The following is a 288,358-nucleotide window of genomic DNA, read 5'->3' on the forward strand; positions in this document are numbered from 1 at the left end:
CATTCACACTTAAGAAGATAAGGACTGCTCGGGCTGTTTGGGCCTGGCAGTCGGTTTCAAAGCCCTCAGACTTCACTGAACACATGTGACGGCCATTGAAAACGACTTTCATAGAGTCCTTGCTTTAAAAGCAGGAGCTATTATCATGTAGAAGTGGGGTTCAGATGCTTATTTTATTTTATTTCAGAATTTCTTAGCATTTGGTTTGTCACAATTTGTCTATCTATCTATCTGCCGTTCTATATCTGTCTATCTAACTATCTGTCTGTCTGTCATTCCATGTCTGTCTGTCTCTGTCTCTCTCTGTCGTTCTATATCTGTCTCTGTCTATCTATCTATCTATCCTATATAACTGATATAACCTAGATTTTCATTTGTCTCAGACTTCTATAACCCACTGTATGTTAATGTTATGTAAATGTTTTCCTCCTCTCAAAAATCATATGGATATGTGTCTGCATAAAGTGAATCACCTTAACCTCATAAATCATTTGTTTGCTCGATTTAGATCAAGTATATGATATCAGTACAGCGTAACAACGCCTCAGTCATAGCTGAGGGTCAGATCGATGTCCCCTGATAACAAATGCGATCAGCTTTAGTAAACAAACATTGCAGATCTGACCCGTCCGTGTGCTACTAAGTGCATCTGTGATGATTAATAGCAACATCACATGAGAACAGAGACTATCTGTCTGTCAGAGTATGGTGTCTCTTTCACACTAATGACAGATCAGTCTTCTGCTTTATGTTTTTATGCTAATGGATGCCATTTGGGACAACAATTTTTAAGCTATTTTTTCTGTGATGTAAAGCCTGCATTTGGAAGCGTATAGCTTTCGTTTAAAAGAGAGAAGGAGATTGCTCTTCTGTTTCACATTCACCTGTTACTTCACAGACAGGTTTGCTCTGACTCTGCTGAACAGCTTTGTAGGACTGATGGGACGGTGTTTGTCAAAGAAAACACACTGAACATGTTTTTTCAAGCGAGGTTGAAAGGAAGCAGTGGAGAGAGAGAGAGAAATAAAGAGAAAAAGACATCAGGTTGTTCCCCAGTGTCATGCATAAACTATGCAGGCTGAACTTCAATTCAAAGTCAGTGTTTTCCAGATTTAATGAGGCAAATTCACTAAATCAGACCTGACATTAATCGACTTTCAATGAGTAATTCACTCAAAAATATGAATTCTGTCATGATTTACCTTCATGTCATTTCAAACCTGTATAACTTTAATTCCACCATCTACTGGACTGGAGGGTGAAGTGCAGAATGGCATACAGAAAAGCAACGGCAGCTTTACGAATTTACTGTTCAGCTAATTAAATATCGAGTTGTTTTTAACCAAAATCAATTGGAGCTGAAGACAGTCATGATGTACCGCCATTTAATTGAATTCACCCAACCGGATATTCATTCAATTTCTCTTTCTCCAGAATGGGTTTAGAACGACATTAGTGTGAAAGGGTAAATGGTTCAATTATTTTATTTTATTTTATATTTATACTTTTTATTTTATTATTTAGTGTATATAGTTAATAAGCTGTGTGCGCGTTTTTGTGACAAATGAGTATATAAATTTGTATAATGACATAGGTATTACAAGGAGAAGGTGACTTTTCAGGACATTACCCCATGTCCCCACTTTTCAAAACGCTTATAAATCACACAGAATGAAGTGTATTGAAAATCTGAAATAGCACAAAGTTTCCTGTAAGGGGTAGGGTTAGGTGTAGGGATGGTGTAGGGCAATAGCACATACAATTTGTACAGTGTGTGTGTGTGTGTGTGTGTGTGTGTGTGTGTGTGTGTGTGTGTGTGTGTGAACTATTCCTAGTTACTGCATGCTTTCTTAATTTTGATTTCATGTTGAATTTATCCAGACTAGACTAAATAACCAACAACAACAAAAAAACTAGACCAGCATGGAAATCTTACCCTACAACAATTCACACAGGAAGTGCATTTAATTACCAAATTTAAAGGTATACACCTGCTGTCCATTACACCAGATGCATGCAGCATGCTGGGTTATTTTATCTCAGCATGAGATATCCATTCGGGTCTTTCTAGTGCACTGTCCCCTGTTACCCAGAACTCAGTGCACACATACACACTCTAAACCATTTGGCCGTGATAAAGCCATCCTATCTATGGATGGGACAAAGATTTTGAACGAGGGCTGCAGGTGCACAGTTTCTGTAATGCTCTCAGGAGAACCCTCAAACGCACATTAAGCCATAGGAAATGACATGCACAAGTCCAAGTGCTCTATTAGAGCTAATGACTGTCCTCTTATGCCAAATAACAGTCACCTTTGTCTGAGAGGCAAGCCTGTGCACTGATTAGACTGCGATGTCATTAGGTCTTTGTATTATGGGACATCAACCACAAAGATTTACACTGTGTAGCTGAGGGACAGTTAGTTCAGAAACAAATAGACATCTTACTCTTGTTCTGTTGGATTGTAATTAGGTGAATCCGAATGTGACTAATTTGCCATTAAATGGATAGTTTACCCAAAATTGAATGTTTTGTTCTTTTTGGTAATAATTTAGCGTAGGCCTACTTACACTCATGCTGTTCCAAACCTGCCTGAGAATAAAGAACCGAACAATGCCGCTTTCTTAGGCCTGATGTTTCCATTTTAAATACGCCATAAATACAGTCTAGCCTACACAATGTGTTCTATTCATCGATATTCATGAAATACTACTCCTGACAAAATTTGTATTTGAAACAACACATTGTAATATGAATAGGCTAACTAGTTAGCAACTACGCTGCTCAACATCTGCATATGTGTTTGATTCACTAAAAAGAACCAACTCGTAAGATTCCATGTTCGGCAATTGGACTTAAGTGTTTGCGTATGTTTTTAATTTAGCCTGCTGGAAAGGTTTAATTTAGCCTACCAAGACGGACAAAACAGTGCCAATTCAGTCCCTACAACTTTTTATTATTTCTTAAAAATCGCCCCATTTGCGCAGGAGCATATTCAATACAGGACGCGTCCTGTTAGGTTTCCTGTCTGGTATCGAGACATCCACACGAGTTACATAGAAAAATGTTATAGTGTTTTTTTTTCTTTCTTTTTTAACACTTGACCAGCCTCTTTTCATTTCATTTTATTAAAAAAGAGCAGCTTGGATATTTTACTCCAGGAATGGGAAAGTGAGTAGTTTAATTGTGCTTGAATGTTCCTTGTGACCATTTTTTACGAGCATTATTCCATTACTGTGACACTAAAATGTGAATGAAGTTTTTAATTTAGCTTCTTTATGATATTCTTTTGCAGAAGCAGACCTCAAGACACCCAGCCTGTGTGAGGTCAAGAGAGCAAAGCGAGAAGGTGTGTAGTGGGTGCTGTTATCTAACTAACCTTTATATTCAGCACTGGAGAATTATTCGCTTACTCTTGAACAAGGTCTTTGAGAAGATCAGGATCAAGCTTATAATGCCCATTTCTGTCAATGATGCAGCATGGCTGGGATTGTGGGGGTGAGTTTATGTGGAGCTGAGGTGATGTTCTGAAAAACATGGAAATTAAGCAAAAGTATCAGTGACTCATACGGAGTGAATATCATCATATCTCTGCACTTGTGTAGTGAATAAGAGCTTTTATTCAAATCCACACAGATGGCATAATATTGCTGTGCTGCTGAATGTGATGATGTTTACTGCCAGCTTAAGGTTTTTTTTTCTTTTTAGTATTTTGATTAATTCTGGGATTCGGTTTAGACTGCCGTAATACTGTTTTCCCTGTCCCTAATCTGCTAACCTCATAACTCTTAATCAAAACCCCCAAGCCGATCCTCTCTTTTTTTTGTCTTCGACATTGTAATCTTGAATGAATGAGGTCACAGATTACGTGGATGTGACATGCGCCGCTCATCTTACCTGAAACTCTTCTCAAAACAGTGAGGGACTTTGTGCTCCCTGTGGTGCGTTAAAATAAAACCATGGCACCTGGACGTAAAGGAAAACCACATCCAGTTATCGTCCAACAAATCAATTTGTCTCACAGAAGGATGCATCTGTGTTCTTCTCTGAAGACCTCTTCTTTCTCTGATTTCTTATCTTAAGCTTCTTGACCACAACCTTGGCACAAAACGTCAGTTGTCTATTTGAAACAGACCCACAGCATGAAATTTTGCCCTTGACAATTTACTCACCCTCATGCCTTTCCAAACAATAGTACAAAAGGAGAAAAGAGCAGCTTGGACATTCTGTTAAACGTCTCCTTTTGTGTTCCACATCAGAAGTCATATGGGTTTGGAATATCTCTTTATTTATGAAGATGAACTGTTGCTTTAAGACATCCAGTGGCAGAGTTTAGCTATTTCACAAACAAATTTTATTCTCTTATTATTAGGGTACGTTTTTCTAACTACAATGTGAACATTATACCAAGATACTAGGCTACTGAGATACCAAAAAAAGAATCTGTTTTCTGATAGTCCTTTTTCATATGAAGATCAATGATAACCGATGGCTGCCAGATTAACCCACGGGAACAGAACACACAAACAGGAACATACTGTTCTGTAGCTGACAGCCGGACAGAACGTATATCCATCAAAGTGATTGAAATGATGAAAAATGCCTCACAGCCTGTCATTATCCCAGTGCACATTCTTAGTTCTGAGACAACACAGATTGTAATATGAAATTATCACAAATTTATCCTCGAGCTGTCTTTGTTTAGACTGGAGCGTGTTTACACATTACAGACGCAGCTACAGGTTCTGTAATTATGATAGTTTATCAAGCAGGAGGAGACTGAGCAAATATAAAATTTTGTCTGGGTGGGAGCTGCCATCTGTTGGCACAACTATATCACTGTAAATAACAAATTATCTTCATATAACTCAGGGATTCCCAAATTAACCCTTGTGCAACCTTTTGGACATTTTTGTCCTTTTCAATTTTTGATAATTTTGCCTGTGTTAATTGGCAGTTGCATACATTTTGGCACAGATGTGTATTTTTATTGGAATTTTACTATTTCACCCCATCTCCTTTAATAAATCTATTTTGCACCAGGTACACAAAATAGTTCCTCTCAGGACCTTTTGGACAAAAATGTCCCCATTAAAACTGCTATTTTTAATCGCAGTGCCATTTAACTGTAAAATTATGCACTTTTTGTTAATAGGCTTTCATTCTGTTGGCAAGGCTTTAAAATTTCATTTTGTACTATTTTTTTACCAGATGGTGCCATTTTTTCAGGTTTGGTCTATAAAGCAAATACTCGCTTTATTCCTGTTTTCTGCTTCTGCATATTATAGAGCCAATTGGATAAATAATGCAGCTATAGTTGTGTGGGTGTGTTGGTATGGATGTCGGAGTGTGGTTTGTATGTTTATCATAAAAAAATTTGTGTGCGTGTGTTCTTGTAATATTTGAGAGAGAAAAACTCTAGTGTAAATCACAAATCCAACCACTGTGTGCACCAGCGGAGTTTTGCTGGCATCTAATGAGGAAAATTTGGTACTGCGCCCAAACAAAATCTTACTGAAAGCTCATTTTTTGAGATATCAACCTCAAATTTGGAACACAACTTGTTTAGATTTATGCCTTTGATTTTCTAGCACATTTAGAGTTCAGCATGTTTCATAAAATATATATTTTATATAAAATATTGTTCATAAATCATTTTCATAAACTTAAACCTGTATAACTTTTTTTTTTTAGTTTCATTTTTAAACCTTTTTTTACTTCAACAATAATCTGCCATGGGTCTTCTTTAAAATGAGACCAAACTTAAGTCTGTGCTCCCAAGCTTTACATTTTTATGACCGTTTTTTGACATGGACATTTTTAAAGTTACAAAAGTTACCTTTGTGTAACTTTTTTTTATTGATTCACAAGGGTTACATTTATAGGTATTATTATTATACTATATATACTTAATATTTACTTGAAGTACACCTTAGATTTTTTAGGTACTATTTCGATAATTTAACAGCACATTTGCATGATCATGGTTCTCTGATGGTCAGTTAATAATCACACGACACGCAGCCAAACATTTGTATATAACAATATAATATATAATAACGTTTATTTTTATTTATATTCTAGTATAGTACTCATTAACATTTTGAATTAGCTTTTATTTTAATATTTAGTATTCATTTTAATATTAGCTAATCTTGTGCTTTCTGTGCTTCTGTTATTGTTAGTTTATTTTTTATTTTTTTTTATAGCTAAACTCAGACTTTTTTAGTTAGTTGCATATATATACACAACAAACAACACAGGATTTATTTTATTAAAATAATTCAAATAAAAGATATTTACAAAATTAACTAATTAAAAGAAAAACAAGTCTATTTCAAATGTACACATTTTTAAAGTCATTTATTAACAAGCTTTCTGAAGAGAGGATAATTTGGTCCCAAGCAAAACATTAGAGCGGAATAATTAAAGTGTTATCACATTAAATTTAAAAAGAAAAAAAGATCAGATTTTTATTTAAGGCAACATATAATGAAACCGTTTTTGCTTACAAATGGATTTCCCTGCTGCCACAACTGATGGAGGGAGAAAAAAAACATTAGTGAAACTACAGTATGTGCAGTACTGAACACCTGAGAATTTGATTCCCAGATTCAATGGTCTCTTCCAGCGTTTCGAGACATTTTGAGTGTCACAGTTTCAGTGAAAACAGATTACAGTACAGTTTAGTCCAATAGCTTTATGTCACCTGAGAAGAAAAAAGGTTATTATTGAGCTGTGAGATGAGGTTTGTTGTGTTGTAAGTCCAAAAATGATCCTGTGAATTGAGGTTGATTGATTCCATAAGAATGTGAGGATGTTCGGGGACACGTGTGTTAAAAATGATCGTTTTAGGTAAAGGAATACTTCACTGAACACTGACCAATACAAACTTAATGCTAATGCTTAAAGAGTTTGAGTAAAAAAATAAAATATAACGTACAACCTACGATCAGACGAGGACAGTAGTGATGTCACGTTTGTTAAATGCACCTTTAGTGAGTAATTTAAGTCCTTCAGTGATTTTCTATGGTCCTTCCTTCAACCAACACATTTAATTTTGCAATTTGTCTGTTTCATGGTCACTGATGAGCAGATCAGTGGCTAGTTTCACCATTGAACTACACTCCAATGGCGAGGCATCAAGAGGACAGGTGTGTGACTGAGCTTCTGCGACCCCAAGAGGTAACCGGTTCTGTGAGCTTGATTGTGCAAAAGTATTTTTCATTGAGAAACTAACTGGTGGTTTGGCTCCAGAGCAACAGGTGTGTGTGGAGAGGTCTGAAGCCTGGGGACTCTGAGAAAGGTCTGGAGAGGGGCACAGGAAGGCAGACAGCGGGCAGTCTGGAGAGGAATATTTGGCCAGCACCTGAAGCTGCTCGGGTCTGAGGGCGGCTTCAGTACAAACCCTCTCGTACAGGCCTGAGTAACTCTGCCAGGCCTTCATCTTCATCTGATTCAGCTTTATCCTTTCAGTTGTCAGCTTCTCTCGCTCACTCCTCTGCAGAGCACAATGAAACCAGATATATACACTATAAAAAAATATTACGACTAAATTTAAGATTTGTTATTTATATTATTTTCTTTTTTGACATTTAAGTTGCATATAATATTTAACTGGACTACACAGTTTTAACATAAACTGTTAAACTTAATGTGATGCATACATGTCAATCATACATAAATGAAACGGGTAAGATTTCTGCCCTCAAAAAAATCACGGCATAGTTTATTATCTGACTTTATTAAATAATAATATTTTCAAAATGCATTTATTTGAATGAGCATAAACCTGTTCACTGTGAAAAACGTTAGTTAAAAGGTATGAGCGTGGAAATATGGCTAGCTGTAGAACGAGCAATTCAATAAAAATATATAAGACTGGATTTATTGATGATGATGAATATATAAACCTGATAATTGTGTATTTCAAACACGTTAAATTTATTAGCACTATTACATAAATAACATAAATCTTATCCATCACATTAAGTTTATTAGTCAGTTTATGTTAAAACTGATTAATCCAAATGGATGTAAATTTTACACGCAATTCAAATGTATGGCTGAATCTCACAAAAGCCTGTCCAGGTCATATTTCACCCAACAATAACAAATCAGATTTTCGATTAGAAAAGAAAAGTGTTTGAAATGTCAGGACCATTAAGATACTACACAATTCTTTAACATAATAAAAATGTGAATAAGTAAAAATAATAATAATAAATGTATTGAAAATATATATATATATATATATATATATATATATATATATATATATATATATATATATATATATATATATATTTAAATGATTAATTTAAAAGAAAATAAAAAATTAATTCAGTAAATATAATTTAATATACCTAATCAAAACTTTCATTGGCATTACAAAATAAATCAAAATAAAAGTCATCTTATAAAATTCTATTAAAAAAAAAAAAAAAAAAAGATCCCTAAAATAGTTTAGTGCATTTTCTTGAAGAAAAATAGAATGTGATCCAGTCATGTTTTTGTGAAATTCATTGAAATAGCAGCTGTAGAACAAAACTTTAATCCTGAATGAGGTATTTGAAGTACTGGAAGAGTGCACAGCTATAAACTTTGGGCAGCGGCTATTTGCACTAAGTGCAAATAAGCATATTTTCTTAGTTTTAGTAGTCCTTTTTTTTTTTTTTTTTTTAGTATTGCAAATAGTAGTATTTTTTTAACGATACGCTATTTATACTAAGTGCAAATAGCCATAGATTCTATTTACACTATGTTAAAATAACTATTTATATACTACTTATTGCAAATAGTGGCAATTATCTGCACCTCAATATTGTAGTACATTATAAAACAGTACGCAATAATAACGTATTGAGTGTAAATTATAGTTTTAATTCAAATTATTAAATGGATGCCACCTTAAAGCCCTCCCTACACCTACCTGATACTTTTTCAACTTTTTGATTATTTCCTTCATTTTTATTGAAAATAAATGCCTTTCCGATGAGATTTAAAAAAGGAGAAAAAAAAGTTCGGCAAAAGGCGGGTTCGAACTCGGGTTTCGATCGCGTCAAAAAGCATTGAAACAGATGTAACCCATTGAAACAGATGTGAAACGAGCGTCTTTTTTCAGTGTTGACCATCCCAATCACACGTTGGTGTGCGGACTTAGTTTAAATAGCCTTTGCCAACAAGGCGGGCTATTTGCGCTTAGTGTAAATAGGCACTCCGTAAACTTTGAGCCTTTAGGTATCCCTCAGACAAGAAGGATCTTTTGAATACTCACCAGTTTCTCGATTTCACACTCCAGGTTGTGTATACAGTCAAGTTTTCGCTTGCGGCAGCGCCGGGCTGCAATCCGGTTTTTGCTCCGTCTGCGGATGTCATGCACAACGTCGAGCTGCTCCCGTGTGAAGCACTGCTGCTTCAGCATCTGCTGGAAGTCATTCCTGCTCAGAGACACGATCTGATCTACAGAGAGCGGCAGCGCCATCTGGAGGGAAACAATAAACATGTCATGGAAGTCACGGAAGCAGATCTGTTTATATTTGAAACACTATGTCAACTTTGCTCAGCATTCAGTGAGTAAAAGATTTATGGGTTAATGCTTCTTTTAAGGTCTTCACTCAGGACTCATGTGGACTTTTGACCTCACAAGGAGTCTGACAAGTCATTATCAGGTGTGCAAAGTAATTATGATTTCAGACTGCTCAAAAGGCAAGGAACAGTGCAAAGTACAACCAACGTTAATAAATCTAAAAATGCTTACCAGAGGTGCCAGGTTTTTGCTTATTCCAACTGTATGAAATTCTAGATAAGATGCGAGTCTCAAATTGTTGGATTGAACAATATTTATTTATTAATATTGATTTAATAGCAGGTCTGCTGTTAAATTGCACCATTTGGTGGGTCTCTAAAGAAAATCACCCATCAATACTATTAACAGGCAAAGTAACTAATGTAATGTATCGCTGGATAATTACTCAACTTTTCTGCTCAACTCTTTTCTGAAATAATTACAAACTTCTTAAGTAAGAAATGCGTTGCTTAATTAGAAAAAAAAAATTAAAATAAATTCACAACCATTTAGATTCCAAGACAACTTTGGATAATAATAATAATTTTATATTAATATAATTATCTACATTAATATAATTAATCAAAATATTATGAAATAATGCAATACTAATATATTATAAGAATACTATTATTATTAAATTGCTGTTAATGACAACCGTAAAAATATGAATAATAATCATAATAACAATGTTTGTATAAAATATTAATAATCTGTAAATTAAAAACAAGTTAAAATATATTTGTGACCATTTAGATCGCAAAACAACTTTAGTTATTTAAGTTATTATACTTGTTATTATTATTAATTATTATAATAATTTCTTGATATAATGAATTATAATATTAGAACATGACACTGCTACTATATAATAATTAATATTATTAATGAAATGCTACTATAATAACAACAGTAAAATAATAATAATATTATATTTGTAAAAATTATTCATAATCTGTAAATTAAAAAAGTTCAAATAAATTTGCGACCATTTAGATTACAAAATATTTTTACATATTATTAATCTATTCATAATATTATTGTTGTTTGTATAAAATGTTTATTTTTCTTGATCGTATTAGTCATAATAAAGCAATTTCCATCTCTACTTAGGTTGAGTCTATAAAGTAAGTCTATGATTAATTGATTGACTACCTTATTGTCCATCATGAAAATTGGATATTTGATCACTTAAAAATGTAATGCACATCTTTCCTCAACAAACTGCACAATTTCATGCATCATTCAAACACAGAAGCTTAGGGATAAGGGTTTGTTGCACACCAATGAAGCACCACTAATAAATACAAGCAGCCCTCACCTCACACACTCGTTCACTGCTGTAAGACTCACTGTCCCCCTCTGTGTCAAAGCTATCAGAGTCCTCCCCTGATTGGTTGGAGGGCATGTATGGACTGCCCTGTGACGTGGGTCCCCCCTCTCCATCGTGCAGATGAGCACCCACCGCACCAAAGTTCTGCAGGAACGGACACTCCACTGCTCTGGGATCTGGGTGGCAGCTTTTCAGACAGTTGAGATTCAAGGGTTTCTCCACCAAGCCCAGGCCAGAGCGAGACGCCTGACAAGAATCCGGCCAGAATGTGAGCTGTTTGGCCACCTCTATTTCCTCCATGCTCCTCTGTTCATTGCATCGGTCAGCTCTGAGCTCCATGTATGGCCTCACAACATCCTCTGGTCCTGAGCGAGGAGACATTCCCCATTTTTCAGAGTCACAAATGGATTGTGCAGACTCATTACAGATTGGAAATGATGGCTGGCCTGTGCAAGATCCAGGATCCAGGGGACAACATTCAGGCAGAAGAGAATCTTCATCGCCAATGAGAGGTGTCTTATCGCATGATAAGATCTCCTTGCCATCTTCATTGCTTGAGCAAGGTAGGCAGCTTAAAGGACAGTCTTCTGTCTTGTCAATGGACATGGGTTTTGAGTCGCAAACATCCAGACAGGATCGCTCCTTCCCACAAGCTATTTGAAACTTCCGGTACTTTGGGCACAGAAGGGAGTAATCTGTGTCTTTCTGGCTGTGACAGCTTTTTCCAACGTCCTCAATGGCCACCGAAGGAAGAAAAGATGGTTCTTTGACTTCAAGCTGAAGCTGCGAGGGCTGAGGTAATGATTTGTCTTCATCAATAACATCATCCCCATCAATCGAGCTCAATTCAGCCCCACGTGATTTACAGCATTTTGTTTTGCAGCATTTCCTCTGGACTTTGGGTGCACTTCGGCTGCTGTCAAAGAACTTGGGGAGAAGGAAGTCAAAGCAGGCTTTGTCCAAGTTCTTGAAACCAAGAACAGAGGCACAGTTACGGATTTCCAGCACGTTCTCTTTGGTGAAGATGAGTTTTGAAGTGTAGGCAAAGTCCAGCAAGGGTTCAAATCCCTCTGAGGTAACCTTCAAAATGAAAAAAACAATATGTTTAAATCAAGTGCATAAAAATGCATCATATCTCACATTGAATTAAAGGGATAGTTTCTCCAAAAATGAAAATTCTGGCTCAATAATGCCAGAGGACAGTGATGCAGAAGAGAAGAATTGTTGAAAAGTTATTTTTGTTTTCTTTGCGCACAAAAAGTATTCTTGTAGCTTTGTTAAATTACGGTTGAACCACTGATGCCACATGGACTATTTTAACAATGTCCTTACTACCTTTCTGGGCTTTGAACATGGTAGTACCCACCCTTGCTGTCTATGGAGGGTCAGAAAGCTCTCAGATTTCATCAAAAATATCTTACAGTTTTTTGTTTTTTTCAACTGCTTACACACATTTTCAAAACTTTACCTCTTTTTTCAAAACTTTGTACACAAATCCAAGAATTGCACACACAAAATACAAAATGCCTCACATCTCGCAAAATGAAGCAATGCATTCAAAATATCACAAACACATCTCAAAAGCAAACATTTGCAAACACCTTTGCCATAATAATAATTCCTGTTAGATTTTTTGTGTTACATAGAGAATTGTAGTGTTGTGTTTTTCAAGAAGTGTTTTATGAGTCAAAGGCCGAGAATTAGCATATGTTTTTGCAGATTTGGTGTGTGGTTCTGGTGTTTGAGTGTCAGGTTTCAGAAATTGTGTGAAAGTAAAGATTTTGTGTGTAAGCAGTTGAAAAAAAACTGTAATTTGTGTTCCGAAGATGAACTAAGGTCTTACGGGTTTGGAACGACATGAGGGTGAGTAATGACAGAATTATCATTTTTGGGTAAACTATGCCTTTAAATATTTCTGTCGCAATATTGGGCCAAAGATATCCCATGTACATCCTCCTTTAATTGTTGTTACCTCATCAGGAAGGTTGATGATAATTCCTTCAGGTGTATGACTGGACAAACGAGTGCTGAAATAATCACTGCAGGACGCCAGAACTGCCCCATGGGCCCGATAACTCTGGGTCTCTGCCACAACTGTCACGTCACACAGAAGATCTTTCTTCCTCTGCTCATTCAGACATTGCAGAATGTGGGAACTGTGCACAGACGACTGGAAGGTGAACTTAAACGACTTGGAGTTTTCCACCGACATGCTGAGTTAATCTGTATGGTAAAAACATAAAGAATATGTGCTCAATTCAAAGAAACTGTCATGTGTACTAATCATAACTGAAAATTTTAGTTATGAAATTCATTTATTATACATATAAAGCAAGCAACAGTCTGACCATTGAATTTCCAAGACTTTTCCTGTTACTGGATAGAGATGTTTCAAAATCATATTATGGATGTTGCATGCAGCAATTTTAAAGAGAAATTTCTAACCAATTAAATATTTTAGAACTCAGCATAACTTGTAAAATATATATATCCACTCTAAAGATTTCCATGTCGTGAACACACTATTAAAATCCCCTATGGTTTTTACAGTTTTTACAATTTCAACAATGCTCACCAACTTTCTCAGCAAAGTTGGTAACAGAAGCATTTTGTCATTAATTGTTCCCATAAAGGTTTTTATTAAAGAGTTATATTATTATTTATATTTTGTAGAACCATGGCAATGTAGTTTTCCACCCAGAACACCCACTGTTTAACATGACTATTAAAAAAAAAAAAAAGTTGAAATAATGCAGCCTGATGGCTTTAACAAAAGCATATAGCATTGATTAACAAACTCTTTAAGGATCTGTAAATTATTTTTAATGGAGAAAATGAGTTTAATCTGCCTGTTGCACTCGTTATTTGTCACTAGTTATGGAATAGGAAATGGAAAACCCGGAATGGAACCAGAGCGGAGTGACACTGTGCGTGAAGGGGAAATTTATGCCACTCCACTCACGACACTTCCAGTTTTGTGCTTTGCTTGGCCAGTTTTGGATCTTTTTGGAATTATTTACTCATTAACTGGCCAATTTGTGTCTCAAGCGTACGTTGCTCAGTTTTAAACTCATTTCATTGAACTTGCAACTGTCACATTAGCAACTGTCTAACTGACAGGTTATTCAAGAGCGCTCTTGCTCGCGTGATACTTCTTAAAAACTCTCGTTCTACGGGAAGTAAGGCTAAAACAAAAGCGCCTCGGGAAAAATTCTTTTTGAAACACTCACTACGTAACTTACGTGTGCTTGCCAGCGGGAGCTCCTTATCTCAACCGTGTACTGAGAATTTGACCTAGTCAAGTCATAAGCGTGTGTGGCGCAATCTCTGCTGACTCATTGGGTTTTGCTGATAAAGGATGAGCAAGCATTTTCCACGTCTGTCCCTTTCCATTAAACTCCTCCACTTTACGAGGAACTTAGGGACCGGTTGCCTCATACAGTTCGGCTGGAGCATGTTATGTTGTTAAACGGAAACATTTGAACTCATTTCCCTAATCCTGTGTCGAGTAAAAACAACAGACGCGTCTTGGATGTAATAAAACCCCAACATTACGCTTGTGTCACAAAACCTAGTGAGCCGCCTACCTGGAGACAGCATCCTAGGCGCGCTTTAAATGTTTGAATAGAACCTTCGGAACGCGGATACGACGCTCAAAATGCTGTCTAGGTGGAAAGCCCATTATGTTTTGAGACACAGCCTACGTCCGAATGGAAAAAAAAAAGAAGAAGAATACAGTCGTGATCACTGAAAAACCCACAGCCGCATGGCGTGAAATAGAACTATATCTAAACTAAACCAGTCAATGCGTTTTTACATTTAATTTAGACATTTTAAACTTTAACTATAAAGTTCACCGATCTTCATTCTCAATGCCTTTATGTCTGTCTTGACTGACAAAACCACAAGAGATCGTATATACTCACCTGTCATATCACTGGAGAGTGAGAGGAAAAGTTGGATTTGATACTACATACTAACTCGCCTTGTTTAAAGCGCTCACTTGTAACTATATGAAAATAAGGAGGCGCTTGTGTTTCACTCTGGTGTCATGTGACTTCTGCCAAAAAATTGTTTTTGTCCCGCCTTCTCAAACACAGCCCTCTTTTCATTGGCCCTCTGTCATGTCAGTCATTAACGTCACTACTTCCTTACTTTTCGCCTCCAGACCTCCGTGGTTTTCACCCACAGTCCACTGCACAGCGTGACAGACACATTTAACCTCGTCAGTCCCGTATTGGGAAACTTACACAGAAAAACCAGATGGAATATTCACTATATTGAATATTTGGACCAATGTAGCCAGACACAAGCACACTTTGGGTCTTCTTAACTTAACAAATGTAGTATAATTCTTAAATAGTCTTTTTTATTTAGAGTCTTTACATAAGTTGTGAGTTATATAATACTAATAGAAAAAATGTAACTATTTTATGGTACAATTTACATATTGTACACTGTAGTGTAAAATGCTACTCACTGAGTCTAAATGTCAGAATAACCATATGCCATTTAACATTCACAATCAATTCTGATTAAGAAAAGGAAACCTTCTCTAACTAAACAAAGCTCTAGACTAAATAAATCCTAAATCTGGAGGAAGCAAACCTTTCATGCTGCTAAACTGGTTTGTGGACATACACCTCTGGTATTTCAGTTGTGTGGGATGGGGGTGTCAGCCATTGATATTTTTGAAGGGTTTCACAATCCTAAAATGAGCAGATCACATTTCGAAACCCAAGTTCCCTATTGCTGAGTGACTAAACAATGGTGTGTAGTCATACATTTATCGTCACCTAGCTTGAACTCAAATAGCTAAACAGAAATGTAATTCCTTAATTCCTTTTTTATGCAATTGGCAGACAGTAAACAGTAAAAACTTTTACTGAGAGCAACTTTCACAGCAGAGCGTTTGTACAGTATAGGTGAGTGAAGCACATTTGTCAACAAACACATCCTTAAAACACACAAAGAAGAAAAATAGTATATATTCAGAACAATGTCAGACATATATGAGTGAGACGACCTCTCAGCTCAAGTTTGGGCCACTAGACCATCCGCTCTGAAATAGACCCACATTAGCTTAAAATATATTAAATATACACTGATTAAGTCTCTCAGTCTAAGCACACTGATTCAAGATCAGTTTTCCGCTTCAGTACATTACACAAGCACTGAAGGAACGCTGAGATGTTATAAGCAGTAGTGAAGAACCAGAGGTGAAAGCTCTTTCGCACTGGTGTGAAAGGTCACGAGGAGCCTTGCCTCTTTTGGCTGATCACTCGGAGCGTCTCTAGCTGCTGTGCACGTTGGCTATGGACTGTTATTAGATTTTGATTCTCTTCCGTAAGTATCCTGTATTCCTCCTCAAGTCGTGCAAACTCCATCGACACCTTTTCGTCCTCTAGCAGCTCTGCCATGAGCTCTCTCCTGAGTGTGACAAACACAAACGGGGAAATAACATGTTATAATCATTCATTACATCACATCTTTTAATGACTGTATTTAATGTAATGATGATATGAAAGGTGTGTGCCAAAATAACATATTCTGTGGGCTGGGTGTCAGACTGGTGACTACAGTCGGCAGTTCTGTACCCGAAACTATTTAATAGGAAGTGAAACTGTCTATGCCATAGTTTAGGGTACCTGGGTTGATACAATGATCTCAATTGAAAAAAAAACAAAACAAAACAAAAAAAAAAACAGTATTACAGACAGTCTGTGATTTGTAATGTTTCACTGGCTCACAAAGGCACTGAGCCAGTGGGTGATCTGCATATGGCCTTTGGACCATAGTTAACTGTTTGAGCAGGGTTGTAGGGTGGTGACAGCCACGTTTCTGTCTGTTGTTTAATATGAAGGTTTAAAATGTGGAAAACAAAGGGTTAAAAGTGTTTAACTGCACAAAGATGGATTAGAGACATATATACAGTATGTCACTAGGGAACATCAGAAATGGTACTCTAGCTGAGCTTGGTGTTTTATCTAAATTCAGTATATCTGAAAAAAATTCATGTGTTTTCCTCTTTAGAAAAAAAAATAAAAAATCAGAGAGAGAGCACAAACACTGGAAATTTACAGTGGCATTTAGATGAGAAGAAAGGTCTTGTGTTTTCCCTCTATAAATAAAACAGAACCCGTCTAAATACGTTGTGCAGCTATAACGTTAGTTATGTTTACATACATTTTCACAACTACACTCTTAAAAATAAAGGTGCTTCATGATGCCATAGAAGAACCTTTTTGTCTAAATGGTTCCATAAAGAACTGTTATCATCTGAAGAACCTTTCTGTTTCACAAAGAAAAAGAAAAAGTTGGTTCTTTAAAGAACCTTTGACTGAATGGTTCTTTGTGGAACCAAAAATGGTTCTTCTATGGCATCGCTTGAAGAACCTTTTGAAGCACCTTTATTTTTAAGAGTGTAGTATACTGCACAATACAATACAAATGTACTTTTTAAAACTCAAAAAAGAGTTGTTTGGAATCCTAAAAAGTGGAGTATACTTGTTATAGGCTTTACAGTGCACTTTTCGTTTTCATCAAAGTGTGGTTTTGCAATGTAAATGTTGAAAAAACAAAAAGTCTTGCATACCACCACAATACAGTATGCCAGGTCTTGTCATGATTACACAGGCCTATTTTAACCCGTAGAGCAGCATGACAATGGCAGCTTTGATCAATAGTCTGTTCATACTTACAACGATGTGTCTTTATACAGAACATCCTGTATCAGAGTATATTTATTGATCGTACAAACATTATGGCATACTAATTGGGTAATTAACTGAATTTGAAATCAATCTCAGTAATATCAGAATATGTGTTTGTGTTGTGAGTTCTTTTTAAAGCTTACTTTCTGTCTTCCAGGCTGGCGATTTCATGTTTGACCTGGTTGAACTCATTGGCCATCTTGCAGTGGTTTCTGTACACTTCTATGGACTCCTTTAGAGACCGACACGGCAGCACCGGCTAGTGAGGAAGGTAATGACATTATTACGTCACATTTTTTTATTGGTGAAACTGTAAGTGTTTTATTTTTTCCTAATACTTCAGCACAAACCACAATTGATCTTTTTAATGAGTTAATTGACACATATGTTATAGTCTGTCTATCTATATATATAGATTGTAGCTGCAGTGACTGGAGATTAATTCAGGAACTTCATTTCTTTTTTTAGATTGTCTTCTACATCCTGGAATATACACAGAATCGTCATACGGCCTGACAAGAGGGTTTCAATCAATAGATGAAACATAATATGTGGAAACAGTTTGTGAGACGCTTGAATTTTTTATTCCTTTTGTGTCGGGAACTTCTTCTTTCGCAATGACTCACGCCACAGTCCTACAAAATATCATCCACGCGACAAATGCTTCAACTTCTCCCAGTTTTTCCCCTAATGTGTGGGTGTGTGCATGTTAAGTCCAGCCTATGAGTTCTGATGTAGGACAATTTCAGCATTTCAGAGAGGGACACTTTCATGGGGAATCTTTCTTCCTTTAAATGCTAGCAGCACAAATTTAAATAAAAACTAAATAATTTCATAAATATCTTTTATAGATTGCTAAAAATATATTGAAGGATAAAGATTACAGATTTTTTTTTTTTTTATCTACCCAATAGTCAGCGCATTTCATGATGCAAAGAGACACATGTAAGCTCTTAGAGCTTGTTCCCTTTAGCCTTTTCCTTAAAAAAAAATCTGAAAGAGTATTTGATATTAGTGATAAATCCTTTTTTTGTATCAGTAATGTACTAGTTATGAGGAAATTGTATGAGGAAAAGTACTGATCTAGTCATGCTGTCAACGATCAAAACCAACCCTTCATGTCAGCATGAAACAGCATTTACTCTCCATTTTACATGCGTAATGTAACGTATCTTTGAGTGAAACAACACATTTAAAGGGGGAAAAAGTTGAAGGACGTCACCCGAAAAAGAAAAGCAAGTTATTACATTTTGATGATTGATTATGAGGAAGTATTTATTTTTCATAATGTTCACAATAAGACCCAAAAAGATATATTAGACACAAAGTGTGTCATTTATGAGCTAAATGTTTTTATTTAATATTTTTTATGTAATAAAGATTTTTATTTAATAATAATTAAACAACAACAACAATAATAATAATAACAACAACAACAATACTACTACTACTACTACTACTAATAATAATAATAATTAATAAAACTGATGGGCTTCTAGTGACAAAGATTAAATTGTTTTTATAATATGTTTATTTAATAAAGATTTTGTAATAAAGATTAGTATTTAATAATAATAATCGTAACAACAGCAATAATAATAATAAAACTGATGGGCTTCTAGTGAAAATATTTACAAAAAAAAGTTTTTAATGAATAATTATCAGTTTTAATTTGATATATATATTATGAATTGATTAATAATAATAATGCATGCATGGGCTTCTAATTGTAAAAATTAAATGTAATTATTATTATAATTATTATTTTGTATTAATAATGGCATTTTAATAATAATAATAATAATACATGTATGGGCTTCTAATGGCAAAAATTAAATGTAGTTATTATTTTGTATTAATAATGGCATTTTAATAATAATAATCGTAACAACAGCAATAATAATAATAACAACAACAACAATACTACTACTACTACTAATAATAATAATAATACATGTATGGGCTTCTAATGGCAAAAATTAAATGTAGTTATTATTTTGTATTTAATAAATGTATTTATTAATAATAATAATAAAACTGATGGGCTTCTAGTGAAAATATTTACAAAAAAAAGTTTTTAATGAATAATTATCAGTTTTAATTTGATATATATATTATGAATTGATTAATAATAATAATAAAACTGATGGGCTTCTAGTGACAAAGATTAAATTGTTTTTTATAATATGTTTATTTAATAAAGATTTTGTAATAAAGATTAGTATTTAATAATAATAATAAAACTGATGGGCTTCTAGTGACAAAGATTAAATTGTTTTTTATAATATGTTTATTTAATAAAGATTTTGTAATAAAGATTAGTATTTAATAATAATAATAACAACAACAACAATAATAATAATAACAACAACAACAATACTACTACTACTACTACTAATAATAATAATAATTAATAAAACTGATGGGCTTCTAGTGACAAAGATTAAATTGTTTTTTATAATATGTTTATTTAATAAAGATTTTGTAATAAAGATTAGTATTTAATAATAATAATCGTAACAACAGCAATAATAATAATAAAACTGATGGGCTTCTAGTGAAAATATTTACAAAAAAAAGTTTTTAATGAATAATTATCAGTTTTAATTTGATATATATATTATGAATTGATTAATAATAATAATGCATGCATGGGCTTCTAATTGTAAAAAATTAAATGTAATTATTATTATAATTATTATTTTGTATTAATAAATGTATTTATTAATAATAATAATAATAATAATAATACATGTATGGGCTTCTAATGGCAAAAATTAAATGTAGTTATTATTTTGTATTAATAATGGCATTTTAATAATAATAATAAATAAATAAATAAAAATGATAATAATAAAAATTAAATAATAATAAAAAAAATTTACATTTTGATATTATCATTCAATTTTGATTTTCAGTTAAGTCTAACAATAACTTAAAAGTAAATCAAACTAATGCCATCTTGTGGTCTTACAGAAGCATTACTGAAACATTTCCTCAATGAGAAAGTTGGATTCTCTATATGTCCCATTAAATAAACTGAATAAAAGTTGCGTATCAAACTGAAAATAGTCAAAAGAGGAACAAATGTCCTCAGTCAAGGAAGAGACAACGACAAACCTTTTAAAAGAGCAGTAATATTCTGTGACCTGCGGATGTTCATAATGTTGTCTGGGTTAATGTGAGACAATTCCTGTCTGGTTTTGCTTTTTTCTTTGTGAATCATACATGCAGGATCATTTCACTTCACCCTTGTTTAAAAACCCTCTCACTCCTGCTGATGCTGCTGTTTAGTGCCAACATTAGCACTTATATATTAGCACGGTGGATTTAGCCTTTCTACAGTTTTTTTCTGCACACCCGTCACACTATGACCCCAAACTGTGATTATCACACACACAACAATCTTTAGTTGTGAGATATAATGTATAATATCTACTACTATCAGAGGCTTATTACAGCTGTATTCTCCAGCAGACTCTGTAATTGTATTCTAAGCATGCAGTACTATGCCGTCATGTTTTAAACAGATTATTAATAAACTTTACCTGCAGGCGTTGCTCAAGGTCAGGGAATGATGGAAGGGGATCCTCTGCATCTTTCAACTCTGAGAGGAAAAGAAAGCCAGATGAACATGTCTGGTAAGAGAATGCTAATGTTTAAGATCTTTACTCCAAGGCCTTAGTGGTGACATCTACATCCATCTAATCAGCTAAATCATACCACAGTGCACATGACACCACAGCATGTCCATTTAGCTGTTAGCTATTCACTGATCCAGGTCCAGTTTCCCTAGTGTAAACATATATGTGGCCATTCGCCTAGAAACTGCTTCCAGATCAGTGCCAAAAACCAAACTCGAGCAGCAGCTGTTCGGCCATGGACTCTAAATCCTGAACGGACAGATTGAAAGTAACTATCTCCCAGGTTCTTTGCAATGACTTGTCTTTAACGAGCGCTCTGACAGACAGCTTGTCTGCACTGATTCCCGCCATGCCAGCTATGTCCAAGTGGAGCTCACACTCACTCACACTGAGAATCCTCTGATGCAACCAGCTAAAAACAGGCCTGTTTACAGTCGTGCCTTAGCCAGACGGCCAATTAAAAGATAAATATACATTCAAATTTGCAAGGGTATTATCTGAAACATGATATGCACGTGATTCCTGCAGAATGTGGCCAGGTGGGGAGGAGCATGACACGTTCATGTAATTTTGGCTAATTGACTGCATATATATTACTTTGAATTATGGATTTTTGAATTTTTGCTCTGTTGGCTGTGGAGTCAAGACATTTACAAATATGATTAAAAGATTAATATGAGACAAAACTACAGAATGTCACATTTTATTATTGGGTGATTCAACACATAGATGTTTTACCAGCTCAGAAGATCAGCACTTTTAGAGTTTCATCCCTCTATCTGATGTGAGCGTAAGTATTGGAACAGTTGCCTCACAAGTCATCAGCTGTGTCCTGTTGCATTAATTCTTCAGATATTAAAAGCAGGGAATGTGTCGTATCAGTTATATCCATTACTTCGGCATTCTGAATCTTGCATTCGATGATGACACACACAAACCAGGATGAAGATGAGGGAGCTGACTTTGAGAGAAAAGCAAGCAATTTGGATGCTAAAAGAAAAGAGGAAGTCAATTAGAGCTATAGCAAAAACAAAGGGCATGGAGTTTGGAAACCACCAGCGACACACTGTAAAAAAAATTTTTTTCAAAAAGTTGTTTCAACTTAAAATAATTTGTTACCCCGCTGACTTAAAATTTTTAGTTTAGTCAACTTGAAATTTTAAGTTACTTAATGTTAATTTAAGTGACAACTGGAATATTTTAGTTGACTAAACTAAAAAATTTAAGTCAGCGGGGTAGCAAATTATTTTATAATAGTTGAAACAACTTTTTTTTTTTTACAGTGCACCAGCAACAAACAACTACCTGATCGGCTGAGAAAACAACAGTAGTTGATGACAGACAAATCATAAAAGCTGTGAAAATGAACCCTAAAAGACGTGTCTGTAAAATCACCAACAACTTCCAGAAAGCTGGGGTGATGCTCTGACAATCTACTGTCCTCAGGAGACTTTGACACAGAATAACAGAGGCTACACAGCAAGATGCAAACCTCTGCTCCAAAAATAGAAAGGCAAGATTAGAGTTTGCAAAAAAGCACAAAGGTGAGCCAGAAGAGTTTTGGAACTGTGTTTATGGAGCAATGAGACAAAGATGAACCTTTATCGAAGTGATGGGAAAGCAAAAATGTGGAGAAAAAAAAGGGAACTGCAATGATCCCAAGCATACAGCCTCATCTGTAAAGCATGGTGGAGGTGGTGTCGTGGCATGGGCATGCATGGCTGCCTCTGGAACAGGCCCTCTCAACTTTACTGATGACTTAATGTATGATGACAGTAGCAGAATGAATTTGGAAGAGTACAAAACCATCTTGTCTACCAATATTCAAGAACATGCCACCAGATTCATTGGGAAGTGCTTCATATTGCATCAGCACAATGACCCGAAACACCCCGCCAGTTCAGTCAAAGCATTTATAAGGGCAAAGAAATGGAAGGTCTTAGATTGCCCAAGTCAGTCTCCAGATTTAAATCTGATTGAACATGAATTTCACCAGCTGAAGAGGAGAGTAAAGGCAGAAACTCCCCAAAACAAGCAACAATTGGAATTGGCTGCATTAAAGGCTGGGAAAAGCATTTCAAAGGATGAGACCAAGAGTCTGGTGATGTCTATGGGTCACAGACTCACTGCTGTGATTGAGCGCAAGGGATCTGCAACTAAATAATAGCTTTTAATCTTTTATATCTGCCTTATGTTCAACTGTCCCAATACTTATGCTCACATCAATGAGTGGGATGAACTCTAAAAGTGCTGTTCTTTTTATTTGGTAAAACGGCTAATAATAAAATGTGACATACTATAGTTTTGTCTCATATTCATCTTTTCATCATATTTGCAAATGTCTTGACTCCACAGCCAACAGAACAATTTTGTCTTCACTGTTCCAATACTTTTGGAGGGCACTATATTTGTGTGTGTGTGTGTAGGATTGAATTTTTCTGTATATAATTTTGGAATTTTAATTTTATATTAGAATTATTTTATGTATAATAATAGTGTGTGTGTGTGTGTGTGTGTGGCGTGTGTGTGTATATGTATATATATATATATATATATATATTAGGGATGCACCGAATCCAGATTTTTGGGGTTCTGCCAAATACCGAATCCACTGGTTAAGATTCTGCCGAACCCGAAACCGAATACCGAATCCTACTCCCATCCTCAGACCATTAACACAGTAAACACATTAATGAAGTAAACATAACGTCCACAGCAGTGTATTTTTCATTTTATTTTATTTTAATGCACAACTCGTATTCTTTCGGATGTTTAATACGCAAATGTTTTAACAGCGGCGATGTTGTGTATTGTTTGGGGTCCTTGCCACCACGAGACAAATCGGCATTGCAAATTGAACATGTAGCTCGACTTGAATCGCCTTCTTTCAACTGAAAGTACTGCCAAACAACACTTTTTCTGCTCACGAGTTCCATTTTCACTTTCTCACATATACTGCATTCGAACGGTCCATCTTAAACACCTTCCCGTACTCAACGGCGGCGTGACGTTGACCAGTGTAGCGCGCTTAATGCAAGCTAAGGGTTCGGTGGATTTTTTTTTTTAAGGTTCGGCAGAAACCGAACCCCGTCAAAAAGTCCAATATTCGTCCGAATCCGAATCCGAATCCTGGATTCGGTGCATCCCTAATATATATATATATATATATATGTGTGTGTGTGTGTGTGTGACCCTGGACCACAAAACCAGTCTTAAGTCGCTGGGGTATATTTGTAGCAATAGCCAACAATACATTGTATGGGTCAAAATTATACATTTTTCTTTTATGCCAAAAATCATTAGGATATTAAGTAGAGATCATGTTCCATGAAGATATTTTGTAAATTTCTTACCAAAAACTTCATTTTTGATTAGTAATATGCATTGCTAATAACTTAATTTGGACAACTTTAAAGGCGATTTTCTCAATATTTGGATTTTTTTGCACCCTCAAATTCCAGATTTTCAAATAGTTGTACCTCGGCCAAATATTGTCCTATCATAACAATCAATGGAAATACATCACCATACATCAATGGAAAGCTCATTTATTCAGCTTTCAGATGATGTATAAATCTCAATTTCCTGAATTGACACTTAAGACTGGTTTTGTGGTCCAGGGTCACATACATATTGTGTGTAGTTTTTTGTATATATAATTGTAGAAATCTATATCGGAATTATTGCATGTATAATAATAGTTTAATAATATTATATATAATAGTTTATAATAGTTTAATAATATTATATTATATTATATAATTATATATATATTTATAATAATAGCATAATAATTGTATGTATGTGTGTGTGTGTGTGTGTATACACACACAAACACAAAATTGCTTTTATTATTGATTTATTTATTTTAGAGGTTAGTTTTGGAGTTATGAAAATGTATTTTAGTTCAGCTTTTGTTCTCCACACGCAGTTTTGTTTAATTTGTTTATTTCAGTTAAACTAAATTATTTTATAATTTTATAGTTTCCATAAACGAGTGGCTATTAATCACACACACACACACACACACACACACACACACACACACAAAAGTAAAAAAGGAAGTATTATGGGAAAGAAGTCTAAAATATAGCATGTTTATTTGTAGGACTCTATTTGTGTACCACTTTTGGGAAAAAAAAAAAAGGATGCAGGGTGAAGTAGCGGCGAAGCGTGAAGCATTAAATGCTTTTAAATTTAGGCCAGTGTTCTAAAAGCAAATGAGTGAATCATGCAGCAGTGAGGTATTAAAACAGAAACCTGATGCTGCAATGCCCAGGCAGCAGCTGCCATCAAAGCATTTGCCTGAATAGCTGTAAAACACTTTGACAGCGCTGTTGACTTTGTGGCTAGGTAGATATTTTGTTTTTAAGATGCCAGAGATCAACTAAAATAGAGGGGGCACCTGTTTCTTTGTAAAGGATGGCAAAAGTTGAATTGATCCCACATGAGAGGCTTTGGGTGGGTTTTGCTTGTTGCCATTTTGGTAGAAGTCACGCATCGTATGGGCCGTGCAGAGCGGGGGGACGCAACTCTATTTTAGTCTCTCAATCACAGTGTCTTTGTCACAAGCCTGTAGCATCTAAAATAATAATCTGGATATTCTTAACAGATGCATTACCTGAGGTTTCGTCAAGGCTGAAAGCGATTTGTACTTCAGGTTTATCTGCAGAGACTCGTCTAGTTGAGGTGATCATTTATTCCTAGAAAAAGAGCAGATGCGGATTAAACGGGTGGATATGAACCTTATTTATGCTTCAGATGTATGAGATCAGCAGCCTTTCAGGGGTCATGAGAAGGTTTCATCATGTGTCCAAAGTTGCATCAGGAATTAAACAAATTGGAGATAAATCCTCTTCCAGCCAGAAAATGAGATCATACCTCTGTATTGGCTGCCCAGTGTTTCTTAGTGTTGAAATGACTTATGAAATCATATTTGTGTATGTTTATAGTAATACTATATGCATACTGACTATACTTTATATTTATATATATATATATTTACAGAAGATTGAAAGCCAAATGTTAATATCATGAAATGTATGAAAAGGCTATTATAACCTGTTAAAAAGGCTCATTGACTACTGTAACTTTACTTTGTTAAAGCTAAAAGAAGATTTTTAAGAAGTTTGATTTGTTACTATAGGAAACAATAAAACCCCCTTACCTGACAGTAGAAACGTATTTACAGAAAACTCTCCAATAAAAATCTTCAAAGAGTCGCTCAGCAAAAGACACCGAGCTGAAGACACTCCATTGAGAATCCTGTATATCTTCTTCACTGTGTTTATACTGTAAAAAGTCACAGTAAACTAGTCGTAATCCTCGTAGTGTACACTGAGAAGCCAAAAGCAGGTTCACAAGCACAGCCAAAGTAATCACGGCTCTTCAGCAGGAGGCTGTCGGAGTGGCACTGATTCTGTGTGTGCCAGCCAGACGCAAATTAAATGGCTCAAATGGCATGACTTTACACTACAACAATGTCCATCCCTCCAATCAGCTTTGAGTCACCCACACATTCACAAGAACAATGCAAAGGTTAGATTTTTTTTGTAGTAGTTTTCTACTTTCTTTAGAAGATGATTCAGGGTTATGATTTGTAACTTTTTCATAGCTGTATACATCAAATTGATTGCAAAACATGGGTCACACAGAAAATAAATTAATATATATTTAAAATATAAAGATATTTAAAACTAAGCAGATTAAATAAAACAGATTAATAAATAGTATAATACATCAATACAGTAGAATAAGTTCAAAGATTAATTTGCCTCAAACCAATTATAACAATTAATTAGATTATTAATAAATTTACAGTGATATGAATACTTATATATCAAAATAGGTATATCAAAATTATTTTACATTTAAAAGTATTTTTCTGTATTTTTCACTGATTTAATTTCTGAGCCAAATTAATCTATGAATTTATTCTACTGTATTGATTTATTATTCTATTATTTATTAATCTGTTTTATTTAATCTACTTTATTTTAAATATATTTATATTTTATTTCATTTTATATTTTTAAGTATATTTTTATATTTTATTTAATTTGAAAGACAAATTTAAAATGAAATAAACATATATATTAAATGAAATAGATCAATATAACAAAATAAAAATAATAGTTCTTTGATTTATATTAAACTAAATTAGACTAATATTCATAAATTGATATTAGACTAAATTCATAAATTCAACTGGCTCAGAAAAAATAATAATTATAACATTTATAACATATAAATTCAAAGTGATATGAATAATTAACAACATATATGGGTATATTAAAATTATTTTAACAGTTAAAGTTTAAATTTAAAATTAAAAGCGTGCTTACCAGTGATGGGAATAACGGCGTTATAAATAAACGGCGTTACTAACGGCGTTATTTTTTTCAGTAACGAGTAATCAAACGAATTACTGTTTCCCCGTTACAACGCCGTTACCGTTACTGACAATAAAATGTGGCGTTACTATATTATAGAATTAAATTTTTCAGTTCATCTGAATGGATGCGCAGTGTACCTTTATTTGACGTACCATAAACTCTAGTGTGAAGGCGCACGACTCGCCGTTGCTTTCTCTCACATACACGCACGCAAAGAAAGATACAGAGCAAGAGAGTCTTTCATAACAAGCAGAATTTACGCGCTACATGTAAACGATATTCTTTGTTGTATTTTCCTTTGGAGTTCCTTTGGAATTCTTCAGCTTTTAAGAACTGCTGGGTTCTCTGGTAGTGGGCGGAACTAATGCGCAAACTACAATCTCATTGGCTGGCGCTCACCTATTATTGTCCCTGTTTTGATTTCAGCAAATCAATTCGAGCGAACGCAGACAACGTGATTAATCTTCATGAACCCAGCAGCTCATTAATCCTTAGTGCGTTTTATATTGATGACAAATATGCATTCATACTTGGTTATTCTAATTACTAAAGTTCTATCATCATATAATATTAAATTATCATAATATTATATTATAATGCTTGACTGACTGATACTAAGTGTCAGTAGATAAATAGTGTAGATTAATGTACAATGTTTTATAATAATAATTTATTATTTTTAGTGTCCATTTCATTAATTTAACATATTTAATATTCGGGGCATCCAAAGTTATTTGACGTTTGAATTTTTTTTTTTAAAGTAACGCAATAGTTACTTTCCCTGTTACTACTAACTCAGTTACTATTTGTGAGAAGTAACTAGTAACTATAACTAATTACTTTTTTAAAGTAAAGTGCCCAATACTGGTGCTTACTCACAAACAAATAAATAAATAAATAAATTTTCTTTGGGGATCAATCGACTCAATCGGCGCTCCACTCTCTCGTCTGTCTGGTTCAGTAATCCGTGTTTCTGCGCTCTGTAGCGGCGCCTGTTCTTTCTTAGCTGCATGCTTCTCGTGCGCTGCAGCCTCATCCAGCATCAGTTTAATATCTAGCTTATCTGCTCAAAATGGCTCTTCACGTCCCCAAAGCCCCGGGCTTTGCTCAGATGTTAAAGGATGGTGCGAAGGTAGGGCTGTTGAAGAAGTGTTTTGCTCGTATTGTGTTGTTTTTAGAGCGCGCGCACACACACGCAGTGACTCCTCATAGAGGTTTCTAGAACATGGGCCTCATAACGCCCAACTACCGGTAAAACCAGCACACGCTTCAGACTTCAACGGAAGAATAACATTTTATACAAGGCCGTCGCTACCATTAGGTCTTAATGAAATATCGTGGGTTTGACAGTAATTGTGTTTCGTTGGAAAGTAACGGATGAATGAAGTTAGCATGTTAGCTGAAGACATGTGCCACTGACAGACAGACCGCTGCTCACACCTCCATCACTCGCCCAACTGACTTATAGCTAATATTAGGAAGGTAATTGATTTTGGTTAGCTGTAGAATCATAAAACTATTTAAATGTACGGTTTTATTTAACGACTATAAAAATTACATGAATAATCCAACGATAAATGATTCCCGTAAAAAGGGCACTTCCCTATTCGTAATCTCTGGATATTCGGTTTGTTGATGTGCTGATCAGATCGTTTAATTATAGGATTTAACCAAATAACACAATTTGCTTTCAGAGTTTGTGTTTTTAATTTCCAGTTCATTTGTAACGGTTTAGCTTCTAAAACTTAAGTATTTGAGAATAGATATTGACGCCCATAGCTCTTGACACAAACATCACTCACTATATCAGCAAATATCATAACTAGTACTCATGGTTCTTTCTGTTAGATCTATACCAGTGTAGCATTGCTTTTTGTTTTCTTTGTATGATAGTAATGGTGTGTGAATCTACAATTACTGCATGATATATATGCAAAGTTTCTTAGAGAAATATTACTGTATACATTATAGAAATGTCATCTGATCCCTCGCTGCCTTGTATTTCACTTTGAAATAATCAGCATGCATGTTACTCAGTTTTGAATACTGAAACCACTAACCAACCCCAAATGTTTTATGTTAATATGACTTTTGACTTACGTTTGCTATTTGTTTTCCACAATCAGCACTATTCAGGTCTTGAGGAGGCTGTTTACAGGAACATCCAGGCATGCAAAGAACTGGCACAGACCACAAGAACTGCATACGGACCCAATGGTGAGGCTTATTTGTTCACTATGATGTATTAGACGTTTTTAGTGATATCACTGGATGTCACATGATCATTTAATTATTTTTAGGTATGAACAAAATGGTCATCAACCACTTGGAGAAACTCTTTGTCACAAATGACGCTGCCACCATTCTCAGAGAGCTGGAGGTAAATAATAGTAATTGTGATAAAAACAAGAACTAATGCATATAATTGGAAGAATATACGTCTCTTTGTTATTTATTTATGTTTGTATCTCTCTCTCTCTCTCTTTTTTTTTTTCTTCCTTCCTTCCATCAAGGTTCAGCACCCGGCAGCCAAAATGATCGTAATGGCATCCCACATGCAAGAGCAGGAAGTAGGCGATGGCACAAACTTTGTGCTGGTGTTTGCTGGTGCTCTGCTGGAGCTTGCAGAGGAGCTGCTGAGGATGGGCCTGTCTGTTTCAGAGGTCAGTAAACAACCACGCTAATGCAGTATGTCACTGTTAGGAAAAGAGGTTTGCATTAAGTGGTATAAATTAAAAAAAAAAAAAAAAAATTTTTAGACTCTCAGCCCAAAGTTTGGTTCCCATACTAAAAAAAATATGTATTTGTTTAGGATGTTTTATGTATCTTTTCTGGGTCTGAACAGACCTGGGTTAAATGTGACCCTGGACCACAAAACCAGTCTTAAGTCGCTGGGGTATATTTGTAGCAATAGCTAAACTTATCAAAGGTTTAGTAATATGTATTGCTAAGAACTTCATTTGGACAACTTTAAAGGCCGTTTTCTCAATATTTAGATTTTTTTGCTCCCTCAGATTCCAGATTTTCAAATAGTTGTATCTCGGCCAAATATTGTCCGATCCTAACAAGTGATGTATAAATTTCAATTAAAAAAAATTCACCCTTGTGGTCCAGGGTCACAAATAGTATGAATAATCGCTGCAAATTCATGTTAAGTTTGAGAACTACTGTATCATTTATTTGCATTATTGATGGCATGTTTGCCTGATGATTATGTTGAATCCCAGGTGATTGAGGGTTACGAGATGGCATGTAGGAAAACTCTGGAGATTCTGCCCGACTGCGTCTGTTCATCTGTGAAGAACCTGCACGATCTGGATGAGGCCACAGCCATGATCCGCTCAGCTGTCATGAGCAAACAGTACGGCAACGAGGACTTCCTGGCCAACCTCATCGCACAGGCCTGCGGTAAGACATGATTGCTTCGGTGTACTCTGAGAAAGTTCAGTTTAATGTTGTGATAGTGTTTTTTTCAATTTTATTTCATTTTAATCATTTTATTTAATTACTACTTATTTTACAGTCTCTATCTTCCCCGAGTCTGGCAATTTCAATGTCGATAATGTCAGAGTGTGCAAAATTTTGGTAAGTTTAACTTGAATTTAGGCACTTCTTTAAATGAATGAGGTGTCTGTGGGTCAGTTTCAGTTATTTGTTTTGTTTTTTTCTTTGTAGGGCTGTGGACTAAACTCTTCTATGATGCTTCATGGGATGGTATTTAAGAAAGAGACAGAAGGAGACATCACATCAGTGAAAGGCGCAAAGATTGCAGTGTTCTCCTGTCCGTTTGACTGCATGCTTACTGAAACAAAGGTAGGAAAATGCTTATTGAATTGGATTAGATGGACCTTTTGTATCTATGAGTTAATTCTTACAGTAATTATTTTGTATGTTGTTCAAGAAATGTGCTTTAAATCATGTTCTCCTTTGCTTTTGGGCTTTCGTCCTTCAATATTTCTTTCTGATGCTTCACAGGGAACAGTACTTATAAAGAACGCAGAGGAGCTCATGAATTTCAGTAAAGGAGAAGAGGACCTGATGGAGGCCCAGGTGAAGTCTGTTGCTGATTCAGGGGCCAATGTGGTTGTGACTGGGGGCAAAGTTGCTGACATGGCCCTTCATTACGCCAACAAGTATAAGCTCATGGTGGTCAGGTGAGAGAGAGGAAGATCCCTTCTTTTTTGTGCTGCTTGATTCAGCAATTATTCAGGTTGGCTTGTTAAATGAGAATAAAAGCAAAATTTATAAATGCTGTTTGTACTTGACCCAGGCTGAATTCAAAATGGGACCTCAGAAGACTATGCAAAACGGTTGGAGCCACAGCATTGCCCAGACTGGTGAGTTATTTTGAGTTAAGTTTCATGAGTGCATTTTGTATGATGTGAGTTGGTGACAAGCCAGTTGACATCATTATGGTCACTCTGTGTCAGTCTCAATTTTGTTGATTTTTCAAAACAGACTCCCCCGACCCCAGAAGAGATGGGACACTGTGACGGGGTGTACCTCTCTGAAGTTGGAGATACGCAGGTTGTGGTCTTCAAACATGGTAAGAAAAATATAACACTGTGTGTGTGTGTGTGTGTGTGTGTGTGTGTGTATATATATATATATATATATATATATATATATATATATATATATATATATATATATATATATATATATATATATATATATATATATAAAAAAAAATTTGGTCTTGTCATTTTTATTTTTCAAAAACCCTGAAAAAAAAAGAAAAATAATGTATCACAGTTTCCACATAAATATCAAGCAGCACGACTCTTAAACATTGATAATAATGAGAAATGTTTCTAAGCATCAGATCAGCATGGCTGCTAAAAATTCAGCTTTGCAATCATAGGAATTAATTACATTTTAAAATATATTAAAGTTTTTTTTTTGTATTTGTAACCATAAAAAGTTTACATTGAATTAAAATTAAATTAATGATTTATGATAAATAAAATTGCACTTAAATCTAAAGCAAACTAGAAGTAAACCTGTGATAAAATGCACCAACAATTAAAATATTTAAATATATTTTATTATTATTATTATTATTATGGTTTTGGGCTGAAATGTGGCTGAATCACTCACTCACCAACATCCCTTGTAGACAGATGTCTGTGACTTTTTTTTCTTGATTTATGTAGCTTGTTAAGCAAACTGAGCTTTGTAAATATTGTTGTTTAGTCTGGGGGTGATGTATCCAGACAGCTCATGTCATTTCACTCCTTTTAATTCCAGATAAAGAGGATGGCGCTATCTCTACTTTAGTAATTCGTGGGTCCACAGACAACCTGATGGATGACATTGAGCGTGCTATCGACGATGGAGTTAACACCTTTAAAGTCCTTGTCAGGGTGAGCTACTTTAAAACTCTACCCCAAAAAACACTTCTAATATAAATCTTTTAAATCATGACAAAATGTGACCCTAACAGAAACATTTCCCCTCAGGATGCACGTCTTTGTCCAGGTGCCGGTGCCACTGAAATTGAGCTGGCGAAACACATCACCTCCTATGGAGAAGTAAGCAAATCAATCTCATCTCATTTTGCTGTTGGCCAAACCTGAAGAGTGTAAATAATTTGAACATGTCCTCTAAAGTCTTGCCCAGGCCTGGAGCAGTACGCCATCAAGAAGTACGCAGAGGCGTTTGAAGCACTGCCCCGTGCTCTGGCAGAAAACTCTGGCATCAAGGGCAATGAGCTGATCTCCAAACTGTACGCCGCGCACCACGAGGGCAACAAGAACTCTGGCTTTGATATTGAGGTGAGGGAACAAGAAGCTGTTTCTAATTTGGAGACAAAACAGTCCTGATATAAATAAAAAGAGGGACCCTAAATCGTGCATTTTAAGGTGTAATTGATGACTATATACTTGTTTTGAACCATTCAGGGAGAGGGGCCTGCATTGAAGGACATGATGGAGGCTGGTATCCTCGAACCATACCTGGCCAAGCACTGGGGAATCAAATTGGCCACAAACGCAGCCATCACCGTTCTCCGTGTGGATCAGGTTAGCTCTTCGCTTTACAATTACTTATCTTTCAGTTTCTTATTCCGTTCACGTTTATCGATTTAGGTGCTTTGTTAGCCTGTTACTTTCTGGATTATAATGTGATGTGTATATGCCAGATCATTATGGCAAAGCCAGCAGGGGGACCCAGAGCCCCCAAACAGCAAGGACACTGGGACAAAGACGGTTGGGATGAGGAGCCAGACAAATTTGATACTCATCATTGATAAGAAATCCTAAATAATTGCAAAGGTGCACAAAAACACGCCACTGTTTGGAGTGCCTAACCACTGGAGTGTGACTCGGGTTGCATGAACACTGTGGAAATTCACCATGAATTTGTGGACAAAGAGTCTAACCTGTTTTTATACCACAGATAAAATAGTTATGCTGTTTAAATTGAGCTGAGAAGCATTAGTTAAGTTTAAGTTGGGTATAGATCACCCCAAAGTGAAAATTGTCATTTACTCATATAGGTTTGGAACAACTTGATGGTGAGTTTCTTTCTTCTGTTGAACACAAAAGAAGATATTTTGAAGAATGTATGATGTGTTTTGAACGAAACGGCTGCTGGTAGCTATTGACTTCCACAGCAACTGTTTGGTTACCAACATTGTTCAAAATTTCCTCTCTTTTTGTTCAATAAAAGAAAGAAACTCGTACATGTTTGTAACCGCATGAGGATGAGTAAATGACACTATTTTCATATTTGGTTGAATGATCCCCGTTTAATTAGAGATAATGAGTATAACGGTTGTCTCCTAACTGTCTGTTTTTCTTCACGAGCATCACTAATTTGTCATACTCTGTGACATTTTGAATGTCATTGGGGATTTTGGCACAATTTACTTGCATGCCGCATGCACTAAAAGCACTTTTGCGCACAAGTGACTGTCTTTTACTCTGTAAGTGTCTGACAATGTCTGCTTCTCCTCCACAGATTATAATGGCCAAGCCGGCTGGTGGACCCAAAGCTCCACAAGGAAAGAAGGACTGGGATGAGGATGACTGATGTCACTAACCTGTGTCTCCCTGTCACCGTCTTAGCTTTTCAAGTGTTGTGTATTTAATATCTAGCCCCCATTCTTTTTGTATTTTTTTTTTTTTTAGAAGCACGTTATCCACGTTACCAATGAATGACTCTGAGCTGTTATTCTGGTCCCAATAAAGGCACTTGAGCTGTCAGTATCCTTGTCTCTTCTTTTAAATAATGGCTGGGGGCAACAAAATCCAGTGTAATTGTTGTGCTTTGCCATTCTTGAAAACATATTAAACTTACTTATTAAACTCAAGTTACAACATTTAGGCACAGATTATCCCAAAGTTGCTCAAAGAATGGCTTTTATGGAATGAAACTGCAATTTCCCTTCCATAAAATCTATAATTACAGTAGTTTGCACAATTGCATCTATTATTCATCTAGTTGCATCAACATGACAGTGTATTGTAGCGATGGGAATTCCTGCAGCATTTTTTTTTTTTTTTTTTTATAAATATTATTGGATTATTGTGCTGAGATCATTCACCTCTTTCTTCCTCAAAATCCCCTTTTTTCGTAGTAATGTTACAAATTAAAGAGAATGTGTACTTCACACCATCGCTCTCTGCTGCTGTTGTTTTTGGAGCACTCCATTTTAGCTCAGATCATTTGAATGAAAATGTAAATTATGGGTGGTTTGTGTTGGTCGGATTACATAATATAATTTAATGTATTACTAGGTATTACATTTTATGTCAGACATGTATTTGCTAACTATTCATATTTTTTATTAAAGTCGAATTGTAGCTAAATTGTATTTGCCAATTGTAGTTAATTTACGTTTTGTTTATGACTTTGGTTAATATTTTATACGTATATGTCATATATAGATAGAGGTGTATTAGCTAAATGTTATAGGGGTGCCAATATGTGTTTGTTAAATTATGCTAGATGAATTTCAAAAGATTGCGCACACTTATAGCAATCCATAGAAGGTCATTAACAGTACGTTTTATTTTATGACTTTGGATTATATTTTAAAGACAATTCGTCATTCGAAAAACACCCTCCAGCTAACGTTATTAACTAAATATTTAGCTTTGTTTTTGAGACCGAGTCAATTTGCGGATTTTTCTTTCAGTAGTTCAATTATTAATATTATTAAGATTTAACTAAATCGTTTACATAATCTGTAAATGATTGTATTTACTGTGGAAACAATAGCTGTGGCAGCTATTAATCCTCCCTCCCCGGGAGCGCGCGTCCATCGGGAGCGCTCTTGCAAAACAGTGGACGCGCGCTCCCGCGGTACGGTGCTAAACATGGCTGCTCTCAGTAAGTCCATACCGCATAGCTGCTATGAGATAGGACACACCTGGAGTTCCTCATGTACGACCTCCACCCTGCAGGTGACAGCCGGCGCTCTGGAGGCCTCCTTCAAGATATATGCTCCTCTGTATCTGGTGAGTGTGTCGGTGCGGATCTGTCCGTTCATTCGCCGGGGCAAGGGCGCAGTTAGCCTGGCAGCTACACCAGAGTCCTGGGGGGGTGGCGGCGATGCGAGGCCCAGAACAGCCGCAAAGTTATTTAGAAATAAACACACAGACGTGGGTCTCAGCCCGTCATGTTTTACATTTTAAGGCATTCAAAGTAGAAAAATGTCGCTCGACTGATGACACGGTCAGATAAGCGACAGAGAGCTGCTGGATGGATGATAGAGATCAAACTGTCAGATGATCCTTTGCGGATCTTTGTGCAATACTTTTGTCCTTTTGTTTCGTTCTTTTGAATAATTATACGTGTCACACTTAATTTGATGAGAAACTGCCAAGTTTGTATTTGCAAAGTCATTCTCATTAAAACGAAACTGCTTACCATTAATCTTCACCAAAGCTTGTTTGGTAGCAGATTTAGGCTAAGATGTTTTATTTGACTAGGATTTCCACCGGTTCACATTAAAACTGCCAAATAGTTGGATTCTTGAACAACTCGGATCTTTTCAAAGATTCGTTCACGAATCGCTCTGAGCTAATTGCCCCTCATTAAACTGGTCATTAGTAATGTTTGTTTCCTGAATGAACTGTTCATGTCAGTCTGAACTATTTTGTTTTTATGTTGATATATTATATTGCTATGTTTTATATTGAAACGGTTTATATTGTTTCTTTTAGACATAACCTATTCATAATGATCATAGCTAGAACCGACAAGTGAACTTTGAGGTAAACTGAACATTTGACTGACTGGTGGAAAGTTATTTTTTATAGCAGAAGTTTTACTAAAGTTATAGAAATTTGTCCTTTTTTTTTTTTTTTCAACCAGTTCTGTTCAAAAGAACCAAATTTAAGTGCACTGCTTTTGAGGACACAATAATGGCTCATCAACCCTCTGAGTTCACTTAACCCCGGGTTGTTGGCTAAATACCACATTAGTAAATGTATTCATCAGAGAATGTTAACTTGTATTTACTTGACTGTGATGACTTAGTATAACTGGTTGTCGGTCTTTATAGGTCTGACAGAGGGATCATCATTGTGTCGACTTTGGATGCATCATTAGCTTCCATTGCAAAACTGTAGTTAGTGGTGCAACACCTGAACTGTAGGGTTGCAGAGTTCGATTCAGTTTCGCAAAAACTATGGCTCGGTCTATCATTAGACAGTAGGTCAGTGTTATTTGGGTGACAAATGTTACAGCCAATGTCTTTGCTTAAAATAGAGCACTTAAAGAAAAAAAATATGCACTGAGAGCCAAGTCAGAAATGGATTACCTTGAATAACAGAATTTCTCTAACATGCACTTGAATTTCCCCCCCCCTGTGTTCTAGATTGCAGCAATTTTAAGAAGGAGAAAAAAGGATTATTACAAGAAAAGGCTGCTTCCCGAGATCCTGCAATCTACATCTTTCCTGACCGCAAATGGAGGCCTCTACATTGCGTTTTTCTGCATTCTCCGGTAATCTTAATAAAATTCTGCTAACAAACAATTCTTGGAAACATTTGCCATCCCACGTGTGCGGCTGTTTGAACACAAGCAACCTTTGAATCCATGTCCTTATCAGCCGTTTAAAGTCTATGCAGATATCCATCCAAATAGGATTGTAAAGACCTTTGACACATCAAGTAATTTATGCACTGGGATTTATGACAGACATTCAGCATGACCGGACCACTCACCTGATTTGTGAATGAATTATTTTAATCCCTTCTAAATGAGAGAAATATTCAACCGCGATTATTATCCTCAGTTGAAAGCATGTCCATTAGCTTATGATTATAAATGACTAGCTATCCTTTCCATTTTTTCCTCTGTTATTCAGGAAGCTGTTGGGACGTTTCTACTCCTGGTCAGCCGGCTTTGGGGCGGCACTGCCGGCCTCATACATCGCCATACTAATAGAGCGGAAAAGCAGGTTAGCCTTGACATTCAAATTTTATACAAATGATCCAAAGTTTAAACCAAAATACACTAAACTTGCATATGGAAATGTACTCTGATGGAAAAGAGTAAAGGCCCATTCACACCAAGAACGATAACTAGAACAATAACTATATTAGCGTCCACACCAACAGAAGCTTGTCCATGTTTATATTGTTCATCAGCTGGAAAAAAACTATTTGATTTTGATTCCAATTATATTGTTCCCCTGTATGTTATTTTTATGTCTGTTGTGTGGACTTCATTGTTAAAACAGAATTAGAACAATTGTTAAAACTTTATTGTTATAGTTTACATCCTTGCTGTGACGCATGCACACAGTGAACAAGTAATGACAAGTAAAAATGATGTCGCAAAACCTCAATTAGTTTTTATATAATTTGTCTGTCTTCTCATTCAGGAGAGGACTCCTAACGATTTACATGGCGAACCTGGTAAGACGATTCAGCATTGCTTCTTTTCAGTTCTGCTGCGTTATGTCTTGACAGTTCTTTTATAGTTGCATGACCATTTCCTGGCAGTAGTCAACATCACATCTGTTATCTGTCACTTGTGTTACTTTTTCTGGAAAGCTGCGATTCAAACTGTCTGTTTCGAGGAAACCTCATCTGATTTTGATCTTAAGTGCTCCGTGTCATTTCTAGGCGACAGAGACGATTTTCCGGATGGCTGTCACAAGGGGTCTTGTTAAGCCTATGAAACATGGAGAGGTACGTTACAGTTCATGCTACCATTCAGAGGTTTGGGGTTAGTAAAAAAATTTTAATTACTTTTAATTATTTTCTTTTTTAAATGAATGCTGTTCTTATGAACTTTCCATTCATCAAAAACGTATCATGGTTTTAAAATACTAAGCAGCACAACTGTTTTCAACATTGATAATAATAAGAAATGTTTCTTGATCAAATCAGCATATTAGAATGATTTCTGAATAATCATGTGTCACTAGTGACTGGAGTAATGATGCTGAAAATTCAGCTTTTCCATCACAGTAATAAATTTAAATTTAATAATAACTCTTTTTATATTTTAATGTATTTTAAATTGTAGTAATTTCATAATATTATATTAAATAAATGCAGACTTTTTAAGCATAAGAGACAAAAACAAACAACAACAACAAAAAAAACATACTGACCCCAAGCAAGCATTAGTGTAAATGGACCTTATTACATCATGCAATGAGAACATTTAGTGCTAATGATGCAACACCACTTTACGTACTTGCAAAAGCTTTATTACTTTGAACTAAACTTGACCTGATCGTAAAGTCTGATGTGATGTCTGTCTCATAATCTCCATAATTTTTTTTTTTCCAGGTTCTTCTCTTCTGCTTGACTGCATCTCTTTACATGTTTTTCTTCAGGTCAGTTGGTCAGGTTACTGCCTCTCAATCCTGGTCCTGGAGGATGTCAGGCCTGGTTATTTTACGTCTTTAAACGGGTTAGTTCACCCAAACATTCTGTCATCAATTACTCACCCTCATGTCTTTCCAAACCCGTAAGACTTTCATTCATCATCGGAACACAAATTAAGATATTTTTGATAAAATCTGAGAGCTCTCTGACCCTCCGTAGACCGCAATGCAACTGCAATGTTCCCAGGTCCAGAAATGCAGCAAGGACATCCGGAAAATAGTCCATGTGACATCAGTGGTTCAACTGTAATTTTACGAAGCTATGAGAATACTTTTTGTGCGCAAAGAAAACAATAATAATAACAATTTATTCAACAATTCTTCTCCTTGAGTTACTGTCTTCCACTATTTTGGAGAGTACCTCAGAACGTAATCAACGTTGTTTACGTTCCACATGTGCGCTGTCTACTGAACATAAACAACGCTGAGGAACATTATACTTGCGTTGCTGTCTACGGAGGGTCAGAGTGCTCTCAGATTTTAACAGATGAACAAAGGTCTTACGGGTTTGGAACGACATGAGGGTGACTAATTAATGACAGAATTTTCATTTTTGGGTGAACTAACTCTATATCACATCTCCTCATTAGTAGACTTGCTGAGGTCCTCCAGGAGCAGGATTGAGATGGACAGGCACACTCTTCAGTACAAATAAAAACCTAGTTGTTCAATTACAAACATTGACCCTTTTAACTTCCTAACTACTTGTTTTATCTTCAGATGTAAAGACGGACTGAATGGCTTTGCATTCTCTGCCTTAAAGTAAGTTTATTTATCGATTTACATGACTTTACGTAGTTCTTAAATTCTCAAGGATTTGCCATTAATCCTAAGGCCCCAGGAAACACCCTGTTAAGAGCATAACCAACTCATGTCAGACTGTTAAAGGAGATTATGTGTCTGGCTGTGGCAGATTTATAGTTGGCAAGGAAGAGATCCCGACACACTCTTGTCTGGCTGAGCATGCATACGGACAGGGTTCGGAGAGAGACGCGCAGCCACCGGATGAGAGACAGGAGCACACACCTGCCTCCAGGGGGAGCTGCATCAGAGCATTTACACGCAAACTCCTTGACTCTATGTGAGTGAGAGAAATACACATAGGAAACATACATTTCAAACATGTAAGACTATGGTATTTTTGACAGCAAATTTAATTCTATCCAATACCACCAGACTATTCTGAATATCCATGAAAACTTGCAGTTAAAGTAAACTGTATTACCGGTATCTTTTTTTTTTTTTTTTTTTTTTGGACGTAATTACTCAAAGACTTATAAAGTCTCTATAATTCTTGAAAATACAAGGGAAAAAATTGGCTTACAAAATTTATTTTTAAGGCATATTTTTATAAGTATGAAAAACGTTTAAGAAAATAATTAATTGTAACTATCAATTTTATTCATAATATTAAATAATGTTTGAGATCGATGTTATTTTATTGACTACAGTAAAAAATACAATTTAAAACCAAATCTCCATATATATTTGGGAGGAAATTATATACCAAACTGCACAACACTTATTCAGAAGTTTAAGTTTAGGTTAATACTATTTTTTTTTTAAAACATGTTTTAAAAGTGAAAACCATAATATTGTGAAGTATTATTACAGTTTTAGAGACACTTTTTTTCTATTTTATTATATCTGGAATGTAATTTATTTATATGATGGCAAATATGAATTTTCAGCATCATCACTGCAGTCTTCAGTATCACATGATCCTTCAGAAATCATTTTAATATGACTTGGTGCTTACAAAACATTCTTTAGGATTCTTTGATGAATAGAGTGTTCAAAAGAACAGCTTTTATTTTTTTATTATAAAAGTATTAATTTCTTGTGACCTCAAATGTGTATATATATATATAACAATAGTGGGTAAAAATGATGTTTTACTTGCATTTGAAACTTGGAGTTAATTTTCGGTCCTGCTCGTTCAACATTCAGCTTCATTTTCATGCATGAATGTTCCCCTGCCTCATATTTTGTGTTTGCATTCATTGTGTGTTGTCCCCTTTAGATGCAAACATGGACCCAGGCATAGATGTTGCAAACACTATCAAGACAACTGCATCTCCTACTGTGTTAAAGTAAGCGTCTAAGACCTCCTAACTTGCCATCTTTCAAACCACTCATGTTTGTTCTGAGCATTTGTTTGAATGGGAGAGAGGATGTGAATGCATAAACATGTTGCGTTTATCTGGGTTAAAGGCTCTTTCGATATAGCAGTGCCCTTTGCTCACTGACAGCTGATGTGAAGTTGCGAGATGTTTTCTGGAGAGCAGCTTCTGAGATGCTTTGTTTTTTTTTGAAGGGTTTCATCCGAATGTTCAGCGTGGGTTACCTCATTCAGTGCTGTTTGAAGGTTCCATCAGCATTCAGACAGGCCTTTACAAAACCCTCTCGACTGCTCTGGCTGCTCTACAACAAAGAGAACTTCCAGCTAGGAGCTTTCTTGGGATCTTTTGTCAGTATATACAAGGTACTTCATCTCCACTAAAATCCAGTGCTGTTTTTTTTTTTCTATGAGACATTTTTTCTAAGTTTCTCTGCAGCTTTTAGGGGGTTTTGTTTTCTTCACCTTTCTCAGTAACTTTTATTCAGTTGTGAATTTTCTCTCTCTCCAACTCACTTCTATTTTATGAAAGGGCACAAGCTGTTTACTGAGATGGATGCGTAACCTGGACGACGAGCTCCATGCTCTCATAGCAGGTAAAGTGTGTTTTGAACCCTTTTCCCTTTGTACAGCCATTAGAGGTTCTCAGCTCACTGTTTTCTCCATTTATCTTTTCAGGCTTTCTTGCTGGCACCTCAATGTTCTTTTACAAGAGCACCACCATCTCCATGTACCTCTTCTCCAAACTAGTGGAGGTAGCGATTCTCTGGCTTTTTAGTGTTTTTTTTTTTTTTTTAATGAGTAGGGCTTGCTTCTCAATGACTTCTCTGGTGTCTCAGAGAATTGTGAATAGACAGAATTTATAGGGTTACCCAAAAATTCTTGAATCAATACTTATAATTTGAAAACCATGTTATTTTAATTCAAGCTGCTCTTCTTCATAAAATAACACTAGACCTGAGAAGATGCAAAACTGGCATAAAGCACCAGAAGTAATGTATTTATATATAAACACACACACACACACACACACACACACACACACACACACACACACACATATATATAAGAAGAATCATGGGGAAAAAGTGTGAAAGAGAGCTTTAAAACAATAAGATGATAGATATATATATCTATATATATATATATATATATATATATATATATATATATATATATATATATATAGATATAGATATAGATATAGATATATAGATATTGTGATCAGTAAATTACCATATATATTAAATAGGACTCATAAACTTGCATGTGGAATTTTTTAAAATATTTTTATACTACTCATGAAGGTTCAACAAATATTCTGATTTCAAAATTAATTTCTATATGGGTTGCAATATAAAATGTGTATACATAATATGCATGTACGTATAGCCTACTAATCATCTATTCACTGTCTTTTGTATTTCGAAACATTGTATTTTCAAGACATTGTATTTCAAAGGGATCGAGGCAGGCAAGTTTCCGTACTTCCCTGAGGCCGACACAGTAATCTATGCCATCTCCACTGCCATCTGTTTTCAAGCAGTAAGTTTAAAATGTTTTTAAAATCTACCTAACTAAAAGCACCTTCTGCATAACCAAGGACACTTTTACACCAAGGGAAAATACAAAGCACATTAAAATGCAGAAGCTGTTTGTGCCGGTGTGACTTATTGATGACTCGGTCATGAACTGAATGAGAATCACGCCAGAAGTGTGTTTTTAATTTAAAGAAAGACAGCGCTTTTAAGTGCACTTTAAAAGCCAAACAACAAGCTGCATGAACATGATAGAAACATGCCCATTGTTAAATGTTTTTGTTTAATATGTCCTGGGTGTTTCTTATCAGGCGGTTATGGAAGTGCAAAATCTGAGACCATCGTACTGGAAGTTTCTACTGCGGCTGACGAAGGGCAGGTATGTATTAGTGGAAATTATGATTAATAAGTCTCATTATGCATATGAATTCTTGAACACGTCAAGTTATGGATTTCTTTGTCCAGGTTTGCTCTGATGAACAGAAAAGTGCTCGATGTTTTCGGGACCGAGGCTTCCAAACGCTTTGGTGACTTCACGCCTAAACTTGACCCCAGGTATGTGCTGTGTCCCATCGACATGGACGTGCAGCTGGGCTGACAGGCCCATGGGTATCTGCGAGATGTCTTCCCATAGACCAACCATGACACGAAGGCACGGAAAGCTCTTGCACACGATCTCTCTCTCTCTTACATTCTCTTGCCCTGGCGCTCAATGTCATTAAATGTGAAGTGAAAGTGTGAAGGCAGTTATATGTTTACGTTGATGTGGATCTGAACCATTTTGCAATGTAATTACCGCAGGCAAGATGTGACCTCTTTGTACGCACAATATCAGCATTGGTTTGTCTGAAGATGATTTGAAGTTCATAGGATAATGGTTGCTTATTGGATTTTCAAGGACAGAGTGACAGAGCAGGAATGTGTTCACGCTAACTCAGCAATTTCTGGACTGCTTGGGATCTTTTTTTTTTTTTTTTTTCTTTTAAAAAAAATCTAGGTAGGAAAGTACAGAGGCAGTTGTTTACAGCACAGTTAGCCACCTCAGAAGGTGATGCTGGATTATTTTTGGTCATTGTAATTTCAAATCCTACCAAAAATGATCAAATCAGTAATTAACTGTCTGGATAGTCAGGATATGCGGGTTAAGCCATGTAAAAAGACCTTACTGACATCAGGGTTGTGTATGATCTCTTCTTTGTCTTTAGTGTAAAAATAGGAATATATTGAGACCTTCTCATAAGTACAGGTTTTATGGAAAGTTATTAGTACAGAACTTAACATTTATTACCCACCTTTTATTGCAGATTTAATAGTGACAGGTAGTTTCAGGAGAGAAAAGCAGATTAAAACTCATCCTAATGGACTTTCACCTTCACTTTCCGTAGCAGAGTTTTCTTTTAAATTAGCAATAACAATATAGAGTGAAATCTGACAGTATAATCGAAGTATTGCTGTGTATTTGAAATGTAATTTAATATGTAAAAAGAAAGAAAGCCTTATGTCTTTGATGTTTGTATAAATGCAAAAGCTTTATATTAAACAACTTCTGACGAAATAAGAGTGTTTTATTTAATTACATCTTGTTACGACAATTTAATTGTGACCTATTTTTTTTTTTTTTAAATCTATTATTTTTATAAATAAACCTTTTTATGAGTTTTATTGTACAAAATTTTGACAAGTCCCTCCTAAATTTTGTTTTGGAGTGAACTGATAGTTTGACAGATACGATATTTAGATGAGTGCTGCATTGCAAAAGTAACTGATTCGTGTAAACATCCGCTGGAGGGCGATGTTACATTGCGTTTAAATCGCAGGCCAGCCAGTATTTCAATCCATCAATTCTCTTAATAGTGTACAAACATTTAATAAGTGTATTTATTTTTTTATGTAAACGGAGCTTAAAATAGCAGTATCTTTATTTCTTGTAGTAACCTACACATGCATTTGACTGTGTGCATGCTTAATACCGAATCTTTGTTTATATGCATCCAAAAATACACTTTAAAAAAAAAAAAAAAACATATCTTCATTGTGTCCTAATGTATGGCCTTGGAGGACTAAATTCTGTAACTTTCTACCGAGGAGAGGTTTTTGTCGTTGTTAAGATCCCTTAGTATTCGGTTCACACGATCCTGACGCAGCACTGTCTGCGAAATGGTTACAAATGGCTTTGTCTTGTCCTCTCACTTTCTCATTGTCTTCGTCTACAAGACAAGCCTTTGTTCGAGATGTTTCTCAGACTTTACCTTTCTGTCCAGTGTCCGTCCCTCTGAGAGACCCAGTGTGATATAGACTCATGTCTATTCCTGAGAGAGGTTCTGCTCATGCCTGCGTACAAGGGAGTGAACAATGATTCATTCGAACTGGCAGAGAAGTGAAAACTCAGAGCCGCCCAAAAAAGAAGCTTGACCTCCAAAGCTACATTTATTCGTTTGCCAGACTTTTATCCAAAAGTGAAACTCTCAAAGTGCACATTTTATGAGTGTGTGTGTGTGTGTGTGTGTGTTTTGGAATCGAACCCGTGACCTTGACATTGCTGACGTCATGCGTATCAGTTGAGTTAGATATAGAAATAAAATTGCATTCTTTGAGAAATTAATAGCATTTCCGACTCCGTTCTAATGATGGAAACGGAGTAGAATTGAATGTGAGATGCTTTTAAGACCGTCCTTGCTGCATCTCCAAGGAGAAATATTAATTTGATATCTCATAACTCGTGATGATTCTCATTATTAATTGTTTTTTAACCCCAGAAACTGCTGATGTACAGACTTCATCTGAAGGACAGGTAGGCTATCCGGATATCCGTTTGTTGTTTTTTTTTTTTTTTTTTAATTTAAGTTAAAGGAATAAATAAAACGTTTGATTTATCAATTTGGGAATTGTAAACTATTTGAACTATTTGCAAATGACATTTGTAGGCCTATATTAAAATACGAGGCTGAATGTGCAGAATAAGAATAAGCGGAAGATGTTTCTTGTCTTGTCACATTCAGATATGAATTAGCCTACCTGAATAACGCAAATGAAGCCTGTATTTTCGATTCAAAACGGCAAAATTTGCATCGCATGATATCACTGCTGGTCGTTTTACATTTTTATGATAAAACAGTGGTCAAATATTAGCTACTGTCATCTTGCCTCATCATTCACATGGCAAAAACTAAAGTCCGCCATTTTTTATTTGATTGGCCATCCTTTGACGTTAATGAGCACTTAGACCTCTGAGATAGAGCAGCATTTAACTTTTAAAACGTTTTATCATCCTAACAACAAACAGAGCAGCATTAATAAGCAACAATTTGCCCATTTCTGATTATTGGAAAGGCCCCATCCCCCCTCAGTGTCTATTGTGGTCCAATTTATTTAATCTAATGGTAGAACCGACTTTAATTGTGCCAGTATTTTTACAATGACCTTCAGCTTATATCACATGGTAGATGTAGCAAACTTTCTCTTGATCCACGTCCTTCATGCTGAGATTTCCCACAGGGCCTTTAAAAATAACCGGTTGATCTAGAAGTTTCGGTGAGCACTTTTCAGGTGCTGGCCAATCAATCATTTTCAGCTGTCTCCATGGCAACTGAATCTCATCAAACAGTGTGAAGTACCTCCGAGGATGAGAGTGTGAATGTGCACCTAGAGTGTGTATTTATTGAAAATCATCTCCATACTGTACGTGCAGCAGCCGAGCATTACTCAAAATGTGCAGAAGCTGCGACGTTTCACCTTACAAGGTTACTAGGAGCGCTGCAAACTCTCTTTGTCTCAGTTCCCGTGTTGTCTCTCTTCTTCACACTTGTCTGGGACCTGATCCAGATGAATCGAACCCAGGTGCAATGTCAAGCTGTCATGTTTGTTAGAAACCGGCAAGAGGTGTGTGTGTGTGGTTAGCCTCAGATGCACACCTAATCACGGCATGTCCTTTCTTGCCTCTGCCTCCAGGTTGTCAGGATCCATGGCAGAATGAGGCCACACAAACGCTCTGATCAAAGTGATGCGGTTATGTCTGCTTGCTGTTGTATTGATGTCGGTGAAGTCGTCTTGTGTTGTCGCTACACTTTGGATTGATTTGGCTTGAGAATATTTCACCAGCTATTACCGTCGCAGTACACCGTATTGAGTGGCCTGGCTGACCTGCAGGTATTTTAATATATGGACCGCCACACAAAATCTATAATAAAATCTAATCTACTTAAGCCTATTTTAACACATTTATTAAATGAGACCCGGGATGTTAATGAGTCTGGCATGTATCGAGTGAGGAATACTCCAGGCAGACTGTTGAGAAGATTAATACTACTCACCACATTCATTAACTCATAATCCCTTGCTCATCTAAAGTCTGTTTTGTAAAAAGTAATGGGACATTTTGCATTGCAGCTTATTTGATTTTTAAATCACACACACACCGAGGAAAGCCAATGTTATTATGCAGTGGCCCCTAGAAGTATTTGGACCTTAAAATGTATATATATTGTATATAATTTAAAATAACCAAACCAAATGGCATTTACCTTAAAGAAAGCTGGCACAAGTTTGGAAGCAAAAAAAAAAAAAGAGATATTTTGTTAGATGTTAAGTTATTTTAAGAAGTATATAGAGTATACTGTTTATGATTAAGAACACAACTGTATGGACACTTTCACGCTGTCAAACATTAGTGGATTTCTGACCTTCCTGCAATTGCAAATTTTTATCTCACAATTCAGACTTTTCTTCTCAGAATTGCGAGTTTATATCTTACAATTCTGAGGAAAAATGAATTGTCTCTCAACTGTGAGATACAAACTCAGAATTGCTAGATATAAATTCAGGGTTGCATAAATGAATTGTGAAATTCAAAGTCACAATTAGCCTACATTTTTCATTTTACTATCCAGAAACAAGCTTCCATACATTACACAGCTACTTTTAACCCTGACTCCGATTGCTTTTAATGTTACAATTACCCTCTGGATTAGATTTTTTTTTGTTGTTTAAATATATTTATTGACCGTTGCTCTTATGAAGCTGCAAACTTTGAGAAAAATATTGTGAATGAATCACTGCTCACCTCATCACTACTAAATATTCGATCAGCCCTCCGTAGCTCGTTCATCTCGGAGACTTCCAAATTAATTCTTTCTCTCTTTTAATTACACTCTCTTCCTATAAGACATGTCTGGAGGGCAAGGCCCAAGAGTGCCAAACAGAACAGAACGGGACACATTATGTCCTCTCTCATTCACTGGTGTTCTGTCTAATTACAGGAAAGAGCTGATTGCTACACCTCTGCTCTATATGCAGAATTCACTAAACCTAAACTGCAGACGGTTCTTGTTTCTCATAACCATTTGGATGCAGACTGAGTCAAGTCATTTTAGCTGTCTTCTGATCCCTCAGCAACCTAAACAGAGTTAAACATTACACATTACCGCTGTATGGACCTCATAAACCTGCAACATAACCATAAAATCTAGGACAGAATGTCACCCCCACTGACTTTGTCTGGTGCCATGAAGTGGATGAAGAGGCCAAGGCAGACAGGAATGAGCTTATTGGAGCCAGTGAGTCACTAGAGCAGCCAACATAGGGCATTATCTCTGGCCATGACACTGTTATTGTGTTCTGTGGAAAAAGCTGCTCTTTTCTTGGTCACTCGGGTCTGACTGTAGTCTCACTGTCTCGGGTTCACAATCATGGGCTTCTAGGCTGGTTTTGCTGCAGGACCTGGATTTTACACTGGACATTAAATGGTGGCAACAGAGTACAAAAATTGTTTATCACACAAAGGTTAACAAAAATATCCTTTAAATCAAAGATTTTGTTAATTTATATGGGTCTAGAAATATGAGCCTTTTAATTAACCATGCATTATGTAAAAACAAAACTAAAGCTGTCATAGCCTGTTCAAATCGATGGGATATTTGTTGATGTGGCTTCATTTTTGGTAAAAAATATAAATATGATTATATATAAAATAATTAAAATAAAATACAATCGATATAAAAATATTTATTTTAATTTTGTTTTATTTTATTTTAATTAATTAATTAATTGTTTTCCAGAACACATCAGTGGTCTGCCATTCAGTGTTATTTTAGTATTATTAATGCTATGGTATTTGTTAATATTTTGAATTGACTTTTATCTTTATTTTTCATATTGATTTATTTTGTTTTAGTAATCTTATTTTATTAAATTTTTTTGGTCATTTTTATTCATTAATTTTTTTAAATGTTTGTATTTAGCTTTAAATCATATTTATTTGAATTTTTGTAGTTTAGTACTTAAAATTTTAGTTCAGTTTTCAACAAATTCATTATTTATTTAATATATTTAGCTGCCAATTGTCATTTAAATTTTTACTCTTTTTATTATATTATATTATTTTATATTAATGAAAATGATTTTTAATACTTTTTTAGTTAACAAACACAACAATGCCACCAGGTTTATGTAATATTATTCTTTCAGAATGCCGTTTGTATAGCAAGGTCCGTTTTTTTTTTTTTGTACTACAGACATTCTTCCCTTAATCTAGTACTACATGCAGAGCAGACTGGCCTCAGAGCTGTTGTAATTCTCAACAGGCAGCCTATATTGGACAGATGTGCTCTCTGAGCTCTGACGGCGTGTGCAGGCATACTGTACCATCTGTACCTCATTTAACATGAATCTATATTCTATATTGAGCACTGGCTGCTCTTGATTCACTTTAGTCCGTTGAGAGTCCACTCTGGGGTCTATTTCAAATGTCCCACTTATTGATGGAAGGAGGTGTGCTAGTCTTGCCTAAAGGAAATGACAGACCTATCGTTTGAAGAAAACGGCACACAATAGAGATCCCTGCAACTTTGTTGGACTGAAAATGATCAATGAGATTCAAAATATTAAGCTCGACAATATGAATGCATCATTTTGAAACCAAATCTGTCTTTTATCCAAACTAACAAAGGATATATAATCCTTGAAGTATATTTTGATGATCTTACCTAACACTGATAGATCTCATTCAGGAAAACATAAGCATGTCACACACTTCAGCAATAAAGATTTCGGTCTTCAATCAAGTCCTGTGCTCTGAGCGCTTGACTGATGTCACCACACGTCCTCCAGCACTGCACTTTAAGTGTTGGCAGTGTGTTTTGACTGACATACATTTAGAGGGCTGTCAAACGCCTGTCACTTCACACAGCAGACAGGAAGTGTGTTCATTGTTTCCTGAAATACTCCTGAGAATTGATCCAATAACAGACACAACATGCATCATGACTCCATTCATTTCCTCCTCATCTTTAAACAGAAAATTAAGCTGCAGTCATTTACGCAATAGGAGTGACTCACCAACTTTATGAGAAGATTGACATTTTGACTCATTTGGAGACTGTAAAACTAGATTTATAGATTGTCTGAAAAAATTACGAATGACTCGAGTCGAACTCCATTCCACAATGGTTTGTGGGTGGTTGCCAGGGTGTTGCAGTGGTTGCTAAGGTGGCTTTTAGGTTACTAGGATGTTCTGGGTGGATTCTATGGTTGCTATGCAGTTGTTAGGGTGTTGTGAGTGGTTGCTGGAGTTGCTATGCTGTTGTGAGTGGTTGCTATGCGGTTGCTAGGGTGTTCGGGGTGGATTCTAGGATTGCCATGCAGTTGCCAGTGTGTTCTGTGTGGTTGCTAGTGTTCTGTATGCAGTTGCTAGGGTGTTGTGAGTCACTGCTGGGATGGCTATAAGTTTGCTAGGGTGTTCTAGAGTCGCTATGTGGTTGCTTATGTATTGTGGGTGGGTGCCAGGGTTGCTATTCAGTTTCCAGGGTATTCTGGGTGGTTGCTAAGGTTTCTGTGTGGAGATGTTTTGGGTGGACGCTGGGGTTGTTATGTGGTTGCTAAGGTATTGTAGTCGAATGCTAGAGTTGCTATGTGGTTGCTAGGGTGTTCTAAGTGGTTGCCAGGGTTGCTCTTAGGTTTCTAGGACATTCTGGGTTGATTCTATAGTTGCTATGCAGGGTGGTGTGAGCGGTTGCTAGGGTGTTCCGTGTGGTTGCTAGGATTTGTATATGGTTGTTCTGAGTCGCTATGTGGTTGCTAATGTGTTGTGGCCGAATTCTAGGGTTGTTTTGCAGTTGCTAGGGTGTTTTGAGAGGGTTCTAGAGTCGCTATGTGGTTGCTAATGTGTTGTGGGTGGATGCCAGGGTTGCTATGCAGTTTATAGGGTGTTCTGGGTGGTTGCTAAGATGTTCCTGGTGGATTCTGAGGTTACTATGCAGTTGTTAGGGTGTTGTGAGTGGTTGCTATGGTTGCTATGCAGTTGTTAGGATGTTGTGGGTGGATTCTAGGGTTGTCATGCAGCTGCCAGGGTGGTTGTATATGGTTGCGTGAAGTGGATTCTAGAGTCGCTATGTGGTTGCTAGGATGTTGTGTTCTAAGTGGTTACTGGGGTTACTCTTAGGTTGCTAGGGTGGATTTTATGGTTACTATACGGTTGTTAAGATGTTGTGAGTGGCTGCTAAGGTTTCTGTCCAGTTGCTAGGGTTGCAAAGTGTTTGCTAGGTTGTTTTGAGCGGTTGCTAGGGTTGTTGCTAGGTGGTTGCTTACTGAGTCAAGTAAAAGAAGATTATATAATTAATTAATTAATGTTAGTTATCAGAAAATGCTGATAATGACCCTGATAATGGCTTTACACTGAAAGTCTAAGGTGAATGAATGAATCTCTTTAAAAAGCATTTTAAAGCCATCAGCCCTGCTCACATCCACCCACTAACTAGGTCAATGTGTTTTTCTTGCTAATACCAGTCAAAGCGATTAACTACTACAGAGAAATGGTCTGAGAAAAGAAGAGAATGGGCATCATGATGGACAATATCTGGCTCTTCTTAAACACCTAAACCCGCACAGCTCTCATACATCTGTATAGCCAAGTGTTATGAAGTTCAGAGATCAAAGCATCTGTTTAAAAGTAAATGAGCTCTTGTGTCTGTTATAATTTAAACACAGCCGATCCAACAAGAGAGACCATAAACAAACATTAAAACAATGATCAAATATCATATTCCTATTAGAGCAGTGCAAGTAGTGCAAATTGACCCTTTGCATGGAGTTTGATTGACAGGCGTTATGACCAATCATAACACAGAATCTGCCATTTTATCCGACAAACAAATGAGACAGGGGAGTAGATTGCCATGGGTGGACTTGAAAAATAGTGTGTATTGACATCTTTCTGCGGTTGAAATAAAATACATTTTGATCTTCATTCATGCTTATTTCATACTTTAAGTAAATATGAAAAGATGATCGGTTTACGTGTGCCGCTTGAACCGAAGTGCTACAGCGATCTGTCATGACACATTACATTAGAGCCACAAGATGGTATTTATTGTTTGAATTTCATTTTTGGCAGTATGAACAAATAATAAATCAATGAGATTGACATTGGTTCATTTAGATTGCATTGTGGGTTTTAGTATTCCATGCGATGATCAGATTTTAGCAAATGTGCAAGGTCATCCAAGTTTTGCATGCATATAGAACATGTAGTACATAGTGCATTGCATACTGCAAAAATAGTGTGTGATGGAATGCTATTCTAAATATGATATCTTTCTATAGTTTCTCACACACAAAGTTTCACTGTCCATGAAACCTCCTGTGAAGAAGTCTATTTTCTCACATTTGGTGTGACACTGACTGATAAGATCGGGACACGAGATGAACTACAGTTGGATATGTGTTCTCTTTCTGTTAGTTTTAATCTTTTACCTCTCTTTATCTATCTGTCTTTCAACATTTTTCCTCTCACTGTGTGAGTCTGCCTGTGTGCCTACAGGGTTTGAATTGCACTACTGACTACCAGATGGATGGCACTCCAGATATAAATGTACTTCAAGAAGTGAGAAAGACATTTTGGAAACTGCAGTGTCCATGCACATATTGCCATTTTCACACGTGTGTGTGTGTGTGTGTGTGTGTGTGTGTGTGTGTGTGTGTGTATGTATGTATGTATGTGTGTATATATATATATATATATATATATATATATATATTTATATTTGATTTGATTAATAATATGTAAAAACATAATGTATTAATATTATTATTGTTTTATATTTTTGTTTAATAATAACAACAACAATAATAATTATAATTGTTGTTGTTTCATGGTCATTTTTATATGCAAGATACCTCTACAGTGCATTTTTCTTATTATAATTACATTTATTATTATATGTAAGATATATCTACAGTATATGTGTAATAAGTATTATTATATATTAGATATTTCTACAGCATATTTTAACACATAAAGTATTTTGTTTATTATTATTATTATTATTATTACTGTTGTTGGTATCATTGTTATTGTTACCTATTTTTTTTTTTTCTCAAGAATTGTGAAAGATGTTTTAGGGCCTGTACTGCTCATTGTTTTTTTATATGCAATATTTATTCATTCTTTTTCTTCCACCACAAAACTTGCTTCAGCATTTTTAAATCTTGATTTTCTTGTTGGAAAATCTTGCTTGATGTTTAGTCTGATCCGATATCCAGTAATCTGCTTCAATCTAAACTGTTCCTTATGTAATATAACCACATCAAAATCTTATTTCCAGGCTGAAGCACAACATGAATGCAGAGAACTGAGACAAATCACAAACAAAAACACTAGTAATGTGATTTTTTTTTTTTTTTTTTTGCCATCATAATAGCTACCATGTTTATTTTAGCACAAACCACAGCAGTGCATTATTTTTTGGATGTATCATGGCAGTAGTACCATCACAATCCTTGAAGTGCCTTTGAGTACATCATGTCCTATACACGGTTTTATGGGGAAAAGTAATGAGAAAGAAAGGGCGATTTCTATCTCTATAAGTCTGAACAATGCAAAGTATGTGAGTGGGAGGATGTTTATGTGTGCTCATCTCCATCTAACCATTTGGGTGTGTGTGTGAGTGAGTGAATGTTGCTCTATATGAGAGAGATTCAGCGGCTGCGTGTCAGGCTGTGTGGGTGTCTGTGTGTGGGATGCTCTCTCCGGCAAAGCTAATGTGAAGTGTTCAGAGAGCTCAAGAGAAGCGCATAGAGCTTTTAATAAACATAGGTAGCCATGCAAATGTCCACTCCCCCATAAACTCCACATTTAATGCTCCTCTATTCTATTTCAATAGCACCACCCGAATGCCAATTATGTCATTAAGCATCTTGTTTGATCTAAAAACGTCCTGCGCAGGATGTGCAAAATTTCACCCTTCCAATTCGATTTTCTGCTTTCATCTTTATCTCTGCGTATCTGCGAGAGTTGCAGAAATCGACAAAGGCACGGGGATGTTTCAGCAAATTAATTCGGCTGTTTAATTAGACTGTTTTTGATGAAGCGCTGAGGAGGAATCTGCAGCTGGTATCTGTCACAGTTAGAGAGGAGTAACACCCTCACTCCCTCCATCACATTCACTCGTTTTCTCTCACCCACAATCCTTCTCATTCGCTCACTCACTGGAATCCGAAATTTATAACGAGCAGTCTGCCTCCAAAGCTAGTTCCTGTGGATAAATTATTTTAGCATGCTTGTATTCTGCTGTTGAAATCACTGTAACAGCGAAAGGAACTATTTTAGGTAGGCGAAATGTTTGGAAAGGACTTCAAATGTAACGCTTTACGACTTAGTGCAATTATTATTATTGCCTATTTAGAATAAAATGACTTCTACAGTAGCATTGCCTTGAAAAGGTATTTTAATTTTCAACTGTCAAGTTAGATTTACACACTTACATCATGGAGACGTCACGTGCATTTAGCTACATCTGTAAGACGTATTTTTTAGAGCATTTGCTCATCTGCATTAGGCCTAGGCCACGTCTATAGGACGTTTCCTATCAGATGTCAAATAAACGTCTATTAGATGTCTTTAAGATGTTTATGATTTAGAATGTGTGTAAAACTGACATCTTACAAACGTCTGTCAGATTTTTGTACACAGCAGATGCTTTCCAGATCAAGTGATCTTTAACAGACATCTTGCAGACGCACATGTGCTAGCGATAGCTTACGTAACACAATAAAATCCCAGCGACAAGCATTTTGTCAAACAGTTGATAAGTACAAAATCTAATTTGTAAATATTAAACAATTTTAACATTATTTAAAAATGTGACTCTTACTTAACCAATAGTTACACCCGATTCACTAAAGGAGTCACACTGTTTTTTTGAGTCTGAATGGGGTTCGGAGCCTCACGATTTAGGCTAATTGTCATACTCAATTACAATTACGCTATTTAAGTAGTAAAGCTACGCAAAAATACTAGCCTACTATAGCAACAACGAATGAAACGCTTTGCGTAAAGGTTTATAAATTAAAACATTAGAGTCATCTGATTGACTCAAAGTCCCCTCCATTAACAACCTACCCCAACTCCCCTGTTATGCTCCTTGGTGCAACGAGAAGTTTTTGACATAAGAGTTGTTATAACTTCAGAACACTAAACTGCCCAAAAACGAATCAAATGGGCTCAATTCACAGAATTTCTTTTTTCTTGTTCTTCTTCCTCTTTTTATTTTTTTTGTAGGCTTAGTGTATGCCTAGCCACTGCAGCCAGTCAGGGTGACCTTGTTCCAGGACAATTTTTTTTCAGGAGTTTGTCATTACTTTCAGAATAACTGCATCATCGTGAATAACAGCCCAAATAACTCGCCAGTTTGGAGAGAAAAACTACATGTTTAGAATATCTCAGGCTAGTTTGATGAGTCCTTGAGAATAATAGTACCTTACTTTTCATCTCACTCTCTTTTCTTGCTCGAGCTCTTATGTGCAGAGTAACGGCACTCATATGACTATGAGCAGGCGGCAGGCGTTTTTCCAGCAACCTGTGGTAGTCAAACCTAATTCCTGCGAGAAAAGCAGATGCAGTCATGCAGTCCATTAGTAGGACACGGAGGTTCTCATATCACTGTTGTACTCATCCATGAACATCTTGTGCAGCACAAATAAACAAACACACTAGAATCCTCATTCTGAACACATGTTTTTAAACTAAAAAAAAGTGAGTGCTAGGCACATTATTAATTAAATCAATGTGTTCTAAGTAGTGCTGTCAAACGATTAATCGCGATTAATCACATCCAAAATAAAAGTTTTTGTTTACATATGTGTGTACTGTGTATATTTATTAAAGTATCAAGTTTTGAAAATATTTACATGTATATATTTATATTCATATAATTTATATTATATATAAATATATTTAATATATAAACCTAACATATTTTTCTTAAATATATACATGCATGTGTATGTATTCTACATAATACGTATACATGGTACACACACATGTATTATGTAAACAAAAACTTTTACTTTGGATGCGATTAATCGTTTGACAGAACTAATTCTAAGTGAATTCTCTGAATTTTGGGCATCTGTAAGTGTTTCGGCAGAGTAGATTTCCATGAACCTGGTATGAAGTGCCTTCTCTTGCTCTATAAGGAATCAAAACACAAAGGTATAGCCTGCAGAGGCAAAAAAAAAAAGAAAAGAAAAAAAAGTGGCATGCAGTTGTCATGGTGATAACAGAGTTGAATATAGTTGTGGAAAGAACTACAAGGCTCTAATTTGTCTAACCTTCCCACAGCCCGTTATTCCACCCGAGAGATCACGTTTATGTTGTTATACACCCATTTAAATATAATTGGTGATGATAACTGTTATGTTAGTAGTGCAAATACTGCAAGAATGAAGTCAGTCAACAAAACAAAGGATTTTATTTTATTCAGCTACTCTAAATGTACACTTTATACGCACATTTTTCATTGAATATTTGCCACAGCATAAAAATGTTTCTTTGTTACATTATATTGCAAAACCTTACAAAACAAAACAGACTTTTATATTTCAAAGTGTTTCTTTATACCTTGACAACATCTTGATGAAATAGCTCATGGATGCATATTCAACGATACAATACAATCCCATAACACAACACCTCCCACACAGACAAATAATATCTGAGAACTCAGTGTTTGCAGCAGGTGCAGATGGATATGGAAAGGCAGTAGATCAATATACACATTAAAGGATTTGAATAAAGCACATGGTGATGTAGGGAATCATGGGAGATTTATATAATGTCAATGAGTCATACAGTGAATCACTGCAAAGGAGATGTGAGATGCAGAGAGTGAAATAGGAGAGAAAAAAGGGATGAAATGGAAGGATGGCAGTAGATAAGAAGTGCCAGGATGTTCAAGGAGACAGAGCGGATGAGGGAAGAGGTTGGCAGCTCTTTTTCAGATATGGTTTGAGAAATCTGTTTTGTGCAAACAATTAAGAGACGTTTAACGTAATTATAAATATGTGTTATTGCAGAATGCATGTTCATATCCTGTAAATGAAAACCATAAAAAGCCCATAAAGTAGTATTTATCTTAGCATGACAGTCCTTTGACACTGTCAATATGGTAAAATAAGCATACTACAGAATATCATAGTAAACTGGTTTTAATTCTGGTTAAATGCCCTTTCCATTGGTTGTTGATTGGATGAAGGCAGACTGAATATTTAAATGAAACATTTGCATGGATGAATTTTTCATAATAAGATCAATAACATGCATTTAGAAAATATGTGAAAATTCATGTCAAAATTAAAAATAAAAATTAAATAAACAGTTTTAAAAAGAACTGCTGTCTCTTATGAGTAAAACAAAGCAAAATATTAATGACTCATCATGAATGACACCGATTTTTGTCCAATCAAATGCTCTCTGGAGTGAATATGCCCCTCCCACTAATACTACCTGTCACCAAGTAGCAAATCACGGTTTGTGAAGAAACTTAAGCATAAACTCCTGTTTCAAAAGTGAAAATGCATAACCCAAACGCAACACATCTTTAAAAATGTTTTAGTGATATTAGATAAGGAATATAGCTGAAATGCAGAAGCAAATCACTTCTGAAAGTGTCTTGACATGGGTGTTGCACATTAAAGACAGTCAAAAAAGTATGATGTTATTTTTCATATAACACTCAGTCCACCACAACCAGAAAAAATAACTATATTTTGATGTACATACTGATAAAACATTTCTGTTTCAGATAGCATAATCATCCATCTGTCTGTGTGTCTGACAGAAAGAAGTTCTAATCTCTCACCTTGTTCAGTCAAGCATGCCAGTCCAGAACTCCCCAGGTTTTGTTAGACATAAATAACACAAAAAGTGCAGCTTCAAACATAAATACATTTACTCTGTGTGCAAGCTCAAAGTGTCTGTAGTTTAATGCTGTAACTAACGGACAGATCTCTGTGGTGGTTGCGGCTCATCAGTGGTTGGCGATAGTGCTGGAATCCAAGGGATGAGGGCCTCTTCAATCCAAGGACCACCAATAATGCTGCCATAGATTGCTGCCACCTTCTCTCAGGGTTTGAAACATGCAGAACAGGTCATTTCTTTATCAGAGTGGAGCTGAGGAGAGATGGTATCTGGAACCACTGATTTCAAGATATCATTCTCACTGGCAATTATGTGTTTCACAAGGAAGTTGGCAGCTTCATTAATGTTGACGTTTTCCTAAAATTCAGAGGGAAAGAACATACATTCAACATTTTTTAGACAACCAGGTGTCAGGTAGTTTGATTTGATCATTTGGAAATAAGCCGCCATTGAACTTGACCTGTGAACAGTAATGAATTATTAAAACCGTAAAAATGCTACTAGATGGAGGTTAATTTAAGTCTGATTGGACTCTTCATTAAGGATGAATGGATAGAGGTGCTGAAATAAATAAATAAATCCCTTTGAAGCCTCTCTATTGGATTTAATGAGACTGCCCCAATGTACCAACAGTCCATTCTCTCGTTCCCCCTTAGCAACCACTCTGCATGTGAGTGGCAGGTCTAATTAGCATGCAAATATTAATAACCTCCAATCCGAAGCTTTAATCAAGCACTAAAGGCTCTGACAATACAAGTTCTGCCAAAAGATAATTGTTAGACCGCTGTCAGTGGGATAGAAAAGCCATTTTATTATACATATAGGTGGTCCTTGCTAGTGGTAGCTACCATGTTGAGATCACGCGACAAACAAAATAATCTTATAACTCTCCCAACACTTTTAGCTGCGGAACAAATTTATTACATCTGTTAGATAGACAACAGGTTGTCATTTTAAAATCTAAGATCTCTGTTGAATCAGTCAGTGTAAAAACGTCCAAACTTGCACTGTGTCAGTAAAAGATGGTAATCCATGGTATTTACTATAAATGATTACTATATTTACATACCAAGGAATTTATATGGCACTCCAAATAATACAAGTGTGCATATAAAAAACAAACAAACAAAACATAGTATTACCTTGATACCATGTCTTTTTTATTAGTTTAATTCCTGTGGTACATGAATGTGTTAATTAGTGAATATACTACAATATATCAGTTTACCACGGTATTAGCATCTGAAACCATCACTATACCGTGGTACTATAGGTTATTTTGTAGACAGACACAAATATTCTCTGTCGTTACTGTTGCTTCATCGAAAATCATACCAAAATGTTATGCCTTACCTTAGCAGATGTCTCAAACCAGCCCACAAATCCATTCTCCTTGCAGTACTGGTCCATCTTCAGGCTGTTGTTAGTCAGAAAGTCTCTATTTTGGTCGCACTTATTGGCCAGGAGGACTGTGGCGATACTCTGGCCATTTGAAAGTATTAATTTTGAGTCCAGATCCTCCTTCCATTTGGAGACAGCCTCAAACGTGGTGGGTCTGGAAACATCAAAAACAATGAACGCCCCCATGGCCTCCCGGTAATAAACCCGCGTCATGTTCCCGAACCGCTCCTGACCTTCCAGTGCAGACGGAGAGGGAGAAAAAAAGGTATAAAACAACTGGGAAAAGCTCGACACTACAAGCCAAATGCCACTACTTTTCAAAGGTTTTTGAAAGAAGTTTCTTATGTTCACCAAAGCTGAATTTGTTTGGTGGAAAATACAGTAAATAATAATATTGTGAAATATTATCACGATTTCAAATAATAAATAAAAAAATCTATTCCTGTGATGGAAAAGCTGCATTTGCAGCAGCCCTTCCAGTTTTCAGTGTCATATGATCCTTCATAAATTATTCTAATATGCTGATTTGGTTCTGTAGAAATATTTCTTGTTATCAATGTTGTAAACAGTTGTACTTTTTTCATACATTTTTAAGGATTCTTTGATGAAAAGAAATATCAAATGAACAGCATTTATTTGAAACGAACATGTCACTTTTGATCAATTTAACGTGTTTGTCACACTCATTGGACTGTTCTGTGTGTTTTTCTGTCTCATGTGCTCCCCATGACCTATAGTTTTCCCTCGTGTATGCCCATATTTGGTTCTGTTCCTGTTCCTGTTCCCATTTGGTTAATTCAGTTCCACCTGTGTTTGATTAATTACCTCGTTTAGTTTCTGTTACTTAAGCCCTGTGTTTTCCATTGTCTAGTGTCTGGTATTATACGTCGATGTTGTGTTCCTGTGTGTCTCTGTCTGCCTTGTGTTACCCCTTGGATTATCATCATTAAAGACTTTAGTTTGAGTTTATCTCCTTGTTCTTCATTTCGCCACAGTGGGCAACCGTGACAGTGTTCAAAAGTATTAATTTCTTGAGAAAAAAAAAAAAACATGGCCAAAAACTTTTGAACACTACGCTGAATGCATAAATTGCTTATTCATAGTAAGATATTTTAAGTAGCAGCTCATGGTCTCAAATTCAAAGAATAAGCTTGTGCTTGCAGGCTAAATAAATTTGGCATGATTACATTTAGTATAATGAATCTACTGGTGAAGAACACATGACTCTTCACTCTTGACAATTCTTTGTGCATGCACTTTCCTGCAATGCACATCGTTCTGACCAGAATCCACAGCAAACTTTCCTCTTGTTCTTATTCAATCGAATATGCTCATTATGACTGACTTTTCCAGCTAATGGCACATTCCATCTGTGCGTCTTTCTCTTGTCTGACTCTGAATGCAGCCACTCATCTGGGCTGCCAGCATTATACAACATTCCCTAGGACAGCTGTTTCTCTCAGCTTGTTCTGTTATTTGTTCAAAATTAGAATCAGGAGGTGTGTGTTGATCTCTGTGGGTCTGACAGCAGTCTGCTTCACACTTGATGGACCACGAAACAAGAAATGCTGTATTGGTTTTGTTAATCCATATGGCCGTTTGAGATATTGCACAGGTGTTGTACAATGAAATATGAACAACGAATTATGATGTAAATCATCAATCAAGTCTAAAAAATTCTTGCCTTTGCTTAATGTGTTTATGAACAAAATGCAATTTTCAGGTTTGAATAAGAGTTTTTGCTGCTATCGATGACTGAATGGGAATGCCCTTTACAGAAAGTGTAACAGTCACCTGACTTGACAACTTGGCAAAATGTGCGTGCTTTTGATGAAAACTATTAGTCACTAACAAGGAAAATGAACTCAGCATGTTTCACTTCATGAAAGGCAGCAATGAGGTGTTTATGAAGCCCATGAGGAGTTTATGATGATGCTTGACTACTGAGTCATGTCAGGATGAAAGTTTAACGAAAAGCCAGTCCTAACGAGAACAGTATAATGATGAAGAACAAACCCTTGAGGTCCTTAGTGCCGTTTAGAATAAGAGTGGTTAAGACTTACTGTAGGCTACTGCATTAGGCCTCATACATCTTATCCTAACTAGTAGACTTCCTCAAAAAAGTTTTTGTTTTTGCTAAGTATGCTATTTCATTTATTAGAATTTGCTAAACACTGAAGTGCCATTTTGTTAGTTACTACAACTACAGTGATGCAAACAATGACAGAAAGATTTAGCTTCATACAGTTTGAAGGCTATTTACTAATTACTACAGTAGTAAGAATAACTCTGTACCATGTTATTTTAGTGCAAACTGAAGTTACCATGGTATATACTTACGTTTATATAGCCTATTAACTTTTGCTTTTCCATGTTGGCTATGTTTCTCAAAGTCTTTTTGTTTTTAAATGTGCTGATATTTCGAGCAGGTGTGCTGTTTTAAAGTGAAATTTACCGAGGACTGAGAACAGTAAGTGCTGGAAATACACACTTGCCCGTGGTTTGTTTACAGAGATTTTCCGACAGTTTCATCCGCGTGCTTCATCTCTCAATCTCGCTCACATGAGAGACCTTTCCAAGCGGGCACGCGGAAAACCAGTTCTCAGCGGCGCGTGCCTGACACGTGAGGAGGACGATGAACAGGAACGAGCAAAAGATTCTGGTTTGGGATATTTTGTCGCAGAACAAGATTAGATCAACTGACATTAAATTTAACGAAGTTAAGCCGTAATGGACTAATTTTATATTGACATAGAGCTGCTCTTTAAAGTTTACGGATCTCCACCTTACAAAACCAGCCCTTAAGAAAATTAACCATGATTTTACTATAGTAAAAGTGTAGTAACCATGTTTTTAACCATTAACATTTGTATAACCATAGTAGCAAAACCATGGTTACCCTGTTTTTTGGTTTATTTGTAGTAAAACTATGGTTAATTTTCGTAAGGGAAAATAGCTATTATCAACGTTACAAAACTTTCTCAATTTATCCTTATAAAAATGATAATATGCCAACAATATTTGACCTTAAACCTTAAATTATGCCTTATTAAATAATATTACAAAAGAAAAACATTAAATTATAAGGTAGTCAAATTGAAACTTTTAATAATAAAACCATGAAATTACATTTTACATACGGTAAAATAACTTACAGTTGCCCATTTTCCATTCAAATGACTAATATCTTTACAGTTTGTTTTTAAGAGTAGTGTTATTCATTTAAAGACACTTGTGGCTAACCTCTCAGTTTTATTGTAGTAACAACTGTAACTATTACATTTTTCCTGAATCTATGGTTACTGTAGTAACTGTTTTTAAGGAAAAATATACATGAATATTTAGTGACAATTCCATCACGCGAGTTAAGTTGTGTGCTACTTAAAAACAAAATCATTTTTTGCATTTCAGCATATTTTTAATAAATGCGGACACGGATATGTCTTGGCTTTGATACACTGCTAGCCTACTTTCTCTTACCTGCGATGTCCCACAGCTGCAGCCGGACCGTCTCTGAGTCCCAGTTGAGAACTTTGAGCGCAAAATCCACCCCGATGGTCGCTCTGTAGTTAGTGGAGTACGTCTGATGCACATACCGTTTGATGAGGCTGGTCTTCCCTACTCCCAAATCACCGATGACAAGGATTTTGTACAAATGTTCTTTCCGATTGCTATGCATCGCTGAGGACATTTGTGTGTCCAGAGTTTATCACACTAAAGTCATCTGTCATTGAACTTAAACTGGCACCGCCCAGGGTGTGGAGAAACTTGTGACCAGCTGTCAGACAAACTCTGTTTGCTCGTGCACTAAATATCCTGCCATTCAGAGTATCTTTATATAACTCATTATCTATCTATCTATCTATCTATCTATCTATCTATCTATCTATCTATCTATCTATCTATCTATCTATCTATCTATCTATCTATCTATCTATCTATCTATATCTATCTGTCTGTCTTTATATAACTCATTATCTATCTATCTATCTATCTATCTATCTATCTATCTATCTATCTATCTATCTATCTATCTATCTATCTATCTATCTATCTATCTATCTATCTATCTATCTGTCTTTATATAACTCATTATCTATCTATCTATCTATCTATCTATCTATCTATCTATCTATCTATCTATCTATCTATCTATCTATCTATCTGTCTGTCTTTATATAACTCATTATCTATCTATCTATCTATCTATCTATCTATCTATCTATCTATCTATCTATCTATCTATCTATCTGTCTTTATATAACTCATTATCTATCTATCTATCTATCTATCTATCTATCTATCTATCTATCTATCTATCTATCTGTCTTTATATAACTCATTATCTATCTATCTATCTATCTATCTATCTATCTATCTATCTATCTATCTATCTATCTATCTATCTGTCTGTCTGTCTGTCGTTATATAACGGTCATTATCTATCTATCTATCTATCTATCTATCTATCTATCTATCTATCTATCTATCTATCTATCTATCTATCTATCTATCTATCTGTCTGTCTTTATATAACTCATTATCTATCTATCTATCTATCTATCTATCTATCTATCTATCTATCTATCTATCTATCTGTCTGTCTGTCTATCTATCTATCTATCTATCTATCTATCTATCTATCTATCTATCTATCTATCTATCTATCTATCTATCTATCTGTCTGTCTGTCTGTGTACTCTAACATAAAGAGAGAGAGAAGTACATAAAGGAGAGACTATAGAGGGGGTGGAACTGCATTCCACACTTAATCATGGAAACTGTGAAAATAACACAACCACGCAAACTCCAGTCATGGTGCATAGCATCTCCAATTAAAGACTTCATTTTGTTATTATATGTATTCACATTGAATATATATATATATAATGAGTAAAGTAAGTATTAAAGACATTTGTAATTGAGTCCCCTTTAATAACACTCAGGTAAAACCAATATTTTTACACGCTTTGAAGAGAAATAAAAAAAGCTTATCCACACCATAACTAAAACCTCGAAGTAACAGAAATATTGCAAGCTACATTCGTCCCACTGTCACAAAGCTTAATCCACTATGACCATCATATTGAATCAGCACAAATAGTTAGTAGAAAAATACATCACACGCACACACGGCTGAAACCTACATTCTATGAATGTCTTGTCAGAAAAGGCAAAGAGCGAGAAATGCAAAAGACTTTTAGAAAATGTACAAAAGTTCTCAAAAGAACATTAAGCACTTATTTCAGCTAATGGCACTGCTTTGCATGCAAACATGTGACCTTAGTACATTACACCTATTCAAGAAGAATATTGCACATTGATTAAAAGAATAGATGTCTGTTGGTAGGTACAATGTGCATTCCTACTAAGTCTAAACAGTTTAACTTAAATAAGTTCATACAAAAATCCTATCTTTAATTGGAGACTTTCATGTGGTTTATAGGCTTTGTCAATGAAAACTGTAATGCCCTGTGTGTAAGAATCATGTCCACAGTGTAATAAGAATGTGAATTTTGTTTTTGGCTCCTCTCCTCTACTGTATGTATGGATTTGGAACAAAAGCCTGAGTGGATTAAAAAAGGAAATGATTTGCAAATGGAATTATTATATTTTTGGAATAGGCCCTGCATTCATATATATTGCTTTATGTATAAATAACCTGTTAACTGACATAACTGTTCAAAAGTTTGGGGTCAGTAAGTTTTTTTTTTTTTTTTTTTTTAATGTTTTAGAAAGAAGTCTCTTATGCTCACCACGGCTGCATTTATTTGATAAAAATACATTAAAACAGCAGCACTGAAATATTATTACGATTTCAAAAATAAGTTTCTATTTTAATACATTTTAAAATGTAGTTTATTCCTGTGATGGCAAAGCTGTATTACTTCTGAATTACCTTCAAAAATCATTCTAATATGCTAATTTGATGCTTAAAAAACATTTCTTATTATTTTCAATGTTGAAAACAGTTTTGCTGCTTAATATATTTGTGAAAACAGTGATTATTTTCAATATTATTTTGTTACTTTTGGTCAATTTAATGTATCCTTGGTGAATAAAAGTACTAATTTCTTTCAAAAAATCTTGCTCACCCCAAACCTTTAAGTGGTAGTGTAAATAGTTGGGTTTTCTTGAATCTCCCATTAGTTTTTTCCATTATTTTCTCAAATCCCATCTTTCAAATTAAAGTTAAAGATTTATTATTAAATACTTCAAGTAATACTGGGACATGTTCATATAAATAAATCCAGTCATCTGAAAGACATATGATCTATATTAAAGTGTTAGATTTGTTCAATATCTAAATAAACCTGCCCTTACAACCCCTTCTATTTGATTTATTATGAAAAATATAATAATAAATATTATTTTATATGAAGTTATATGAAGTGGCAGAACATGCAACCTCTAAACTAGGGAAATAACAAAAATGAACAATATTTAAACAAACTACTTCGTGCTCAAAGGCTTCATTTGGTCCTACATTCAACCATTTGCGTTTCCGTTGTATGTGAAGAACCGTGCAAGACGTTCAAGCATCTTGCTGACAGGCAACAAGAGAGATAAAAATAACATCGCCTGGAGCAGGAGTTTTGTAATTTTTCCCACTTGTGTAGATTGACGTCGTTGGAATGCTATTAAGTAGCTGTAAAGCCATGAAAACTTGCAGTACACAAACTGACCAACATCAGTAACTTCTTGCCAAGAAGGACCATAAACTTGTCAGAGCGCTCTAGTGCACAAGAGCATATCAAGTACATCCTTAATTATCTGAAAAGCAGTTTGGTGAAGTGCCTTCCCCTACGCAGATTGGGATTTTGAGGACGGGCTGGATTCCAAGCACCATAAAACGTTCTCAGCGAGTGCGTCTATATTAAGAGTTTACACTCCTTGACATTTACAGCTGGGTTTTGCAATCTAAGCAGATGCAGGATCTCAGTAGCTGCCTCTCGTTCTCCTTCCTGCGCTCCGAATAATCTCTCAGAGCGAAGAGGAGCTCTGGCTGTAGTGCCGAAGCACCAGCTGGTCGTATATCGGGGAGCAGGGCTCGCACAACGGCAGCTCCGAGGCTGATTCGCTGATTGAGTCCACGGAAGAGTCTCTAAACGGCGAAGGTGGTGTCAAGGCGCCCAGGTCCTCAAAATCAGTGGTCCTGACCGCACACGAAGAGTCGTAGGTGCTGTCAAAAAGGCTGGCGGGTGAAGCCCGGCTACTCCCCCCGGCGATGATGCCCCCGGCGATGCCAACTGCGGAGCGAGTGTTGGTGTTCGCTGCGGCGACCACGTCTGCGTAGGTGGTGACGGTGGTTGGATGCGGCCTTTCTTGCGGGTGGAGACGGAATGTAGGGGAGCAGGGTCTGGGGACCGGGGCGGCGGCGGCGTTTACGCCTGTTGCCGGCGGTGAACCGGGCAGCATCATGCTGTTGAGCTCACTGATGTTAGCCGTGAATCGACTGACCACACAGCTGATCTGATCCATGATGCAGGTCTGGGACGGGGCGCCGTGCTGCAGGCGCTCCGTCAGGTATGAGGGTATAGCCACCACTGGCGCACGCTCTTCGACACGCTCTTCCATTTCCCGCCGCTGCATTGAAGGCCGCTGACACACGGTCGGCAGCGGGGAGGGGGTCCGGGGGCAGTAGGTTACAGGGTAGCGCTGGTTTTTCTGAGAACCGTCGTATGCCAGCTTCACCCCGGGGTCTGGAGGCCGATCACAGCCCTTTGAGAAGGGCTTAATAATGGCCGTCTGGTTGGCCTCTTCTTTTTTCTTAATGTGGATTGAGATCCGCTTCCACAGGTTTGGCCTGTAACTTCTCTCATTCTGTGCCCAGGTCACTGTTTTGCCATTGGAACTGTTGAAAGAAAACAGCAATGTGTATTTGATTGATTAATTAAACATCAATACACATGTTAAACTCCATAAAAATGTATATTTTTCTCAATTTAAAAATTATTGATAAATGTTACAAATTTGTATATTTGTATATATATATATATATATATATATATATATATATTTACACACAGTTGAAAAGAGTGAAATTATTTCCTTATGAAATTAATTCCTCATGAGGTCAAAACTCAAGAACTCTCGCAAAACAGATGCCATGCAATAAAATCATAAAACTAATCTGGAGAAGAGATCTCCAAAGACAACAAACAGCACCACTCCCCTTGTTCATTCATTTACGACCCCCGTCTCCCCCTGCCCTCTCTGCCTCTCCCTCTTTTCCCCCAAAAGTTTTCACTCAAAGGTCATAAGAATATGTATATCCCACATATCATGTATCTCGTGAACCTGTTGTCTTCCTCTTCATGTTTGGTATAATTTTAAAGGTCTCTGTGCGATTGGTAAATTGGTCTAAATTTCACAGTAGTCACTTGTATTATGAGAAATATTGAAAACTTTTGTAGAATTGTGTTCTGCTGAGGAGGGGGTGTGTCCCCCTTTAGGGGTCTGCGGGAATGTTTATCCATCTTCATCCAGGTGCGACCCTGGAGTACTAGAACCAAAAACACCAAAAGGTCTTTTATGTTTTTACAACCGATTTAAACATTTCTTTGCTTTTGTTCTGGTAGTATTTAAGGGAAAGTTGCAAATCACTCATTGCGATTCTGTAGCCAGATCAGCCCGCAGTGTGAAATGTATTTAATTTGCTCCATACTATGTATCTTCCTGAAGTCCTTTTACTCTTAGATTCATCTTTGAACAACTGATGTTATGTATTTTCTTATTTTTGAATTGGCTTCTTATTGTTTAATTATGTAATTGGCATGACATAATTTTACCTGACTGTTATATTTCATTCATTCTGATCTCTTCTGAAATCATTTTTTTCTAGTAGATTAGAGTTGTAGTCTAGTGTTTCCACAAATCTGCATCCAGGAGAGATCATACTTAAGTACCAATGAATGAAGGGATCTTCTGATTTCTGTCTGTCACTGACTTAACAAGTTACAGTTTTCGTGATTATACAAAAAATACACTTTTTATTATGTGCTAGCAGGGTGCAGACTATTTAAAGGTATTATAGTCACCTTGTATCCTCTGAGTAAGATCACCTGGCGAGTTTGTGCCGTGCGTTCACAGTTGGCTGAGTGAATTGCTTAGCGACACTAGGTCGCTAATGAACGAATAATTGAAAGTATGGGATTTCCAGAATAATCAAATATCTAAATTAATAATCGATATTTGTGATCAGTTTTAAATTAGAAACATTGCCTAAATTTAATGATCATGTGAAATTGGAGTCAGATTGAACACGGAGCTAGACTAAAATTTAAACCAAATCCTGATAAATTCAGAGCCGCAAAAGACCGAACACGCATTAAACCTTCGACCAGGCTGCTGGATTCCGCTTTTTGGGCTGATCCTTACAGTCAAACCAAAAATTATTCAGACACCAGACATAATTTTTGATATTTTTTTACTAGTGGGTGCATTACACTATTGTTTTATTTATGTAAGTGAGGATAGCAAAATAAAGTAAACTGTGACATATTATACCCAAAAATTCTTCATACAGTGGACAGTAAAACTGATAAAAATTTAGGACCAAAAATTATTCAGTCACTTTGACCTGATGTTTTGCTTAAGTGCTTTTTCTTTAATTGCTAATGTGACAAAATTAAGCATTGCTTGGTAATTGGTTGACCTAAATTGGTATTATCTAATTGTGTACATGAATTTAACAGCTGACAGCTATTCAACCTATTTCATTAAATAACTTTCTATCTAAGTTATCTGACATTATCAAGATTATATTTTATTGCCATTTTCTAAACTATAGCGAATAAACTGTGATAATGTGAGATAATATTACAAATATTATATATATATATATATATAATATAAAAATATATGTACAGTGCCCTCCACTAATATTGGCACCCTTGATAAATATGAGCAAAGGCGGCTGTGAAAATAAAAAACCTGCATTGTTTATCCTTTTGATCTTTCACTCAAGAAATTCACATAATTTTAACCTATCATTGAAGTAAAACAATTGAAAGTGGGGAGAAAATCTCATGATGAAATAAATGTTTTTCTCCAATGAATGTTGGCCACAATTATTGGCGAATAATTGAAATTGCATGAAATTGCATATATTACAATAAGCATGAAATTGTCCAGCCATGACTTCCTGTTCAACAGGATTATAAATATGAGGAACACAAAGGCCAAATTCCCTTAATCATCTATCACAAGGAGTAAAACCTAAGAATTCTGACATGCAGAACAAGATTGTTGAGCATCAAAAAATAGAAAGTGGCTGTAAGAAAAGAGTTAAAGCATTGAAAATCCCCATTTCCACCATAAGGGTAATAATTAAGAGATTCCAATCAACTAAAGATGTAAAAAATCTGCCTGGAAGAGGACATGTCTATATCGTCCTAATGCACGGTGAGGAGGAGAGTTTGAGTGGCCAAAGACTCTCCAAGGATCACAGCTGGAGAATTGTAGAGATTAGTTGAGTATTGGGGTCAGAAACCTAAAAAAAAAAAAAAAAATCAACCATCCCCTACGTCACCACATGTTGTTCGGGAGGGTTTCAAAGAAAATTCTCCTCACTCATCCAAAAACAAACTTCAGCAAATACAGTTGTCAGACACGACTGGAACTTCAAATGGCACTGGCTTTTATGGTCAGATGAAACTGAAAAAAGAGCTTTTTGGCAGCAAACACTCAAGATTAGTTTAGTACAAACAGGGATAAAAAAAGTACCCCATGTCCACAATTAAATATACTGCTGGATCTTTAATGTTGTGGGCCTGTTTTTCTGCCAGAGGTCCTGAACATCTTGTATATATCAATATATCAATTGAATAACTATCTGCCTTTAAAACACAGAAAATTAGACTACATTTATGGACTTTAGTATGGATTTATTCAGGCCACAGAATCACCTTTTTTAAAACGGTGAAGAGAGACCATCCTCACAATGCTGCTACAACCTTGCTAATGTGTAACACTACAGCTTAAAGGCAAGAGAGAATAGATCCTGCTATTAGCCATTCCAATCCATCCATTCTAAGCGCAATTACCACCCTCATCCAATCCTGTACGTCAGACAGGAAATCTCTAACTTCACTTCTCCTAATGCACCTGGGGATCCATCGACCCAAATGTGCGTAACTCCGGAGTTGCTCCAGGAATGATTCACAGGCATACAGGGTAATTGGTTGGGGCTTTTTTTTTTCTCTTTCGAGGGGAATATTGACGGGTTTTTTATGTGCTAAAATATGCTCAGTTGGGGAGTTGATTCATTTTCAGTCTAAACTCATTTTCATCCTCAAAAGCAAACCTTTGGCAGGCATTACTGAGAGGTAAACAGATTTAATGTGAGCTTTATTTATTTATATATTTATTTTTCAGAAGCGGCTTCTTCTGCAACTGAGAGCAGTGACTGCACATCATCTTCTTATAAAGAAGTAAAAATAAGGATTTTCAAAACTGACATGAAAAAGAATTGACATATCATGCCTCATTATCCTTCAATTTATTCACTGTGAATCCAATTAAACCAAAGAGTTTAAAAGAAGAATAAAGAAAAAATATGTTTGTCAATTCCCAACCTTAGAGAGCTGAATAAAATAATCTCAATTCCGAAATGATTATCAAACATTTATTGTAACCTTTCATACAGGGTTATCATTGACTAAAACTAATACTAATATTTTTGGTAATTGTAAAAAACTGGGTGAAAAAACAACAACAACAACAATTAATGTGAAAAAAAATTATAAATAAATATTATAATATTAATAAATAAATATTAAAATTAAATTAAATATTATACATATTAAAATATTAAGAAATACATATTAAAAATAAATATTAGATGAAAAAAACTAAAATAAACTAAAAATGAATTACCCCTTAAAGGGATAGTTCACCCAAAAACGAAAATTTGATGTTTATCTGCTTACCCCCAGGGCATCCAAGATGTAGGTGACTTTGTTTCTTCAGTAGAACACAAATGAAGATATTTTAACTCAAACTGTTGCAGTCTGTCATATAATGTCAGTCAATGGTACCCATGGCTTTGAGAGAAAAAAAAACATACACAGACAAAACCAAATTAAACCCTGCGGCTTGTGACGATACATTGAGGCAGATTTATAAGTGCATTACCAGCACCTATCTCTCAAATGGACCATTGACACTATCTACAATCTCAATTAGGAGTGTCAATGGTCCATTTGAGACATAGGTGGCAGTAATGCACTTATAAGTCTGCAATCCGCCATAAAGCAAGAAGAAGAAGACGACGCGTCAGGCGCCGGCTGTTGTGAACGCGCTCAGGACAGTTAGACATGTATAAATACATCTACATCTAAAGACCTCAATGTATTTGTTTTGTGTCTAAAGACATCAAATGAGTCACAGGGTTTAATTTAGTTTTGTCTGTGTATGTTTTTTTTTTCTCTCAAAGCCTTGAGTACCATTGACTGACATTATATGAGTGACAGACTGCAACGGTTTGAGTTAAAAATCTTTGTTTATGTTCTACTGAAGAAACAAAGTCACTTACATCTGGAATGCCCTTGGGGTAAGCAGATAAACATCAAATTGTCATTTTTGGGTGAACTATCCCTTTAATAGTAATATTAAAAAAAGAAAAACAAATAAAATTGACAAACATAAACATAAAATTGTTAAAATTAAAACTAAAAATATAAAAAAATATGTAAATTGTATATAAATTTATATACAATTTCTTATCATTTATTATAAAACTGTAATAGTATATAAAAAAATACTAAAATATAAATAAAACTAAAATAACACTGGCCTCATACTGACCTGACAGTGTCTGTTGCAGACCTCGTCGTCTGAACAGGTTAGCCAAGCTGCTAGACCGGCTAGCGGCCGAGGCAGCTTTCCCATCACCCACGTGCATCCTCACAACCGTCGACGTGGTGAAAGCACTGCGTACGTTCCTCTCAGGTTTGGCCAACATGATGTAGACTTTGGGCACAAACATGCAGCACAGCGCAGTGGTAGCGCTGAGGCTAACGGAGAAACACATGGTGATTATCTTGTAGTTTGACCCGAAATAAATTGGCACGAAAGCCAGCCAGATAATGCAGGTGGTGTACATGGTGAACGCGATGTATTTGGCCTCGTTGAAATTGGCAGGGACGTTGCGGGTCTTAAAGGCGTAGAAGGTGCAGCTGAGAATAAGCAGACCATTGTAGCCCAGCGGCGCCACCACTCCGAGCGTGGTGGTGTTGCAGATGAGGTGCACCTCACGTATGGACGGATAGTCGTAGATCACCTGCGGAGGTTCCATGATGAAGAGTGCCACGATGATGCCCAGCTGAATCAGGATCAGGACGAAGACGATGACCAGCTGGGCGCAGGCGCTCATGAAACGAGGCTTCTTGGTGCAGATCTTCTTCTTGCTGCCGGCAAGGATGCGAGCGATGCGGTTGGTCTTGGTGACCAGGGCCGAGTAGCTCATGGCCGGCGAGAGCCCAATTCCCAATCTCTGCAAGTAACAGTAGGCCACGTGCGGTTTGGCGATGAGGCAGAATGTACACAGGTACCCCAAACAGATGCCAGCTAGGATGATGAAGCACAGCTCCCTGCTGGAGGACTTCACCACCGGCGTATCGTGGAACCTGATGAAGACTAAAGTGACGAAGATGGTGGAGAGCAGGCCAAGGCAGGCGAAGACCACGGCTGCGATTGGCTCAGGATCTCCCCACAGAAGGTACTGCACCGGGATTGGCTCACAGCCTGAGGGACATGAATTTGAGATGTTAATGTAATTAGTAGGGCTGATTTAACATGTTAAATGGAAAAAAGAATTATGCATTAGAAGTACTTTGGAAATGTAATAGGTTACAGATTACAAGTTACCCTATTTAAAATGTAATAAGTAGTGTAACTTTCAATTACTTATTAAAGTAATGTAACTAATTAAATTTGATTACTTTTCAAAATTTCTCACAAATGTTTTTAACTGTTAAAGGCCCGCTCACACCAACGACGATAACGATATAGTTCTAAAAATCATTCTCAATATTAAAAAAATAGACGAGTCCACACCACAACTATAACGATAAAGGCACAGAGAAACGATATCGTTGGAATCACTTTCAGAACGTTTTTTTCCAGCTGATGAACAATACAAACATTGACACCCAATCAGAATCAATCTTGTTATAATGAGCTCGAGAATTTAAAACAGCAGACACACATGCGTTGAGAATAAACAGATGATACTGTTCGCTGGTGTGGACGCTAATATCATTATCTTTATAGTTATCGTTCTTGGTGTGAACGGGGCTTTAATCATTTGGAAACATTTAAAGCAGGCAGGGTTAACCTTACAGTAGTACTCAACACTGATTACTGTCAGACTTTCAAAATCCTTCTTCACTAGAATTAATATTACAATAATTGAATTTTAAAGCACAGTCAGCACAAAATTATACTTTACTTTGAGATTGTTCCGAGGTTAAATACAGATTTAAAATCATAATAAGAAAACTTTGCATAGCTATAACAGGAAAAACGGGCATCTAACAACGCCTTGAAAAAAAAAAAAACAGTTAATCTTAAACAAATAAATAAAGCATATGTAAACCCAAATAGGAAATATTTTAAAGCAAATGGTTTATGGTGTCTCATATTTTAAAGCAGTCAATGCAATTTGGGAAAGAAATCAATCATATCTGTATGTGTGTGAAAATATCCAGTTGTAACCCCCTTTGCAGGTAACTGTAACAGATTACAATTATATTTGTTTTGGGTAACGCTTTATTTTAAGGTGTCCTTGTTACACGTTGCATGTACTTACTATTGTAATAAAAATTAATTATGCATAATTATATGCAAGTAACCCCAAACCCAATCCTAACCCTAACCATATAATAAGCACATGTCGTTAATTAATGTTATTCAGTACTTAAATGTATAATTATACTGTAACAAGGACACCTTAAAATGAAGTGTAACATTATTTTGTAATTAAATTACAAAATTCAGTGACATGTAACGGAGTTACGGCAGTATTTCCAAACAAAGCCACAGCAGAACTGTTTTGCATTTCTTCAGCAACACACAGTGGTGTTTCGATACTGAATGAGTCCACGTTTTTAAACTAATGAAGTAAGCCAATGATTCATTGACCCATTCATGAAGACAGTCACTTGCTTAGTTTGTGAATGAATCAGCTGTTTGAACAAATCAGTTGAATGAATGACTGAATGACTCACTCATTAAGAAAAAACCTACTGGCGATTTTAGTTTCTGATTGGGAGTATCATTTAATTTCTTTTAATAATTGAATTTTTTCAATATTTAAAACCATTTATTATCATTATTTATGCAATGTTGAATATTTCATTTGGTCACACTTTATTTTAAGATCCAATTCTCGCTATTAACAAACCATTAACTTTGACTTTTGCCTCAATAAATCCTAATTTACTGCTTATTAATAGTTAGTAAAGTAGTTGTTAAGTTTAGGTATTGGGTAGGATTAAGGATGTAGAATACGATCATGCAGAATATGTGCTTTATAAGTTCTAATAAACAGCCAACTTGTTAATAATAGGCATGCTAATACGCAACTGGTTAATAGTGAGAATTGGTCCCTATACTAAAGTTTTCATTTTATTAATTAGATTAAAAAGTTGAATCACTCAACAGCCCTAGAAATAAGGCATTACTACGATTTGCTCCTGGAACTTCAAATAAAATGTTTCCACTTCAGGGGTTGTAATTATACTGCATAATCTATGTGCAATGCAAAACACTAATTTAGCTAGTCGGTATATGGCCTATGTCTATGATCATTTAGAATCACTGATGTATGACATTAAAAATTGTACAGAGAACATCCATCATTATGCAGATAACACAGTAAAACTAGAGGCTGAATTACCGTACAACTTTATAAAACAAAAAAAGAAAATGTGCAAAAATAAACAAAACCATCCGTTCAACCAAGCACCATGCATTATGCATTAGAGGCTGACAAACAAGCGCTGATATATTTAGCATGTGTGATTTGCATCAACAGACAGTGAATGAGGATGAAACTAAGTCTTGGTTTGGATAGCTTTTAATGATGTTGGTCAAATAACACTGGAGGTTTGGTTTGTTTTTACAGATCAGATTCACAAACTAACAACACCAAGAGCTACTCTGGAAAGTGACGATTCTGATTATCAAAGGCTTTTGTGAAAGTGCCTTTAGGGCAAGTGGGCGTACTCGGCAGCCATATTTGTAATGCCCCTGGGCAGCTATTTTTAGTCATGCTCTGAAATCTCAGTAAATGTCTGTCGAAATTACACTTCAATAACATGTTTCAATCAGGAATAAAATATGATACCAGCTGCACAAATAAGCTGTGTTTCTTAAGCACTAAAAACAGCATTTTTGAGGCTGGTCCAGCTAAAAAAAAAACTGGCATTAATGCTCATATTTGAGTATAAACATGAACACTTTACAATAAGGTTCAATTCATTAACATTAGTTTGAATCAACATAATTAGTTTGAATTAAAAGAATTATGAATCATAAACTCACGATGACCAACAATTTTTACAACATTTATTAGATCAGGGATTCCCAAACTTTTTGTCATCTGAACCCTTTCGAAAAAAATGTTTTCTTGAAGTATTTCAGAATATTTTCTTGAAGTACCCACTGATATTTTAAGTAAATATTTCAGTAATGTAACAACAAATTTTCATGTTCACAGTTCTCTGAGGTTAATAGTCATATGACTTGCAGGTAAACAATTATTATTATTATTATTATTATTTTGGTATAAAGTGTTTTTTATTTTATTTTTTTGTTTTGTTTTTATTTTTTAATTAATAATTTTAATTTTCATTTTACATTTTTATTATTTAATTAACTATAACATTTTCATCAACCCCCCTTTTTGGAAACCAAGATTAACACTACATTAATGTTAAATTATGAATGTACTATTGTTTATTATTAATTCACGTTCATTCATTTACTAATGTTAATTTATACAACTCAGAAATTTTAAACTATGTAGAAATTAACATTAACCAAGATCAATAAATGTGTTTATTATTACTAATATAGCTCATTGTTACTTCATGATATCTAATGCATTAACTAATGGTAAAGTATTGGAGATTATTATGAAGTGCTACTGTTTACTCTTAAATATGAGCATTAGCATATATGCAGATTTGCTGAACCAGCCTGAAAAATACAGTTTTTAGAGCGAGTTGAGCTTAAAAAAAGCTACTGGATATTTTTTAAGTAATTTTAACATTTTAATTTCTCTGTTATAGAGTCTTTGTCTTTGTACATTGAATAAATGCTGTAAACACTAGTTTAAAATCCAAAAACTACTACGTTAAAAAAGAACTGCAGGTACTCAAACTCAAAACCACCTGCTACTAAATGTTGAAAATTGGCATTAAGGCTCTTGCATGAACAGCAGAGCGGCCTCGGCTCTCAGTAATGTATTACATGCTGAGAGACTGCTGCTTCAGGGCTTACGCTTGACAGCAATTCTGGAACATTCTGATGGGGACCCCCGCCAAGTCCAAATCTCTGTTTTTGGCATTAAGTTGCCATGGTCCAGATTCTCAAATAACGCTCTAAGAGATAAATGGGTCTCCAATGTTATTCCGTGACCCAGATACTTATATCACACACTGCTGTATGAGATGATAAGCTTATGTGGCTGGTCTGAGAAGTTTAGAATCATGGGTAAACGATGGCTTTGACTTGTGGATGAACTACAAAAAGAACTACATTTTGCTCTGAAGGTGGATGTAGATTCACCTGTGAGGTCATCTGTAGGCCAGGATCCAAGCTCACACATACGGCAGGTGTATTCATCAAACACAAACTCGTTTTCTTTACACGGAGTGCAGGTCCAGCAGCAGCTCACCTCACCCTTACGGATAACCTGGGGTGGTCAGAACAGAGGTCAAGTTATGTAAGTTATAGATTTCTGTGAAGAAAATACTTGCTCTCAAAGCCGCCACCACAATGCCAAAGTGTTGTGGGTGGTTGCAGTGCACTGCTATGTGGTTGCTACAGTGTTCTAAGTGGTTTTTAGTGCATTGCTGTGTGGTTACTAAGGTGTTTTCAGTGGTTGCCATGTGGTTGCTAAGGTGTTGTGGGTGCCTTAAGTTCTACCTCCAAGTTTATATGAAATGGATGTTAGAAAAGCATATTATAATGATTTCTGAAGGATCACGTGACACTGAAGACTGGAGTAATGATGCTGAAAATTCAGCTTTGCATCAAGGAACAAATTACATTTTAAAATATAATAAATACAAAATAGTTTTTTGATTTTTAAAAATATTTCACAATATTACTGTTTTTTTCTGTATTTTTGATCAAATAATTGCAGCCTCAGTGAGCATAAAAGACTTTCAAAAACATTAACAAATCTTACCAGCCCCAAACTTCTGAATTGTAGTGTATAATAAATACACACATATACACTTAAATAAAACACATTTAATTTCAAAACACATATACACTGACATAACACACATTTTCTCCTAAAAAGATTGCTTTACTGCCTTTTTCACCTTTATCTGAGCTTTTTCACAGGGATCGCTGCACACCGATCTTATGATGGCACTGCTGTTGGCCCAAATCTCCTCGTCATCCATCTTCAGCCCACTGTTGTCCCAGCTGCCCACGTGGATATAGCTATAGTCCTCCTCACTCATCTGTTTAAAGTTCATGATTTCATACCTGGAAAAACACACATAAAAGCACTGTTATGGGAGTGAAACGGTTAACCCAGTATCATTCATGTTTTGCTTATAAAGCCATTCAGTCTGAAGGAAGGGATTTTTGAAAATCACAATGACATCAACAAGAGATTGTTTTTATTCTCTTTGAAAGGAGTTTAGAAGCACATTCTGACTTGTGTTTGGAGTAGAATATGAATGATTCCTACCTCCCTGGGGAGTCTCCGTTCTCATCAAACAGCACTACTTCTCCCGAGACGCCAGTGAAGTTTGTCCTCATGAGGAATTCTAAGAGTTTACCTCCATCAATCGGCCGCATGGCTTCACACAGGCCTGCATAGCCGGGACACAGAGACTTCTGCATGGCGTTCAGGCCGTAAGCCATAGAGTAGATGGCATTGATCACAAAGCCCATCTTCGTGTCCTGAGCGTACTGGTGTCTGAGGGACTCTTTCTCTATGAGATGTTGTAGTGAAAACAAACAACAGAACAAACAATGTATTGAGTTGTAAAGACACTTTTTGTAATATCTATTCAGTGCTTTCATCTGCCACAGTAAAGTCTTTGTCCACATTATATTTTTGTTGATTGATAGATTCATTATTAGATAGATGAACAAAAGGACGGATAGACAAATAGATGAAGTAGTGGAATGACAAATGGATGGCTAGATGAATAAATTAGGAATACTTGAATTAACAGATGAATTGATGAAAATGAAAGACTGATAGATGGATGCATGAGTAGATGAAGCAGTGGAAGGACAAATGGAAGAATAATGGATGAATAGATTGACAGATTGATGATGTATATTTGAATGAATGGATGAAATCGTGGAATGAAAGACGGATGATGGATGGATGGATGGACAAATAGATGAAGTAGTGGAAGGACAAATGGATGGATGGAGGGAAGGATGGGTGACTGGATGGATGGATGATGATGAATGAATAGATGAATTGATGGAATGAAATATTTGGATGTATGGATGATTGGATGGATAGATATATAGTGGAAATACAAATGGATGAATAGATGAAAGAATATATTGACTCATTGGATGGATGATCTATACATGAATGAATAGATGAAATGATGGAATGAAAGATTGATGAATGGATGGATGGATGGATGGTTGAAAAACAGACAAAACATTGGAAGAATGGATGGATGGATGGACGGGCGAATAGATGAAATAGTGGAAGGACAAATGGATGAATGATGAATAGATGAATTGATGGAATGAAAGATTTGGATGTATGGATGAATGGATGGATAGATAGATAGTGGAAAGAGAAATGGATGTATAGATGGATGAATATATTGACAGATTAATGGATGGATGATGTATACTGTACATGAATGAATAGATGAAATGATGGAATGAAAGTTTGATGGATGGATGAAAAACAGACAAAGTATTGGAAGGAATGGATGTAAAGAGGAACAGATCGGCAGACTGATGGATGGATGATGAATAGATGGAATGAGAGACTGATGTATAGATTTTTAAATTTTTGATTGATGGATAGTTGGATGGATGAATGGATGAATGAGTAAATTAAATAGTGGAAGGATAGATGATTGAATGAATGAAGAACAGTTGAATGAATAGATAAGCTGATAGGTGGATGGGTGGATGGATGGAGAGATGGACACACAGACAAACCGATATAGAGAGAGGATGGATGAATTGATGAAAGGACATCCAGATAAACTGTCCCAAACTCGTGTAAGCTGTGGTGAGTTCATGTGAGCACATCTTCCACTCACTGGTGCAGGTCTTGTTGTATTTGGTGCTCTCTTGAGGATGTCCCTTCAGCCGGCACTGGAAGCGGTGCTGCCAGAACTCAAGGAACCAGGGGTCCCGGAGGTTTGTGTCTGGCTGCAGGTTCAGGTAGTAATCATCGAACCACGTGACGTAAGCAGACTGCAGCTTGATAGTGATTCCCCCTGCTGCCTCCCTCTGGAAGCCGTCAGTGACATCATAGCGGTCCGCCCAACCATCGCTGCAAAGAGTACAAGAGACAAGTGAGTAATGAATGGCTTTTATATAGAACAAACCCCCTTGAGAGACAGTCAGGGAGCCTCCCGGTCCAAACTGACCCACATAACAGGCAAGGCCCAGTAGTTATGACCAGGTTACTCTATGAATTAGGTCTTGAGGACACAGCTGGCCAGTATTTCATAGTGACAGGCTCATAATAAACCTCTCCATGAGATATATGTGCTCCAAATCTTCGCCATTAAGCATCAAAGGGATCTTTGGATGACAACAGACGAGTTTTACCTTCTCCTTTCATACAAACACAAGAAAAATAAACTACACTTTTCAGCGTCCACTGCATCTATATGTTCTTGAACACATCCTAAACTCATAGCGCTAAATGTTATACAACTCAGCAGTGTGGGCGGTATCATTTTTGTTCTCATGGTAGGTAAGGAGAGGCTTTCATAACTTGTCCTTGGAGGCAAAAGCAATGGGAGGGAAGCATAGAGGAGCATGTTAGTAGCAGCTTGAATCATCTCATGGAAAAGAGCTGAACAGCTCAGTAAACCCACACACTGACCCCAGCAGGTCAGCCTCCCTCTGCCCACTGCCGCTGCAGGAAAACTTAAAAAAAGACAACAAAAATGCCAAAGCAAAGGCGCTACTGCCTTTACAAAGATGTCTGACAGCATTTTAGAGCACATTAACATTAGGGTTGGGCGAATATTTGCCATATGCATTTGATATGTTGATATTTACCAAAAAGTAGGACATTTCTCGCTTGTTCTTTGTGCTATGAGAGCACTAAAAGAGAGATATCTTACAGTACATCTTATTTAAACCTCAGTAGAAAATGTGCAGATTGAATTTGACTCATTTTCAATCATCTTTTGAACTGTTAGTTTAAATGAATAAGTTCAAAAATACTGATTCAGTGATTTGTTTGTGTCGGTATGCAAAGATGTTTATGGAATCATTCAAATAAATCCAGCCCAATGCAAACACAATAATAACATCACGAATATCATCAGAAGTCTGGAAAATGTTGAGAACTTTTTGGTAAAGTCTTATGTGCTTTATAGTGAACTAGTCACTATATGACTGCTGTTAGATTTCATAAATAGTCTTAAAAAATAAAAATAAAAATAATAATACTTTTACCTGTGCAACAGATAATTAATTAATGATCAGTTTTGAAATAATTTTTTATTGTTTACACTTTACAATAAGATTCCATTTGTTGACATTAGTTAACTACATTAAATAAATATGTGAACTAACAATAAAAAAACTTAAAAAGCATTTATTAAGTAAAGTTAATATTAATTTAAACATTCACTAACACATTATTCAATTCAAAAGCTGTACTTGTACCTGAGCTAACATGAACTAACAAAGAACAGTTGGAATGTTATTAATTAACGTTAAATACCGTAACAAATGTGGTACTCATTATTAGTTATTGTTAGTTAATGCAGTAACTAATGTAAAACAATGGTACCTTATTACAAAGTGTTACCTTTTTTAATTCAACCAGATGTGGTCAGGTTTTATAGCATGAAAAATGACTAAATCTGGATTTAGAGAGAATTTAAAAAAAATAGTAATAATAATTATATAATGTTTCTATGCTTTATAGCGTTTCACAAAAAGAAAAAAATATGTCTGTGGGCGTTTCACGTTTTGGAATCTACACGGATCACAGTTTTAATCTGTTAACAATTAGCCCACAGAGGAATAACACACACACGTTTATGTGGGAAGCTGCTGTATTAAGGACAGAAAATAATATCAGGTTTACACAAACAAATGCTGCAAAGAAGCTGCAAAGTGAAACTGATGATTAAATTATGTTACCTTTTTATCCATCCCCAGCGGCGAGGGGAGTCAGATCAGCCCTCATCAGCAATAGATCAGCTCTTGTGCACACTTCACTGATGAACATTTTGACAGATAATACAATAGAATACAATAGTGTCCTCACACTCACTTGAGACAGATGGCTGGGCACAGTCTGCAAACTGCTCATTAGTAAATAATTGAAAGTCATTCAGTTGTGAAACGGAGGAGCCTGGACATCACTGTTTCCATGGCTGTCAATAGGCTGCTGAGTGGGGATGTTGACAAACAGCCTTTGGTAACAATTGTTTTTGTAAGAATCAACTCATACTGCAGTCCCATATGCCAATAAAAAATACCATATATATTTTTTAAATGTATTGTAGATATATTTTTACAATCATATAAAAATGGCCTTTTTTTTTTTTTTGCTAATGTACATTTTACATAAATATATATTCCTTATGCTTTAGTTACGCATATTTGTTGGACATTTGTAAAATATATTTTAAATATTATTTTTTATTTATATTGTCCAAATAAAAAAAAACTCCATTTACCAAAAATGTTTAATACTGGTGAATTAATATTAATATTTTAATTTTGGAAATTTATTTTCATGCCCCTTGAAATACATTTTGTAATATATTTTGGCATTACAAACAAAATCTATTTTTTATTAGAAGATTGCACTGTATTTTAAATATTTTGCTAATAATATATTGGTAATTTTAACTAATTTTCAATGAATTGAATCAATGAATTAATGCTAAATAAAGCAAAAACGCATGCACCAAATCAGAAAGCAACCAATATACCAAAGAAAGCACATGGAGTTTTTTTGTTATTGTCTTGAGACACTTTATCACTTTTGTAGCCACATAAAGATCAAGAAACTGGAACAGAGACACAGTGGCCATATTCTCACTGAACCAAAGAAAAAAACTCAACATTCGCCACCTTCCCTGGAGCTGGTGTCTGACACCTCATCAAACACACACACACACACACACACACACACACACAAACTCGGTCAACCACTCATGCACACGCAAACACATCTCACCCACGCATACACACACACACACACACACACACACACTGGCAGTGGCACCCCCATAAACATGGCATCTTCTCTCAGCACATCCAGGCTGTGTGGAATGCCCAGAGGCCCAGAATAAAGACCATGACACCATTTTCTGAAATAGATCCTCTTTAAATATTCAGAAACTACATAAATAAGCAAAATATAGGCCCCTACCACAGAACAAATCAACCGGCCTGTTAAACTTCACCAAAACAATGATTTTCCAGATGCATACTTTGATGTCATCTGGTTCTAAAGTTATTAAAAAGAGCTGATCTCAAAATAATGGAGTTTGTTTGGGCATTGTAAATATACCCCAAAATCATTTAAAGAGTGCACTTCATAAATTATTATTGGATATATGAACAGATTACATCAAAATTCAAAATATCACAAAAATGTTTTATGTTTTTAAAAAAAAGTTTTTTTCCCAAACATTTTGAAACATTATTGGTGATTTGTTATTGAATATTATAAATAAATAAACAAACAAACAAATAAATAATGATGCTCATCATATGCCATCAGCATTTTGCAAAAAAAACCGTTTCACGTTTTGGAATCTACACGAATCACTGTTTTAATCCGTTAACAATTAACCCACAGAGAAATGACACATGCACGTTTATGTGGGAAGCTTAAGGACAGAAAATAATATCAGATTTATGCCAACAAATGCTATTTATTTGGCATATGTTTCAAAATATTTTGTTGAATAAAACCACTTAATTTACACCTTGCCATTTTTTAGGTTTCAACTGATATATTAGTAATTGTATTTTTTCCTCTCATTTCCATTTAGCAGAAGGTGAAGTAAATTTATTGTAAGCTCAAAAAAGCAAAAAACGACACACTTCACCTCTAAAAGTTTATAAAACACGTCCACCAATGAGTGAACGTCTAATTATCCAACCGAAGAAACCCTGAACAGAAGCAGAAATCGGAGGGATTATTCTTAGTTTAATATCTCAAAGACATAATACATTATTTCAGTCCGTAATATCCATAAGCGATTTATTAATGGAACAGCCAGAACTGAATTGGGGATGAAGCTAAAAATAGGTAATTTAGTTGTCACACTCCAGGAGATTAAAAATGGGAAGAATCATTTCTTACTTCATTTGACACTATGAATAGCACGTGCAAATTTTTCAAGATGTCGATGCCTAGTCAAACTATTCTTCTCACAGGATCTGTCACATACAATTATCTTTTTGTCAGTCATTGAATGGTGAATTAGTAATCTTTCACAAATAACTGAAGCGTCTCTGATGTCTTTCTCCGATGAGAAGAAAACCTATTAGGTAAAGTTGACGTGTGTAAGAGTGTTTAAGAGACCATCTGTACTTGTAAAATCAGATCCAGCATTACAGAATTACTTTGGTGTGACTGAACCTCTCAAGTCCTCATTACAGAATCAACAGGCTTACTCAAGACATTATCATAACATGACTCAAGTGCCTATCACTGAAATAAACATAAATCACATACCTTGCTTCAGCAGTGGATGACTGTGATGGTGATGATGATGATGATGGTGATGGCAACATTTGTGGTGATAACAGACAGAAAGAAAGCCTTGCTTCCATGTTTTGATCCATCTTGATTTTGTCTCTCACACACACACACACACACACACACACACACACATGCACACACACACACACACACACAAGCAAAGAGATGTAGATGATGATTAACAGGTGTAGGTGGACATTCAAAAGGTATCTTTGAAATACCTACAGATTTGGCTCATGGCACAACCCTGTCTGACTCACAATCTCTGGAAAAAGCACTAAATGAACACAAGATAACATGCAGTAAAGAAGATGCAGAAGAAAGGGGTGACTGGGGCTAGTTGTCACACTGGGAAGTCATCACATGAGGTACATCTCAGTAACTATAAGGTTTTGAATTTGATTTGAATTTGAAACTTGAATCAATGTAATATACACCATATAATATGGCAACATGCCCCAAGGAAACTTTTTCCTGGGCAATTACAGTGAAATATTTTAATTGGATAGTCATGACTCTATGGTATGTGTCTAAACAGAATATACAATTAAAAAACAAATATTCTCAAAACAAATTGTACCCTTGAGAAATAGTCACTGGAGTAAAACATGTGGCAACTTCCCTCCGTCTCCTCTACAATATTTCCCAAGTATGCTAGTTGTTTTTTCTGCTGCAGTAAGTGTTATAGATGTACAGTAAGCTTTTCTAAAACACCACCTACATTTTGAGGGGGAAAAAAAACAAGATTTGTTTTCTGAACCTGCCAAGAGTGCTTGCCACAGCTCACAGGCACAAATTCAGAAGTGTTTTCTTGCCGTTGCTTTGATAAGAAATGTCTGCTAAAAATATAAATCCATGTGCATAGAGTTCATATTTTGGGTAACTCACCTGCCAACCAACAGAAACTCTCCAACTAGGCGGCGGCGTCTCATGGCCATGAGGATACCACGTACGGTCATGCCCTCACAGAAACACGCCACCACACGAGCTTTGGGCAGGTGGCTCCTGAGCTTATCGAGAAGACGGTCGAAACTCTGTTCTCCAGCATTGCTGTAGATCTTGTCAGAATGGGCAATACAGATGCCCTCCTTTGCTGCCATGTCTTTGAAGGCCTCCATTCCACTCTCACCGTAGTTCCCTGAAAATTGAGAGATTGAATGATTTTTCAAAAACTTTGGGCCATCACACCATCATATCAGTTTCAGTTTGTGGATATTTAAAGGATAAAATCATTATATTATTATAAAATTAAAGTATTATATTATATTATTATTTTTTTTAATTATACTGTCTATAAATACATAATTATATTAAATATAATTTTTATTATAATTCTAATTAAACGTTTATTTAATAAAATAGTTATATCAAAAAATTTATTGTTTTTAATATAAATTAGCTTCGAATTTTACAGCTATAATGAAACTGTGACAGAAATGGCCATCACAAACGTCATTTTGATTGGTTCACAAAACAATCCACAGTGAAATGTGATTCTCAACCTGTTAAACTCGTGCTGATATGGCCTTATTAAAATCTTCAGCAGAATATGAAGAGCTGTAGGTGCTATACTCAGTCAGGAACAGCATACATTTCAGCTAACTCTCCCATATTTTATTCTCTTCATTAGTTCTTCTTATGTTTACAAATAAAATCTATCCAACTTTCTCATTATTACCATGACTTTACTGGGTGGGGCAGTTGGGGGGAGTAGTGAAACGCTTGGTACAGTAGATTGAACGCTAATTTTGAGGAATCATGGAAATTTTAATTTCTCGTGAAATGACCTTGTACTGCTGAACTGAAAGTAATTGAAATTGAAACATCAAATTTATGGCAAAGTCTCCCGAAAATATCATTTATGTTCTACAAAAGTGTCCTTTTCTGTGCTTTGTTTCCTGAATATATTCAGTAAGAAATAAAAACAGATTTCACTTTTTCATGCTTTGAAAAACTAATGAAAAACAGGCCATGGTGCCCCTCTTTCATAAAGCGTCAGGGGTAAACTCCCCCAATTTACATAAAAATCAGGTCACCTACTTTTGTGTGAGGAATGTTCCCAGTCTTCACACATTTCATGAGGTGCGAATTTGATACAATTGCAAAGATGTCTTGATAAAGAGCAAACATACGCCTTCATTTCACTCAAATACAGTAAATTGACTTTCACCTATTTTTCCAAATCAATGCACAAGCATCCTAATTACACCCGAGATTATGAGTTCTGATAATGGAAATTACGAGGATTAAAACAACATTCACAAGATCATTCCAGTGATGGAGCTTTGCTAAAAAATATTAGGAGTGAGCGTAGTGGTTAACAGTCTGATCTCGTAACCTAAAGGTTGCAGGGTCAAATCTGGCTGAGGTGATATGTGAACTGTAAGGTCACTGAGATCCCATCACCATGACGTCCCAGAGGAAAACACTTAACCCCAGGTTGCTTTTAGCACTCCAGAGAGTAAGCAGTATCTGCAAGGTGAGAAATGTCCATTACTGTTTAGGAACTGTACCATGAAAATATGGAGGGCTTTTGCTAAAAATGCAGCAGAAATTGGTCATTTCTTGTATACAGTACATTTTCATGTACCTATCGATAAATGTCTCAGTATTATAATAACCATTCAAAAAGTTTGGGTCAGTAAGGTTTTTAAAAAGAAATTAACACTTATATTTATATTAATGCAATTATGCATTAAATTTATAGAAAGTGTTACAGAAATTAAATTTTAAATGTTTTTGCACTTTTTGTTCATCAGTGAATCATGGTTTCTATAAAACAATTAAGTAACACAGCTGTTTTGTTCATAATAATAAGAAATGTTTCTTGAGAAGCAAACCAGCACATTAGAATTTAATGTGACACTGAAGCTGAAAATTTGAATTTGCAATCAAAAAATATATTACAATAATATATCTTAATATTATAATAACATAATATATCTTAAATTATATTAAAACAGAAAACAGTTACTATAATTTTAATAAAATTTCATAATATCACTGTTTTTACTCTATTTTTAATCAAACACAGTGTCTAACCACAAACTAGTGTCTAAATGATAAAATGTGAAATATTCATATGAAATATTATTGTAACCCTTTTACTAACTTTAAATATTATTTTGCTATTCTTTAACTAACAGATGCAAATTAATGACATCACCATCCGTTTTTCTGATCCTCCATTTACTTCAAAATACAAGCATCAAGTATTAGCAATGAATTTGAAGGATTCTGTGATGTTTTGTGCTTTGTCTTACTCATGGGCGTCACTAGGCCATTTTTAGGGGGGCTTTAGCAAAATTTCTGCTCAGCCCCCCTAAAAATCTTGAGATTCTTCCCCTTTAAATTTCAAATGAAAACGGCAGCAGACTTCGGCTCCTCCCCATCTTTCTGTGCGTTCTTCAATCCACAGACTGCGGTGGCGCAGAGGAGGGGACAAGGTGTGTGTTTATCGATAGATTGTTATAATGTCTACATCTATGCAGTTCTTTGTCATAAATACAGTTTACAAAAAGTCATGGGAGAGCAATCGGTTTCCAATCAACTGTAAAGTTTTCGCTGCATTCACCACTCATCACACCACAGCTGTTTCCTTTAGCTTAACACATATAAACGCATACTTTATAAAACGATCACGTTATTGCTATTTTCATTTGAAAATTTAGCTTTCAATATAGAACATAATAATACAGTGCATGTGGCATTAACTACCATACAGTTATGCATAGAAATGATTAAAGACAGTGACAGACAGCACTCAGTCAGTGCACTCATTTTAATTGCATATCAGAGTGATTGACAGAGATTGAAACGTGTGTGTGTGTGTGTTTTGTATTAATTTAAAAAAAAAAAATTTTTATTGTTTGAATTGAATTTATGTAGAACGGTTCTACAATTTTTTGTACAAATTTTCAATCAGTTTTTTGTAAATATTCATTTATTTTTTATTATTATACGCTCATTGGGGGCCTAAAATGAAAATCCTAGAATCGCCCCTGGTCTTACTTTAGAAGATCTTGATCTGTTCGCTAGAACTACAGAAATCAGTATGATGATACCAAAATTTGAAAAAAAGAGAAGAATGGGAATTGCATTTACTGAGCAATATTTTCTATATTTAGCATCCTTGTTTTGTATTTCCATTGTGTAAATAATCAAGGGATAATTAATCAAATCTAAGAGCATAACCTATGCATAACTTGACTTGACTATCAAACACGTCTCATTCTTCATCTCTGTGAAGTCTTAGATTTGAGAAGTGTACTTCCAAATGCGCATGACTTCTTCTCTAATCTCTCTCCTCAGGGAAGATCTTCTTCAAATCTTTCCCTCCATTCCTCTGTGCCAGTTCGGTGAATTAATTCCCTCGCTGCACTCAAACTTCACTAGAACCTTCTGTCTCAGATAAAAATGGATATATAATTAAAAAAAATAGAGTTACATAATATTTTACAGGCATTTCATTAATAAAGGGCAGAAAACAAGTGGTCCTGTAATCCAAAAGGTTGGTCACAAGAAGCAATAACAAATGTGGGTAAAATGACCTCTGCACATAATAACCGAGATACCCTTGATGACCTCAACTTTTCTTTCCCTCCTACAGAGAGACAGACGCTGCAGCAGCGACAAGTCTTTAAACAGTGTGTTCACTCGCACAGGAAAATTCATTAAACGCCCACATACACTGAAAACAGAGCTAAAGATGTAAATGATCATCATGATCGCCTTTCAGCTAATGATTTCTGTTTGTTCTATGGTCTGTCATGAGGCCAAAAAAGGCCATAACAAAAGTGCAGCAGCAACACAATACATGAGCGTGTCTATTAACCATTCACTCTGTGTACGCTGTATGCAAAGCATCATGGGGTGTTTTCAAACATCAAAGAGACTCTTGAACATGATGAAACAACAGACAGACAAATCTGCAGAAAGGTACGATGCTGCTTGACAGATTGCCTGATTGACCTTAGTTTGAAAGGAAACTTTTGCATTTCAATCCCTTTAATAAAATACGTTTTTATAAAAAGACAGTAAACCTCACTACCATACACACAGCTTTCATTTACATACTTCTTCAGTAATTTCACTGGTTATTTTCATGTTAAACTAGGGCAAAAACACCTATTCTCCATTGGTGTTCAGCATGTTGATTGACAAGCTGGTTAAACACAAGTCAAATCAAATGTGACTACAAACATTTGTTCTATTTTATCAATAGAGCCCACAAATTACAAATTACATAATATGATATAATACAAATGGAGCTACAGATGCCAGCAAATGAATCAACATTATGGTGTATTTCAAGGCTCCTTGTTCTGTATGTGGGTGAAAACTGTGGTGGGCTCCATATTTAACTACCTGCTGGCAATTAACACCTGTCTGTGAGGTCATCAATCTTCTAGCCAAAACGCTCCAGTTTGTAATATTCAGTAAACAATGAAACAAGGATAATATTTAATAGTTAAGTAAAACCATGAACAACATTTGTCATTCCTTGAAATAAAACAGTAGATTAAATAAAATATATGTGATCTGGACCACAAAACCAGTTATAATGGTCAATTTTTTTTTGAAACTGAGATTTATACAGCATCTGAAATCTGAATAAATAAGCTTTCCGTTGATGTGTTAGGATCGGACAATATTTGGTCGAGATGCAACTATTTGAAAATCTGGAATTTGAGAGTGCAAAAAAATCTAAATATTGAGAAAATCGCCTTTAAAGTTGTTCAAATGAAGTTCTTAGCAATACTTAATATCAAAAATTAAGTTTTGATATATTTTCAGTAGGAAATTTATAAAATATCTTCATGGAACATGATCTTTACTTAATATCCTAATGATTTTTGGCATAAAAGAAAAATTGATCATTTTGACCCATACAATGTTTTGTTGGCTATTGCTACAAATATACCCCAGCGACTTAAGACTGGTTTTGTGGTCCAGGGTCACATATATATATATATATATATATATATATATATAAAAAACTATTTATAATATATACTGCCTGAGTTAGTAATATACAGTAAAGTTTGCACCCAGGTTACTATTTAATATTCATTAGTTAAAACCAGTGAAAACTGTTTTGTTACTTGAATTTGAACTTATTAAGATGAACTTGAAGTTATTAAGAAAATGTAAAACTATAAGATATACAGTATATTATATAAAAAACTGCAATTGCTAAAACATAACTCCCTTTAAAAGGAAAAAAAAAAGAGAGAGACAAAAAAAACAAACAAATTCAAACACTAATAAGATAAAATCTCAGTGGTACTAAATAGCATTGCTATGTACATTCAAGATATAAAGTTTGACGTAATGCATGGTGTTAAATCTTTTGTCACCAAGTGTAATAAGTACATAAAATGATTAGCAGATGCCTGGATCTTGACTACAAGTGGCACATGCTGCATCAGAGACATAAACTCTTTATGAGGACTCCTTAAAAGATGTGACATTTCCCTCTATGAATAATAAAGATATTTCGCTGTTTAGGCCAAGATAAAGGTGAATCGCAACAGACAGAGTGATACATTATCACCTAATGAAATCTGTATGTAAAATCTCTCACTTTGAGAATGTGGAAGATTTAACACTTTAAATAATAGTTTTACATGCTTTTGGAGATTTGCCTTTCTCACTGGAAGACTTTTGTGAAATACTAATGCGAGGAAGAAATTAAACCTCCAGAACTAAAAAATGAATGGGCTCAAAAGAAAAATAAAAGAGTTGCAGGGCAGATTTAGCTCTTTTAAGAAGCGTTGTGGAAAATCTCATAGTAACCGTGAAGAAAAATACTTCCCCTAGGAAAGAGATCACGTACCTTCAGTGTGAATGGCAGATACGTAGGTCCAGTTGTATCTTTTGACGATGTCCACCATCGCTCTGGCCTGCTGGGCGTCAGAAGGCACCACCCTCATAAAGTACTTGTACAAAGACTTATCGCTGAGATCCATACTGGTTGCCGAATACGCAATCTGGGGAATGTTGAAGAGCTGAAGGAGATTCTGAACCTGGATGGCCACAGAACTGGATCCAGGTCCGATCAGCCCCACAATGGGCTTCTTCCCTTTCATGGGAGTCCCTCCATCTTCGGTTGTACACTTAGATATGCCTTCTTCCTCCTCGGCTGAGACTAGAGTGTCACGGATGAACTCAATACTCTGCTCCAGAGCCACGGCCGAATGCCAGCAGGAGTCTCTGATCTCGCAGCCCAGCGTGATGTTGGGTAGGATGTGCGGGTCCGCGTTGATGCGGTCCAGGGTGTGCATCATGGCCTCTACCCGCTGGATGCCATACTGTTCGCGTACAGCGCCGCACTTGCGCTCGTGAACCTTGTCGGCCGGCGGCTGATGATGGACGGAGAAAAGAGCCCCGATGATGATGTCGCCGGGAATGTGTGCCAAGACACGTCGCTCGCTGGCTTGGGCCTTCGCTAAAATGTCTGGCTGTGTAGGACCCAATCTGTCTCCGAGCAGCACAAACACCAGCAAATGTAAAATCCCCATTTCCTCAGCCCTCTCAGATCAGAGTGTCAAATACTGGTAGGTCCCTCATGGCATCTGAAAGAGTCACAAGAAGCAGAAATATTCAGAACAATATCCCTGGAGATCATCAACCTCCCACTGAATCACAGAGGTGCATATTTGTGAGAGTCGTGATAAGGATGAGCTGTCGCCAGGGCAACGTCTTATTCTAAAGTGTGAGGATTTTTCTGCCTTCCTCGAAATATCTCGAGATCAGGAGGAAAACAAAGTTGAAAGGCACATGAAGAAGTTCTGGTAGATCTCAGTAATGAGATGCATCATTAACAATGACCTGTTGGAAACAAAGAACATGTAAATCTTTAAATATGTATTGATTCTGATTCATGTATTCGTTCAGAATCAAAACCTCAGAGATTTTCCACAACACAGAGACCCAGAGGATAATGATCTTATGCAGATTTCCAGCCACTGAATATTTATATTGCCTCTTTAACCTCTTTTCATTACTGTAAATTAATTATTAGTTTCATTAAAATGAGTTACACAGTTTAGAGAAATAAATACAGAATTCCCAAGAATGATTTTTAGTTACTTATATGTGAGCCATTATATCATAAAACATATTGTGGTGTTTCCTTCAGTTTACAGGGTCTGAGGGCTATATCTCGTATCACTTGGGGAAATCATACCATATGTCATGTCAAGAAAACACGGAAGGACTGTTTTTGATGTCTAACCACAATTTATAGTACTTTTTGTTGCAATAGACTGATATAAACCCACCATATGAACACAGAACCTCATGTATACTTAATAAGATTGATTCTCTGTGCTCAAAATGCAGAGCTGGTATTGGTATACAGATGCACTATTTATGTTTTTCTATTGCTAGGTTTTGCTCTCTGATTTCAAAGAAACTATGATTAATTTTTAAAGAGCAGGAATGTATATCTTCAGCTTTCCAACTCAGCAGAAAACTCTGAATTCTTCTAACACAAAATTGTTGGACAAACTTATAAAGTGCATTCTGTTCAATTGGATCCGTGACAAACCACCAACAGTTACTCAACAGTACAGACAAATGCATACTGCATAGAAAGATTGCTACGGTTGATGTACTTGTTTTCTTTTTTGTGGATGCTGTACATTAATTTATCTATGCGATTGTTCATTTAAACAACAAGTTAGAGACAAATTAATAACTGAAAAAGGTGCCAAACATAAAAGTTACTAGATTCAAGAAGCATTCGCTGCTGCCTGAGCTCTCCGTGGTGCTGAAATACAGTCTGAAGCGTCAACCATAAACCATTTGAATCAATGAATAATAATAATGTGGCGGAATACCCCTTCATATTTTGACATAACACATAACGTTACTTAAGAACTTCATGGACAAATAAAACATATGACCGTTCAAATTAACAGAAACAGGACCATGAAATTAAGCGTGAGGCATTAGACCTCTGATGAAAAAGTGTTAAATAACATCATAAATAATAATGAAATCAGCAATGATAATATAACTCACCGTTCGGTCGTTAATTTGGTCCATTGCTCGTGTTCTCACAACCGAAGTGTCTCTGGGTGTATGAGCGCGTGCGATGCGCGTTCACTTCAGCGACAACTCTCGCGCGCGTCACGTGACTTAGAAAAACATTTACATCTCATATTCATTCTCTTATCTCATATTTACATCAGTAGAGGTTTTTATTATTATTATAATTATTGTATGCCCATAAACCTCTAAGATATGTTTTAAAACTGCAAGATTATATATTTTTTTCATTGGAGTAGGCTACCCGTCCTATGTGTTTCATGAACTTCTCAACCGATTAGTTGAGGTAAATATATATATTTTAAATTAAAGGTCAGAATGAAAAGTTTCGACAATCTGGTATTTCACTTACTAGAAAACGCTTTTATTAGAATTCTTTCCCCCTAAGAGTGAGAGAAACAGCGCTGGTGCAGAATTTCTGACACTTATCTCAGTCATACGGGCACAGCGCCATCACCTGGTAAATCAGAATATTAGATTCTTTATTACAGATTAGTGCTACTTCACACCTTTTTGTTTTACAACCTCTCAGCCATTCAGTCTCAAATACCCCTTCATCAACAACAAAGCATAAATAACTCATAACTTACAGGATATCATTTCGTTTTATCAAAATTAATTGCCCATTATTTAAATGATTCACTTTTAAACCAAAACAATTGATAATACTGTGAGTGAAAAACGGACTTACGTAACTCCTTTTGAGGCTCCAGCATTGTGCCCAGACCATCTGAACTGTAAAGAAGAGAGAAGCATAAGGTAAGAAATTTAAATATCTACCTCTGTATTTTATACAGCTGTAACCCAGTATAACATATTCATTTGTAGGCTACTTGTTTTTGGGAATTACTATTAAATCACCTTCGTATATCTAGTCATACTATTCAGGCCTACATAAAATATTTAATAGTAAAATATGTAATGCTTGCAAAGATGTTTTTCTGAAGAAAATCCAACTGAGGCTGTGAATAGATGCGTTTTCAAACATTTATTATTAATAATACGCGATTTATATACAGGTTTAAGAGAAAGTTTTATAGATTTTGTGTGCATTTTATATAAATATTTTTCATGTTTTATGTACTTTTTATTAAAAGTTTTATATAATTTACATACTTTTATATGAATGGTATTTTATATATATGAAAGTGATTACAAATTAACAATTCAGTTAATCTGTAAGGTCACACATGATATCAATACAGCAATATACAGCTCCTCTATATTTTACCATATTACTATTGGCCTCTAGATGGCAATAACATACTTTTTTATTTTGTAGAAAACATTTTAAAAAGGTAAAAATCTTATTTTGGTTATCACTTGACTTTATTATTATACTGTAGTTGTGTGATCCAAAACATAAAACAACATTTTATTCACATCCTCTGAGCCAGTTGCATAAACATAGACAATATGTTAAGACTGTGTCCTAAGAACTAGTTTGACCAACTAGCAGTTAGCCAAGATAATCAGTCTCACTTTTCTGATTAAAATTGATCCGGTCTACATATTTGTAACTGACTTTAAACAGTTATGACCAGTCTACATGAAAACAAATTAGATGGCTAACTTCAGACTGGTCTAAGCAGTTTATGCAACCTGGTGTGTGGCAAGGCTACAAATTAATATCACCTGATTCTAATTCTGTTGGTCTATTTAATGCTCTTTGCAGTTGATTGCTTGTTATTGCAGTTGAGTCTGACATTGAAACATCGGTTTGGTATACTAACTCCTGCTCTCAGTTCTGTTTTATTGTTAACATTTGATATTAAAAACATTTTTTGTTGGCATTGATTAGCCTTTGGCTAGTGCTTTGAGCGTCAAAATGCCTACTGAAAATCTGTCTGATAAACGCATGTCCAAGTTCAAAAATAAGGGCAAGGAACCAACGGTGAGCTGTGCGTCCATTCTGGCAATTTTCCCTTTTAACTGTTCACACCTTAAAATCTATTGATGTCTCTACACCCTATCTGTGCTTGCAGAAAATGCGTGACCGCAGAATTGCAGAGTGCGTTGAGCTTCGAAAAGCTCAAAAGGTTGAAGGTATTATGAAGAGGAGAAATATTTCATCTGTGGGAGATGAGGAGCCTCTGTCACCTGAGTATAACACTGACAACAAACAGGTGTTTGCTAGTTAAACCTCTAATTAGAATTCAAATTTTTAGAATACTCTTAAAACTCAGTTTTTATTTTAAGGTCACATCTGAAACGATTCAAGAAATTGTTGCCAATGTGAACAGTGACTGCCCAGAGAAGCAGAGACAAGGTTGTCAAGCAGCTAGGTACAGTAACCAGTCTTAACTTCATCAATAATCTCAAAACGTTTTATAGAGCATTACAACCTTCAAATTGATGCCTACAGGAAGCTGCTTTCTCGGGAGAGGAACCCTCCCCTGAAGGAGATCGTAGAAGCTGGTCTTTTGACTCGCTTTGTGGAGTTTCTAGGAAGGAATGATGACCCCACGCTGCAGTTTGAAGCTGCCTGGTCTCTCACTAATGTTGCATCTGGCACCTCCTGGCACACACAGCAGGTGGTAGAGCATGGGGCAGTGCCAGCATTCATTGCCCTGCTGGCTTCACCAATGCTGAACATCAGTGAACAGGCTGTCTGGGCTCTAGGCAACATTGCAGGTGAGAATACTTCAATGAAACTTCATCTGCATCCTAAAAGAAAGTGGCACTTTGTACTCTAATGCTTGATGAAACTTTGGTACTTGAATGTTAAGAAGTGACGTCCTAACAACTAGTTCTGAAGATTGAAAACTGTTTGCCAAAGTGTTCATTCACCCTTTTAGGTGATGGTCCATCATATCGAGACGCCCTGATTGACTGTGGCGTCATCCCTGCGCTGTTGGCACGGCTCACGCCAGATGCTCCTGTGAGTTTCTTCGGGACACCCCACATCTCTGGATTTGCAAGTGTAAATGCACAATGTAACCCTCAATTTTTTTTTTTCAGGTGGGGTACCTTCGCAACCTTACATGGACCCTGTCAAACCTTTGTAGGAACAAGAATCCCTTCCCTCGTTTCAGTGCGGTCCAACAAATGCTCCCCTCCATAATCCAACTGCTCCACCATAGTGACAAATCCATCCTGTCTGATGCATGCTGGGCCATTTCATACCTCACTGATGGACCCAACGAGCGGATTGATGTGGTCATCAAGACTGGAATCCTTGCACGGTTGGTTGAGCTCTTGGGATTTGAGGAACTCGCTGTGGTGGTAAGTAACCTAGTGTTTTTAACTTTCTGGTGTTGAATTGCTTAAAAGGAGTTTCTCCAATATGACCTAGACACCAGCCCTACGTTCGATTGGGAATATCGTGAGTGGTTCAGACCTGCAGACGCAAGCAGCCATCGACGCAGGCGTGTTGAGTGCTTTGCCCCAGCTGATGCGACATCCTAAGTCCAGTGTTCAGAAGGAGGCAGCTTGGGCAGTGTCCAACATTGCAGCTGGACCCTGCCAACAGATCCAACAGCTCATCACGTGTGGATTGTTGGCTCCTCTAGTGGATCTCCTAAGGAATGTATGTCGTAACTGATGTTTTTCTGGCATGCTGAATGTCTTCTGCCCACACGGAGTTGCCTATAAAATGTTCTGGCTTGAATTTGATGGTTTGCTTCTAAAGCTGGGCATAAAACGAGGCCAATTATACAAACAGCCCCTCCTGGGGCTTCTTGAAGTGTTGCATTTCCATTTGGCAAAAGTATTTAACATGCTTTGTCAAATCTTTGAGGTAATTATATGGAAAAGTTGCACACATGGCTATACTGAATTTGGTCTCCTGCAAGAATTTCTGACTGTTTCTAATGTTTGCAGTTATCCATTATTTGACTCTGATAATTGCTGCTATGGTAATCTGATTTTTGCATCTGTTTGCTAATGTTTGTAAATGCTGCTATTTGGGATTCATAAATGGATGTCTATTTGGTAAACACAATGGGCAATCCATCTTCAGAGTCTACCCACTTTTCAGTGTTGTTTGACCAGGATCCGTGACTCATTGGGACACTTTTTGTACCGCTTAAAATCGTTTTGCAGGGCGACTTCAAAACCCAGCGAGAGGCAGTATGGGCAGTGACCAACTACACAAGTGGTGGGACTGTGGACCAAGTTGTTCATCTGGTCAAGTGTGGCACTTTAGAGGCCATCTTGAACTTGCTTCAAGTTAAAGACACCAAGACTGTCCTGGTCATCCTAGACGCCATAAATAACATTTTCTTGGTGAGTCCAATGTACGTGATTTCAAAAAGAATATGTAAATCCTACTGCAACTCCCAGTGCTTGGTGTTGTGAGGGATATGCTAAAATATTAACTGTGTGCCTTCCGCAGGCTGCTGAGAAACTTGGGGAGGTGGATAAGCTTTGTTTGTTGGTAGAGGAAGTGGGAGGGCTGGATCGAATTGAGTTTCTTCAAAACCATGAGAACAATGCTGTTTATCGGGCAGCTCAAGCTCTTATTGAGAAGTATTTCAGTGAGGTGGGTATCTTAAAGGATCTTGTTAGGATGGGAAATTTCTTGTCAAACACTCTTGTAATTTGTGTGCAAATGCACTTTGATCTAAAATTTATTTATTTTTTTCCCCTCCCTCAGGATGGCGACAATCCGTGTCTGACAACTGAAGCCACAGATGCAAACTTTGTCTTTGGAGCATCTGATGTCCAAAAGAGATTTGACTTCTGATTTCTTTTATTAAAAAGCTTCAACTGAATAAATATTTTTGCATTATATTCTGGCCTATTTCTTTTGCGCTCAGATTTCAGGGCAAGGCAGTTGTAAAAATTTGTACAAAATAATTTAATATGGCCATGCTGGCAAGGTAGCCTAGTTTGATTCTTGTAGGCCCGGTTTCACAGACAGGGCTTGCACTAAGCCAGGATTAGGCTATAGTTCAACTAGGACATGTAAGTAATTTTATAAACCTGCTTAGAAAGTCATTACTGGGGTGCATCTTGAGACAACACAAAGGCACTACTATATTTTATGATCAGTCAGTGGAAGTTTCAGTTGAAATCAGTTTACATTTTAGTCTAGGACTAGGCTTAAGCCTTGTCTGAAACGAGGGGGTAGCTAACACCAGAGCCACTTTAGTGTCATAAGCCTCATCACAAATGGCCTGTTTTGTTGACTGTACACATGGGTAACACTGGTTTTGTGCCATCATTAGTGTAAAGCTGGCTATAGGGGTGTATGACCAGACTTACAGTACTCAACCCCCCCACCCACCAAAAAAATCAACCCTTGTAAAAATTCTGGTCTGTTACATGCCATTTTAAATTGGTGAATTGCAACCGTTTCACAGCACTTGTTTTGAACGGCAAGTAATCTTTCACAAGAAAATGTGCACCTTTCACCTTGACATCTTTGCAATTATGAACTCTTGCTCTGGATGAATTAATATTAATGAACGCAGCTTCAATGACTATTTGCACTGGCAAAAACAAAACAGTGGAATGTTCCATTTACTACAACTGCACACATTTTGGTCAATCAAAATACTGTATTAAGAGTAACTTGGTTCTTTGAAAAACCCTCTAAACATGCCCTGTACAATAAATCTATAGTTTGTCCTTGGACAAACATGAAGAGCTTTCAGAATTTATATAACACATTCATGCTTCATTATGTATCAAAACTTAAAACCAGAGAAAATGATTCCCACTCCTATTCAGAGAATAGTAGTTCTCTTACAGTCTCTTAATTTAATCATCACATTCATCCTCACTGTCATCATCTTTTTCCTTTTCTTTTTCCTTTGGTGGAGCAACTGGTGGAAGATCTAGTCGGGCCCATGACATTGGTTCTGCCTTCTTCAACACGACCTCAATTTTGGTAGCCATCATGTTCACCAAACTTTTACTTGCATCAATTACCTAAAGGAAAAAGCAAATGGAAAAGACTTAGAATAATCAAATAATTTGATGCATTACTTGTATTGTGGTGCTGAAGTTTCTGTTAAAGCAATAAGCCTCAAAAAGCTGTGATTTACACTGATTTTAAAACAGCTAAGTGGTGTTGACAGGAATGACGTGGAGTGGAAACCCCCTACGACTATACATTACATATTAAAATATTAAATACATTGTATACGCTTCAGCTTTAATGAAAGAGTTTTATATACGTACTCTAAAAGGCTATACTTACCCCCCACAAACTGATCTGCTGTTCAAATTCTTTCTCTCCTTCAAATATAATGTGGATTTTGAGCTGCAAGAATAAAATACATTTTAAATTAGTGCTATGCAGAATCTTGCAAATAAATGTAAAATTATACAGTAAAATATTGAGTACAGGAGTTAGTCATTTAAAAAAAAAAAAAAAAAACACACCTATGAGACTTTCTATGTAATGTCAGCATAAAATCCAACAGAAATGACCTTGGTGCCTTACCACAGTGCTGTTCCCATCCACTGAGCTCAGCTCTGGTACTGAATTTTTGGCATAAATGGAAATGATGACCTGACTTCCTGTTTGGTGCCAATCAAACCTGCATGGCACAACCTTCTTTCCCTATGTACACATAGAAAAATGGCATCCTCTGCTTTATTAGAATTCGCATGTAAATGTATTCAACATTATGGCCTTCAACAAATTATATGTTCATTTGAAACTTGGATATTGGCCTGCAAAAGGCCAGATTCTCTAAAATGTTTTATTGGACAGGATGTGAAAAAACTAAAAAATCCAATTAAAGTAATATAGTGCTTTGACTTTTAAATCTCATGGTAGACACTTACTGTATCTTTTTTCTTCCACTGATGCTTTCCTCGGGTACAGCCCTCCTGAGACAGAAACGTGTTGAAGTCTGAGGTTTTCCTCTTACAGCAGCTCCAATATTTCATCCTTTTATGAGGAAGGATAAAAAGAGGAATTAATTGCAGAATCCGTGGATATATCTGAAATTTCTCCATTTACACTTTTCTAGTACTTTTTAGTAGTAGTATTCAGTTTTGATCTGACACTAATTTACCCTTCATGGAAGATAGGTACACCAGCATGATACAAACATGTGTCTTCATCACTGTCTGGTCCGTTGAATGTCTGAAAAACAGAATAATGAGAATCCATTGTTTATTATAGACCAAAGAGACTCAACGTGCCATGGATTCTAATCGGAGAAACAGGCAGAGAGAACAGTACCTTACTGCAGCCTCCATTCTTACAGGACGTCCCTATCTTAATTTCATCACTATCCTCCTCTATAATACAAGAAAGAGAATAAAATGCATCAGAATAAAAGACAAATATAGAAAGGTGGGGAAAAGGATGGTTGGGCTATTCTTACCCTTTATCTCCTGTGCATTTTCCTCAGTTAATGTAAGCTTTTCTAAAGCCTGTTTGAGCGAAGGAAAGATCTTCTGTTGTAGAATGCAGAAAGGCTCATCTGGACTACAAAGACAATTAAAAAGGGCTGTTTTCAGTCATTTATCCTTAAGAGGTCGTAACGTCAATGTGGGTTTTGGCTGGGTGAACTGTTAATGAGAAGAACTTGTTCTCTATAGTAGATTTAATGCTGCATTACTTCATCTTCTGAACATCTGAAATAATGAGCCAGAAAATACAAATAGGGAAGACCCTGTCCTCTTCAAGTGTGCTTTTACCTTGGTCGCTGAATAGACTCTAGAGGTTTTGGTGCTTGGGTGATGCATTCATTAAACTTTGGCTTCACATCATTCACACTCTTTTCCACAGAGGACTTCACTTCTGGTTTAACAGGCTCAGAGGGCTTCTCCTGATTATGAGGGCCTTTCGTGCAACCCTAAAAGATTTATAAAAACTGTTTTAAGACTCCAGCCACAACTCTATCTATGCAAACGCTCAACGCTTCAGTCTAATCACATACAAGCACTCACAGCAATACTGAGGAAATCCGAAAAGTCAGTTGTTCGTCTCTTGCAGCAAGACCAACCCTGGGAAGCAATGAAAGACACGATTTAACGGGTTTAACTATGAGTAACATAACAATGGAAAGGTTAAATTTCACATGAATAAGTAAACTGATCTTCTTGCATGCCCATACCTTCAATGCATCATGAAACACTGGTACTCCGGGGTGGTATGTGCATGCGTCTAAGGATAAGAAGTGGTTGATAGCGTGAAATGTAACGTCAGAAGAATATAGTCACATGTCAGTGTAGATCAAGTTTGCTACTCCAACAAATGCCTTCTATGAACTTAATAATCATTTACTAAATCGGAGCTACTGATTAAGCATCATTCAAACGTTAATGACCAGCATTGTAAATGCCTCCTTAAATGAACATACCAAATGACGTTTAAATAAAATTAATATGGGACTCTTGAGAGGCGGTCGTGTTTCGGTAATGCTAGATGTATATAAATAAATGTTATTAAAGACAAAAGGTTTGTTTCTGCATTTATCCGGCTATCTACCATAGCAATCCGGCTATCGTTTGTTTGTTAAGTCTTACCATTTGAATTCTTGTCGGGATCAAAACGTTGTCCACATCCCTTATTATAACACAGTACAGACATAATGTATGACAGAAATTAAACGTATACTGTACAACGTGGTCAAGAGGGAATGATCCAAAGTCTTGACTAGCTTGCTACTGCGGCTTCCCGTCGTAAGGTTCCTTCCGGAATCTTTCGTCAATTTCCGTAAATGATCGAGCAGCACTTCGGCTACAATCGCCTATTTTCGGATTGTCTCGGAATTAGTTGGAATGATTGGATCACAGAGTGAGAGATGGGATGCACCACCTAACGGAGTTGTGAATTAAAAACACAGACAAGGCAGTGCATGAAAATGAACCCTGTTCAATTCTATTTCACGCCGTCACATCATTTTTTATTTTTTTTTCCGCGAAGAAAAAATCTAATTATTATCATGAATATTTTTTTTTATGTTGCAATAATCCTAAATGCGTTTTGAATGATATTCTAAAGAACATCAGTATTGTTTTGCGCGCTCTGTTTAGCGTAAACACATTGATCTAATTGTCTAATGTTTGTGTGAGACGAGGTTTAGATCGTTTTGTTGCCATGGGACAGCAGCAACAACGGTTTCGTTTGCGCATTCACGGGACAGCGTGCACTCGTGAGCGCGCTTTAGGAGGTGCGCGCTCCGCTGATTACAGTCAACTGTGAGTGGCACTGAGTCCTGTATGGCAAAGAAGTGAAGGATGTAGTTTCACAAAGCGGGCTCTTGGATGTCTGCAGAGCAGAGATTTCTTTCTCCCTAAGCCAGAGGTAAGAGCTCATTCACATATTTTGATGCACTAATTATCGGAGAACAAGTGACTGCTCGGTCTCAGTAACAACATCTTTTACTAGAGTCCACAGCGTTGAAAGTTTCCTTTGATTACAATCGTATTTTAATAGAGACTCGTGCGTTCATTAAAGAGAATCGGTTTTGTTTGACATGATCAAAGTTATTTACTTCAAATGCAATACAAAAATATAATGCGAAACTAGGTAATGTGTCATTTATTCACATTTTTTCTTGTTGCACTTTACTTTCAAGAACATTTAAATATTATTTAAATATTATTTGTTTTTACCTGTATGTCACACGTATACGGCTATTAACCCTCATTTTTGCTCTTCGTTGCTGTTATCAATCTTGCAGTGAGATTACCATCTAACTCGCTTGTCAGTGTTTTGTGAAAGGGTATTACTGAGTCCATTGAGAACAGGGGTCAGGTATTTATTTATTTTTTGACAATTTAATCCAAACCAAGGGCTTCTTAATAAATAACTGCCTTCACATTTATGTGAGCAATAGGATATGTCTTTGTGAGATGAATGCTCTAGATTGAAATGGTTTACTGCATATATATCTCTCTTTTGCAGGATAACTGGATGATGGCATGGCTATAAACAGCTGCCCTGGGGGGAGTATGAGGATCTGTCTCACCAGTTTCTCCTTATTGCTCCTCCACCTGCTTCCTTGTTTGGGGCAACTGCAGGAGCCAGGGTCCTCTTCCTTTCAATTTACCGCCTCAATCTACAATGCCACCATTTATGAGAACTCTGCAGCTCGGACATACATTAGGACTGAGGTTAAAATGGGGATTCCTCTATCAAAGTCTGGTCTTTTGGACATCAAATATTCCATTGAATCTGGAGACGATGAAGGGCTGTTTCAGGCTGAGGAATTTGTGTTGGGGGACTTTTGCTTTCTCCGCATACGGACTAACGGTGGGAATGCTGCCATCCTGAACCGTGAAGTGCAGAATAATTATACATTAACGGTGAGGGCTACCGGCAAAGGCGGGCTGGAGGCTTTCGTGACAGTTAATGTGCAAATTATGGACATGAATGACCTCCGACCTTTGTTCTCACCCACTTCCTATGCCATTGATATTTCAGAAAGTTCTCCACTGGGAGCAAATGTGGCTCAGGTGACTGCCACTGACGCAGACATCGGCTCCAATGGCGAGTTTTACTATTTTTTCAAAGAAGACGTGGAGGAGTTTGCAGTCCACCCAACCAGTGGGGTGGTATCGCTCACAGCCAAGCTAAATGCAGATAAGAACAGCAGATTTGACCTTGAGGTTTTAGCAGTGGATCGTGGAATGAAGGTTTATGGGAACAGTGGTATTAGCAGTACAGCCAAACTAGTAATCAGTGTTGTGCGTATCAATGAGTTCGCTCCAACGCTGACTGCAGTCGCACGTTACCCTTTAATATTAGACAAAGAGCCAGTTTACGCCATTGTTACTGTAGAAGATTTGGACGAGGGACCCAATGGAGAAATTGAATGGGTTGCCATCATTGCAGGTGACCCTCAGGAGCAGTTTGTCTTTGACAGAGCTCCACTTGGAAATGAATACAAGCTGAAGACATCTGAACCAGTCAACTGGGATAAATTTCCTTATGGTTGCAATCTCACTTTTCAAGCCAAAGACCGAGGAACACCACCAAGACTCTCCAACACTCAGTCTGTTCAGCTCTTAGTGAAAAAACCACAGTCCGTGCAGGTGAGTTTCGAAAAAAAGATTTACAAAATCTCAATTATTGAGATTGCACCACCAGGGACCATAATAGAGACTGTGAGGATATCTCCAAGACCGCCGGCCGTCAGCTATGCTCTAAGCCTGACCTCAGATTCAATTTATTTTATCATTAATCCACTCACTGGTGTCATCTCAACAGTGCAACAGTTTACCACATTAAAACAGCAGCTCTTCAATTTAGAGGTGACAGAGACAGTAAGTGGCATGACAGCAAAGGTGCAAATCACGGTTGAGGATGCTAACGACAACTACCCAGTGTTTACCAGCACATCTTACGAAGTCTCTATCAATGAGAGCGTCCCAATTGGCACTGTCATTTTAATGATATCAGCGGTGGATGATGATAAAGGTGATAATGGGTGCATAACATACAGCATAGCCAGCTTTCAGCCCCTTCCATTTATCATCAACCAAAATACAGGAGAGCTGACGACATCCAAAGAACTGGATTTTGAATCGTCTTTAGAGACATATGTGTTCGCCATCCGAGCCTCAGACTGGGGATCGCCTTACAGACGAGAAAGTGAAGTTAATGTCACGGTACAAGTGTTGAACATTAATGACAACCAACCTCTTTTTGAGCGTGTGTCATGTAAAGGTACGATAGGACGCGATTTTCCTGTGGGTCAGACGATCATCATAATGTCTGCCATTGATATCGATGAGCTTGGGTTGGTTAAATATAAGATTCTGTCTGGAAATGAGCAAGATGTCTTCATTCTTAACCCGGACTCTGGGATGTTGTCATTAAAAAGACCCCTCTCTTCAATGAGTGTAAAGAATGAACAGTTCAACTTGAAAATAGCTGCGTCAGATGGCGAGCTGCTCTCCGCACCCACCTTTGTAAATATATCAGTGGTCAGAGGCAGAATGCCAGCAAGAAGTTTCAATTGTCGAGACACAAAAGTTGCACAGAAGTTAGCTGAGAAACTTCTGAAAAGAGCCACTGCCATTAGCAAATCCAAAGTGGAGGAAGGCTACACAGATCTATTTTCTGTCAACAGACAGACGCCTCAGTTTGAATCCTTTCCGTCCGACATTGTAGTTCGTGAGGACATGCCCGTGGGAGCCAGTGTCCTTCAAGTGAACACAAATGACGGTGACACAGGCTTCAATGGTCGCATTCTGCATGCCATATCAGATGGGAACATTGACAGCTGCTTCAATATTGGCATGGAAAGTGGCCTAATATACATCTATCAGCCACTAGACCGTGAACGATCAGATCGGTACCTTCTCAACATAACTATCTATGACTTGGGTGTTCCACAGAGATCCAGCTGGAGATTGCTGACAGTTATCATTGATGATGTGAATGATAATAGCCCAAAATTCTCCCTTGAGAGCTATACTGCCATTATATCAGAGAATGCAGCTATCGGCAAGGAAGTGATCCAGGTCACAGCCTCAGATGAAGATCTCGGTCAGAACGGTGAAATCTCATACACCTTGTTAACAAACATCCCTTTATTTGCCATTAACAGTGAGACTGGCTCCGTTTATGTGTCTAGTCAGTTGGACAGGGAGTCCGTCTCGGATTTCACCCTCAAAATTCAGGCCAGGGATAAGGCAGAAAGAGGGAATCAGATGTTCTCAGAGACAACACTGAGAGTCTACCTCGAGGATGTAAATGACTGTGCCCCAATGTTTATTCCCAGGAGCTACAGTTGTCGTGTGTTGGAGGACCTTCCTATAGGTGCAGTTATAGCTTGGCTGCAAACGCAAGATCCTGACATTGGATCTGGAGGATGGGTGAGATACTCCCTACCCAATGATTTCAATGGAACATTTAAGATCCATCCTGAAAGTGGTGCCATTAAGGTGGCCAAAGACCTGGACTATGAGAAGCAACAATTTTACAATCTCTCGGTGGTTGCAGAGGACTTGGGTTTTCCAGTCAAGCTTCGCTCTGAGTCTTATCTTGAAGTGGAAGTCATTGACGTGAGTGAGAACCTCAACGAGCCGTATTTCTCAGAATTTGCAGTGAGGGGCACTGTGAAGGAAAACTCTCGGCATGGAACAAGTGTCCTCCAGGTGACTGCTCAAGATGATGACAAGGGCAGAGATGGAGTGATCAGATACTCTATCAAAGCTAGAAGTGGTCTTGGAAGGTTCTCCATTGATGAAGAAACAGGTATCTATAGTTTGATTCTTTATGTGCCTTTTGGTTGTGTTGTCTGCTATTCTTTGTCTTTTTTGAAGACTAACCAGTCCTGAGTCGATGCTTGCACAATAAAACAAAACCTGTGAAAATGGTTGTGAATTTATGCCCTAACATTTTACTGCAGTGTGCTGACTGAATGGTATTAAAAGGTCACGGTGACGTTATTTCTCTTGGCAATGAATTTGTGCTCTGAGTCTACAATTGCCTCTGAAATTGCCGCCACTGGAGAAGACCACTGACCTAGAAAGGTAGGACTTGACCTCTATGTGGCTTGAAACAGTGTTCTTCTGTGATTTTCACAGTCTGTAATTTTCAAAATCTGTGAGATCTGGCATTTGCTGTGAGATCTGATATTTGCAACACTGAAAAAATGCTTGGTTGCTTAGCTACGACTTATGTGGTGCCAGCTTCACTATTAATTACAACTAATGACTATTGATTAGAGAACTACAACGGGCAGTAGGATGTAACTGTGGTCCTCCATTCACATGTCAGCTAATTAGTCTGAGCCTGTTAATCAGGCCCCTGTTTAAAGTAAGCAAGTGGTGCACGCTTGTGCCAGAACCTCAAATGAGCATGGAATTTCCACAGAGAATTGAATGCCCTACCAGCAGCAAAAGACAAGTTGTAGGGGAAGCGGATACATGAGAACAAGAGTTGTCTTTCATCTTCAAAGTAAAACCTCAGGGACAAGTAAGGACAGTGGCTTTGGCTCAGCACGCCCACTACATATCCGCCTACCGAGATCCATTTAGCTGCCATGTTGCTTGGTGTGTTATGAGTCCTTGTCATTGTCACTGGACTTTTGAGATGACTGAAAGTGGGCAGTTCATGCAATAGACTTCTAAACAAGTGGAAATCAAAGCCACTTGATCTTGTCCACCAGTTGAAACGTATTGGGTTGAAGTTGTGTGTATGTAAAGTGATTCCTATATATGAAGTCTCATTGCTCAGACGCAAGAGTGAACTAAAAAGGCTGGTGGGATTTATGAAGGCCTTATCGGCAGAGCGCTCTGCTGCTTTGAGCAGGCATTGGTATTCCTACCCACACTTTGGGAAATAAATCAGAGTGCACTCTCACTCAGACGCCTGTCGAGAAACAAGTTCAGCTCTAATTTGCCTCTGAGATTTGGCCTCTTTTTCTCCAGAGTCAGGTTAAGTCCTTTATGTCAAAATCTCTCAGACACCTATGCAGAGGGCTGCTTGTGCTTCACATCCCCACACACTGCACAAGACTGATGTATTCTGTTTTTCTTTTTGAGAGATAACATATTTTTGGAGCATAAGGGAGTCGAGGATCTTTACCACAAGCCCACTTCCTCTTACAGACTTCTTGAACTTTGATTGTAATTCAGGGGAGATATCAAGGGTTTTCCTATTGATGCCTGCATGGCATACAGAGGAAACTTCTCTCAGACCGTAACAAAGATGCAGATTTGGAGTAGAATGAAAGAGACAGGGCAAAGATTTATGCTGAAAGAGAAAAATGCCTTTTCAGCATGTTTAGGCACAGTGCTTGTGAACTCTAGATAATTCAAGATTCCTGGCATTAAAAGAACTGCCCTTGATCTTGTTTGTAGACATGAAGGATGAGTTGATGGCTTAGTTCTGCTTGATTATGTTCTAAATTCAGGACAAACTATGAATATTTGATTGTTTACATCTTAAAATATGAACTACAGTTTTTCTCAAGGAATTTGAAATTAAAATGGTGACGACAAATGTTATGAATATTATGAAGTTGCATTATGGCTACCGTTTCACTTGCAGAAAAACATCTGCTGTTAAACTAAATGGCATGCGTGTCAATGTGCCTTGCATTTGAAATGGTTATAATTTGCAAGTTCTTGGAGGATAATTGGGGCCTCTCTGTGATATTGCTAACCACAAAACACATAATCATCCTTTTAAGTCTGTTGCAGTTGAAGGACACGGCACCGATTTTCTGCCTTCTAGCTCCATAAGCTGTCCTTGATGTTTACAATACACACCTGTTGGTTGACTCTCACGAATAATGATAAATGCTAAAAGCAATGGCTTGTAAAGCTAAAGACGCAGATGGATTTAGTGCTGCTTTCAATGACATGATCAGTAATTTGAGATTCACAATCAGCTGAAAGCCAATTGCAGCGTGTCAAATCGTTTGCATTGCTCTAGTCCCTTTCGCGACAGCAAATTAGATTCTCGTGTTCAAATGCTTTACAAAATCAGGCACTTAGTGTAAATCTGTGTCTCTTTAATTTGAGCTGGGACAGGCCTCGTGTTTTGTAGAATTTCTGAGCCTCAGCGTCAGAACCTGTGGGACTCCATCAAAACAACCTCAGCTTCAAAGCTAGGATCTTTGAATCAAAACTGTGGAAAACATGTCTGAGTCTGTAGAGTCCTGTTCCAGACAGCATTGAAATCTTGTCACTTTTTTTATGCCATCTGTCATATTTCTGACACGACTGATGTGGTTTCTCGGTATATGAATGTACGTAGAGTGCTGTATTCTCAATGTGATCATTAATTGCTGTGTGACCTATACATTTACAGCAGTTTGGCATAAAGGTTTTTTTTTTATTATGATGAAAGTGTGTAATGTGATATGATGACATCAATTAACTTTTTGTTTCAGCACTGAGGTTATATAATTATCTCATGTATGGGTTTAAAAAGCGAACTTCATACATTTTTAACATCTTGGCGAATTTCAAAGGTTGTTTACTCCTGGAAAACTCTACGTTAGGACATGCTATGTTTTCTATATTCCCTGAGAGCATGTGCAAGATGTGAATGTAATGAGTACTTTTGGCTGCATTTCAGACTGAATTGCACCCCAATTTACTCCTATTGCAGTATAAAAAAAAATCCTGCATGTTTAAAAGCAGAAGAAACGGCTCATTAGTGAACCTTCTCTCCATCCATCAAATTCAATTTAACTGGAACTATCTAGATTAATTGGTACACTTTTCATTTAACCCTCATTTTCTGTTTGGGTCTGAAAGGCTCCTATTTTTAGCTCAAATTGCTTATCATTTAAGTGCCAGGTTGATACGTGTTGACTTTTGCTAATCTTATGAGAAATGATCATAAAGAAACCTTTCAGCTTGATAACCTGCTTTAAATGGACCAATCTTATTTAGTGCCTATCTGAAAGTCTTTATGTCTTAACGTTATTTATGACCTAAATTAAGGTTTAATCATTTATTTCTGCTGGGTTTTGATTAGTCATTGGAAGACTGGAGGGATTGAAGACCGAAAAAGAGGTTAATTTCATTTCAATTTATTATTTTTACATGTAGCCTACATGTTTAGGAATTCTGTGACTTTAGACATACAGTAATAGTGGTTTAGAGTTGCAAATTCACATACTACTCTTAATATTTCTCATATATATCTCATATTGCATGCTATTGTATAATATATGTGATGTTTTCACACAAAAATTAAAAATCAGGTTTCTTTTGTAATTTATTATAAATAAAGTAAAAATGAGATTGTATTGACACATGAGCAGCTGGCAAATGAGAGGTCTGCAACACAATCATGTAAACGCATAAAAACTGTTTATTGTGGTTTGATAATAGAGTGCTGCAGGGGTGACTTTTTTTTTGTAGGCCAAAACCCAGAAATGAGTTAGCATTTTAGCACTTCCAATTCCATTGTCCTAAAGTCCTGAAGGGATTTTTGAACGGCTTTATGTTTAAATGCCAGAAATAAGGTCTGTGGTTAACACAAGCTCAAGGTATTTTCACATTCTATTCTAGGACTTCCAATACATTAGTAATACCCCTTGCGAGTTTTTATGGCACACTGGCATAGTTTGGGTCATAGGTCATAGTTTGGGCATATTTTATGCAAGTTGCTAGCTGTGGGCAAGCTCTCCCTCATTATAATCCAGATTCAACATTAGAAGAGCAGGTAAATTTATGGGTGCATACACCCGTTGTGAATCCGTCTGAAATTTTGCATGAGAACGAACAAACAAAATATTATACAAAATTATTAGTGGACGAGGCCAAAGTACTCTTTAAGACTTTGTTCGTCTGATTCATCTGTATATTTTGTGGTCTCGCTCTCTGTTTAACAGGCTATTGTTTTTCTTTGAAGGTGTGTATTGTGAATATAGCAGATTTTCTTCAGGCAAACTGACCCGTCACACTGTGTTAGCTCACTGAGCAACCATTCAGTCAGCTTCAGATGTCCCTGTTTAGTTTTCACCCATATCCTTTGTGTCTTTGTCCCCTCGGGTGTCCTACTTCTCAATGCTTTTAAGGTTTTAGTAAGAATCAGGGACCTGCATGCTTTGTGAGTACTCCTCTTTTTTTCCCAGCTTCTGCTGGCTATGAGGGTCGGAATCCCCTCGGCTGAATCACTTCACGGCCGGTTGGTTTTGTTCTGTGCCATGGTTGACCGATCGACTCATTGCATTGCATTGCACAGCCACGAAATGGGTCATTCTGTCAGCGACGCCCCTTCCTATCAGTGATCGTATTTACATGTGCCCGTGATGCAATGTCGAAGTGCTCCTAATCACAGAATGGCAGAGCCAGCACTTTGGTCAGGAATGATTAGATGTGCAGCGCTGAAGACCTGAAGGTCATACAGTCTCTGAGTGGAGCTGTTGTACCCTGCGGTGGGATTCCCAGCCCTTCTAAAGTTAGTGGTATGTCCAAGATGTCAGTTCGGATTGGACACCACCAGCTAAAAATCTGTCCGCTCAGCAAACATGTCCTCTGCAAAGTGTAACTGTATTACACCTAAAGTGTAAACAGACTGTTTGACACAATGTTATATAGAGGAGACCGGGGCTAGTTGTCACACTTTTCATTTCAGTAAATTTCTCTTTCTTGTTGTCACACATCTCATGTATTGCATCACCACAGTATTTTGTTTCTAACATAAAATATTATGGTTTACATTGTACAGCTAGGGCTGAAAATTGTTTTATGAGGATTTAATTTATTAGGATAAACAGAGGCATTAATTATAGACTTAATTAAACATCTGGTTAATTTATCATATATTAGTTTATCACTAAATTAACATTAAATTGACAGCCCTATATATTATAATGCATAAATCTATGTAATTTGCATTTTTAATCTACACAAAATAAGCAAATCTTCAGGAAATACTACGTTCACGCAATATGTAGAAAACTGTTTGTGACAACTAGCCCCTTTGACCCCTATAACAGTGATTTCTATGTAGCTCATTGCCACATTGAATCATTTATTGCAGATGTTTTATATGCATCTAATCGTTTCACAATTGAGTTGTGGGCAATAGAATGTAGTAAGAGAATGAACCTCTGCAAAAAAAAAAAAAAAAAAAAAGCATTTTCACTGAATTGCTTTAGGTTGGTCTCAGGTATCGTTGACAGTTGTGTAAATTTCCCCAGAGAAAATCTGAAGAGAAATTACACTTTTAGGCATACCACACCAGCTCTGGCTTTGAAACACTCTGCTGAACTGACTCTGGTTTCTGGGAGTGTGTGTCTAAAAACATTAATCTTTCAGCCTGACTGTAATCTCTTCAAAATGTTAGGCACATTACAGTTTAATAAAGTTTGACACCAAAGTTTGACTCATGGTAGGGTTGGACGCTTTTGATGTGTAGTTGAATCACAAACCAAGTTATGGATAGCTTGAAAAATAAGTGAATGTTCCCTGCAGCTCACTCAGGCCAGAGTGCTGATAGCAGTGGATGCGTCATAAAAAATGTCAAAAAAGCTCACAAAGTGTGTGAAGTACTTCTTGTTGAATTCATCAAACAGGTGATCGATATTAAATGTGTTTTTTCTCTGTTCTTACAGGAATGATTTACACCACTGGCAGCCTGGACTGCGAGACTCAGGAGTCATACTGGCTAACGGTGTATGCAATGGACCGTGGCGTGGTGCCACTCTCTGCCTCTATTGAGGTGTTTATCCAGGTGGAGGATGTGAATGATAATGCACCTTTGACCTCTGAACCCGTCTACCACCCGTACGTCATGGAGAACTCTCCCAAAGACGTGTCTGTGGTCCGTATCCAAGCCCAGGACCCTGACGTTACCGCCTCAGATAGCCGTCTCATGTATCGTATCACTGCTGGGAATCCTCAGAACTTCTTTTCCATTGATTCCAACACAGGTAATAAAAAACTGTCTGAGTATTTTATTTATTTATTTATTTTATTTTTTGCTCTATGAAGAAACAGAAAAACTCAGTCTTTTATTTTTCATTATATTACCAAGGCTGCAAATTGATTTTAATTTTTCCCCAATTAATTACAGCTAAATTAGGCAAATCACATTGTTGCATATATGAATATTTTCTGGAAATTATAAGGATTTAAATTATGAAGGTAATTCAAAGATGAAAAACAAAATGTTTAATTATAGACTTTTGTTAATTAAGTGTTAATTTTTAATATACAAATAAAAACATTTAGTATAAAAATACAAATGTAGATTATATTGCATATGTTTGTAATAAACGTTTAAAAATAAAATGAAAATCTAAAGTATTTGAAATACATTTATTTCATGCTAATTATACTACAAATACATGTACATATTTATGTACTTAATTGTACTTCATTTTTTTAGTTAATGCACTTTAATTTTGCAGAAGTAGTGCTGAAGTCTAACTAAAGATATACTGAATTAAATTTGATTGAGACTGATAGTATTCAAATGTCATACAGTTTTTATCAATAGTGACATTAAAACACATTTTAGGCTTAATATTAAGAAATTTGCATTGTGCACAAGTAGTACTCCAAATAAAGTTTAATTATAATTTTTATATCAGCAAGTCTTGAGCGATATGTCAGTAATAGATTTGAACTTTTCTTAGTATGAAATAAATGTATTAAATGTATTACTTTTTTTTTTACTAGGGATATGAGATTATACTGCACAAATTTGTCACATTTTTAATATAAAAATCTGAATTTAGTATTACATGTGAGATTATACTAAATAAATTTATATCACTTACATTTTTAACCAACAGAAAATAAGCAAATCTACAGGAAATAAATAAATCATTTATTTCCCTCTGAATATGAGCAGATAATCTTTGATCATATTTTCCTTTGAAATTTCAGCGCACTGTCCCCCAGTCCAATCTCCCATCTATCGCGTTCACGAACGCTTTCACAAGTACTACTAAACAAACTGAGCAGCACAGGCTGTAATCTGCTCGGTGTCAGGACATTCTAATATGAAGTGTTAACAGACATGCAGAGCTCTGATCCCATGGCATGCTGGGTGCATGCTGCACTGCTGATTACACCGAGGTGCTGCTTTCCTTGTCATTTGAGAAGTGAGTCATGGGAGCTTATGTATGCAGCTGTAGTCAGTGAATTAATTAAACAAGGTTTGGTTGCCAGCAGGAAAGCTTTTCATTCTACTGTCGGCAAATCCCTCCAAGGCAGCATGTGGCACCACATATTTACACTGGAATACAGAGGTTTAAGCTCAATAAATCTTACTCAATATATATAATGAGATGTGAGCGAGAGAGTGCATGTATTGATATGTAGTGAGAAGAGAGGTAACACTGTATTTCAATCTATATGAAAGCCTTTGAGTGTTCAAGGATGAAATATATGGAAAAACAATATGTGGAAGGAAATGAAATTATGGTCGAATCAACCCAAAAGTATCAAACCTTGAACGTTTTATAGTTTGACCCTGGACTGCAGTCATAGATTCTACTTTAGCTTCAGCCACTGCTGGGAAAAAGCCGTTGTAATTGCTCCCCACTTATCTAGCTCTCTTTTTGTGATTGTCTGTTGAACTCAGCCTAAGTGTTCAGATAAATTGCATTGTGAGCTCTTTTATAAAAACAAATGTGCTGTGACTAAGCCAGCAACCAATTACTGCACCCTGAAAATAGAGTGCATGTTTGATTATTAGTTTAGAGCGCTTGCCTCTAATAGAGTCATATCTTATACGATTTCTTTTTGTTACAAATACCCTCCCGACAATATCTTTATACTTTAAATGAATGGCTTATGAGTGAAAAATCCTTCTTTTATACTTTCCTTTTTGTGCTTCAGTCCCTCATCGCCTCTGTGAGTTCATATCTTCTCTAATTTCTCTAATTGAGTCTCTCTGGATGACACACATTAGGGAATACTGTGGATTCCAGCAGTGCAATTCAACCTGTGCCATCAGGAGTTCTTTTGTTGCCATGGTTATATTTCACAGAGAATCACTGGCTCAGAAAGCACATACAATAGATTTGTGTTAGGTAAATAATGGGAACTTGTGCTAAAATGGTCACAGTGTTCTACAAAATGATGAAATTTGCAGTTTGTACGTACATGGTGTATATATATAGTTTTTTAAAACATTCTCACGTATCACTTTGTTCTGTGGAACTCAGAAGGAGAAATGCACTATCAAGCTTCAAAAAGGATGGGAAAACACCATAAAAGTATTATAAAAAGTCATCCGTATTACTGATGTGCACTATAGTTCACAAATCTAAGTTATACATTCTTCAAACTTTTCTTTTCGTGATCGACGGAAGAGGCAAAGTCATATGGGCTTTGAACGAGATGAGGATGGGTAAATATATTTTTGTTCTCTATTTCTTTTTGAGATTCTCAAGCCCTCTTCTCTACAGCTTGTCAGTATGTCCACAGCAGGAATTGTTGTCAAACCCTGCTTAAAATTATTTACCTTCAGACTCCAGCATCCAGATGTCTTGTGCCTTAAGGAAGCATTCATATTCAGGAATGTCTTCCTGTTCTCAATCTCTGCTGTTCTGTCTGCACTGAAGTGTTTTTAAAGCCGCTAGGGGTTTGAAAAATAACCCTATGCATTCACCACATACCATCTGTGGGTTTATGCCAAAGGCCCTTGTGTCATGAGCTGCTGTTTTTCTGCAATAAACAAACAGTGTTGTCTAAATTTATGCACCCTTGCTGACATGTTATTAATCATTGTCGAGTGGAGCGGCTTTCCATGCTGATTGATGCAGCTCTTTCATTGCACAGTTGTCAAGGAAGTTTTCAGCTTATTCAATTTTATAATTTTAAAAATGTTTTTCAGGACTCATCACCACCACGTCAAGGAAACTGGACAGAGAGCAACAAGCAGAGCACTTCCTAGAGGTAGTGAATACTTCTTTACCTGTGCCTTAAGAGTAATTCAAAAGAAAAAAGAAAAGAAAAACTGCCTTTATTAATGATGCTTTTCATTTGAAGTTCAGTTTGGGATATTCCATTTTGATATCACCGTTTTAATATATTTAAAAATGTAATTTCCTGTGATGACAAAGCTGATTAGTAGCCGTTACTCCAGTGTTCAGTGTCACATGATCTTTCGGAAATGATTCTGATATGCTGGTTTGATGCTTAAGAATCATTTCTTATTATTATCAATGATGAAAACAGTTGTGTTGATTAATATACTATTTTTGCATTTTGATTTCAAGCTTATAAAAAGACTTAAAGCTCTTATCAAAAGACAACCTACATTACATGTTAAGACAGATGACGTTAAACAGGAATGATTTACAGTGAAGAATGACTTAAATTATTTCCTGAGCAATATTGTAAGACTTGGAATATATAGAGTTGCATACATACTAGGGGTGGGTGATATGACCAAAATCTTATATCACAATATGAGTAATTAAATTTCATGGTACTGATATATATATATATATATATATATATATATCACAATATAGTTATTTTTTGCTCAATTTTTGATCCCATAGAAATTTCATAATTCTTGGTATCGGTATAAAAAAAATAAATAATACTAAATAAAAAAATTTAAAAAATCTCAAGCTCTCTGAAAACAAGTAAACAATTAGCGATTAAATAAGAAATTAATTATAAGCAATAGGACTAAAAAAATTAAAGAACAAATAAATAAGACATGCTACATACATTGTGTAAAGTAATCAAATGTATAAAAACACTGCATATTCTTCACTTTGTAAATTACAGATTTCTTCTTATTGAAGTTACAAAAGTGATTTAGTCAAGAGCAGTGAGAGTTTTCTCTCTTTTGTTGTTTGATTAACATGAATGACAGACAGCTGTAATATTAGACTGCTGTCACTTTAAGAGCTGCCCGTATCCACTGTTACACATGCGTTTTCTTTCTCAGCTGTTTGCTTTCACTTAAGACCTAAATTACTGTTTTATAAGGATACTTTCAAAGATGAAATTTTGACAAATATAAGTGTGTATTTAACCATTAAAGGCCTAAAAAGAGGCAAAAATAACTCTGGTTCAGTTCTCCCATGCTCTATGTGCACCGTCTTCATGTGTGCACGCTTCTGTGACAGTGCTCAGAAACAGTATCTCAGACAGCGCACGCATGTAGAGAAATTAAGTTCTCTTTCACTGCTAATTGTGTTTCAACGGCTTAAAATTAGTTGTTTTTAAACCACAATGCTTAACAATGACCACGTAATACAGAAACGTCACATGAGCGTGAAACCGCGATGGAGACCATAGTCCGAAATCTCTATCAGTTGACAAATTTCTACCGGTTAATCGTGTCCGTATATTGCCCACCTCTGGTATACTATATTTTATGGTGGTATTTTATGTTGTATTTATGGTTTGAACTGTTTGGAGTTTGACAGCCATGAACTTTCATTGTATGGAAAAGAGGAGCATGTCCATTCCTTATAATTCCTCTTTTATATTAAATTGGATTAAAAAAAATAAAATAAAAAAGAACATGCAGGTGGAATGACATGAATGCAAGTAAATAGTAACCGTTTTTATTTTTGGGTGAACTATCCCTTTAAGAGCAAATGCATTTATTTATTGATTCTCAAGGGCAGTTTTATTAGTTTCTAAAATTAAGTCATGTAATAGTCATAAGTGACAAAACTATGATGTAACTCCTGTACAAAGCAGGATAAAATGATTACCCATCAACAGCCTGAAGAATTTGATTGATTATCATACAGGATACACACTGACTTATTTATTGATCCGTTTTAAAGGGGTCATATAATGCCATTTTTGTACAAGTTAATATGATTCTTTAGGGTCTAAATGAAAAGTTTGTAATATACTTTAATTAAAAATTCTCGTTAGTATTGTAAGAAAACACTCATTTTACCTGTTCAAAAACAGCTCTCTGTTCAGCACGCCATTTCAGTGCATGTGCCTTTAAATGATCATGAGCTCTGCTCACCCCGCCCCTCTGCTCTGTGGGGCGTGACACAACACACATTGTGTTGCCTTGACAACAGTTGAGGGTATCTTTTGGCGGAAGAATGGCAGCGGGAGTTTCTGAGGACACTTTCATTCATTTTAATGTACTGTTACCACGTTAACTTTACCACAGCGTACACAGTTTATAATAACACAATAACCATAAGGCGTTGTTCATTACAAACGTGGGATTATGAATTACACTGAGAACGTCGTACATAGAAAACATGCCGTAATGTACACTTGATTTCACGTAATTAAAGTTAGTGTAAACTTTAGCCACATTCATGGTGAAACATGCAAGCGATTAGCAAAGATTAATATAAAGGTTAATAAAATGTTACACTCGCCGCCTTCTGGAGGTACAGCAGGAACACGAATAGTTGGTACCGATCCAAGAAATGATTCGCGCAAACATGAAATAATTGAGGTTGATCTGGGGGACAATTCCCTTCGAAAACAAAACTCAGCCACTGCGTCTTCAGCGGTTCTGATTTAGGAACATCAAAACGACTGCTGTGTTCGTTATTACACCCAAGAACAGAACACCACGATCGCTTAGACGCCATTCTGCTCCAGCGTATCAACAATGGTGGACTATGATGACAGCTCGCTCAGGGCGGGTCTGTGTTGAAACGCTCCTGTCAATCAACAATCGTGGGTGGGGCCTCCGATCTTGTGACGTCACAAGACGAACAGCTCGATTTGAGACAGGGGAAAACATATTAGGAGATTTAAAAAAAAAAAAACACTGGATGGATTTTTATCATTATAGCATGGTTGTGTACAGGCACTGCCAACACACATTTCAGTACAATCAACTTATAAAAGTGGATATAGCATTATATGACCCCTTTAAGAACACACTTGTCTGTCCGACGAAATAGTGAGATGCTACCAGTAACCTACGGAATTCATTTGAATATAAGGAGAATCAGTGAGGAATGGATTTACACATGTAAAGGCAACAGTGTTTCCATGCGCTTTTTAATTGTCTTATAATTAGGTACAGTACAGCAAACGACTTGTCTACATTTGCATTATGAGTGACAGAGAGGATAAAGTCAGCGCTTACTGACCAAGGACTCTTATTTAACACCAAAACACGTGCAGATGTGCAAATGTTCATACAGTCTGGTGGGCAGCTCTTAAATTGCTGATCAGTCAATGAGGGCAGTACAGTAGCTCTGATCAATGGGATGGGTGTGGCTCCCCGTGATCCCTGCTCTACATGGACCGAGCGGAATGAGGGCCATTGATTTTTGTGTTCACTAAATGATGATGCACTCTGCAGCAGGCTTCAAGTTTCAAAGTTCATATCTTACATCTAGTGCCTCAAGGTGCCTGCTTTGACAGCTGCCCAGGCATCAGCATCTCCAGCGTGTGGCGCTGATGGCGGATGGTGGCCATTAAAGATTTAGTTTGTAGAGGCTTTCATGATCTGCTGCTTCTGAGCTTTGCGGTGGTGTAGTATGCCCCTGGCCCCAATTTTGTGGCCACTGTCAGATCAAGTTCTGGGAATCTCCAGTGGAGCTCCATGAAGAAGAGTGAGATCACTCGGCTCTTTGTGTTGTTTTCTAAAGAACACATTGTATTGATGTATTTTTCTATTCATTTATTTTAAATAGAGGTTGAGTAGGGACGGTTTTGTTAATAGGCATTTTATTCTTTTACTAGTGCTGTCAAACGATTAATCGCAAGTTTTTGTTTACATAATATACATGTATATATTTATATTCGTATAATTTAATTTATATATAAATATATTTAATATACAAATATAACATATTTTTCTTAAATATATACATGCATGTCTGTCTATTTATTTATACGTAATAAATATACACAGTACACACAAATATATTATGTAAACAAAATCTTTTATTTTGGATGCAATTAATCGCGATTAATCATTTGACAGCACTTGTCTTTTCTTTTATCTGGAGAACAGAGAGAGAGATGTAGAGTTGCTGTGAAGTTGCTAAGGTGCGTGAATGGTTTTTGTCTGTGGGGTTTCTAGGGTAGTTGCTAAATGGTCACATACTGGCCCAAGTCAAAAGAGGCCATCCTCAAGGCCCTAGATATGGCTGGAGTCACTCCTTGAATGTAAATCTGAGATTTTTTTGCCTGTTATAATGTCTGCTTGCCAGAAATCTGGTTGATTGCTTAACTTCAGCTTTCATTTATGTCAGTACAAATGGCATGGGATGAGTTACAAGATTTAAAGAACAGAAGTAAAATATACTCTAAAATGTGCAATATGTTCTAGCGAAGCATTTTGTTTTGATTGTATAAAAAAGAAAAGGTATAGATGCAAATCAAATACTAGTTCATAAGTTTGGAGTCGGCAAGATTTTTTAAAATGTTTTTTTAAGTCTCTCATGCTTACCAAGACTGCATTCATTTGATTAACAAATATAGGAAAGCGGTGTTGCGAAATATTACTACAATTGATAGTTATATATTTCAAAAAGGAATTGATTTAATATATTTTAAAATGTAATATTTTCCTCTGATGGCAAAGCTGAATTTTCACCATCCATTACTCCAGTCTTCAGTGTTGCATGGTCTTTCAGAAATCATTTTAATATGCAGACTAGCTACTCAAGGAACATTTATTATTATCAATATTGAAAAAAGTTGTGCTGCTTCGTATTTTTATAGAATCCATTATGTGTTTGAATAAAAATTCATAAAAAGAACATATTTTTGAAATAGAAATCTTTTGTAACATTATAAATGTCTTAACAGTCTTATTAGATCAATTTAACTTATCTTTGTTGAAGAAAATATTCATTTCAAATAAAAATCTTACTAACCCCAAACTTTTGAAGGGTAGTATGTATAATTTGGGTATAGTGTGTGTATATATAATAAGTATAAATTATACATATAAGTCATGAAGACATGAGTAAAAAAGATATGTACATGATTGCATGAATGAAGGTATAAAGAGACGACGAGGAAACGTTCGTATAGAGTAAAAACTCCATTTGCAGCTTCCTTGACCTGGTAATATTGGATATCGACACTGAAATGAAAATATACTGCCTGTTTTATCTTCAGAAGCTGATTTTTCACCATAATTTTGTTTATATGTGTTTATCTAGGTTACAGTTAGGGATGGAGGAGGGATCTTCAGGCAGTCCACTGTCTGGGTGATAGTGCATGTCCAAGATGAGAATGACAATACGCCTGAATTCAAAGAGTCTGTGTACCGCATCAGCCTTCCGGAGCGGGACCGTAACAAACGCGGTGATCCTGTCTACAGAGTCTTCGCTTATGATCGAGATGAAGGGTCCAATGCAGATCTCACGTACAGCATCGTGGATGGAAATGATGATGGCAAATTCGTAATCGATGCCAAGACAGCCATGGTGTCTTCCAGGAAGATGGTGACAGCTGGTGGCTATGATATACTCACGGTAAAGTATCAGACAGATGGGCACTTCAGTGGATATTAAAGAGAGTTTTTTCTTTAAAGCAGCATAAAGTTTTCACACTTTTTTACTTCATATTTCTCAGATAAAAGCCATTGACAATGGGACCCCTCAGAAGTGGTCGACTGCCCGTTTGCATGTTGAATGGATTCGGAAGCCCGTGCCTTCGCCACAAGCCTTGCGATTTACTGCAGCAGTTTACAACTTCACAGTGGCGGAAAATGCCAAAGTGTACGAGTCAGTTGGAGTGGTCTCTGTTTGGCAGACAGAAACTCCTTTATGGTTCGACATCATTGGTGAGCATAAATAATGCAGCAGTTTCGGTCATAAATTAAGTCGGGATGCAAACTTTAATGTCCCTGATATTACTGATGTTACTGTCTGCTTTGGATGAATCGCTTGTGTTGTAGCATTCCTCGTGCGGATAAATGAGTAAATGTAAATGTAATTTAAAGGAGTGGATATCTGTGGTAAACTATTCTGACAATGATTTACTCCATTTGCTTGCTGCATACAGCTCTTCTACATATTTATAATTTGCACCTATACATTCTACTCAACGGAAGATTCATGGATGGTTAACTTGGTCAACTAAAATATGCAAAGAGGGTCATTTTGATGAAACCCTCTCAGTATTTGGGATTTCGCTGAGCTTTGCAGATGTTGTGCCACATGTTGGAATTGCTTGTGTAAATTTTAGTTGGAAAACTCCCGAAAGAATTAGCATTTAAAAATGGTTGTTTTTGAATTTGTCTAGCTTAATATGAGCTTGTGACTTCAATGTCAGTTTTTTGTTTTCTTTTTCTCTCTGTTTATCTGTATCTGTTTCTGAGAAGGTGGAAGAACGTCCCGGGAGATGTTTTATATCCCACAGAGCTCCTGTGGTGGAAACTGTTCATCTGACAGTGGTAGGCTAACTGTCAGTATTTTGTAGTTATTTTCCTAAGCGTGAAGGGTTGGCTGGTTTATCTGATACTTTTAGATACTCGCTTTAAAAACTCCATTTGCTGCAGGGCAAACGTGAAGCGCTCAATCCTGTAAACACTTTGAGTGCTGAGATACCTTCCAGACTTTGGGTCTTCTGATCTCACTTAAGTGCAGTGGAAATTGAAATGGAATTGGAACAGATGCATGCAATGCATACTAAAGATGCTCAGAAAGTTTGCCCTTATGCGTCAGAATGGACCTGAATTAATGATTTGAGAATCTGCCGTGAAGAGGCCTGAACTTGACACAGATGTTTGTGGGAGTCGAAGATAAGAGACCTGAGGCTGATGGGAAAGATCCCAACATGAAGCGGTTGATGTTTCGAAAGCCGTGAAACTTTGATGAATCACTGTGAAACATAAAAAATGTATTACTCACAGACATGCCAAACTGCATGACAGTTCGATTGGTAGAGTGTTTACCATGATCCTTTTCTGCTAAACCTTTACCTCCTCGTTGGATTTATAAGTGTATGCAAAGCATTTTCTATCACTTCTCATTATTCAGTTCATGCTAACTCTGATTTCTTGGTGTAATAGGTAACTATGATGGTCCATTTGATATTCAGAGAGGGATGGGGACCATAGTAATAGCCAGACCCCTAGATGCAGAGACACAGTCGCTATACAACATGACGGTACAGGTGACAGATGGGACAAACACCGCTACTACACAGGTAGGTGTATTTTTAGTAATGCAAACCTCTTGAAAAGTTTTCCTAACAGATGTTACAAGTCTGCTAACTTTGCCAGAAACTTTGCAAAACGAATATTCCTGGCAGCAGTGGTTGAAATATCCAAGAGAGAAACGTCTGTAAGATTTTAAGCAGCGTGCCAGCTTTTATCTAATTTTATCAATGCAAGTTTGCTGTGTGAAAGAGATATCTATATAATCTTCACTGAAAATGTCTTCAGATATGCCAGGGGCTGCTGAGTATTCCAGTGTCCCAGAAACCTACATTGTATTGTCACTCTAGCATGTGCGTTTTCTATTTCTTATTTAAGCTGTTTTGATATAAGTGCCTATTGCAACAGTGTAGATTACTCATGCATCTGTTTAACTGAGATTGAATGTCTCTGTGAAAAGCTAAAAATGACTCTGTCTGCTGTATCTACAGATTTACATAAAGGTTTTGGACAGCAATGACAACAGTCCTAGTTTCTCTGAGCGTACATATGAAGTCTCTGTGTCTGAGGATACGCCAGCTGACACTGAGGTCTTGCGTGTCCGGGCCAGGGACAAGGATGAACGGGCAAAGTTGAGCTATTCTATCCATGGCAGCGTTGATCCGGCGAGCATGCGGATGTTTAGGATCAATCCTGGTACTGGTGTCATGTACACAGCAGATCGACTGGACTATGAGACCCGCACTCAGCACATCCTTACTATTATGGTGCGAATCAACATTTGTATTATTAACGTGTATTATGATTAGTGATTTCAAAGCTGAAACAGACCATTTCACATGTCATAGAGTGGGGTCCAAAGGTCTGAGATCACTAATGAAAATGCTTCACAATTGGCATTTTTCTAATTTAATAAGATAATAAAAATAATTATATATTATAATTATAATAAAGAATAATTATAATTATTCTTTATTATAATTATAATATATAATTATTATATTATATATTATAATTATAATAAAGAATAATTATAAATATTTTGAAATAATACTTAATTAATATTAATTTAATTACATTTACATTTAGTAATTTAATTTAATTTAATTAAAATATATAAATTAAATAAAAATTAATGCTGTCAAACGATTAATCGCATCCAACGTTTTTGTTTACATAATATACACTGTGTGTGTACTGTGTATATTTATGTATATATAAATACACACACATGCATGTATATATTTATATTTATATAATTGAATATATGAATTCTCTCAATATATGAATATATTTAATATACATGCATGATGCATATAAGTATATACATGCATGTTTGTGTATTTATATATACATAATAAATATCCACAGTACACACACTTATATTATGTAAACAAAAACTTTTATTTTGAATGCGGTTAATCGTTTGACAGCACTAATAAAAATATATAAATGGTATTATCAACACCATAAATTTATAAATATATTAAAATGTTCACAAAGTATTTTTAAATGGTTCAAAATTAAAAGCTTTATATTTGTTTCCAGATTTTTTTTTTTTTTTTTTTGATTAATGTGAACTCTTAAACCCCACTTTATCTTTACCACAGCATTTTAAATAATCATAAATATAGCCCAGCATACCAGATTTTATATTTTGACAATTTACATTTTTAACTGCTCCTTTCTGTCTGCTGTCTTTTTTTATTTTTTCTCTTTTTACTTGTTTCCTCACAAATCTTTTCCATGCAAAATCTTAGTTTTTCTCCTCAGGTCTGTTGCCCTGTCTCTCCTCTTTTTTAGGTGAAAGATCAAGAATTTCCCTATTATAGAGATCTGGCACGGATTATTTTGACCTTGGAGGATGCCAATGATCAGCCTCCCTTTTTTACTCGCACTATTTATGACAGTACGGTGTTTGAGTCAGCCCTTCCAGGAACGTCAGCTTTGCAGGTGATCGCACTAGACAGAGACTCAGGGAGAAACGGGGAGATAGTTTACTCAATTGATGCAGGTAAACACGCTCTTGAATTTATTATGCTCCCTGATAACATTTCCATTGTTCAGCTGTTTTGAGTAAAACTGATTGTCTGTTCCACAGAGTGTGATGCATTAGCTCATTCTTTTAACTTGTCATGAATCTTAAGATTTATCTTTGATGTATCCTTTACCCGACATGCCCCTTTTCATCATGAACTGACAGGTACATGTCTTTTTTTTTCACAGGAAACACTGGTGGCATATTTGGTATAGATCCATTATCTGGCATCATTTCAATAGCCAGAGAGCTGGACCTTACCACTGTGGGTTTTTATACCCTTACTGTGAGAGCCACAGATGGAGGTGCTCCAGCGTTAAGTGGCACCACTACTGCTAGGATCGCCATCTCTCTGTCTGATTTCTCTAGTCCAAAGTTTGCCCAACAAGAATACCAGGCTGAGATCACTGAGAATGTGGCTATTGGGACTTTTGTCATATTGGTCTGTGCAATTAGCCGAACCACACTGATTTATGACATTATACAAGGAAATGATGAAAGGAGGTTTAAAATAAACCGTTACACAGGTGTCATCACAACACAAAGGAATTTTGACTTTGAGATGACCTCTTCATATATGCTGGTGATCCAGGCTGTAAACATGGCTGGGATTGCCTCCAGTGTCACTGTCTGCATCCAAGTGGTTGATGAAAATGATAATCCTCCAGTTTTTCAGGAGCTCACATATACAGGGACCATCAGTGAGGCGGCCCCCATCAATAGTGTGGTGATAAGTGAGGATGGAAAGCCCCTGGTAATTGAAGCCACAGATGCTGACAAGAATCACAATGCCCTCCTGGTCTTCCAGATTGTGGAGGACATAGCAAAATTGTTCTTTACTGTGGACTCAGGAACAGGCTCCGTCAGAACTATAGCTAAAGTGGACTATGAAACATTCAACTCTTTTTATTTTTCTGTTAATGTGAGGGACAGTGGCAGGCCTCAGTTGACAGCAGAGAAGCCAGCCAAGGTCTTAATCAGGGTTGTGAACGTCAATGACTCTCCCCCTCAGTTCTCACAAGAAGCTTATGACACTGTTTTGCTTCTTCCAACATACGTTGGGGTTGAGGTTCTGAGAGTAGAGGCCACTGATCCAGACATGACCACTGATCTGATGTATTCCTTGGCTGATAGCAACTTGGAGCACTTCGAAATGGACTCATCATCGGGCATACTCACGGTCAAAAACAATAAACTCTCCAAAGACCGCTATCGTTTCAATGTAAAAGTGTCAGACGGGCGGTACTTTTGCACAGCACTCGTGACTGTGTTAGTTAGGGAGGCTATGGACAGTGGCCTGCTCTTTAGTCAAACCACATACTTCTCCTCTGTACTGGAGAACAGTGTGAACATTACCACTGTGAGCATTGTAAATGCTGTAGGAAACCGCTTAAATGAACCACTAAAGTACACGCTTTTGAATGCAGGGACACGCTTTACAATTCGTGCTACATCAGGAGTCGTTCAAACCACAGGAGTCCCTTTCGATCGAGAACAACAGGAACTGTATGAGCTGGTGGTTGAGGCGAGTAGAGAATACGACCAGCTGCGAGTTGCTAGAGTAACCGTCAGAGTAGAAGTTGAGGATATTAACGACAATGCCCCTGAGTTTCTAGGCCTTCCCTATTATGCGGCTGTGCAGGTTGATGCAGAACCTGGCTCATCCATCTTCCAGGTGTCTGCGACAGATTTGGACAAAGGGATAAATGGAGCTGTGTATTATGAGCTTAAGGAGGACCATCCACATTTTGAGGTGAATAAGCTCACCGGGGAGCTTATTCTTAAAAGGGCCTTTGATGCGGACTTGTCCAATGTTGAATATCCGCTGGTCGTTCTTGCTCGTGATGCAGGCTACCCCTCCCTCTTCACTGTTGTCGAGCTTCCAGTTACAGTTGTGAACAAGGCCATGCCTGTTTTTGACAAGTCATTTTATGGCATATCAGTTAGAGAGGATATTGCAGTGTCAACTCCCATATTATGCATAAATGCCACCAGCCCAGAGGGCCAAAACATTATATACACTATTGTGGAAGGGGATCCTTCCTTCCAATTTGACATTGGCTTTGACAGTGGTTTGATTAGTGTCATTTATCCTTTAGACTATGAAACCACACCCTACTACAGGCTAACCATCAGGTCCACAGACACTCTCACTGGAGCTAGATCTGAAGTAGATGTGGACATAGTTGTGGTGGATGTAAATGACAATGCCCCTGCATTTCGTAATGCATCATACACCACCACTTTGCCAGAAAGCTCAATGATTGGGTCTAGCGTGATACAGCTTTGGGCGACAGACAAGGATTCTGAAAAAAACAGTGTAATTAGCTATCAAATACTCTCTGATGGATTTAACAGCACAGATTACTTTCACATTGACCGCACTAGTGGACTTGTGTTAACAGCCCGTCTTCTGGACTACGAACTTACACCGAGCTTTAGCTTTATCGTTAGGGCAACAGACAACGGTTCCCCATCCCAGAGCAGTGAGGTCACGGTCACCGTCTTAGTGAGTGACGTGAATGACAACCCACCATCCTTCAGCCAGCCACTTTACGAAGCTTTTGTGAGCGAACTGGCTCCCAGAGGGCACATTGTGACATGTGTCCAAGCTTCTGATGCAGACAGCTCAGATGCCGAGAGTTTGAGGTACAGTATACTCTCTGGAGATGAGAAAATGAACTTCATAATAGACTCTCAGACAGGTGTCATTTACTTGTCCAGCCAGCGCAGACAGGGGATACGGCCAGCATACAACCTCAATGTGTCTGTATCAGATGGGGTCTTCACCAACACTGCACAGGTGAACATTCGAGTCATGGGGGCCAACTTTTACAGCCCTGTCTTTAGTCAAAGGTTCTACTTGGCGGAGGTCCGCGAGAATGCCCCAGCAGGTACCAAAGTCATTCAGGTGCGTGCCACAGATGAGGACTCAGGGATTTTTGGTCAGATCATGTATTCCTTTATCAATGACCTTGGAAAGACTCAGTTTTACATTGGAGCTGATGGCCTGATAACTACAGCTCAGAAACTCGACAGAGAGAACCCAATAAACAGAGACATTGTGCTAACTGTTATGGCGCTCGATGGTGGGGGAAGAGCATCCTTCTGCACGGTTAGGGTAATTCTTGCTGATGAAAATGATAATGCGCCACGTTTCAGGGCTATGGAGTATAGAGTTAGCATAAAGGCTAATGTGCCAATGGGATCGCTGGTGACTCAAATTCAGGCTCAGGACCCAGATTCCGGCGATAATGGCAGAGTTAGCTACTCGTTGTACAGTGAGGCAAGGCTTCCTCTAGTGGATGTGCTGGAGATTGAGCCTGACAGTGGCTGGATGGTCACAAAGGGAAGCATGGCGCATCTGAGAGGAACAGTTCTCTCCTTTTTTGTCAAAGCTACTGACGGAGGTGTTCCAGCCAAACATTCCCTTGTGTCTGCATTTATTCATGTCTTACCACCTGATGCAAATGTGCCCTCCTTCACCCAACCCCAGTACTCCTACACGGTGCCAGAGGACACACCTGTTGGGACAGTCTTGGGATCAGTGTACTTAAGTCCTGGTCAGACTGCTTTCTTTTCTGTGGTAAATGGAGAGACTGGGGAGAGTAACCAGGGTGGGACATTTTTTCTTGAGAGAGAAACTGGACTTCTAAGGCTTGTTAACCCCCTTGATTATGAACTCATCAACATTTACCGTTTCAAAGTTGCAGCCACCATGAGACAGGCACTGGTTGAGTCCATGTCTGTAGTGGATGTAGAAGTCAAGGTGCTGGATGTGAATGACAACAAACCGTTATTTGAAACCAGCTCTTATGTGGCCATGGTTATGGAAGGTATGCCTAGGGGTACGCGGGTTATCCAGGTACGAGCGCTCGACCCTGATTGGGGCTCTAATGGACAGGTTAATTACAGCCTTGGACCAACCCTAAACCAAGAACAGGACAAAGCTAGTGGATCTAAATCTGCCGCTGGTGCCATGTTTGTTATTGACAGCAAGACTGGTTGGATCACCACTCTCGGTGACCTGGATCATGAGATGTGCCCATCTTACACCTTCAGCGTGGTGGCGTCTGATCTAGGTGAGGGTCTCTCACTTTCCTCCACAGCGGTAGTGACCGTTGCAATTGCAGACGTTAATGACAACCCCCCTACCTTCGAAAGAGAGTACTACAGAGGTGCTGTGCGAGAGAGTGACCCACTGGGAGAAGTGGTTTCGGTGCTGAGCACTCGTGACGGGGACAGCTCTGATCAGAATCGGCTTGTCAGCTTCCATATTACAGGTGCGTATTAAAGTAGGCCACTGGAGGATGATTTATGGCTCATGGAGGCTCTCCGGGAAAGATAATCACATTGAAAGGGTTTCATTTAATGAACTAAGTGTGCAAAAGCTATATGAGTAAAGAGCCACCTGCTTTATGTGTCACATTACTTTGTTTAAAGCCCATCTGGGGATGTGAACAGATTGTTAGAATTAAGCTCAGTTTATTGTTTCCAATAACTTGGGATACAATATATACCCTCTCCAAAAGTGTCCCTAAGTGTTCTGGTTCACTTAACATGCTTTTAGAGTTATTTTGATATGTGTTAGCACATTTTAATTTGATGTGTTCAATACAGTTTATGAAATATATGCATATTGTTTTATACTACATAAAGAACAATAACACCTTACAGCATATAAACTCTGTAATGTGTTTATGGAAATAACGGTTTGGTCTCTGTGCAGGCCATCACAGAGTTTCACAAATCTACCTTTCTCATTTATCTAAATTCTGTTGCCATCTTTTTGACTCAGGAGGAAACCCCAAGGGGGTATTTGCGCTGGCTCCCGTTCAGGGGGAGTGGAAGGTCTTTGTGAAGCGGCCTTTGGACAGAGAGGAGCAGGATCGATACCTGCTCAATATCACAGCCAGCGACGGCCTGTTTGTAACCCGCATAGGCGTGGAGGTCACTGTCATGGATGCCAATGACAACAGCCCCATCTGCAATCAGGTCTAAGCAATTGATTTAGGCTGGCATTTGTCATCTCATACAGCCCAAGTTAACAACTACCATGTTTAATGCTTGCATACTGATGTACGAAAATGAAGTTTTGGTATGCAAAAGTATTAAGAATTCAATACACTATCTGAATACATTTTAATCATTATTTTTTAGGCACAATATGAGGCCTCATTTCCAGAAGATGTGCCTATTAATACTGCTATTCTGACAGTTGGAGCAACAGACTTGGACAGTGGTGTCAATGCAGAAATTCAATATTCTCTGTTTGGCATTGGCGTTGAAGATTTTTACATGGATGCAAATACTGGTATTTCTGTACAAACTCCTTTTGACATGTGCTTTTTATACTTTTGATGCTTTTAATTTTTCATTTTCTTAAGGCTTGAATGAATGCACTACATGACTTTTGTCCAGACTTTTTCCCCCTAAAAAAACATTAATACATACACTTCCTCATAATTACAAATTGCAACAATACAGCATGCTTCATATTTAATCCAGCCGCTTATAAAATCTGTAAGTAATACAAACACTTTTAGAATTCTTAATAAAATTCAAACTGCAAATATGAATGGCTTCTGGTTCAAAGGTAAACTTTTATATTTATTGGTCAAACACTTAATACTTCTAAGCCGTCTACCAGAAGGCATTGTCTCAAAGTGCAAGGGGTGCGTGTAATTATTCATCATGATACACTTAGCTTTCCTTATTACTTGCTGCCCATAAAATTCATTTAGGCTCCGCAGTGGCACACCAGTAATTTTTGAGCAAGTTCTAACAATATTTTGGAGGCGATTCTTATTCTTAGTAGAACTAGCTTAGCAGACCAACATAAGAAGACACTCTCATTAAAAGTATTATAAAATACACTCAAAATAAATTTTTGTATACAAAAATAATTCAGTTTCTTCAGGTCAAACATTATGCTGAAACTTTAAAGTTGTGTCAGAAATGGCTCCAAGGTATTTGTACTCCTCTACTTTATCAACCTCTCTGTCCTGAATAAGCAGTGGTTGCACCTTCGGAGCATTTTTTTCTGAAATCAATCACCATCTCTTTTGTTTTTGTTATATTTAGTTTCAGCTATGCTTTGTTGCACCATGTAATAAACTGAAGAATTGCATGACTATCGTCAGCTTTGAGCTTGATAGCAAGGATAGGAAAACGTGTATCGTGTGCATATTTAACAACAGTGTTAATTTTGACACTCATTTGTATAAATGATAAAAAGAACTGATGACAGCACACAGCCCTGTGGATACCCAATGGATGTACAAAGTGTATTTGATAAAACTCCATTCATCTTAACCCTTTGCTCACTGCAAGTTAATAAGCAAATGTCTATCTGAAGGCACAACTCACTAGGGGAAAAGGTATGAGTATCTGCTCAAATCTAGTTTTGCAATTAACATGGAGCTAAAAAGTAAAGAGCATGTGGTTAATCAACAAGGGTCAGGTCAATGTCAAGAAAAAGTGCAGTGTATTCCAGCCTTCAATTCATTTGAATAAATTGAATAATTTTAGGTGTTCGGATATCTTTAATACAAGTTTGCCTGTTATCCCAGATTGACAGAAAAGTTGAAAGTATCTTTAGATAGATGACAGTAATTTAGTAAATAATTCATTGACGTCATAAGTCTTGATTGAATGAAACATTTATGACAGATAAATATTTAGCAGTTTTTACTTAATGCAACTCTGGCCCATGGTTCTGAAATCCATCCTGTGAGTCTTTGCACTTTTCTTATGTCTCTCTGTTTTGGTGCCAGGTGAACTGAAGACGGCTTCTTTATTGGACCGTGAGAGAACTGCAGGTTATAAGTTGATAGCACAGGCTACAGATGGAGGAGGGCTGTTCTGTCGCTCTGAAATTTCTCTGACCATTCTGGATGTTAATGATAATGCACCATCATTTGCCTTCACACGGTTCATGGCGAGTGTGTATGAGAACGCAGCACCCAAGGCCTTGCTCACACGCCTTCGGGCTAATGATCCAGATGAAGGTAAGTATTTCACAGTGTAACATTTTAGATTCAATTTTATATGAGTGTATAAGAGGTCCTGTGACTGATGGCAACTGCTTTTTTCCTTCACCACTTCATTTGAAATAGTCCTGCAATGTGATTTTAAAAAGTATAAATATCAGCTCATACAAAAACCAATAATAATTATTTTTTAAAAATTGCAAAATGTTTTTAAGTACAGGCCATACTTTTTTTTTTTTTTAATTGATCAAAGTTCCTTTTTGGATTGTAAAACTTAGAAACATCATAATTTTTTTATTATATGCATTCTCCCAGGTCTAAACAGGAAGATCGTGTACTCACTTGTTGACTCTGCTGGTGGCATGTTCTCCACTGACCCATCCTCTGGTGTGTTGATCCTGGAGAAGCCTCTGGACCGAGAGGTGCAAGATTCATATCAGATCAGGATCAAGGCGACCGACCGAGCAGGGGGCGATGGCTCGCTCTCCACCGAGGTGGACCTCACCATCATGGTTCTGGACGTGAACGACAACCCACCTGTGTTTCAAAAGCAAAATTACATGGTCACAGTGCCTGAAGATGTTACTGTAGGAACAGAAGTGCTGCGAGTCTTTGCCACGAGTAGTGACATTGGAGAGAATGCAGAAATCTATTATAGATTCTTGTCTGGAAATGAGCTGGGGAAGTTTTCCATTGATGATTCAACAGGCAAGGCGGAGAGATGCACGTTTTCTGCATATATAAAATGTATTTCTGGTCTAACAATGTTTTGTTAGAGTTCTTCTGGGAGCTCACTTGTGATTAATACAGACAAAGGCTTATTGTCAGTTCATTTATCGTTGCTTTTTCACGAATCATTGAAAGAAATGTAAGAAAGTCTATTGACTGTAGACAAGGCATTATGATTTGATAAATTGTGTCTGTTAAAACAGCACAATATAAGTGCAGCGAATGGGAAAATTAGTTATGAATGCTCCACGAAACTCTAATAACGGTGCTTAACATGCAGAAAACATGTGAACGGTTATTGAGAGCGCTCTTTGTCTCCTAAAAAGATGTGGGCAGTCAGTGGAAACGCTGAAATATGGCATCATTTTTACAGTTATATCACTTCCCATGCATTCAATTTTGACAAAAGCGTAAAGTGCTTTAGCCTAAACCCATACTTTTGAAAGAATTAAGCTCTTGAAGGCACAGCTGGGAAGTACTTTATTTTGGCTATTGTGCGTGAACTAAATATTCAGGCTTTTAATGCATCCCAAGGAGCCTTTGTATTGCGAGTTATGTAACTGTGTTGTCTATCATATTCATATAAATTAATTGGCTTTACTCTGACTCATATCTGGCATGATTTCAGGCATCATTTCTGTGGCGGATGATCTTGACTATGAGCTCTGCAAGGATTTTTTCCTGAATGTCGAGGCCTTTGATGGTGGAACGCCTCCCTTGAGAGTCGCGACAATAGTGACCATAGAGCTTCTGGATGTCAATGACAACTCGCCTTCATTCAGCGAGGACATCTACAATGTTCTGATCAGCGAGGACGTAGCCATCGGAGAGACGGTCACGAGGGTAAAGTTCTCTCATTAGCCGAGCCACTTCATTGGCATTTAATTAGCCGCAGACATAATTTCAATTTCACAGCTAGCATATAATTAAGCTTATTGCTCACATAAATCCCCTTAATGAACTTACATTAGTTATTCATTTGTACTGTGTACTTGAGCTGTAATATAATTTACCGTAGGAGGGTGTAATTTGCTTCATGATCCGTATAAATTCAGGGAGTTTTAGCCTCTTTGCTCTCAAATACGCTAGGATTTATAAGTTTGTTATCTGTGTTTGTTATGTGCAGCTGTTTGCAGAAGACCTGGACAGTCAGATCAATGGGCGAATCACTTATTCCATTCTGAAAGGGGACCGTGAAAATCAGTTTTGGATCGACCCTGTCACCGGGCTTCTGAAAGTTAACAAGGCACTGGACAGAGAGACGGTTAGTCCTTGAAATGAGCTCGGTTACTTTGGCTAATGAATCTTGACATCCTTGCGCTGTGGCTCTTCTAGACACTCTCCTGAGATATTGCATGATTTTGGCCAATTATCTTTAAATCAGCCGTAAAGTCTTTAATTAGGCTATGTAGGGCTGAAATTGAGGCTTTTGAGTGACTGTGGATGAGCGAACAGTCCTGTTCTTTTAAAAAAAAAAAAAAGACATTTATCGAGAGTTGAGTCGTTCTGAACTGTTTTTGCCTGACATTTATCCTCCTGTCTCGGTTGCTTAAGGTCTCCAGCTACTCACTGTCTGTGCAAGCGTTTGACAGCGGGTCACCTGCCAAGTCAACCACTGTGAATGTCAATATCGAGATTGCCGATGTGAACGACAACCCGCCGATCTTCTCTCCCGCTAATGCTTCAGCTGTTATTCAGGTGTGAGAGACAGTTTTAACTCTTTTGTTTGCAACAATAGACATTGTCACATACCTATATGCAACGTTACTGTTGCTTGTGCTTAGAGTTAGGACTGAATGATATATTGAATACATTATACTGATATATTCACAAGATATATAATGGTTTTAATGTAGTTTATCATCAAGAATGTGTCATTAGATTAGATTTAATCTACATGATTGTTAGGACGGAGATGTTTTAATTAATAGCATCTCTGATTTAAACTTCAATAGCAAACATAATAGAATTTGTACGTTTAATTCTGTTTTTTTTTTTTGTGAATCGGTTCAAATGCCTGTCTTGGTTCCACTTATTCAGAACTTGAAATATTCCAAGTGTGACTTTAAATGTATTTAATGGATTTATTGATCAATAATACAGTAAAAAACATTAAATAAAATGTTAATATTGTGAAATATTATTAGTGTTTAAAATAACTTTTCTATTTTAAAAATTCTAATTTATAATTTATTCCTGTGATTCCAAAGCTGAATTTTCAGCCGCATTGCTGCAGTCTTCAGTGTCACGTGATTCTTTAGAAATCATTCTAATTTGCTAATTTGATGCTCAAGAAGTATTACTTATCAATGTTGAAACAGTTGTGCTGCTTAGTTTTTTTTTTCTTTGATAAAAAATATAGAAAGTTCAAAAGAACAGCATTTATTTGAAATAGAAATCTTTTTTTTTGTAATATTGTAAATGTCTCTTTTGTAACTTTTTTTTTTTTATCAATTTAATGCACCCTTGAATAAAAGGTTTAATTTCTTTAAAAAAACAAACAAAAAAACAAAAACTTGCTGACCTTTGATCAAGTGTGTTGGTCAATATTGCAGTTTATGACTGTTAAATGGAAAACTATTAAAAAAATGGAAACTAAGTTTTTTTTATTGCTATGTTTTATGTATTGCTCTTATCATTTAGCACTTACTTGGTTGAAAATAACGGTACTCTTTTAAAAAAAATTCACCCTTTCATGGTGCATATACATAAATATTGAGTTATATTGTAAAAAGGCAGAAAAATATTGAAATACAGTTCCCCTGACTTTTAAGTATTACATTTCGGCACGTAACTCATCTCCCTATGGAAATGAATTGTACTGCTTGTTGAGGAGAGGTGTGCTGTGACTTATGATCTACCCCTGCCGGATGATAAAGTGTCTAAGAAATCTCATAGACTTACTCTAAAGGAAGTACCTGAGCAATATATATGGACTGGAATGTCATATAAATTTAGGCTGGGCGTTTTGACTAGGTCCAGGATACAACCACCTAGCAATTACCCTGGACACTCAATAAATTCATACCAACAACCAGGCAACCAGCAACTGCACACTAGCATTATAGTATAGACTTTTGTATGGTCAAGCATCACTCACATTTTCTTCAGAAAACATACAAATCTTAACCTTTAGACCTTTTTTGAATTTCAAAATTACTATATTAATTCTGTTTTCTTTTTTTTTTTCTCTCAAGTTGAACAAGCCTGCAGGAACTACGATCCTCTCATTATCAGTTTCTGATAAGGACTCTTCTAGAAATGGTGCACCTTTTGAGTTTCGCTTCGTGTCTGGAAATGAGGGCAATGCTTTCAGTCTGGACCAGAATGGAGAATTACGGACAAGCCGAGTATTTGGTCCTGATGCAACACGAGAGTATACGCTTGAGATACAGGTTAGTGCAACAGCTCAAAAAAGTGAACAGTCAGTTAAAAGTGAATTCAGAATTACAGAATTCTCATGCAGGTGTTTCTTCAACTGTGAGCACTTTAACCTCTGTAAACACATTTTTCCAGAATGAAATGTCTGACGACTTTGCTTTTCTAAGGCTAATTTCATAACTCATTAAATATACATTTAAATTAAAATGATAAATAATTTATATAACAAAATAAAGCAAAATTTGACCAAATTGTAATTTTTTTTATAAATAACATAAATAAAATTAATTTATATTTATATTATTATAACAAAATAATATTCTGTTCCCAAGTTAAATTTACTTTGATTTCTCTTTTTGTCACACATTACAGGTCCCATATTTCATATCAAGTATGCTCTTCACTGAGACTGTTAATAGTTAATAAAATTAGTTATTTAACTCCTTGTTTGATTATCATAGTTTTAAATATAATTAATATTTTTTTAGTGCTGCCAAACGATTAATTGCGATTTAATCACATCCAAAATAAAAGTTTTTGTTTACACAATGTATGTGTGTATACTGTGTATATTTATTATGTGTATATATAAAGAAAAATGTTGTTTATATATGAAATATATTTATATATTATATAAATGTATATACATGTAAATATTTTCTAGATATATACTGTATGTGTGTGTATTTATATATACATAATAAATATACACAGTACACATACATATATTATGTAAACAAAAACTTTTATTTTGGATGCGTTTAATCGTTTGACAGCACTAAAATTTTATGATGGATTTTCATATTTTATGACAAAAGTCTGGGTTTAGGACCAGGTTAAAACAATAAAAGTTGTTTATAATAATAATTGGAAAATAAAATTAATTAATTAAATAGTTAAATAAATAAATAGACAAAAGGTTCTAGTGCAACCTTCATATAACAGAAAGAGAAATCAACCTCTGGAATATAAAAGTGCCTGTAGATGAAGAAACACCCATGTAGCTGCTCTGACATTTCTAAGGGATTGAATTCATTTCTTTAGTTTGATGAAGCTTTAAATTGTTAGAATTTTACAGTGTGATCTTGTTCTTGTCAACAAGGCGCGTGACTCAGGGAAGCCTCGTCTGTCCTCCACATCCTTTGTGTTCGTGCGTGTCATCGGAGACAGCCTCTTCAAACCTGTGGCCTTCCCACTGGAAATCAACATTGTCATGGCAGCAGATGTGTTTCCTGGCGGGATTATAGGGAAGATCTATGCCACAGACCGAGACGAGAATGATGTTCTGTCTTTCAGTCAGAGATCACAAACAAAGAGTCTTTTCAAAATCAACAGACAGGACGGGAAGATTGTGGCACTAAATGGCCTGGAGCCTGGAAGGTAAAATAAATGCAAATTTAATTTGGAATGTGTAGTTCTTCAATTATGGGCTATTTTGGCCTGTGGACCTTAATATAAAAATAATTTCCCTAAAACTCTTTCACACTGTCACTGTTTTATTTAAATAATTTAGTTAGACTATAATGTCCAATATGTCGTAATGCTATTTTATTTTGTGTATGTATGTATTTATTTTCTATTATCATTATGTCTCCGAAATAAAGGCAATATAAGTAATCGTTTTCAGACTATAAATAAAAAAAGAAATAAAAGAAATAAAAACTATTCAGAGGAAAAAAAGTATTGATGCATTTGTGGTGGAGGAAATGTCAGCTGTGGCACAGTCAGTAATTGTGTAATTTGGTTTAAATAATTTTCACTATAAAAGTTTATTTTTAGAATTTTTGGTCAGAATTGAGATAAAACGTCTTTAATTCCATCACAGACATAAGCTTTCAGACATAACAAAAATAAATCAGTTAATAATAAATCCACATAAAAGTGCTGGTAACTTAAAAATAAATTGCTTGAACGTCATGTCTGTTTTGAAATTATCTCTCTTTTTTTTCATTGCAATATTTTGCAGATGTACATGGCAATTTTGATACTGTTGGCTCACCAATATATATTTATTTCTTTATATGTTTTTGTGCTTGTTGTGCTCGCTGCATATTTGCATAGCTGCTTAATGATCAGTAACTTTTTTTTTTTTTTTTCAGGTACTCCTTAAATGCTACGGTCAGTGATGGACGATTTTCTGTGACGGTGGGCGTTAGCGTCCAGGTGGAGCAAGCCACAGATGAGATGGTGCAGAATGCAGTGACTCTGCGTTTCCAAGACCTGTCCCCTGAGGATTTTGTGGGTGTGTACATGGAAGAGCTGAAGAAGGTGCTCCGTACCTCACTGGTTGGTGACGGGACGGGTGTTATTGACGGACCAGACCCTCTTCACATCCTGGGAGTGCAGCCACTGAGTCGCTCCAGTCAACTGGAGGTGCTCCTTGCTGTGGAGACACCAGATGGTGGTTATATGGGTCCAGGAGAGCTGGCCCTCAAGCTGGAGGAGGTGAAGGGTTTCCTAAAGGGAGCGCTAAGGGTGGTTAGTGTCCTGGATCAGAGCTGCTCAGGAGAGCTTGAGTGCGGGGAGAGAGTCTGTGAGCTCACCCTCAGTCTCGACCCCATCGGCTTGGTCACCTATACCACCTCCAGACTGAGCTTTGTGTCTCCACGCTTCAGCATGAAAGAGATGTGCACGTGTCCAGGTTAGCGATTTGATTCAGTTTCAAATGACAAAACTGGCAAAACTGATTCAAATTTATTCCAGGGTTGCCAGCTCTCAAATATTTGGCGTGAGACACACGCTTTTAGGTTCTCATGCTAACCAAAATAAATCTCATGGCAAATAACGAGAAAATGCTAAATGTGCTTGGCTTACATTATATTCTTATATTCTTTATTCTCAAAAAGTTATGACTTCAAAGTCAGGCACATGCAGTATTTCCATTTAACAAAACATAAGAGCAAGTGAATAGCAGCTAACTTTAAACTTCAAATACATAGGCTATCAAGCAGAGAAAGTACAACAGAAAAATGAGCGATAGTTTAAAATAAATATTCGAAATTTCATCAAATATTGTTGTTGAACATCTAATTTACGTAAGAAAGTATGTTTTATAGGAACAGTAACTATAATGGAATCTTAACTCTCATGCTGTGTTCTGGTCATTTATTAGTCCTGGAGAGGATTTTCTTTATAAAAACTTTTTGAGGTGCATAAGTTCAGATCAATGAAGCCACTGACCAATCAGTTCCAAAAATAAATAAAAAACCAGTGTTAATGAAAGAAAACAAGTTGACAAAAAGATTTAATCCAGTATTTGATGATATGGCATAATGAGAGATTTACAAGCAAATTTTAAACTAGGAGCATTATTATTATTATTATTATTATTATTATTATTATTATTATTACTTCTTGCTGGTGCCCCTCTAAAACATTAGGTAGGTAAACCGCATGTACTTCAGTATTGAATTTTTTTTTATAAAAACTGTATATTGTACTACAGTAACCTTAAGTATTAAGATAAAATAAAACATGAATTGTTGCCTCCTCAAAACCTCAAATAGGTGCCTGTAACTGATCTGCCCATTCCATCAAAATCTCACTCCAGCCAGGTAACCAAAGTTGGCAACCCTGTTTACTGTAGGATGCATTTGACAGTATGCATTATTTATCCTGGTTGATTAAATTCAAACAGTAGCTTGAGTGGCAGAATTTCTATTTGCTTGCTATCTAACTTTTTGTACCCACTGCAGGAGGAATATGTCCATCTTCTCTGGAGCTCTGTGATGGCCAAACGTGTCCGTCTGACATGCAGTGTGTGCGCAGCGGCCCCGCAGCGCCATCTCTCTGCCAGTGTCTGCCTGACACGCTGGACAAGTGTGAAGGTTAGATCAAATAGGCTTTTCATGCTGCTCCTTTTAAATCCTGGCTTAAGGCCAAGTATAATGTTAGGTAAAGCAACGTTTGATATTTCAAAAAGGGGTTCGCAACAAGTTGTGAGCTGGTAAATATTCAAATGCTTTTTCGTATTTGATTGCAGCATATGAGGGAAGATGTAAAAAATTATGCTTTTTCATATTTGATTGCAGCATATGAGGGAAGATGTAAAAAATAATGTTTTTACATGAACAACATTCTAAATATTTTCTTAAAAGCTAAAGTGCCTTTATTTAAATATTAGACTTTACTAGTGTCAAAAATTAAAAACATACAAAAAAGTGACTGTTACTGCATATTATTTTTAATAATTTTAAAGCAAATAGAGATTGATGTGTATATGAAAACAATGGATATGTAAGGCAAATTCGTTGAAACGAATATCTACAGACATTTTGTTCTTACCAAAACATGCTTTTACTTTGGGGAAAAACATATAGCATGATATAATGCAAGTGATACCATATTAGAAATGTTTATTTTGAGCCCCTTGGGCAGCTCCAGTGTGTCACTACAAATACAAAAGACAAAAATTCACTTGATATGGTTGGCAAAAGTTACGTAAACATTCATTTCCCTTCAAATAACGGTCCCCTCTTGTGGAATATCCCGAGGGTGAGTCAAACATATATATTTAAATGACATTTCTTCGTACGTGATTGAGGCCAAACACTTCTGCGAATATCTTTTGTGAAAGTGTGTATAAAAAGCAGATTTTGAAATCTGCCCTTGACTGACTGATTTCTGTACCTGTGCTGGCAGGCCAAACATCTCTGAGCTTCGCAGGGAACAGTTACATCAAATACAGAGTGACGGACAGTGATGGCCGTGGAGACATGAAGCTGGGCTTGAGAATCAGAACGCTGCACAGCCAAGGAGTCATCATGTACACACGCGCTGACCCCTGCACACTGCTCAAGGTCAGATGGATACAGAGATATGATTTAAACTATTATTTTCTACATTATTACATTAGATTATATACACATTATTAAGCACAATTTTACTACCGTTCAGAAGTCTAGAGTCGGTAGTTTTTTTAAAATGTTTTTGAAAGAAGTTTCTTGTGCTCACCAAGGATTATTTATTACAATTTAAAATAAATGTATTCTATTATATTTTATGCAGTTTATTACGTGTTTAGTGTCACACGATCCTTCAGAAATCATTCTATTATGCTGATTTGGTGCTCAAGAAACATTTCTTTTTATTATCAATAAAAAAAAAAAAAAAAAAAAAAATATATATATATAATATAAAGTGTGTGTGTATTATTTTATATAATTTTTAATTTTTGCAAACTGTTTTAGGATCTTTGAACAGTGAATTCAAAAGAAAGCATTTATGCATTTTAAATGGATGTATCCTAAATAAAATATATATATATATATATTTTTTTTTTCATTAAAAAAAAAAAGATTAAAAAATAAATATTATTTTTACTAACCTGAACTATTAAATGGCAGTGTATCTATAGATGTCATATTTAGACATTTTGGGGGTCATTATTATGTACACGTCATTGTAGGTACTTAAAATTTGATTTCATCAACAAAAATCATTGTTTTTACTAGTTTTCTGTACAACATTATTCTGTAAACCAAATACAATAATGACATTGTTACACAATATTTAAATAATACACAATATTATGTTAAAAAAATAATAGTTAAAAAAAAATGTATGTATGTGTTTGTTTGTTTATTTAATTTTATAATAGTATATATAAAAAAAAGATTGTGGTTGCATGTTTGTGTTTTTTCAGATAGAGGAAGGGCGTCTGTGGTTCCAGATGGACTGTGACAACAGACTGGACATCCTGGGCATCTCAGGGCGTCCAATCAATGATGGGTCCTGGCACGCTGTGACCCTGGAGCTCACCAGTAACTACACTCTCCTTTCACTGGACGACAGCTATGTGGAGCGCCGGCGTTCTGCGCGGGCCCCTGTCCGCATCTGGCCCCTGTCCGCAGACGGATCACTGTTCTTTGGGGCTCAGGTGTTGCGCGGACCAGTGGGCAGAGGCGGCCAGAAGCCTCCACGGGCGCAAGAAGGCTTCCAGGGGTGCCTCGGGTCCATCATGCTCAACGGGAATGAGCTCCCTCTTCAGAATAAGAGGAGCCGGTATGCAGAGGTAGCTGGGCTGAGTGACGTGAAGCTAGGATGTGTTTTATACCCTGATCCATGCCTCGGAGGACCATGCCAGAATGGAGCTTCTTGTACAAAGCTGCCCTCTGGTGGTGAGAAATAGAAAGCGCATATAACCATCAATACTTCAATAACGGTCAGTTGTTCAGATTTTAGTCGTAGCTCTGTATTAGCTAGTCTTGTCTAAGAAGTCTTGTTTCTCTTTGAATTTGTCCCCAGACTTCTCATGCAGCTGCCTGCCACAGTTCACAGGGTCCCGCTGTGAGCTGGAGGTGACTTCCTGTGTGCCCTCACCTTGTCAGAACGGGGGTGATTGTAAGGCTGTGGGAAACACCTTCCTCTGCGGTTGCCTCAAAGGCTTCACGGGACTCATGTGAGACATTTTATTTCATTATATACTATTTGTAGGATTTACCATTAATCTTGCATACATTTCAGACCTTAATAACTTTTAAGATCCACAGACAGTTTGGTAGTAACTGAGACAGATGATAAAAATGTAAATTTCTCTAGAAGGACTACACAGTAGATAAAAAACAGTAGGTGCTATTATTTGAGTAATTTTCATGTGAAAAATATAAATGTATGTAATATACTCTTAAAATAGGATTAATGCTAACCAATTAGTTTGAAAATAACGACAAAAATAATTAGTTCCCAGACATTCAGATTTGGTAATTTATACATATTTACATACGTTTTAAATATATATCAATACATATAATTTTATTGGTGTTTTCCAATAGATTGTCTCATTAAAAAAATTGGCAATTCAAATTTTTTTTAACTGTGTGTGTGTATATACACGCGCGCACACACACACACACACACACACACACAAACTGTATATGGTAATTGATCTAAAAATATAATTAATGTCAACAATAATTTTTTGGAAAATGAGGTTTGTAAAGGTGAAATGTTTTGAAAAGTTGGTTTTATTATATATGACAGTTGTTTGGTAAGGCCATCTTGCATTTAAACAGAATTGATAACCAGCAGCTTACTTTAATTACACTCTCTTCTGAAAGTCATTGCACTTAAGCGTTCACCTGCTGTTTTCCGTCTCACACCTTGATTGTTTGAACTGCTGGTTGAATACATACGTGACACTGTAAAATAGGTATGTTGTTTTCTTGTGTTAATTAGACCTTTCTCACTAATTATCAAAATAGTTGAATAAATAAAAGAGCAATCCATCAAAAATCCCATTAAGGCTTCTCTAGTAATTAGTTTTTTTCAATGCGAGATGAGTTGGAGTTATTTCTCCACTAGAGGATGCTGTTGTTTCTTTTTCGAGGCAAACCTAAACCCATACTTGAACAGCTGACCAAGAAAAGTGGGATATTGGGACCTGTGCCCTTTTCCTCTCTGTCCTTTTATGTAGAGGGGAGAAAGTAATGGAAAATCTAATTGCTTTATATAACTACTATATAACTACTTTCTCTGCTTTACCAGCTGCATCATTATGTTACGCAATACAAACAACCCTCTCATTATGCTCTCTTATGCTCGCTTGAGAGATTCGTTGAACTTTCTAGTACTCAAGAGTATGTATAAAGAGTTCTCTGAGCAGCAGATCATCACATATTTGCTGTTTGCAGCACAGAGGGGAATTCAGCTAAATGTGAAAACTTATGAATCTTAAAAGCCAACAAGAAACCTCTTTCTCTCTGCTTCTGAGAACTAATTAGATAATGAGAGAAACACCAAGGCTGTGTTCAGAATAACAATATTCTTATTATTCATGCAGTTTATAGTGTGGGATAGTGATTAGTGTGTCAGCAAGTATGCTTTAAATTGATTAAATGTGATCGTAATGTCATAGTTTTTATAAAAGATAAATGCAGTTCTTATATTATTCTTATAAATATTAAGCAGCACAACTTTTTTCAACATTAGGAATGATTTCTAATGAGTATATTAGGATGATTTCTTAAGGATCAATGTGACACTGAAGACTGGAGTAACGACTGCTGAAAACTCAGCTTGGCATCATATAATAAATTACATTTTTAAAAATATTGTATTTAAATAAAATGCTATTTTAAATACTAATTATTTCATAGTATTACTGTTTTACTGTATTTTTGATCAAATAAATGCAACAATGGTGGGCTAATTATTCTTTGATCAAATAAATGCAACAGAATTCTTTCAAAAACACAAAAAACATCTTACTGACCCCAAACATTTGAACAATAGTGTAGATACATAGATGACCTGCTGCATTTGCCAGAATGAGCTGTATTCACTTCCTGTGTCCGAAAGTACACTGTACTGTCAAAGAAGGTTCTACATCTGATGATGAATTTAAGTTTACTAAAAGTATATGAGCATGTAATATGATTTCAGTCTGGTCATACCACATCTTGCATGTTGTTCTCCATAATTTATGAATATAACGAAGGCTCTCCTATGGCCTCATGTGATGGCAAGAGTGTCCACTGGATGCGCATTTCAGGTCATCCATCGTCAAATGTTCTAGAAATGCGAACGTAATCATTAAACATACTGCTTTGCACTTACTTCATAGTTGGGACTGTATCCCAAAATTGTGTCCCACAATGCATTTGACTTGATCCTTCATTTCAGGTGTGATGAATGAACCTTTCACTCCGTGACTTATTTGATGGGACTGACAAATATTAAGTTTTTTTTTTTTTTTTAATTAAATTGAAAAAGGCTAAATAACTGTTTATTTTTTTCAAAGCATGAAACAGTGTATTTTTAAAAGAAAATTCTCTCAAATAGCTCACAATAGACTCAACAAATAAAACAGTGTGTGAAGGTGCATTTAAAAAATAATAAAAAAAACCTTTTTACACTGTAAACTATAATTTCTGTAGGATGTTCGCTTTGTATGGTTTTTGAAGTGTCAGATTTCGGGTTACTATCAACTTCCATTATATGGTATCACAGAAGTTGGTCACTTTTTAAAAAAATCTTAATTTGTGTTTGTGCATAAAAAATGAAAGTCAAATATATCTGGGATGGTTTGAGGGTGAATAAATGTAATTTTATTTTTAACTGGAGTATCCCTTTAAAGAATAGTATGCAGTATATACTGTACAGTAGTAAATAACACAATCCTTCTGTTCATAGATGCGACGAGGATGTAAACGAGTGTGAGAGAGAGGAGTGTGAGAACGGAGGGGCATGTGTGAACACATTCGGAGCCTTCTACTGTAACTGCACCATGGGTTTCGAGGGTCAGTTCTGCGGCCAGCCATCTCTGGACGGCCCAGACACTCAGGCCGAGGCCCTGTCCTACATCGGACCGGGAGAGATCATCGGCATCGGTGTGTTGCTCTTTGTGGTGTTAGTCCTGCTGACCCTGCTGGCCGCATTCCGCAAAAAAGTCCTCCGGAAGGACTGGAGCCGCGGGGAGGCGGTGGGCATCTCCACAGAGACCAACTACATGCTGCATAAGACGGGTATGGGAGCCGAGGGCATCGAGTTCAAAGCTGTACGGGTCAGCGGCGAGTGTCGCGCCAGCCTCTACAGGAACGACAGTGCAGGAGGGCCGCCGCAGGTCATGGTGCGGCCCACAGCCTACACCCTTCCCCACTGCCAGGGAATCCCTCGAGGGGAAACGGAAAAGATGGAGGGAGGGCTGGCCACCCTCTCCTGCCCTCCGCAGATGAGCACCTTCCAGGCAGATCCGCCACACATCCTCGGGATGCCGCGGAGAGGTGTGGCCGTCTGCAGCGTGGCGCCCAATCTTCCCCCATCTATGTCCCCGAACCCATCAGAACGCAGCCCAATCCGCAAGCCTCCGTGGGAAGAGGAAGAGGACGACGATGAGGACAATGCTATGGAGCATCAAGTCCAAGCTCTGGAGTGGGAAGACAGGGGTTATCAGGCAGACGGAGAGGAAGCGTACAGAGCCGAGGGTAATGAATTGGCGCACACACTTTCTACTCATCCCAGATCAAACGGAGGATGACAAAACGGCAGCGTTTCGGCGTGACTCCGTAACTCCCCGTGGCTAATTAAATGCCAGTCTTTGTGTGGATGAGATTAAACATATGCACCACGGTCTCCATTTGGAAAATCCATCTTACAATAATATGTGATGGAGTGTAATTACCTTAGAGATAACACAAGGGGTTTCACACAAAAGGAGAAAGTAAAGTGTTTAGAGTGAATCAGATTCAAACAGAAACATCCATCCACACTGTGATAAATGCTATGAATAATGCGTTGATCTCAATAATGTATATTATAAAAAACTGGATTTTAATATAATCTCCTTTCACAATGAGTTTCTTCTTGATGATTTCATATTCAACATTCTAGCGATTTTTTTTTTTTTTTTTTTCTTCTTCTTCTTCATATCTTGAAAATTGACCAGGGTCTCAGATTATAGTAATCAGAACCATCTGCTGTGCTGTATCATAACACGAAATGGGCCAACAGGAGCCTTTCTCCTCATAAAATATTTAACAGTCTGGCCATGTAGGTTGGCAGATAGTACATATGTGAAGGTGATTATTACACTTCCGCTTGTGGAAATGCATTACCTATGTAAGTTTTCTCTTCGATTTGTGTTCTGAAGTGGATGACCTTGGTCTTGTTAGTGTTTTCTTCAAGCAGAAACTCATTTGTCATGGACTGGTTGTTAGCTTTTGCGGTGTGTTGTCTGGGATAAATATAGGACGGATATTACTGCTCTTTCATTTTAGCAGATTTGAAAGATTTTTATGCCGTAGAGAGTGTTAAGCTGTAAATGCGGTTTTGTTTGTGCGTATGTGCATGTCTGGTTTTTGGATATTAGATGTCTGTTTAGTGAATGCAAATGGGCCAGTAGTTCAGACTCGACATGCCAATATTTTCACTGGCTTAAAAATATTTTTTAGTTCATTCAGAAGTGACCATAAAGACACAAACATATTAAATAGCACAACTGTTTTCAGTGGTGGAAAAATAAGAAATGCATCTTGAGCAGCAAATCAGCATATTAGACAGATTTCTGAAGGATCATGTGACACTGGAGACTGGAATTATGGCCGCTGGAAATTCAGAGTAAATTACGAGTTAAAGAATGTTAAAATAGAAAAGTTATTTTATTACAGTACATTTAAACAGTATATTTTTTAATAATAACAGTTATTATTTAGTTATTTTAAAATTGTAATAACATTTCACACTTTATAACTTACTTATTACTATATTGTTTTTGCTGTATTTTTCATTAAATTAATGCAGCCTTAGTGAGCATGAGACTTCTTTCAAAGACATAAAAAATGTAAATGGTATGGCATTTAAACAGTAGTGAAAATGTAAAAACATATATGTGTGTGTGTGTATATATATGTATTTAATGTATAGTTTTTTATAAAGGGAAAAGAAATGTATTAGTTTTTGTGGATAATGGGTAGAACTTGATGGCCACATGACAGCTATAAATTTATAAATACTTTAGCTGGAAAATGATGAAAAAGTCTCAAGCTGGCCCTGAACCATCCCTATTGTGTGTACTGTATGTGTGATTGTATAGTGTGAATGAACAGTATAGCACAGCTGCATGCATGTGTGTGTGGGTCTGTATAAGAATCCGCTATTGTATTCTTCTGCAGAAGCTGGAAATGCACCAGAAGTCACCTGCTTCTCCGATAGCAGCAAGAGCGAGGAGCACTCCCTCAGGTCCTTCCAGTCCGATTCCTGCGACGACAACGGTGAGAAACATGCATTGCAAGACTCAAAGTCCTTAACATACCCTCCAAACAACCTCCAAAAACTTTCTCTGCTCAAAGAACATTCAAAAAGTTTAATTATGGAAAAGTTCAGCAAATGTTTTTTAAGGTGAACTTTTTAGAGCTTATCTTATCCTGTCATGTTTTAACCATTACTGTAACCATACATAAACATTTCCCAATCCCAATGCAGGCCAAGACTGCAATTTTTGAATAAACCACGGAGCAATTAGATCACATACTGAATGAAACCTATGCCTTGATGTTTTCTCACTTCTTGTTACATAAGCCTGGTCTCTTAGAACTCATTAGCTCTTTGTATTAGTCAGCTTTGATATGCTTAGTAGTGCTGTCAGATGATTAAAAGAACTGTATATATCACTTTCTGTATATAAAATAACCACTATATAGATTAACAGATGGTTTTCAGTGACTAACAGGAAAAGTGTGAAGTTTATTGTTTAGTCCCTGGTTTGATTCACTCATGCAAAAACAGTAAGTAAACCACTTTGCAATAAAGAGCGTCTGTACATGAGACCTCACTGGTCATGTAATCCAGTTTCAGATTCTTACGTTTCGTGAGGTTATGATGTTTTTTTAGCCCCAAAAACAGCAGTATCTCTCTTGTGATCGATGGACCGAAATGAGTTCCTCATTAATTACATACGACAGTGACGCATGTTAAGGGGCGAGTCGAGGGGAAATTGTAACATCACCATTCTTCTGATTTCAAATCCGGCATTTTGGAAGAATATAAAAGAAAAAAAATCAGATTTTAAGCTGGGGAGTTAGTTTCGAGTTTTTGAACTGTGGAACAACCTCTCATTTGTATACATATTAAGACCATTTTGCTTCTCCATTTAATGACCCCTTTAATCTTTTTTACTATGAATGAAGGCCAGTATCACTGATAATATTAAATGGATTTTTTATTCAATTTCTAGGGATAAAATTAGCAATTATAGCAATTCAACATATTACAGAATAATTAGCAATAAGTATAAAAGCCATCATTTTTAACTCATTATAATAAACACATTTATCCTTTTTATTGTGTGCTTTGTTGATATTTATGTTTCTTTATCAGCTCTCTGTTTCACATTTATTTTCACGATAAATGCATAAATAAGAAAAACAGAAACAAGTTTTCTGAAGCCACATGATAGCTTTGAGTGCTGGACAGACTGACATTTAACTCCAAATTGAGTCACTTCCTGCATTTATATACTAAAAATACTTGATTAAAAACACACACATGCAACATTATCACATTAACCTATACGTACACTCTCACGCACCCGCCGGTGTTATAATGACCTAATCTCAGGCAGAGGTAACTGATTATTCCATTCACCTAATTAAGATGACTTGCGTTGTCTGATCTTTCTAAAAGGAAATCATGAGGATTAGTAATAACCCTACCCTGCTTTAACAAAGTGACAGCCTGAATAGGTCAGAGCAGTAATTACAATCCATCTGCCTTTGATATGCTCTCCAAACGCCATTGCTATCATGACTCAGTAGTGTAGTATCACTTTGGCTGTACAAAATAGATGCCAGACTGACACATCAGAGGTCTGCCTACTTCAGTTTAGCAGATTTCCTGATGCTGGAGGATTACAAATGGGTCATAGTGATTTATATAAATGCTTATGTAAGGTTTTCATTGAGTGTTTGATGTTTGTTTGAAGTGTTTGATCATTGATTCAATTGTTTCCTGACATTTTACACTTGTTCATGCCCTAGCCTCCATAGTGACGGTGATACGACTGGTGAACAATGCAGTGGACACCATTGAAAATGAAGGTTTGAGTAAATTTCCATTTATATGACAAAATCAAAATTAGAGTTGTGTGGCTTTTACTCCATGTCATAGAGTACTACTAAATGTTGACAAAATTAACTATTAATTTTTCACTTCATAATTTTGCCCAGTCTTTTCTTTCTTTCTTTCTTTCTTTCTTTCTTTCTTTCTTTCTTTCTTTCTTTCTTTCTTAATTTATTCTTTATTTTCTGCATCTATCTATCTATCTATCTATCTATCTATCTATCTCTTTCTTATTTATTCATTTATTTATTCTCAAATATTATTCTTTATTTTCTGCTCTATCTATCTATCTATCTATCTATCTATCTATCTATCTATTTCTTTCTTATTTATTGACTTATTGTTTTTAACAAATTATTCTTTATTTTCTGCATTATTCTTATTTCTTATCTATCGTCTGTCTGTCTATCTATCTCTTTCTTTCTTTCTTAGTTTTATTTATGCTTATTTATTTATTGTTTTTAATAAGCATTATTTTATTTTCTGCATTATTATTATTATTATTATTTCTGTCTGTCTGTCTCTTTCTTTCTTTAGCAAGTTTTGAATTCATTAATTTCAAAATGATTTAAATTATTCCTCATTTTAATTATTTTATTTTTTTATTATTTTTGTAATATTATATATGAAAATAAATATTTTTTGTCTGTTTCTATCTAGATGCAACTTTTGATTTTAATAATGTATTATTAAATGTTGAAATTACATTAATCAATTTTAATTAATTCATGTTGCTGATGTTAACTAATGTCAACAAATGAAACCTTATTGTTAACTGTTACCAAATATTCTTTATTCTTAGTTTTATTTCATTTTTAATTTAAAGATATTTAATAATAATTATCATGTTATAGTATAGTATATTATTTAGAAATATTGCAGTCATCATTGCAAAATAAAGCCAACAAGTCATCAGGACACCGCTGCGAAGCAGAACTTCTTGCTGGCTTAGATGGCTTCTAGGCAAATAAATAAATAAATGGATGTGAAATATCGATTTGAGGTGAAAGTATTTTATTGTGTGAGAAGAAAGAAAGGTATAGAGTGATACTAGAGACATCCAGCACTGCAAGGAAATCGGTTGCCTGGATACAACAGTCAATTACACCGCTTAGCATCATTATAGAAGAAAAACTGACCATAGAATGCTGCAAATGACAGAATGAAATATAGAGCTGAGTGCCGTGTAGTAATATTTTATAGTATTATTCAGTTTAAATGTTAGAGGGATAAACCACACTGCATGAAAAGATAAAGGTGAAATCCCAGAGCGCAGGAACTGAAGTGTCCATTCATGCTGGAGTTCAGGCCACACTGGACAAAGTAGGATTAGAGCCGTTAATTAAACTGCACAACTCTGGACTCGAATAAAACCAGGGTTTAGATTCACTCTTTAAACACTCACACAATCCAATTGCATTGAAAACCGGTACTATTGAACTAGACTGTAGTTAGTGAAGAACAGCATCCCTGTATTTCGTGGCTCAGCTGCAGTGACCTGTTTTTGAGGTGCACCAGAACCAGTCTCTAATTAAACCTGCCCTAGACCAAAGCTGTTTCCAATCAGTGCGAAAACAAGCTGTTTGCTTGAAAGTCTCACACGCTATGGTAATTTTTGCTGTCTGAGGAGTTTTCAGCTCCACCTTCTTTCTCAGAGGTCTGGATGAAAGTGGACTGTTTTTGTTGGTTATGCTAAACAGCACAATGTGATTTATCCAAGTAGGACATGTTCCTGGATCAACTACTTTTTTGGGTCTTGGACCAGCTTCTTAAACTTCAAAATGGGTAAACTTTCAGTTGTTGCCTTGACAAAATATATCTGTTATTACTCATTTCTATTTATCTTATTTATTACTATTGTATTAATTACTATTTCTAAATAACTTTTGTGTAACCTAATGTAGTCAGGTTGATTTAAGTTATAATAAGTATATGTACAGTCATGGCCAAAAGTATTGGCACCCTTGGTAAATATGATCAAAGAAGGCTCTGAAAATAAACCTGCATTATTAATCCTTTTGATCTTTTATTTTTTAAAAATCACAAAAATCTAACCTTTCATTGAACTAAAACAATTGAAAATGGGGGAAAATCTCATTATGAAATTGTTTTTCTCAAATATACGTTGGACACAATTATTGGTACCCCTATAAATTCTTATAAGTAAAATATCTCTGAAGTATATTCCTATTCATATTTACAATTTTGAGCACACCACATGAAATTATCCAGCCATGGCTTCCTGTTTCACAGAAATATAAATAGGAGGGAAAACAAAGGCCAAATTCCCTTATTCATCCATCACAATGAGAAAAACCAAAGAATATATTTCTGATGCGCAGCAAAAGATAATTGAGCTTCACAAATTAGTGAAGTGGCTTTAAGAAAAGAGCTAAAGCAGTGAAAAATCCCACTTCCACCATCAAAACTGAAATATTAATGCAAAATTATCTGACTTGCGCACTACTGGACCAATGATGACGCTTGAGCCCGCCCTGATTTACATAAAACTCTGACCGCAACATTTAGAAAAGCAAGAGCAGAACATGGAAAAAAGCGCAAAGGGAAAAACAGCATAAGCATACAAAAAAATAAAAATATGAGCAGAAAATGTCTGAGAGCAGAAAAAACTGAGAAATATAACCAAGGAAAACATGATTTTGTGCGCAAGTCAGATAATTTTGCATTAATATTTCAATTTTGTGCAATATGATTTTAAATATGTTTAAAGTTTTTATTCATGCTTATTATATTTAAAAATGCATTATTAATTTTTTGATTTACGCTTGTTATTTTTCGGTCCGTGACCATTTGTTTGCTATTCTGAAAACTTTGCTTTCAATTTTATATCTTGTGCAATATATTTTTACTTGCATTTTAAAATTTAGTTTTCACACTTATTTTTTTTATCTGTGACTGCAATACTTTTGTCGGGAATCTGATCCCATATGAAACGGCTTGGGATTCGTTTTAAAAATTACTCGTTTCAATGATTCATAGTCGACTCTTTCTTTTGAGATACAATAACTTTATACACGGTGCATTTTCAGATTTAAAACTTTGCAGGATGTTTTCCTTCACTTAGAGCTGTGTTGCACACTGCATGAAAGGTAATTTTCAAAAATCCATAATAGGGGCACTCTAAATGTATAAATTTAATACAAATATATTTGTAAATATTATTTTAATAATAAATTTAAATATTAATTAATTTTAAATATAACTTTATAACTATATATATATATATATATCAATTTGAATATATTTTTATATTAATTAGAAATGTTTTATTATAAATTAATTTAAATTTAGAACAATATATATTAATTTAATTAATTAACTGCCTCTTAACTCTTATGGTTTATTCTATTTGTTGCTATTATATTCATTACTATTTCTAAATAACTGGTGTAACCTAATGTAGTCAGGTTGATTTAAGTGATATTAAATCATATAAAATCTTCGTGTATTTTAAAATTTTTAATCAAATTTTTATATTATTTTTAAATATATATATATATATATATATATATATATATATATATATATATATATATAAATTATAATTTTTTTAAATCTAATTTATTTTAGTTGAATTTTACTCTTACTCTTATTAAAATCTTTACATTATCAGCTGTTACTTTATATTTCAGTTGTTAAATATTTACATTATTACTACTTCATTAAAATAATATAATTAATATAAACAACATGTATTTTAAATGTATACATTTAATCCAATTTATCTCACAAATGCATTTTAATATTAATTTTAAATATTTTTAAATATACTTTTATCAATCAAATATGAATCAGTTATAATTTTTTAATTCAAATAAAAAGTTTAATTTGACTAATACCCTTACGTACAAAAAGAGAGGAAATGATTGAATAATCATAATTTTCAGTAGTTATATACTGCTAAAATCCGATTCATTTATACAACATGTTTATACAACAAGGATGGTGAGTAGGTCACATTAAACTAGCTAACCATAAACAGTGATACATGATGTGTTTTCCTCTTCTCCTAACAGTTGCAGGTCTGGGCGACATGCAGCCTCACAGTATCACCTGTGAGTCCTCTTTATGTTTGGTTTATTGTTCTATTTTACTTTAATATCTGTTCCTCTTTTTCACTTGGTGAGACATATTTCTAAACCTTTACATGCATCCCATATTAAAACATTCCATCTTTAATTTTTCATCAAGCATGAACAAGTTGATTGTTCTGACCGTTTTGTGTTTGATTTGGCTCTTGTTTATTTGTTTCCATCTCATAACTCATTAAAACGCTCCCCCTGAAACATTTTCCACTTTATGTCTCTACACAGCAAGCCCACACCTCCACTGTGAGGATGAGATATGCGTGGAATTCGCCAAAGAGTATTTTATGAATTGTAAGAGCTTATATCTTCATTAACTATACTAAACTAGAGATCTTGTGTATTTCAATATCAAGGTCCCATGACAGTTTGCATTTTCTACTCACTTGAAACAATTTTGAGAATACAATTCACAGAATAAATAAATTTTATATATATATATATATATATATATATATATATATATATATATATATATATATATATATATATATATATATATATATATATATACATATACATTTATTTTTCTGTGGATATATATATATCTACAGGTGCTTCTCAAAACATTTTAATTTTTTTTTTTTTTTTATTTCAAAAGTGAAACTTTCATATATTCTAGATTCATTACATGTAAAGTAATAGATTTCAAAAGTTTTTTGTTTTAATTTTGGCATCCTATTTTTGGCATAAAAGAAAAATCGATAATTTTGACCCATACAATGTATTGTTGGCTATTGCTACAAATATACCAGTGCGACTTGACTGGTTTTGTGGTCCAGGGTCACAAATAATAATAATAATAATAATAATAATAAATAAAATTTGCCAATAACAATACTACAGTGCAATAAAGATATAGTATTAAAAAACAACAACAACAACACAAATACAAGCTGAGCTGAAAAAAACTGTTTTCAACATTGATGTTTCTTGAGCACCAAATCTGCATATTAGAATGATTTCTGAAGGGTCATGTGACATTGGAGACTTGAGTAATGACTGCTGAAATTATGTAAAAATGTATACAAATATATAAAGTCATACATAAAAAGTCATTTACACGTGACATATAAATTTGCATGCAATGAAAGTTTTTTGATACTCCGCATGTATTTTCCAGCCTACCAATGGCAAACCTCGGAGTGGCTTGACACGTGTCTCCCAGGACTGGAATCACCGCCTCGAGACCAGACCCCTACACCACCACCTCCACCCCTTCCTGCTCCTCCACCTCCCCTGACCCCTACACGGCTAGGCGGCACCCCTATCCGCCTGGGTGGCAGTGTGCGTTTGGATGGCAGCACCCTATCGCTGCAGACTGGCTACCCGTTACGACGACACCAGGGCCAGAGAGATTTCCGCACGTCTCTAACCCTGGACGACAACAACTCGCCTGTATATGAAGAATACCGTCACCCAGATCACTACGACAACGCCTCTACTGTTCACCCGCTGGGTTTTAGCGAGGGCCGATCCAGACCCCACTATCATCACTCCAGCCAGTACCTGCTCTCTCTCCCTCCCCTACTGGCCTGGGAGGAGCGTCCGCGTGTCTGGGAGGACACACACCCCTTCGGCAGCCAGCAGGAGATCGACAGACTGGGCAGGATTTCGCTTCGGGCCCAACGCTTGCGTAGTCAGAGCCCAAAGACTTCTATGTCTGGCATGAGAGAGTATTATTGACCGTTAACTGTACAAAGAGTTCTTAATTATACTGGATGCTTGTGATCATGCAACTGAGGACTCGGCCTGGAAATGTCAGGACTCACAGCCTCCATCATACTGTACACTAGTGATTATTCTTCATGTACTTCAGCAGAGGAATAGTTCACCCAAAAATGAGAATTCTGTCATTTACTCACCCTCATGTCGTTCCAACTCATACAATTTGCTGGTGTAGAACACAAAAGAAGATATTTTGAAATGAAGTCCAAAACAATTGGATTGGAGGTCCAAAACGCAATGGATCCCATGACTTTATAAACATTCTTCAAAATATCATCTCTTGTTTTTTACTGAAGAAAGTCATACAGGTTTGGAACCATGTAAAGGTGAGTAAATTTTCATTTTGGGGTGAACTATCCTTTAACTAGATGTGTGTGAGAACATTGTTAACTCATACTTTTCCATGAGTGCATCTGAAAAACATTGTGATAGTGGGTTTGTGTAGGTATGCTACCGTGTTTATTGAGAAACCACATATTTTATTGATGAAATCCATATACAGCAGTGGTTCTCAACCAGGAGGCCTCAGCAAACTTAGGGGTCTCAAGATGACTTTAAAAGATTTAAAACCAAGATACTGTTCTTTTGACCCCCTCAACATCTTTTTAATTGAAAACAAACAAACAAACAAAAAAACAGGATTCCTACAGTCTTGGAAAACATGGATATATGAGGCTATTTTAAAAGTGTTATTTCTAGACCTGGAAAACTAAATTGATGGAAATTAATAAATGCTTAAAATGCCATGAAATAATTATTTTATCAGGTAGAAATTGAATAAAACAGTTAAGAAAATATAAATGGATATAAAGTCTTAGTTTTAGTAGAAAGTCTTGGGGCCTTTTAATATTGCTGTGGACAATGCGCAACCTTGGAGTCAAAATGGTTAAGTGCTGCTGATATTTGTGACCCTGGACGACAAAACCAGTCATAAGTGTCAATTTTTCGAAATAAATAAGCTTTCCATTGATGTATGGTTTGTTAGGATCGGACAATATTTGGCTGAGATACAACTATTTGAAAATCTGGAATCTGAGGGTGCAAAAAAATCTAAATATTGAGAAAATCGCCTTTAAAGTTGTCCAAATGAAGTTTTGATACATTTACGGTAATAAATTTACAAAATATCTTCGTGGAACATGATCTTTACTTAATATCCTAATGATTTTTGGCATAAAAGAAAAATGGATAATTTTGACCCATACAGTGTATTTTTGGCTATTGCTACAAATATACCCCAGCGACTTAAGACTGGTTTTGTGGTCCAGGGTCACATTTATGACTAAGGAGGACCAAATCTTCCAGAAATGTCCTTGGACAGCCAGTGTTTTGCTATGACAAAACACAGAACAGAACAGAACAGAACAGACAAACCCTGTTTCATTCCATGGACTATATAGAAGCTGTGGAGAAAAACAAGTTCATGTAATTACATTTTTGTCAAAGCTTCAAGGTTTGTAAGGCTCTAATGTATGCATACACAAAATGATTCCAGAAATGAAAGCACACAGGTGCATTTTACGTAAATGAAGAGCTGTTTATGTAGAGCTGTTTGTATACATGACAAGTACATATTAATCTCTCATCGCACAGCTGGCATTTTAGTGTTTTGCTGTTTATGCTGCCATTTTTGTGATTTTGATTTCGTTTAGGAGGGAGCCATTTTGACACTTCAGAAACGTGTTAATTGTTTAGAGTGTTATAGACTTACTGTATGTTGAAGAAAAAAGTTCTCATTAAGGTTGCTTTGAGGTTGTGGCTACAAAAGGGATTTTTTTTTAATTATATATCTGTTTTCCTTCATCCCCAGTAGCAATTGCCCATATAATATATACAGTATAAAAATCATACTGAAAATCTAAATCTAAAAATTTTCTTGGATTATGACATGCATATTATTTTGTTTGTCCTTGATAAATATTTTAGATATCTTTAATACCTCATTTTAGTGATCATGCATAGACTTTTGGAATTATTATTATTATAATTTTTTTTTATTGTTTTTATAGCGCCTTTGTAGAGTCCAGAGTCATTTTACAGGGCATGATAAGCAAACAGGAAAAAGCATGAAGAATGTTTTATTTAATTTTATATTTAGTTTGTTTCTGTAAACAAACCAGAGAATATTTTATTAAAGCAATATATCTGATTATTTTAATGGTTTTCAGGATGACCCTGTGGGTCAGAGGTTCTGATGATCTGTGTTGTGCTCATACATGTTAATATTGTCCATTTAATGTGTAGAAATCACCTTGTATGTATGCATAAAATGCATTGTCCAGTGTAAAATAAAAAAGTACTACAGCTACCATAGTATTTCATCTTTACATTGATTTAACAAGGATTACTGAGTATATCTCAATAGTGAAGATGTTTCGGCACAAATGCTCATCACAGTCTTTTCATAGCTATACGATTAAGTCATATTTATGTAATTTATGTAAGAGAGAAGCTTCTGTTCTCTGAAAAAAAAAATGCTGCACTCGCAGTTACTTTATGCAAATTGATGCAAATTTCCACTATTAAAATCCTGATTGACACTTAATTGAACAGTTAGACTGACGTTATCACACACAATGTGCTAAACAAGTCTTTGCACAAGCCAATCTTCCCTGTGCACAACAGAAAGCCATTTTTTTAATACAGTAGTTACACCATTGTTTGTGCTCCATCTTTTGTGGAAGAAGTGCACAAAAGGCCACTCTTGTTGAACGCAAACAATTTAAGACACACTAGAATTTTCAAATGCATTATTTGTGCATTTAAAGAGACAACTGTACAGGAGACAACACAATCCGATTGCATGATCCAAAGCTTGTTTATGGGCAAGGTTCCAGGAATCCGGCTTATCTGATCGAAACATAATGACGCTTTCATTTCTGGGCCTTTTCACTTTGTTGTATGGGGACTTCTCCAAGAATACATTGGTTTCATCAGAGATGAGGTTTTGTAAACACCCTGTGTTTCTGTGCTTTTATGCTCTGGGTGTATCAGTGAGCATGACCACTTTTTCTTTTCAAGTTTGAAAGTGTGCTGTTCAAAACTGCAGTAAAATATTTTTAGTGCATTATCTTTTGTAAATGACTTTGGCCCTGAGTCAGTTAGGTGGGAGTTTAGAAAAATGGGTTACATGGCCAGCAGAACGTGCATTCACACTATGATACTTTCAACACACAATCATGGCAATTCTGAGCTATTGTATATGGAAGCCTGTTGCCGTCACAGAATAAAAAAATTAAGTAAATGCAACTTTTTTTCTTGCAATTCTGACTTTGTGTTTTAAGATACAATGCACATAAACTGGTAAATTCTGCATGGTGTTAACTCAGAATTCTGAATTATTCTTGCAATTACCAGTTTACGCCTTGCATCATGAGTTTATATCTAGCACTTCTGACTTTTTTGGTTCTGCCATAGAATTAACAATTCTCACAATTCTTTTCCTCACAATTGCAAGCTTATATCTCACAATCTCACTTTTCATTTCAGAATTGCAATTCAGAGTGTCTTGCAAGTCTTACATTTTTATTTTCAGTAATAATTGTAACAAACTCTTGTGTGAAAATGGTAAGATGAGTGACTCTTTTTATCTTGTGGTGGAAACAAGCTTCCAAAATGTTAATGTTTTGGGAAATAACTGGCTATTTCATATGAATGTATATCCGATCTGCTGTTGGCGGTTATGTTTAGGGGGCTTAAATTTTTTCTAAAATCATACATGTCCGTTTTAATCACATTTTACGAAATATGAAATCGCCACCTCATAAAATAGTCAGGTTTTATAATGAGATTGGGTTGGATAATTTTGCTTTATCGGACATTGCACAAATTCACAATAACATCACGAAATCGCTTTATGTTGTGTTTCATTTCCACCTCTTCACTATCTCTGTTTTCCATAGTCTCTTGTGAGTGAAACAATTTCACTGCTTTCCAAAATGATGCCAATCACATTCCAGCACTGAAGACTGATGGGTAATTAAGCCTAAGCACAGTGGATCCACAAGGTCAAACCAACACAATCTCACAGCTGAGTCGACTTCCACTAAATCAAACATGCAACGCAGAATGCAAGGAGGATGATTTACGAGGAAATGAAACTAGTTGTAATCCCTCTGAATTAATACTGGCGTTTACATCTTTAAGTATACTCAACCCCTAGAGAATCCACACTCCTTCAGTAGTCTACCACTTCCTTTGACTTTTAAAACAAGTGAGAGCAAGCCGTTGGACTGACAGAAAGATGGCTGGTTATATAAGGAGTGGGGGAGAGATGCTGGATTATCGTTCCCCTGTTTCTGCTCAGAGACATGAGAGAGTTAGGGGTGATTATACCCACACAGTCTACTGAATAATACCCAGATTAGACACACTAACCAGGCCTCATCTCCACGCAAAACATCTGCCTTTGCCTTCAGACAGATACACACACACACACACACACACGAGCGCTCTGGCACCATGGATGCTAAACACACTGCTTTGGAACAGATGCTGCTGGTATACGTCACAAGCTTATAACACCACGCGCCAGAAACAGAGACGTACCGACAACAGAGGCATGTTTACAGAGTGCTCAGTTGTGCCAAATTTTCCCTTTTTGTCTTTTGCTGACACATGTAGCTAGAGAAAATCTTCCCAGACTGTTTAAGTGGGGAAATTGTTCATTTTATGAGGGGATAATTGAGAAAAGTTTCTCCTACATTTCAGACGACAACAACAAAACTTGAGGAAACGTAAGACAAAGTCAATGTGAATATGCTTATATTGGTAGGCTAATTACTTTATGATTGTTAGAGCAGGCTGAGCAGAAGGATTCAGAGATTAAGTGTTCAGTTGCTGCTGATACACGAAGAATTAAAACTAAATGGGAGGAAGAGTTAGCTACTGATATTGATGATGAAACATGGGATGACATTTGGTCTTATGTTAAGAAAATATCTGTTTGTTCACGTGCAAGAGAAATACAATTGAAAATCATACATAGACTCCATATTTCTCCTAACTGCAGGCATTTTTTTAACCCCTCTATATCGCCTATGTGTTTAAAATGTAAAACGGAAGTAGGTACTTTAACACATTGTCTGTGGTTATGTAACAGACTGCAAAGGTATTGGTTTTTGGTGCTGGGGGAAATGGAAAAGATCTTTAATATGCAGTTGGATTTTGACCCAGTCTCATTGGTACTGGCTATACCTTATTAAATGCATTGTTTCATCTGCTAACAGGAAATTGTATAATATTCTCTCCTTTGCTGCCAGAAAAAAAATATTTTACTTAATTGGATTAGTGATAAATCTCCATCACTTAAAGGTTGGCATAAGATAATTTTTGAGCTGATTCCCCTGGAGCATCTTACCTATGTATTTAGCCAGTTTTTAAAAAGTCTGGACTCCATATATGGCACCTCATCTTCGCCCTATTATACTACAAGGAATATTGTAATTGTGTAACTCTCTGGACATTTAATTTTTCTGCTCTACTAATTTTTTCCTCTTTCCCCGATCTGTTATATATGTGGTAGTCCTGTTTTATTTAAAAATCTGAGCTGTTTGTGTTTGTTTGTTTTGGGCGATGTCTTGTTATTTTTGTATTACACTGAAAATTCAATAAAAATAATTATTAAAAGAAAAACTATTCAGTTGTTTCTCTTTGGCTACCTCTGGCTGCATCCCTTACGAAAATTAACCATGGTTTATTATAGTAAAAGTGTAGTAACCACGTTTTTTTTGGTGTATTGATTACCATTTGTATAACCACAATTTTACTAAGAGTAACCATGGTTAATGTTCATAATGATTTCCTCGTTCGAAATATGAATATTGGTTAAGTGAATGAAATTAAATATAGCATTTTATATTTAATATAACTCTGCTGAAATAAATATAATTAGGCCTGCTTGAATATAGATTGGTACATTTTATTTAAAAATTGTCTCATTCACTAACTATACGAATTGATAGGTAAAACGAAAATTTTACGAACATGATTTAACAGTAACTTTCTTATTAAAATGTATTCAAAATTTACGAAAAATGTAGTAACCACACATATGCAAAGTCCACACACTGTCTGGCCTTATAATTGTGTTACTAAATGTAATTTTAAATATACAGTAGGCTGCGAGGTTTCTCTGTATAACACAGCAGATACGTATATGCACAGCTGGCTAATGGGAAGTCTGTAATCTGGGTCTGTATAGGGTATTTATTGTGTTTGACCTGGTTTTGAGGGTAACACACTTGACATTGGTAGAGGTTCTTGCTGCAAGCTCGTCTTTACAGAGCGACATATGCTTGCAGATAGTGGCAGAAGGCTGTGGGGAAAGCCTGAATATAAAGATGGTTTGGCCGTGTCTTATGCAAATGACTAACAGTGGCTAAGTTAGAATACTCCAAATTCATTAACATTAACATTAACATTAATGAGGTTAATAACAAACACGTGTTGTGAATTAAGCAGAAATTTTTAATTCGATGTTCTCCTGTGCGTACAAACACAAAATATTATTAGTGAATGAGATCCATTGTGAATTGTTTGTGAACCACACTCTCTCTCCTTCTCCCGTTAGCGGTTGACACAGTTGAATTATCCACACAATGTTTTGTAAACCACACATTTATGTTACACCTTACTAAACTGACCAATAATGGAAGCTCAATTACACAATTGAGAGCACTGATATGGGAAGCTACATTTAATTTGCCTCCCTTATTTTATAATAGTAGTTATAGAAGTTTTGGATATGTTGGAAATGCAGGTTTTTTATTTATTTATATTTTTTTAGTGAGGCGTGTTGAAATAAAAAAATGTGTTTTTCCGCATTTTACAGCCAATCAGCTTTCTGCATCACTTCTGTGTCATCAAGCATGCTATTGTGACATTTAGCTAAACTGCTGCGAGACACAGTTATATACACATTTTGGCAAAATGATAAAGTTGGGAGGGAGTTTATCTACGCACACATGAGTATATGTTAGATGGAATATGGCTCTCCATTCATTATTTATCAATGTTTATCATTTCTGTATGGCTCTGCGAGACCCATGTTTATGTTGGCAATTGTGAGACTGTTTTGAAATATCAAGGGAATATCATGTACAAGAGCAAAATTATCAGCAAATATATAAAATTCAAATCTTGTATCGGCCCTGTGGGAGACTGATCAGATGCTATGAATATTTGACAGCAAAATGCAGCAGTTGACCAATCAAAATCAAATGTGAGAAATGTGTAATAATTAAGCAAAATCAAACAAGAAAAATGCTGTTTTTTTATATCACTGCGGCTGTGATTCTGCCATAGTGGATGATTGAGGGTCACAGGTAGAACAACACTGCACTACAAATGTATACTATATTTTAAGCACAGTGCTGGCTACTTCGTCTATTTTCACTACACCAACGACAATAACAGTTCTAAATGAAGCTACAGAAGACTCAGCTATTCAACTATTATGTCTATGTGGATCTGAGTTTATAAATGGGCTGCTTGAATTAATGATTCAATACCTTGCTCATTAAAAACAACCACAAACTAGTGCTGTCAAACGATTAATCGTTTTTATTTACATTATGTGTACTGTTTATATATATATATATATATATATATAAATACACACATATACAGTATATATTTTGAAAATATTTACGTTTAAACATTTATATATTCATATTCTTATATTTTATATTATATATGAATATATTTAATATATAAACATAACATATTTTTCTTAAATATATACATGCATGTGTTTGTATTTATATATACATAATAAATATACACAGTATACACACGTATATTATGCAAACAAAAACGTTTATTTTGGATGCGATTAATCTCGATTAATCGTTTGACAGCACTACCAGAAACTGATCTAGCATGCTGTTTTAGTGTGTAAGATAATGATAATTTTTTTAGCTAAATTATAAGCACTCAGCCTGGGAAATGGCATTCTCTTTTCTGACAACTAAGTGATATGTAATATCTATTTGTTTCAAATTATCATCAGCTCATGAATAATTCCTCAGACAAAGAAAAAGAGCACCTGGTCGTAATAAAGTTGAATAAGGCACGCTTGAGGCTAGTTTGGATTATGTTGTTCTGTTATTCTTTGTTTTGTACTTTCAGTCTAATAGGCTTTTAGCTTGGAGCCATGTTCCAGCTTGTAAATAACTGTAAATAACTTGTAAATAACAGCTATTCAAACGAATCCAAACGATTCCATGGTGTCCTTACATCACCAAAGTAAGATACATGGCAATTACCTAATCCAGGCATAATCATATTTGCATTCGACCAAAGTTTGTTTTATGCTTATTTTATTTCTAGCAAGCCTGCAATATGTGTTACATACTAATTGACAAGACGGGTCCGGATAAGCACAGTCCTGTTTTATGACAGGATGTATGCATTCACTTGTTCACGTAAAAATGATCTTTCCTGAACAGCACTTTTGACAAAAAGCCTGGAGATTGCGGAGCAAAAATGAATAGGAGCCCATTACCTTGCACAAAGCAGTCGTCCTGCCTGGCTCTTCATGGCTACGTTTTTTTTGGTTACGGATTCATATAGGAAAAAATAACTGCAATGCAATGATTTGGAATCTGTGACACCAATTTCCCATTTCCCCCCCCTGAATCTGCCTGTTTAGTCAGCCTATCTATAAATAAGTAGCAGGTTATTAGTGTCACTCACGGATTTCCTACATGCTGCTGTTTACCTCAAAGGTGCGACAGCTCTAAGCTCATGGAACACAAGGGTCAAGATCTGAATTCAGTTCTAACACTTTGGCTCCGTTCCAAAATATAGTGAACTACCTTGCTTTCTACTGCCTACAGGCAGCATCCTAGCTGAAATGGAACTTCATATAAGACTCATTTTGAACACACTACATAAGCAATTCACATGAAGTGCACAGGAGTTTCTATTGATTCAATGGACGTTGACAACAAGCACAGTGACACAAATTTCTCACTTTGTTCACTATCTTTTTGCACTGAGCTTGTCACAGTGAATTATGGGTTTGCTTACTCAGTGACAATTCATTTGCCTTACAGTTTGGCGAAAAAGTCTAAAAGGCATGCAGTATAAAGCTTCATTTATACACAAAACACGTTTTTGCATTTCATGAGTTCACACCGGAGCTGGAGTATAGTAATGCGTATATGGCGTGTTGTCCGGGGAAGTGCTCCAAGCTCGGGAAACCCAGAGTACCCCACCGTATAAGTGTAGTAGGAACTCAAATGTGGAGAAGGGGCGGTGGAGGGATGCTGATTAAACCGTCAAAGAATAGAGGTATGTCAGCTGTATTTATACCTACACTGAAAAAAATGGTGCTAAACAGCACTAAAAGTGCTTCTTTGACTCGTAATCATAGGGGAACCACTTTTAGTGCTATTTAGCACCGATCTTTAAAGGTGTTATATAGCACCTTTGTCAAATGGTGCTATGTAGAACCATAAGAGGTGCCATACAGCACTTTATTGCAGTAGTTCTTTGGCTTGTTATCATAGGGGAACCTATTTTGGTACTATATGGCAGATATCCTTAAAGATAAGAAGCTTAATAGCACATTTTTCAAAATGTGGTTACACAGAACCATTAGAGGTGCCATATGTGACTACCAGATGAGCCAATATGCTTCTAAATGACACTTATGATAACTAATCATTTCTTACCAAATTGCAGCTTTAAAGATTCAAATTCATGTTCTAAATGCTTACTGAGAAACAAAATACATTCCACTTTCAGAACCTTTTAATTTATTTATTTCAGCAGCCAATAACATGAGTGCTGACAAGCCAGGAAATATACATATACAACATCACAATATACGGGGAGTTGTTGTTTTATACACATACAAAATAATGCAACAAGCTTGAAATATGTACATTTTTGAAGAAGAGAGAGTCCCGGTTTACACATACAGTCATGGCAAAAATATCGGCACCCTTGGTAAATATGATCAAAGAAGGCTGTGAAAATTAATCTGCATTGTTAATCCTTTTTATATTTTATTTAAAAAATACAATAAAATATAAAAATATAAAAAAAAACCTGCAATGTCTAGAGACCTTGTCTTAGCACCATGTTTTGGAACATGAGCACAACGGTCAAACATGTCCAACTAGCATGTTTACAAAGAAAATCAGAAAAACACAAGGTGCAGGGTAATGGAATTTAAAAAATCACATGGTCCAGAGACACATTTTTAGAAGTTGAACTTTTAAATTAAACACAGCATCTTTGTAACATGAGACATGCAAAAATCACCAGTGCCATCAAATGTGTTTGCATAGAAAAGCTGCACAGTAGAATGCAAAACCACAAAATGTAGGGAAGTGGAATTAAAGAAAAAACAAGGTCTAAATATATATATATATTTAAGTGAACTTATTTTAATTTGAGCACTGTGCTTTTAGAATGCTGTCATGCGCAAGATGGTACGGCACAAGACCCCAGCACAGTGGTCAAATCTGTCCATCCGGTGCATGTTTACTGTACATAGAAAAACAATGGAAAAGCCCCAAAACAATTGAAACTCCTGTGAATGCATTTAAAACAGCCTTTGCATGGGTAGATATAAAATTCTCTTTGGAAAAAAATTCTGTCATTCTTTTTTTTTTTATTAGTGTAAATGGAATCCGAGCACATGTTTTCTGCTCTTGGGTTTACGTCCTCTACAGATAGCAGTCTTCTCATTAAATTGATCTCCTGCAGTGATGGAGATCCATGTATCAGTGTGATTCAGCTTGAGAACACTGAGTCTAATCATCCCTATTATCCAATGCATTTCCTCAGTCTCTAGGGGTTGTGCTTATAAACAATTGATGATTATACTGAACAAAAACGTAGGTATTGCAGCCAACCCTTGGTGCTTATGCGATAAAATGATTAATTAATACATTACAATGTGGAAAAAGTCTCCAACAGATGCTTGTGGTGAGTTAAAAGGCACGGCACTGTTGCAAAACACAGCAGAAACTGTTGCTTCATAATATGTTACGCCTGCAAATTTCATATGTAAGAGCTGCCTTGTTTTCTCTATTTTAACAGCTTGTGAAGACTGAAATATAAAGCACAGTTCAGACACTCTTCCAGCTTCCCACATTTTCTTTGAATATACCATTGCCAAGCAGTGTCAATTCAAGTCTTTATGCTACTTTGTAGTGGGAATGAAGAAAAATACCCTGAGGATATTTTCAACAGACCCGAGTGTCCATGGGTGAGAAGGCTTAGATCAATGCGGAGTAATTACACATGCTTCCGTCCAGTATTACTGAACTCAGTAGGGTTAGAGAGGGACAGAGGGAAATAATATTATTTTGCCGTATCAGACTGTCATGCCTGTCAGTGATATTCTATACTGCTTAAATACCAGCTAAAAATTAAACAAGTATGATTCAACCCAAAGATGTCACAAATGGCAGCTGCTCGGCTGGTGCAGGACATCTGGAAGTGGAAAAGCTGGAGCCTGCAAATTTGCTTCTGGGGCACTGTAAAGGTAGCAAACAGGGAAAAGTATTACACTTTCAAGAGCCTTAAAAACATTTGTCACTGTTACAACATCTTCTATAATATAATAAAGTACTTGCAGTCTGTTTAGTTAGAAAACATGGTAGTTTTTTACAACCTGATCTCACAGAATTCCGTGTAATGTTCACGGACTTAATTAACCCCGAATCTGTGGTGGCATCACGGAATCGCCGAAAATTCCGTGATGGGCTCACAGAAGTGATATCAATGTAAGTCAGTGACAGGCATCAGCCGTGGTCCACGCACGGATTCACTGGTTCAACACCAGCGCTGCATCGGACCACGTAAAAAGAGTGACTCCGATGCAGTTATATTTTGAATACTTCCCTTTCAGATGTGAAATATATGAATCGCACATGATCTTGAACTTGCAGGCAACTAAATGGTTTCAGCTCTCTGCCTTGTAAACTGCAGTACAAAGTAGTATAAATGCAGTACAATGAAGTACAACTGGACAATTGCAGTATAATGAAGTATATAACTGCAGTTCATTAAAGTTCAAGAGCAGTAAAACTGAAGTACAATGAAGTGCAACTGTAGATTTGCTGTATAATGAAGTACAGATACAATATAACTGCAGTTCAGTGATAGGCTGAAATGCAGGTGAAGATTTCAGATGCAAAAACTTCTTAGTCTGTCTGATTACATTTATTTAATTGTATTTATTTTTTTATGAGCATTTTTTAAAATAAAGCTCCTATGATTAGGTTCAGTAATTTCACTTTAATGGCAATGAGGTTCTTTTCATTGCCAATAAAGTCTTCGTGTATAGGCCCTGTACTGCAGTTATGCTGTATTGTGCAACATGTAGCAAGTGCTGTGGTTACAGTAGACTTGGCAAGTGTTTTTTATTTTTTATTTTTTGTAACGCAGACTTCCTATAAAATATTCGTACAAAAATATTTTTGTACAAAAAATATTTGCCTATGGAATATTTCACCCGCATAGATTAATAACCCGCACGTGTGATCTTCCTTCGCGCCAAAGGTCGTTGTCCTGACAACGAGTCTCGAGAGCAGCGGATTACTTGTAACAGACAGTAAATCAGCGACTTTTCCGTAGTGTCTACTGCAGGATGGATATAAAGTTGTAAAATACGTTTTGGTTTGACAACATCGTTCATATGTGAACTACCACAATTAAAGCACAAAGACATAACATTACACCCCGAGACCATTCACAAGTGCTACAAAAGAGAAGAAACGCTTTCCAGAAGAAGTTCATCAGGCAAGCAGGAGCATTGACTTTGTCGACTCATCCAGTTTAGCGGTGAGTATAATGTCTAATGTCCTCATATATCTTTAGTTATAATTTTAGAGTGATGTAAAAAGACTTAACGGATATCTTATTCAACCCGCTGAGATGAGAAGAAGATGAGAGGAAACGCCGCTTCAGTGCTGATCTGTAGCGCTCGCGGGTCACTGCACAGAACACACAGAGCTGAAGTCTGAGAGGAAGACAAAACAACTGGTTTCATGCTGTTTTTACTACACTTTTACTATAATGAAACAAATTATAATTATATTATAAAATCTAATCTAATAAAACATCCAACTAGTGACAACCCTGTGTATAGATTTAATTCTGCTATGGCTCAGCTATTTGTTATAAGCAGTTCTGTAGAAATGAGTCATGTCATTGTCCAGCTCAGTTCAATAGCATCAGTACATCATTTATAATAATGGAATAAACAAAATTGTACTGAATACAGTGTATTTGTTTGTTTGTTTGTTTCTAGGAGAGCATCAACCCCTAATTGACATGAGGAAAAAATCATTGAAAAGTGTTCAGTGTACAGTGTACCCCTCTTTGCAACGGAGGAAGCATTGGGAAAGAGGAGACGAGAGAAAGTGAAAAGGCACTCAACAGATGTTGGTGAGACTTTATTTCTGGAAATGCTTTTAAAGGTCACTCACATTCTAGTTAGCCACAAATGTAAACCTGATTTTAGATGGGATTAATAACTCCAGCTACTTGTAGGTTTACATTCCTGTATATTTCACACTAAATTGTGATGCAGCCTGAATCATAATCACACCATGTTCATTTGTTGGCCATGAGGAGAACTGATCCCTAAACTAAACATACTCTCTCCCAAGGTTTTTTTTCTCCATTCTGTCACCTGACAGAGTTTGGGTTCCTTGCCGCTGTCGACTTTTGGCTTGCTTATTTGGGGACTAATGATATTCAGCAATATTATTGATCTGATTCCACAGACACTATTGATGAGGACTGAACTGAGCTAGATGATGACACCACTGCTATCTAGATGCACTGAAATTATTTTATATTTGATGATTTTTATACAGTTAATCGAAATTAACTGAGTCAACACTGATTTCAACTGAACAATGACACGTTTTACTGTTTAGAGCTGCTTCACAGCAGACGTGAATTCTGTTTGCATCATTATTTATCTTTTTATCACTGTAAAGCAGCTTTGAAACAATCTGTATTGTATAAAGCACTATATAAATAATGGTGACTTGACTTAAATTGGTTAAAATCTTCAAAAAAAGTGCATGAAACAGGCAACCTGAATAAACACAAAATACAGTTTATTAATGATAACTGTATTTGCCTTTGTTTTATGTTCATTTTCTTAGGAATATCTGACAATATTTAGTGCTGGATATACTCAAAAATATAATAAATCAGTATTTTTTTTTTTACAGCACTGTACACCAGCATTTATGTGCGGTAGTGTGACATTAATGTGTGGAAATGGACATTTTATCAGTGTGTGATTGCTATTTTCAGGAAAATGCACTGGTAACAACTAAAAAAAGACGACCAAAAATATAATTCAACAGAGGATGATGGCTGGTGAATCAAGCACTCAAATAATGGTGAGCAGTAATCTACTTTATTTAATTGATCTTTTATTAACTATTATCTTTATAGTTTATAAGTAAGGGATAATCAACGGCTAGCTGTGCATTAAACGATTTGAATGCACGATGTGGAGGTGAAGAACCGCCCGACGCGCAACGGAGGGTGGTTGCCTCCCGTTTATGCCATGGTCATTTGCCAGCATTCACATATTAAAGATGTTAACAATATTTGCGCTGCAATATTTGATCGGAATGATAAAAATGACGGTTATTTTCATCTGTATTACTATTCAACTGTAACTGTATGTTACTATGGTTACCAATGTTTATAGGAAGCGCAATAATATAGAACGTGATTAAACTGACCTGGAACTACCTGTGCAGTTCAACACCTGCCAGCCAATCAGAATCCAGTATTCAGACAGACCATGGCATAATACATAATAACTGCTATTGTATTTCAGGAACTAAGACCAGTGGGAGTGCTGGAGAAATCAAGTGTATAAGTCCTCTGTCTCCTCAGCCATGGAAGAGATCTTCAGACATGAAGAGATTGAGGAGTTAAATGAAATCAAAGAGCTAAAAGAAGATCTACAATACTAGTGCCATTTCAGTATGAAAACAGAGAGAGAGAGCTGAGGCAGTGGAAAGGTAATGAAATCTAGTTATAACAGCAATTATTCTCAATGCTTAACATAAGCTCTCAACATTTTTTTTTTTTGTGGACTCTTTGATTCTCTCTGATTGACTGGAAGGTGCATTAAAACAGTGAATGCAGATAATTACAATCAGTTCAATCGCTATTTTAAAACAATGCGCTGCTTGTACTGTAGCACACACATACAGTCAGAACGCTAGATCTAAAGACCTGTAACCAAACAAACTAATGAAAATTTACTTAGTTTTACCCTTCTAGTCAAATTGTACTCCACAAACATTAAAGGGATAGTTCACCCAAAACTGAAAATTCTGTCATTAATTACTCACCCTCATGTCATTCCAAACCTGTAATACCTTTGTTCATCTTCAAAACACAAATTAAGATATTTTTGATGAAATCTGAGAACTTTCTGACCCCTCTCTACAGGCAGCAACGCAACTTATAACTCATTTAAGTTCCAGAACAATAGCAAAGACATTGTGAAAGTAATCCATGTGACTCCAGTGGTTTAACCCCAATTTTGTCTTCTGTCGCATGAACACAACTCTCATGCGTTGTGATGCTCTCATGAATGCACATTACAGATCAATATTTTTGTAAATAAGTGGTAAAGTAGTTTTTTTTTTTTGGACTCAAACACTCGTGTCGCTTCATAAAATTGAGTTAAAACAACTGGAGTCACATGAATTACTTTAAGCATGTCTTTCCTACCATTCTGGAACTTGAATGTGTAAGTTGCATTGCTGTCTATGCAGGGTCAGAAATCTCTCTGTTTCTTTAAAAATATCTTTGTTTGTGTTCCAAAGAAGAATGAAGGTCTTACGGGTGTGAAACCACACAAGGGTGACTAATTAATGACAGAATTTTCATTTTTGGGTTAGCTATATCTTTAAAGGCAGCTTTAACTTAAGATTTGAACCTAGCTGTAACAGGTGTGTATTACACAATTTTAATCAACTTCAGTGGAGGCAACCCGTTTCATGTCGAGTGGTTCTTTGCCTCCACCTCATGCATTAAAATAATGTAATGCACACCTAGCCTGTATGTGTGTAGAGGGTTATAGGCTACACACAGTATTAAATGAAGGGGGCACAATAACTGTGGAACACATATATTCTATATACTGTATTCTAATAATATATTTAAATTATATACTTGTATATTTGTAAATTATGTTTTTTTCTATTATTATTATTATTATTATTTAAATTATTATTATTTTTTATTTAAGGTTAGAATTTTGAACGAAAAACCAAAATGATAAAGAGGGCAAATAACTTTGGAGGACTCTGTACAGTATTTAAACATGATTGTGTCTATGCTTTTTCCCAGAAATGCATGTTATTGTGCAAGGGGTAGTGCCATGGACTATCAGTGGAGGAACAGAAAGCTCTGAGATTTCATTATAAAGATCTTCATTTCTGTTCTGAAGATGAACGAAAGACTTGCGGGTTTGGAACGTCATGAGGGTGAGTAATTGATGACAGAATTTTCATTTTTGGTTGAACCAACCTTTCAACTTCTGTTACCTGGAGTGTTCAAAGGCATTGTTAATGCAGACCAATATGTTTAAAAGAAATTAATTGGGAGTAGAATGAATACTTTACACAAACACTTGGTGACATCACAATTCAAGATTTATTTTAAGCATACTAAATATGCCTGTGGTGAAAAGAGTAACTGAAACTTGAGAATTTCTGATAGTTTTTGCTTGTTTGTTGTTCCAGACTACATCCAAACTAGTGTTTCCACATCTGAGATAAAGGCAGTCATAAGAACCAAGCAGAACAATGAGGATAAGCTCTTCAGAAAATGAAACCTGTCAGAATAATGAGGGAAGAAATGTACATGATTGCGTGATATGTAAATAAACACTAAATACATTTAGTGTAACTCTCAGCCTGTTATTTTAAGTTTAAAGAAAAGTAAAATCATTTATTGTTGCATTGCTGTTTGAGACATTCACTGTTGTTTTGTACCTTAATTTATTATAATGCAGATGTGTAAAATAAAACTTGTTATTCTGAATATTCTGGTTGCATTTCAGTATTACTGTACAGCATTTTATTAGTATTGCACTTTGGTAGTACTGAATTGTACTTCAGTTGTATTATATATTGCAGTACTACTGCAGATTTATTGCAGTATAACTGTAGTAATACTTCAGCTGTATTGCAGTAATACTGCAGTTCTATTGCAGTTGTTTGTTAGTAATACTACAGCTCTACTGCAGTTGTATTTCAATAGTACTTCAGATGTATTGCAGTAAAACGGCAATAATGCAGTTTTTTTGTGTCCAAAAAACTGCATTTTTCTACATGTAACAAAAACTGCAGTATTACTTTTTTTAAAAACTGCAGTAATTTTTTGTAAGGGACTCCTAATTAATGTCATTAACATAGGCTATATAAGTTCACAAATCATCATAATTTAGAACAGCGAGCTGCAAGAACAGCTTACATTTTCAAAAACCTGCAATACTCCGACAAGAAAAAGTGCGTACGTCTGCTCAGACCCTGACGTGACGCTAAGCACTTTTCCATGTCAAAGACCGTTTTTACAGATATGAGCGCTGGCGTGGATTTAAGTGTACGCACACTCTAAGATCAAATCTGTGCGTACGCACGCTTTATAAATGAGGCCCCTGGTAGGCCTATCTACCAGCAAGTTGATTTGACTTGCATTGCCAGAAATCATCAATTCTGTGGACATCTTCAAAGTCCCCTTTAAGGAAAGTCACTTCACTTGGCGGCTATTTGCAATACCTCAGGGAAGCGATTTTGGACATGCAAGACCAACGATCTACTTGGGGAAATAACAAAGTCTCAAAAACTGCTGGTCAAACTCACGTTTAAATAAACTATTTCAAATCAGTAACAAAATCTCACATTAACTGTGTATATTTATGTTGGTCCAGCCAATGCGCATGTGCAGTCCCAAGTGCGTATCGGTAGAAACTGGAGATTCAGGACTTGTTCCGCCATGTTGCATGTTGCACTTTCTCCCACTCATAGTAATATGAGTGAACCGTCTTGGTATATACATAGCGAAGTTGATATGCGTCCCAGTCATTCAATGTGAAGACTTGATCACATGAGAAAATTTTACTATTTTATGAGCTGACTATTTTTTATGAATTCATGCAATTTGATTTGTACGAAAATGCAAGATTTTAGGATAAAAATTAAGCATTAAGGTCCACCCATAAACCCACTGATGAACCTAATGATCTGTGGGGAGTAAGCAGATCAAATTTGCCAGAAATTCGCTAAAACATAGTCACAAATTGCCATGAGACTGTGTTGGCATCTTGTATTGCAATTTCAATTTCATTGTTTGATTCCAGTTAATAGCATCATTTAAAAAAAGCTATTTCACATAGTGTTTTAAAAAAAAATCAACTACATAATGCAATACTTCATTGCTATTTTCTGGCTTCCCAGTGTGTTTATTGTTCAATGGAATGGAGGGAAATCTTACTCCGTGATGACAAACACAGCGTGTCGCTGGGATCCTGCAGTGTTCGACGTTGGTTGCTGAGGCAGTTCTTGAGAACCAATAGCGTGCTGCAGTGATGATTATTTTTGTTGGCCAATTTAGAAGTTAGCATCACCCTGGTTCACCTCAGGGAAAAAAAGGTTGCAGAAAATGAGCTCTGTAAGCAACGAAGTTTGATTTTTACATTTTGTTAATCCTGATAATCTTCAAAAATGAACACAACTTTTAGGAATTTTGAATACAATCGCCTTCAGTCTTTCAGTCTCTCTCTTTTTTTTTTTTTTTACATTTTCCCTGAATGTTTTAGGTAATTAGTTTTCAAAAGCACATTTATAAACATGACAAATCTTTAAAAGCAGACTAGTGAGTAGATTTGTTTACCTGCTCGGCAAGTCCCAGATAACCTCTTAGTCCCATTTAACCACTTGTTAGCAACCACCTATTACAAGACGAGTAAGTGCTTTAAAAATCACTTCATAGTTTGTCACAGAATAAAACATGAAAACATCTTGAGCTTGTGTGCTAAAATGCTAATTCGGTTACACTTTATTTTGAAAGTCCACTTTAGACATTCTACTAACTATAAGTAACTTTATAACTACATCAACTAGGGTTAGTAGAATAAGTTGACATACTGTACACTTGCAAAGTTTCTCCTAGTCAGTATGTTGTGGACCCATCAAAATAAAGTGTTAGAAGTTATTAAGCAGACAGTCTACTAATACTCTAATGACTGCTAGTTGACATGTAGTTGCAAAGTTACTTACTGTTAGTAGAATGTCTAAAGTGGACTATCGAAATAAAGTGTTACGGCTAATTCATTTGCGGGTTTTGGACTGCAAAATAAGTCATCCCTGTAGCACTCTTGAGCAGGTGTTTTGTGGGTGAGGTCAGAACTGAGATGGTAGGAGGATTAGTTTTGAAAATGTTGTGAATTTGATGATTCATGTTATGACTGTATGATTTTACCTCTTATGTGGCAGTCTACCTCACAAGTATTATGTATTTGTCAACTGCTCCTTAGCTGACTTCTTCACTTAAGAGTAAAATTATACTTGATGTTGTCTTCACAAGTCATTGAAATACAAAATGACTTCAGAAGGAAAGGAGCGCAAAAGTAAATTGAGTACAAAAACGGCCTCTGGTTTTTTGGTGTAAAAGTCATATTAAATTGCTATGAACTATTACCCAGCTGAACTATTCGCAGAGCAATCAGTGCATTTGTGAGTGTGTGATTCATTACAACATGATTTGTATATGTATTTTAACATTTTATGCACCTTAAATATTATAAATCAATAAGCTTTTTTCCCCATGTGATACTTCCATCAATATGTAGCCTATGCAACATTTTTGCTTTCAACCAACTAATGATGATGATGAAATGAAATGCACCTGCCCTACTGTTGCTATAGCTACAAAATTAAAGTTTTTGAGGTAAACATTCCAGGATTTTTCTCCATATAGTGAACTTCAATGCGAGCTAATGTGTTGAAGGTCCAAATTTCAGTTTGAATGCAGCATCAAAGGGCTCTACATAATCCCAGCCAAGAAATAAAGGTCTTATGTAGTGAAACAATCAGCCATTTTCAAAAAAAAAAAAGGAAATGAAAATGTATATACTTTAACCACAAATGCTCGTCCGTGATGTAGACGGAAGTACCAACTCAATGTTTACAAAGCGAACGTGCAAAGAAAGTCAAATGGCCTTTACAAAAAAGGGTAAAACGATGTGGGGCGATTTTGAAGTTGGAGGAGAAAATGAGATTTTGAGAGATGAGTTTTTCTAACCCGATCTCATGAATGTGCATTTCAATGGCACGATTTTCTGTTTGCGTACTATTTATATGCAAAAATGGACTTTGGCATGCATATGATACGCAATTGGTAGGTTTAGGGGTGTGGGGTAGGTGCGTTTTATATGCACGTAAAACACGTGTGTATGCACTCCAAAGTCAGTTTCTGCATATTAATAACACACACACACAAAATAGTGCTATTAATACGCATTTTCATGAGACCCTACCTTTTTGAACTGGGAGTACACAGAAGAAGAACTAACCACACGTGACCTTTCCAACATGATTATGTAATGCGTGAAGTCGTGGACACGCATCACAGAGCTAGAGCAAGGTGAGCATTTGTGGTTAAAAAGTATTTTTATTTTTATTTATTTATTTATTTTTTTTGGAAAACAACCAATCGAAACGCTAGATAAGACCCTTATTCCTCAGCTGGTATTGTGTAGAGCCCTTTGAAGCTGCATTGAAACTGCAATTTGGACCTTCAACCTGTTGGCTCCCATTGAAGTCCACTATCTGGAGAAAAAATTCTGGAATGTTTTCCTCAAAAATTAATTTCTTTTTGACTGAAGAAAGAACGACATGAACATCTTGGATGACATTAGGTGAGTAAATTATCAGGGCATTTTTATTCTGGAAGTGAAATAAACCTTTAAAAGCACGTGCATTAAAGTATAGCCAACAACACATGAGGTCAAGGTACGAATCAAAATTTTTAACCCCACAAAGGACTTTAAAACAAAAAAGACCCACAACTAAGTCATAATATTGCATAAACGGGTAAAACAAGTATTTATTAACAGGGTACATGAAAAAAAATAGCATACATCTCTAAAACTGCTTTCTGTCTAATAAATAAATTCAATTCAGCTATACGAAAAAAAAAATATTGAACTGAATGTTGTCTGCTAAAATGCACTCTAACACGTGTTAAAATAAATAGCACTGAAAAAGTTACAACAGTGATTACCAATCAGAAAACTGAACAAAACTGAAATCACAGCTCGCAATTTTTTAAACCATGTAGTCAATTATATAAGGGTTCAAGTGACTTTCTTTTCAACTGAATAAAGACATGAACATCTTGGATGACATGGGAGTGAGCACATTATCAGGAAATATTAATTCTGGAAGTGAATTTAATTTAACATTTTGATGAAGCTGTTCTATGTTCTATATCAGTAGCCTACAGCATTTTAAATGTTATATGTAATTGTTCTGTATTTCTTCAAAAAGTGGAATGTAAAATTTTAATTTTATAGACATTCGTACGGACTTTGTATTTTGTCTTCCAATAAAACTGTTAATTTACCATCTTGAGCATGCAACTTTTGTTGGTCTAACCTCATGCTGATTCCGTCCTATTTTTAAAGAATAAAATTCTTTTAGATGTCACCACTTTAGTACATTTTGGTTACCTGACACAAAGCACGCCTTTTTTACACACGCAAGGTGTAAGCACACCCACCCTTGTGCCGCAGGTTAGAGGCGCGCAGGGGTTGTTATGACAACTCCCGCGCAAATAAAAGATGCGCTGTGCTGTGCATGGTTTGTCTGAGCTCTGAGCGTGAGCCAATCATCTGGCCACATTCCGCTCTGATCGCGCGCTGGATTTACAATTCCGAGCAGCTGCTTTAAAAAATAACTTGGAGCGAACGCAGCGGTCGCCATGGGGCAACACGGCGCAAAGAGTCTCCTGTTCCTTAGCAGTTTTAAGGTGAGGGGGAAGCAAGCTGAACATTCGCGCTAGACAAACAACTGAACTACAAGACAGAAAAGAGTTTGAGGTGCTGAAAAGATGTTGACACGGACTCTATCTCGTATTTCTGGAGAAAGGGATGAGAGGAGCGCGGATCAACCAGAGGCGACAGAGATTTATGGCTCAACTGTTCACAACTTCTGCTGAAAGCCATCTGGAATGACTCGCTTTTTACAAGTATGGAAAATAGAAACAGAAAGAAATCATAAAATATGTTCAAGTACAAACGCTTTTTGTTTAATATGCGCAGTGCAGTACATTCTAAAGTTTATTCTCCTTACTTCCTCAGGTCGTGTGAATAACTTTTAACAAACCAAACCTCGGAGAACAAGTTGGTCCGGGATGCCAGACAATATCGCTTTTCTGACGAACAGCACAGATTTGGGGCACGTCGGTCGCGCGTTGGGTTCGAGCGCGCGCCCCGCCTGGGCAATAGCAGTGCTGGCCAGCGTGCTGATCTTCACCACTGTGGTGGATGTTTTGGGTAACCTGTTAGTCATAATTTCGGTGTTCAGGAATCGGAAACTGAGAAATGCTGGTGAGCTTTCATTTATCTTTCTGGGCTACGCGCACTACATTCGCGCGCTGTTCATTGATGTAGCGCTTCACGTGCCATTAGGCTCAAGTGTTGAATGGGGATACAGATAATGAATAATGTAACGAATGAGATAATTAGTCGACTTGTTTCCTCTTTACTTGACAAGAATCTCATTTGACATGCTGCCTTAAGTGTAAATTATACATGGTGAAAAAACGTCTTCTACTCTCTAACATATTTGCCTGTGTGGTTTAAGGGTTTTAGTTAAATGTAAACTGTTCATACTGTTCATACCAACATCATAGTGTTTATGTAGTGTCAGTGAAGGATTACTTTATAGCAATAACAAGAAAATGTCTTGAAATTGGCAAACATCTTATATAACCATTCCATCCAAATAGCAAACGTCAGCTTTTAAAAAATAATAATAAAGTAGACAAATTAATGAACAGCTAAACATTTGTTTGAATTAAAACATTTTAGCACTGAATATACTCATGCATACCAATGTTAAAGCTTCCACCAACCATATCAATATTTTTGTCACTCACAAGTTCGTTTTTGTGGAGAAACTCCTTGTTTCAGCATTTTTTAAGTCTGAGCTTTTGGTAGTGTTAAGTTCACTTCACCTTGACCATGTCATGAAAAATTTACTGCAGCTTATCGCTCTCAGCAGTATGGGCTTCAAAGACTTTCGACTGTAGTTTGCCATAATTGGACGTGTACATCAGTGAAAATCTGGCACCCTCCAGAGCCGTATTAGACCCTTTATTTAATTGTAAATGGATGTGTTTGATGTTTTTAAATTGATGTTAAATCTAATTACCCACTTGAATGACCACATTGTGTTTTTGGGAACAACTGTTGAACTATGATGTCACGCTGTTGTTGGACTTGCGAAGTATGACATTGAGGGTTCAGAGGACAACAGATTTCATCTCTTTCAGTGCCTGTGACAATGTGTGTACGTATGCTTGTGTGTGTTTGTGGGGTTGTTCCACACACCGCTGATGCAATTGAGTGGGACTGCATTCAGAACCCCTTGACAGTTTGTGCATCTGCGGGGACATAAGCGTGGAGAGCGCTCACACAAGAGCGCACTTCAAAGCTCATGCTTTTTCTCATTGAGCAAGAGCCAGACCTGTCTGCTTCAAAGGCGTACTCGCAGTCTTATATCACCCTCTGTCTGATAGACACTCCTGACTCTCTCTGCCTTCCACCTCCAAAGCAATTCGAGCACATGGAGGTGGCATCAACGGCTCATTAGATTGAGTATGAATGCTGTCAGATTTTGTGCGTGGTCCCTCCGATGGATGTGGCGACTGCCTCTGTCTTCTCGCCTCTCGCCTGAGTGGATTTTCTGTGAAGGAGGAGAATTTATTCCTTCGTCTTTCAGCCCTTTGTCATTACCAGGGCCAATCAGGCATCTCACGCAAGCAATAACACTGTCACTAACACCCAAAGAAGCATTAAAGCAGCAAGGAACGCCACATGGATCTTTAGTGGTGTGCGCTGTGTGAACTAACAAGGGCAGAGAGCTGAGAAACAACAGATACTGGAAGCCTCTTTTCCAAACAAGTGTATTCGGAAGTAAAATCATAAGTTCCCAGAATCCTGTTTGCAGATTCACCGCGTAATCACCCCGTGTGAAGCGCAGACATAAAAGATTTATGACTGGTAAAAAAATCTCAGTCTTTTACGATAACGAAGCACATTCTGATGAGAGGGTGGGTATGAAAGAGACTGTATAAAAAGTCTCTTCTCTCCATGTCTTTCGCTTCTCCGTTTATGTTATGCAGAACAGATGCCATGCTTTATTAGTCAGACTTCCACGTCGAGTTCACATTTGAGGAATAGTTCGTCTAGAAATTTAAAGGGCCATTCAAGATGTAGATTAATCCAATCAGATTTGGAGAAATGTATCATTACATCACTTTGGATCCTCTGCAGTAAATGGGTGCCGTCGGAATGAGAGTCAAAACAGCTGATAAAAGCATCACAACAGTCCACATCAAATCGACATAAAGGGAAAGCCTTGTACTAAACAAATTCATTATTAAGATGTTTTAACTTCAAAACCATTGCTTCTGGATAAAATATGAGTCCTCTATCCATAATATTGCTTGCTCCAGTCAAAAAGTTGTCTCATCTGAGTCAGGAGAGAAATATGCACGAGCACCGTTCACAACTGAAAACATCCAAAACAGTTCTAAACAAATATGTTGGTGGGTTTTGAGAGGACACCATGGAATGAACTTTTATTGTGGATTATGGAAAAACACACTTTTCGTGTCACAAGTTGATAATTGGCTGGAGTCGTATGCATACTTGTGGTATATTGTGATCTTTTTATCAGCTGTTTGGCCTCTTATTCTGACGGCACCCATTCACTGCAGAGGGTCCATTTGTGAGCAAGTGATGTAATGTTAAATTTCTCCAAATCTGTTCCCTGTTTCCTCATTTATATCTATGCCCTGAGTGTGAATATATTTTCAGCTAAATTTTGGGTGAATGATTTCTTTCACCAATACTCCAACAGCTGTCAGTTGAAGGCACATGGCAGCCAGGGCTTCTGGAGTATCACTGTCCACTGGCCCCTCTCCCTTGCACTGTCCCCTGTGTGGTTATGTAATAGTGTTTCTAGAAAGGGGGGTGAGTGACAAGTGAAGTCCTCCTGCTGTCAGATTCCTGGCTGGCCCTGCTGTGCCACATGAGTATGGACGTTACAGTGGTCAGCACGACCGTCAGCACGTGTTTGTGTGCACTGATGTATGTGTGTGGTGAGTGTTCCTGTTCTGTGATTAGGGAAGTGTAGTTTTGTAATTTTGCTTTAGGTCAGATAAAATAAAATATTAGTGGGCTTGAAGCCAAGACTTTGGAGAAGATTAGTGATTGGTAAATGACTGTGACTGGCATGGCATTAGCTGTGAGAGATTTGAGGTTCAAATTCATATTCGTGTAAAACTGTCAGCATTAACTCACCCTGACATTGTCTCAAAGTACTATAACTTACATTAATATGTGGAGAGCAGAAGATTTCTTAAACATTAAAAGCAACATAATGTTCCTGGTCACTTTAAATATTCATTTTGTAGAAAAGAACAGCATGAACATTATTCAAAATCCTGTTTTTGCTTTCAACAAAAAATAGGTTTAATTCAACATAAGGAGGATGTTTTTCATTTATGAGTAAACTATTGCTTTAAGAAATCTTTGGAGAAATATTCTGTTTGATTCTTGTTCTGTTTGTGTTCTAGGGGAATTTTGTGCACTCTTGCTTTTCTCTCGGCCTCAGGGCTATCCATGATTAAACTTAAATCGGGTCAGTGTCCATCCGCAGAGTTGTCAAAGCTTTTCAGCATCTGTGGTGCTTCCCATATAAGGTGTATCTGGTTTTGCTCTCTCTCTTTGAGTGTGCGATTTTGAATTTCTCCTTGATTTTTCTCGTCTCGGCTTTTGAGCCTTGTGAAAGTGAACTGCTGTCCTCACCACCTGCTGGGGTGTTCATGTCCTGCACAAGAGTGGAAACACCTCTGCCTGTCACACAAACAGACACACGCAGGGAAACCAAGAAAATTAACACCAGTAGCAAAACGGATGAATGTTTGTTTGTCTGACATTTAGAGGAAGCAGGAAATAAAGGAAGAACAGAGGCATTCAAAGAAGGACCGCCACCAGCAACATTAGCAGTTGGCTACAAGAGACAAGCATGAAGATAATGTGACTCCATAGCATGTGTCTGACCCAGTTCAGCACCATGGACAGCAATGGATCAGTCATTCAAATCCAAATCCTTTCTATATCTGTCTTGATTGAATGCTTTGTAATCATTTAGAAGAAACTTATGTAACTGTCATGTAGGACCCTTGAGCAATTCCGCTAGGAAGTGGGTTTGGGCTGGAGCGCTGTGGATTTGGCTAAAGTCTGCGTGAACAGTGTTCAGAGAGAGAGAGAGAGAGAGAGAGAGAGAACAGCCCACCTGCTGTTATTTAGTGCCTAGAGACCATCCTCACTGGGCAGTAAAACTGTTTTCCAGAAGCATCACAGTTTAACATGGCTAAGGTCTACTCTGAGACAAGCAACACAAGGATTTTTTAGGCACTTTAAAGAAAGTCAGTACCAAGGATTTTAAACACAAGACCTTTAAGATCATAATGTAGCAGACGATTTGCTCTACTTTCGGAGATTTTTCTCGAGAGCAAGAAGTCAACCTTACTCTTGTTCTACTGTTTTCAAAATAGTAGGGTAGTTTCTGTTATGCAGTACATTTTGAGCTTTATAACTTGGAAAAAATGAATATACTTGTGTTGTAGTTTGAATTACATTTATAAAATAGTGTACCAGACTTACATAAATATGTTTTTTCTTCTCAAGGTCAGACATTTAATCATAACTTATTTACATAGTAGCAAAAAAGCAGAATGTCTAACAGGAAATAAAGATAAGGTTGAGGATGTTGAGTACATTTTGACATTTACTGACCATGCATCTTTTAAAATTTTTGATTATCATACACAATTTCAGGACAGCATGGATTGTTCTAGTGAAACCAACTGAGTCCACAAAATATTACAGAATCCACTGAAATTTCCATTGCTTTATGCAACTGCATTGCATGTACTGCACAAACATTTTCAGTTAATATTATATTATATAATATTTGATAAATAATCTTTTATCTTAAAAATGAGTGAAATATTTTGTTCATTATGTTTTGTCAAATGCTACTGTTCAAAAGTTTGTGTTCGGTAAGATTTTTTTAAATTAGATTTTAATATTCTTACTCTGTAAGGGAACATTAATTTAATTATACAGCATGACTTTAATGCCTCTTTCAATGTTTTAAAAGATTTCAACTTCATATGCTGTTCTTTTGAATTTTATGGTCATCATCAAAAAATCACATGATTTCTGAAGGATCACATGACACTGAAGACTGGACTAATGACTGCTTAAAATTCAGCTTTGCCATAAAAGGAATACATTACATTTAAAAAACGGAAAACAGTTATTTTAAGTTGTAATTATATTTCATGATATTGCTTGTATTTTTGATCAAATAAATGCAGCCTCGGTGAGCGTAAGAGACATCTTTCTATGCATTAAAAAACGTACTGACCTTTTGAAAGTCACTGTATAAGATGGGGGCATGACAATGTACTTCATCACACGATTGACAGAGTAAATGTTAAAAGATTTTTTTTTGTATTACACCCCCTGTAAAAAGAGCTTATATCTTCCTTATTGAATTTGACTTGTTTTGCCAAAAGGTTTTGAATATCTCATAATTCTCTTCAATCCATTCAGCCTGGTTGAGCTACAGTGGCACTAGGAGAGCCTGTCACGAGTGAATTCACCAATGTAATAGAACTTTGCTGGTATCCTTTTTTCCTTCTTTTACTTTTCTTTTTTTTCTTTCCAGTCTTTCCCTCACTGATGTACCAGCAAATGTCATTGCCCAGGGAGGCATTTGAAATTTAACAGGTAGAAAAAGAAAATCTCTACCGAAGCGTTTGTATTCAGTTCTTGTTTCGCTCTACCGCAGGTTCAAATAGGAGACAGAGTTTTGGCTTTGCTTTCAGGTTTACTTGATGATAGGTTCACAGCAGTAACTGTTTGTCTCCGCCTGTCTGTTCTCAGGACAGCAGCTTTTTTTAAACTTTTCGAAAGATGCATGGATTTGAATGCATGAAACAAAAATATGTCCACCCTTTCTGTTTCCGTCCAATTTAACAGATGCGTCCCTGATTCTCAGTGGACCATGATGTTGTTGTCTCGGGATGTATCATTCGGGCGACACTTTAAACCAAAGGTCTTGCAGTTGGATAGTTGCAGTGACAATAACAGTTGTCTTGGAATCACTCACAACCCTCTCCCAGCCAAAATTATTATTATTATTTTATTATTATTATTATTATTTTGTGGAAATGTCGTAAAAATGCATGCATAATAAAGCATGTTAAATTATACTGAACAAAATTAAATCTGAAGAGTTTCGGAGCTTGGCAAACTTTACTTTGCTCTCTAGGCAAACGTTCTCTTTTACATGCAGCATGCTGACTGTACCTTGGCACGAGATAAAACAGAAAAACCCTGGACAGGCAGGCTGAGGCATCACCATGATCTTCAAACCCATCTTTCCTGATTTCACAAACCAGAGACCCAGCAAAAAAAGTGCTGCATGTCAAGATTTTTGAGATCCATTTATGTATGCATACATTGAGGCATTATCTGATCTCTTTAGTTTAATGAAATCCATCGTTCTACACCCTACAACCAGTGATAATAATGCAAAGATCTGGACTGAGTCATTTGATCATTGGGAATTGTGGGCTGAGGCGCACAATCTGAATTTCATGAACCCCAATTTTGATCTGATCAAAGATTGCATGCCTCAAGCATTTTAAACCCTTTAAAGCTTTACTTCAACATCAGCATGAAATAAAAATCCACACTGTTCAGAAAAAAGAGAAAAATTAAGCAAACTCAATGTAACATACAGTATATCATCCTACCAAAGCTTTCAACACAGCCTAAGTTGAACTTTTGTGCCGTTTACGCTGCTGTTACATAACACAATCTGAGACATTTTATTTACATTACTCCATGACTCATCTGATTCACTTTGAAGGAGTCAAAGGTCAACATGTTGACATTTTGACGGAGGCCTTCAACGAGGATACTGTTCTTTATGTGGCTGCTCAGAGGGCTGAATGATGTAATAGTGTTTGGCTGGAAGGAACGCTGAGGTTCAGAGTGGGCTGACTGTTCGCAGGGTGGATTGTAGAGAAGCCTGTGTGGATTCATACAGGTGGGATATAGTCTTTTTCGATTTGTGTTGGCAGAATGACATGAAACTCAAGCAGCAGTTATCCTTTAAGAGGAAAACATCAAATTCCAGAGCAGAAAGGGCATGCTTTTGTATGCGATGGGAGCTTTTTGTATACTACATACTTATAGTTGTCCTAAAAATGTATGAAAAATGATTTCATTAATTACTCACTCTCACATCATTCCAAACCCGTAGGACCTTTGTTCATTTTCAGAACACAAATGAAGACATTTTTGATGAGCTTTCTGACCCTGCATAGACAGTAACACAGCTACCACATTCAAGGCCCAGAAAGGTAGTAAGGACATTGTTAAAATAGTCCATGTGACACCAGTGGTTCAATCGTAATTTTATGAAGCTACAAGAATACTTTTTGTGCGCAAAGTAAACAAAAATAATGACTTTATTCAACTATTTCTTCTCTTTTGTGGCAGTCGACGCACGTTCACTAAAGCACCCCAATAATAATAATAATAATTCAACTATAGTTCTTTCATGCCAGTTCATGTCAATAAATGTATTTTATTAATTGGTCATGAAATAAGCAGAATGTTGTAGTGGTATTACAGGACATTACATTCTTTGGAAGTAAGGGGAGCTGTTTGAAGCTGCAGTGGCCATGGCTCAAGGGCACAATAGTAGTGCTTGTCATTTGATGCTACTGAGAGTGCATGCTTCCGGGTACCAATTAAGATTAGCCCTTGGTGCCGCTCTATTTGGGCCTCGGTCCAGTTTTTCATCATTTCAAGTTCTCTTATCCCCAAGGACTGGACCCCTGCCACAATTTGCAATCCGTAAAAATACAACAAAAACATGTCACCATCCTCATCTGCATATCCCAAAAGTTGCAATAGCCTTATAATGTGATTTCCATATTTTACCTAGTATGAAATGACCTTGTGAATATATCACTCCAAAGGAACAGAAAAGTGGTTCTTCAGTAATTTTCCTTGACCCGAGTCCTTCACCCTGCTGCATGTTGTGATATATAAATGAAAATGTAATTGTTGGAGTGAGTAAAATACGCAACAGGGTTAATATCGATAAGTGCTTTAACCTTTCAGGATCAAGGTTTATAAAAACCTCTGAAATGACAAAAAATTGTGATCAAAGACAGGTCGTTTTTTTCTCTCTTGAATCAGGAAGTAATCTTTCAGTTATAAAGAAGATCATTCTTGTTGCATACCGCACTGAATCAATATTTAATTCTTCAAGAGCTCACCCTCTAACATCTAAATGGAAACAATGTTATATAAAAAATAAAATAATATATTATTTTTTATTTTATTTAAATTGTTTAAAATTGTTTTTAACTATTTTATTTTTAATGTATTACGCATACTTATGACAAATAAAAACTGTAGGTAATCCAGGTTTGAATCTGGTCTGCCTCATCCTGTCTTTATTACTCTAATTTCATCAATTATGATGTATATAGTAAAGAACCAAACATATCAATAATATAATCGCTGCTAATTATATTGTGTCAACACCAAGTCTCTAAATTCATTTTCTGTAACATTTGATCTTCATCTGAATTCTTTTTTTTTTTTTTTTGTCTCGATCCTTAATCATATGCAGTCGAGGGGTCTCCATGTGCTATCAGCTTTTATCAATTATGAGTAACAGCGCAGATGCTGTGCTAATGAGCACATAAATTAGGCTGCATGTGAAGTTCCTCAAGGTCATCCTCCTCCATTAGTAATTACACTTTTTGAACTTAAGTGGAATTGAGCTCGAAGTGAACCATAAGCCATGCTCAGCAAGAACAAGGGCTTCCATCAGAAGTTTAATTTCCTCTAATTACGCATGGATCACCTTTCACTCTCTGAAAGACCAAGAAGTTTTATTTTGGGCAAAATCATTCAAAGTTAGGTTTTTCTTTTTGGGTTTAATGAGAGGAACATGAAACAAGTCAGAGCACAAGTCAATCCTTCTCACCTCTTTCTCCTTCCAATTAGCTTTCTTGTATAACATCTGGAATAATACCCTACCGTTCTAAAGTTTGGGGTCAGTAGATAGATATATATTTTAAAGAAATTAAAACTTTTATTTTGCAAGGATGCATTAAATTCATCAAACGTGACGGCAAAGACTTTTAGACTGTTACAAAAGATTTCTATTTCAAATAAATGCTGTTCTTGACTTTTACAAATCAAAGAATCCTGAAAAATGCATATCATTCCACAAAAATATTAAGCAGCACAACTATTTGCAAAGTTATCAGTAATAATAACAATTGTTTCTTGAGCTCCAAATCAGCAAATTAGAATGATTTGAAGGATCATGTTACACCGAAAACTGGACTAATGATGCTGAAAATTCTACTTTGTCATCGCTGGAATAAATTACATTTTAAAATATATTAAAATAGAAAGCAGTTATTTTAAATTGTAATAATATGCACCCTGGGTGAGCATAAGACCCTTGAAACAAGTTAAAACATTAAAAACTTTTGTATGTTACTGTATATTTAGTGTGTTTGACTTCAGCAGCACCATGGACAGAACAAGGAAGCAGTTCAAGTATAAAGTCTTACTATATATCAGCATGGATTTCTGCTGATGATTTGGCTTCATTTTCTGTCTATGTTCTCTAGATATACTGACCTTGTAAAGAAAAGGTCAAATAGCCATTTATATGAAAGGACTCACTAGTGCACTATACTGACTCTCATTTACTTTTATTCTGTTGATCTGTGTGGTCATTCATTCCCAAGAGATCCTGGACCTCGCTGGGATGAACTACCTGGACACAATGAAGGATTTCCTCAGAAACCCTTAGAAAATGCAGGGTCAAGATGTATTATCGTGCTTGGCATGGCTTCACAAAATTGCAAAGGTTGTCCAGATCCGCAAGGAAAAGCAAAAAAAGCCACCTGTCTTGTGGGCATGTTGAAACAGAAGTGTCTATGTGTCTTACAGCTGTAGCTCTTCTTTTTTTGCGCTTAAAGTCTTTGACAGGTGAGCATGGCATGCACGTATCATTTTATACTGTACTCTGAGGGTTTCATAACCCAGTCTGACCCTGTTCAAGTGCTTTTATAATGAGCCTTACACGTGGAATAAGAACCCTTGCCTTCTGTTCTCCCTCCAGAACTTTTCCCCAGCTTCCTCTGTGAGGTTTTCCATTACACTGTAACTATTTTAAATAGGAAATAACTAAGACATCTTGTCCTTACTCGCCTTTCTTATCTCACTCTTCCTCTTCATATCTAAATATGTGACATTCATATGCTTGTAAAGGAATACTTCACATAAAAATGAAAGTTTTCTAAAAAAAAAAAAAAAAGTACTCACACAGTACGCCATCCAAGATGAGTTTTTTTTTTTTCATCAGAACAGTTCTGGAGAAATTTAGCATTAATTTAGCATCCTTTGCAGTGAATGGGTGCCGTTGTCAGAATGAGAGTTCAAACAGAGTAATTGACATGACTCTAGTCCATCCATTATCGTCTTGTGAAATGAAAAGCTGCATTTTTTTGTAATAAACAAATCTGTATTAGGAGAGAAATATGCACAATAGGGGACTTTTTTTTATTGGAGGAAGCATTATTATAGATTGCGGGCTGATATTTTGCCTAGAAATGACAGTTTAAAGTTAAAATGCTGTATGATGATAGATTTGTTTCTTACAAACATGCAGCTTTTCACTTCACAGTATGTTAATTTATGGACTGGAGTCATGTTGTGGATTATTGTGATGTTTTTATCATTGGTGAGCAAGTGATCTAATGCTAAATTTCGCCAAATCTGTTCTGAAACAAGATTTGAAGAAACAAGCTAATCTGTATCTTGGATGGCCTGAAGGTGAGTAAATTCTTCAACAAATTTTCTATTTTGGGTGAACTGTTCTTTAAATACGAGTATCAGAGTTCCCATAGTTCTGGAAAACCTGGAATTATCATAAAATTTTAGACAATCTCTATCATGTAGGTTTCCATACATTTTGTTTTTTGTGAAGCTCAGATCTGAAAGCCTCCATCAGCTACAATCATGGACATTTTTTGGTCAAAAGGTGTGGGAACCCTGGTGCATGATCTTAAATGTGGTAAGGTGTATGAGCACAGCTGAATGGCATTTTAGATTTCTTTTTATTCTTACTTCACCTAGACTTTATTCATATCACGTGCACATATTCACATCAGACTAGATTGCTGTGTTTCACACACACACACACACACACACACACACACACACACACACACACACACACAGAGACAGATAGTACACCATTAATCAAACACAGGCTCATTACTCATTAGGTTCTCATTGTCAGCTTTTGTAGTTGTCATATTTTGATATTTAAGTCAGAGCAAGTTGGAGCTTGCAAAAAATGCTGTGTACACAATATATTATCTTTCATTATATTATTATTCTGTACTGTAGATCTGCAATTACTGTTCTTGCTCAGTGGGCAGCATTTACATATTTAGCTTTGTCTGAAACCACATCAATATTCTGCATAATTATCTCTTTATAATGCTTAAATATGCAGAGATGAGTTATATAAAGGTAAATAAATAAATATGAATTTGAACAGGAGCTTTTATTATGACCAAGGGCATTATTACAAAATAACCTCATAGGCTACAGTATATTATATAGTGAAGTTCACACATTAAGTGGCTTAAGAGATTTTAAAAATATGCATGTTACACACAGGTTGGTTTCTTGACATATGTGAACACAGTAATGCCATTTATACCAGCTGTCATTGTGCGTTATTTTGCGATACATTCATCTACAGAGCAGCGCTACGACCTTGAATGTGCTTCATCTCTGGTTGAATTATAGTGGGGATAAAAGTCTAAAGAAAAGAGAAGAAAGCACAGAGAAAAAAGGTTGGGCTCAGGTATAGGTCAGGGTAATTGTGTTTATCATTTCATAGACTCTAGCTTTATCCTCTGAATAAAGCTAAGAAAAGGGAATAGCTGAAAAGAGTAAAGTCAGTGTCGTTTCAACATGACAGACTGACACAGTTTTTAGGTTTTTGGATCATTTTTAAAGGCCACCGTGATGAACAGCAGAGAATATTGGGTTATGATCTCTCTAATGACATGCTGAGAGGTGCCAGGAATACTTTTTGGCATTTGCTGAAAAGGATGGGGAAAAAACAACTTCCCCTCTTCTCATTTTTTTGATTTGTATATGCATTGCTGTTGGTGATATCTGACAAAATCCAAGTGAAATGTTATGCTTCTCTTTCAACAGGAAAATCTGATTAATGGGGGTCCTTACGTTTATGGCCCTCACGTTTCATCCAGAGTCTTAGGGCTGGGAGGGGGAAAGACACTGACTGAATGTTAAAATGGTCTGGATGTCTAAAAAGCTGTAGGCGATGAGGGGAAAATGTATGCCTCATTGAAGCTGTTCACCACTCATGCCTTTGATACAATCATTTCTTATTCTTTTAAAGGTGAGTCTCTTGAAACTTGGCAAGAATATGTCAAGATCACATTTCACTCCAAAAAGAAAAATAAGAATATTGTGCATAAAGAAATTGAATCTTAGTTTTAGCACCATAAAGATTAGTTTTTATTAAGCAAAGTTATTATAATTAAGCACATATTTCCCAAAATTGCATAATACAAAGCAAATGTTAATGGCTTAGCATATTTAATGTATTTTACACTAGTTATAGATCATGTTATGCTGCTTTTAAATAAAAATTGTAGTATTAATATTTTGTATATGTATGTATATATATATATATATATATATATATATATACACTCAGAAATAAAGGTACAAAAGCTGTCACTGTCACCTTTATTTCTCAGTGTATATATATATATATATATATATATATATAAAATATAAAATAAATCTTGAAGATTTCTTGAATATATATACATATATATATATATATATACATATACATACATACATACACACACATATATATATATATATATATATATATATATATAATTCAAGAAATCTTATTGATCCTAAAAAATAGACTTGTTATTTTATGCTAAATACATTTTTCAATTTTAATTTTGTGGTAAAATGTGAGCTGGACATGTTTTTGTGAGATTCGACTTTCCACTTCCTTCCACTTTCATTATTCTGATGGGAAATCAACTGGAAAAACACAAAAATTACACTTTAAATATATGTGTAGTAAATGTATCTGTATGCAGATATTTGCTACCAGTTACAAGGAATGAAGGGCTATCTGGAATAATTAGATGACTCAGTCAGCTGTCTCTACATCGGCTGTAAACAGTGACTGTTTAACATGAGAAAGTGAGTAAATGGATTGGTCGACATAACAAAATTTTTAACACAGCAGACCATGCATGAGATTAATCTGAGAGGGCAGAAGCTAGAAGAGAGTGCATTGTTTTACGGAGCGATGTGTTTTCTGTTGTCACAGTGTAATCAAAGGCTTCACACTCCCTGGGGATCCTGCTTTTGAAGTTGATGTGATTCATTCTTTGTCTTTTCTTTTCACTCTGTAGCTTTGTCAGTCTTGATTCTTGTTTCCTCTCCTATTTGCTCGCTGGTTCTCAGTTTGTCGTTAACATGAGTTTAGCCCTATATTCAATTTAAAAGGCATAAAACATGATTGGAAGTGCAAAGGCAAGAAGCAGGGCATTGAAAGTAACAGGTATACTGTGAAAAGGTTCTTTTTAATGTAGGCAACATAAATGTACTTATAGGAATCATAAACACATGTCATAATGATTTTCACGTGCGGCAGACATCGTTTTCGTGACAACAGAAAAGTTTAACATGCAAACTAAAAAGAAGGTTAGGGTCAGTGTTCACTGCTTTTCAAAAGTTTATTGTCAGCAATTTTTTTAATGTTTTTGAAACCTTTAATGCTTTCCAAAGTTGTATTTATTTAATGAAAATTACAGTAATGGTAATATTATAAAATTTTATGAAAGGCCTGTTTAGTTTTTAAAAAAACATATATTTCAAAATGTAATTTATTCTCGTGTTGGCCAAGCTAAATTTTCAGCATCCATTACTCCAGTCTTCAGTGTCACATGATTCTTCACAAATCATTCTGATATGCTGATTTTCTGCTCAATCTTCTTCTTATCCATATTTGAAACAATGTTGTGCTGCTTTATATTGTTGTGGAAGCTGTGATTGATATAGAATATAATGATTATTCAATTTTATTCTAATAACTTTCTTTTATATATATATATATATATATATAAAGAAAGTTATTAGAATAAAATTGAATAATCATTATATTCTATATCTATGTGTATATATATATATATATATATATATATATATACACATGTATACACAGCGGGTAAAATAAGTATTGAACACGTCACCATTTTTCTCATTAAATATATTTCTAAAGGTGCTGTTGACATGAAACTTTCACCAGATGTTGGTAACAACCCAAGTAATCCATACATACAAAGAAAACAATACAAATAAGTTCAGAAATTAAGTTCTGTGTAATAAAATGGAATGACCTAAAGGAAAAAGTATTGAACATGCTTACTGAAATTGATTCTTCGTAGAAAAGCCTTTGTTGGTAATGACAGCTTCAAGGCGCCTCCTGTATGGAGAAACTAGTCTTATGCATTGCTCAGGTGTGATTTTGGCCCATTCTTCCACACAAACACAAACAGTCTTCAAATCTTGAAGGTTCCATGGGCCTCTTCTATGAACTCTGATCTTTAGTTCTTTCTATAAATTTTCTATTGGATTCGAGTCAGGTGATTGGCTGGCCATCTAGCAGCTTTAGTTTCTTTCTCTGAATCCAATTGGCCTATCGGTAAGCCCCTCCCCTAGAACGTTGATAAGCCAATAGCAGTCCAGTATCAGTTGCACGGGGACCTGAACTCGGACATCTTTAGGTTTCAGCGCCATAGAAAAGCATTGGAAGATCGCGAGTTCTCGTCGGTTTTGTGGTGATTGTGCCGCAAAAATGGTAAAACGATGTGCCTGGGGCACTTGTAATACTGATTCGAGATATCCGGAGAGGATGGGCAATGGAATTTGGTACAAAATGTACCCAAGTATTCACCCCAATACAAACGAAGACAAAAACGTTCGTTTTCTGGTTGTCATACACTCATTAAGTTACAGTTTTCATCTGCTCAAGCAGAACGTTAATGTTATCTTGTGCTTTAGCAAGGTATCTCTGGCTAAAACTAGCTAACGGTAAAGTTAGTGATGCTAACGTACAAACCTAAATAGCGGACTGTTCTCGCATCTTCTACAGTGTAGGTCAAAAACACACAAACGTAGGTCTACATTTCAGTGCCTCTCCATATTAAACTGGTTAAATGTACATTAATTTAATCGTAGCCTGTGATACATGAACAGTGTTGATCCTGCATGTTGTCATCCGCGATCGTGATGACCGACCGTAATATGAGACTTCTCCCGCTTGCATTGTGATCTGTAAAACCCTCGCTTCGAGTTACCCACCGTATTTATTTTTAAATATTTTATAAATCCCTCCATGGAATATTTAATTCCCATTTGGTGGCCTTCTGTGTCCAAAATTGTGCAAAAACATCGTGGGACAAGGTTTTCACACTGTAGCTGTCACTGAAAGACAGTGAGCAACTCCGTTTGTTTGTCTGAGGGAGCAACAGTAACTAAGGGGGGCGGGGCTTACCGATAGGTCAATTGAGGGTTTCCTTGGCTGTGTGTTTGGGGTCATTGTCTCGTTGAAATGTCCACCCTCATTTCATCTTCATCATCCTGGTAGACGGCAGCAGATTTTTATCAAGAATGTCTCGGTACATTTTTCCATTCATACTTCCTTCAACTATATGAATTTTGCCAGTGCTGCACCATGATGTTTTGGGGTGATGTACAGTGCCATTTGACCTCCGAACATGGTGGCATCCAAAGAGTACAATTTTTTATCTCATCTGACCATACTAAATTCTGCCAGTATTTCATAGGCTTGTCTAAATGTTGTGCAGCAAACTTTAAACGAGCTTCAACATGCTTTTTCTTGCGTGGTGAGTGTGCATACAGGCCATGGTGGTTGAGTGCATTACTTATTGTTTTCTTTGAAACGATTATACATGCTAATTCCAGGTCTTTCTGAATCTCTCCATGGAGTTGGCTCTTGGACAACTCTTCTGATAACTCTTTTCACTCCTTTGTCAGAAATCTTGTGAGGAGCACCTGGCCGTGGCTGGATTATGGTGAAATAATGTTCTTTCCACCTCTGGATTATGGCCCCACGAGTGCTCACTGGAACATTCAGAAGTATAGAAATCCTTCTGTAACCAATGGCATCAGTATGTTTTGCAACAATAACGTTTCGAAGGTCTTGAGGAAGCTCTTTGATTTTACCCATCATGAAATGTTTCTTTTGTGACATGTTGGTCATGAGACACCTTTTTAGGCCATCAGTTGGGACTGAACCAACCAATATTAATTTCCACTGACAAGGGGCAGGATTGCTTTCTAATTACTGATAGATTTCAGCTGGTGTCTTGGATTTCCATGCCTTTTTGCACCTCCCTTTCTTCATGTGTTCAATACTTTTTCCTTGTGTCATTCCACTTTATTACACAGAACTTAATTTCTGAACTTATTTGTTTTGCTTTCTTTGTATGTATGGATTACTTGGATTGTTACCGACGTCTGGTGAAAATGCACTGATGACATCTGGTGAACAGCACTTTTAGAAATATATTTACTGAGAAAAATGGTGACTTGTTCAATACTTATTTTACCCACTGTATATATATATATATATATATATATATAATATTTATAAATTCATTGATTTATTCATGTAATAATAAAAACTTTTGACATGGCCACAGAGTCAAATTGTAAAAAACAAAACAAAACAAACAAATAAATAAATATTCATTTTATTCACATAATACAACCTAGGTCTTGAACCCTAATCAAACACACCTGAACCAGCAAATCAAACTCTTCAGGATCACTTGAAAAATCACAGGCCAGGTGAGCTGAAATAGGTTGGAAATAAACTTAACGGAATAGAGGGGCACCAGAAGCAGCTGTAGGTAACACATTTTTCGATTTTGCCACAAGAGGCATAACAAACTGTGCTATCACATCGACATCAATCTGTGCTCGTAGAAATGAGATTATTAACAAGTCCTCTTTCTCTCACTCTGTTTCGCACAGGCAACGTGTTTGTTGTCAGTTTGGCCTTCGCTGACCTGGTGGTGGCTTTCTATCCCTACCCGCTGGTCTTGTATGCAATCTTCCATGACGGCTGGTCTCTGGGGGAAATCCAGTGTAAAGTCAGCGGATTCCTAATGGGCCTGAGTGTGATTGGCTCGGTTTTCAACATCACTGGCATCGCCATCAACCGTTACTGCTACATCTGTCACAGTTTTGCCTACGGACGTCTCTACAGCTTCCGTAACACTCTGCTGTTAGTGGCCCTGATCTGGGCTCTCACTGTGCTCGCCATTCTTCCCAACTTCTTTGTGGGTTCGCTGAGTTACGACCCCCGTGTTTACTCCTGCACCTTCACGCAGACTGCCAGCAGCTCCTACACTGTGGTGGTGGTGGTGGTTCACTTCCTGGTGCCCATCGCGGTGGTGACCTTCTGCTACCTGAGGATTTGGGTTCTGGTGATACAGGTGAGGAGGAAGGTGAAGAGCGAGGAACGCTCAAGGGTGAGACCCAGCGACTTGCGCAACTTCATCACCATGTTCGTGGTGTTCGTTTTATTTGCAATCTGCTGGGCTCCGCTCAATCTAATCGGTCTCGTGGTGGCCATCGACCCAGAGGCCATGGCTCCACGTATTCCAGAGTGGCTCTTTGTGGTCAGCTACTTTATGGCCTATTTCAACAGTTGCCTCAACGCCATCATTTACGGACTCCTCAATCGTAACTTCCGAAAGGAGTATGTGCGGATCATGACGTCAGTGTGGATTCCTCGGAGGTTTGTGACTGAGACCTCCAGGGCTGCCACAGATGGGATGAGGAGCAAACCCTCACCAGCCATCAATAACAACGAGTGACTTTTGTTTTCAGCCAATCACTGTTCAGAAGGAAACGTCATGGATGCATGAAGCAAATTCATATGCTTTGAACTGTGAACACTTGACTTTTTTTAATGCTACGAAACCATTATGTACAACTCAGGGTGCTTGTTTTATTTTCAACCTAGGCTCATTGGAAATTTGTGAGTGCCTAAATTTCTGCAAAACCTGAAACATGTTGCTTTGGGTACATTTCACTGAATTTTTCAGGTGGCACGTCTACAAACAGCGCTATAAGCCATTTCATTTTTTTTCCTCATTGGAGATGCAGTTTTATTAAACAGTACAGCACAATAAAAATGACATTCCCGTGTGTATGAAATAGTTGCAAAATGATATTGCATTGCTTGTAGCATGTTTCACAGCAGTTTCAAAGCAAAATATCCAGTGTTTAGCAAGTTTAATTTTCTTTGAAACAGCTGAACATGAATGAGCTAATGCTTTATTACATTGTTTGTAACAGCAATTCAGAAATGAAATGTCGGGTGAGTGGCGCAAAAATGCTCCATTGCCATTGAAATTAATTTACCACCTACACTAAACCCTACCGACAGTGTTAAGAAAAGCAAATGTCAGGTAAAACCATTTGCTGAAGCAACCATGCCATTTTAGCTTCAAAGCTTTGAGCTCTTTTGTGGAGTGTCGTGACTTGTGGTTTACAGGACTCGTACCAGAATACTCTGCATCGCAAATACAATGCTGTACCTACCGAGCAAGTTTACTATGTCAGAAAAACCATTCAAATTGAGCAAATTATGTGATGCAAATGTTAAAACGTATTAGTCTACAAATCATGCAGTATGATAAAAGTGTTTTGAGGCCATTGCATAGTATTATGGAAGGAACCGTGCAAAAACAAGCCTTTTATTCATCAATAATCTGCCCCATAATGATAATTTGTGTGAAAAGAGAAGAAAGTTACTGTTTTACGTCTCTAGTGTTCTAGTGTAGTTATGTATAGATGTGTTTATGCAGTATGTAGAAATGTAGGCAGTTCCAGTGAGCCTTGGTTGTATATTTTTGATGTTGTGATCCATTTCAGAACATTATTATTATTATTATTATTATTATTAAGAATAATAAGAAATATTTAACTCACAATTTATATTGAAAATTAAACAAAGTACATTTTAAATCCATGTATTTATGGACTGTTTATGATCCATGACTATTTATTGAAGACATTTTGTACAATTTTGTGGGTCTGTTGTATATATGTTGTATAAATCAGTATGCATCACACATTTTAGTCATTTTCAATTCAGAACTTCTGCCTTACACTTGAACTTTCTCATTAAATATGAAAAAATCCATATATTCAAGGTGCCAAATGTTAATGCATTGACAGGAAGTATCTCATATACCAAATCAGTTTGTCATATCGAACCAAATGAGATTCTGAGAGCATCCTAATTTAAATGTAACGTCAACAGAGCTTTAATGAGCAGAGAGCTTCCAGCACAGCAAGATAAAGCACAAACTTTGAAAAAAAGCACTTCATGTGGATTCTGCAAAGAGAAATTTAGCTTTTTCAAAGTGAACGGTGACAGCGTGCGGTCAGTCAGTCATCAGCTTCAATCTGTGTTCACCTCTTATCTTTCAAACATTAAATGTCATTCATGACTTTGGGGTTATTACTTTGCCAGGAAATGTGCATGACTCTGAAACCATATATTTTCTTCAACAAATGATCTGCTAGTAAAACGTATAGCAGGAATTCTGTTTAAGATTAAAGGTTACTGGCAAAAGGGGAAAGTATTAATGAAACCTGGTTCGAATGTATTATTGTTATCTGTGCTTGTTTTCATATGATTTGACAATGTGAGATTCAATCCTCCCGCCATAACGAGACGTTCCATGCAGTGTGATTGTACTGCGTGAGAACATGCTTCACCATTGACCTGAATAAATGAAAAGAACCAAACTGATGAAAGCCAAGTCTATTGGTGATTGTGTAACCTCTCTCTGGTATGAATGGGCTGCAGAGGGATTACATGGAGAGATTGGGATGAGCTTGCTCCTTATGGCCACATTTGCACAGGGAATTATGGGGGATGTGTGGCTGGCGTCCCAGCAGATGGTGGACGGAGGTAGTTGATAACATAAACACTTGGCCAAGTTGAGAGCGATCTTGTCGTCAATTTGCTGAATGCATTATCCAGAAGGGTTGCAGGGAGGGAGTCTGGTTGAAAACCATAGCAGAAATTTAATGGGAGTTGTACCAGACAAGGCTTTGGAATATAGAAGATTATTTGTGAGGAAAATAAATGGATAATTTCAAGCTACTTTGCAACAAACTACTCGTGATTTAATGTAGTTCACTCACATCTTAATTAGAATGACAGCGTCAAACCGCCACATAAATTGACATGAAATACGAAAATACATAACGGATATATACTCTAAAAGGATATATACTCTAAATAACCTTACATAAAGGATATATAATCTAAATTTAAAACACACATGGTATACTATGGGAAATGAATACTTTTATTCAACAAGGCAATTGATCAAAAGTCACAGTAAAGACATTATATTAAAAATAATAATTTAAAACATAATATTACACAAGATTTCTTTTTCAAATAAATGCTGTTCTTTTGAACATTCTGATTTGTATTCAAATGCACCACAGTTTACACAATATTAAGCAGCACTGTTTTCATCATTGATAAAAATCTGTATAATAATATAATTTCTGAATGAGTAATGGCTGCTAAAAAAAAAAATTCAGCTTTGCCATCACAGGAATAAATTAAAGTTTAACACACACTAAAATGGAAAACAGTTATTTTAAATTATAATAATATTTCACAATATTATTGTATAATGTAGTTTTGAGCAGATAAATGTAGCCTTGGTGAGCAAGCATATATGTATGAGATTTCTTTCAAAAAAATTTAAAGGTCTTAATGACGGTACTGTAAAAATGATATCTATGTAGCATTTAGATGCATTTTACCACTACTTGTTGAAGGGGGAAAAAAGCTTGTCATTTAAAGTGGTGAAAGTTGGCAGAGCACAAAAATACAGCACAACAAAGTGTGTGGGTCACTTCTTGGATCAGAACTGGTTTTTAAACCTTTGAGAATGAAGTTCAGGTTTGATGTTCCAGCCGTGAGTCAGTCGGAGTGCCGTGTCTGTGCTGAGAGACTCTGAGCTAGAGTTCCCTTCACCCTGCCTTACAACACTCTTGCTTTATACAGCAACTCGAGAAACCTGTCAAAGATATCTAAAAGCAGCTAACGCACAAACACACACAATGAATTTTCTACATCCTAAAGATAAAAATAAAACTATTCTGCACCCCAAAAATAAATAAATTAATTAATTAATTAAATACTCATCTTGATTGGGTGTGTTGATTCATAAATCATGTATCAATACACAGATATGAAGCTTTGAGTCATATGATAGTATAACGCAACCATGTGCTGCTTTCCCTTTTTTTTTTTTTTGTGGACTATTACCTTGCACTTTGGTTTATCACACGTATTATGTAATATTCAGTAAATTCAGATGATGGCCTGCAATTATAGCATATTTCGCACAGATAAAAGAGATTTGGTGTATTGAATGCAACATACAGACAGCTATTCTGCCAGTACACACACACACACACACACGCACACAAAATCATAATGAAAGTAAATATTGTAACAAGTAATTTTTAAACTTCAAATTAAACCATATAGCACAGCGTGAAGTGAGAGAACTAAGTGGTTCCCTCAGCAGATGAAACCGCCCTGTGGGAAAATGATCATACTACAAGCCCTTCTAATTTACCTTTGCTCTCGCTTTCATCTCTCAAACACACTCACGAACACTTACACACACTCATACAGAAACCTTATTTAAAAACATTTATGCAGCACACTTAAAGGCCCCCGAGACTGGTAAACATTCACACATGCACACATATACTTGCTTAAAGAAACACTTTGCATGCAAATCAATGAATGTACACACAAAGGCTGAGTGTGTACATGCACACTTCTAAAATGCATGGGATTGAGCAAAAGCAATCACAGGTTCAACTATGGGTCGGTGAGTTATTGCAATCTGTCTGAGCTCAATCACTATTGTAGCTCTTAGAAAAGACCTCATCCCTTTAAATGCTCCCTGTGTGCTGTAAATTTGATAAATTGTTTATTTATGGAAGAGGTTAAATGCACATTTATTGTATGCAACATGTTTACACTGCAGCCTAACACACCTCCATATTTACATTGCTATTTTTCATTCAGCAGTCGCTTTCATTCAAACAATACAGTTAGTGTACTTAACTTACACACAAACCTGCTTGTGTGCACTTTTCTAAAAACATTTTAAAAGAGGTCATAGTTAATTATGACACCCATAACACAAACATTTTGAGCTTCCTTTTTCCATTCTTACGAAGCCAGAAAAACTGTATGCACATGCCTGCCATTTGCCTTTAGGATTCATGTACATTTGCATGATTTCATTATTCTTCAAAAAGTCAAGTATATCTCATAATGTGGTCAAAACAGTTCAGGGATGAATTGGGACTAAAAATAAGCCTGGGACCTTTACCAGCCCATCACAACCCTAAGCATGGAGAATCCCCCACCATCATACACATATAATACAAATAATACTCTCCTCTGCTTAAAATTGTCTATACAGCATACTTTTTGCAAGTATGTTTTTGCATAGTCTCTGTTATAGATAATAATAATATATAACCAATTAATAAATGCCAAATAATATATTAACAAACATTTTATTATTACAATTATTATTTGAAGTAAAAGTAGTAGTAGTATACAAAATAAGGTAACACTTTAGAATAGGGAACACTTATTAACAATAACTACGACTTTTCCCTCAATAAATTCCTAATTTGCTGCTTATTAATAGTTAGTAAGGTAGTTGTTACGTTTAGGTATTGGGTAGGATTAGGGATGTAGAATAAGGTCATGTAGAATAAGGCATTAATATGTGCTTAATTACTACTAATAAATGGCTAATATTCTTTTAATATGCATGCTAATTAGCAACTAGTTAAGAGACCTTAAAATAAAGTGTTACCCAAAATAATATTTTAATGGTAATACATGTTTGTAAATTGTAATACACTTTGATGAATAGAAAATTTGGTAACACTTTAGTATAGGAACCATATCTCACTATTGACTAGTTGCTTAATAGCGTGCCTATTATTAACATATTGGCTGTTTATTAGTACTTATAAAGCACATATTCTACATAACCATATTTTACATCCCTAATCCTACCCAGTACCTAAACTTAACAACTACCTTACTAACTGTTAATAAGCAGCAAATTAGGGGTTTATTGAGGCAAAAGTCATAGTTAATGGTTTGTAAATAGCGATAATTGGACCATAAAATGAAGTGTGACAGAAAATTCAAATATAAATAGAAATCTTTTGTAACATTATAAATTTATAAATAAATTAAAACATCTATAAATGTCAAATTTTATCAGTTTAATGCGTCCTTGCTGAATAAAGGTATTTTGAAAGAAAAATGACCAAAAATACAAGTTCCATTTTATCAGATAAAAACTCTATTTTAAAGGTAGATTTAACTACTGAATGTTGTTGATAATACATACATATTTAAGTAGAGTCAATTTACAATGTAAAGTTTGATGATAAGGGTCTAAACAAACAGGCTGATGTTGCACTTTAATAATTAGCATTTTTGGTCACAGCATGTGTTATGATGACATAAATATTTGTCATTCATTCATTCAAAAGTTGTTTTAGGTCTATGTAGTGTTTGTGCTTACATTTTATTGTAAGTTGCATGTTTCAAGTCACCATTAGAGTGATTAGTGTTCAGTTTCAATTATTATACAACTTATTTTGATGCATAAAAATGATTATATATACCCTTGTCAGTTTGATCAAAAACTGGCACACAAGTTCAATCAAAAAAAGTTCAAAGCTTTTTGAACTTGTGTAATGTAAAAAAAAAAAAAGAATTGTGAGTTTATAGAACTTCAGTTAGTCTTTATAGTACATGTCCTTGTATATTATCACAAGCTGAAATGAAAAAAAAGAGCAAGTCATTAGCAATCACCACTGAGTCCTTGTACATGACACTAAACCCCAGGTTGCTACAGAAAGACTGTCCATGTAATGAGTGTGTCACTTTGGATTAAAATATCAAGTAAACAACTGCTTACAAAAAGATTTTATATTGCCTCAGGGTGACACTATGCAGTACAGAGTTAAACAAACACAAACAGACACACTCTGTCCCGCACGGCGCACAAGAGGGAGTGTCATAAATGACAGGCATCAGCAACCGCTTGCGACGCATCATGACATCCGTTAGCTCTCGCTCTCAAACTTTAGATGTCACCTTTTATGACCTTGTCTTTCCAAAATCGCAAAGGAGGTTATTGGGCTTGTGAAGATGTGATATTGAATTGCCAACCTGCAGACAGGAAATGCTGTTTGGCCACAGACAGGCTCTGATGTAAACCGGCTTCTCATGAAATGTCACATGCATGCATGAATAAGCAAAACACTCAAGCATACACACACACAAAATCGCCCTGGGTTCCAGCACCACCGCATCAAATGTTGATCTGAATCTTGCATGACATGATAAAAGCTTCCTCCTCAGCTTCTATGCAAATCCATTTCTTGCTGAGGAATAATTTTGCACTCATGCTTCTTCAGCCTAATGACTAAAGAGGCATAATTTATGACTTAAAGGCGTGGACGCGGCACGCAAAGCTGCTGTTTGTTCTTAATGAGAGCGCTGAAGAACATTTCAGCGATCTCATGGAGCAGATCATGAGGATGTGCTTTAATTCAGTAGTTTGAAACAATGGTCTGGCTGGTTGTAGCTTCAAACCCCATGAGGGATGAGCCATTAGTTACAACTATTGTGTCCTTAAAGAAAGCCCCTTAACCTGACAAGTGAATTGTACTGTATGGGCCTGTTTACACCTTTCGCTTAATGCGTTTTCTCTGATCGGATATCTATCTGATTTGTTAAAACATTTCCATTTACACTTGGCCACATAAATGTGTCTAATACAAGACGGATATAAATCTGGAGTTCACGTTAACGAAAGCATCAGATAAGCGCTGCATTTTATTTATTATCAGCTAATTTCAAGATCAAAGACCGCAACAGGAGCGAGCGCAGCATCAGCACTGGAAAGATGGTTTCATTTGTGGCAGTTTGAACATCGGCTTGCTGAAGAGATATTCAGCTACTCATCCGCGGTGATGCATGTTGCATTAGCGCTGTCATATCTGAATATAACATGCCATATAGCCTATAAAACACTCTCACACATTTATTATTTTAATATTTTGGGAGGAGTAAAATTTGCATATGTGGTTTCAACAACCAGATGCATTTACACTAGTCCAGTTTTATGTGGAATACGGCCTAGACCACATCCTGAAGTGGTTTGAACGATCGTATTTAAATGCATCTCAAAGTGTTTTCGGAGGGCATTTACACCTGTTTTTTTCACGATTGGATAGCCATCCGATCAGAGAACACGCATGAAGTGACCAGGTGTAAACAGGCCCTATTTGTTGCTTGGGATAAGAGCATCTAATACATGTCCGCTTACTTATAGACCCTTTTTGTGCCGAAGTCACGATTACGTCACAGCGCTAGCTGGAGGCAAAACAAAAGAAAAACTGGAGGTGGCCCATTCAAACTAGTGCAGATACGGCTACATGAGGAGCTTAAAATATCATCTTGTTGTGATGTTGGATGTTGGGTGCCAGAATCAACATAATACATCCTCAAATTTGAAATTTTATCGCATACCTGCTGCCACAGCTGTAGTTAAACGTGATAAAACGAGCGGACTGGACAGAAACGATCGTCAAAAATGCTCGCGTTTGCAACGCACGCTTCTTATCAGAAAAGGTTAAATAAAGTATTGTCTTTTGTCGTTATGGATTATGGTTTGTGTTAGGCCTACGTGTTTAAAGATTTCTCATGCATCTCACGACTATGTCGTGTATGAAATGTATGTGTGCATGTGTGTAAAACAACAAACTGATGATTTATATGCTTAATCATCTGTAATATACATTGTTGTGATTGATAGTGGCTGGAATTTCTAAGAACTTGGTAAGAAAGAATAATCAAACACAGAAAGTTCAAAATTAGTTTCTGGAATTTTTATTTCTAGAAAATATTCACATTTTACTTTAAATGTACTGTATGTAAAGTATTGTAAAGGTACTGTAATGTCACTGTAAACTTAACTTACATCATTTACAGGATGTATATACTTTAAAATAACTATTTGGCCATTACATGACGCATACATCTACAAATAATATATCCATCACATTGAATGTTTAACTTAATTTTTGTATTTTGGCCCAGTTCACTCTCATGTAGCTGTAAAAATAGTTGCCTGCTGAAATTGACATACATATATATATATATATATATGAAAATGAAAACTGTAAAATGCCGCTCAGTTCAGATTGAGGAGAGGAGGTTGACGATACAAATGTGAAAGAAGGCCACAGATTCAAGCTTGTTATGATTTGTGTTTTTTATTCATGCAGAATAAAATGTGGCCCGAGTAATTCTCATTGCCTGATTCAATTCATCCACTCATCCACTCAACGCAGAGCTAAATGAAGACCGGTCACACATACAAATACACTTGTAGGTTTAAAATTCTACATATGTCACATTTATTGTCCAACTACAAATATTTCAGCAAAATGTATATTTTAGTTATTGAGTTATTGCGCTATTACATTGCACACTGTCTGTTTGGCGCGCACTTGTTCTAAATGAAGTCTGTGAATTTTAGCGGAGAATCTCAAAGCAGAAGGCTCATTCACTTCTGACAGCAAAATGGAAATATTTCCATTGCTTTCTAACATTTACAGATGGAGAATATACCTGTGAAATGTAAGTTATGCATTTAGGAAAACAGCACATCTCAAACACATTAAACAGCTTCAGCGCGAGTCAATTCAATTCAATATTGCTTTATTGGCATGACTGTAAAAAATACAATATTGCCAAAGCATGAAATATATGTGGAGAAATATAATAACAATGAAAAGATCAAAATAATAGAATAAAAACCTTATAACAATATAAACTTAAATAAACAGTGTAACAAATAAGAACTTATTATGTGAACATTTCATACCACAGTGTTTAACACATAAACACACAAGGCTGAGGGTCACTGTGGTAGACAGTAGGGAAACACTTTGAGGTCAGACGTAATACACATATTACACACATTATGTACATTCACCTGCTGTCTCTCAGGCTGTGGCACGTCCACACGTATCTCGCAGCCAGTGCTGCTGTCTGTCCCTCTCCTAGTATTATCTTTATTTGTTCTGTTTCACTAATGGCTGTAAAGTTCTTTATTAAGTTGGTGAGTTTGTTGAAGTAGAGGTTTCTTATGGATATGTATTTATGACAGTGAAGTAGGAAGTGCGTCTCTGTCAGTGGCACACGCAGCCTTTCTGTCAGAGCCGTTTTAAACTGAAACTAAACTAGGCTTTTATATCTTACGAGTTTTTTAAAGCCCTTCATATAAAGTTGGTCACATGTTTAGAACAAATTGTAATATGCACTTTCTCCGCAGCAGCTCAGTCTGTGTCCTCAGCTATATTTTCAGATGCACTCTTTTCAAACTATTGTATATCGATGTAAACGGTATTGTCTCATACCTTATCGCTTATAAAGAATATATCGATATATCGTGCAAACTCGATATACCGCCCAGCCCTAATATATATACATCTTCATGACTAGACAGGTGAGTTTCTCTTTACCACAGGTTAGGTTTCTCTATAGTTGTGAGTCACTCAACCGGAGGTAATCCTGTCAGATCGTCCATCCTTTGAGTGAGTACAGGTCGGCCAATCTGGTTTTGTCCGTTAAAGTTAACTTATTTAAATAACATCATGGTCCTGCACAGTGAGTGATCTTACATATGCAGGTAAAATCGGATTTTCTCCACTAATTGTTAAAAAAACAAGCTAACAAATATAATTGCTAGCATTAGTGAAGCGGTCAGTGGAATATTTCTGCCTCCAGCTAAACTCCGCCCACAGAAAAAACATCACAATGTTTACTAACAGGAAAAGGGTCTATAGTAGCTGTGTCAGCTGTGTGTATATACTCGTTTTCATCACTTCTCTTCACTGATATTTTAGTATTATTTATATAATATTATAGTATATTGGTTGGCTTTGTAGTTATTTTTCATTTGCCTTTCTTTTTATGATTTTATTAGCTTTTATTATTTTACATTAAGTTTTCATTTTAAGTTTTAGTCATTTTGTTGTTGTGTGCTTTTCTCAGTTTTATTTTAGTTTTAGTTTTAGTTCTTAAACTTAGTTTATTTCAGTTAGTTGCCCAGGCAACATTTTTTTTTAAAGTATAACATTTTCATCTAATATTTATGTATTATTTTAGGTTTATTTCATTTAACAAAAATTATTTTTGATAGTTTTAGTTTACAATAAGAACACTTCTTTGTGGCTTCTTGTGTGCAAGACTGTTTTTCAACTAATATTTATATTTTATTTCAGCTTTATTTCAATTAACAAAAGGTTTTTAAAACATAAATTTGCTTTTAGTTTACAATAACAGTCATTCTCTTTAGCTTCTAGTGTGCAGGTTCTAAATAGGTTCAGATGTTTAATGTACATTTATAAAGAGCATGATTTTGAACCAGTAAGATTTCACTCTGGGTGGAGCAATAAAGGTGTAGTTCACTCAAAAATGTTAAATTCTGTCATCATTTGATCATTATTCCAAAACATGACTTTCTTTATTCTGTGGAACATTATATTTTGGGAAATGTCTCAGTGTTGTTTTGTCCATACAATGGAATCACCAAAATTCCTTGGTTATCAACATTCTTCAAAATATCTTTTTATGTTCAAACAAAAGAAAGAATGTCATGCTGGTTTGGAATAAATCATGACAGAATTGTAATTTTTGGGTGAACCATCACTGTAAGTAGCAATGTCAAATTGTAAACACATTAAAGGGGTCATATAATGCCCATTTTCCACAAGTTGATATTATTCTTTAGGGTCTTAATGAAAAGTCTGTAACATAGTTTGGTTAAAATTTCTCATTGGTAGTGTAAAAAACACCTTTTCACCCTGTCAAAAGCAGCTCTTGTCAGAGTAAGCGGTATTGTGTCATTCTCCTTTAAATGTTAATGAGCTCTGCTGACTCCGCCCCTCTCTTCCGAGCCGCTCTCTGAGGGACTGCTTACTTTAGCCGCATTCATGTGAAACTTGCTAATTAGCACATTATTAGGAAAGGCCATTTGCAAAGATTCATTTAAAAAAACCTTGTACTCACTTTTTCTGGAGGTGAAGCTGGATCACGAATGATTCGCGCGAACATAGATGCATTTATGTAGATGGAGGGCGCATTCCCTTCAGAACAAACCTAATCCTCTTCAGCCGCTCAGATGACGGGAGTAAATGACTACTGCTATGTTCATTATTACATCCAACAACAAAACACCTCAATCGCTTAGGAGTCATTCTTGTCTACATCTGCTCCGGCGGTGAAACAACTGATGACAGCTCACTCAGGGCGGGTCTGAGGTAAGACACCAGTGCAGTCTGTGCTAAAATGCTGCTGTCAATCAACAATCGTGGGAGGGGCCTCCGTCCGTGTGACGTCACACAGACAGACAACTCGATTTGAGAAAGGGGTAAAGATTTAACGAGATTACAAAAAAAACACTGGGTGGATTTTTATCATTGTACACACACTGCCAACACACATTTCAGTTCAAACAACTTGTAAAAGTGCATGTAGCATTATATGACCCCTTTAACAGTGCTAAATTATAAATTATAAAATATTATAATATTATGTATTAACTTGTTAATTTGAGACCAGTTCAAATAGCTTCTGGGCTCACTGTGTACCTTTGCATGTGTGTATATATGTGCGCACTCACAAACTGTGAAAAAGTGTGAAACCGCAGCCCGAAATCACAAACCTCACTTCCTCCAGCAACTTTAAATCCTCTCGCAAACCGTGACCTCACGAACCCAAACAAAAACCCAGAGCTCTAACATGAAGTCACAACACCCATAAGTGCACATGAAAAACCACAGGTGCATCAGCATGCCATCTGCACCGTAATAAAATAATAAGCACACACTTCTGAACTCAGCTGGGTTCTTCTGGAGAGAAGAAGCTGCTCGTAATGACAGAGCATTTGTTCTGGTGGTGTGGCAGGTTCCTGAAAGGCAGATGTCCTGAAGGACAGAGTAAATTACTGTGTATCTGTGCGGCCTGCCAACTGTCAGCTCAGCTCGTTGCCGATGACCTTGGAATACTATTGTTGTTCCTTTGACCAGGCTTGAGTAATTGCACTCAAAGCTTGTAAGGAAGGACAGTGTGATGGGAGGGGGACTTTTGAAGTCCAAAAACATAAATCAGTTCCAATCAAGATGTGTGGAGTTGAGTGCAGGTGAGAGACGGAGAGATAATGTGCATGTAAGCATTTATTAAATTATTAAAAAAATAAATACATACAACATTTTAATTAATTAAACTTAAAAATTTAAAATTAAACAATTAATATAAACAACTGGAAAAACAGAAACTAACTAAAATGAACTAATATAATTATATTTTAGTGTTTTTATTTTGTTACATAGTATATCAAATTTTACGCCATTAAACATATTTACATTACATGTTAAAGCATTAAGTTTGCCAACTTAAAATACTAAAGTACTAAAACTAAAATAAATTTGCTGAAAATGCTGAAAAAATACAAACTAAATTAAATTGAAATGGCACATTTAAAATAGACGACAAACAAATAAATAATATGTTTTATTTATAGAGAGTTTTTCAAGGTATCAAGATGATTCAAAAATAAAAATATATTAAAATATAATACCCCAGTTACAAGACACAGATGACTTAACTGAGTTCTCAGCAGTGTTTCATATATCAGCTTGGTCTTAATTTTTTCTCCTCAATTCCTTCAAAAATAGGCATGATTGAGAACATATTTTAAGATTAATTCAGTGTTTTTGTTTTTGCATAAAAAAATTAATTGCATTAAGCATTTAAGGGGGTTTGGAGTGTTACAATCTGTTCTTGCATATATAAGATCTGTAAAGTTGCAAGGACTAAAGTCTCAAAGAGATATTCTTTTTAAAAGTTAAAACTCATACACGCCTTCCTAAAACGCCTCATTTAAACACGCCCCACATATCTACGTCACTGTGTTGGAAGATTTGCATAATACCGCCCAAATGTTCACGCAAAAAAAAAGAAGGTGTAACTTTTATTCTCGCTGTAGTATTGTTGCCACCACCATGTCGTGGAGACGCTGTGTGTTTCCAAATATGGTATAAGGGGCGTAACATTTCCATCACACATTTGAGGTATTCGGCCAATCACAACGCACTGGATAGCTGGCCAATCAAAGCACACCACGCTTTTCAGAACGATGAGCTTTGCAAAAAAATCGAAAAATGTCGATGCGTTTCAGAAAGGCGGGGCAGAGAGGAGCTACAATAATGTACTCTATGTGGAAAATAATGTGCTTTTTTAACCTTAAACAGCGTAAACACATTACATTACACTTAATACTCAAAACAATGTTATTTTTAGCATCGTCACATGACCCCTTTAATTAGCTTTTTTAAATGGTCTAAGAAGTGTTTCAGTTCATATTGAGATCTTTTAATCATGCAAAAGTGAAGACAGTTTGAGACATTCAAGATCTCGCATTAAACTAAACAGGCACATGTGAAATTATTGAGGTCTTTTTCTCTTTAAATGTTTCCAGTTGCTTTCAATTTAACCTTATTGCAGTCTGGGAAAATGAACAAGAAATCACATACTTTTTGTCTGCTATATTCTCCTATTTCCTATGAGGGTTGTAGAGTCCCATTTTAAGTTGCCTTCTGTTAACAAAAAGAGTACTATGGTGGTACCTTGCTGATGGTTTCAAACAGTAATAGCATGATATTTGATATACAGTATCATAAAATGATATTTCATGATACTCCACACACAAAGGAAACATAGTAGGCTGCTGAAATGGTACAGTCCAAAATACATTTTCGTAAGTTAGTATCCTTACTGTTCCTGACTCACAAGCCATTTATTAAAACCGCACAATAAAAACGTCTTTGTGACACTCGTGTGCAGCAATCGCCCTGTCATGCCCTTGTGACATACTGCAACGGACACACATATCTCACAGTTGTTTTCTCCCTCGTCTCTCTCGTTCTCCCTCTCTAAGCAAAGAGAAAGTGCAAAGCCATTAGGTGACGCAAAGACCTTGGAATATGAACGAGAGACTTCTTTAAACTGCGTTTATCTGAGACAGGCCATGATTGGAGGTCAGAAGGGAGGCTATGACGGAATCGAAACAGGGAAGATGATGGTCCTTTTCTCCTTCATCATACTCAAATGCCCCTGGAAGCCTCTGGCAGCTCAGAGTAATCTCCTGTCAGGTTAATGACTGAGCAAGCGCTTGCTGAATTGAAGGACACTGGGTGCTGTACCTGTGTTTTTTTGAACACCTGTTCTATCATCTAAATCCTCTCTGTCATGCACAGGTTTGACAGTGTGAAACAAAAGTGAGAATTACTCTCAGTTTGGAAGAGAACCCTATGAAATAAGCACTTAATCCACAGGCTTTGCGTTTCTCAGCCACTTTTACTCATTTTAGGCTAATTTAGCATGAATTAGCTGCATTAGCACGTGCCAGTCCTATCAAAGTTGTTTTTCCAAACTTTCGTAAGTGTAAAAATGTGGCAATCAGACAAAAAAGTGTATTTGTATGCAAATCTCTATTCATAAATTAAAAATCTGACAGATCTTAGCAATGTGCGGTTTGGGAACAAATGATTCTTCTGAGTCAAATCTTATTAATGAATCAGTTCACATCTGGTTCACTAAACCCATCAGAAAAATTTGTTTATGAATGAAACAACTATTAAAAACTGTTTTTAGTAACTAAAATAAAGTTGAACTAAAATAAATTACAAACATTAAAAGCCTTGGCGACTAATTAAAAAGTAAACTAAAAAAATAGAGGAGAAAAAAAATTACTTTATTAGCTAAATAGCATAAATTATAACTAATGCAGTGAACTGAAAATATATTTGACAGACATTTAAGAAAGGGTTGGTTTTAATAAATATTTTATTATTATTATTATTAATGCAAGAAAATACATTTCCAGCTAAGAGATGTAAATTAATTGTATTACTGATTAATGTAAATGCAAATTACATTTAGTAAATGTCTAGAAGCTATTATGAGCTAAATCGTGACTGCTGTAAAAATGCACAATTGATTAGAAAATAAATATTCTCTTAATATGCTTAATACCCAATTAAGCATTTCGGAATTTGGGCTGCAGGGTTTAAGCACATATGTAAGACTTAATCAATATTTATCAAAATCATAATCAATATGCAGGCAAAGCACTGACTACAATAGGATATTATGTGGCAAGAACACTAATCTCCATTAGAGTGGGCCTACAACTGAACTGGGACGCATTAAATTACAGTTAAAATTACAAATGACAAAAAAACATAATAAACCACAATCTGAGCATTAAAATGGCTTTCTTGAGAATGTATTAGAGCATTTAAAAATGCCACAACAGGAGTCAGGGAACATGTAACAGTGATGCAAAAGGACCGCTGAATCGATTTTTGAACTGGTTCATCAAAACTAATTGTTTGAAAGAACTAATTTGCAGAAATGAGTCAGACTTCCCATTACTAATGAATCTCTAAATCTTCAGGGAGCGTGATGATGCTATTTGTAAAATTGTGGAAGTAGAATTGGCAAACTATCTTAGGTTAGAGCTCTGTAAACATTGGCTTTTTTAGAATGTTAAAATGTGTTGGATGCCAAGGTTCCTGAATCATTTTAGCACTGCCTTCAGTTTCAGGTTGTACATTTGAAAAAGAGCAAAACTGAGGTTTGTCTCAATGGTGCAACAAAGGGGACAAGAAATAACAAGAAGTAACAATAAAAAACATCCCCCTTCATATGAAAGTCAGTTTTGACACAGCCAAATGTTACACATCTATATTGTATTTTACACTTTTAATCAATAACTAAGTTAATAGTTTTATTATAACAGAATTATCTGTTTTCTAGTGTCTTCTTAGTGATTAAAAAAACAAACAAAAAAAAAACAATAAAAACAATAATATTGTGAAATTACTGAAGGTAATTTGTTCCTGCAGCTTTATCTACACAACATCCTTATGGAGAAAAAGAATAAGAAAAAGGCTTCCAGAACCAAGGCCACTGAAAAAGTGCCTAGTCACTTTGTTTCAATCAATAGCGTCTGATTTGTGCACCTCTAATGTAGCTGTTCTGCCGGCTTTAACTTGCACAAGTCAATTAAACTATACAAATGTTATGCCAAATGCTTCTACACTGTAAAAAATGACTGTGATTTTAACTGTAAAAAAGCTACAGTAAAAACCTGTTAAATGGTTAACGGTAAGTTCCTGTAAAATTTACAGTTAAAAACCATAAACTGATGTTTCCAGAATTCCCTGCGTTGCATTTCAAATTTTGTTTGAATTTGATGTTTTTTCTTTGAAATAACTATGTTTCTTCTTTGTTTTTTCTCATTAGTTATGTTTATTAGGGTTGCATGTTACATCTAATGTTGTTAAATTAATGTTTATTGCATATTTCAGTTTAATGAGTCTCACCATGATGGTGTTTAGTGTTTGTGTGAATGACACTGTGCACCTTCTATATATGTTATTATTTAAAAGCTGCTTGTGATGGGCTTTGGTTCATCATGTGACTTTCTCATCACCTTCTGCATTTGGTGGTTATCAGTGGATTTCAAAGGTACAAAACAGATTTCAGTACTTTATTAGGTTGGTATATTAACATTATGTCAGTTAATGAATTAAATTTAAGTTAAAACCGTCAAAACTAAAATGTTGTTACCTAATTTTTTATGGTAGAATTCCGGCAACCACAGCTGCCGTTTTTTTTACCATAAATTTTATGGAATTTTTTTTACAGTGTAGATCTCAACCTAATCTATGGAAGCCCATTTCCGCCACTGAATAAAAAAATAAAAAAGGTAATTGCGACTTTTTATCTCAGAATTCTGACTTTTTTTCTCAGAATTCTGACTTCTTTTCTCAGAATTGTGAGATATAAACTCGCAATTCTGACTTTTTTTCTCAGAATTCTGAGATATAAAGTCGCAATTCTCAGATATAAACTCGCAATTCTGACTTTTTCTCAGAATTCTGAATATAAAGTCGCAATTGAGTTTATATCTCAGAATTGCGAGTTTATATCTCAGAATTGCGAGTTTATATCTCAGAATTGCGACTTTATATCTCAGAATTCTGAGAAAAAAAGTCAGAATTGCGAGTTTATATCTCAGAATTGCGAGTTTATATCTCAGAATTGCGACTTTATATCTCAGAATTGCGACTTTATATCTCAGAATTCTGAGAAAAAAAGTCAGAATTGCGAGATAAAAAGTCGCAATTGCAAGTTTATATCTCAGAATTGCGAGTTTATATCTTAGAATTCTGAGAAAAAAAGTCAGAATTGCGAGTTTATATCTCAGAATTCTGAGAAAAAAAGTCAGAATTGCGACTTTATATCTCAGAATTCTGAGAAAAAAAGTCAGAATTGCGAGTTTATATCTCAGAATTGCGACTTTTTATCTCGCAATTCTGACTTTTTTTCTCGCAATTGCGAGTTTATATCTCACAACTCTGACTTTCTCTCACAATAGGAAACTCCGTGTAAGGCTTTGCAGTGCTTTGCTCAATTTGCACTATCAAAATGAACTAGATACATGCTGCGTCCGAATATGATTGTTGAACAAACATACTAATGACTAATTATTCTCCATTTCCGTGTTCTGCGTTCGTGGTTGGACAGTACCATTACCGCCGGGCGGGGTGCGGGAGGGGGGACGGCGCGCACAGCTTTCAGACACAATATTCTTCATTTCTTTATATTTCTGAGTTTGAGGCAGCTTCTATCGCGTTATTTTAACAACAGCTGTCAAGTAAAGAGCGTATTATTGTAACATGAGAGTGAATATATGAATGCACAGAGGTGGATTTCCTTCACTCTCGCATAAAACGCGCTTTCATCTCTATGATCTTGCTCTAGCATCTTATCTCCTGTATTTAATGTTGTAAGATATCGACCAAGCAAGACATCCCCGATGAAAATTGTAAATAAATTAAGGATTCTTTATTAGTTATTATTTTAAGTATTTTTTTAAAATTATTTAGTCAATTATATATGAAGATGCAAAAGCATCTAAGTGCTATCTGAATTTTTCTTCTAAAATTAGCATTTTTCTCAGGCTCCTATGTTTATGTTCAGTTATTTCACTTTAATGACAATGAAAAGAAGTTGTACCTGAGAAAAATGCTCTCATTTTAGAAGAAAATTTCAGATAGCACTTAGAGGCTTTTGCATCTGAACCCTTCATATATAATTGACTAAATAAAAATAATAAAATCTCGTGAATAAAAAAGACCACTGAAAAACAGAACATAACACCGACTGTTACGCAACAGTAGGGATCACTATGCCCCCAACATTTGCATAAACCCACCCTTGTTCAAGGCAAGCCGCCAGCCAAACCTACACAGCCGAATCATCAGAAGTTCTGCAGGTATTGTAAAGAAACAAGCGAGGACAACAGCGAAAATGGCAGACCATGGAAATAAATGTTATGTTCCAGGCTGTGCAGGGATGGGTTGGTGTCTGTATTCAGAAAGGCATGGAAAGCAAATATCGCGTTTAAAAAAAAAAAAAACTTAAAATAATAACTAATAGGCTACTAACTAATAAATAATGAATCCTTAATTTATTTACAATTTTCATCGGAGATGCCTTGCTTGGTCGATATCTTACAACATTAAATACAGGAGATATGATAATTCTAGAGCAAGAACAGAGATGAAAGCGCGTTTTATGCGAGAGTGAAGGAAATCCACCTGCGTGCATTCATTCACACTCATGTTACAATAATACGCTCTTTACTTGACAGCTGTTGTTAAAATAACTCGATAGAAGCTGCCTCAAACTCAGAAATATAAAGAAATGAAGAATATTGTGTCTGAAAGCTGTGCGCGCCGTCCCCCCTCCCGCACCCCGCCCGGCGGTAATGGTACTGTCCAACCGCGAGCGCAGAACACGGAAATGGATAATAATTAGTCATTTGTATGTTTGTTCAACAATCATATTCGGACGCAGCATGTATCTAGTTCATTTTGATGTATCTCGCAATTGCGAGAAAAAAAAGTCAGAATTGCGAGATAAAAAGTCGCAATTGCGAGTTTATATCTCAGAATTGCGACTTTATATCTCAGAATTGCGAGTTTATATCTCAGAATTCTGAGAAAAAAAAGTCAGAATTGCGAGTTTATATCTCAGAATTGCGACTTTATATCTCAGAATTCTGAGAAAAAAAGTCAGAATTGCGAGTTTATATCTCACAATTCTGAGAAAAGAAGTCAGAATTCTGAGAAAAAAAGTCAGAATTCTGAGATAAAAAGTCGCAATAACCTTTTTATTTTTTATTCAGTGGCGGAAACGGGCTTCCATACTAATCATTATCCATGCACTTCTTCATTTTGTCCTCCAGCATAATTGTGAGAATGCATATTTGAGAATCACTCATTGCCTACTTGAGGCTTGAAACTGTACAAAATTAAATGCCACGAGGAAGACAAAAAGGAAAAAGAGACTTCCTAAGGTCACTCAGGCTTTTTTTGGTCCCTGTCCAGATGGTGATTTGAGTCAGTTGTCCTTCTGCCAGAATTGTCCCAGCTGGGAAGTCATGAGGTCCATTTACACACCAATGAAGCCCATTCTCTGATCCCATCTTGGGGGCTGATGTCTTGCTAACAAAGGATCACTTACCCTCATTGAGGTGCATTTAAAGGCAATGTGTTTGCTCAGACGTGCGCTCGCACGGACGCACACAAACACGCTCCGACAGACTTGTTTTATAAATACTAAATGATGCCTCCACCTTCGCTGGTTGGTTCTGTCAGGCGCTGTGTTTGTCTGGATATGTGCTTGTGTCCTCTGTGTCTGAGAGGATGAAAGGAAGCACAGCGGCGAGGGAAAGAGGGGACTTGCGTATTTGAAGTGCACTTGTGTCCCTGTTAGAGGAGAATAAGACAGAAGAGAAAGTTTAAACAAAAGTCACGCTAAAAAGAAAACTCAAGTGAGTGTAACGTATTAATTCATATTATCATATTAAATCGCAAGTTTGTTCAAGTCAGTAATCCAAGTTTAAAATTGTGTTTAAGATGTGTGAGCTAAAACTCTACGCATGACTAAATTTTAATTTTGAGGCAGGACTTTAGTGCTCAGATCGCAGGATAAACACCATGATGACACTGAATACCTGATGACTCCACAAAAACACACTCAGTCCCAAGTAATTTTGCTCGTACTGTATATTAAACATAATATTTAATGTTATATAATAGGAAACAGCTAATATTGCATTTAAATGAATCCTCACTAAATAAATAAAGGCGACAACTGTCAGAGGTTTTTAAAAATATATTTTCAGTGCATTTTAGGCCATTTTAACTTAAAAAAAGAGCAGAAAACATTTATTTATGTGCATTATAAACAACCCTTACAAACCATTCATTTTCTGATGGTATTAAAACAAAGTTAATTTTTTTGTGGTTTCTAAATCACTTTTGATTAATATGCAAATTAGTGAATCTTTAAAAAATTGAAGACTGTTTTGCATATTGCAAAGGCTCAAATGGGTAAAGTCAAAAAGCACTTAATACTTAAATGACATGATGTTCTGTGTAGTAATGCTACGGCCTACGTACATGTGGACTGAGTGGTCCTCGATGATAAGATGAAATGCGCTGATTACCATATCAGAGCCGTTTAACCTCTAAGCTTTAGATCTGCAGATCAACCTGGTTTCAAATGAGTTAACAACTGTAATTTCAAATCCTTCAGAGTTATCTTGAAACTATCATTTAACCTGTCAATCCAGAGGACGTTTCAATGCTCTCTCTCTTTCTCTTGTTCTGTTTGCTCGCATACACACAAGCATATTTGATTAAAAAGTAATTTACCACAAAACACCTCTTACATAATCTTGATATTAAAAAAATGTAAGCCTCTGCAACTATTTAAAGTGCAAGATCAACTGTTAAATTATGCAAATGCTGATATTTAATGTTTTTCTTTCAATATTTAACATTTTCAGCATTTAAGAAACATTGCTGAAAACATTCACAATGTAAATGAAATACGAAGGCATTGCAAGGTTTAACTGTTTGTGACACATATACTCTGGAGAATACAGAAAGAGAGAGTTTTTTGATACAACTTACACATGAACTTACACACTGAAGAAAGATTCAGAGTTATGTATCAACCTTTTATTAGAAATTATTTACATTTATTTTACTTTTTCGAAAGAGTCCCAACAGTCAAGGACTACATTTCTGATTCTTTTCCTTATACTCTCTTTTTATTGGCATCTTTGATTGCTTGAAGAACCTTTAACATTTCTATTGTGCAACATCTGTATAGTGCAAAAAGGGAACCTTTATACGAAAGCATAAAGAACCTTGAGAAACTTTAAAGGTGCCGTAGAATGAAACACTGTCTTTATCTTGGCATAGTTAAATAATAACAGTTCTGTACATGGAAATGACATACCATGAGCCTCAAAAACCATGTAAATCTCGTGAATAAAAAAGACCACTGAAAAACAGAACATAACACCGACTGTTACGCAACAGTAGGGATCACTATGCCCCCAACATTTGCATAAACCCACCCTTGTTCAAGGCAAGCCGCCAGCCAAACCTACACAGCCGAATCATCAGAAGTTCTGCAGGTATTGTAAAGAAACAAGCGAGGACAACAGCGAAAATGGCAGACCATGGAAATAAATGTTATGTTCCAGGCTGTGCAGGGATGGGTTGGTGTCTGTATTCAGAAAGGCATGGAAAGCAAATATCGCGTTCTAATAAAATAACGCCAGCCACTAAAAGGACATGTTAGCTCCTTGCTAGCAGTAGCCTGTTACATTACAGTACATAAGATTTCACTTACCACAAACAGAGTAAGGAGAGATGACTGAAGATGATGGCGAATGATTTACAGATCCTGAGGACCACTGACAAGCATCTGATCTTGTGAAATGTGTGGTAAGTACCGCTCCATAGTATAAACAGAGTTCGTGCGATCGCGTATCTTGAAAGTGAAACTATAACGCGATCGACCGATCGTTCAAACGCAGTTTCAATGCCTCACGTATTAATAACTGCTCCCTGATGCCCGCGTTTTATATACAGTATAATTACCCGATGATATAACTGCGAGAGAAAGTATTTAAATATATATATTTTCTCCCTAAGTTTCCTTCTTGCTGTGAGTTATTAAAATGAGCCGCACTGTGAAACAGCCAATCAGAGCAGAGTTCATTATTATTCATGACACTGCCAAATAAGCCAATAACAGACCGTTTCATTCTAGGGAGAAATCCTAGGGTTGTAAATGCACATGTAAAACCGTTTCTGGAGATTTTTTGCCCTCACCTAAGCCACATACCTTCTATGTAGATATCAGAGAACAATTTAAAATACTGTATCAATGCATTCTATGGCACCTTTAATTGAAAAGTGCACAGAGCAGTACTAGGAAAATACTAAAATATCTTTCATTACAAATTCAACCGACATAGTTGTATAGCAATGTCACCATGCATCTTGAAATGCACATTAAAATGTCACTTTTGTGCTAATTTACTTTGTCCTGCCATTGCATTTCCATCCTTAATTATCTTTCTACTAGGGGTGTAATGGTACACAAATTTGACGGTTTGCTACATACAGTACCTCAGTTTTGACGTCTTGGTATGATTCGGTACAGCAGGGGGAAAAAACTAAACATTTATATAAACAGTGGTTTACTGAAGAAATTGCTCTTTATTTAAATAAATTCAATTTAATTAAAATTTTCTTAGGGATAAAAATCTACCTCAGCGTATGCTCTTATCTATAGGGAGCCTTTTACATTATTATAAGGTTACAATTAACAACAGAGCCCAAAAGTAAATTAAATTACTTTATTACTTTAATTATTTATTTTTAAATATAATAATCAACACTCAAGATTGTATGCAAACAAGTCAATTGCACACAGTGCAGTTTAAATTAACTAAAATTCCTAAATTTTGTTGTTGAAATATATTTATTTACACATTGGCTGTAATAACTTGTTTTATAACATGCAGGTAACACTAACAGGTAAAGTAAAATATAATGAGTATATAGTCGTCTAATATTTCATGAAATGCTCTTCTCTAGACTTCATTTCTCTGGTGAACTAACAAGCTGTAGACACTGAGGTAAATTAAATGCTACATGACATTATTTACAAGCTTTACAAGTTTATTGATGTTTTTCATGGTCGAAACATTGATTGGGCGATTACATGAGGCATGAGATATTAGTAGGCATTCATGTTTATTTTACATTAAAAAACAGTAGTAAAGAAGAAGGGATGACCATGCTCACTCGCACACCGTGCTGCTGTTTGAACTGAGGCGTTTTTACAACAATCTGTCACGCCACATCAAAGTGCATTTATTACCATTTTTGCCATAATTTGAAAAATGTTTTTTGTTTCTTATCAAAAGTAACTATATGTAAAACTGAAAGTTTCCAATTAAGTTCCACTCATGCAGTGGTTAAAAAATGTTTTGGTACATATATGTGTACCATTACACCCTTACTTTGTAAAGTTTCTTGATAGATTTTTATACTCATCCTGTTGATTTTGCATCATGGGCCTTATAAAATATTTACTTTGCCAAACATTTTATGTCTGAACAGTGTAGTACATAAATCTGGATGTCTGGGATTTGTAACGGTTATGTAAAATACACCCAGACGAGCATATTCAAATAATTTTATCCATTGCCTGCACATTCAGAAGTGCCCATAATGGTTTATATGAGAAGGGTATGTGATGGATTGATCGTATCTTTTCTACATTTCACTTGGAATGAGCTCATTAGTTTGCAGCATGTGCCACTCAGGCCTATCTGACCTAGCAGGGCCATGCAGGCAGACTGTGTTAACATGGATCTAAGAATAGACCCATGCTGGGAACATTACTTTAGTAAAGTCTCTCCTATTGAAAGCCATGACAGGTGCAAGATAATTGGAATGAGAAGTGTGTGTTTGTGAGTTCATGCATGCATGTGTGCATTCATATCAGCCACTCATTATGCTTCTGCTTGGAACCGGTCAGCTTTCACATGCTTACTGACTGAAGACGAAGCATTACTCGCACAGATGGTCACCCTCTGTGTCATTTATCTGCTGGAAATAAATAAATAATCGAAAGGCTTGCTCAGCAGAGAGGTACAAAGATAAAGGCGGGAACAGCACGGGCACATCTTCCATGCTGTTGCATAATTTAGTTTAAACATTAAAGGCCAATTTGAGATTAAGATCCTGTAGCTGATGTGGCTCAGGCCCAATCACAGCATATGAATGCACAGTCTCTGAAGAGATTAAATTCATTACTCACATGCACTGACAAATGGACACTGACAGGCCTGGCATTGGTTTGGTCGCGAACGCGCACCGCACTCATTCACGGGTCACGCAGATGTTGGAATGTATGGGTGATCTGTGTGTGTGTTTTCATTCCAAGTCTTATTTTGACGTAACAAAGTGGTGTAACAAAGTGTAAGAGTTGTTTACTTTTTTTAAATTCGTTTTCTCATTAACACCTTTTTATTGTTCATGCAGACTGATTCGCGAACACGGAACGTGCAAGAACACAAGAGGCAGGATTTATCGCATGAACCAACCACAGCCGAGCATAACCAGTCATATGACAATGACATTCCCCTATTCATTCTCAATTACCCCCCACTAAACCCACTGCATGCTTTAGGGGCTCTTATAAAACTCAATGTGCTCAGGGGAGGCAACAGAGACGCAGACTCCCGCTGTAACTTTACCTGCTGGTGTCACTGTTGGACAGTGTTTCTTAAGAAAAATGAGTGATTTATACACTTTTAATGCTTTGTTTTGTAATATTGGTGTTGTTTTATTCCAATTTTTTTCTCATTCAATATTTTGCGGAGACACTGTCTATCTTGCCAACTCACAGGAAACGCCCCTGTTATGACTTATTAGCATGTCTCAATACTTTTGTAGTATCTTAATAGATGCTAATGCTTAGATATGCTAGAACCTACATGCAAATGTCAAAATTAGGTGGTCCCCCTGCTGAAAAAACAGCTGAAACCTGGCAGGCTGGTTTCACAGAGTTTTGACCACTTCTAAGATCAGGCTAGTCTTAGCTGATTAGAGACCACAACTTTATTACATAGTTTCATGTCGTAAACATACTTAATAGATTCTAATACTTAGCTATGCTAAGTTGTACACTTACATGTAATCACAAATGTCAAAATTAAGGCGATCTGTGATATCAAGACACAAGTTTATGACTTATTAGCTTACTGGTGTATGGTCCTAAAAAGATCCAATTGCTTAGCTATGCTAACACTTGCACCCCAGCGCAAACGCTGAAAGGTGGTCACACTCAAATTCAACTATGCACTTTCTCATAATCAGTGAAGTGCACACTTTTAGTGCATAGTACCATATTAGTTTGCAAATTGATATGCAGCCAATGTATAGGGATGGGGAGAGAGAGACTCCTGTAACTCAAACTAATAAGAAAATGTTAAGTTGAGGCTTTAATATCAAAGCCAACTTCAAAAGCTTTAATGATGTATGAATCGTTGTCATGAGCAGTTAGCGTTATTAGTCAGCACTCAGAAGGTTCAAATTATTTCACCAGTTCTCATGGAGTTCGGAATTTCTTGAGTGCTAAAATTCCCACATATATTACTAGATTAATCATATCTGTCCTTGAACTGCTGAGTTCGCATGTCTGTATGAATGTGCGTAGGTGTTTTTTTATGAAGTGAGTCTTATCGGAATTCTACTGTCATTTCTTTAAGTTCCTTGAGCATCAACATACAGCTGCATATACTTCAGATGGAGTTTTTTAGAGAGGCTGGAGGCACATCAAATCTCAAAAATGAAGTTGTGATATCAACTCATCGGCCATTTCTGATGCAATGCAATGATAACATGCAGAATGCAGATTCCCTATTTTGGAACATCTGGAGTGTGTTATAATTTATTAAATTACTGATTAATGATGATTAATATCGAATCTTGAAGATAAAAGTTGAACAACAAAAGGAGAAAAACTGCAGCTTTATAGTTGCATAATGTAGAGTGGGAGACTCTTTAGAAATCAGCAAGACGTCAGCAAAGAAACTTACACCCCCTCTTCTCCTATTCTCACATATTTCAGTATGTGACAATAAGAGAATAGCTCTCTACTCTCTCCCATGCACAAACGCCTCCTCTCGGTCCATCCAAGCAGAGGTAGTTTTGTGTCCAGTAACGTCCCACCCTAATCTCATTCTGAATGTGTGCTGTGGATTTGAGCAATTTCGCCTCTCTGGAATGCTTCAGTAACACTGTTAATTGTCATGATTCAAAGTCGTGGGTCATGATTTATTTGTCAAACACTGCTTTCCTTCTCCCTTTCTAGTCGAATTGCCATGTGCATTAAATAATACACAAACTGATACAGATTTTAGAGGACACTATGTTATTGCAAAGTGATTTATGCCAGAGTAAGAAAATTAATTTATTAACACCACTAAAAATATATTGATTTTGGCCCTCCGAACACATTTACTGTAAAGTGCTTCATTAATGTAGATTATAAATGACATCTATAAATTATACTGAATTGCTGGAAAAAATATAAATTTCTGTAATATACAGTATAGGTTTTACAATGTACAACGACACATTTTTATATAATATTACGGTTACAAGAGTAGAGACACAGTCAAAAAAAAAAATTACATAAAGGACCAACTACCACGATAATAGAAAATGTTTTTGTTCAATAAAAGCCAAGCAGGTACAAAAAGGACACAGAATGTAAAGCATTCATTCCGTAAAATGAAACTGTCTTGCTACATTTGGCTTTCCTGGAACATAGGATAAAGTCATTATGTAAGAGTCGCAACAGTGAATGAGTTTGATACATTCACTAATGTCTCGCTCATTGAGGGGCATGACCTTGTCTTCAAACCATCGGGCAGTGATAAGTGAGGGACTCCAGTCAAACCATCTACATCTGTGATAGACAGCTTTGCCGCCTGATAAAATGTCCCTTTACTGTGTCTATAATTGGCTTTGTGTGTGAGCCAAACTTTGGGTTTTCTTTTCCTGCAAGGAAACAAAAGATTACAAAGTCTGAAAAGAACTTTTCAATCTACTTACTGACACTACTTATTCTGACTGTCAACCACAACGACGTGCCTACAGAGAAATGGAGAAATTAAAAAAAGGTTGTGATGAATGAGGGTGGGGACAAAGCAGATGAGAGAACACCTCTCCTGCGTGTTGTGTAAGATGAGATTTTTTGACATGGCGCTCTCTTAATGTCACCGATGATTGTCCCTGTAAACCACTTGTGGCTTTGCCATTTTCAAACCTGTGTCAATTGTCTGTAAGCACAGCGGGGCGGGACTGACCTAGTGGGCGTCACGTCCCTCAAATAACCCATCTGCAGTATAAATGAGGCTGTAGAGCTCAAAGTAAAAAAAAAAAAGTTAGTTAAGCTTAAACTGAACTTTAACTTTGTTTTAACTCAAAAGTTTATGCAGATCATTCCATTTGTAATTTGTTCTTAAGTCATGTTTAATTCTGTGTATTGCATGCTGTTTCTTTGTAATTATTTATGAAATTTACTAGCAATTCCTGAGTGATTTTTCTTTCTTCAAAGTAAACCCTACAACACCTTTTTTTTTCAGTGTAGTTTTAAATTGTTCAATATAATGCTGTTAGTGTAAAGATTAATCAATTAAAAAAAATAGATTAATGCATTTAAAATAAATACATTTTAGTTAATTAAAAAATGCATGCATGGTTTATTATTAAGGCCTAACACCAAACAAGACTTACATAATTTTGTTAACTTGGGCGGCCCTTAAATACTAAAACTGTAATGTAAACAAAAATGAACTGAAAATATAAAATACTGAGGAAAATAACAATAATTGAGTGAAAACTAACAAAAGCTAATTTACAAACAATTCAAAGGACAACTAAATACATAAAAAAGAAACAAATTAATTAAAACCACTGACATCACATGAACACACAATACACAAATAGTATTTTGATAGCTGCACAGGGATGCATTGCTTGTAACTTGTAAGTTGACCCAAACAACAACATTTCAGTTATTTTCCTGCATTATTTACTTGATATTAGAATCTTTTTTTTTTTTTACATTGTTCTGAAACACAAAGACTCAACCAGCCCCTAGAAAACAAAACACCCTAGTGCCTACAGGCTACTTTTGTAAAAGTCTCAAGAATGAGTCTGCGTTGTCAAAGAAACAACAGATAAAGAAGCTTGTTTAACAACCATCATATCTGCCAGATCATTACAACTTGTACAGACCAAAGAAAAAAGCTGAAACACACAATGGGGGGAAATAGGCCCCAAAAAGGATAAGAACTGCAAACTTGGACTGAGGCAAACCCACTTATGAGAGTTCAGTAATGTGTCTTGCTTTGTAGTTTCATGAAAGAGCCAAAAAAAAAATCAATAGTAATGCTAAAGACCAAATCCTGTAATGCAGTAGAGAGGAATACAGCTAGATGGATATGACTGTAAAATCTGGCTTTAGTCTGTGTGATACACAAAACTGAGCTCATGCCTCTCACTGATGCACGTCTCGTTCTGCTTTTAATGATATGAGAATTTCTGTTTTATTTTTCAAGGGAAATGTCCTTGGGACTTAGCAGCGTAATACGGATGATTGTCCTGAACTAAGTAAAAGAGATGCATATTCAGCTGTTCTCACATGCACACAAACGCACACACTCTTTTGTAAAGGAAAAAAAATTCTCTGTCGCCTCTTTGATTCTGCTCCCCAAAATCCATTAAACAGCACATCTTAAGAAGAAGCTGTTTTTCCCCTTCTTTACATCCTTCCTTCAAGGGCCCTTAAGAGAATACAGTGTCTGAGACATTCCTTCTTTCTATTTTTCATTCGCGGTACCTTACCTGCCCTGTTAAACTAGTTTGAAGCGAAAGCAATAGTTCATCCAGAAAAGGAAATTCTGAAATCATTTACTCAACCTCATGTCTTTTGAAACTCACATTACTTTCTTTCATTGAAACACATAAGGAAATGTTAAGCAGAATGTTCAAGTTGTTCTTTCATATAGAAAGTGAATAGTAAGATTAAAAATGAATTTTAGTCTGTTACACAAAGCTATAGAATGACTGGGAATATAAATTGTATGATATATTGTTATGATGCTTTTAGGGTGCATTTTTGGAGCTCGACAGTCCTTGGTCCCCATTCACTTTCATTGTACAGAAAAGAGCAACTTGACTTTTACATAGTACAGTTCACAATAGCAACATGGATAATAATGCAGAATTTCCTGGATTCTGAGCACATGAATCATATGTGCTTAATGGTGCAATTATTTACAAACATATTAACTCAAATGATACATTTTTGAACACAATATTTTCTAAAAATGAAGCCATTAAAGGAATAGTTCACCCAAAAATGAAAATTCCTCAGGAGTGAATGGGTGCCATCAGAATGAGAGTCCAAACAGCTGATAAAAGCATCACAATAATCCACAAGTAACCCACATGACTCAAGATCATCAATTAATGTCTTGTGAATTGAAAAGCTGTGTATTTATGAGAAGAAAATCCTTTATTAAGCCATTTTAACTTTAAGCCGTCACTTCTGGCCAAAATATGAGTCCATAATCTGTAATAACATCTCATCTCACAGTATAATCTACCAACATATTTGTTAAGAACTGTTTTGGACTGTTTTTGAATGTAAACTTGATCTGTGCATATAGGATTATTGTGATGTTTTTATCAGCTGTTTGGACTCTCATTGTGACAGCACCCATTGTTGGTGTTTGTTAGCATTTGTCTGTGCGTTGTGAACAACAGTGTGAACACCACAATAGAAGTTCTAGACTATTTTGAGTTATTTCTATCACAGAAACTACAAATGATAAGCATCCGCTTTAATGACATATAATTTAGGAATATAAAGTATATGGTTGTAAAACTAAAGCACCGTTTAGACAGTGACGGTGTTTGGTGTCTCCCACGTTCCTCTGAGACTGTAATCAGATTAATTGTGCTCTTATATTCTGTATATAATCAGTAGTGCTGTAGTAATCAGTATCGCGCAATCAGCCCGTTAATCAGTAGTGTTGTGATCATTTCACAGCAATGATCCTTTACAATGTAGGGCACTTCTGCCACTAAAATCCACAGAGAAAGTGACGTTTAATACGTACAAAGTCCTGATTTAATGTACTGAAATTAAATAACACTAATATACACATCAACCAAACATCTGGATAAACCATTTAATGCTTTTAGCAGATGCTTCAACATATGAATAATTTGCTTGTATGAGAATTGAACCGACAACTTTGATGTTGTTAGCACCAGTTGAGATACAACAATATTTCAAACTACTTATATTTTACATTCACTTAACATACCTAAAATAATAGCACCACATATTCTGTATTCATCAGATGTCATGTTGGTATGTAAGCACAGGTGTGTGTGTTCGTGTGTTGGGCAGATGGTGGGGATGGACCAGAAGGAGCTGTTGTGACCCACAGGTGGCTGTTCGACCTGCTAAAAGGCAGACCAACACCTGGAGAAGTCTTAGAGTTGAAAGAGAGAGGAAATAATGAGTGGCAAACACACTCTCAAACACAGAAATACAGTGAGTAAAAGATAGAGGGCACAAAGGGTGAAAAGGGATGCTAAGACTCATTATTTCACTCTCATAAAGGTATTTCTTGCAACATTGCAACATAAGTCATTTTATTTAAAGTGCCCCTATTATGGATTTTTGAAAATTACCTTTCATGCAGTGTGTAACACAGCTCTAAGTGAATGAAAACATCCTGCAAAGTTTTAAATCTGAAAGTGAACCGTGTATAAAGTTATTGTCTCTCAAAAGAGAGAGTCGACTCTGAATCATTGAAACGAGTCGTTTTTCAAACAAATCCTAAGCCGTTTCTTGTTCATGTCAACATGAAACATTAGCATATTGCCCGCCCACTTGTTGCGCAGACCTGGGAAAACTTGATTTTCACATTGGTCTGAATGAAAATGCAAATTCATTCTTTGCCACTACGTGGCGCTTTTGGAGCGTTAAACGCTCACAAAGACTGCTTTAAATGAAATCGACCAATCACCACAGATTAGCGTTATAATAAATGCATATTATAAGAAAATTAAAGTGTTTTTTTTTACCTTGCATGCATGTCAACCTGTTGACACATCCCCACTTCATCCCACTATAGAAAATTGAAGCCAAAGCATCTCAGTATGGCCGCTGTCATCTTGCGTCATTTGGAGCCAGAGTCTGCGCAGCAGAGATTCGTTGGAGCTTGAGTCTGTGCAGTAGCGATTGTGAGGTGGAGCCTCGGTATCAAAGTCCCGCCCAAACTCCCGCAGACCCAATCACAAGATCACAATCATGACACCACACCCCTTTTTCATAGCATCAAATAACTACCTAAAAGAAAACTTATTAGAAAAACAAACACTTGAACATAAATCAGCATGATAAGAACTACCTCAAATGATGGAAACCATCTTTGGAAAAAATGTATTTGAAGTGTAATTTTATTCTTTAGTTTATCTCACATTTCATTAGATTACATGGAGAGGGTGGGGTTTATCACCTGTACTGCAGCCAGCCACCTGGGGGCGATCAAGACGCTTTGGCTTCACTTTTCAGGACTCATGCGGCTCACTTGGTTCTAACTCTATCTGACATATTGACATTATTATTCACATGGCACAGCTGTTTGGTTTCTTTTCATATCAACAGCCAATAAGCTTGCTGCTCAACATTCAAATACTCGGCTAGTGCTTTCTGTAGCAGTCGCAACACACTTCAGAAACCCTCCACCTTCCCCAGCTCCACCTGTATAGATCTGCTATGGGGTGATTTCATGTATGTTATATACTGTATGATGTAATATGTGCAACAGCAGTATTTTCTACATGTTCACAGCAGCATGTTGTGGATGTATTGGCAGTAGCATGTCTCGGTACTTGCTCTGCCGCAGCAGTAGCAGCATAGCAGATCTATTCCTCCAAGACCAAACACATTAACATTGTCATGTATATTACCATGCTAAACTCTCCGAGAGTTGTCTTGACAGAACCAACATACATAAGTAAACGATCAGTAATAAAATAAAAAGAACAAAACTAATTACAATGACTATCAGTGGGACAAATAAGCAGATCTTTTGCCCTCACACTTACCACTCTACTGTTATATTGCTCACCTCTACCACTGACACACAGTTGGCCAAAATAGAAGTTCTTTCTTAGAGACACAGATTTATTCTGTTTGTTTAAAAGTACTGCATAATAATTCATACTAGTAACTCACATCTCAGTTTGAAGTAGGCAGTCTAAAATGTATGTGTGTGTGAATCTAGTTGAAATTAAATTCTCTAACGCAGTGTAAATAGGTCACTTCTTAAGAGATTCAAAACATTAGAATTCCTCAAGGCTCCAAAACACTTTCAAGACCTTGTTAGGGCTGTGGACTGCATCTTAAATGACACCTATTATCAGAGGCAATACAAACTCAATCTTTCCCATTTCAAAACAAAACATTTCATCTTAGTTACAGCACACAAGGGTAATTAATATGTACAGTCATCGTTTTGTTGCTGCATGCAAAACATCCAATCGCAAACAGAACTTTTAATTAAGGCTAGTGCTTGCATATTTTATTCATCACTGTTTGAGGACTTCTCAACATTGGGTTGACTTTACTTATAAACAATTCAATATTAGCATGTGTTTTCATTAATGAGACTATATTTTCCTCAATGCATGGCATAGGGCCAGTTGACTTATAGATGAACTGACACAGAACAAGAAAGCTGACAAGAATGACATTTCCTGAAGACTTGATATTTCCAGAAGTTTTGACAGTTTTGCCTAAAATAACTTGTTCTTACCCTTTGCACTTTCACAGCTATATTAGTTAAAGGGGTGGTTTACTGCGATTTCACTTTTTTCATTTTAAATAGTGTGTAATGTTGCTGTTGGTGCATGAACAGTATCTGCAAAGTTGCTGCGCTGAAAGTTCAACGTAAGCGGAGATATCGTCTTTTAAAAATCAGGAAGTGTAATGCCTACAAAAACGACTCATATGGGACTACAACGAGATACTTCCCGGGTTGCATACGTAAAAAACCCATAAATTTGCATCAACCCCTGCCTCCGGAACATGCCAAAAAGGGGGCAAGGCCATGTTCTGCGGCTTTGTCGAAGAGGAAGAGTTATAGTGGAGAGTTGTAGCCATGCCGTCGAAACGGTATGGTCTTCTGTGTTCGGGCTTCCTACGGACGCTGTAGTTCGTCAACAATGGTTAAAATTTATGTTTGATTATGTTCCTGACAATTACAATCCTAATTTAGCTCTCTGTGCTGCGCATTTTACGGAAGACAGCTTCCAGAATTTACACGAGTTCAATGCCGGATTCACACAGAAACTATTACTAAAACATGGAGCAGTTCCAACTTTAAAACCAGAGGCAGCAGTTGTTGGGCCACAACCTGCAAGTAAGATTTCATAATTTTAAATGTATTTGCATGTATACAGTGAGGAAAATAAGTATTTGAACACCCTGCTATTTTGCAAGTTCTCCCACTTAGAAATCATGGAGGGGTCTGAAATTGTCATCGTAGGTGCATGTCCACTGTGAGAGACATAATCTAAAAAAAATCCAGAAATCACAATGTATGATTTTTAACTATTTATTTGTATGATACAGCTGCAAATAAGTATTTGAACACCTGTCTATCAGCTAGAATTCTGACCCTCAAAGACCTGTTAGTCTGCCTTTAAAATGTCCACCTCCACTCCATTTATTATCCTAAATTAGATGCACCTTTTTGAGGTCGGTAGCTGCATAAAGACACCTGTCCACCCCATACAATCAGTAAGAATCCAACTACTAACATGGCCAAGACCAAAGAGCTGTCCAAAGACACTAGAGACAAAATTGTACACCTCCACAAGGCTGGAAAGGGCTACGGGAAATTGCCAAGCAGCTTGGTGAAAAAGGTCCACTGTTGGAGCAATCATTAGAAAATGAAAGAAGCTAAACATGACTGTCAATCTCCCTCGGACCGGGGCTCCATGCAAGATCTCACCTCATGGGGTCTCAATGATCCTAAGAAAGGTGAGAAATCAGCCCAGAACTACACGGGAGGAGCTGGTCAATGACCTGAAAAGAGCTGGGACCACCGTTTCCAAGGTTACTGTTGGTAATACACTAAGACGTCATGGTTTGAAATCATGCATGGCACGGAAGGTTCCCCTGCTTAAACCAGCACATGTCCAGGCCCGACTTAAGTTTGCCAATGACCATTTGGATGATCCAGAGGAGTCATGGGAGAAAGTCATGTGGTCAGATGAGACCAAAATAGAACTTTTTGGTCATAATTCCACTAAACGTGTTTGGAGGAAGAAGAATGATGAGTACCATCCCAAGAACACCATCCCTACTGTGAAGCATGGGGTGGTAGCATCATGCTTTGGGGTGTTTTTCTGCACATGGGACAGGGCGACTGCACTGTATTAAGGAGAGGATGACCGGGGCCATGTATTGCGAGATTTTGGGGAACAACCTCCTTCCCTCAGTTAGAGCATTGAAGATGGGTCGAGGCTGGGTCTTCCAACATGACAATGACCCGAAGCACACAGCCAGGATAACCAAGGAGTGGCTCTGTAAGAAGCATATCAAGGTTCTGGCGTGGCCTAGCCAGTCTCCAGACCTAAACCCAATAGAGAATCTTTGGAGGGAGCTCAAACTCCGTGTTTCTCAGCGACAGGCCAGAAACCTGACTGATCTACAGGAAACGTTTGACCGCTGAAATTGCAAACAAAGGCTACTGTACCAAATATTAACACTGATTTTCTCAGGTGTTCAAATACTTATTTGCAGCTGTATCATACAAATAAATAGTAAAAAAATCATACATTGTGATTTCTGGATTTTTTTTTTTAGATTATGTCTCTCACAGTGGACATGCACCTACGATGACAATTTCAGACCCCTCCATGATTTCTAAGTGGGAGAACTTGCAAAATAGCAGGGTGTTCAAATACTTATTTTCCTCACTGTAATTTCAGACGTAATGTTTTAGTTTTATCAAGGACGTAAACAAATGCCAACGCTGGCTTTAGTAGCCAGTTAGTTAAATGCTATTTCGTGTGTCTATGACAAACGCGTACAAACATTTTGGACCCGAATTTGTAATTATGTACTAATTTTGTAAATGTATTTTCCATGTATACTTTATGACGTAATTTTTAGATTTGATCAAGACCGTAAACACAAGCCAACGCTGTTTGGTTATAGTAGCCTGTTAGTTCGATGCTATTTTGTGTTTATAAGACAAACCTGTACAAACTTAAAAAATTGTATATAATCACAACAGCAAACTTCCATTCAGAAACGTTTGTAAGAGCCGTGCTTGCGGAAGTTCTGCTTGACTCTCTTCATTACCGCTTTCTGGGTCTGATTCTGGCTCAAACTGATACGGCAATATTGACACCATTATTTACATTTGACCGGAGCACATGCAGCGGTCGCCCGTGAAGGTAATGGGCGTGAAGTTTCCGGACAATGTGCAGTACGCAGTTTAGCCAATCACAACACACCGGCCCAACTAACCAATCTGAGCCCATCGCCTGTTTCTGAGGGAGTGGTTTCAGAGAATCAGGAAGTCAACCGGTCGTTCAAGTGACAGAGGAGAAAGCAGCTTACAATAAAGGTGAAATATATGAAAAATAAGGCGTTTTTTAACAAACGAAACACGAAGACATGTTATATTGCACCCCATAAACACAATCAAGCAAAGAAAAAAAGCAGTAAACCACCCCTTTAAGATTTTGTAGACTTCAAAGTCACTTTGAAATTAGAGGTCAAATAAAGATCAAATCCTGTCACAATAAAACAACCATCTAAATAAACAGTTTGTGGAAGTCAAAAATGTTCTTACCCTGCAAACAGGCCTGCAGTGGCCCTTTACGGGCCCACTTAGGGCTAGCCTAAGAGCCCCCAGCGGGCTGCCAGCGCAGGGCCCCTGAGAATTTGCTCATTGGCAAAACGTTGGCCCCTTAGTGCTGGCCCTGCACAGGAGCTCAGGAACAGGGCTGGGCATCAACAACAATACATCTGTTTCACTATCAATACTTTGGGGGAAAACAGTTATTATACATCTGAAATGGATGCAGTCACCACATAACTAATGTCTGTATTGTCAAAAATGTACAGTAGACAAAGGGATTTCAAATCAATTTATTAAATACAAAATAGAAAACATTCAATTGAGGTTAATACAGCTACACACAGCCAAAAATGTAAATACACAAAAGTACAAAAAAACTAAACTAAAGAAAGCAAACAAAGCAATGTAAAGGCCATACATACAAGTAACATCTCTGCAAAAAACATCAACTCCTTACTTTAAACTGGGCTTGAAATGACACATTTCCCAACCAGGACACAGCACAATATGCTTAGTAGGTGATCCATGCTGGCTACTGCTGCTTGTTATTGTGAACTCCCTCTAAACACATGGCTTTCCTTAAGGAAACCTAAAACACAGTAGCACCCCTAGTGGTAAGCAAGAAATCTGCCCACAAAATTCTTGTTAACAGGCTCATTTCTGTTACACCTCAAATATGACTCGTGAGACCCACTTTACTGCAGAGTTTAGCTACAACTTGATCAAACTCACCCAACTGTGATTTTCTAATGACCCTGAAGACATTGATTAGCATGCTCAGGTGTGTTTGATTAAAGGAACACTCCACTTTTTTTGGAAATAGGCTCATTCTCCAACTCCCCCAGAGTTAATAAGTTGAGTTTTACCGTTTTAAATCCATTCAGCTGATCTCTGGATCTAGCCATAGCACTTTTAGCATAGCTTAGCATAGATCATTGAATCCGTTTAGACCAGTAGCATCGCGTTCAAAAATGACCAAAGAGTTTCGATATTTGTCCTATTTAAAACTTGACTCTTCTGTAGTTATATCGTGTACTAAGACCGGCGGAAAATGAAAAGTTGCGATTTTCTAGGCTGATATGATTAAGAACTATACTCTAATTCCGGCGTAATAATCAAGGAACTTTGCTGCCGTTATTGTCCTTTGTTCCGTAGTTCCACGTCTCCTCGTTTCCCTGGCTCCGATGACACGTGACAGGTAATTATCAGATCTACGCTAAACTACAGCACCTTGTAGTGGTGTTCAGGAATGAGTCCTGTGTCTTCTGATCAGAAATCTACGGTGCCCGCGAGGTGACATGGTCGGTTCACTTAGTTTTGTTGTGGCCACGACATCATAACTCGTGGGAACATGATAATATGTTGTGGTCACGAGATCTTTTTGTCGAGGTAAGTTACCTCGGTAACAACATCCTTATGTTGAGGGAACGACATCCATTTCTCGTGGCCATGACTTCTTATGTTGAGGGAACAACATATTTTTATTGTGGCCACGAGTTCAATGCGTAAATAAACCTGTGTGACCATAGCAACCCGGGATTATCAGAGATGAATTCATTAATATTTTATTTAGAATTAAGAAATTGTTATATTAATTATTATAGAAATTGCATTATTAAATTATTACCATGGCTACTGGACTGTATTACATGCCATAGTCAGCATTCAAATGAAGTTTATCAGGAAATCTTACATAAAGTGCATAAAATAAAATAGGTCCACAAGAAAACTTTATCCATCCCACAGTCTTTTAAATCCATTAACTGATTGTCTTTTTCCTGTAATATTTGTATATTATTATTATTATTATTAGCCTATTATTATTGGTTATATTTTGATATTCGTTTATATTCGTTTTTTCCCTTTATTTTGATCTCTTTACTTAAAGTTTTGAATTGTAAATAACAGCCTACTGTAAATGCTCGACATGCAATAAAGCTTTGATTATGCTGACTGGAATTTTTACTGGAATGCACTTTAAATTTAACATAGGCTATATTTCATTTTATTTCTGCTAATTAATAAACCATAATTACAAATACTATATAGTGTTTAGTTGAGGAATTAATCATTCACGTAATTTCATTTGTAAATGAAAACACAACACGCTCATTTATCATCACACACGGGCATAAATACAATCATAAAGTCAAAACTTTATTGGCATAATTGTCAAGCGTTCACAGTATTTGCAAAATATATGGTACGCTAGCAAATATAGCATAATTACACAAAACGTTAACTAGGTAAAGCGACACAAATTGAAAGGGGAAATAAGCATATATAACAAATAAAAAAAATATAACCCTATAAGTTAATGTAGTAATAATAATAATAGCCTATACAAATATTTAAGTGTTTAATATTAATAAAAATGTTTTATGATAATCTTTGATAATCCCGGGTTGCTATGGTCACGCAGGTTTATTTACACATTGAACTCATGGCCACAATAAAAATATGTCGTTCCCTCAACAAAATGATCTCGTGGCCACAACATAATAGCACGTTCCCACGAGTTAATATGACGTTCCCACAAATTAATATCTCGTGGCCACGACAAAACTAACCATGAGCCGACCATGTCACCTCGCGGGAACCGTAGAAATCACCAAATTGAACCGATTATAATTGATGATTCTCAGTCAGTATCATATCACACAGAAAGCAACAATGAACATCTAATGCAGATCTTTTACAAATCGCTTTAAGCATTAACAGTTTAATGTCACATGATCTTAGACTTCACACATTTACCGCATACCAGTTCCATTGCATTTAGTTATTTTAGTTAGTCTGTGAGCTGAATGACACAGAAAGAACACTCAACATCATCACAGAATATTAGTGTTGGACTTTAAAAGAGCAGAGATGTCTGATACTATTTATGGCAATGTCATTGGGACTGAGACTGAGGGAATCAACAGAGAGAGTGGAGATGATGGTGGCTATCTATGAGAGTGCAGATTGTGTGAGAGATCATGACTTCAGGACAGAGACAAACACTTCCACTTCAGCCACTTCAGCACAAAGGTAATCACATTCATTTCTTTGATTAAATGTCACAGTTTGCACATGTCCAGTCATTTAACATCATGCCTGTGTTGTTCAGGAAAGAGCAGCTGCAGTGTGTTTGGTTCTGCTGTGTGTTCTTCTGCTGACTGCAGTCATAGTGCTGTGTGTCCACATCCATACAAACTACACTCAAGAGACACACCAGCTGCTAACCAACATTACCGACCTCACAAATGAGAGAGACCAGCTACTGATCACGATCAAAGATTTAAAAACAGTGAATGATCAGTTAGAGATCCAGAACAACAACCTGACAATTGAAAATAAAGAATTATTATCCAAGAGTGATGATCTAATGAAACAAAGAGAGCAGTTACAGTGGGAGAACAATGGCCTGCGGAAACATCTTCCTGAAATGAGTAATTATGAACTACATAATAGCTATACAAACATTCAACATTAACAACATAAAATATATATCATCTTTATAAATAAGTTGTGTAATTCAGTGTGGATGGGAATAAAGTGCTAATACTTAACTACTTATGTTAACAGGTGGATGGATGTACTATCAGTCCAGTTTTGACTTCATTTCCTCTGAGAAGAAGAGCTGGGCTGAGAGCAGAAGATACTGTACAGAGAGAGGAGCAGATCTGATCATCATAAACAACAGAGAGGAACAAGTGAGTGAAATATACAGATGCTGGTCATATAATTAGAATATAATCAAAAAGTTGATTTATTTCACTAATTCCATTCAAAAAATATCAACCCAAGATGGCGGCGCGAGTACATCGCGGGGCTCTGGGTCTCTCCAGATTTTGCAATTTTGCGGTATTTTTCTTACTCATCTCGGGCCTGTTCGTGCAGAACAGTTGTGCCTTTACATCGTACACCCGTTGTGAGCTTTTGGATATCGGTTTGCGAATTTCCGACACTTTTATGGACAATCTTCGACTCCTTCCTGAGATCGCTAGGACACCCGAGGCTATGCACCCTACCCGGCCGGGCGGAAGTGCTCGCAGGTGGCGTCGAGATCGTAAACAAAGGCGGGGGAAGCGCGGAGGACTAAGAGCTAAGCTAAAGCTAACACCACACCGGCTCTCTTTACCCAGCATTTTCCTTGCCAATGTACGGTCGCTAGTGAACAAAATGGAGGAGATTCGACTCAGCATCACACACAGCAAGAAACTTTTGAACTGTAACGTCCTAATCTTCACGGAAACCTGGTTAAACAGCGGAATACGGACACCACTATTGAGCTAGCGGGACACCACACACTCCGGGCGGATAGAACATTAGATGGCTCGGTAAGACCAGAGGTGGTGGATTGTGCATTTACATTAACAAAGCTTGGTGCACAAACTCTGCTATTGTTGGGAGTCATTGTTCAGCTAACCTTGAGTTTCTCATGGTTAAATGTGAACCGTTTTATCTACCGCGGAGTTCACTTCCACCATTATAACTGCAGCCTATATTCCCCGGATGCTGATGCCAAGCTTGCTATGAAAGAACTTCACGCAGCCATCAGTAAACAACAGACTGATCATCCGAAGCGGCTTTTATTGTTGCAGGTGACTTTAATCACTCAAACTTAAAGTCAGTGCTACCCAAGTTTCACCAGCATGTTTCCTGTCACACCAGAGGAAACAAAACCTTAGACCATGTTTACACAAACATGGCTGGAGCTTACGTTGCGACACCCCTCCCCCACCTGGGACAGTCAGATCACCTTTCTTTGTTCCTCACCCCCAAATATGCACCCCTCATCAACCGTGTGAAGCCATCAGTGAAGACCATCAAGGTGTGGCCTGCGGGGGCAGATTCCACACTCCAGGAAAGGTTTCTACACACAGACTGGAGTATGTTTGCTTCTCAAGCCACCAGTGGCGCTCACACAGACATTGACTCTTACACCTCCTCTGTATTGGATCATATCAATATCACCATTGACAGTGTTACAACCCAGAAACAGATCACCACATATCCAAATCAGAAGCCTTGGATGAACAAGGAAGTGCGACTCCTGTTGAAGTCACGCAACACTGCCTTCAGATCAGGAGATGCACAAGCCTACAGCACATCCAGAGCAAACCTGAAGAGGGGCATCAAAAAGGCCAAGCACTGCTACAAGCTAAAGATAGAGGGACACTTTTCCAACTCTGACCCTCGACGCATGTGGCAGGGCATTCAGGCCATCAGTGACTACAAACCCACCCACTCCACCCCCGCAGACACTGATGTCAACTTCCTGAACGAGCTGAATTACTTTTATGCTCGCTTTGAAAGAGACAACAGAGAAACTGCCACCAAGCTCAATCCCTCAGCTGACCACCCACCAATCATACTCTCCTCCACAGATGTCTGCAAGGCACTGAGCCGGATCAGCGCACAAGGCTGCTGGACCAGACAACATCCCTGGTCGTGTTCTCAGGGCATGTGCGGAGCAGCTCGCTGGGGTTTTACAGACATTTTCAATCTGTCTCTTGCCCAAGCAGCCGTACCAACATGCTTTAAATGCACTTCCATTGTGCCAGTGCCAAAACACTCTAGTCCGAGGTGCCCTAATGACTACCGCCCTGTAGCACTCACACCCATCGTCATGAAGTGCTTTGAGCGGCTGGTCCTGGAACACCTAAAAGACTCTCTACCATCCACATTGGACTCACACCAGTTTGCCTACCGTAGCAATAGGAGCACAGAGGATGCAGTTTCCATGGCACTGCACTCTGTGCTCACTCACCTGGACAATAAGAACACTTATGCACGTATGCTGTTTGTTGACTTCAGCTCAGCATTCAACACTGTCATCCCAACCAAGTTAATAGCCAAACTTGGAGACCTGGGCATCAATACCTCAATGTGTAACTGGATTTTGGACTTCCTGACCAACAGACCCCAGAATGTTCGATCAGGATTCACCTGCTCCACATCCATCACACTTAACACTGGTGTACCACAGGGCTGTGTGCTAAGCCGTTTCTCTACTCCTCTTCACCTCCGACTGCAAGCCTGTGTATGGATCTAATTCCATCGTCAAGTTTGCAGGCGACACCACGGTGATTGGCCTCATCAGTAACAACGATGAGACTGCCTATAGGGAGGAGATCCAGCACCTGGCCACATGGTGCACTGAAAATAACCTGCTCCTCAACACCACCAAAACGAAGGAGCTCATCGTGGACTTCAGGAAGGAGTCAAGAGGCACACACGACACCATCCACATCAATGGAATGGCTGTTGAGCGTGTCTCCAGTTTCAAGTTCCTGGGGATCCACATCTCGGCGGACATGTTGTGGAAAACCAACACCTCCAGCCTGGTCAAGAAGGCTCACCAGCGCCTCTTCTTTCTGAGGACACTGAGGAAGAATCAGCTCTCCTCTGCTATCCTGGTGAACTTATATCGCTGCGCAATAGAAAGCATCCTGACCAACTGTGTCACAGTATGGTATGGGAGCTGCTCTGTTGCGGAGCGCAAGGCACTGCAGCGGTGGTGAAAACTGCCCAGCGCATCACAGGACTCCACTACCTGCCATCGAATACATCCAGAGGAAACGCTGTCTGCATCGAGCTCGCAGCATCCTTAAGGACCTCCTCTCACCCAGCCCACAGACTGTTTCTCTCCTGCCCTCCGGTGGCGTTTCAGGTGCCTCCGGACCAGGACCAGCAGACTAAAGAACAGTTTCTTCCCCAGAGCTGTCTCTTTACTGAACTCTAACCCCCGTTGATCCACTTCCTCATATATTATTAACTCTTCTCTCCTACCTCACATCTGCCTTATTTGCACTACTGAATGTAAATTTTATTACAGTAACAACTGTTTACTTTTGTATCTTGCACTACCATACCTAAATTGGACTATGCTCATTTGCACTGCCGACTGTTGTTTACATTATCAATGTTTACATTAACATTTTGCACCGTACGTCTAATTGTAATATGCAATCACTTCCACTGCACTTTTACACCTTGTTTATAGTAATAGTCATCTGTATATATATTATATTGATAGTACATATCACCTGTAAATTCTGTTTATAGTAATAGCCATCTGTATATTTATTCACTATACATATTCACCTGTAAATTCTGTTTATATTAATAACCATCTTTCTATATATATTTATACATATATTCAGTACATATCCTTGTCCTGCACTTATTCAACCATTGTATATACTGCACTTGCTGCTATTGCACTTCTGGTTAGACCTAAACTGCATTTCGTTGCCCTGTACCTGTACTTGTGTAATGACAATAAAGTTGAATCTAATCTAATCTAATCTAAAAAGTGAAATTTGTATATTATATTCATTCATTACACACAGACTGATATATTTCAAATGTTTATTTCTTTTAATTTTGATGATTATAACTGACAACTAAGGAAAATCCCAAATTCAGTATCTCAGAAAATTTGAATATCACTTAAGACCAATACAGAGAAAGGATTTTTAGAAATCTTGGCCAACTGAAAAGTATGAATATGAAAAGTATGAGCATGTACAGCACTCAATACTTAGTTGGGGCTCCTTTTGCCTGAATTACTGCAGCAATGCGGCGTGGCATGGAGTCGATCAGTCTGTGGCACTGCTCAGGTGTTATGAGAGCCCAGGTTGCTCTGATAGTGACATTCAGCTCTTCTGCATTGTTGGGTCTGGCATATCGCATCTTCCTCTTCACAATACCCCATAGATTTTCTATGGGGTTAAGGTCAGGCGAGTTTGCTGGCCAATTAAGAACAGGGATACCATGGTCCTTAAACCAGATACTGGTTGCTTTGGCACTGTGTGCAGGTGCCAAGTCCTGTTGGAAAATGAAATCTGCATCTCCATAAAGTTGGTCAGCAGCAGGAAGCATGAAGTGCTCTAAAACTTCCTGGTATACGGCTGTGTTGACCTTGGACCTCAGAAAACACAGTGGACCAACACCAGCAGATGACATAGCACCCCAAACCATCACTGACTGTGGAAACTTTACATTGGACCTCAAGCAATGTGGATTGTGTGCCTCTCCTCTCTTCCTCCAGACTCTGGGACCCTGATTTCCAAAGGAAATGCAAAATGTACTTTCATCAGAGAACATAACTTTGGACCACTCAGCAGCAGTCCAGTCCTTTTTGTCTTTAGCCCAGGCGAGACACTTCTGACGCTGTCTGTTGTTCAAGAGTGGCTTGACACAAGGAATGCGACAGCTAAAACCCATGTCTTGCATATGTCTGTGCGTAGTGGTTCTTGAAGCACTGACTCCAGCTGCAGTCCACTCTTTGTGAATCTCCCCCACATTTTTGAATGGCTTTTGTTTCACAATCCTCTCCAGGGTGCGGTTATCCCTATTGCTTGTACACTTTTTTTCTACCACATCTTTTCCTTCCCTTCACCTCTCTATTAATGTGCTTGGACACAGAGCTCTGTGAACAGCCAGCCTCTTTTGCAATGACCTTTTGTGTCTTGCCCTCCTTGTGCAACGTGTCAATGGTCGTCTTTTGGACAATTGTCAAGTCAGCGGTCTTCCCCATGATTGTGTAGCCTACAGAACTAGACTGAGAGACCATTTAAAGGCCTTTGCAGGTGTTTTGAGTTAATTAGCTGATTAGAGTGTGGCACCAGGTGTCTTCAATATTGAACCTTTTCACAATATTCAAATTTTCTGAGATACTGAATTTGGGATTTTCCTTAGTTGTCAGTTATAATCATCAAAATTAAAAGAAATAAACATTTGAAATATATCAGTCTGTGTGTAACGAATGAATATAATATACAAGTTTCACTTTTTGAATGGAATTAGTGAAATAAATAAACGTTTTGATGATATTCTAATTATATGACCAGCACCTGTATAAATAATGAAGCGTATTTTATATGAGATAAATGAGTTAAATCCCATTGATTTAAAAACCTTCTATCAAATGTTTCATTTTGCTGGTCATTCAGGGCGTGCAGCTCAAAACAGAAATGCAGAACATTAATAACTGTCATATACATAACGTTATAATGAGAGCACTATTGTAAAAAATGTTGTGAATTCTTAGGGTTTCCCTGACGTTTAATGTTAACTATCTTTTAATCAAAACATAACACATTATTCACTCCGTGTATATCTGCAAGGTGTCCATTACACATTTTCCCTGTGTATTAACGTCAGTATTTATGACTGTCGAATGTCTGACTTGACTCTTGGTAATGTATTTTGTCCCCCGTCCCCAAACATATGATTCGACTATCAGTCGACTATTGGCAAGATTCGAAAATTCCGATTCGACTATGAAAATCCTTAGTCGGGGACACCCCTACTAGGAAGTGAATATGTATTTGTTATTCTAGCAATAACATTAGTACGCTCTTTCTAGTGTGAGGCTGCAGACGCGTGCTGAAACTGTAGGGTCGTCTTGGTGAAATGTTACAAGACTTGGTGCAAAAGCTGCAGAATGCAATGTGGTAAAGGGCTGTGGTAAAGTGAATCAAGTGCACACTGAAGCACCTCAGATGTGATAGCCCACTCAGCACTGGCTGAAGTAAGTGTTAAATATCGGTTTCTACTCAAAGAGAGGTGAGTGGGTGGAGATTCTTAAGCAGCTACAGGAGGAAGCGTCTGAAATAAGAAAGACATATAAAGGGCAGCACCGTCTTCCTGTCAGTTCCTGATGACTACAGACAAGAAGTTCAGAAAGTGTCTCTATATTCTCATCAGTAACATAGACGCAGCCAAACACCCGTGAACTACTCCAACACTTTTACATTTATTGGTAGGGTCTGGGACAAAAATATACGAGTGTGTCCCCCAGGCCTAATGATTGGACTTGTCCTTTCCCTCAGTTAACAAAAGCATCTGCTAAAGGGTTAAATGTAAAATGATTACCTACTTCCTCTTAGTTACAATGGTGGACAACATCAGATACTGACACTTAAAAACAGAACAAAATAATAATAATAATTAAATATAAACAAAAAGTATTAAAGGAACATTCCACTATTTTTGAAAATAGGCTCATTTTCCAACTCCCCAAGAGTTAAACAGTTGAGTTTTACCGTTTTCGAATCCATTCATCCAATCTCCGGGTCTGGCGGTAGCACTTTTAGCATAGATCATTGAATCTGATTAGACCGTTAGAATCTCACTTAAAAATGAAAAGTTGCGATTTTCTAGGCCGATATGGCTAGGAACTATACTCTCATTCCGGTGTAATAATCAAGGAACTTTGCTGCCGTACCATGGGTGCAGCAGGCACTAAACTCAACTGTTTAACTCTTGCGGAGTTGGAAAATGAGCCTATTTTCAAAAATAGTGGAGTGTTCCTTTAATAGAGCAGATCTAGATATGATCTAGGTCTAGAATTGCCGTGAACAAATCCAAACCCTTTTTGTCTGTCTATTGATTTATATGTGATTTAATAATTTTAAAGTACTCCTCTCACAGATGTATATAATAATAACATGGATAATCAGCCCATCCTGATGAAGAAGACAAAACACAGTTCTCTCTTCTACGTACAACATAATTATATAATAATGTTAATATAACAACTTATAGGCTATATGCACAAAATGCCCCGATGCATGAACGTGTCTGCACGGCTCTGAACTCTTTTGAAGACGCGTTCTTGACGCAACAACGTGCAGAAACACGGGAACTAAACTCTAAAAATTCACAGCGTTTTATTATAATAGTGTTCTCATTATAATGTTATGTGTATATGACAGTCATAGTCATTAATATTCTGCATAGTTGTTTGTCCTGCTCGCGCTGCGCACTGAAGAGATAATCACTGTTCAATAAAGGGCTTTACTGCAGTGACTCAACCAAATGCATCTTATGTGAGATAAATAATATATACACGATATAAATAAACCTGTTGAAATGTTTTGAAATCACTTGTATCCTACCTGATCGAAAAAAATCCAGTCTTTCACTCTGCATCAGTTTGAGTCTTGTTAAAGTTTTAAATCCTTACCGCCAAGATGCTCCTCTGTGGGTCACGGATTATGGAAAGTGAAACTTAAATTTATAGGGATGGTTGGATTTATTCACGCACGTTAAAATATTTATTTAAAGCTTTTTTTTTTTTTTTCATTTTCTTATTTACAGCATTATCATAATAGGCTGTATATTAACTTATTGGGAGAAACCCGGTAGTTCTATGTGAAATCAGACATTTGAGCACCCCCATATAGCCAAAATGGCATGATCATAACACCCCGCGAATATTCGACTGTGAGATTGGTAGTCGAATCGGGCTCCTCGAATCAAAGCATCAAATCGTCGACTATTCGGGGTCACCCCTACTTCCTAGACACTTCCTATGGCTCTCTTGAGGACACAGCAGAACTTTAAAGAATGTTCAATCCTATAGATACAGTGGGGCAAAAAAGTATTTAGTCAGCCACCAATTGTGCAAGTTCTCCCACTTAAAAATATGAGAGAGGCATGTAATTTTTATCATAGGTATACCTCAACTATGAGAGACAAAATGAGGAAAAAAAAAAATCACATTGTAGGATTTTTAAAGAATTTATTTGCAAATTATGGTGGAAAATAAGTATTTGGTTAATAACAAAATTTCATCTCAATACTTTGTTATATACCCTTTGTTGGCAATGACAGAGGTCAAACGTTTTCTGTAAGTCTTCACAAGGTTTTCACACACTGTTGCTGGTATTTTGGCCCATTCCTCCATGCAGATCTCCTCTAGAGCAGTAATGTTTTGGGGCTGTCGCTGGGCAACACGCACTTTCAACTCCCTCCAAAGATTTTCGATGGGGTTGAGATCTGGAGACTGGCTAGGCCACTCCAGGACCTTGAAATGCTTCTTACGAAGCCACTCCTTCGTTGCCCGGGCGGTGTGTTTGGGATCATTGTCATGCTGAAAGACCCAGCCACGTCTCATCTTCAATGCCCTTGCTGATGGAAGGAGGTTTTCACTCAAAATCTCACGATACATGGCCCCATTCATTCTTTCGTTTACACGGATCAGTCGTCCTGGTCCCTTTGCAGAAAAACAGCCCCAAAACATGATGTTTCCACCCCCATGCTTCACAGTAGGTATGGTGTTCTTTGGATGCAACTCAGCATTCTTTCTCCTCCAAACACGACAAGTTGAGTTTTTACCAAAAAGTTCTATTTTGGTTTCATCTGACCATATGACATTCTCCCAATCCTCTTCTGGATCATCCAAATACTCTCTAGCAAACTTTAGACGAGCCTGGACATGTACTGGCTTAAGCAGGGGGACACGTCTGGCACTGCAGGATTTGAGTCCCTGGCGGCGCAGTGTGTTACTGATGGTAGCCTTTGTTACTTTGGTCCCAGCTCTCTGCAGGTCATTCACTAGGTCCCCCCGTGTGATTCTGGGATTTTCGCTCACAGTTCTTGTGATCATTTTGACCCCACGGGGTGAGATCTTGCATGGAGCCCCAGATCGAGGGAGATTATCAGTGGTCTTGTATGTCTTCCATTTTCTAATAATTGCTCCCACAGTTGATTTCTTCACACCAAGCTGCTTACCTATTGCAGATTCAATCTTCCCAGCCTGGTGCAGGTCTACAATTTTGTTTCTGGTGTCCTTTGACAGCTCTTTGGTCTTGGCCATGGTGGAGTTTGGAGTTGGACTGTTTGAGGTTGTGGACAGGTGTCTTTTATACTGATAACGAGTTCAAACAGATGCCATTAATACAGGTAACGAGTGGAGGACAGAGGAGCCTCTTAAAGAAGAAGTTACAGGTCTGTGAGAGCCAGAAATCTTGCTTGTTTGTAGGTGACCAAATACTTATTTTACCGAGGAATTTACCAATTAATTCTTTAAAAATCCTACAATGTGATTTTCTGGATTTTGTTTTCTCATTTTGTCTCTCATAGTTGAGGTATAACTATGATGAAAATTACAGGCCTCGCTCATCTTTTTAAGTGGGAGAACATGCACAATTGGTGGCTGACTAAATACTTTTTTGCCCCACTGTATGACCTGTTGACATCTCCTGGTGATGCTAACATTGCACTGCTGTTATCTGAGGGCATCCTGACATATGCATGCACAAATATTTCTGTGCTAGACGTCTTATTTGAGGAAGTGTTTCTTAGTGACAGATATCATTGCCTCTAAATGTTTGATTTTGTTTGAAATTTCCTCAAGTGTTTTCCTTGAAAGTGCACTCTTAAAGGCACAGTAATATCATTACCTTAATCAAGTAATTTGTAGCTTCCTTAGACAGAAAAATCTAAACGACATTGTTACGATTCTTTTACCAGAATCGCAACAAAAGTAATCAGGGAGACGCCGCACACAACCACTGCTTAACAAAACAAGTTTATTTAACAATAAAGAAAATAAAACATGTAATATAGTCAGTGTAAGTGATAGTCAGTATGTCGGCAGGTGTTTGGAAGTAGTACCAATAACAGTCCAAACAAACACTAATAACAAAACTCAGAACCCAAACGTCCAATCTAGGAAAAGATTAATCAAAACAGAAACTCCTCCAGTGCGACGGCAATCTCCCATAACCTCTGTATCCCATGAGTTCTCCGGCAGACGCAGATGCCAAGGCCAATAAACAACTGCTGCTCCCCCCCACGCCATTGTTCCTCCGAGTCCCTTTTGAAGACTGTTGATTAAAACCAGGTGCAACACCTCATCAGCCAATCACCTGCAGACAACCAGTCACCTATAACTCAGGAATAGACAGAGTAACTCACTGATACGTCACACCCCCCCTAAAAAAATTCTGCATCCAATAAAGGATCCTTAAAACAAAAAACAAAAATCAAGAATAAAACTTAAACTACTTCCCTTTTGTTTTTTTTGACATCCATTACCCCCCCTCCAGTACAACAGTGTTCTCACAGTCCTATCAATCTTTCCAAGCTGCCTCCTTATCCCCAGCAATCTGGATCCTGAAAGCAAATTAAGACGACAAAGAGAGCAAAGGAAAAACAGAAAAAAATTGTTCCAACACAACAGTACCTATTCACCACAATCAGGAACTTGAGATAATGCATCTGCCACTACATTATCAGCTCCTTTAATATGTTTTACAGTCAAGGTGTAAGGCTGTAAAAATAAAATCCAACACATTAACCTCTGACTTGGGGACTGTAAGGAATGCAAAAACGTTAAAGGATTATGATCAGAATAAACCTCCACCGGCAATCCTCCACCCACATATACATCAAAGTACTGAAGAGCCCAAATTAATGATAATGCTTCTTTCTCGATTACAGAATAATTATTCTGATACGAATTGAACTTGCGAGAAAAGAAAGAAACCGGGTGTTCGAGTCCTGTCTCACCAGTTTGCAATAAAACAGCTCCTGCCCCAACCTGACTTGCATCCACCTGTATCTTAAATGGCTTATCCAGCCTAGGGGCAGCTAAAACAGGGCTAGAAGTTAGCAACAATTTAACATTGTCAAAAGCCTTCTGACATTTCTCACTCCAAACAAACTTAACAGAATTTTTAAGCAAGTCAGTCATCGGAGACACAACAGTCGGAAAATTAGGGCAAAACCTCCTATAATACCCCACCATGCCCAAAAACCGCATCAGCTCTTTCTTTGTTAATGGTGGAGGAAAACTTTTTATGGCCAAAACTTTGGCTTGAATAGGACGCACCTCACCCTGTCCCACTTCTTTACCCAAATATCTTACTGTAGCCTTGGCAAACTCACACTTCGCCAGGTTAACTGTAAGAGATGCCTCCACTAAACGCCTCAACAGCGCACGAAGATGAACCAAATGTTGTTCACAAGTATCACTAAATACAGTTACGTCATCCAAATACACCGCGCAACCTTCCAGACCAAATACCACTTTATTCATCAACCTCTGGAAGGTAGCGGGTGCATTTCTCAAACCAAAACTCATAACAGAGTACGAATATAACCCTGATGGTGTAATAAATGAAGTTATTTCTTGAGCTCGAGGAGTTAATGGCACTTGCCAATATCCCTTTAAGAGATCCAATTTACTTACAAATTTGGCTGCACCCACCTGATCCACACAATCCTCCATTCGAGGAAGTGGAAAAGCATCAGGTTTAGTAATAGAATTTAACTTGCGGTAATCAGTACAAAATCTATATGTAGAATCTGGTTTCTTCACCAATAAACATGGTGAGGCCCAACTAGAAGACGAAGGAACAGCTATCCCATTCTCAAGCATATATTGCACTTCAGAGTCCAATATTTGCCGCTTAGTAATAGGAACCCTGTAAAAACGCTGACGAATGGGTCGAGCCTCTCCCACATCTACATCATGCTGGATCAAATGAGTATGAGATGGTACATCTGCAAACAAACTAGGAAAATCATATACTACTGTTTTCAGTTCTAACCTCTGTAACTCTGACAAATGCGAAAGCAAAGAATCAAAATCTTTAAGAGTTTCTGAATTCTTTAACCTGGGAAGCAACACACAATCCTCAGGGACAACCATATCCTCTTCTCCTCCTACAAAAAGAGATTGAGAATTATCAAGTGAAACAGAAGCAACAGCAGGATTAATCACTTGAGCTTCTGATTTACGGGAAAGATAAGGCTTAAGTAAATTCACATGAAAACATTGCCTAACCTTCCGCCGATCTGGAGTTGCAATTTGATCATTTTGGTCAGACATTTTACGAAGAACAGTGTACGGGCCAATAAATCGTGCACAAAAAGGAGATCCTAGTGAAGGCAACAAAGCCAATACTTGATCACCAGGTGTAAAAACACGACACTCTGCACGTTTATCAAAATGGCTTTTCATTTTACTTTGTGCTCCAACAAGATTCTTCTGAGCAGTTATTCCGGCCAAAAATAAACGTCTACGAAAACCATCTACATATTCTAACAAATTTTGCGGCGGATCTTCCTCCACCAAACCCTCCCGCAAAACAGAAAGTGGACCACGCACTCTGTGACCAAAAACTAGATAATTTGGGCTAAACCCTAAACTCTCTTGCTGAACTTCTCGGGCTGCAAGTAGCAACCAAGGTAATCCCTCCTCCCAATCACGGTTTAACTCTACACAATAGGAACGTAACAACGCCTTCAATGTTTGATGGAACCGTTCAAGAGCCCCTTGACTTTGAGCATGATATGCAGTTGATTGATTGTGTTTTACTTTAAGCACCCTCAAAATCTCTGCAAACATACGTGAAGTGAAATTTGTCCCTTTGTCACTCTGAATAGTTTTAGGTATCCCGAAGATATAAATAAATTGTGTTAAAGCCTTCACAACTGCTTTAGTAGTAATCTTTCTAATAGGATAAGCGGCTGGATACCGAGTATTTTGGCACATCACTGTTAACATATACCCATTTCCTGATTTAGACGTAGGTAACGGACCCACACAATCGATTATTAAATGCTCAAAGGGCTTACTTGTGACTGTTATAGGACAAAGAGGCACTGGTTTCAAAGGCTGATTAGGCTTTCCTGTTAACTGACATACATGACAAACTTTAATGAAAGCAGAAATGTCCTTCAAACAAGGCCAATAAAATAGGCGCAAAATTCTATCATAAGTTTTATTTACTCCCAAATTACCTGCTACTTCACCATGTGCAACCTTCATTACTACCTCTTGAAATGGCTTTGGCACCACCACCTGAATTACAGATTCCTCCATCAAGCCTTTCGTGCAAGGTACATACTTCCTTAAGAGTAGCTCATCTTGGATGAAATACCCACTGACAGCACTTCTTATCTCCTCAGCTGAAATAACATCCGCAAACAGTTTCTGTAACCCAGGATCATTTTGTTGTGCAGTCACCAACTCCTTCTGAGAAATAGAAGAAAGGGTAGACAAACCAGGTACAACATACTTCGAAACTTCTCTTTCTTCAACAGATGCTTCATTACTCATTGAACGAGTTACTGCACAGGCTGTAAAAACCTCAGGAAATCTTTGATTTAATGGATCAGTTTTTTCAACCAACGGTGTAGATACTACAACAGAGGGTGGAATTACATTTCGCCACACTTTACCTCCAGCCAAGTTATTTCCAAGTATTATCATAACACCCTCTACTGGCAAATATGGACACACTCCCAGGGTTACTTCTCCACACACCAATTCAGAAGTCAGCTTCACTCTGTGTAAAGGAACAGAAAGAGTTTGTAATCCAATTCCTCTGATCAAAACATTTCTCCCTTCACTTGTTTCATCAGAGAATGGTAGGACAGATTCAAGAATAAATGATTCCGAAGCCCCTGTATCCCTCAAGATTTTCACTGGGACTTTATCCTCAGAATTAATCAAAGAAACAAAACCCTTAGTAATAAAAGGAGTAAAGTGTTTTGTAACTTCAACTTTTGATCCACCAACTACATTTTCCCTCTCCACAAAGGTACCACATTCCAATTCATTTGAAGTAGTTGTAGTCTCGGTCACTAATGCCGGAGTAACATAATTGGCATTTGACTTAATCTTTTGATTAGACTTCAATTTTGCAGCCAAAACAGGACATTTATTTTTCCAATGTCCCATATTAAAACAGTAATTGCACACTAAATCTCCGTCAGTTTTGCCACGATAACTTTTATCAAATTTTGAAAAATAGGGTTGTTCAAATTTATTTGATACACTCCTGTATTCACAAAAGTTACCATGATTATGGCTTGACTTCCCTTGCATATACACTTTGTGTCAACATATAGTCATCTGCCAAGACCGCAGCTTCAGTCGCATCCTTTGGCTTCCTCTCATTTATATATGTAGCAATATGCTCTGGCACAATGCTCTTAAATTGTTCTAAAATTATCAGGTCACGTAACCTCTCAAAATCATCCACATCGGAAGCAATACACCAGCGATCAAAATGTGAAACAAGTTCTCTTACCACCTCAGAATGTGTTTGACGATCACCTTTCCTCCAGTTTCTAAAACGCTGGCGATACGCCTCAGGAACTAACTCGTAAGCTTTTAGGATCGCAGTTTTCACTTTATGATAATCTCTTCTGTCCTCCATAATAAGAGCTGCAAACGCCTCCTGTGCTTTACCTGTAATCACAGTCTGAAGCATAACAATTCGAACAGCATTTGGCCAATTCCCCTCTTCAGCTATTGTTTCAAACAAAGAAAAAAACACATCAGGGTCACGTTCATTAAATTTAGGGAGCAGTCTTAAATTGCCCGCCAAATCAAACCTGCCAGCCGAATTTACATCTCTCTCACCATCCTCTGGGAATAATTTTCCTTCCTTTACCAATTTTAAACGCTCCACCTGCAAATCAAAGTCCCGCGCTGAGTTTTCAGCCTCTAACTTTTTCTGTTCCAGCTCAAATTCGCACTGTTTGAGTGAACGTTCTGTTTTTAATTTTTCAATCTCAAATTCATATCGTTTAGTTTCCTTAACCAATTCTTTATCATGACGCTGTTGCATTTCCAAGATCTCTTTTCTCTGTTCTAAAGACAACCCTGAAAAAATATCCAACGAACCCTTTATACCAACTTCATGTTTTTTCTGTGCGGAAACGATCAAGAGATTATTTTCAATTAACCAGTTTCTCACAATAGACCGAAGTTCGCTTTTCTTTATTCGTTTGTCCACATCACTAATTTTAAAGTGCTCTACAAGCTTCCACAATTGTTGCTTCACAAACAATTCTAACATGTCATCTGAAGATAAATTCATCAACAGATGCCATTTTAACTTTTCAAATTGTTGGCCAATTTATAATTTAAAGGAAATGCATTTACAAAGTTATACAGACCAAACACTTACTCTACTTATCCCCTTCTACCCTACCTAACAACCCACTAAACTGTTCTATGCCTAGTCTTCATGCAGCTTCCCAGAGTAAAGCGGCATTAAACACCAAGATACCGATGGTTTCAAAACTGAACAAAGCGGTCCAGTCCGCAACCACGGAGGTGTGCTTCACCCAAAAGCCTGCACAAAAATAAAAAAGGCAAAATAACAAATCAACGCAAAGCGTTGCTAATCCCTATCGGGGAAAATAGAATAGTGTATCACCTGTACCTTAATACAAATGCACTTACCTTGCATGACTACTACCGTCAAACCCACGGGATATCCCACACACAGACTTTTGCGAGCACGTTCCAAAATAAACCTAATATAAATAAATTTCAATAATAAATAACGAATCAAATAAGCTTTGGACGAGCCCCCATTTGTTACGATTCTTTTACCAGAATCGCAACAAAAGTAATCAGGGAGACGCCGCACACAACCACTGCTTAACAAAACAAGTTTATTTAACAATAAAGAAAAGAAAACATGTAATGTAGTCAGTGTAAGTGATAGTCAGTATGTCGGCAGGTGTTTGTAAGTAGTACCAATAACAGTCCAAACAAACACTAATAACAAAACTCAGAACCCAAACGTCCAATCTAGGAAAAGATTAATCAAAACAGAAACTCCTCCAGTGCGACGGCAATCTCCCATAACCTCTGTATCCCATGAGTTCTCCGGCAGACGCAGATGCCAAGGCCAACAAACAACTGCTGCTCCCCCCCACGCCATTGTTCCTCCGAGTCCCTTTTGAAGACCGTTGATTAAAACCAGGTGCAACACCTCATCAGCCAATCACCTGCAGACAACCAGTCACCTATAACTCAGGAATAGACAGAGTAACTCACTGATACGTCACAACATGTAAATGCACATTGTATCAGCCTGGGATAGGAAAAACACAACTTTGTTTCCTGGTGACTCCACTGAAACTCGCAAGATGATGACAGAAGTTATTGTTTGTTTTTACGTTGTTCTAACTGTTATTAATCTTTAACTGGGTATGAAAAGATGAATAGCAAACTAGGCATGCCATACTTATCACTATCACAACCTAATGTTCATTAAAGTCTTCAGGATTCCCAGAAAATCAGGTGAATTCGATCAGGATTTGAGCTAAACTCAGTGGCCCTCCAGGACCAGATTTGAGGAGCTCTGCTATAGAGCAATAATGTAACAAATGAGGCTGATATGCATTCAGCTGACCACCAGCGGGAGCGCTCTTCCAAATAATAAGGCAAGGCAAGGCAAGTTTATTTATATAGCGCATTTCATACACAGTGTGACAACCAGCTGTTTTGAAATAAGGTGCCGTGTATCAGTCATTTTCAACAAAAAATCATCTATATCGCAGTATACAGGCATTTCTCCGGGAGGCTTGAGGTTACCAGAGTTAACAAAATGGCGAATCTGAAGGTATCCCCAAAAACTACCACTATCAAGCTCAAATTTATCCTTAAGTTGGTTAAAAGATATTAAAGTATTATCTAAATATGAATCACCAGCTACTCTTATACCCTTTCCATGCCATCCATGGAATAAGGATTTTTGAACACCAGGGAGAAAATCTCTATTGCCAGTCAAAGGTGTCAAACCTGACAAAAAGCCCCTTCTCCCTGCGCATTTCATAATGTCCTGCCATACTTTGACTGTGTTGAATATGATAGGGTTGTTTTTAATTTCAGGCCAAAACTTAAGGCCCTTACTACTCGTAAGCAGACTTAGCAACGAATATGGCATCACCGCCCACTCATCAACGCAGGGCTGGGATTTCAGATAAGAATGCAGCCAATTCAAAATTGTACGGGTATGGCAAGCCCAATTGTAAAACTTTAAGTTAGGTAACGCCTGTCCACCACTATCGACTGGCAGTTTTAGGATCTTCATCTTAACCCTTGGCTTTTTCCCTTGCCAGATGAATTTTGAGAAACTTCTCTCCAAATCTAAAATATTCTTTTTAGGAAACCAAAGTGGTAACATTTGCATGGGATATAAAATTCAGGGAAAACTATCATGTTTTAAGCACATATTATGTATGTCTTTTTAATAACTATTGAATGACTTAAGGTTTAGTCATGTTTGGTATGTATGAGTTTGACAATTCTAGCTTGAAACATTTCTTTCAAATGTCCAAAATGACATTTTTGAAATCATGTCCAAAATTATACTTTACAAGACCATGTAAAATTCGGACCATGTGACCAGATAACAAACTGATTTATGATGGGAGGAACACCCCTAGCTAAGATACTAGCCTATCTAATTGGTCAACACACCAGTTGGGAGGTGTTCCAAAAGCCGAGTTTAAAAACACCATCAAATCTCCCCTTCTTCCCTTCTCCCTTCTCTCTTCTCGCCACCGCGTTTTGACGCTGCTTTTTTGCGCTCTTTGAGCATGCTCTGGCCTACAGGCCAGTTGCTACTTAACACCACGATGAGAAGAAAACCCACCTAGTCTCGTTACACCCTTTCTTTCTTTTATTTTAGTTTATTTTCTGTTGCGAGTTTCGTGTTCTCAGTTTAAGTTTTGCCGCCACGCCTTGTCTCGAGCCTGTGACCGCCTCAAAACTTCAACCAGACCAACTCCACATCCTCAGCCAATGCCCAAGACATCACTTCAAAGACTACTGAACTTCCAGCCAATCACCAACTCGGGAAAACCCCTTTCCTGCAAACAAGGACGACAGAAGGGCATCCCTGTAACACAAAGGCAACGCAAGCAAGTACCTCCAGATTCTGGCTGAACTGGTGCTTTTAATATAAATTTTAGCCTCATTGAGAAACTCCATGCGAGGGTTAATTAAGTGACTGATGGTTGTTCAGGTCTATGCAATAGAACATATATGTTATAAACTTGGGATTTCACTTTCTCATTCTCTAAACTCCTCCTTTCTCTCTTTCTGCAACGTATGAATGTGTGAATGCCTGTGGTCATGTTAGATTAGTTTATGTCTTAGGTTTATATAAATAAAGTCGTATTTATATTTAAAAGAGAAGTATCTTGTGTTTTGTGCTTACAAGTTAATGTCTTAATCTGCCGATCTTGTTACTGTGAGCTTATTAATAGTGTTTTCACTATATTTTGGATTTTAATATCCAGTGCAGAATTAATGTTATACGGCTCGTTCAGTGAATTGCTGCCGACTCAGTGATCAGCCGTGAAACAGTGATTCTGTTCAAATTCCCTATAAAATCATAAATGATTCCCTTTGAGCTAAATTAAATTATATTTATGTATCAAACCCTACATTGAACACCCAGAAAAAGTGTGAATGGTTTTCATTGTGATTATACAGTGTGAAAATTATTATTCATTTATTGCTAATAAACTTATAGGACGTGGAAAAAAACAACAACTCTGAATGTCACTGTCAGGATATACACTCGGATGACAAGGTTAGTAGGATTCAGAACAATATTTAATGAAGATCTTATTGGAATGCAGGTGAGTTCAGAGCACCAATGAGTACAGTGAGAGTAATGCTGGTAAATGACCGTCTTCTCTTTTGCAGGGCACTGTCCAAGGAATTCAATGATCGGGAAAGATGTCCAGATGAGTGGAACCGGTAAGTCTCATAAAGGTATGCTGAAACAGACTGGAACATACGGGAACAACACAGGAACAACCGTCTGAAACACACAGAGAACAGGTTAGTTGGTCTTTCCTAGTTCAAGGTTCGACAGGGACTGGAGGTGAAGCGTGTTCCTTTATAGTGCTTAATGATGTTGGGATTGCTGATTGATGACAGGTGCAGGTGATTAGTATTCGGGTGAGTGTGATCTTTGTGTCCCGTGTGTGAATGAGCCTGATTGATCCCTGACATTACCCCCCCCTCCAGGGTCCACGCCAGTGGACTGAGGACCCCGACGTCGTGGTGGTCTGCCTCGAGGTCGTGGAGCTGGTCGATGGGGATGCTGTTGGTGGAATTCAGTGAGCAGAGCCGGATCTAGGATATCGTCCCGAGGAACCCAAGCTCTTTCCTCTGGCCCATAACCTTCCCAATCAACAAGATACTCCAAACGACCACCCCGACGTCGGGAGTCCAGGATGTCATGGACCGAAAAAATGGAATCTTCTTCGATGGTGGGTATAGGAGGTGCATGGTCAGGATCAGGTTCTGTGGTGGGGGGGAGAACAGAAGGATAGTAAGTTTTCAAGAGTGAGACATGTAAGACTGGGTGAATCTTGAATTGAGGAGGGAGGTGAAGTTTATATGTGACTGCATTGACTTGATGGAGAATTTTAAAAGGTCCGATGTATCGTGAGCTTAATTTACGGCAAGGTTGACGTAAACGAATGTCACGTGTCGAGAGCCAGACCAGCTGGCCAGGTTCGAACATGGATGTATCCTTTCGTCGTGTATCCGCAAACCTTTTATGTCTGTGTACAGCCCGTTGGAGATGATGGTGGGCATCATTCCACACTCTTTCACTCTCTCGAAACCAATAATTCACAGAAGGGACTTCGGAAGGCTCACCGGACCAAGGAAACAATGGGGGCTGGAAACCAAGGAAGCATTGAAAGGGGGTTAGTCCGGTGGTGGTCTGGTGCAGAGAGTTTTGGGCGTATTCCGCCCAAGCGAGGAATTGATTCCATGTGTCTTGGTGATTCTGACAGAACGTGCGGAGGAAACGATTGATCTCTTGAACCTTCCTTTCAGTTTGTCCATTAGCCTGAGGATGGTACCCCGAAGTCAGACTTATCGTAACCCTGAGAAGAGAAAAGAAAGCTCTCCAAACCCGTGAAATGAATTGCGGTCCTCGATCGGACACAATGTCTTCAGGGATGCCGAAATGCCGAAACACCTGGTTGAAGAGGCTCTCAGCGGTAACAAGGGCTGTAGGGAGGCCTGGCAAAGGGATCAGTTTACAGGCTTTGGAGAATCTATCGACTATAATGAGAATGCATGTGTTGCCTCCTGAAGGAGGTAAATCAGTGATGAAATCTATGCCCAGATGTGACCAGGGCCGTTGTGGAAGGGGTAGAGGTAGCAGTTTTCCAAAAGGTAAGTGACGTGGAGTCTTGGATACAGCGCAGACTTGACATCCCTGGACAAAACGCTGTATTTCTTTTCTCATACCTGGCCACCAATATCGTTGTTGTAACAGTGTGTAGGTCTGTGCTGCTCCAGGATGACCTGTACCAACCGACGAATGAGCGGATTCGATGAGAGGTAGCCGATGTTCGTTAGGAACGTAAGTGAGGGTGTCCGGGCATTCCGGTGGGGCAGGTTCTTGTCTTGTGGCTTCACGGATCTGATCATCAATGTCCCACTGAATAGGGTTAACAAAACGGTAGTGGGCAGGACTGGTTCGGGTCGCCGACTGTGTCTGGAGGGGCATGGAGACGGGACAAGGCGTCAGCACGGATGTTCTTTGTGCCTGGACGATAGGTGATATGGAAGTGAAACCGTGTGAAGAATAAGGCCCAACGGGCTTGTCGCGGTTTAGTCTCTTGGCTTCTTTGAGATACTGGAGGTTTTATGATCGGTAAGCACCATGAATGGATGTTGTGCCCTTCAAGCCAGTGCCTCCACTCCTCCAGAGCCAATTTAATGGCGAGGAGTTCACGGTTACCACGTCATAGTTCTGTTCAGCTGGTGACAATTTCTTTGAGAAGAACGCACAGGGTAGAGGTTTATGGACAGTCTCCTGATGTTGAGACAGGATTGCACCTACTCCGGTCGTGGAGGCGTCGACTTCGATGATGAAGGCTAGATCTGGATTGGGATGATGTAACAGAGGAGCACTGATGAATTGGTTCTTCAGGGTTTGGAAGGCATGATCCGCATCCAGGTTCCAGGACAGGGACTTCGGTTTCCTTTCAGAAGGGAGGTAAGTGCCGAAGTTATGGTGCTGTAGTTATTAATAAATCTGCGATAGAAATTTGCGAAACCTAGAAATCGTTGGAGTTCCTTTATTGTTTGAGGAGTTGGCCATGAAGTGATTGCTGTGACTTTTCCCTCGTCCATCTTCACCCCCTGCTCACTCACGAGATATCCAAGGAAGGCAACGGATTCTTGGTGGAAGAGGCATTTCTGCTTTCAAGAAGAGGGAGTGATCTCGTAAGCGTTGGAGAACTCTAGAGACATGTCGTTGATGTGCAGATTCGTCTTGGGAAAAGATCAGAATATCATCGATATACACAATCACGAATTTATTGAGGAATTCCCGAAGTACCTCATTCATGAAATCTTGAAACACCGAAGGGGCGTTGACCAGCCCATACGGCATTACGAGGTACTCATAGTGACCTGAAGGGGTAATGAAGGCAGTTTTCCATTCATCTCCATCTCGTATCCTAATGAGATTATATGCACTCCTGAGGTCTAGTTTGGTGAAGATCTTAGCACCTCGTAGCTGTTCGAGTGACGTGGGTACAAGAGGGAGTGGATACCGAAACTTTATGGTGATCTTGTTAAGAGCGCGATAATCAATACAAGGTCTTAAGCCCCCATCCTTTTTTGCAACGAAAAAGAAACTAGAGGCTGCTGGGGAAATTGAAGGACGAATGTACCCCTGTTTTAAGGCTTCTTGGATATATTCTTCCATGGCTCGTTGTTCTGGAATGGAAAGTGAATATATGTGACCACGGGGCACCTGTTTACCTGGTTCCAGCTCAATAGCGCAATCCCAAGGTCGGTGAGGAGGGAGATGAGAGGCTTTCTCCGGGCTAAAAACGTCTGCAAAAGAGGCATAACAGGAGGGAATGACTATGGACTGTTTTTCTCGAGGGCTTTCAATCGAAGTTACGGCAATGGAGATACTCTTTGGCGAAGGAGAGTCAGGTTTCGGGAGTTTAGGGAAACAAGTATGGAAACATGTAGAACCCCAGCGTAGAATATCTCCGTTAGCCCATGATACTTCGGGATTGTGTTGAATAAGCCAGGGTCTCCCCAGAATGATCGCAGAAGTAGAATTCTCTAACACTAAAGGAGTGAATGGTTCTTCGTGCAGACAACCTACTCGTAGTGTGATTGGTTTGATTATGTGTTTCACATACCCATGGTTCAAGGCTTTCCCCGTCACTGATTTTGCTGTGAACTGGGTTGGAGAGCGAGTCTTCGGGAGTTGAAGTTGCCGACAGAGGGCGCCCGAGATGAAATTCCCCGCTGACCCTGAATCGATGAGGGCGGTGACTGAAATTACACCATTAACGGAAATCAGTGACACAATGGTGGATAGTGGAGTTACATTGAGAGGACTGCTCATCACAGAGCTCACCAAGAGACGAGGTGGACGCACAGGGCAGACACCGATGTAATGGTTGCTATCTCCGCAGTACAGACAAAGGTTATTGGTCAAACGTCGCGTCCTTTCAAGTGGAGAAAGACGGGTCTGGTCAATTTGCATAGGCTCCATCCCATGGGGCTCTGGATTCTCTGCTGCCCTAGGTGAAGGGACATATGACGAGTGGTGGTGATCGGAATAACAATTTTGAACTCGACGGGAGACTCGGATTGACTGTTGAATAAATTTCTTAATGCCCATGACGTCATCGTAAATGGCAAGTTGTAATCTTAGGGCTGGATTCAATCCTTGACGGTAAGTAGTGATGAGTGCTCTTTCGTTCCATCCACTCGCACCGGCAAGAGTCCTAAACTTCAAAGCATAATCAGTGATAGACATTTGGCCTTGTTTTAGATGATATAGCTGTTCCCCAACAGATGAGTCACCTACGGGACTGCCAAAGACTTCTTTGAAATGTGTTATGAAGTTCTGAAGAGACTCAGTAACCGGTCCTGCTTGATTCCACATAATCTCCGCCCATTGAAGTGCTCGACCAGATAAGAGTGAAATGATGAAAGAGATTTTCGACCTTTCCGTAGGGAAATGGTAAGGTTGTACCTCTAGGGCAAGAGAGCACTGAAGAAGAAATCCGTTGCAATCTTCCTCCCGGCCAGAGAAGGGCGCTGGTTTCACCATCGGACTAGAAATGAACAGCGGGGAAGAAGCGACAGATGCAGAAGTGGGGATCGCTGCAGCTTCCAAGCTCAGCAGGATCGAGCGGAGGAATTCCAGTTGGATCGGATTGTCCTGAATCCATATCGGTTTTATGGTCGAACCTTCTGTCAGGATATACACTCGGATGACAAGGTTAGTAGGATTCAGAACAATATTTAATGAAGATCTTGTTGGAATGCAGGTGAGTTCAGAGCACCAATGAGTACAGTCAGAGTAATGCTGGTAAATGACCGTCTTCTCTTTTGCAGGGCACTGTCCAAGGAATTCAATGATCGGGAAAGATGTCCAGATGAGTGGAACCGGTAAGTTTCATAAAGGTATGCTGAAACAGACTGGAACATACGGGAACAACACAGGAACAACCGTCTGAAACACACAGAGAACAGGTTAGTTGGTCTTTCCTAGTTCAAGGTTCGACAGGGACTGGAGGTGAAGCGTGTTCCTTTATAGTGCTTAATGATGTTGGGATTGCTGATTGATGACAGGTGCAGGTGATTAGTATTCGGGTGAGTGTGATCTTTGTGTCCCGTGTGTGAATGAGCCTGATTGATCCCTGACAGTCACTCTGTTTGTTCACACTTTGCCACACTTTTTTTTTTTTTTTTTTTTTTGGTAAAGGAGTACAATTATATGAAAACTAACTTCACAATAAAAAATATTTTGTCAGCAGTACTCGTATCACATGTTCTAAACCACACAGAAATGTCTTTAAAAAAGAAAAAGCCTAAAAGCAGAAGTTCAGAGCTATGCAGAACACTCGATTCAGTGACTTCTAATAATTTCATGTTTAACTCCAGCAGACTGGATATGTCTTATTACGGCAATATGAACATTCCCGGGACACGTGGGATGGCTGGAGATAAAGAGGAGATGAATATCTATGCTAATGCAGATGTTAATGATGTCAGGACAGAAACAGAGAACACCAAGAGGCACCAAACACCTCAACATACAGGTACTGAGACTCATTTAATTATAATAACTAACACACGCTCATTTTAGTGATTAAGAAAAATGTATCTTCATATTGGTCATCTTCAGAAAGCTCCAGAGCAGCTGCAGTGTGTTTGGTGCTGCTGTGTGTTCTTCTGCTGACTGCAGTCATAGTGCTGAGTGTCCACATCCATACAAACAACACAAACTACACAGAAAAGAGAAATGAGCTACTAACCAGGAATACCAACCTCACAGAAGAAAGAGAACAACTTCTAACCACAATCGAAGCTCTTAAAGACCAGCAAGCAATCAAGAACGAGGACTTTACAGCTGAAAAGAGAGAATTATTATCCAAAAATGACAATCTAATGAAACAAAGTGAACAGTTAAATCAAGAGAACAATGACCTGCGGAAACGTCTTGGTGAAATGGGTAATAATGAGCACAACTATACAAACATTCTACATTAACAACTTGTCATACTGTGAAATCTTTGGGTACAAACTGTTATAAACAAGTTGTGTAGTGTGGATGAGAATGAAGTGTTAATAGTTGAATTGTCTCTGAATTGTCACAGAGAAATGGAAGTGCTATCAATCCAGTCTTTACTATTTATCTTCTGAGAGGAAGAGCTGGGCTGAGAGCAGAAGATACTGTACAGAGAGAGGAGCAGATCTGATCATCATAAACAACAGAGAGGAACAAGTAAAATATATTGTGTTTGCTTGAACGTAAAGTCAGCTGAATGTTGTCCGTATAAGAATTTCATCTTTTCAGGAATTTGTTAGGAAATGGTCTGATAAATACAGAGTCTGGATTGGTCTGACTGACAGTGATGTGGAGGACTCATGGAAATGGGTTGATGGCAGCACACCGACCTCTGGGTGAGAAATCACTGAACTGATTATTGTGTAATATATCATTCTCACAGTCAGTATCATATCACACGGAAAGCAGCACTGAACATCTAATGCTGATCTATTGATGCAGGTTCTGGATGTCCACTGAGCCCAATGGATATAGAGGAGAGAACTGTGTTCTAACTGTAGTAGGAGAATGGGCTGATTATCCATGTACAGAGGAATTTAATTGGATGTGTGAGAGGAGCACAGTGTAAGTCACTGAATGAAATGCATGTGTATTGTAACATCCAGTTAAATTCACCCACAGAGGGTTTCAGAATCTCAGTGGTCATTTTGCTTTAATAGGCTACATGTGACATTGTTAAACTATTTTTTACACGTTGTTGGCTGCCTTCATAATTCATTGTTTTTAAAACATGAGATGTCATGCAATGGACCCTGCTAAAAAAAAAACAATAGAAGCCCAATAGAAACCATCACAGAAATTCTAATGGTTTCCATTGAAATACCATTATAAACCTTTTTCCAGTAAAACCATTACAAAATTTCTTTTTGTAGTATGTTTTTTTTTTGTCATTTTTCCAATAGGATTTAACATCCCACCAATAGAATCCATCACATACCAGTAGACACCATTATAGTTTCCATTAAAACCAATACAATTCCCATTATAACCATTAAAACCATTACATTTTCTATTGTGTTTTGGGCAGGGTTCTGTTGGTTTTTTTCAGCAGGGGACTTAGCACCTAACAGTCAGAGTAGCATCATATTTAATCTTTCATAGGAATAAAAAACAAGGGATGTAGCCTACTGTTGTTTAACAACATACAACACGCAAAAACTTTCAGTAAGCAAAAACTCCATAAAGCAGTTTTAAAAGTTATATGTTGCGAAAATTACATGATCTAGGACTTTGTAAAGATTGTAAGTGTATCCCTCATCGCATTAAATCCCATATGGCATCTAACCTAACCAAGGTATTCAGCAAGAAGGCTGAAAGTAAGCTAAATTAAATGTTTCTAAAATGTATACACATTTAAACAACCAAGCCTGTTTTAAATTATGTTTTATTTTATTTGACTTTTATTGGACTACTTTATTTTTCTTTTTTATATGTTAAGTACTATTAAATTGTGAAATGAACATGATTTTTATCAATGTTTTTTTATTTTTTTATTTATTTTATTGTAGACAGTACATTTTAAAAGTGATTAGCGAATATGTAAATACAACAAATTATCATTTTCTCTGTATGGCAGTGTTTATATGACTATTTGAAAGATACATATAAAAGGGAGTTCAAATGTCAGATTAGCTGCAACCACAGTTTGTTTTGTTTGTCAAGGTCACCAACATGAAAAATGTCCAGTTTATGTAATACAAAAGCTTCAAAGCAATTCTAACCATAACACAATAATCTTGTATTAACTAGTCATCATATTTTGTGAAACCTTAACTCAACCCGCATTATAGTCTGTAATAAGGGTATTTCTAGACCTGGAGAAGTTATATAAATTAATACATTATTAAAATACCATGAATGTTTGTATAATGAATATAGATTTTTATTGTTATGCTAAGCTCTAAAATATTTTTTGAGAAATTGTGAGTAAAATTATTTAAGTATTCCTTATCTGGTAATGATGAATAATGACTGATTCAAAAAGTCAGATTCATTGGCTAAAATGAGAGGGAATCAAAATGGTTGAGAACCACTTTCAGTGTGAACGGTTATACAAAGGCTAATATCAGACGTGGTTTTAAAGTGCCCCTATTATGGGTTATGAAATGTTCATATTTTGGTTTTGGGAGTCCCCAACAACAGGTTGACGTGCATGCAAGGTCAAAAAAACACTTTCATTTTCTTATAATATGCATTTATTTTTACCTTATTTGCTCAACGTTTCCCAAAAGATTCATTCAATGATTAATTCGCTATAATCTGCAGTGATTGGTCGATTTCATTTAAAGCAGTCTTTGTGAGCTTTTACCGCTCCAAAAGCCGCACCTAGTGGCAAAGAATGAATTTGCATTTTCATTCAGACCAATGCGAAAATCAAGCCTGCGTCCCAGTGTGCATACTATCCATCCTAAATTCTATATGATATTAGTAATTTTCAATACTATTTAGGGCAGATATAGAGTATGGGAATATAAGTCACTGCGAGCTGCATTCTGGGTCGTCACCGCCATGTTTTAGGACATGCTAAGTAGCGTACAATGACAACAAATACAAATAACCAGAGGAAAAATACTACTGTATTTGTGTTAATATTTTTAAGAGCTGCTTGCACTTGCTTAGAATGTACTAATATTTGAATCCATTGTGTTCATTCGAGCGCTCAGTTGTGTGGCCTGGACACACACATAAACAACATGATACACACTCACAGAAATCATACGGCCGCCTGTGTGAAGAGCTGCAGGTGGTGGCGTAGCGCAAACTTCAACTGATTTCCCCTGCTCCGGGTGTAGGGAGCAATAAACACTGTGTAGGGACCATGTAAATAGAAACACAGTTCATTCATGAAGCTCTCTTCATCGAGCTGGTTATCTGAATCAGGTTAAATAAGAGAGGCATGCAAAATATGCAGAGCGAGGGTACACGAGGACTGTAATTGAACCACTTAAGTATTCAATCAACACATATCATCATATCGCCTTAATGTTAACGCATTAAGGGATAAAGTACAACCCTCTGTAACGCAGCTCTGAAATAAATTATATTGTGAAAGTAGCCTACTACACCAAATAAGTTTTACTGGACTTAAATGGAACACATACAATTCCTTACAAAGAGCTGCTGAACAAGTGAATCAGGGGAGCGTTGCTTTATGAATACAGAGAGTGATCGTAACGAGCTGTATCACACATAATATTTCCAATTGTGTTTTCATAGATTATTCATAGCGTGAGCATTTAACGAACCCAAGCGGATCGGAAATTATGAATCTGTAATATATAATAAATACAAGTGACAAAGCCAGATTTTGGTCAAGTTGTTTATTTTCATTGAGCTGCTTTTGCCATTGTGTTGTTTCAAGCTGAAAAGCATAAAATTGCGCTTCATTGTAGATCCGTTTTCTACTCCGGTCATGAGAGCAGATATGTCAGTTCATAACACAGCAAGCGTTTTCCATTCCAATATGTTTTTAACTGTACAATATAAATTTTTAACATCTACCTCCACTATTACCCAGTCTTTACTGTAGCGCCCATGTTCCAAAGTCCCAGAATGCCGTGCGTTGCTGATGTCACATTCTCAGGTCTGCGCCAGGGTCTGCGTGCGCAACAAGTGGGTGGGCAATATTCTAATGTTTCATGTTGATGAAACGGCTTGGGATTCGTTTTAAAAACGACTCGTTTCAATGATTCAGAGTCGACTCTTTCTTTTGAGAGACAATATACACGGTGCACTTTCAGATTTAAAACTTTGCAGGATGTTTTCATTCACTTAGAGCTGTACACACTGCATGAAAGTTAATTTTCAAAAATCCATAATAGGGGCACTTTAATAACTAAACATCATACAGATGGAAGTTTGAGGAACTGTGGAAAGACTGATCATCTGATCATCATCAAATGCAGAGGACAAATTCTGAGTATTGGTTACCATAATCTTCACTAATCATGTGATGTTTGGCTTAAAAAGCAGAATCAGCAAGTCACGGAGAGCAGCCAAACTGAGCAAAGCAACATTCAGTGTTATAATGTCTGAATATAAAAGACTAGAGATATCTGAGGTTATTTATGAGAGTGTGAGCAGAACTGAGCTTCAGGACATGGACAGAGGGACAGTGGAGATGATGCTGGATATCTGTGACATAAGAGATCATGACTTCAGGAAAGAGTCAAATACACACCAGCTGCTTCAAATTACAGGTAATCACTTCCACTTCTATGATCAAATGAATAAATAGGTAAAAACATAACAGTTTGCACATGTTCAGTTGTTTCACATTATGTCTGTGGTGTTCATGGAGTGATTGTGTGAAGAACAGAAACTCCAGAGCAGCTGCAGTGTGTTTGGGTCTGCTGTGTGTTCTTCTGCTGACTGCAGTCATAGTGCTGTGTGTCCACATCTATACAAACAACACAAAAGAGACACACCAGCTGCTAACCAACATTACCGACCTCACAAACTGCACAGCTGAATTGTGTAAATGTCTTCATGAAATGGGTAATCATGAACGACACAATTATTATAACTTTTAGCATTAAAAACAAAATTTATACAGTAATCATATGGAAGAACTGGACTGAGAGCAGACAAGACTGTTTGAAGAGACGATCGGATCTCATCATCATAACAAAGAGGAACAAGTGAGTGAAAGAGAAAAGAGAAAGATTGTATATGTTTGTACATGTATATGCATATACTTGCTATATATTGTTCTTATTCTCACAAACATCTTAAAAACACTTCAAGATGCTCGTCACTTGTGGAAAAAATGCATATAAATGCAAATAAAATGTCTTGATTAACTGGCCTACAAAGGCAAAAGACAGAAAATAAACTAATACTAGAACTACAGTAAGGAATTGTGTTAATGAATTTTGTCCATTTCTCAATATGCATTCTGATGAGATCTTGTTTCCATATGTACACATTCTACGTCATCATCAACTGCCAAAGTTCAATTTCAATTATCGAGAATTACAAGTACAGAGGGTGCACAAGATTACCAGGAGGCGTTCTTGATACTGAGGAAGCATTGAATACAGACTTGAAAAATTGAACTGTAAGAAATCATTGCAGGCAGACGATGTACAAAGTAAGTTTTAACAGGTTTTGACCTTTGTGATGTTATATTTATTGTGTATTTAGTGGATCTTTCCTACTATTTAAAATGTGCTGAGTCATTTCAGCAATAAGATAACGGCACATCTCTCAGAATGATTCTATGTCCTCATCTTTTCAATTTTGCTCCTTCAAGGTAGCCTGTGTTCTTGGAGATGAGCCAAACCTGAGAGCTCAACATTGACAAAAAAGTCACTTACTTGCATGGAAGAAAGTCTAAAGTGGTAAAGGTGTCTGTAACGGGTACGGGTTGTTATTACAATTAAAGATTAAACCAACTTAATTAAAGATTAAATTAAGGAAATTGGGCATCCTGACAAGTATAAATGTATATGTGTGTATGAAGTCAACTGAATTTTTGGATTACAACATAATTGTGTTTAATAATGCATTTCATCTTGTAAGGATTTTGTTAGGAAGTTTCTTGGCACTGGAGTCTGGATTGGTCTGACTGACATTGATGTTGAGGACTCATGGAAATGGGTTGATGGCACCAACATGACCTCTTGGTGACCTCATTGGATTGAATGGATTGATTATTATGTAATAATGATTCTCAGTCTGTATCATTATCACACAGAAAGCAGCACTAAACTTCTAATACTGATCTGTTAATGCAGGTTCTGGAATCGTGGAGAGCCTAATGGATATTAAAAAAAAATGTAAAAAAAAGAGAACTGTGTTTTCACTCTGGGACGTTCAGAGAGTTCTTCAGGGGCAGGGGCTCAAATGTAAAAAAGGGGCAATATGAGGGAAAAATTGTAGGTCAAAGATTGGATACATTACTATTTTATATTTTTGCAAGAAGTCACTTATAGTCATCAAGCCTGCATTTATTTGATCAAAATTTTACTTATTTACTTAATGCATTTTATGCAATGCTGATTTATTAGCAATGTTGTAAACCTGTGATACTTTTTTCAGGATTCTTTGATGAATAAAAAGTTAAATAAGAACAGCATTTATTTAAAATATTACTTTTGTAACAATATAGCCTACACTACCATTCAAAAGCTTGAGGTCAGCATTTTTAATTTATTTTTTCCAAAATAAATTAGTTTTTACTCGGCAAGGATTTGTTAAATTGATAGAAACAGTGATAAAGATTGACATTGTTAGAAAAAAATCTGAATAAATGCTGTTCTTTTTAATTTTTATTTATCAATGAACCCCAAACAAGTATCACAGATTCCAATAAATAAAAACAATTAAGCAGCACAACGGTTTCCAACATTGATAATAAATCAGCATATTAGAATGAATTCTGAAGGACCATGCATTGAAGAATGGAGTAATGATGCTGAAAATTCAGCTTTGAATAACAGAAATAAATGATATTTTAAAATAGTATAAATTTATATTAAAATAAAAAAGCTTTCTTTTGAATTGTAATAATAATTCACAATAGGACAGACCCTCTGCTTGCCACTGGTGTACCGACAGAGGTCCAGCCACGGCAAACCGCTGGTGGCGTGCCACCCAAAAAACGCCAGCTGACCACCAGGTCATTGTTTGCTGGGTATGTAAAAATAAACAGGAATTTTCAGATTTTTGAGCGATTAGTTTTGTACAAATTGTCATGTTAATTAGACTTCAAATGCATTTTGTTTAATTTACCACAATATCATTGTTATTTGTCCGAGAGGGGCACTTTTGAATAATTTTGAAAAAGGGAAGGGGCTTGAGCCCCACAGCCCCCAGTTTAGAATTTGTCCTTTGGCTGTATAATATAATAAAGTTCAAATGTTACTTTCAAGCTGGAGTTAGTATGTTTTCTCTTAGTTGCTGTTCTGTGCTTTGATTTGTGTTTATTAAAGACCGTACAAAATTTAAATCAAGATCATCACCAACACAAATAGTCCCGGTTATTTTACAGACACGGTTTTCAGAAAGGTCTTTATTATAACAATGTCCTCTACTAATAAACATCTTTGCTGCAGAACTTTTATTCAACCCACATTGCACTTGAGTTTCAACGTGGATGTCATTATCAACTAAACTTCACCGAGGTGGAGGTTAGAGGAAACGTGGAAAAAATTAGTATGTGAGCTAAACCATGAAGAAGGATAAAAACTGACTCGTCAAACAGCACTACAGAGAAGTGAAGTATTTGCACGGGTCTTAATGTCAGTAACTTTCTCTCTATTCTCAAGGCCACGATTTTCATCCTTGATGGTGAAAACCTGAAGATATTCAATAATTCACCTCACACTGTTTTCCAGCAGCGCCAAGCGTTCAGGCTAGCTGAGGCTTGAATGATAAGTATTTAACAGGGATCAACACAACACACACATTAACACGTTTTCCCTAAAACTGCTTATCCTGAACTCCTAGATTCTTTCTCTATGTCTGACTACATTTACCACTCTGTGAGACGCCACGGTTTGTTCATCAAAGTAAAAAATTGTCTTGCTCTTGTGTTGTATACAGACCCATGGTGTCCACCTTTTAATTTTTAACCACTCAGGGTGTGATGACATGCTGCGTTCAAGTCCTCCTGGGATGTTTTTGCTTAAAGGGATAGTTCACCCAAAAATGTAAATTACCCCATGATTTACTCACCCTTTAGCCATCCTAGGTGTATATGACTTTCTTCTTTCAGACGAATACAATCAGAATTTTTTTTTTTTTTTTAAATGTCTGCTGCTTTATACTGGCAGTGAGTAGTGGTCCAGATTTTGAAGCAAAAAGAAGTGCATCCATCCATCATAAAAAGTGCTCCACACCAGGGTTGCCAGGTTGTGAGCACTTTTTATGATTATTGTTTTTGGCAGGGATCCCGTGGTGGAATTCACATTTTAGGGAATAAATATCACATTATTGGGGTCGCTTAAACCGGTGGCAACAGTGTTAAAGTAGCCCAATTCAGTGGGAAAACAGTGGACTTGGCAACACAGCTCCACACAGCTCTGGGGGGTTGATAAAGGTCTTCTGAAGAGAATTGATGCATTTATGTAAAAAAAAAAAAAATCCATATTTACATCTTAATAAACCATAATCTCTAGCTTCCGCTAACTGCCGTACGCACGTTCATAAGAGAGTGCCGTCCAGCAGATGACGTAGGAAGCAAAACAAAACACCGATCACCAATTAGAAGTACAAAACAAGGATACAAATAAGTCATGTACACTTAGGATGGCTTGAATGTGAGTAAATCATGGGGTAAATTTCCTTTTTGGTTGAACTATCCCTTTAAGTTCAGAAATCATGATTTTTTTGTTGTTGTTGTTTTTGTTCAGAGTAACATGGACTCACAGGGCAGTTCAATATTTATTTCTTGTTTACACATTCCAGCGAAGACAGGAACCTTTTCAGCGGTAATACAACATAAAGTGCTAAGGAGCCTTTCACACAGAATGTGCTTTTGTTTTGAAAAATGTATTCACAAATAATGTTTCAGACTATGTATTCCTAAACCCTGAACATTCTTATTTGAATAATTGTGCAATGTCAGTGACGTGTTGGTGACTGGACGAAAGAAGTGCACGATCTGTTTACGTATTGGCACTAGTATTGAAATCCTTGTGTTGTATTATATTTTGCTGGCTGTTTTTCCTGAATTGACTTCTTGGACTTTAAAGGTAAGAATGAGACGGTCTCTTTATCACTTGAATTGACACGTTTTTTTTTTTTTGTTGCCATTTACCCCTTAAAAGCTGAAGCAACTGGTTATACAGCAAGCAGTGTTTCTGTAATCCAAAGAAAGTGGCATAAGCATCTAGCCAAAGCATTTAGCCCTTTCACATGCATTTGGCACCGTAATGCAGGGTTAACACCAATAAAGCTCTGCTTCTCTGGAGCAGGGTTTCATAATCCCGGAAAAACAGCGGTGCTAACTACTACTAATAAGAATACTATTTTTATAATTATATTTTAATAAAACTCTACAGTATTTTCTGTAAAATTATGCTTAGATTTTGTACAAATATAGCAATATGGTGCATAAACACACCCGTCAAGCTGTTTAGAGAGATACTGTTTTTTTCTGATGGGGTTTGGAGAGAGTCCCATTAGCCGAATGGACTTCAGTGTCACATCAACAGACGAAAACCTCAGGCAGGATGTAGCAAACTGGAATGCTAGAAGGTTCCCATGGTAACTGTGGAGCATGGAATATTTCTTGGGAAGTCTCGGAACATTTCATACTGTGTTTCTCTCTCCTGGTAGATGAGAAGACCTTTAACCATCTTTAATGGTTTGATGCAGAGTGTGCTCCAGAATATAAGCAAGAACTTATCAAATCTAGTTGTGTCTATACTAAGCTGCTAAGTAAGCCATTTATACACACTGCAACACAGCAAATATGTTTTTAACACAAAGGTTCCCAAAAGGTGGTCGCTGAAAATATGTGTGCATCACTTCACACAGATAGTGAAAAGCATTTAGGGATTACAGTGAATCGTTTATGCTAACAAAATGTCAAAGATTAACTCCTGGGTGGGATACAGAAGCAACCCAAAGCCCTAAAGCAATACCTAGTGCAAACTGATCCTGATTGAGACAGAATGACATGTAGATGTTGAAACATGCATCTGTGCTGACCAATAAGCATTCCCAGTGCCAGCTGTTGTTAAGGACAGAATATGTACATTGAGGACGTGTACAGCCTCGGGACCAGGATGTTGGATTGCTCAGGTCAGAGAGTGGCATTTCACATTGCTTTGCACTGGAGTCGACAAGCTGATTATCAAGTTTAGTAGTTGTCAAGCCTAAAAGTTCAACCTTGAAATGTCAACAAACACATTGGCAGTAGATTTCCACACAAGCAAAAAGGCACGATTAAATATGCATTCTTAGCTCTTTATATCTATACTAGGTTTTAAATAATGTGTGTGCCTCAGCATAGCTGAAGAAAGAGATCTGAAAAAAAAAAAATATATATATATATATGAATAAAGGAATCAATGAGCGAATGAGTGATGAAAAGATTTCTACAGTTTTGCCATCTTGCTTTTAAATTTAATTTAATCCCAGGCGAGATTATTAGATTCAATGTGCATTTGTTCATCACCAAAACCCATTTCGGAAAGGATTTAATTTGTCAAAAAGTGTTTGTCAAAGATCCAAAAAAGGCATTTTTCCTCCGTCAGGAAGGAGATTTGATTCATTTCTTCCATGCAGCCGTGAGCCAGCCCGTCATCCTCATATCCTGCGGTTAAAGCGCGGATTGTGAAGGGCTTATGCAATCCAGTCTGCTTTGGAGCACTAACACTGAGATGAGCTGCTACATATTACAGCAGGAACAGATAGTGATGACAAGCACACGCACAACTCAGACAAATAAGCATGTAATAATGCACACGCACATCACGCAAACTCACAGTCTGTCACGTTTATAGACATATTTTAAAGAAAAAGAATTAATGCTACAGCATGCAATGACATTGTAGAGCAGAGCTTGACCTCTGAGGGCCAAAAGGGGGTGCTAGTGGGTCTGCAATATTTTTTTGTTGTTATATTATTAACAACAATTTTTATTATGCATATATAAAGACACACACATACAGTATATATTTTGAAAATATTTGCATGTATTTACATGTATATATTTATATAATTTATATAAATATATTTAATATATAAAACTAACATATTTTTCTTAAATATATACATGCATGTGTGTGTATTTATATATACATAATAAATATACACAGTACACACACATATGTTATGTACACAAAATAACTTATTTTGGATGTGATTAATCGCGATTAATCATTGCCCAACACTAATTAATATTGTGAAATATTTTTACAATTTAAATGAACTGTTTTCTATTTTAATATATTTTAAAATGCAGAAATCATTATAATACGCTGAGATACAGACAGACAGACAGACAGACAGACAGACAGATAGATAGATAGATTTTCTTCTTGTAATTATTATTATTATCGTGAAGTTGCAATAATATTGTGAAATTCAAATTATTTATATATCGAGGGGTGAGAACCAGAAAGGCATAAGTGACATTTCACCAACTTTACAGGAGAGCCAAAACAAAAATTTGACCATAGTTTGATCTGACTTTGTGTACTGATTTCAATTGTTTATCATAAAAATTTGTACACTCATGGATGACAGAACTTTTGCTAGTAGAAAGGGCTCATTAAGAGCTTTCATTTGATTATATATATATCCATTTCACCAAAAATATCACTTACGCCCTTCTGGTTCTCACCCCTCGAAATATAAAAACAATTATCGTAATAATAAATTACTTTAAATGGGATTTATACATTTCTTTATTTTATGTCCCTGTTTTAGAAAACTATGTGCTTCCAACTTTTTAGGACAAAACCTTGAAGCATTTTTGTGTTCCATCATTACAACATGGCTGTTTTGTTTGAATATCTAGGTACTTTTGGCCATATGAGTACGTTCCTCAAGTTTTTCCTTTTCTCTCTCTCTCTATCGCTCTCTCCCCTCACGCACATCCGCATACAAATACAGACCCAGTCATGCATAACAGCAGACTCTGCAATATCTATGCTGTATTTCAGAGCAGTAGGGAATTGTCCACGAATGGAGCAGGGCCAGAGAGTTCAGTGTGGACCCAGAGAGAGTGCTGGAGGCTCATCAGATGGGGTCGGCCTAAACTAGGAGGGCAGTGTTCTCGACGTCACTGGAATCACAAAACCAGCTTCCCCCCAAAATAGCCTGATGTGTCCGAGCACTTGTCTCTGAGGCCTATAAAAACAGACAGCCGAAAACAGGAAAGAGAGAGAATAGGACAGTGCACGGGACGGTCCGAGGAGTCACATGCCCAGAAACATAATCTTCTCCCACTCGCTCTGTCTTTAGCCTTTTTCATTTTTTCCCTCAGATGTCTCCTACCATCCACCTCCCTCTTTTCGATAATTCCACACAGTAACAACCACAATTTCCAAACTGTTTTGACAGACACAGCCCTGTTCGCTATAATAGTTCTTTCCTTTTATGTGTTTTGTTGGATTATTCGCAAATCCTCTTTTGAATGCACAAAATCAGCATATTTCTGACTTTACCTCACATGACACTTACAATTTTCTTCCCCCGCCCCATCTTTCAGTACAGATCTCAATTGAGTTGGCATTTATGAAAAGCATATATGTTCCCAGACAGCATATAATCCAGTGCTATTACAGCTGAACTGTATTGCAACAAATGCCAGAGGTGGCGGAACTAATTTGCAACAACAAACGGATGAGAAAGTATGCTACTTTTGCAGATGATTGTCTGAAGGAAGCTGTTCTGTTGTCTGTGATCTCTGGAAACAATTTTTTCTGCTCTCTGCAACCATTTGGACTCGAATAATGTGTTCCGACAGAAAGACTGACAGAGAATCTATCAAAATTAGTAATTAGTGGTGTTTTTAACGTCACATCACTCCACCATCAGATCTGCCTTTGCCCACCTTGCACTTTGTCAGATAAAAGCCAAAATAGCGTCTGACATGCCCAGTGGCGCCGAAACAGTTTTATCATTTCTATTACCCGATCCCCATTCCATACACACCTCCTTAATCTTCTCTCTAAATCTCTTGTGCGGCTAGTAGAAGGGTGTTTTATCAGATCAGATCATATACTGTTGCAGTTATTTGTAATGCCGTTGCTCTGAAAATCTTGTTTTTCCAGTCATTTGATCAATCTGGGAAGTGTAATGTTCTAAAACAGGGATTACAGGAACTGTCATGCAAACAAGAAGATTAAGGTTACAGAAAAATGAGTGATATCTAAACAAATTCTGTGTGGAAATGTTGAGACATTTTTTCAAAACTGTCACAGGCATCGTCAAAAACAGTGAGATAAGTCGAATGAATTTACCACACAGACATTCATCCAAAGGGATCATTCTGCTAATCTGTTTTCTGCGTCATCTCTGAGTAGGCATATGTCCAGTTATAGGATTTATGCCAAAATTTAGCCTAAGTTGACCTCCTTTCAGCCAACTCCTTTCAGCCAATAAAAGCACATGACAGCGACTCAATCATTTCCTCCTCATGAAACAAATGAATTATAGCTAATTGTTAAATCATGCACTTCTGTAGTTGTATTGGTATCTGAAAACATTTACGCAATGCGGCATCCATGCCACTAGGTGTCAGTATAAGTAAAAGACAACTGCCATTACAGCCAGCTCAAACAGGGGGTCAGCTTGCCCTGTCCAATGGTTGAAATTTGGCAGAAATTGTAATAGTATGCTGTGTATTTTTTTTTTTTTTTTTTTGTGCAGTTTCAAATGTTATATTCGAGAAATGACTGTTTGTGTCATTTATGTTGTAGTATGCAAGTGTCTTCTAATGTTAACCAACTTATAAAACTACAAAATCAAAAACCAGCATTTTGCAGAACCAATAGGAAAATCCTAGGGAAACTGTGGCCCAAATGCGAATTCTCTTCCAGGTTTTAGAATTATGAATTGAACAGCTCTACTCAAATTTTCCATTTGTTTGGTTCCCGTGTCTCTCCATTACACCACATTATTTTTGAACAATAGAAAAATCTCTTTTTTCATTAATCTTTTTTGCAGAGTATTGACACAAATCCTCTTTGCGTTGTGGATGGATCTGCAAAAAAACATTTGCCAATATTGCATTGGGTAAACTGCTTGTGATCTGACCTGATTTAGCCCTCAAAACATAATTGAAAAGACACCACCAACCTTGATACTGTTCCAGAGTTCAGCAGATGCAAGAAAACATTCATCTATAATCCGACCAGATATCACTTCCAAAATATTTATTCTTAATATTTAACATGCATGAATGACACTACAAAGACATTCCCAGCTTTGTTTTCTTTGTTTGCATATGCATTAAGGCCACTTCAAAGTCATGTGACAGCACAAGATGTCACTTAAATCAAATCAATGCTTTTATAATTCAGTATCACTGCATGCATCTGCTCTTTAATAGCGTTCATATTTAATATGCAGCAATGACTGCTTTGCAGTACAACTAGCACTGCAAAGATTTTATGTATGTAACAGATTAAATGTTGCTTATCATTAAAATTAAACCATTATATTAATTATAGTAAGAACTAATTCAATATTTATGGATTACATCTTATTCATCATATTCTTATATATTACTAGAATATAAAGTAGTGCTTTAAAAGTTGAATTTGCATTCACAATTGAATACCCATACATTACAGGGATAAAAAAATTATTTATAATAGCTCTAATTAAAACCTAATCTAGATTTACTGAGAATTTAGCTACTAAATCTTAAGTATTTTAGGGATGGCTTATCCAAACATGCTACAACCAACAAAATTGGCCACCTTCAAAAACAACCAGTCTTGTTGCAGTTACTGATAACAATAGAACATAGGGCTCAATGTATGAGACAAACTGAGGTGATGAAAGTCTGTACCATTCTCACTGACACTCTGACAGTAATAATCCAAAAATGCCTCTATTTTTGCCTGCCATAGCGAGCAAAGTATTATAACGGCCTGGAGAGAGGATTGGCTGTACTGACATAACAATGACATATTCACATAAAAGCCTACCTCTCATTGAACCAGAATATTACAATAAATTGACTAAGCCTGAAGCGGTTAAGCTTGGCTCAAAGATATTTCAGTCACAAAATCATCCGTCTCTGCATGCAGGAGTTACTAAATCGCAAACCGTTTATTCAGCCCCAGCATCAACACACAGAGTGTTTAATGGTAAGCTGCAAAAACACTGTTTCAAGTTCATCTCGATAAACTCAAAACACTCTAGATGCAGAGTTTGCTTTAAACGTAGCCATATTTTCAGCAGGGGGTGGATGGAGATAGTGGAAACTAAATTCTGCTTAGCTGTGCTAACCCAAAATCAAAAGACAACTCCAAAGCTGCAAATAGTAGGGGGGAAAAAGCTCTGGCAAGAGTATGTTGGCTAATGATAGTTCAGCAGTGTAGTCCTGTAATGCAAAGGCCTTGGGAATTTGTCTTGATGTCTCTCTTTAGACTGCAGGGACATCGTGGAGTTTTGCCTTGTAAACAGTGCCAAACCCTGCTGATGTACTAGAAACTCTGGAAGTCAAAGTCTAGGCTGACAAATGACAGAGCCACTCAAATTATTCCCATCCCATACTGAGGAAACATTAGCAATGACATGCTGTGACTTGGAAAAACGGTAAATGAAGAAAAAGGGAAAGAAAAAGAGATCTGAATTTCCTGCATGTTTTAAAACTTGGTGATACTTGTACTGCTTCAGACAGGCAAGAACCTGGTCCCATCATAACAATGCTGACCCCAATTTGAGACCATCCCAGATGAGATTATCTTCACAGCACTAAACAGCTCCTTGGCACCCATCCCTTTCCCTCTCCTCCATGAGATCTTTTCTGATCTTCTGCCTTACTGCTCTCAGTCTCCCTTATCTATTAGAGCTGCCTTTTCAGACTTTAAGAAGACAAATTGGAGCTCTCTGATGTTAGAAACTTAGTCCCTTTCAAAGCTAAAGCTTTGCAACAAGCTGCAATCAAAGAAATGAAACCTAGTTGGCCTGTATCAAAATCAAGTTACAAACATTTCACAAATCAAATAAAACCACTCTCCTTGCCATAATACATTGTGGTGGTGTTTAATTCTACTTCAGGAGGGCCAATGTCCTGCAGAGTTTAGGTCTAACCTGTCCCAATACACCTGTCTAGTTTCTAGCATTCCTGAAGACCTTGATTAAATGGTTCAGGTTTGTTTAATAAGGATTGGAGCTAAAATCTGCAAGATACTGGTACTTCAGAAGCAGGGTTGGACACTATTTCCAAAACCATATCTCTTTACTAATACTTCTAGATACACTGTAAAAAGTGAAAGTTGACTTAACTTTAAAAAATTGAGGAAACCTGTTGCCTTAAAATTATTAAGTACATAATAATTTAAAAAAAAAAAGTTAAGTGAACTTGACAATTCAATTAACTTAAAATTTTTAAGTAAATGATAATTAAAAAAATAAGGCAACGGGTTACCTCAATTTTTTTAAGTTAAGTCAACTTATCACTTTTTACAGTGTGTAGATTTATTTACTTCCTGCGTATATGTTACCTGATTAACCAAGTCCTTTGAAAAGACTCCAATTCCTCACCACTGGAATTCTCTGGGTTCAGTGTTTGGTCCTTTTTTCTTTTCTCAGTTTTTACCAGATCAATTTGAATGTTCATCCAGTACGGCTTCCCCCACATTCCACTCCTCTGTCCCCACATCTGCAATCTCAGAAAGGTTCTCTGCATGCCTCTTTAATAGATCAAACTAGATGTCAACCAATTACGTAAAGGGTGATCTTAATGACTGAGCTCCACTTCCCCACAAAATCGCTCTCTATCTTCATTGATCCAGCTCTACTTAATGGATCTCAAAATGACAACTGAACTTCTGCAACTCTCTACTAGCCAATTGAGTGCATCTGAAAAGGTGATCCAGCACATGCTTTTAACATCTGGAAATTCTCTGACCTTACTCTTACTACTGCCTTGATGTGCAAGAACTTAATTCAAGACACTGTTCCTGGCTTACTCTTTACAAAATCATATACCATGACTGGCTGCCTAACTTCTGAAACTTTCCTGAGCAAACTGGCAAGTGGCATCTGAATATCAGCAGTTCCAGTCAGTTGGCTTTATGCAACTTCCAGAAGTAAGGGCACAAAGGTGTTTTTGAGTCTACCTGGAAGCTAAGTCAAGCTGATACAATGGCTGTATTTGAGGAAGAATCAAAGATTGCCAAGTTATTAACATAAAAGATTCTGAGTTTTGTTTGAGGCACTTTACTAGCAAGTTAACTAGATTCACAAGCAGAAGAACGACAAGAAGTTTAATGCATTTTAAATAACAATGGGCTCCTACTTGACTTTATTGGCCCAGTTTAGTATTCATCCTGCATTCTCAGCCTTGGTAATTGTCACTCACATGATTTGTGCATTCTATTGCAATTCGCTTTAGTAGACTGCATCCGTTCAGAGCATAAATAGACAAGTAGAAAGTTTAGATGAGCTGCCTAGGTTTGCTAAATGCCTGAATTTGCCATCATAACACTGTCATTCAATGACCTGTAAGTGCCAATCTCAAGGCCCTTTAGCCAACAAACAAACCAGCCATGCTCTGAACCCAAAGGACATGTTTCTTCCCTACCCCTGTCCTTCAGTACCGTTTCCTCTCAACTCCGCTCGCTAAAGTGGCTACTTACAGACGGAAAGTGAGGAGACGAGTGGGGTAGAAAGAGAAAAGGGGAGAAAGAGAGGGTGGGAATAAAAGAGATTAGCATAATTATGTCTGATCATGGCTGCACAGTTATGAAAGCAGTCATAATTGTGGATTCTGATTCCTCGATACTGCATTTATTACTTTTGATGAATAGAATTTACATCAAAACACTTATTTTGTGTGACAGCCTGCATGTGACAGAAAGGGTAGCTTTATGACACCTGAATGTCAGATTGAAAGCACTTATCAAAGTCGTCGGGACAGGATGTTCTAGGATAGCCAAACTTCTGATAATAAGACGGTGCCCCCTCCTGGCCAGGAGTGTTCAATCCTGCTCCTGGAGGACCATTGTCTTGCAGAGTTGTTGTATATTTCACAGTAATGAACTTCAGGACCTCAAGTAGCGGGCTTACAACTCTCTTTATTAACATTTCGCATTCACTTCTTCATTTTATATTTGTGCCCTCTCTACCTCTGGCATATTAGCGACACATACTGTTCATGCATGTATCTCAATACACCGCATATTCCCTTTTTGTGGAAGAAAGAAAACATATATTAGAACTAAAATAAAAAAAGAACAGAACACCAGAAAAAACAGTTCTGAATAATAACAACATGCCTAGTACTGTAACATTGAAAAAGTCCAAAAGGCATGGTTTTGTAACTCAAATGTTCTACCTGCTTCTATTGGTAAGTGAACAAGTACTCATATATATATATATATATATATATATATATATATATATATATATATATATATATATATATATATATATATATATATATATATATATATATATATATATATATATATATATGTGTGTGTGTGTGTGTGTGTGTGTGTGTGTGTGTGTGTGTGTGTGTCTCAAACACCTATATTAGACTATCAACAATTTTTTAATATCTTGTATCTCCCTCCCCTGTTAAGCTGCGGAGTATGTCACTTTATGCAACATAGTCCTTAGACCACAATGGGCCCGACGCACTCTAAGAGGACGTGAGGTACAAGAAAAAGAGACTGACATTTGAGTTGTCTGAGGTGCTTCAAGAGGCTTGAAGGAGTCTTCTGCTAGAGAAGCTGTATCGGATGTGGTGACGCAGGATGCAGCTGTAGCCAGGTGCATAGCATTCCAAACTTTTCCATCTGAAAAGAGATATGTTTGCCGATCCTTTCTGAGCTACAACCTTAAAAGTCTGAGTAAACTTGTAATGTCCTTTCTTGGTGATTCCAGACTTCCTAACACGCACAAATGTCCCAACTTGAATCTTTGGAAGTTGTGCACTGCATCCCCGAACCGTATACTCTTTAATTTTGTTTTGTGACTGTTGGATGATTTGTTTCAGATTCTGTTGATCCTTTGGTGGGGCCACACATGGAAGACCACTCACATGCATTTTTGTCTTAGTTTGTCGGCCAAGCAAAAGCTCAGCAGGTGAAAGTTTTGTCACAGGATGTGGAGTTGCTCTATATATATTTAGAAACTCTGTCACAGAAGCTTTCCACTCTTTTCCTTCAATGCTAGCGGTCTGTAAACAATCTTTGAACACTCTATTGAAACATTCGATCTCACTATTTGGTTGGGGGTAGACAGAGCTACGGTAGTGTTTAATATCTCTGTCTGCAAGAAATGCCTCAAACTCAGCCAAAAAGAATTGTGAGCCATTGTTGGTTTCAAGTTCAAGTGGATTTCCCTCACGACTGAATGCAGCAGACAGGAACTTCAAAACAATCACAGAAGTAACATCAGGTGCGAACGCAATCTCTGGCCATTTACTGTAGTAATCAATGAGTGTCATAGCAAAGCGACATCCTTGAGGAGCGTTATTCAAGGGCCCAACTACATCAATAGCCAGTTTTTCCCAATCAGTTGTTGGAGTTGGCACAGGACAGAGTGGAGCTACATGGGTAATAGCCGTTTTATCATGCTGGATGCAGGTGTAACAGGATTTGATAGCATTTTCCACTTGACAGTCCATGCCAGACCACCAATACAAGTCTCTCAGCCTCATCTTTATGCGCACCATCCCTTGATGGGTGGCGTGCGCCAACTGGATGAACTTTGATTGCAATGATTCTGGAATGATCACTCGATGTGTGCCCTGAATTACGTAACCATTGTGTACAGACTGCTCATTCCAAAGATGGTGATAAGGAGTGATATCTGAGCTTTTCGTGCTACGAGGCCACCCCTTTTCAATGCAAGCATTCACCTGTTAAAGAATAGGAAAGGCATCACATGTAGACTTAAGCTCCTCTACAGTAACAGCTGCAATCTCAGGAGATAGTACTGCCACCATCTCAGACTCTTGCTCTTGGCTGAAATCAGTGGCAGGAAGGGGAAGTCTGGACAAACAATCAGCTGTCACATTGTCTTGGCCAGGCTTGTATTTCATGCTGTAATTAAAACACAAGAGGCGTGCGGACCATCGAGCAAGTCTCATGCCTGCACGTCCAAGATCCTTTGTGGAAAGCAGTGTGTACAAGGGACTGTGGTCAGTGCAAAGAGTAAAGTGGCAGCCCCAGAGGTAGGTACGCCACTTTTCTGTTGCCCAAACACACGCCAAGGCCTCCTTTTCTGTTGTAGAGTACTTCCTTTCGCAATCTGACGATGTTCTAGATGCAAAAGCAACTGTTCTTTAAGTAGTGCCATGACTCTGGGTCAGCACTGCACCGACGCTGTAATCTGAAGCATCTGTAGTGACTGTTGTCAGTAAAGGATCAAACAGTGCAAGGGCTGAGCTAGTAGTGATTAGATGTTTCAGGCGTTTGAAATATTCCTGGGCTTCATCTGTCCAGCAAGAGCCAGTAGACTTTTGGAGCAGTGCACAGAGAGGTTCCACCAATGTTGCATAATTGGGAATAAATTGGGAATACCAGCCTGCAAGTCCGAGAAAAGAGCGCAAGGACTGTGCATCATGAGGAGGAGGTGCTTGCTGTATAGCTAGAACGTGATCTGGATTTGGATGCAAGCCTGAAGCGGAAATGACACGGCCAAGGAATGGTAACTCAGTTTTCCTGAAGCACCACTTTTCTACTTTAAGCTTCAAACCACAGTTTTGAAGTCGTTTCTCATGTAGCTCTGGGTTGTCACCATAGAAAATGATGTCATCTAGATAACATTGCACACCATCCTGACTAGCCAAAATTTGAGACATTATCCTTTGAAATGCACTAGGTGCTGAGGCCAGCCCATAAGTGAAACGATAAAGTCTGTCATGGGTAACAAAAGCCGTTACATCCCTACTACCCTGATGCAAGGTCACTTGGTAGTATGCATTCTGGAGGTCTATTGTAGAAAACATAGAAGCCCCACACAATTCTGTAAAAACTTCCTCAATGTGTGGCAGAGGGTGACTGTCTATGATGACAGCTTTGTTTGGCTCTCTTAAATCAACACAAAGTCGAATTCCTCCAGATTTCTTTTGAATGACCACCAATGGCTACACCCAATAAGATGAGTACACTTTTTCTATGATACCTTCAGATTCCAGCCTCTTTAACTCTTGCGAGACTGCATCTCTCACAGCAAACGGCAGTCTACACAATTTCTGTTTAGACTGGTAGCACATCTGAACGCACATTTACTTTGTGTACAAAGCCAGCAGCCAAACCCAAAGGCTCAGTGAAGTTTACAGCAACTTGGCCGTTCTCTGCAACTTGGCCGTTTCTCTTGATATATACCGTATATCAAGATGCAAAGCAGTGAAGAGATCCATACCAAGTAGAATGAATGTAGAATGAAGCCTGTGCATGGTGACATTGATAGCTAACAGCAATGGCAAGGCACCACAAAACTGGAATAGTCTTTTTCATATATGTCACCAGATGTACATTAGGCACAGTAAGGGAAATATCTGAGAAGTGCTGGTGGTACAGATGCTCTGGGAGGATTGAAACAGCTGAGCCAGTATCCACAAGCAGTTCATTGTCAGCTGATTTCCCACCCTCAGTGTGCAAAGAAACAGTACATATGAGATTTTGTTTCTGTTTCATAGACAGAGGCATTTCAACACTTATGACCATTAAGGCACAGCAACTTCTTGGACATTGCAGGTGGATGCAGAACTACGACAAACTCTAGCAAAATGTCCTACTTTACCACACTGTCTGCATTTTGTGGAAGCATGTTTTTGCATCCAGTTTTTTCAGTGATTAATTTGATGGCATCTGATGAGAAAATGTGGACTTACGTGGAGCAGATCTCTGTCGCCACCACTGTTTTGCACCTTCACGTGGGCCAGCATGCACCACTTTAACTGAACTTTCAGTGCGTTCCATAGCTTTAGCTTCAGCTACTGCAGACTCAATTTGTCCCACGATAGTGATCGCCTTTTGCAGAGTGAGGTCCATTTCCAACAGCAGACGTTCCCGTATACACGGAGTGCATGTCTTCTCTACGATCTGATCCCTAATATTGTCCGCAAGCGCACCGAAGTTGCAGTTCACACAGAGCAGCCACATACCGCACAATAGGTTCAGTCTCTGAGCGTGTTGGCAAAATTCATTTCCCTCAGCGACCACGTTCACTTTCTGTACAAAAAATGCTTGTAAAGCAGTCAGCGCAGTCTCATACCCATCATCAGCCACTGTGAGTGTATAAAAAATCCTCTGTCCCTCCATACCCAAGCAATGAATAAGCAAAGCATGCTTTCTCTTTTCCGCAATGTCCTCTGCCGACAATGCAGTCACGTAGTTATCAAAAATGAATTAAACGATATAGTCGGTTCACCCGGAGTTTCCAAAAAAGCAGGAGGAGGCAAGAGAGCAAGAAGGGCCATCCTCATCGCCAATATGCCGTATATTTCACAGTAACGAACTTCAGGACCTCTAATAGCGGCCTTACAACTCTCTTTATTAACATTTCGCATTCACTTTTTAATGTCATATTTGTGCCCTCTCTACCACTGGCATATTAGTGACACCTACTGTTCATGCATGTATCTCAATACACCACAAGAGTTTAGCTCCAAACCTAATAAAACTTTAAACAGCTAATCAATGTCTTCAGGATCTCTACAAGTAACTTTCAGTCAGGTGCATTGAAGCAATATAAAGCTAAGCTCTGAGTTGACCTAAATGGAATGATGTAAAGTGACATTTTTCAAGATTGCGTAATCATAACATCGATTATATTTTAGATTAATTCTGCAGATCTATGTCTGATTTTAGAAGAGATGTTAATCTCAGTAATGGTTGTTCATCAGAGACATGGAGAGAGAGGATGAACTGTGCAGACAGAGAGAGAAAGAGAGAAATGATGGGCAAGAAAGGTGGAAGAAGAGAGCGTGAATGTTTTTTACTTGCCTTGCTCCGGGGGAGTTTATGTGTGGAGATGCGTGTCAGCTGCCTTCCCACTGCACCTTTTCTCTGTAGTGCAGGAGAATGTTACAAAAGCACATCTCACCATAATGACTCTAATGAAAAGTGAATGAACTGGTTTATGGCCAAAACAGCCCTCTGTCTGAAAAAAGGCACATGAAGCAACTCCCTAGGAAAGTTTTGAAAATGAGGTAAGTCTCATTTTTGAATGTCTCAAATAATGTTTTTTGTTTTTTACCACTGTTAAAAGCTCAGCTGATCTCAGCAAAGGAAGATAATTACTTTGATACTGAATTATTTCACTCATTGCTCTAGAGGATGTGATAACGCTCAGAACATTACATTTATAACTAGAAGAAGAGGGGGGGAAAAACAGCACCACGTGCCAGTAAAGCCAAAACCACACTGGCTTATGCAAAAAAAAGAAGAAAAAACCCCCCTGAAAAAAGTCCAATCTACACATACTTCTTATTGTGGTTTTACAACCGAATGCTGGTGGCAGATATCTGATATGGTACTGAGGTCTTAGTTTCGTTTCAGTGACTTAAGGATGTTGTGATAAACCTCTATTGGTGGTTGCAGCTACCAGAACTCACACAAAATCCCTGGTTTACATTTCTGATTCACCCAAGCAACGGTGTGTCAGTTGTCTCACAATGTGCGTCACACATAATAGTCTGTATTTTGAATGTAATTAAATGATAAAGCACATCACAGATAAAACATAGCCTCACAGGGATTTGTTGGAAACGAAAAAAGGCTGTTATTATACAACTGTGAATCTAATGTTATCTGAAATTGGGAGGCATGGTATTACAACATGAACCTGACCTGAATTTAGCAAGCAATTCCAACATGGATCATATTGCACTTCTGTCTATTCAATAACTTGCAAATTGTCTGCCAGCGGTTCGGGTTTTTTGCTTAATTAGATCCGGTTATTTACATATCAAATGCTGAATGAATGCAATTACAATTATCTCTTACCAAAAATTTCATCACATTCTCTTCTATCATTGTTCTGATCATTCATAGTCCAGATTTGCCTTTTGATGTGTATCTTCATCAAAGAGTCTGACTCATGCAACTCCTGCTGACTCGAACATCATTATTACATCTTGATAACGTCTAGAACAAAGTATTTAAATTTAAAGACCTTAGCCTGGCAGGAATTCTTGATCATGTAGCATGCAACTTGGATGTTTTTTGAAAAACATCTTTACCTAGAGAAAAAGCTAATTTCCCAAAAATTCAAAAGAAGCTAGTGGTCATTACAGTCATTAATGCTTGTTTCTTCCTCTGCTGTTCTGGTCTCTAGTTGTTGCAATTTTTCATTCATTTTTACACCTTCTTTTCTTCAATACAAAATCTTTGAAGGAGAGAATGGCTTCTGAAGAGCTTCAAAGTAGGACTGGCTCGCTTTTAGAGCAAAAGGCACTTCAATTTCAAAATGCGGACTCATCATCCATTGTGTGTTTGAGTGTGTATGAGTGGGCATGTCTCTTTATTTTCTGTGTTTTGGGGCTACTTGGCTTCAAAAAGCTCAGGGACCACAAAGGAAGTCCTTCCCTATTTCCTAAAACTCAAATTAGAAATATTTTAAATTAGTGCTGGGCAACGATTAAAAATAAAAGCTTTTGTTTACATAATATGTGTTTGTGTTCTGTGTATATTTATTATGTATATATGAAGATACACACACACACACAGTATATATTTTGAAAATATTTACATGTATTTACATGTATATATTTATATTTATATTCATATAATTTATATTATATATAAATACCTGTATATTTAATATATAAACATAACATTTTATTAAATATATACATGTGTATTTATATATACATGTGTGTATGTACACACACATATACATATACATTATATATACATATATGTAACCCTGGAGCACAAAACCAGTCTTAAGTCGCTGAGGTATTTGTATTGTAGCAATAGCCAAAAATAGCCTGGGTAAAAAAAATGGGTAAAAATTATAGATTTTTCTTTTATGCCAAAAATCATTAGTATATTAAGTAAAGATTACTACTGTAAATATATCAAAACATCGTTTGTGATTAGTAATATGCATTGCTAAGAATTCATTTGGACAACTTTAAAGGCGATTTTCTCAATATTTTGATTTTTTTTGCACCCTCAGATTCCAGATTTTCAAATAGTTGTATCTTGGCCAAATATTGTCCTATTATAACAAACCATACATCAATGGAAATCTTATTTATTCAGATTATGTATAAATTATGTATAAATCTCAATTTTGAAAAATTGACACTTAAGTTTTGTGGTCCAGGGTCACATATACATATACATATACATACACATATATATGCATACACTGTAAAAAAAAAAAAAAAAAGTTGAGCAAACTTAAAATTCTTTTTACCAGCTTCAGCAGATTTTTGAGTTTGCTCAACTTATTTTTGTGGGAGATTCTCAAAATTTTGTTGTTTAAACTTAAAACGACAAGTTGAGAAAACTCAAAAATCTGCTGAAGCTGGTTGCCTTTAAATTTTAAGTTGGCTCAACTTTTATTTTTTACAGTGTGTATATATATATATATATCAAATAGAACTTCCGTTAATTATCTTGGATGTATCCTTGACAATGATTTAAGTGGTGTAAGTATGGCTATGAAAGTCCTGGGTAAGGTTAATGCTGGAACAAAATCTCTTGCCAGACATGTTAGTTTTCTTGATAAACAGATTATAAAATTACTTGCATCATGTTTAGTGTCATGTCATTTCGAATATGCATGTATTTCTTGGATGCCTGATTTGTCTCGTGGTTGGTTGGATAAGTTACAAAAATCTCAGAATAAATTGATCAGGTTAGTTTCAGGGTTTAGTCGTTTTACACATGTGGAGGTTTCCCATTTTAAGTGTCTTGATTGGTTACCTATAGAAAGTAGACTAGAACATATTAAATTAAAAAAGGTATATACACGATTATCAATAATAGAGCTTTATATTTTAATGCATTTTTTTCTAGAGTAAATGAGCAACATTGTTATAAAACTATAGGCAAAGTCTTATGGATATTACATTATGTTGTTTTAAAACTATGTATGGTTGTAGGTCTTTTAGATATTCTGGGGCACTTTTGTGGAATAAATTACCCCTGAATATTAAAGGAATTTCGAATATGGTTTTAGTTTAAAAGCTAAAAGCTGGCTCTTAAGTAGGTTGTTTTGTTGATGAATTTGTATTACGTAAGTGGTTATTAGTGACTAATTTTTGTAAATGTGGAATTTTATTGTGATTTTTGTATTTATAATGCAGTGCCAGTGTACCTGTTACCGGGAGTGGAGTTTGTGCTTTACATCAAGGACCACAATGGAAACAAGTTTTATTTTAAACTTTATTGTGTTATCCTTGACGAATTGAGTGTATTCACTACTTTTTTAAAGAAAGAAAGAAAGAAGGAAAGCATTAATTAAAGTTTCTTGGAGATCCAGTTATCTGCATCTCTGCACTCCATCAAACCACTCCCATAATAGCTGTCATCACTCAAATTGATGCACGACTTTATAGCATGCATGTGAAAGACTCCAATACAATTATAAAGTAATTATTTAATCACTAATAAATCTTTCAATGAGTAAAACTGGCTGTGTCTATAGTATTATAGACTACACAACATAATTAGGCCAATATTATATTATTATACTGTTATATTATTTTCAAATTAATTTTATAAATTATTATTATTTTAAATTATTGTCCCTGGACCAGTAGGGTACTCTTGTAATAAAGTAACGCTGGCTGGGATATATTTTAAGTATCAATTCTGCTTAAAAAGATGCAATCTAATCCGGTTTACATGAAATAAGCCTGCTCCCAAGTAGGTTTAAGTTTACGGACCCGTTGCTATGGCAGCAAGTCCAGGATGAGCTTCAAAGAACCAAATGATCCACGATAAAGCGAAATTGTCAACAATCAAATCCAGCTAACCGAGTTAGCGACATACGAAGTGCCTATATGTATGTAGTGTTTTTACGTGGTGTATCATTGTTAATTATAGTACTACTATTAAAAACAATGATATGTGAATGTCTGTTGACTGAATGAAAATTAAAACACCTTGCAGGCTCAACCACTGTTCCCAAAAAGGATAAAAGTCCTCCCTTAACCACAAAATGTTTTGCTGCTTGTAAACGCCATCCTCAGTTGTCAACAGCTCACATTGGCTAGAAAAATGTTATTGCAAGATATATTAAATGCATGTTTGTGTTCTTTTGTAAGGAAGACAAAAATGGTGCAATGAAAAATGACGTAGGCCTAATTTAATGCCGTATTAAACATTCTATTTAGAAGGTGAAAAGACAAGTTTGATGCAAGTAAAAAAGAAGAACAAAGTCTTTACAAAGTAGTATAACTGCAGTACAATGAAGTACAACTGGAGATTTGCAGGATAATGACAGCAGGATAAGTACGGATAAGTAAGAAAGGCATGTGAAGATTTCAGATGCAAAAACTTCTAAGGGCGTGTTCACACTTGGCGTCTTTTTTGACTAGAAGTTGACAAGAGCGCTTTTTTAGTAAAATAAAGCTGGCAGTGTTTTGGTTACAAATAGCAGCCGAGGGCGTCTTTTGTTGCAATAACAACAGCTGCAACTGTAGCCTAGCCAAAGGCTAGCGCTGTGTGCTGCAGAAAGTGTTGTTGTGGTTACAGTAGACTTGGCAAGCGTCTTTTTATTTATTTATTTATTTTATTTTTTGTAATGTAGACTTCCTATTAAATATTCGTACAAAAAAAAAAATAGGCCTATGGAATATTTCACCCGCATAGATTAATAGCCTGCACGTGTGATCTTCCTTCGCGCTAACGGTTGTTTTCCTGACAACGAGTCTCGCGAGCAGCTGAGTACTTGTAACGGCGTCTTTTCCGTAGTTTCTACTGCAGGAT

General features: G+C 36.9%; 11 protein-coding genes and 2 long non-coding RNA genes across 27 annotated transcripts; 8 read left to right on the top strand and 5 right to left on the bottom strand.

Moving 5' to 3' along the window:
• Positions 1 to 6,006: 6,006 nt before the first annotated feature.
• Positions 6,007 to 14,984, bottom strand: bach1b (BTB and CNC homology 1, basic leucine zipper transcription factor 1 b). Of its 2 annotated transcripts, none has more exons than XM_058789288.1 (5): positions 14,145 to 14,743; positions 12,875 to 13,125; positions 10,891 to 11,982; positions 9,279 to 9,485; positions 6,007 to 7,502 (listed from the first exon to the last, which is right to left on the bottom strand). In XM_058789288.1, the coding sequence occupies exons 2-5, from the start codon at positions 13,112 to 13,114 to the stop codon at positions 7,056 to 7,058; spliced, it is 1,986 nt and encodes a 661-aa protein (XP_058645271.1). In that variant the 5' UTR covers positions 13,115 to 13,125; positions 14,145 to 14,743; the 3' UTR covers positions 6,007 to 7,055. The 2 variants fall into 2 exon arrangements, with proteins under 2 accessions (XP_058645271.1, XP_058645270.1); XM_058789287.1 differs by lacking the exon at positions 14,145 to 14,743 and adding an exon at positions 14,829 to 14,984 and having other exon boundaries at positions 6,008 to 7,502.
• Positions 11,841 to 21,385, top strand: LOC131548184 (uncharacterized). Its single transcript, XR_009273103.1, has 5 exons — positions 11,841 to 11,977; positions 12,883 to 13,079; positions 17,773 to 17,886; positions 18,084 to 18,179; positions 21,170 to 21,385. It is a non-coding gene; the product is annotated as an uncharacterized LOC131548184 (long non-coding RNA).
• On the bottom strand, positions 15,384 to 29,870 carry map3k7cl (map3k7 C-terminal like). 5 transcript variants are annotated; one of them, XM_058789293.1, is made up of 6 exons: positions 29,755 to 29,870; positions 26,427 to 26,551; positions 25,881 to 25,962; positions 21,164 to 21,222; positions 17,759 to 17,874; positions 15,384 to 16,332 (listed from the first exon to the last, which is right to left on the bottom strand). In XM_058789293.1, exons 3-6 carry the CDS (start codon positions 25,954 to 25,956, stop codon positions 16,152 to 16,154), a joined length of 432 nt encoding a protein of 143 aa, XP_058645276.1. In that variant the 5' UTR covers positions 25,957 to 25,962; positions 26,427 to 26,551; positions 29,755 to 29,870; the 3' UTR covers positions 15,384 to 16,151. The 5 variants fall into 5 exon arrangements, with proteins under 5 accessions (XP_058645276.1, XP_058645277.1, XP_058645275.1 ...); XM_058789294.1 differs by lacking the exon at positions 29,755 to 29,870 and adding an exon at positions 28,534 to 28,625; XM_058789292.1 differs by lacking the exon at positions 29,755 to 29,870 and adding an exon at positions 27,807 to 27,987.
• Positions 28,609 to 34,862, top strand: cct8 (chaperonin containing TCP1, subunit 8 (theta)). Of its 2 annotated transcripts, XM_058789289.1 has the most exons (16): positions 28,609 to 28,786; positions 29,781 to 29,871; positions 29,955 to 30,034; positions 30,168 to 30,317; positions 30,882 to 31,062; positions 31,178 to 31,239; positions 31,330 to 31,467; positions 31,630 to 31,808; positions 31,925 to 31,991; positions 32,113 to 32,200; positions 32,905 to 33,020; positions 33,117 to 33,188; positions 33,267 to 33,431; positions 33,558 to 33,677; positions 33,797 to 33,929; positions 34,618 to 34,862. In XM_058789289.1, the coding sequence occupies exons 1-15, from the start codon at positions 28,727 to 28,729 to the stop codon at positions 33,902 to 33,904; spliced, it is 1,677 nt and encodes a 558-aa protein (XP_058645272.1). In that variant the 5' UTR covers positions 28,609 to 28,726; the 3' UTR covers positions 33,905 to 33,929; positions 34,618 to 34,862. The 2 variants fall into 2 exon arrangements, with proteins under 2 accessions (XP_058645272.1, XP_058645273.1); XM_058789290.1 differs by lacking the exon at positions 33,797 to 33,929 and having other exon boundaries at positions 28,611 to 28,786.
• A 1,057-nt stretch (positions 34,863 to 35,919) lies between these two features.
• On the top strand, positions 35,920 to 44,720 carry tmem135 (transmembrane protein 135). 2 transcript variants are annotated; one of them, XR_009273242.1, is made up of 15 exons: positions 35,920 to 36,119; positions 37,484 to 37,611; positions 37,976 to 38,068; positions 38,495 to 38,528; positions 38,739 to 38,804; positions 39,414 to 39,460; positions 40,232 to 40,273; positions 40,425 to 40,592; positions 41,535 to 41,604; positions 41,829 to 41,996; positions 42,163 to 42,226; positions 42,309 to 42,385; positions 43,093 to 43,175; positions 43,480 to 43,547; positions 43,634 to 43,706. XR_009273242.1 is itself a non-coding variant. In XM_058790378.1 (15 exons), exons 1-15 carry the CDS (start codon positions 35,979 to 35,981, stop codon positions 43,764 to 43,766), a joined length of 1,398 nt encoding a protein of 465 aa, XP_058646361.1. In that variant the 5' UTR covers positions 35,920 to 35,978; the 3' UTR covers positions 43,767 to 44,720. The 2 variants fall into 2 exon arrangements, 1 of the variants encoding a protein (XP_058646361.1); XM_058790378.1 differs by having other exon boundaries at positions 43,077 to 43,175; positions 43,634 to 44,720.
• Positions 44,721 to 56,895: 12,175 nt separating this feature from the next.
• rab38b (RAB38b, member of RAS oncogene family) lies at positions 56,896 to 63,456 on the bottom strand. The gene is made up of 3 exons (XM_058789540.1): positions 63,240 to 63,456; positions 59,712 to 59,992; positions 56,896 to 58,715 (listed from the first exon to the last, which is right to left on the bottom strand). Exons 1-3 carry the CDS (start codon positions 63,448 to 63,450, stop codon positions 58,563 to 58,565), a joined length of 645 nt encoding a protein of 214 aa, XP_058645523.1. The 5' UTR covers positions 63,451 to 63,456; the 3' UTR covers positions 56,896 to 58,562.
• Positions 63,457 to 65,463: 2,007 nt separating this feature from the next.
• Positions 65,464 to 93,915, bottom strand: grm5a (glutamate receptor, metabotropic 5a). Its single transcript, XM_058789769.1, is given in 9 exon segments — positions 65,464 to 67,614; positions 72,570 to 72,588; positions 72,591 to 73,508; positions 77,559 to 77,685; positions 78,323 to 78,491; positions 78,700 to 78,946; positions 80,264 to 80,499; positions 85,813 to 86,062; positions 91,763 to 93,915. Coding segments are annotated over 9 exon segments (3,522 nt in total). The 5' UTR covers positions 92,448 to 93,915; the 3' UTR covers positions 65,464 to 66,743.
• A 1,744-nt stretch (positions 93,916 to 95,659) lies between these two features.
• On the top strand, positions 95,660 to 98,826 carry kpna7 (karyopherin alpha 7 (importin alpha 8)). The gene is made up of 10 exons (XM_058788679.1): positions 95,660 to 95,875; positions 95,967 to 96,107; positions 96,181 to 96,266; positions 96,347 to 96,615; positions 96,780 to 96,862; positions 96,943 to 97,206; positions 97,277 to 97,510; positions 98,026 to 98,208; positions 98,318 to 98,464; positions 98,579 to 98,826. Exons 1-10 carry the CDS (start codon positions 95,810 to 95,812, stop codon positions 98,666 to 98,668), a joined length of 1,563 nt encoding a protein of 520 aa, XP_058644662.1. The 5' UTR covers positions 95,660 to 95,809; the 3' UTR covers positions 98,669 to 98,826.
• A 602-nt stretch (positions 98,827 to 99,428) lies between these two features.
• On the bottom strand, positions 99,429 to 102,624 carry chordc1b (cysteine and histidine-rich domain (CHORD) containing 1b). Its single transcript, XM_058788680.1, has 11 exons — positions 102,418 to 102,624; positions 102,006 to 102,055; positions 101,839 to 101,895; positions 101,587 to 101,744; positions 101,271 to 101,374; positions 101,126 to 101,184; positions 100,956 to 101,026; positions 100,723 to 100,828; positions 100,376 to 100,495; positions 100,130 to 100,192; positions 99,429 to 99,858 (listed from the first exon to the last, which is right to left on the bottom strand). The coding sequence occupies exons 1-11, from the start codon at positions 102,479 to 102,481 to the stop codon at positions 99,688 to 99,690; spliced, it is 1,023 nt and encodes a 340-aa protein (XP_058644663.1). The 5' UTR covers positions 102,482 to 102,624; the 3' UTR covers positions 99,429 to 99,687.
• Positions 102,625 to 102,841: 217 nt separating this feature from the next.
• LOC131547898 (protocadherin Fat 3) lies at positions 102,842 to 158,188 on the top strand. 8 transcript variants are annotated; one of them, XR_009273051.1, is made up of 31 exons: positions 102,842 to 103,198; positions 103,802 to 107,101; positions 112,932 to 113,249; positions 116,168 to 116,229; positions 121,416 to 121,730; positions 121,831 to 122,041; positions 122,582 to 122,653; positions 123,272 to 123,408; positions 123,850 to 124,125; positions 125,162 to 125,372; positions 125,585 to 129,679; positions 130,195 to 130,391; positions 130,557 to 130,710; positions 132,173 to 132,406; positions 132,704 to 133,096; positions 133,746 to 133,960; positions 134,244 to 134,381; positions 134,672 to 134,815; positions 136,315 to 136,512; positions 137,601 to 137,878; positions 138,598 to 139,139; positions 140,194 to 140,325; positions 141,140 to 141,297; positions 142,143 to 142,617; positions 142,745 to 142,898; positions 145,631 to 146,421; positions 148,108 to 148,206; positions 149,971 to 150,030; positions 151,773 to 151,837; positions 154,090 to 154,128; positions 155,282 to 155,365. XR_009273051.1 is itself a non-coding variant. In XM_058788672.1 (31 exons), exons 2-31 carry the CDS (start codon positions 103,819 to 103,821, stop codon positions 155,842 to 155,844), a joined length of 14,010 nt encoding a protein of 4,669 aa, XP_058644655.1. In that variant the 5' UTR covers positions 102,842 to 103,198; positions 103,802 to 103,818; the 3' UTR covers positions 155,845 to 158,188. The 8 variants fall into 8 exon arrangements, 6 of the variants coding, with proteins under 6 accessions (XP_058644655.1, XP_058644656.1, XP_058644657.1 ...); XR_009273050.1 differs by lacking the exon at positions 155,282 to 155,365 and adding an exon at positions 154,387 to 154,452; XM_058788672.1 differs by lacking the exon at positions 151,773 to 151,837 and adding an exon at positions 154,387 to 154,452 and having other exon boundaries at positions 155,282 to 158,188.
• Positions 158,189 to 168,448: 10,260 nt separating this feature from the next.
• LOC131548654 (uncharacterized) lies at positions 168,449 to 172,776 on the top strand. Its single transcript, XR_009273206.1, has 6 exons — positions 168,449 to 168,693; positions 169,163 to 169,299; positions 170,185 to 170,273; positions 170,723 to 170,909; positions 172,252 to 172,388; positions 172,647 to 172,776. It is a non-coding gene; the product is annotated as an uncharacterized LOC131548654 (long non-coding RNA).
• Positions 172,777 to 177,773: 4,997 nt separating this feature from the next.
• Positions 177,774 to 198,246, top strand: mtnr1bb (melatonin receptor 1Bb). The gene is made up of 3 exons (XM_058788356.1): positions 177,774 to 178,155; positions 178,268 to 178,516; positions 195,467 to 198,246. Exons 2-3 carry the CDS (start codon positions 178,321 to 178,323, stop codon positions 196,312 to 196,314), a joined length of 1,044 nt encoding a protein of 347 aa, XP_058644339.1. The 5' UTR covers positions 177,774 to 178,155; positions 178,268 to 178,320; the 3' UTR covers positions 196,315 to 198,246.
• A 61,674-nt stretch (positions 198,247 to 259,920) lies between these two features.
• Positions 259,921 to 262,639, top strand: LOC131548823 (asialoglycoprotein receptor 1-like). The gene is made up of 5 exons (XM_058790426.1): positions 259,921 to 260,280; positions 260,367 to 260,693; positions 260,839 to 260,966; positions 261,039 to 261,145; positions 261,252 to 262,639. Exons 1-5 carry the CDS (start codon positions 259,956 to 259,958, stop codon positions 261,376 to 261,378), a joined length of 1,014 nt encoding a protein of 337 aa, XP_058646409.1. The 5' UTR covers positions 259,921 to 259,955; the 3' UTR covers positions 261,379 to 262,639.
• The last annotated feature ends 25,719 nt before the right edge of the window (positions 262,640 to 288,358 follow it).

The sequence above is a fragment of the Onychostoma macrolepis genome, chromosome 10 (genome assembly GCF_012432095.1).
Source record: "Onychostoma macrolepis isolate SWU-2019 chromosome 10, ASM1243209v1, whole genome shotgun sequence".
Classification (NCBI taxonomy): domain Eukaryota; kingdom Metazoa; phylum Chordata; class Actinopteri; order Cypriniformes; family Cyprinidae; genus Onychostoma; species Onychostoma macrolepis.

Excerpts from the sequence above, each read along its gene's own strand:
- map3k7cl (XM_058789293.1), bottom strand. The coding sequence starts at position 25,956 with ATGATCACCTCAACTAGACGAGTCTCTGCAGATAAACCTGAAGTACAA. Across the intron at positions 21,223-25,880 it reads CAGCCTTGACGAAACCTCAG|AGTTGAAAGATGCAGAGGAT; the intron begins GTAATGCATCTG and ends TTTTCCTCTCAG. Across the intron at positions 16,333-17,758 it reads GCCAGCCTGGAAGACAGAAA|GAGAGAGCTCATGGCAGAGC; the intron begins GTAAGCTTTAAA and ends TGTCACACTCAG.
- cct8 (XM_058789289.1), top strand. The coding sequence starts at position 28,727 with ATGGCTCTTCACGTCCCCAAAGCCCCGGGCTTTGCTCAGATGTTAAAG. Across the intron at positions 31,992-32,112 it reads CCACAGCATTGCCCAGACTG|ACTCCCCCGACCCCAGAAGA; the intron begins GTGAGTTATTTT and ends TTTTCAAAACAG. Across the intron at positions 33,021-33,116 it reads CCTTTAAAGTCCTTGTCAGG|GATGCACGTCTTTGTCCAGG; the intron begins GTGAGCTACTTT and ends ATTTCCCCTCAG.
- rab38b (XM_058789540.1), bottom strand. The coding sequence starts at position 63,450 with ATGTCCTCAGCGATGCATAGCAATCGGAAAGAACATTTGTACAAAATC. Across the intron at positions 59,993-63,239 it reads GCAGCTGTGGGACATCGCAG|GTCAGGAGCGGTTCGGGAAC; the intron begins GTAAGAGAAAGT and ends CTGCACTGGAAG. Across the intron at positions 58,716-59,711 it reads GGTTTGAGACATCTGCTAAG|GAAAACGTCAACATTAATGA; the intron begins GTAAGGCATAAC and ends TCTGAATTTTAG.
- bach1b (XM_058789288.1), bottom strand. The coding sequence starts at position 13,114 with ATGTCGGTGGAAAACTCCAAGTCGTTTAAGTTCACCTTCCAGTCGTCT. Across the intron at positions 11,983-12,874 it reads TCATCAACCTTCCTGATGAG|GTTACCTCAGAGGGATTTGA; the intron begins GTAACAACAATT and ends TTCATTTTGAAG. Across the intron at positions 9,486-10,890 it reads GCAGTGAACGAGTGTGTGAG|ATGGCGCTGCCGCTCTCTGT; the intron begins GTGAGGGCTGCT and ends GTTTCCCTCCAG.
- LOC131547898 (XM_058788672.1), top strand. The coding sequence starts at position 103,819 with ATGGCTATAAACAGCTGCCCTGGGGGGAGTATGAGGATCTGTCTCACC. Across the intron at positions 137,879-138,597 it reads AATGGCCTGGAGCCTGGAAG|GTACTCCTTAAATGCTACGG; the intron begins GTAAAATAAATG and ends TTTTTTTTTCAG. Across the intron at positions 139,140-140,193 it reads AGAGATGTGCACGTGTCCAG|GAGGAATATGTCCATCTTCT; the intron begins GTTAGCGATTTG and ends TACCCACTGCAG.
- chordc1b (XM_058788680.1), bottom strand. The coding sequence starts at position 102,481 with ATGTCTGTACTGTGTTATAATAAGGGATGTGGACAACGTTTTGATCCC. Across the intron at positions 101,745-101,838 it reads CGGATTTCCTCAGTATTGCT|GGTTGCACGAAAGGCCCTCA; the intron begins GTGAGTGCTTGT and ends TAAATCTTTTAG. Across the intron at positions 101,027-101,125 it reads AGAATGGAGGCTGCAGTAAG|ACATTCAACGGACCAGACAG; the intron begins GTACTGTTCTCT and ends TCTGTTTTTCAG.
- kpna7 (XM_058788679.1), top strand. The coding sequence starts at position 95,810 with ATGCCTACTGAAAATCTGTCTGATAAACGCATGTCCAAGTTCAAAAAT. Across the intron at positions 96,616-96,779 it reads GGCTCTAGGCAACATTGCAG|GTGATGGTCCATCATATCGA; the intron begins GTGAGAATACTT and ends TCACCCTTTTAG. Across the intron at positions 96,863-96,942 it reads GGCTCACGCCAGATGCTCCT|GTGGGGTACCTTCGCAACCT; the intron begins GTGAGTTTCTTC and ends TTTTTTTTTCAG.
- LOC131548823 (XM_058790426.1), top strand. The coding sequence starts at position 259,956 with ATGAAAACTAACTTCACAATAAAAAATATTTTGTCAGCAGTACTCGTA. Across the intron at positions 260,694-260,838 it reads GAAACGTCTTGGTGAAATGG|AGAAATGGAAGTGCTATCAA; the intron begins GTAATAATGAGC and ends GAATTGTCACAG. Across the intron at positions 260,967-261,038 it reads TAAACAACAGAGAGGAACAA|GAATTTGTTAGGAAATGGTC; the intron begins GTAAAATATATT and ends TCATCTTTTCAG.
- mtnr1bb (XM_058788356.1), top strand. The coding sequence starts at position 178,321 with ATGCCAGACAATATCGCTTTTCTGACGAACAGCACAGATTTGGGGCAC. Across the intron at positions 178,517-195,466 it reads TCGGAAACTGAGAAATGCTG|GCAACGTGTTTGTTGTCAGT; the intron begins GTGAGCTTTCAT and ends TGTTTCGCACAG.
- tmem135 (XM_058790378.1), top strand. The coding sequence starts at position 35,979 with ATGGCTGCTCTCAGTAAGTCCATACCGCATAGCTGCTATGAGATAGGA. Across the intron at positions 38,529-38,738 it reads CGATTTACATGGCGAACCTG|GCGACAGAGACGATTTTCCG; the intron begins GTAAGACGATTC and ends TGTCATTTCTAG. Across the intron at positions 41,997-42,162 it reads CTTTTGTCAGTATATACAAG|GGCACAAGCTGTTTACTGAG; the intron begins GTACTTCATCTC and ends ATTTTATGAAAG.